The following is a 288,358-nucleotide window of genomic DNA, read 5'->3' on the forward strand; positions in this document are numbered from 1 at the left end:
GGATATATTATTGTAAGTTGTACAAATGTATTTTGAAGAATATTTAAAAAAAGCACTTTTGTTATTCCATCAATAAATGCTCTATTTTACTCTTGTGTGGTTTAGGAATAATCACATTTAAAGTAAAAAAAAAAGTTTAAAGAATTATAAGGTAATGGAATTTTAAAGGCCTTGCTTTTTAAAAAGCATTAGAAAAATACACCACTGAAATTCGTATTTGTTAAGCATAGCTTTACGTGTCAGATAATCTGCGTTGTGATTTTGCTGTAGGTTCTTAGTTTTGTTGCTGCACCATTGTACTTGCCTAGATAATGGAAATGATGATGCCTGTGGCACATAGGCGGAGACTTTCAGAGCTGTTTAGAAAAGCAGACAACTTTAGAACATTATTGGTTTCCTTGCTTCCCTTCAGTCCCTTTTTCCTTCTCACCCACATCGCGGATGGCACTAAGTTGAAATAATTTTGGGGCACACCACACACTCTGAAGTGCTTCAGCAGCTTGACGCCTTCCTTACAAAAGGCCCACAACAAATTGGGGGTTCCAGGTGGGTCTCTTTGTTTAGCTCTGCTTTTCCCACAAACTCAATTTTATTTGGAAGCTATATGGAACAAAACATTTGAAATTACCTTGTTTACCATCATCTTGTGTTTTCAGGTTCATAGCATTTGAAAATCACATATCCTGATCTTTTTATACTTTAGCAGAAAATCTTTTATAGTTCCAGGGTATAACAAATGAAATTGTAACTTGATGATGAAAAGAAAAGAAGAAAATGAAGAACATACTTGTTAATCTGTTAATTTAGTTGAGGGGATTTGAAAGTCTCCCAATACTAAAGACATATCCTGTTAAGGAAAGGAAGCACCGAATGTGGCATTATTAGTATTGTCATATGATTCTTTAGACCTTTTTTACCTCTACAAAATATCTTTAAGATAAAGCAGAATATCATTAATAGTGGAGTTATTAAGGTAATTTCCTGCAGTCACATTGCTAAATTCAGTAAGACCTAAACAAAATCCAGAATATATTTTCTGGCCTTAAAGTATTTATAGTTTGATTCTGAGATTAATAGAAGGAATTAGAAGATAAAAGTTCATTTGTTTAAATTATTGTATTTAAGAATATCTAGGAAGGAGATTCAGTCTATTCCAGTATTTAGGAGTTTTCCTTATTAGAAAGTTCTTATTTGCATTTGACAGGTTGTTCATGAGGTTTTGATCCTTTAGACCCTTGGCCTGAACAGATTTGGGGGGATGAACCCTAGAAGGAATTGTGAAGCAGCAGTTTTCAGTTGCCGCCGTATTCTTCACATATGAACCTAGTCACAAGGCTTGAAACACATCTGAATTAAAGTTTAAGGACCCATCTCTCTCAGGCTTTTTACATTTTAATAAACTATGGGCATATTAGCTAAATTAGTGAAATACATATTGTAGAATTCTACTTGTAAGCAAAGGAGAAAGGGGTATATTTGGGGGTGGTTGGTGGATATCATGTCTTTTAGTCTCTTAGATCACTGAATGACTTTAGGCTGGACAAATATCTCTGAAAGTTCAATCTCAAGGTTAAGATTTTTCTTAACATTAGCTTGTGTGTACCAGCTGTCCGTTGACTGAGTCATTACTTGTCCATACAGTAAGTTTTTTGTCGGTGTGGTATACTGAAGGCTGAGACACCTTTCTAACTCTTCATTTCCTCCGTCACCAGAAGTCTTTGCCGTGTGTGATAATGGGCAAGTGTATTCCCAAAGAGCTAAGTAAATTCACAAGGACTTAAGTATTTGCTTATATTCGTGGTGGATTATGGAACTGATTTTGGATTAGCCTTAAATTTTCATTCTTATTACTAAGGTAATTCTGAATGTTTGTCCCGTTGAAGTAGCTGTCTGTGCTTTCCTGGCCCAAGAACTTGATGTTTTCATGAAATTGAATTCCAAAAAAGGGATATTCTTTCTCCTTTAAATGTCATCAACTTTTATTGGTTATCAGCTTTTGACTGTGACTTTTCTGTTCAAATTTAGCCCTATTTTTGTTTCATCTTCCATTTTTGACATGTATCCTTTCTGAGAGAGGGCTCACTGCTGCCTGTTCTGAGAGACTGACGTTCTGGTCGGATGAGTGTGTTTTGCAGTGTCATGGTGAACCTCTAGGAGGATGCGCTCTACTGCCCCCCAGCAATCCCAAAGCAGGTCGTTTTCTAGTGAATGGTTATCTTCCTCATTTTTGTCACAGAGTGTTCCTTTGATTTCTAGCACAAGTTATGGCAATATGCAATTGATTCTCAGATAAATGATGTTGACAGTATTTCCTTATTTTGTGTAAAAACTGCGTAATTTTTATTATTCTAACTTTTGGCATTTTTTTCCTCCATAAATAAAAGTGTAATGCCTGATGTTTAGTTAAAGTAGATCCAACTTTGCTTGATTTTATTAGAATTGTTCCATCCTATTTCTTTTAATACAGTATTGACACTTGCCAGTAACTCTTTACTGAGAATCTCTTTTTCCTTCTTAGGCTGATTGCCAGAGTGGGAAGGGGAGCAATAAGCAGATTAAACTTGAAGGACAAATAATTTGACCACTTTCTTCAGTGTTGCTGAAGTTTCAGGGATGGCTGCTTGTCTTTCTTTTTTTTTTTAAAAAGATTTATTTATTTAATTCCTCCCCTCCCCCGGTTGTCTGTTCTCTGTGTCTTTTTGCTGCGCCTTGTTTCTTTGTCCGCTTCTTTTGTCGTCAGCGGCACGGGAAGTGTGGGCGGCGCCATTCCTGGGCAGGCTGCACTTTCTTCACGCTGGGCGGCTCTCCTTACGGGGCGCACTCCTTGCGCGTGGGGCTCCCGTACGCGGGAGACACCCCTTGCGTGGCACGGCACTCCTTGCGCGCATCAGCACTGCGCATGGGCCAGCTCCACACAGGTCAAGGAGGCCTGGGGTTTGAACCGCGGACCTCCCATGTGGTAGACGGACACCCTAACCACTGGGCCAAGTCCGTTTCCCTGCTTGTCTTTCTGACATGCTAAAGCTTTCCCTGTACCATACTATTTTTGGATTAAGCCAAGGTTGTAGAATGGGACTTAAAATTTTTTAAGTAATGGCAGCAAGCTTGGGAAAGATGTTGGGTCAACTCAACTTTTCAACAGAAAAACAATATAGAACTTTTAAGTGCATTTATTGAAATACTGGAGTTGCTGAGAGAGACACTAAAGGACCTCTCTTGGTATACTTACTTAGAGTTTTTCTATGTCTCTCCAGAAGTAGAAACCTAACTTTTTTTTCTCCTTTTTTTAAAAATCTATGTCAACTATAAGTGAGTTGGAAGAAAGGGAAGGCAAAACACTGAGGATAACAGTTTTCCTTACAGTTCTGAAACAGTCCCCTTTCTCGGGTTACAAGACACAGCAATGGGAATTTTCTGGAGCGCCATAGAAACTGGCTGGGAGAGGTGTTTGCTTCAGGCAGTAGTGGACAGATGAGCCTTGCGTGCTAGAGAGGTGGTGACAAAGTCACCTGAATCCTATCCCCAAATACTGTAATTACCCATGTTGGATTCTCTCAGGAGAAAGTGAATGGCGGATCTGCTTTAAGAATAGCATACCAGGACCTTTTTCAGTACAACGTAGTTTCAGGAAAGGTAAAGAATAGAAGAATCCCATTGTGTGTTCTGTCATTAGAATAAGAAATCAGTTATACCCTTGATTTTTGAAGGAAAAAAAAAAGCATCCTAATGACATTTAATTGCTTAGTGTTATGGAGGTACAAATGAGAGGATTAAAGAGGAAAAAATGCCACAAAACTGTTTTTTGGCGGGGGGAGGTTTGGGAGATTGAACCCAGGACCTGGTACATGGGAAGCAGGTCTCAGTCACTGAGTTACGTCTGCTCCCCAATGAGAGTTGGGTTTTTTGTTTGGTTTTTTAGGAGGTACCAGGGATTGAACATGGAACCTCATACATGGGTAGTAGGCGACATCTGCTCCCCAGTCTTTTATTTTCAAAGCTTCCATAGAATAAATTCCTTACTGAAGGTAATTGTTAGAATGACTCTTTTCCTTATATACAGGATAATCATAAACATCCTCTAAAAATGGATCTCCTTATTTTACACACTTTTTGCTCTCTATTAACATTGGTAGGCTTTTAAAAAATTCATCTGGATTTTGAGTTTGAAAGGTTTATAAGTGTAAAATTCAACATGGTAAATTAGGCAGAGGTGATCTGGGCCCTCAGTGGGACTGGGCGTTGCTCCTGCCTGGTCAGCACGCCTGTGGGCCGCGCACACCCTGGCGCCTTCCTTGAAGGCCTTCGCTGTGGCTTTGTGGGTATTTGCAATATAGGAAGGACACCTTGGCCTAGCCCCAGGAAATAATAGGAATGCGAGGTGCTTACTTCCAATTTCTGATGCGTTTAGTTTAAGGATCTGAGTACATTTTAAAAGAAATGTACGTTAAAATTTTATTTACAGTATCCACTGCTGCTTACTGTGTAACTAGGGAGAGATTTAGAAAATGCGTAAGGTTTAATATTTTATGCAACTTTCAGCACCTCAAATTTACTAAATAAATAGTTCCCCTCACCAATTAATATTCAGAGCAGTGCCCCGTTTTTTTCAGTACAGTGTAGTTTTCAGAAATGATTTCTAGTTAATGTTGGTATGTTTCCTTCAGCCAGTATTTCTAAAACTTCAGTAGCCATAAGAATTTCCATGGTACCTGTTAAAATATAGATTCTGGAGCTTGCATTTTTAGCAAGTATCCGAGATGATTTCAGTGCCTTCTTGGATTGCATTTTAGAGAGACTTTTAAATGACAAAGTCACAGATTTGTATTATGGACTTTAAAGTCATAATTCTTTTTGAAATAATTTCATATTCAAAGTGGCATGACTGCATTTTGTATAAAATATATCAAGGATGCAGTTAGCTTACCTCATGGGCTAGAATCTGCAAAGAACATGAAAGGTTGGAACTATAATTGTTCTGTGTGGTAACAGTTTCAAAGATAGAAACTTAGCAAATAGGAGGTATGAGTGGTAACGGGAATGGACAGATTTTTCTAATTTAGCTGTCAACCATTTTTAAACAGCTTCCCATCGATGAAACGATACTTAGTGACACAATAAAGAATGAAAGTAAGAATCTTTAGAACTAGAAGAAACTTGAGAATGGACCGATCTGTCCCTCTCATTGTGGAACGAAATAAGTCATCTGTTAATCACATCCTTGATAAGAAGCAGAGCCAGGAAATTTTAGGTTTTTTGATTCCAGCCTCTGCTGCAGCCATAGACTAATCTTAAAATTGGTTTGCCTTTTTCATGAGGAGGTGGCCCGTGAATGTGGTGCAAATAAAACCAGTCTAGATTATAGACTGTGCAGCGTTTCGTCTGTCTTGTTAATAAGGAATACACAGAAAATTTTGAGTTTGCTACATTATTCTAAGAGACAAAAATAGGAAGGGAAACGTCAGTGGAAACGTTCATCTGGAGTTATTTGTTTTGAACCAGTGAAGAATCTTATTTATTTTAGCGGTTGGCCTTTTTCTGCAAAGATCTTTGAGAAAAGAAAAACTAAGTCTGTAATCTAACAATTAGCCCCTCTCACTAGCTCATTGAACAAACTGAATTGCAGGTCACAGTTCAAACAGGACATTATGCATAAAGAATGTCTTGTTGACAGGAGTGACAGTCTTACCAGTCTCTGTGACTTCGTTACTGTCTGGGATGGTTTGTGAACATTTTCATATATGTTGATGAAATCAACAGAGGTTCGCTCGGAAACCTCTTTTAGCTAGAGTACAGTAAATGTGTTGGCGTGAGCAGTGAGACCAGTGGAGTGGACAAGTCTTCAGGTAGATAGCCTTGGTTATCACAGCATATCAAAACTGCAACCAAAAAGTGTGGTTTAAATAGTTTTTCCCCATCAGACTATAGGAGTTGTCCAGTGGTTGACCTTTACATGTTGGCTCAGCCACAAGCCAAGACTTCATAGCCTGTTGTACCCCAGTGGCAACGGCTCTTAAAAAATTTTATCTCTGGTGAAAGTTGACCCATTGTCAGCGGAGACCGTCTCCAGCATTCTGTGTGTGTGGTTGGTCATACTGTCAAAATGGTTTCGGAAATGTCATGGCATGACATCATAAACACAAGATTTGCAAAATGTAAATCACTGTCCCTACTTTTGATCTTCAGCTACTCAAAAAGCAGGACACACAGAACATTTGCTGTTTGTCTTTCCTGTTACTGTTATTCACCGTTGGCAGACATAGTGGCTTTTAAAGTTACCTCTAGTTTATCTTTCTCATCTTCTTGTCACTTAGTTGCTAAAAGATGGAGGGGGTGGTGGTGAGGGTGTCATCTAGCACCCAGCCCAGGATGGAGAGTGCTAAGAAGAATCAGAAGTGGCCTCTGAAGCCAAGCAGTGCTTAGTTGCTTTCTCCATTGCTTTCCTCTAGCCCACTCCCCTCTTCTAGTCTGACTAGACTCGTGGTGTGGTAGAAATTAACTGCAGTTAACTTACACCCATCACTTCCGGGTGGTTTGTTTATTTAATAGTAATAGAGAGCTTGAACTTGCTGAGCGGAAACTGGAAATGAATTACCCCACTTAGGAAAGTCACAAGCAAGAGTGTTTCTTCAGGGTCTCAGGTGTATGTACAAGTTGCCCTTCTTGACTAGAGGGCATGGGGCTATATCAAAGCCTGCTGATTCTAGACAAAGTGGGATCCTCAAGAAGAGTATCTCTAGCTGGCACCTCCATGTAAACGAAACCGAACTACTCTCTCAAGAGCTTCGTAGCACCTAATGTCAAGGGTGCTTGGGGCATGGATTACAGTAAGGTAATGAAATCCTTTTTTGCAGCCATGAAAGGAGATGAGTGACATAAATAGAGTAGGAGAGCTCAAGTAAAATAATTCTGGGCTTTGGAACTAAAAAGAAAGAGAAGGCCAAATGTTTGCTGTGGTTTTCTGCTTCCATTGAGAGAGGTTTTTGAGCTTGGAAGGAAGAGTCAGTAAGCCTTAGTGATTAATTGAATGTAATGGTGTGGAAGAACACAGATAATCCAAACTCTTTGATGAAACAAAACCTGCATGTAACCCCTTTCATTAAGTGGGGGAAGAGGCCAGCATTTTCTGATCATGTACCCTCTGTCAGGCTGTGATACTTTGCTGTATGTTAAAAAATTCCATTTGCATAATTAAGCTGTGAGATGGGTTGTGGTTACCCCTGTTTTAGGAATGAGGAAACGATTTCTCGAAGAGATTCAGTGGCCACAGCCCTAGACTTAAGTCAAAACCCACAGAAGTGTCTAGTCTCTTAATTATGTTTAAAGAGAGGCATTGGAAAGCACCACTTAAGTTGGCCAACTTTTTCTGTAAAGTTTGACAGCCTTTGGCATCTGTGGTAATATTCAACTCAGGGGTTGAAATGGAAAAGGAGCCATAGATAATTTCTAAGTAAAGGTATCTGTTCCAATAAAACTATTTATAAAAACAGGCTGTAGGCCATGGTTTGTTGCTCCCGGCTTTAGCAGAATAAAACTTTATGGGGAGTGGGGAGAAGAAGCTGGGAGAAGAGAATGGACAATCTTGAAGCAGCCATTAGGAACCACATATTCTGCTAGGCTGTTTCCAGTTTAGGGTCTCAGAATCCCCTAACTCTTTAATAAATATTTAGTGAACACCTTGGTAGATCTTACCGGGGGGCTTACGAACCTTCGAAGACCTTCCAGGAGGGTGGTCACAATGTGTTGTCAGCCCTGTTGGACAGCACAGGATTAATGGCATTCAGAAATGTCTAGGACATAGGGGAGAGGTGAGAGTTTGGAAGGAACAGTAAGCCTTAGTGATTAATTGAATGTAGTGGTGTGGAAGAGAAGGTCAAGAGGTTGGAACCAGGATTATTGGGTGCACTCCAGAGTCCTGAGAAGAGACTTTGGTTTTGCATGTTCCTGAAGGTAGAATCCCCTGAGGTTCCTCATTGCTTGCTCTTTTCTACACTCTGATCTCTCATCCCAGTCTTTGTCCTTTCCCTGCAGGTTCAGATTATGCTCTTCTGTCAGGTGGGAAGGTTTCTGGTTGAGCCATTTGACCAAATCAACAATATCTATTGGGTATCCTACTTTGTGCCAAGCACTATTGCCTTGCTATTTCTTTGCACATATAGATAATAATGAGTACAGAGCTGGTGGATTTTAAACACTCTATAATAGACCCTTTTTCCTGTATTTATTTGAGAAGTAAAGTAACCCTACTGGTCTGTCTGATGGCATCGAAAGCCAAAGTGACGACATCTCTTGTGGATCAAACTCCCATTTTTTTGTGATTGCTTCAGAAAGAAGATGCTAAGCACAACCTTAGAAAACTGGTCTGTGGTATATGAGATTCTTTCCAGCATTCACAGTAGTGGCTCTCAAGCAAAGTGTCTAGGCCAGTGAAATGTCTGCTACGGGATCCTATCCCACAGAGCGTTTACTATCCAGAGTTAGAAACGAACCTGAACCTTTGGAGTTGGTAATAGTTGAGCCCACGGCTTTCTGAGAGGATTCTGAAATACAAGGTTCTGGCATTCTGCTCCCTTTTTCTACTTCCTGTAAGTTCCCTGCCAGGTAATGGGCAAACACAGCCCAGGCTGATTGGTAGTTGCATGTCCACTTTGAGCAAAGAAACTCCATGTGGATGCCAGCAAGCGTACATTTTAGGGCAAGGCGACAGACGCCTGGGGGTTTTGAAGAAAAGAGGTTGGGTGGCTGAGGGGAAGTTTGAAGCTTAGTTCATGAGCAGAGAACAGAAGAGGTGCAGGGAGGGAGAGGAGGAGGAGAGCACAAGGGGGACGGTGGGGCGACAGAATGAAGAGCACAGCACGTTCCTCGCCACGAGGGCGGAGAGTGTGAGCTGTGCTGTGTCCCTGGCCTTCGGCCCACTAGAAGGAGGTCTCCGAAAAATGTGTTTAAGGGTCTTCATAAACATCCCACCCCCACAAAGTCCAACCCAAAATCTGTTCTTTTAAATAAGGTTGACTCTGGCTGTTTAATACTAAAGGCTCTGTAGAAACATGAGGGCCTCTTAATCAGAGTATGAAAAACTGTCCCCAAACACAGTGCCAAAAATCTTGGAAGAAGGAGTTGCCAGTTACTTGAAATGCCTTACAAGTTAGCTTAGAATGGCTCACACACCCACGTGAAGTCCAAGCTCAATTTGGAAGCCGTTTCCAGTCTCAGCTTCCATTGCTCATAAACCCATAAACCCATTTACTAATTTAACCACACACTGCTCTTCTCACCTCTGTGCCTTTTGCAGGTGCTGTTCTTTCCATGTCTCCCCCACCTCTCATCATTGCCTTTTAATATCCCTTCCTCTGGACCCAGTTCAACTGTCAACTTCCTCCTCACCTCTCCGGCTGTTTGAAACCTTGGTTCTTACACCTCCATTGTCTAGGATATTGTAAGCTATTTGAGAAGAAAGCCTGTTCCTGTCAATTTTTAAGTTTCCTAATAATGAGTGCTTATCCTGTGTTAAGCACTGATAAATACCTTATGTCGATTATCTCATTTAGTCTTCCCCTAACTCTGTTGTTATCCCCATTTTAAGGATGGGGAAACTGAGGCTTGAAGAATTTTAGAAACAAAGTCAAGATCATGTGATTAGTACATGATGGAGCTTAAATTCAAACCCAGGCTGTCTGACTGCAGAGCCCATGCTCTTAAACGCTATACTTTATCCTCCCACCTGGCGTGACACATGGTGCACAGTAGGTGTACAAAAGCTGTTGCTAAGTGACAATAGAATGTCCCATTTGATATGTTTATATTTGATATGACATACCTTCATGTTTTCTGTATGCAGTGTACACCTTTGAGACACAGCACAGAAGGAATACAAGTGAAAGCCTTAGTTTTCCTAATAAGTACAATAACCGCAAAGAATCAGGATACCAACCTCATCATATTCCCCAAGTGTTTCCGGATTCTGCCTAGGTTCTTGGCTAGGCTGCAGAAATGAATTTCAAGAGCATGTTAGGTGAGTTAGGCCAGTAATTTATTCAGGTAGGGAAGGAAGAGAAATGGGAGAAAATAACAGCAGGGGTCCCAGGTGGAGGGGAAGGGGGTGAAAAGGGATAAAGAGGGCGGATTCACAAGCTGCAATTCCCCATTATAGATCATAAATCCCCAGGTTTACTTGCATGGCCACATGGCAGAGGAAAAATGGCGAAAACAACACACATGGGGCAGGACGGGTCTGCAGGCAAAAGAGCCAGGCGAGAGCCCACGCTCCGATTTATGCTTGGGTTTTAAACTGTTAATTATTCCATCCCTTTGCTAATGGCAGGGGAGGGGACTCCAGCTTTTGCTGTTTGATTACCCCACCCATCAATCCCTTAGTGAGGACCCATCGATAAAGTTTCTAGTGAACTTTGTGCTTTTCCTTGTCCTCAGGAAGGAGTCTTTGTTCTGGGTAGCAGGATCCGGGAGATGGGGTCCTCCAGCAGCCATCTTGGGGGCAATGATGTCCACGTGGACTCTGCCAGGTTCCAGATCCATCTATTAATTCCCTGTCTTATTAGCCTGCTTCACATGGTCAAAGCATTAAAAAATTTCCTGTCAAAAGAGCCTTTTAAGAAGCTGCTGACATTATTTTTCTTTGAAAACAAAAAAAATTTTGAAATGTAATTTAGATGACCTTTTCTATACACCATGCAGGGCTTGCAGGAAAGTAAACATAATGAACAAGACCATTTAATATCAAAGATCTTCATGGTAATACAAGACAATGTGACCAATATTTTAAGCAAAAGTATTGGATTTTCACATAAAAGTATGTTTTAGATTTTCTTAATAATTTCCAAAAAAGCTATATGCACTCTCCAGTATGCTGACATTTCTCATAGGTAGATAATCTGGACCACCTCTTCTAAAACACTCAAGTGTTAAAAACATCCATTTTGAAAACTCTTAATGCTGAAACATAGTGGTTGATAGCATGAACTTGAGAATCAAGTTGCCAGGGTTTGAATCCTGACACTGCCTCAGAGAGGCCTTGAGCAAGGGAATTAACTTGTATTTGTGGAGTGAGCACGGTGGGGGTGCATAGCTCATGGGGTTGTGAACTGCCTAGAACAATGGCCACCATGGGGTATATGCACTTCATTGTTATCTTGTTTACTGTTTTTTCTCAGTGGTACTGAGAAAGAGCTAAGGGATGCTTGAAGTCAAGTATGGTGATTATGGTGGGTGATAAAACTAGGTAATAACATTTTTGGTAAACTAAAACTAAAGGTGAGGCATGACTTTGAAAAGATGATTTTCTTGTATGGCTATGAAGGCAGGTGCAGAAGAAATACTACAAAAATATCGTGAACAAAGAAAATAACCTTTACAAAAATCAGACAAGGATGTCACAAGAAAAGAAAACTACAGATCAATATTCTGCATGAATATAGATGCAAAAATACTAGCAAGCAGAATCCAGCAACATCTAAATCCCATCATGATCAAATGGGATCTATCCCAGGAATGCATAGTGGTTCAACATATGAAAATCACTTAATGTAATATACACTATTAATAGAATAAAGGACAAAAGCCACATGATCATCTCAATAGGTGCAGAAAAAACATTTGACAAAATCCAACACCGTCCATATTTTTATCATGGGACTAGAGATAACAAACTAAAAATAGAAAGGAACTTCTTTAACCTGGTGAAGCACATCTATGAAACACCCACAGTTAACATCATACTTAATGATAAAAGACTGAATGCTTTCACCTTAGATCAGGAACAAGTCAAAGACATCCACTCTTGCCACTTTTATTCACCAGAGAGGGTGGGCAGGGCAGCTGGGCAGGAAAAGGAAATAAAACATCTAGATTAAAAAGAAGTAAATCTCTCTGTTCACAGATGAGTTGATTTTGTATTTAGAAAATCCTAAGGAATCTCAGAAAGAAAACACACACACAAAACAAAAATAATTTTAAAAAGAAGATGAACTTGGAAGATTTGAATCAGTTCCTGATTTCAAAACTTTATTTTTTAAATAGTTAATACATCACACGAAATGTTACATTAAAGACATAAGAGGTTCCCATGTACCCCACTCCTCACCCCCCAAACCCCATAATTTTTAATTATATTTTTTGAAGATACATAGATAACAAACAATGTTACATCAAAACTTAATAAAAAATTACAGTAAGATCATGTGGTACTGGCAAAAGGATTATCCAATCTTTCAAAGGGGAAAGAATCTTTTCAACAAATTGTATAGCGACAACAAGATGCTGGATATGGGAAACGGACTTTGGCCCAGTGGTTAGGGCGTCCGTCTACCACATGGGAGGTCCGCGGTTCAAACCCCGGGCCTCCTTGACCCGTGTGGAGCTGGCCATGCGCAGTGCTGATGCGCGCAAGGAGTGCCGTGCCACGCAAGGGTGTCCCCCGCGTGGGGGAGCCCCACGCGCAAGGAGTGCGCCCGTGAGGAAAGCCCCCCAGCGTGAAAAGAAAGAGCAGCCTGCCCAGGAATGGCGCCGCCCACACTTCCTGTGCCGCTGATGACAACAGAAGCGGACAAAGAAACAAGACGCAGCAAATAGACACCAAGAACAGACAACCAGGGGAGGGGGGGAAATTAAAATAAATAAATAAATCTTTAAAAAAAAAATTGTTTAAAAAAAAAAAAACAAAAAGATGCTGGATAACCACATGCAAATGAATGAACTTGGATCTCTACCTCATACCATATACAAAAATAATTCATAATGGATCAAAAACCAAAATATAAGCACTAAAACTACAAAACTCTTAGAAGAAAATGGACTTAAATCTTTGTGACCTTAGTTAGCAATAGAGTCTCAGACAAGAGGCAAAAAACACAGTCAACAAAAGGAAAATTAAGGAAATTGGACTTCATCAAAATTAAAAACATCTTTATTTCAAAGGAAGCCATCAAGAAAGTAACAAAAGGGTAAGAGAAAGTCATGAGTAGTAGCTGGGAACTGGAAGTCAGATGTCACCAGAACCTGGAAGAGAAAGGAGAAGGTATCACCACATGACAGGAAAGCCAAGGAACCCAAGGATTGCTGGCCAGTCATAATGGTACCAACCCTGGAGGAAGCAAGCCCACCAGCCTCTGAAACCATGAGCCAATAAATTCCTGCTGGGAGTAAATATTTATAATCATACGTCTTGTAAGGGACTAGTATCCAGAATTTATAAAGAATTCCTACAATTCAACAATAAAAACACAAATAGCTTAAGTTAAAAATGGACAAAGGACTTAGACATAGATATTTCTCATAAAAATATATAAAAATGTACAATAAGCACATGAAAAGATCAACATCATTAGTCACGGAGAGTCAAATAAAAACCACAATGAAAGTGATGTCATGAACATGGTGATATAAGACATCCCTGGAAAAATCTCTTAGAAGCAACAAATAAAAGGACAAAGAGTACTTAATTAGAACTCTGGAGTACAGTAGAGACTAGAGAAGGACTCCACAACTGTTGCATCAAAGAAAAAGAAAAATAATCTCTAAGTCAGGTAGGTGATTTCCCTTCTGGACCCACTAGCCCAGCCACGTCCCCCTTCAGTCCTGCACAGCTTGGGAATTGCTCAAAGGCAGCAGCCTGAGTCTTTCCTACCACGGATGCAGACTATAGAGCCACTCAGGGCAGCAAGTTAGAACCCCATGCATATCCAGGCACCAGGATCCAAATCCACAGAGACTCAGAGCAGAACACAAGTTGCTAAGGAGTGACACAAACAAAAGGGCCCCCAGGGCGGGGAGAGAGCAAGGGTCGAACTGTTGGCAAGCACTGCACATACTCACACCAGTCTCTGTTCACTGGGCCACCTACACTGATCTTTCTGGATTGACTCTATCTGGGTTGCTGGGGTGGGCTACTCTAACAGGGAAGAAACTGGAGGCAGAAAAAACTCACAAAAAATCGGGAGGGGGGAACTGAGCTTCTTAAGACAGGATGGACCCCTGAATTGAAAATTGTAAGGAAAAGTGGGCACTGAGTGGGGGAGAGAATGTGAACAAATCATAGGAGCTGGGGAGAAAACTCTGCACAAAAACAAACAGAACAAATTAAGATTCCCAGAGAAGGAACAGAGGAAAGAAAACTTTCACCTGGAGGTGAAACAATTGCACACACAAAAAAATGTAATTTCAAAAATTGCCCTGCATATCTAGGGCAAGAAGCAAATGAAGAAGAGCTGAGAAAATTGAACAAACATCCAGAATAAGTTGGACCAGGTATCAAAGAAGATCCTTAACACAAAGCCAATCAACAATAATGCCTTAGACAAGAGGGAGAAAATGATCTTCAGAGTTAACACATCAAAATAATCAGATGCCCAGACATCAGCAAAAAAAATTACAAGCTATACTAAGAAATAGGAAGTTATGGTTCAGTCAAGGGAACAAATTAAAATTTCAGCGGAGAAACAGAACTTGGAACAATTAAAAAGGTCAAACAAATCTCCAACCAATTCAAGATGAAATATGGATATAGAGCTAAAGGATATAAAGAAGACAATATGTGAGCCTAAAGAATTTGAAAGTTTAAAAAAAAAACAAATTATGGGATGAAAGACACAGTAGTGGAAATTAGAAGTACATACAGCAGCAGATTTGAACAGGCAGAAGAAAGAATCAGTGAGGTAGAAGACAAGGTGATCAAAATCATACAGTCAGAAAAACAGAGAAAATAGGAAAAATTGATTCATGCCTCAGGGGTTTGAGTGACAGCATGAAGCACAAAACATATGCATTATTATGGGTGTCCCAGAAGACGATAAGAGAAAAGGGGCAGAAAGAATATTTGAGGGAATTATAGCCGAAAATTCCCCAACTCTAATGAAAGACATAAATATACATGTCAAAGAAGTTTAATGTACTGCAAACAGAATGAACCCTAATAGACCTACTCCAAGACACATACTGATCAGAATGTCAAATGTCAAATAAAGAGAATTCTGAAAGCAGCAAGAGAAAAGCGATTCATTATATACAAGGGATCCTCAATCCGACAAAGTGCCAGTTTCTCACCAGACACCGTGGAGGTGAGAGGGCAGTGATAAGATGTATTTCAGGTACTTGAAGTAAAACACTACTAGCCAAAAATTCTTTATTTGGCAAAACTGTCCTTTAAGAATGAGGGAAAGTTTAAAATATTCACAGTTAAACAGAAACAAAGAGAGTTTGTCAAAACAAGACCTGCCCTACAAGAATTCCTAAAGGGAGATATGTAGGTTGAAAGGGAAAAACAGGAGAGAGTGGCTTGGAGTAGTGGGAGGAAATGAAAATCATCAGTGGAGTAAATAAAAGGGTAAATGCAAAATCCAATAGTACTGTATCCTCAATATACAACTCTTCTCTTTAATTCCTGTGAGTCAGAATACACTCAAACAAGAAAAAAACATATTTCCTGATAATGGGTGTGCAAAATGTAAAACGGCAATGTTGGACAGAAACAACATATGGAGAGTGAACAGGGATATGGAAGCAAAGAACATGTATGTTATTGAAGTTAAATTGGTATCTTTTCAAATTAGCAGATTATAAACATATAGGTTGTGTAATATAAACCTCAGGGTAATCACAAAGTATTTTAAAAATATATAGAAAGAGAAATGAGAAAAGGATCAGTCAGATACATCACAAAAGATCAACTATACAGAAAAAGAGGTTGCAATAAAAACCAAAGGACAAAATGGCTACAGTAAGTAATGCCTTTACAATAATAACACTGAATGTTAATGTATTTAACTCCTCATTCAAAAGACACAGGTTGGCAAATGGATAAGAATGCATGATCCATGGTTAATTTTGTGAAATAGCCTCACTTTCCTAAAACTTTATCCTTGGACAGGAGGCTCTGTAAAAACAATCCAAAATGATGGTGGCCAGCTGCTGCGCCAGGCTGCTTTTTTTTTTTCTCTCTCTCTACTTTCTTGTTTGTTTGTACGTTGTTTTTCAGGAGGTGTATTTAGCCATAAGGGGTACTGATGCAAAGTACCAAAACTCTGTTGGCTTTTATATAGGATATTTATTTGGGGTAAAGACATATGGTTGCAAGGCCCTGAAGAGTCCAACTCAAGGTACCATAAGAGGTACTTTCTCATGCCAAGTCTGTTGCCACGTGTTGATGCGAGATGGTGGACAGTGTCTGTGAGGGTTCAGGCTTCCTCTTCCTTCTCCCTCTTCAGGTGCTGTGCTCCCAGCTTCTTCTGAGCTCAGCTGTGGGCTGGCCTAGGGCTCGTTTCTCTCCTGGCTCAGCTGCTGTGGGAGCTGCACAAGGTCAGCTGTCAACTATCAGGCAAATGACTCCGCTCTCGTCCCAGGGCTGCGGGGCCCTCCTCTGTGTCTATGGGGCTTTCTCTTTTCTCACCTATCCGCTCTGGGTGTCTGCTTCCGTGTACTTGATTGAGTGTCCCTTTATGTAGCCCACGAGGGACTCAACCTGCTTGCCCTAATGGTCAAATCAAAGCCCTAATCTTGATTTAATCAAGTAACGGTAAAGCCTTTGACTTGAACACAATCAAGAGTTATCACGCCCAGAGAAACAGAGCCGTTTACAAACATAATTAAAATCTCTTTTTGGAATTCATAAATATCAAACTGCCACAGCAGGTACTGGGGATCAAACGCAGGGCCTCGTACATGGGACGCAGTGCTCGACCACTGAGCTACATCCGCTCCCCGTCCCTGCTTTCGATATTGAAGACTTCTCTTCCTTCCCTTGCTGAGCTTCTCTCAGATGTAACAGGAAGAATAAGATTGCTGCTGCTTCATGCCAGAGAGACCTATTGCAATACACAGGCTTTATGCTTTGATTCGGGGTCCAATAATTGCCGTTGAGAGACAGAGAAGGGTACCTCAGAGTCAAGTCCACCTCTGCTCTGGCTGTGCCCTAACTCCCCGGGTCCCTCTTTGTATGGTTTTGTTCCCAAGCCTAGGCTTATTTTTAACTCCTGGAGGGAAAACTGCCTTGGCCTCACCCCTGCCAAGAGCCCCGTAAACTCGGGGGGGGGGGGGGCACGGCGGGGAGCTAGAAGGAGCAGGAGGAACTCACGTGCTGATGACGAGCCTTGGTACAGCGTTCCTGGTTTAACACTCATCTACAAAGCGATTATACATTTACTCTGATTCCAAGTGCATCAGAGAAGCTCAGCTTTTAAAGAAATTCTATGGTGATGTTAGTAATGAGTTCCGAAAAAGCCAAACCTAGCATCGTCATTTAACTTCTTCAACACTTGACCTTGTGCCTACTGGGTTTTCTTAAAGGAGGGATTACCTCCATTTAAAAAGAATGAAAACGGTCAGCACCATGACCGGAAGTCTGGAATTTCTCTGCCTTCATTTGGTTTCTGACCAGAATGATACCTGTATTTGTTGAGTTACCTAAGCCATCTTACCTCTTTGGTTTCAGAAAAAAATGACAGTTGTATTCTCTTAGCGTGTGATATGTTTTGGAGTGCTTGCCCAGAAGGGAACGCCCTGAGACCGGGGTGCGGTGGGGTGGGGGAATGTTGGGGGCTTCAGGGAAGTAATTCGTTTAGGACTGTGCCGTGGTGCGGCCTGCAGGGGAATGGACCTAACTCCAGGGTACGCGCCCTTGGCCTGACCTCTGGGGGGCTTCGGGGCTCCCTGCAGAGCCCTCTGCAAGGAGAACACACCTGCTCACCTGGGCAGGCGCATGCTCAAACCGGCTGTCTCCGGCTGACGGTGCAGATGTGGCTGATCTGGCCTGCAGGGTCCCGGATCCGGCCTGGCGCAGCAAGGCTGGGGATTGGCTCTGTCCCTAGAGCCAGGGGACCCGCGCCTGCTGGGCTCCGAGAGGAGGCCAGCTTCCAGAACTGGGAGCGAGAAGCACACCCCTGAGGACGCGGGCTGAGACTGAGGACGGGCGCCTTTTCTGACACCGGGCCCGGGAGTCGAAGGCGCCCTCCAGGCCGCAAGCACACGAGGCTTCCGGTCCTTAAGAAGCGCTCTGGGGAAACGGACTTTGGCCCAGTGGTTAGGGCGTCCGTCTACCACACGGGAGGTCCGCGGTTCAAACCCCGGGCCTCCTTGACTCCGTGTGGAGCTGGCCCATGCGCAGTGCTGATGCGCGCAAGGAGTGCCCTGCCACGCAGGGGTGTCCCCGCGTAGGGGAGCCCCACGCGCAAGGAGTGCACCCGTAAGGAGAGCCGCCCAGCGCGAAGGAGGGAGCAGCCTGCCCAGGAATGGCGCTGCCCACACTTCCCGTGCCGCTGACGACAACAGGAGTGGACAAAGAAACAAGACGCAGCAAAAAGACACAGAAAACAGACAACCAGGGGAGGGGAGGGGAATTAAATAAAAATTAAAAAAAAAAAAAAAAGTCTTTCCTTCAACTTTAAAAAAAAAAAAAAAAAAGCGCTCTGGCTCCCGATTTCGCGGCCTCGCGTCTCCTTGCAGGCTCTGGCTCGCCGCCCTGGCCGCCCTGGCCTTAGCCGTTTGGTGCACCCCGGTGAGAGGTGGGAGCTGAGTGTCTGCGGAGGCGCCCTCCAGGGCCGGCTGCGCCAGCGCCCGGGGCGCTGCGGGCGCTGGAGGGGCCACCGCCCGGGAAATCAGACCGGCTCACACCGGGCCGGTGGCTGCGATTTGGAGCCTCTTTGATTTCTGTTAATGGCTAAGGCTCTTGCCGGAGAGCCTGCTGCTCCTGGCAGGGCACCCACTGCTCGGCAGGTTGCCCCACTGTGCCCTCTGGCCCTGGCCAGGCCCTTGCGTAGCCAACGATGCCCAGACACCGTCCTGGCAACGCTGTTAGAGGTCATGGATCCTCAGAGGAGCAGGCTGACCTCCCCTGAAGAACAGTGTTTGCCCCAGCCCTGGTTTCTGTAGTAAACGTGTGTGTGCTTGTTTAACAAAGCCTCGTGATGCTTCACAGCAGCCCTACAAGAGCGCCTCTATTATTATTCTGTTCTTTAACAAAATAAGGAGTATTTTATCCTTTTGTGATATTTTATTTTTTTACCCAAGTTGGCTCCCTCGTCTGCTTGCTTGTTGTTTGTTCATTGCTTTTTGCTCTTTGTCTACTCATTGCTTTTTACTCGTTGTCTGCTTGTGTTTCGCTTTTGCTTTCTGTCTGTTCATTGCTTTTGCTCATTGTCTGCTTGTTGTCTATTCGTTTTTTTCTTTAGGAGGCACCGGGAACTGAACCCAGGACTTGCCCCGTGGGAGGCAGGCGCTCCAGTGCTTGAGCCACATCCGCTCCATCGATTCTATGATTATTACCATTTCACAGATGGGGGCTGAGAAGCCCCCCGGGCCACATCCCTGTGGGTGGCAAAGCCGCCATCCAGCTGGCTGGAGGAAACCTTGGCTCCAAACCCGAGCAGCCTGGCCCGGCCCGGTGCTCCTGTTACCGCATCCCACAGCCCTGTGTTAGAGGACCAGCCCCGGACTCGAGAGCCGCTGCCCGTGGCCTTGGGCCCCCTGGAGGCACAAGGAGCAGAGACTGGGAGTGAAACCTCTTTAAGTAAATTAAGAAGACAATGTGCAACACTGGAGAAAGTTTAGAAAGAGAGAGAGCCAAAGAGAAGGAGGCAGGGCGGGTGGAAACAGGAAAATACCTGATCAGTGAGATTTTAATCTTCGCATCTGAACTCTGCAGCCCTGTGCACACACACAAGGGTTTCAGGTCAATCACAATGCACATATCACTTTCCAGTCTGCGTCTTGAGCAGCACCGGGTCTTGAACAGTCTCTGTCTTTCCACGTAAACTCTGTAATTCTCAGAACTGTTGGAGCCGGGCAACCTTGGTTAGAGTTCTGGCTCTGTGGACCCTGGTAAGAGGCTGGACATTTTGTGCCTCAGTTTCTCCATGTGTAAAATGAGGACAATAAAAGGACAGTGTCTACATACAGCCTAGGATGAGGGTGAAATGAAATAATGAACACGGAGTGCTTAGAACAGTGATAGATAAATAAAGCACCCAGTGTTAGTGATTTTCATCTTTAATAATTAAAACCGCATACTACGTGGTAGCCAAAATTTGCTGAATCGTGCCCAGTTGCTGGACAGTGAGGTCATTTTTGGGTTATTTCTCTTTGATAACACTGGGCTAACATCTTATTATTACATATACCCTTTCCTTCTCTTGAAATAGTTCCTTATGCTAAATTCCCAGGAAATCACAATTTTGAGTCCTGCTGCATTTTGCTACCACAGGGCCTTGACTGTAGACGAGGGCAGGTCCCCGTGGGGACTGAGCAGGGGAGAGGAGCACGGGACGGAGTCTGCAGGGCAGGCCGAGGGTGGGAGATTGGAGGGGGCGGGGGGGGGGGGGGGCCAGGTCAGCTGGATGGGCAGAGTCCGCGGGCTGCTCAGAGCGCGGCCCGGGGGGTGCTCGCGGCCCGGGCAGCCTCGCATGGCCTCGCCCCGGCGGCAGGGCCGGGCTCTGCGCTCGGGCCGGGGGCACTGGCTGCCGGGGCTCCCCGGGTGCCTGACTGGTGCGCCCCAGGCCTGGTGGGGGCCGGGCAGGAGGCGCACCTGCACAGGCCAGCTCTCGCGAAAGCGCCGTCTGCGTGCGGAGCACAGTCAAACGGCCCCCGCGGCCCCGTCTCGTCGGCGGTGATGGTCACAGCTAGAGCCACTCAGGGGAGAGCCCGGGAGAAGCCGAGCTGGAGCTGAACGACCTTGGGCGGCGGGCGGAGTGGGGCAGAAAACCACTGCCGAGCGCAAGGCAGAGGCGTCTGTGGACAGCGGAGGTCACTGCCCACGGTGCTGGCCAGAGGCCGGGCCATGGCGTCCTCAGCGTGTCTTGCCCTGGGCTGTAGATCCTTGACCGCTTGCCATAGCCTGAGTGACGCTGGGAGGTGGCCTCCTTTAGGACTAAGCTTTCAACTGGGAAGAAATGTAGAGGACAGGCAAGTGCTCTGCCCCTGCCCCGAGGCTGCCCGGGCCGGCGGGCGCCCCTGGTAATGGGTGCCGGTGGGAACCTGGCGGAGCGGGAGGAGACGATGGGCATCCCAGAGAGGCCATAGCTCCCCGCCTTGGGTGACCACTGGACTTCCTTTTACTTCCTGTTTACCCGGGAGACGGCGTCCTTCTCTCTGTAATCAGCAGTGGGTTCCTCTTCTCATGCTATTCTTCACCAGCTCCAGCTTCTCCTGCGCCCCGGCACCTGGGAGCTGGAAGGAGGACCCCCGTCGGTCATGGCCCTGCCCGTCGGTCCCGTGAAGCAGGCTCTCCCAGCAGGAGGGCCTCTCTCCTGGCCAGGCTGCCTCGACGTGGCCTTGTGCCTCTCCTCTCCTCCCTCTTAGAGATGGCCTCTTGCTGGCCACAAGTCCTCTCTGAAAATACTAGGCTGTGTACCTTCTACCTGCACACAGCTTGCCCCGCACTCCTCCCCAGGGCACCTGTTCTGATGGCTCTTCTGGTATCCATCTACCCTGACGTTGTCCCTCCTCGCCCATTCCACTGCGGAGGCCAGGCCCAAAGCAGCAGCCAAAGTTCTTGGGGGGAGCCTCAGAACCCACCCGGCCAGAGCCCTTAGCCACTAGGCTGCAGACCCCAGAGGCAGGCAGATTTCACTCATCCACCACCAAAGTGGCTTCACCACCAAAGTGGCTTCTCAGAATTTATAAGGGTGAGAAGCTGACTCATAACTTCATCAAAATGAAAAACTCCTGTGCAAAAGAGAACAGACAATCCACAGAATGGGAAGAAGTACTTGCAAATTGTATACCTGATGAAGGTCTAGTATCCAGAGCACCTAAAGAACTCCTGTAACTCAACCGTAAAAAGACAACTAACCCAATTAAAAAACACAAAAGGACTGAATAGAGATCTCTCCAAAGAAGATACACAAATGGCCAATAAGCATAGGAAGAGATGCTCAACATCATTAGCCATTAGAGAAATGCAAATGAAAACCACAAGGAGATGCCATCCACACCCACCAGGATGGCTAGAATCAAGACAGAAATAGCAAGAGTGGGCACGGAGGCGGAGAAATTGGTAGGGATGTAAAATGGTGCAGTTTCCGTGGAAAAGTTTGGCAGTTCCTCAAAAAGTTAAGTAGAGAGTTACCATGTGGCCCAGCCATTTTATTTCTAGATGTATATTTGAGAACTGAAAACATGTTCATACAGGGACTTGTGTACAAATGTTCATAGCAGCATCATTCGTCATGGACCAGAGGTGGAGACACCCCCAGTCTGCACTGATCGAGGAATGGATACATTCACACAACGGAGTCTTATTCGCCATAAAAAGGAAGAGCAAACTGATTCATGCTACCACATGACGAACCTTGAGACCGCTCCGCTAGGTGAAAGATGCCAGACACAAAAGGCCTGTATTTTATGGTCCCACTTGATGAAATGTGCGCAGTAGACAAATCCATAGAGACAAAGTTGGTCAGTGGTCGCCGGGGCTGCTGAAGGACACTGGGGCGGGACTGCCAACAGGTCGGGGCTTCCTTTCAGGGCGATGAAAATGCTCTGGAGCTAGCTAGTGGTGTGATTGTGTAATCTTGGGGATATACCCAAAACCACTGAATTATACACTATAAAATGGTGAATCTTATGGCATTGTGAATTATACCTCAATAAAAAATAAAAAATACATGAAATGTACTAAGCTTTCAGGACACAAAGTCCAAAGGGCGAGCTGAAGCAGTAGGCGAGCGGATGTGGCTCAAGCGATGGGGCGCCTGCTTCCCACACGGGAGAGCCCGGGTTCAGTCCCGGTGCCCCCCAGGAGCAGAGAAACAGACACAAGCAAACGAATGAAGAAAAAAGCACCTCAGGGGAGCCGCTGTGACTCAGTGGTTGAGCGCCGAAGTCCCAGGTCCAAATCTCCAGCCCAGTACCTCCAAACACACACACACACACACACACACACAAAAGATAAATAAATGTTGGTGTTTTATCTAAAAAAATATCTGACTCATGATCTATATCATGAATTGTGACCTAACTTGAGTGCTGGCATTTTATCTTAATAAGAAATGAATGAAGAAAAAAAATCCAATGGTGCTTTACAGAGGAATTACACGATTCTGTATTTATACGATTCTGTCAACTGCCTACGGCCTGGATGGAGACGTTTCACTGGTCCGTAGTGAAGGACGACCTTTGGGGACGCTCACATGCTCCCGTCCTCTCTGTGCCAGAGGTCCGCTGCTGTGTGGCCCAGAAACATTAAGGAGTGGAGTAGGTGGCTTGAAGTGAACTTTTGTCTGAAACCTCTTTTCCACCCACGCCTCATTTGTCTGTGCCTGCTTGCACATGGGAAGAGTTTTTCTCAGGGGTTGTCTAATTGCTGCCAGAACCTGCAGAGTTAGCAGAGGATAACTACTGAAGGCGGCCTGCTGCCCGCCGCTGCTCGGTGCTGACGTCCATGCCCGCGTTCAATCCTTTCCCCGTGCATCGGAGACTGTCATCGCCCCCATTTTAGAGATGAGGAAGCTGAGGCCCAGACAAGCTCAGCTGCACTTGCCCAGTGCCACCCAGCTGTGTGTGGTGGGCTGGGATTTGAACAAGTTTGACTCTGAATGCTTTGCTGTCCCCCTGCGCCCGCGGGGTGAAGAATGGGTGCAGGGATGTGTGGAGGTGCTTGAGGAGAAGGTCCCTTGACCAGGTGCTATAAGAAAAAATGGTGTTTTAGGGAGTGTTGCTACAGCCCCTCCCTTCGACTCATTGGGGGACCTGCTTGGAGAGTGGGCTCCTCTCTGGAAAGGGGGCCGCTGAGCACTGAAGGTTCATGGCTGTGACCCTGTGGCAGTGGCTTCTGGCTGCACTAGGTGAACGTCTGTGAAATCCTCAAACTACAAGAACCTTCTCCACGATGCTGGTATTCGAATTGCCAGAGAACCAGAGGAGGGTCAGTCTAGGATGATTTCCAAGGGATTTGGTTGCTGAGAACTAGAGAAGACGGGGTGCTTCGGTGTTTATGCAATTGCCGAGTGGACAGTTGGCTAAGGAGTCGTGGAAAGAACATGGGATTTGAAGTCCGAAAATCTGGGATTTGAATCCTGGCTCCACTACTTGCTTGCTGGGTGAGCTGAGTCTAGCCAAAATATTACCCTCTTGACTCATTTGTAAAATGAGGATATCTAGAGGCCTAGCTACTGTAAATGGATCAGAGGACATGTACGAGTCAAGACTGTAAGCATCCTCAGACAGAGTCCTTTCCCAGGGGTCACGCTGCCACCTGCTCATGCTTAACAGGAAGCTGGAAAGGGTTCTTTGTTGGGAAGCGGATGTGGCTCAGCTGATAGAGCGTCTGTCTACCATATGGAAGGCCCAGCATTTGAACCCAGGGTCTCCTGGCCCGTGTGGTGAGCTGGCCCATGCACAGTGCTGCCATGGGCAAGGAGTGCCGTGCCACACAAGGATCTCCACTGTGTAGGGGTGCCCCACCTGCAAGAAGGGCACCCTGCAAGGAGAGCCACCCTGCGTGAGAAGTGCAGCCCACCCAGGAGTGGCGCCACACACACAGAGAGCTGATGCAGCAAGATGACGCAACAAAGAGAGACACAGATTCCCAGTGCCGCTGACAAGGATAGAAGCGGACATAGAAGAACACACAGGGAATGGACACAGAGCAGACAATAGGGGGGCTGGGGGGGAGAAGAGGAGATGAGAGAGAAATAAAACTCTTTTTTTTTTTTTTAAAAGGGTTCTTTATTAATTTACCTGGAACAACAAGGCAATTCTGAGAACTTGGAACATGGGGAAATTGTGCATTTCGTTTGGTGAGAATAACGGTAGCCTTTGGGAATGCCAGCAGTGCCTGGCATGAATCTCGTCCTGGGTTTGTGTGGCCAGTGGGCCTGAGTCCTCGCAAAGCCTCTGGTTGCCACAAAGTGGCTGGATCCTCCAGACAAGAAAACAATTCCCATGTGTCAGGCTGCAAATTGGGATAGAGCCTTTCCTGGACATGCTTTGCTGCTGCGTCTTACGTGTGTTTTATTGGTCTGTGTTAACTTTCAGACATTGTAAGCTGGTGCTCTCCTATTCATAATCAATAACCATGGCGCTAGAAGAAAATGAAGCAGTTTATTAAGAGTGGCTACAACTCCAGGTCGTGGTGCTCCTGAGGGCTACAGAGACACCCAGGCCCCACAGTCATGGCAGGTGGCTCTGGAGTTCAGTGCCTGGCCAGTGGGCTCTACTTTGGAATTTGTGCTCCTGAGTGGGATGGAGTTGGACTCAGATGTGACCTTTCTACACATGCCTCTTCTGTCACTTTTACTGAACCTGTGGTTGGCGCTGGGGTTGGTGTATTCTCAGGAGACTCGAATCTCTGGACTGTCCATGTGCCAGCTGGGCCCTGAACCTCAGAAGAGTTGCAGCTCCTACTTTCCTGTTCATTGGACTTACCCAGGTCAGCCAACAAGGAGGTGAGGATGGTGAACCACCACACTAGGGAACTGAGAGAGTCTACAGCTGCAAGCAGGAGAATCCCATCCATCAGCCATGTGGGATCTAAGCCCCCTCTCAATTTAGAGCTGGAGTGGACATCACCATCCCAGGGTCCACAGGATGGAGGAATAAAATATGGATTAGAGTGGACTTACTGGTATTCTACTATTGTTGTGGAAGCAGAGAGATTCGATAATCGCGTATGGAAGGCTAGGACTCAGTAATAATTTTGGGAAGGAAAAAATTTATTAACAACTGGCCGGGTTCGGGAACTCTTGTTTAAAACCCCAAGCTATACCGAGAATGTGGGCGTGAAGAGTCAAATGGTGCTTTGTTTGAGTGTTAGATAAGCTTGAGTTAACACATATTTGTCACATTCCAGGTGGGTTTGAATTAACATATTTAGATTGCATCCTTCCTGAATATTCAAAGTTTATAGCGCCTATATCACTTAATCGGCTTTCCGGGACTGGAGTGGCTGGATGGTTATGAAGGGCAGGGCTGCAGGTCTTACTGTCTGACACACTCAGCCCAGGTTATTCATGAAGAGATGCACAGCCCCACCCATAGCCCGCAGCATTCCCCCCTTCATGCCGGCTTAACTTGCTAAGCTTTGGCATCACTACTGTTGGAGTTACAAGGTGGGTGACTGTTTGTTGTTTTGATTGATTACCCCACTTATCAATTTCCCAGTGAGGGCTCAAAGACAGAGCCCCTGGGCAACACCCACGGCTTTTTCTTATTCCCAGAAGAAGTTCTCATCCTGGACAGCAGAACCCTGGGGGTGGGGGCCCCCCAGCAGCCATCCTGGGGATTACTGGTGCTTCTGTGGATTTCTTGCCAGGCTTCAGATCCATTTATTAATTTTTATCTTCTCTTTAGAGAGTTTACACCTTTACCACATTTTCAACATCCCATCTTCAGAATTCCACAGAAGTATTTTAGTTTCAGCTCCTCTCTTTCCTCTACTCATTGAATATGAACAAAAAAATATCTCAAGAATAGACAGCAAGGGAAACGGACTTTGGCCCAGTGGTTAGGGCGTCCGTCTACCATATGGGAGGTCCGCGGTTCAAACCCCGGGCCTCCTTGACCCGTGTGGAGCTGGCCCACATGCAGTGCTGATGCGCGCAAGGAGTGCCCTGCCACGCAGGGGTGTCCCCCGCGTGGGGGAGCCCCCATGCGCAAGGAGTGCGCCCCATAAGGAGAGCCGCCCAGCGTGAAAGTGAGTTTACACCTTTAATCTGAAAGGGGTGCTGACGGGAGATGATCTTTTTTCTGTAGCTACTTCCTGCTGGCCATGGGCTGTAGTCCCCACCTGACAAGGTGTAAAAGCTTTGTTATTTTATTTTGACTGGAGGAAGATGGATCTGGCATTCTGTATGAAGCTGGATGAAGTTTTCACATGGTTAATAAGATACCCATTCTGAAAGAAACAAATTTAATTAGAATTTTGGAATACATGGTTATTTTAAGAGGACACTGGATTACAAAGGTAGGAAAGGTCAGGTGCCTGCAAAGATGGCACCTTTTTTAAAGTTGGTGGGGAACAGTGTGTATATATATATACACACATATATATATATACACACACACACATATATATATACACACACACATATATACACACATAAATACATATATATTTTGAGTTATTTCATGTTCTTGGTTAAAACCCAGAGGGAAATTGTAATAGATAACAATTTTAGGTACTTAGCTTTGTTTTGAAGACGTGTTTCAGGTTGCTCAATGACTGGCACTCATGTGCTTCGTCAGGTGCTTCTGGTGAACTGGCACTTTCTTGAGCAGCTGGTTTCATTCAGGATTAGTGCACCAAGTTGGAAATTCTTTTAGCTGTATTAGCTGTGGGAGTGATCAGAAATACAGAGTAATTTTTTTTTTCACATTTTGGCTTTAGTTGAATAACCCCTGGTAATTTTTGATTGTTCAATAGGTGACTCACTGTTAGTAAGCAAGCCTCGTTCTTGCCACACAGCAGAGTGAGCGTGAAGGACGGGGAAAGCGTACTTAAAGGTTGTGTAAACATTAGCCCATTTCCGGCTGTTGGTTCTAGCTTTGGGTAAGGGCAATTAGCTCTGCTTTCTGGGCTGAAGTTCCAGGGGGAAGAGCTTTGGCCTCTATGGTTTTAAACTGAGAAACCACTGCATGGCTTACTTTTTTTTTTTTTTAAGTTTTTAAATAAAACTGCTTTCATCTGTGAACCATTTAATGTTTGGGTTTACAAGAGGCTCATCTTTTACATTTGGCCCCCTTGAGTAGTTTTGGTTACGAGTTTGAGGCAGGAGTGGAGAAGGGGGTCCTCGGGATCTGACTTTGGGCCCTCTACCAGTAGTAGGGTGGCTGGGTTGAGAGTCTGACACATTCTTATTTGCACTTCGGGGGTGTTTAGTAATCGAACTTGGTATTAATTAACTGGTTACCTGTAAGCCACTGGTGGATCCTGGCCTTAAGCACATTCTAGACTGTGAGAAGCTGCCCCCAAGCCAATTTGGTAGCTTTTAGATTAAAAGGGCTGTTGGCCCCACTGTGTTTTCAGGCAAGAAGGCTACTTTTTTTTAAAAATCTTATGGATATGTTTATTAACTACTCAGAAAATGAAGTTTACCAGGATTTTTAACATGTTCAATGTATTTTTGCACATGATTTAGAATAGAAAAGATAATTCTATAATCATTAGGTATATATCTAGAACAGGATAAAGGTGCAGTACTTAATTAATGTATTACTTAATGCATAAGCTTTTTGCTTTTTTTGAGCCACAATTAATAGATCGAAGCTCCAGGTTTGCAATACTTTACATGTTATCTCTCTATGGGAGCAGGCCATAATGCCAATTGTGTTCCAGTTCTACTTACAGTATTCTGGTATTTATTGCTCCACTCTGTATGTTCTTCACAGAAGTTGCAGCACCGTTGACCTTAGAGAGAAACTAGGGCGTAGATTTCACTGGCCTGGTGCGCAGCGCTTCTGGCACTATGAAACAGTGCCAGTCTGAAGGCCATGTTCATTGCACATGTGGCTGTCCTTAGCCACTGCTGGCTGCTGCAGGAGCTCGAAAGTGCAAAGTAGTTTCCATCCACTTCAGGAGCACGACCCGAGATGTAGTAGATATTTTTATTATTGTTTTAAAGATCAGTGACAAAACTAGCCAATAACATATGAAGAGGCAACCTGCAATGTATTCAAGGCCTGTTTTGAATGCAAAAGAGAATTTGACAATGCTGAAGTTCATTTCTTGATTTTTATATATTTTTTAAACATTTTCAAAGCAATTGTGTTACATATCAAATGAACTTAACTTTTTAGTACTTTGGTTTTTACTTTTACCATGAAGACGTTAATTAGCAGTTATTTTACTTTAGCAGTAGAGGTAAAACTATTTTTCATTGTTAAAATGAAAATGGAAGATTCCCAATGGAATCAAGGTAACTTTTTATTACCACTATTTGAATATGTACATTGAGGTGACTTTCAGACAGGTTTTATTGCTATGAAGCTACTTCTTGCCATCAATATTTATCCAGGTTTTTAGTTAATAATGGCTCTTTAGAATTAGAGCTGTTTAAATGCTTCAGTTTGGAAGATACTTTTACAAACTCTTTACAATTGACCACAACTGCAGACTGGCAAATTTACCTTAGATGACAATTAGTAACCAATGGAATTTACTTGTATGTATTTAAAAGAGAGCAGCCCTACATTTAACTTAATTTTATTAAACACAAATTTATAGCTTTTGTTATTTTAAAGATTTAATACCTATAATGTTACCTTATTAACCTGGTATTCTATAAACCAAAGAGATAACACTCAAGCTAAGTAAGTTGAAATTGTTATTGTTTAAACAAAGAATGCTGTTTTTTTTTTAACAAGGATTTAAAACCTTTTGTCTTTGATAATTTTAAAACTGTGAATAATTTTAAAAGCATGCTGACTTCTAGGCTTTGGAATATAAAGCAATTACTTAATTTGTTCTGATTATAATTTAGTAAGGATTTTATAGCTTTTACAATAGTTTTTATATTCAGATTTTATATGATCTTTCCATACTGCTTAGTCTAATTTGGGTTTTAGGAATATTTATTACTTATATAACTGCATATTTAATTTTAACAATTTGAGCAAATAGGCAGACATGAATAGTTTGATACAGAAACACCACTTATTTAAAACATTTTCCCCCTTTTTTATAAAACAAGTTTAACTGTGAAACAATATTTGAAAGATTTTTCATTAGGCTTTTTTGTTGACTTTTGCAGATTAGGGGTTTGTGGTTTCCCCCCTTTGTGGCTGAGGGACGAAACGGGGTCCCTGTTATGGGACAAGCGGGGTCCCTGTTGCGGGATGAGTGGGGTCCCGTTGTGGGACGAGTGGGGTCCCGTTGTGGGATGAGAGGGGTCCCTGGTGTGGGGAAGAAAGCCTCGTACGGCCGCTGAGGCTTCCCTCGGGGGCTCCGAAGGCGTGGAGGGCGCACGACCCAGGAAGAAGTCGCGGAGACAGGCAGATGGCACAAGTCTGGTTTATTGCGGAAGGGGATGCAGATTTATAGGATTGGGGAGTGGTGTGGCGGGTTCTGATTGGCTAGGGCAAAGGCTGTTTCCATATAAGGCAATGTTCTGGCATTGGGCTAGTGACTGGCCAGTAGAGTATGTGCTAACTCTTGATAGGCTGACACTGTTACTAAGCTGATAGGTGGTTGTAAGCTGTTGCTGGGCAAACAGCGTACTAAGAGATTAGGTTTAAGGGAGGGGGGAGGGGAAGTGAGAGCTGGGCTGGGCGGGAGATAGGAAGGGGGAGGGCGGTGCCGGCCAGCCATTAGCAGCACAGGCCTAGTCAGGCGTGGTCACCTTGTCTAGGCCCAGTGGGCAGAGGCGGTGTCACCTCTTGCCGCACTGTTTGCCACTGAGGCAAGCCGGGTGCCCCTCCTCCCACATGTGGCTCCTTTTAGTTAATGGCTTATAACGAAAATGTTTCTAATGCTATAATACATTTTTTTTTACTGCAGAATTTTATATTTTACTTTGACTTTAGCAGACTTTGGATGAGCAAGACTAATTCTATGTGTATTCACTGAGGCTATTGAAGCCTCAGGGAAACTGATTTGTCTCACGAATTGCCATTTTTAGGACTCCTGACAGTCAAGGCTGGAGGCCTCCATCACTTCCCAATCCTTGGAGGTAAAAGACTCCAGCAGCTGCTGGACTGGGAGAGTGGATGTTTAACCCTGAGGGTCAAGAATTCTACTAGCAGCAATTTAGTTCACACTTGAAGCCATGAGAGAAAGCAGGGCTACTAGTACCAGTAGGACAGGAGACAGGGATGTCTCACATTGGCTTTCCCCTGAGCTATGGGGGCAGAAGCTGTTATGAAATGACCATAAGCAAAGGCAAGGGGTGAGGCTAGGCTTGAAGTGACTATAAGTGAAGGTAAGGTCAGTTTAGAATTTACACTTACAATAATGGGGTCAGGCTAAATCCACCCAGTTATAATTTCATTTATTATCCTTTTGCTCTTTTATAATATAAATGCATCTATAAATGATCTTAACTCTTAGTTACAATTTCTAGTAAGTTTTTACTTTAAGGTGAATTGGGTACCTTTATTAACTAAGCCACAAGAATTTTATTAGTAACAACTTGGCAAAGTTTTCTGCTTTTCTAGTAACTGAATAAATTTCATTTGTGAGTTATGCATTAAATTTACCAGCAAGACAGTATTGTCATTTGAAGATTTATTTCTAGGTTACTCTTACTGTTATTCAACAGGTGAACTCCAAATCTGATTTTCTAGGCACAGGCTAACTGACGAAGTTAAACATAGATTTAAAAAATTGAACACAAAGTTAAACACATATTAAAACAGAAGAATTTTATACCTTTAGCATATCTGGGGCGTTGGGAGATAGACTGACTAAATTTAGCATAGAGTTGCCAAGCCAAACTTTTTTTTTCTGCAGCTTTTTATGACTTTATTGTTTGACATTTCCCAGTTAAACCATTAAAAGGGCCATTAAGTAATTAGAGGTTTATTGTTCTAGGCAATTGTTTGTTTGTTTGTTTGTTTTGCTAGAAAAAGGCACTTTCTCAGTTTTACAGTTTTTAAAACACTTCAAAGCATTTTAATACAGACCTGCAAAGAGAAATTTAGTAGTAAAACATGGGCCAAGGTTAATTATGCAAAGGTATTCTGGCCTGTGATGCCCTGGGAAGGAATTTTCATTGCATTCATTCTGGCTCTGCCCGGTGCCTTTCCACCTCCCCCCTCCCAGCCAGCTGGATGTGCTTAGACAGGAATGTGGTTTACAAAGGCTTGGACTTGCTGGAAGGGGTAAGCCGTCAGCTCTCCACCTTTGCCATGCATCCCCTTAGGGGAGGAAGTGGGAGAAGGTAATGGCAGGCAAATTCCAGGCTGCTAAAATGGCTTGAAGAAGCTTCCCAGGCTCCACATTTTCCTGGGGGACGTCTGTTTTGGCAGGGCCATGATTTAAGCTACTGTTCTATCAGCCATCCTGACTGGGGCCAGTTTTAATAAACTTGGGTGCATGGCACAGACATGGATGATTTCCAAGCCCTAGCAAATGGGATGGATTCAGAGGCAAGAGAGTGGAGTGCATGCACATTCAGACTCAGTGGTTTGCTTTATAAACTACAATCATTTCACTCCTTTGCCAATGGCAAGGGAGGGCTCCAGCTTAACCAAAGTTCACTATTTCACATAATTACACAATTTAACATTATCATCTGGAGGCATGGAAACAAACACCGGCATTGAATAGACACAGATAGAAGCACAAAGCCCCTCAATCTGACTCATAATTCTTATCCCTCTGGTATGGCCGCCCCTGAGCAACTATTGCAACCTTAGGAAGAAGGAACTTCCAACATCAAACTCTGAACAGGACTTTCTGCTTACCTTTGCTGTTTACAAAGCAAGCTCATTCACAGTCCAGCAACAAAGCAAAGACTTATTTCCAGCTAAACCTTATTCCACTATTTAATCTTATACTCAGATCAAGCCTTACTACAAAAACCAATCCATTTTCCTGTAACCAAGATTTTCCAAATCCAGACCAATTTTCAGAACGCATTAAGACTTAAACCCATCAGCGTCCTTTCCTACTATAATCAAACCTTCACTATCTTAGTGGAGGCAGGACCAGAATCAGTTAACATGCAGTTTGCAAAACTTAAACATCAGGCTTTTTTTTTTTTCCTTTCCTTTCGGACCTGGAGAAGATGGCTTCCCCCCAAATTTTGGAGGTACTGGGGTCCTCTTGGGAGTTGATTGGGCTCCCTTTCTAACATTTAAAATTAGGTTTTCCTGACAATATGCCCTCCCAGGGGAGTCTTACCTTTTTGTGTGTGTGTGTTCAGAGATTTTTCATTCCCAGAATTTTCTTAGACCTTCCATTGCATCCAGTTCTTCTTTGGAGGATTCCAGTGGAGCCCACATCCTCTTTCTGGACTGAAGGGAGCCCAGGGGCACCCAGATTTGAGGTTCACCTGAGCCCTCCCAGCTTCCTCAGAGATCCAGAAGGAGTAGCGAAGAGCTACCTTCTCTGGCTTTGGTTGCGTACCGGACGAGCCCCCAGAAATATTGTGGAAGCAGAGAGATTCATAATCACGTATGGAAGGCCAGGACTCAGTAATAATTTGGGGAAGGAAAACATTTATTAATGACTGGCCAGGCTTAGGAACTCTTGTTGAAAACCCCAAGCGCCAAATACAATTTTCGGGTTCTTTTTATACTGAGAACATAGGCGTGAAGAGTCAAATGGTGCTTTGTTTGAGTGTTAGATAAGCTTGAGTTAACACATTTGTCACATTCCAGGTGGGTTTGAATTAACATATTTAGATTGCATCCTTCCTGAATATTCAAAGTTTATAGCGCCTATATCACTTAATCGGCTTTCCGGGACTGGAGTGGTTGGCGTGGTTATGAAGGGCAGGGCTGCAGGTCTTATTGTCTGATACACTCAGCCCAGGTTATTCATGAAGAGATGCACAGCCCCACCCATAGCCCATATCATTATAGAATTATTGTGACTCTAGCAATGGCATAAACTATCTTTAATGTGGAGACACTGGCCGTGAGAGTTGCTGAGGACAGGGAGAGGGAAGAAGAGGTAGGATATGAGGGCATTTTTTGGGACTTGGAGTTGTCCTGAATAATATTGCAGGGACAGATGTAGGACATTGTATATCCTGCCACTGAATGGACTTGGAGAGAGTGTAAACTATAGTGTAAACTATAATCCATGCTGTGTAGCAGTGCTCCAAAATGTACTCATCAAATGCAATGAATGTGCCACACTGATGAAGAAAGTTGTTAATGTGGGAGGAGTGGGTGGGGTGAGGAGTGGGGGTATATAGGAACCTTTTATATTTTTTAATGTAATATTTTCTGTGATCTATGTATCTTTAAAAAACATAATAAATTAAAAAACTTTTCGTTACATAACTGTTACATAAGAAATACAGGGGATTCCCAAATGACCCACTCCCTCCCCCTCCCACAGTTTCCCACATTAACAACATCCTTCATTAGTGTGGTACATTTATTACAATTGACAAACACATATTGAAGCATTGCCACTAACTGTGGATTATAGTTTACATTATAGTTTATGCAACGTAAACTAAACCGCACAATTTCCTAAGTTACGACAAATTATATAATGACCTGTAACCATCATTGCAATGTCATGTAGGACAATTCCAATGTCCAGAAATGCCCCCATATTACACCTAATTTTCCCTCTCCCTCCCTGCAGAACCTCTGGTGGCCACTGCCTCCACTCCCATTCTTTTTCACTCTCAAACTTCTGTATGCCTTTATTTTTTAAACATGTATATATAAATGCTCTTTTGTCCATTTTTAAGTGTACAATTCTGTGGCATCATCTTCACTTACAACGTTATGCTTGTAAGAAATAATTAAGTCAAAGCAGCCTGGGGCAGCAGACTACCTGCATTAAGCCATACACTAGAGGAGCCAGGAGGGGATGAGATTCTATTTAAAAGGGAGTAGAAGAGGAGTTCAAACTCCTGTAAACTGTAAACAGAGGAATTCCTCAAGCCATGAGCAAGCACAAACCCAGGAAAAGAAGCAGGCTTCATGGCTCCAAGAAGGCTCAAATAAGACAGAGATGACTCTGCTCTTTGCACTCACCTCAGCCTGATCTTGACAGGAGGGCTAAGCTCTGAAGGACACCACCAGCCAAAGTAGAACCAATTTCCAAAGGCTGTGAAAGGCGCCGTTTGGTTTGTTTGCTTGTTTCTGTTACCTCCTGGCACTTGAGGAAACCTCTGTCATAGCACTAGCTGGATACAAACTTAAGGAACAGACAGCTCAGAGACTAAATCCCAGAGTCAACACTTTAAAATATTAAAATGTACAACATGCAACAGAAGATTACAAGACAAGAAAAGAATCAGGAAATGATAGCCCATCCAAAGGAACAAGATAAAAATCCAGAAACCATCAATGAAGAGGATCAGACTTTGAACTTAACAAAGTTAAAAAAAAATTATCCTCAGTATGCCCAAGGAGATAAAGGAAAACATGGAGAAAACTAAAATGGGGATGATAATCAAAGGCCAATAATAATAGGGCTACTAGGACAATGAATTAAATTAATACTTGCAAGGTGCTTCGAACACTGCCTGACACCAAGTGAGCACTCTAAAGGGCTTGCTGAGTGACATTGAAATATTGTCATGGCATCTGAGGTTAGAAGAGGATCTGGAAAATCATCCAGGGTACACTCCATTCCAAAATTTGAATTCTTGCGGCGGCCTTGGCCCAGTGGATAGGGCGTCCGTCTACCACATGGGCGGTCCGTGGTTCAAACCCCGGGCCTCCTTGACCCGTGTTGAGCTGGCCCATGTGCAGTGCTGATGCGCGCAAGGAGTGCTGTGCCACGCAAGGGTGTCCCCTGCATAGGGGAGCCCACACGCAAGGAGTGCGTCCCGTAAGGAGAGCCGCCCAGCGCAAAAGAAAGTGCAGCCTGCCCAGGAATGGCACTGCACACACAGAAAGCTGACACTACGAGATGAAGCAACTAAAAAAAACACAGATTCCTGTGCCGCTGACAACAACAGAAGCGGACAAAGACGACGCAGCAAATAGACACGGAGAACAGTCAACTGGGGTGGGGGGGAAAGGGGAGACAAATAAATAAATCTTTAAAAAAAACCACACACAAAATTTGAATTCTTTTTGCAGATTCTAGGCCTCTAGTTCCTGGGGATGTGCCTGGGAGCATAAAGATGAGCAGGCCTCTTACGTGTGGATGGTGTAACTCAGGGCGTTGTCCAGTTGCCAGAGGGTATCTCCTTGGGTTTGAAACTGCAGGCTCTCCAGGGGGCTGGGCATGCCGCTGGCAGGAGAGATGCCCAAGTTTCTTCCATTTTCGCTTCCTGCCTTGCCGTGGGAGAGGCGGAGTGCAAGTTCTGTCTTCAGCAACGTCAGGCCCCTCCTCCCGGCAGCAGGAGTGAAGGAGGAAGAGGGAGAAGGGGAGAGGCTGCCTGGGCTGGGAGGGCTCCTGCAACTCAGAGGGCAGACCTGTGGGGCGATGGGTTAGGGCTGCATCCCACGGGGCACAGGGACAGCCCGCTCTGTGTCCTGGGGCTGGGGCTGGAGACATTGACTGAGCAATCTCGGTTCCTCCACCCCTCCCTCAGCTGCTTTACTTCCTTGTGTGGTGGCTGCATTTGAAGCACTCACTGCAAACCAAACCAACACAGGAAGACCTAGCGCTGAGGGCTGCTCCGTCACTTACTAGACATACCAGCATGGGGCAGCCCCTGACCAGATCCTAGAGAACCACCGTGTGGGGAACAGAAGTATAAGGGGTACATCCTACTCATTTTTCTTGGTATTGAGTCAGCTAATAGCAGTGCCATCTATTATTAATCATCATCATCATATTGCCATGTTACAAAAGTCTTACTCTTTATTCTTATTTAATCATTATAATAATCTTTCAAGACAGCTATTATTATTTCAACCGTAGAGACTATGATAGTGATGTTTAGCGGGTTAAGAAAACACATGGAGAAAGCAACAGACCTGCGACTAGTGCAGGCCTTAAGTGTGGCATATAAAGTACTGAGAATAGACCCGCACATTAAAATACGGATACATGAGCTAATAGTATCTAGAATATCTCACTTCTTGTGTCATGAATCATTCTCACCAAAAAGAACATTTCATAGTAATATTACACAAATCTAGCTCCCACCACAGAAATGTAGCCCCCAAGGAAGAGACCGTGTTAGTTAAAGAGAAAGGCAAAGCAAAAAGCGTTTTCTAGGACTGCGACACACAAAGCCAGCGGCAGTTTGTGCCAAGTTGTCAAAGACAGGATTGACGTGAGGGAGGCCCGGTTCAAAGTCACTTCCGTCCAGAAGTGCAAAGTGATGTTTCCTTTAAACAAAAGCCCGAGATGGAAACGCCGCCTCTTCCTCCCAACTCTTCCTCCCTGCAGACAAGCACCAGTGCAGAGTGCATGGTCTAGTCTAGGCGGGCCTTCTCCGTACTGTAGGGAGGCTTATTTGTGACGTCTCCAAGTCCCGTTTCCCTTGGAGCTCCCATGACCTCACACGTGCACACTGTGAGCAATCAGATCTGACGTCCCATCACCAAACCTTGCCAGCACAGATGAATCTCTCACTCTCCGCCTCTGTGTTCTTGCTTCCTTGTGCTCCTGAGGGTCTCCACAATTAAGGTCATCCTTTTATTTTGTAAAGAGAAGAATCTGTTTCTAATCGCAAGGCAGCACAGGAAGGAAGCTGGTGATTGCTGTTTCTGCCCGTGAACACTTGGTCCAAACTCCTGGAGCCTGGAGGTCCAGTGGGGAGCCGGGCAAAGGGTCACAGCTATGGTCAGCAAAGCCACGGGCATGAACAGGGTCCTGGGAGTGGAGCTGGCCACCTCCAGCAAGCCTTCTGGGGCTGGGGACCTGGTTGTGCCAGTAAGGGAGCCATCGCCGAGCCCTTGGCCGTTTTGAGGAATGCCACCGAGCCCTCTGCTCTTGGGGCTTCTGCTGGGCACCAGGTACCTACTGCTCCCAACCTCATCCTGTGAAGGAAACGATAAACCAGTTACTGACCATGACTTGCAGGTTTCAGCAAACGGAATTCTGCGAGAGGAGAAAGAAAACAAAAGAAGACATAGCAAAACCAGTTTGGAACAGGATGAGTTGTTTGATTTACTATTAAGAAAAGTGATGGCATTCATTTATTTATATGTAATATAAGCATGATTAACAGTCTTCTTCTCAGACACATTGGTTAATGAATCCAAGGACCGAACTTGAGGAAGAGAGCACACTGCTAATGATTAAATGCACATTCCTTTGGAAAGTATAAATAGATTCTGTCGAGTCTGTCCTTGTACCCAATTCAGAAATACACACATTTCTAATAACATCTTGGGCATTTCATTAAGTTCAAAAAATAGATGATAGATTATATGATAGTAAAGATTAAAGAAAAGAGGAAGAAGCCATGTGGAAAGGAATGCACGCCTTAGTGATTATCTCTCAGGTTCCTGTTAGTGTTAATATTTCGAAATGAAGAGACTGTTTTTCATTTGATCACTGCAATATCCATGCCCCTGTTATCAGTGGGCAAATCAGTTAATCAGATCCTATTGAGGATACCTGATCTTGAGGTCATTTATAGGTCTTAGGACAGGAGCAGTTCTATAGTACTTGTTTCACATGAAAGCTACCCAACAGCTTTAATTTTGGTACAAGTTCATTTTTACAGGACTTAACTTTAAGGAAGAGTATGATGGGTTATTAAATAAGTTTAACTTATTCTGTAGCACCTAGGCATGGCATCCATCTATCTGTCCACCCATCCATCCATCCATCCATCCATCCATCCATCCATCCATCCACCCATCCATCCATCCATCCATCCATCCATCCATCCATCCATCCATCCATCCATCCATCTACACATGCATACAACAAATATTTCTTGGTCACCCCTTAGGTTTTAAGGCCCCAGGGATATGGCAGTGAACAGTTCTCGTGGGGCATCAAGTCTTGCCCATTGATGTTGATGCCGATGGCATTAAGAAGAAAGAGCCAGCTGTGAGGAGGATCACACCTTGCAAGAGCTGTTTTGTAAAGCTCCCTGTCACTGGAATTACCAAGCAGAAGCTGAGTCCCTCTTTGTCTCCAGTAGGGGTGGGGAGATGTTTGGAATATCATTTCCCAAATTGGAAAGCAGTTGGACTGTATGACTTCTACGAGCTTTCCTTCCTAACTGGAAGAACGCATGAATCTAAATTGCTTTAATAAAAACATTCTCCAGGAAAAGTGCTAGGGGAGCAACATACAAGAAATATTTCCTGTATAGATTAAACATTTCAAGGTGTGAATCAATGAAAGATGAACCACAGCTGATTTTTCTTTTGTGTACTCAGCTGTTAACCTGGATAAAAGACTGCTGGGCTTATTTTTACCTGCCTTCCTGGATATTCATTAAACTGCTAAGGAAAGCTCCCTTCTTAGAGATGTTCATAATTATAACAATAAAAATAATGAGCAATATTGAGCACTTACTGTGTTCCTGGTACTCTCTTACACACTTTTAAAAATAATAATATATTTTTTATTTATTTTTAAAGTTATATAGATCACACAAAATGTTACATTAAAAAATATAGGAGTTCCCATCTACTCCACTCCCCACACCCCCATTTTTCCCACCGCAACAACTTCTTTCATTCGTGGGGTAGATTCACTGCGTTTGATGGGTACATTTTGGAGCACTGTTATGTACTTTCCATTCACAGTTGCAACAAATGCTCACAACAGCCGCGTGAAGCACGTGATGCCCGGGATCCCCTCTTTGCAGCCTGGGCTTCCACTCTGAGGCCATCCGCTTGGTCCCCAGCAGTTCCTGCCACCGCAAGAGAGCTCGCTGCTGGACGGAGGCAATGATGCGGAGAGAAAGGCCAGGGCAGGGCTGGCGCGCGCTGGAGCACCGGGCAAGGGGACCCAGCATCGCGCCCAGGATGGGACGCGCCGGGCAGGCGGGCGGCCGCCTGTCCTTTAGGAAGGTGGAGGGCACCCCGGGGCCTCCTGCGCCCCGACGCCTGCCGTGAACGTGGCCCTGAGCTCTTCCAGGCCGCCCAGTGCTTGGAATCAAAAGGAGCACAGCACTGTGGCCACACTAAAAGCCACTGGTTAGACAGGGGTTCAGCGTATGGCATGTGACTAGATCTCCATAAAACCGCTTAACAAACAAATAAATGACTGTGCAAGAATAGCCAGAAATAGCAGCCATGTGCAGCAGAGGAGACAGAGAGAGAAGGAGAGTAGAGGAATTTTCTCGTTTGTGTTTTTTGTTTACTATTCTTCTTATTGACATAATGAACATGCCTTAATAATGATTGAAATGATGAACACAGAACCATATGATTATACCAGATACTACTGATTGTACACTTTGGATAAATTGTCTGCTTTATTAACACGTATCAATGAAATTGATTCGTTAAAAAAAAAAAAAAAAGGAGCCGCTCGACCTGGCGGCCCCCCCCCACGCCTTTCAGTGGGGTGCAGGTGGGGACAGCACGGAGACCGCTTCAGGTCCCTGCTTCCTGCTCACCCGTCTGCAAGGCCACTTGACTGTTTGAGACACCTAGAGTACGTAATGATGACACAGAAAACACAGGGCTCCCCGCGACCCGCTCCCCACGCCTCCCCCGCTCCCCGCGTGAGCGTGGCACGGTCGTGGCACCTGGACGGCGCGTCCCGCTTGGCCTGGAGCGGGGACCGCGCTTCACGCCGCAGGCCACACGCCCTCCCACGCGGTTCTGCGGGCGGGGGAAGGCGCGAAGCGGCCCAGGCTCGGCTGTCCCCAGCCTCAGAGCCCCTCCTGCACGCGGAGCCGAGCGCCGACCTCCGGCGGGGTCGCGAGCGGCGGCGGCCCGGGCAGCCCCGGCCTGGGGGCGGGCAGCGCGCTCCCTGCCAGCCCGCGGGCGAGGCCCTGCGCGCAGGAGGGAGCCCGGGGCCCGGCCCCGGCTGGGAGGCAATCCAGCGCCGAAGACCCTTTCGTGACGTCTTTTAAGAAAAAGATTGGACACTTGAAAAAGGTCTCTGGACTTGAATTCAAGGCCACCTTTTTATTTTTTCTTTATCTTTTCTTTTGTCGGTATTAAATCCTTTTTTTAAATTAGTAAGTTCTTTTTTGTTAAGAAGTTGTAGGTTTACAGAATATCATGCAGGAAATACAGAGTTCCCATAGACCCCCACGCTATTATTAACACCTAGCGTTAGTGTGGCATACTGTTATAATTCACGGAAGGACAGGCTTACAATTGCGCTATTACCTGTAGTCCACTATCTACGGCAGGGTTCACTCTGTTGTACAGCCCTAGGTTTCTTTTTCTTTGAGTAACATATATACCACCTAGAATGTCCCCTTGTTAACCACATTCACATATATAATTCAGGGCTGTTAATTATACTCACTATTTTGTGCTACCATCACCACCATCCACTACCAAAACCTTACAATCAACCCAAACAGAAATCCTGCACACGTTAAGCACGCGCCCCCCATTCGCCACAAGCAGCCCAGCTCCCGGTAACCTGTGTTCTAAATTCCGACTCTATGAATTGGCTGATGCTAATTATGTCTTATCAATGAGATCGTTCAATAGTTGTCCTTTTGTGTCTGGCTTATTTCACTTAACACGATAATTTCATGGTTCATCCGTGGTGTTGCATGTATCAGAATTTCTTTCCTTTTTCCATCATATGTTTATACCATTTTGTTTACCCATTCATCAGTTGATGGACACTTGGGTTGCTTTCATCTTTTAGCATATGTGAAAAATGCCACTACAAACATTGGTGTGCAAATATCTGTTCTAGTCTCTGCTTTTAATTCTTTGGGGTTTATCCTAGTTGCAGGGTTGCTGGGTAATATGGTAATTCTGTATGTAGCTTTCTGAGGAACTGTCAGGACTAGTTTTTTCTTTCTTCCCTTTTATTAAACTAATTTTTAAATTGTCTTTTTTAAAGAAGGATACACGGGTCACACAAAATGTCACATTAAAAAATATGAGAGGTTCCCATATATACCCCACTCCCCACACCCACACTTCTCACACATCAACAACCTCTTTCATTAGTGTGGCACATTCATTGCATTTGATGAGTACATTTTGGAGCACTGCTATACAGCATGGATTATAGTTTACGTGTAGTTTACACTCTTTCCCAGTCCATTCAGTGGGTTATGGCAGGATATATAATGTCCTGCATCTGTCCCTGCAATATCATTCAGGACAACTCCAAGTCCCAAAAATGCCCCCATATCACACCTCTTCTTCCCTCTCCCTGCCCTCAGCAATGCCCACGGCCACTGTCTCCACATCAGTGACACAGTTTCTTCCATTGCTAGAGACACAATAGTTCTATAGTAGAATACCAGTAAGTCCACTCTCATCCATATTTCACTCCTCCATCCTGCGGACCCTGCAGTGGTGATGCCCACTCCACCTGAGAGGGGGCTTAGATGCCACGTGGCTGATGGATGCGATTCTCCTGCCTGCGGTTGTAGACGCTCTCGGTTCCCGAGGACTAGTTTTTATCCAACATTTAGAGAGTAAGTGATTTTGTTGTTGGTTTTGTTGTGACCCCAGGTCCAGAGAGTGAGCTTAATCCTCCTCTCCAGCTGGGACATCTTGTCATGCTGGGCTATACAAGCCCCCTCCCCATTTGTGATTTGGTTTCCTTTAAGGAACTGGTCTCACAAAATATATATTGTTGTTTGTATGCCTGCATTTTAGATTTACATAAATGGCTTTCTACTGCAGATTTCATCATGTTTCTTAATGCTTTTCAGTAAACATGATGATTTTAAGATCCATCTATGTTGCTGTGTACCTCTAACTGTTGTGTAGTGGTTTCCCCGGGGACGTTGATCCGGGAACATTCTGGAGTCGTAAGCCATGCAGATGTTTATTTTGGCTGAGCTCTGGACAGTCCGCACTCGTCTACACCCCCCACCCCCAGCACCCTACTTCCCTGCGCTCACTTGTATTACGAAAAGAGGAGTTCAGGTCCTCACCCCCCAGCCCCGTGAAAGTGGCACGATTTGGAAAGCGCTCTGACGATGCTCTTAGTTAAGACGAGGGCGAGCTGGAGGAGAGGGGGCTCTAGGCCGACACGATGGTATCTTCCCAGCAGAGGACATTTGGACAGACAGAAGATGGCTGTGCGACAGTGGCAGAAATTGAGTTATACCCAAGCCAGAGAGCCCCGAGACTGCTGGCAGCCCACGGCCAGGCTGCAGGGCCAGCAGAGGAGGCTCGGCCCTCAGTGCCGTCCTCAGCCCTCCGGCCTCCAGACCTGGGAGACAGCAGCCTCCTCCGGTTTTAGGTCACCAAGTTGGCGGTACTTTGTAGGGCATCCCTGAGAAGCCAAGACAACTGGGCATTGGAAGGCTCTTGTTTACCTGTCTGAGAGGCGGACCATTTTATCTCGTGCTAATATGCATTTAGGCGATGACCAATAATTTTGAGCATCTCGTCTTATATGTTATATTTTTGTGTTTCCTCTTCTGAAATTACCTACTCATCTCCTTTCTCCACTTTTCTATGTTGTGGTGGTTGTCTTTCTCTTGTTGATTTGTAGTCTGTATAAGACATAGGTCCCTTGTCAGTTTCAGACATTGCAAATATCTTTCCCTTTCTGGTCATTATCTATTAACTGTTGTCATAATGGTTTTTTTTTTTTTTTTTTTTTTTGGTTGAAAAGAAATCCTTAATTTTGGTATATTCAGATGACCCCCCTTCCCCTTTTTTGCATTGCAGTCTGTACTTTTGAAATTTTGTTTAAGAAACTCTTTCCCATCGCTGTTTCTCCCACGTTTTCTCAAGTGTTTAAGTTTCCTTTTCACATCAAGGCTTCTAATCCATTAATGATGACTTCTCTGTGAGGTGTTGAATAGGGACCCAGTTTTATTTTCCTACATGAACACAGTCAATTTTCCCATGCCCCCAGCTAAAACACCTGTTCTTTCCCACCGATGTGTGGCGCTCCCATTCTCGTATATGAAATAAGCTACGCACATGATGTCCCTGGAGGCTCTCCTCTGTGTTAAGGTGGATTTGTCTTATTGTACCAATTCCAAACTGTTTTACTAATAGGACTTCAAGATATATCTTATTATCTAATAGGGCAAATTCTACCTCTTTACTAGAATTTTAAAAAGTTGATTTAGCTATCCACAGACTTGTATCCTTCCAAATCAATTTACAAGTAAGTTTATTAAGTAAAAATCAATTTTGATGACACTGAATTATAGATTCATTTGGGAAGAATGAACATCTTAGGAATATCATCATTCCATGCCAGACCATGGAATGTCTTTCCATTTAAGACGATTTCAACAAAGTTTAAAGAAATAGAGATTTTGTGTGTATTCTTGATGAAATTCCTGTGCTTTATATTTGTCCTGCCATTATCTTTTCATCATACTTTTTAGTTGATTGTTGCTGGTGTAGAGAAATGTGTTGATGTTTTTGAGGTTAATCTTATATCTGACAAACTTGCTGGAATCTGTTACGAATGTTAATACTTGTTTGATTTCCTTGATTTTTCTATGTAGATAATTGTATCATCTGCAAAGAAAATATCAAAACCAGCCATTCCTGGGTTCAATAAAGAGAGGTGAGAGCAAAACCTAGTGAAAGGCCAGTTCCTTTCCATGATGCATTTTTAGCGTGCAAAATGATCGACAGCATGGTTCTACAGTCCCACGGGGTCTGACGAAGGGCAGGTAGTGGGATTGGAGGCTGTCTTGGCAGAGGTCAGGAGATGGGGATGCTTTTTTAAATGACCACATTTTGGTTCCAATTAGGAAGAGTGCAAGTTAAAAAGCGCCCCATTTTAACTACTTAAAACTTTTTTAAATTGTTTTTTTTTTATTGAAGATATATAGGTCACAAATAATGTTACATTAAAAAATATAAGAGGTTCCCATATACCTCACCCCCCACCCCCCCACTCCTCCCACATCAGCAACCTCTTTCATCACTGTGGCACATTCATTGCTTTTGGTGAATACATTCTGGAGCACTGCTGCACTGCATTTTAGATATGCACTTCGGTAATATTAATCACACTCACAATATTTTGCTACCAACCTCACCATCCATGACCCCCAGGAGAAACTCTGTGCCTGTTAAACTAGCTCCCCATCCCCTCCTCCCCCAGCCCTTGATAATCTCTAATCTTCATGAATTTACCTTTTCTGGACATTCATATACATGGAATCATACAATATTTGTCCTTTTGTGTCTGGCTTAGTTCACTCAACGTAATGCTTTCAAGGTACGTACATGCGCACTGTTGCCTTTGTCAGAACGGCATTCCTTTTTGGGCTGACGCTTCCCCTGCAGGGGGGGGCCACATTTTATGCTCTCATAAAATGAGACGACGCTTGGGCTGCTTCCACCTCTGGGCTGTCGTGAATAACGCTGCTATGAACGAGGAAGAGTGAGATTTACGGTCACAGAAGGCTGTGGTGTTGGCATGACGGGAGAGCCGTGGGCTGGGGATGCTCTAGGGTGAGCTTTCAGCACTACAGGTAAGAGACAGGCAAAGTGGTGGAAGGGCTTTGGGGCACTGCAGGCGCTAGAGCCATGGGCTCGGGGCCCATCTTGTTGACATTGATGAGCAATCATGCCCGGCCTGGCTGCTCTCTCGTCCAACTTAGTACCAAAAGCAGGGTGAGGAGCACTTCTGTCTCAAAGCACTTCTGGCTCCAAGTAAGTCTTTGGGACGAGCTAAAAGCAATTATTACTTAGCTTGGAAAGTAATTCTTATTTTTTTTTAAGATTTATTTTATTTCTTTCTTTCTCCCTCCCCCTCGTTGTTTGTGCTCACTGTCTGCTCTCTGCGTGTGTTCACTGTGTGCTCGTCCTCTCTTCCTTTAGGAGACACTGGGAACTGAATCCTGGACCTCCCATGTAGGAGGGAGGCGCCCAATGGCTTGGGCCACCTCTGTTTCCACTCGTTGTGTCTCTCATTGTCTGTTCTTGTTGTTTGTTGTATCTCTTCATTACATCATCTCGTTGTATCATCTTCCTGCATCAGTTTACTGCGCCAGCTTACTGTCTTGCTCATCCCGGAGGCACTGGGAACCGAACCCAGGATCTCCCATGGGGTAGCAGGCACCCAACTGCTTAAGCCACATCTGCTTCCTGGAAAAGAATTTTAAATATATAGAGAAATACGCAGAGAGTAGCTAAGTTCGAAATGAGGAAAAAAAGCATGAAGCTGTGCTGGGGTGTTCTGGTTCTTTAGATCTTGCTTTCAGGGTCACATTCTTGTGTGTTTCTGTTTAATGATCCATTTGACAATTTTACATGTTTGGATTAAAAAATGGAAAAAAAAGGAGAATTGGAGTAGCCCCTGCTTTCCACTCTGGCATCCAGGCAGGCGAGGCTGTCTCTGCCCGAGCCTGTGCTGCTCGTCGGCATCGGCGGTGCCAGCGGGAGACCCAGGACGGCCCTGGCCGCCCGCACCCTTAAAGCAGAGGACGTCGGCTCTCCTTCCAGCAGCGTTTCCCCCGAGCCCAGCCTTGACCTCGGGGCTTCTCAGAGCAGGACCCTGGAGCCGCTTCTAACTCACCGTGCTTGCCATCCCGACCTCGCCGCCTGCCTCCAAAGGGCCCCCTGCGTCCGCTCCGAACACCCCGCGGCCTCCTACGACCCCGCCGAGCGCAGGACACACCGCGGGCTGCGGGGAGAGGCAGGGCCCCCTTGCCGGCAGGGCCCCCTTGCCGGCAGGCCCCCCAGGCTGGGATCCCTGCCTCCCGGGGAGCCAGCACACACCCGGGAGCATGGGCACCCCCGGGAGAGCGAGCTCCCAGGTGGGTCCTGCAGAGGCCACGCCACTGCGCCCTGCTGCCTGACCGCACAGAGCCCGGTGGCCTCAGCGGGAACGGCGACTGCTGGTTCCCTGGAGGCCCCTCTGAGTCACCGTCAGGGCAGCGAGGCCTGGGGCTTGCAGGTCTCCAAGTAGGGGCTTTAAGACAACTTCTGCCCGAAGGGGGCGTGGGCTTGGGGGTGGGGGCAGGAGGTCTCCAGGCGGACCGAGGGCTTCGGGGAAGAGCTGGGAGCGGGGTGCGGTGTGCTTGAAGCCACACAGTGGTTCTGATTCTAGGCTCAAACGGCATGGCAGAGCAATACATGCATATGTATAACCTCACCATCCATGACTCCCAGGAGAAACTCTGTACCTGTTAAACTAGCTCCCCATCCCCTCCTCCCCCAGCCCTTGATATATATATGTTTTTTTTTTTTTTCGGTGGGAGAGAAGGGAGAGGAGGTGGAGAGTGACCACGAATGGGCTCCAAGCGTTTTGCAGACGCTCTCACACTGAGAGTGCCCGGCACGGTGATGGGTGGCCTGCCTGGCCTGTCTTTGGGGGTTCCACTCTCAGAGCACCTCTTCTCCCAGGCTGCTGCCCAGAAGGCGCGGTCACTGTGCAGTGGGCCCCTTGTACCCTGGTGTGACAACAGGAAGAGGTTCTACAAAGCTGATCCACGGACACAGAGTTGCCAGCACACACATCTGTGAGACTCCCCTGCAGATCAGGAGGACAGAGAAGGTGGGCTGTATAGATGGTACTAGAATAAACATTTGAAAAGAAAACACCCCAGGGCTGTACAGAACAAACAGGGAACCTGAGTGTAAACCATGGACTATGGGTAATAGTACAATTATCGTAGTATTCTTTCGTCAATTGTAACAAACCAACCACAGCAACGCGAGGTGCTCATAATAGAGGAGTATCTGGGGACTCTTATTTTCTGCATGGCTTTTCTGTAAAATAATTCTTCTAATAAAACAACTATTTTATGACTTGTATTTAAACGTAGGTGTTGTAGCAAGTGCATCTTGGCTGGCTGCAGAGAGTGTGGAGGCAAGGGGCTTGCATGGGCTAGGGGAGGATTGCCATGTTTGACACTTTGAAGTTCTTTTATGAATCCCCAAAAGAGAAATACTATGTTTTTGAACTAATCTATTCCTGTGGGTGTGAGACTTTTGATTGGACTTCGTCAGTGAGGTGTGGCTCAGGTTACATCTCCGCCCTCTAGCAGACACCAAGAGAGACAGATTCGTGCAGCAAATGGAGCGCTATCCTTTTGATCTGGCCACGAGAGAGAAAGGACTCCAGGTTCACCCTTAGCTGCAGAAAGGCAGAGGAAGCCCCAAGAGACTGAGAGCAGAGGCCCAGAAAGAGGCAGGCCCCGTGCCTGGCTGCTCGAAGCTGAGCTCCGGGAAGTGGTGGATTCCGTAGCAGAAGGCAGGGACCGCAGTAGGGTTGCCCGCCATCTTGCTTCACACGTGGCAGCTCCCTGTGCTTCACACGTGGCAGCTCCCTGTGGCATCGCTGGCAGTGCTTTGGTTTGGATATCCCACCGCCTTGGAACTGTAAAGTTTTACCCCAAGTAAGTCCCCATTATAAAAGCCAACACATTTCTGGTACTTTGCATTGGCAGCCCTGTGACAAACTAAGACGTGGGGCACAGAAGCCTCTAGCAGATGCTGGCTCTGTTTGGAAATGTTCTGCATGCACAAGCCAGGGAAGACAGAAAAAGCACAGAGGCTGCCTCCCAGTGCTCCAAACCCAGTGAGCCATTTGGGCAGGGGGTGGGTGGGGAGGAGGGAGGTCCTGTGGGGACAGACATCAGGCTTTCAGTGGGCAGAACCCAGAGGGGCCTCATGGGTCACTGGCCGATTGACTTTTTGGAGGGTCCAGGTCCATCTGTCCTGGGACCTCCCAGGTGGGGGCATGAGGCAAAGGCTTGGCTGACAAGTCGGGGATGATGACAGGGTGATGTCACCTAGGACACTTGTCCTGCCTCGCGGGACCCTTGCATCACCGCTGGAGCAACCTCATTCCAACATGACCAGACCTGGTGACTCATGAAAAAGTAGATTTTCAAGCACAGCAGGCTCTCCAGAACCCCTTTATTGGGCTTGGCAATGCATATAATGGTGGGACCAGTGTTTTATTTAGAGGAATTACAGTTCAAGGCAAAACCAGAACCTAGCCTCAGGGATGTCATACACAATGACGCTTAGCTTAAGTGATTGTCACACCTATATCTCCTTCACAAGCTATGGGGCAACTGCAGGCCAGCAAAAGGGGGTGGGGTGGGATGCCTGGTACCTGTCTGGGGACCCACTTGTCTCCCTCAGCACTTTGGCCTCCACTCACTCTCAGCTGGCATACCCCAGTGGTCTCTGCTCCCAGGGGCAGGTGTCCCTTATGGTCAGCACAAGGTAGGCCTCAGCCAGCTCAGTGCCTGCTGGATGTAGGGAGTCATCAGTGTTCGTGTGGTCTGGCTGCCAGGACTATGTGCTAACTGGGGACCCCAGACAGTCTGGGCACTCTGCACGGCCCATTGGTTTGCATTGCATCTACCATATTGGTTATACCGCAATTACCTAAGCCTTCGCGTCATCCACTAGATGAGTTACTTGCAAGTTTTACCATGACTTAACGATAAATTCCGTAATGTGTTGGTACCATCCAAATTATATTTGTGAATCTGGGGTCCAGAAGGTGTTTATCTCCTTTGAAGGAGAGAGCCAAGTGCTTGTTGGTAATGTTGACAACTTTAGCTACTTGTGAGATATACATGCTTACAATCAAAGGAACAACCTTGGTGGAAAAGCTTGATTACCAGTTTTAAGTATTGTGAGCAGTGTTTTTTTTTTTTAATAAACTTTATTTTTAGAGAAGTTTTAGGATCACAGAAAAATTATAACAACCCCCCCCGCCCCCGCAGTTCCCCCTAGTGTTAACATGTTACATTAGTATAGTACATTTGCTACAATTGATAAACTAATATTGAAGCATTGTTACTAACCAAAACCTGTCATGTACATTACGGTCTATCCTTTGTGCTTTACTGTTTTATAGGCTTTGACAAATGGATGCTCTCATGTGTTCCCTCCCTGCAGTATTATACAGAACAATTTCATTGCCCTAAAAATGCCCTGTGTCCACCAGTTCATCCCTCCCCTCCCTTCTGAACCCCTGACAACCACTATCTTTCTAGCAATAACTACAATTTCTTCTGTTACCACACGATAATAACCACAATAACTATAAATCTACTTTAAACCATGGTTACACTCTCCCTTTATGTTTGTCCATTCCTCAGTCTTGATGGATTTGGGATGATGTCCATTCTGACTGCTTCAGGCTGAGAGGGGACTTAGGTGTTATGCGGCAGATGGAAGGAATTGTTTTGCTTGAAGTTGTGGATACTTCTTGTCTTTTGGGGATGGAACTCATTCATCATCATTTTTAGTAGTCCAGGGCAAGCCTGAAGAACTGTAGAGTAGGAGTTGACTGCAACTCTGTTGGGACTCAGGTCAAAACACAGCATATGAACAACCCAAAGATTTAAGTCTCAGAGATATAGTCAATGGGTATATTAAAAATTATAGGTTCAAATAAAAGGAATAGATGAATCATGGGTAGGGGAATTATAAACCAGTATAACTATCAGGGAAGTAGATTATCATATTTTCCCAAATAGGGTCCACCAAGGGGGTGTTAATTTCATGAGGCTGTATGTCTTGCCTCTAGTGTCCAATATCCCTAAAGCTCTTGGGAGTACTCTTGATTGAGAACTGTTTACTGTGGCAGTTAGTGAAATCTGCCTGAGACCTGCATAAGTGTAACCTCTGGAATGACCTCCCAGCTCACTTTGAAATCTCTTAGTCAGAAAAACTTTTGTATTTAATATTTCCCCCTTTGGTCTAGGTCTTTTTCCAAATGCATTGCTGTTGGCTCTTGGTAATAGTCCCTGGTGCCAGGGAGGCTCATCCCTGGGAGTTATGGCCCATGTCAGGGAGAAGGTAGTGAGTTTTTTGGCTAAGTTTAGTTTAGAGAGTAGCCACGTTTGAGTAACAAAGAGGTTTTTAGGAGGTAATTTTAGCCATTAATTATAATAAGCTAAGTTTCATTTTTACAGGACTAGTGCTTATAAGTACAAGTATGAAGATCAAGGGCTTGGTATATAGGCCTGAACAGGGTTTTTATTAGTGCCTACTAAAATGTAGGACAGGGCATCTTGACAAAAATTCATTTCACATAGCACAGGCTGGACAGTGACCCTTCCACCTCTTGGTTACTTCAATGTGTATTTAGATTCATTTACCTTTTCCAGTATGATCCAGCTTCTTGCCCTCAAAGGAGGATAATGCTGCTTTCATTTTAGGATTCAAGAAATGTTACCAAAAATATTCAGAAGAACAATAGCGATCTGACTGTTTGGGTTACTGGTGGCTTGGGATTGGATTTTCTGGACTTTATATTTCATGAGGATAATGGGAGTTCTTTCTGGGTCCCAGCTGTGTTTCCAGTTCTGAGAACAGCCTGGCAAGTGGAAGGTGCTCAACACATATTTTTAAAATAACTGAGTGAATGAATGAATGAATGGGAGAAAGACCCTTTTAACAGACATTTTGTCACCCCTGGTGATGGTTAGTCTTACCTGTCAACTTGGTTAGCCTACAGCACCAGTTACCTAACCAAACATGAATCTAAGTGTTGCTGTGAAGGCATTTTGTAGATGAATTAATATCCACACTCAGTTGACTTTAAGAGCTGACCCTCGATCAGTTGAAGGCTGTAAGAGCAAAACCAGAGGTTTTCTGGAGAAGAAGAAATTCTGCTTCAAGACAGCAGCCTAAAATCGTGCCTGGGTTTCCAGCCTGCCGGCCTGGCCTGTGAGTCACAAACTTGCCGGTCCAACCAGCGTGTGTGCCAATTCCTTTGATATATAATGGTTTTTCAGAAAGAACCCTTGACCAATAGCTGCCCCCCTCCCAGCTTAAAGAAGTTCAAGATACTATACAGAGCTTATCTTTTACTCAAAACATATCTCCCCTGGATGGTAAGGAAAAAGCAGGCATTTTTTCTGCAAAAGTAGAAAAAAAAAGAAACACTTCAGAGCCTTGTGCTCCGTTACAGGGGGCTTCACGGTCAAGTGGGGTCTCCTGCCAGCCTCCACACTGGGGGGCCAGCGCCCGCCGCACCTCTCAGGTCCGGGATTTCTCCTGATTCCAAAGAGTGGGTGTGGCTTATGGGCTCGGGGCCTGTGGCCTGGTTCGCAGGCTCAGGGGTCCACCGGGAGCCCAGGCAACGCTGGGCTCCTCTCAGGGAGCCACGGGGCTGTCTGGGGGTCTGGTGCCTCTGAATCGGCAGGAGCAAGGGCGAATCAGGGCGCGACACTGTGGTCACCACGCCGCTTCAGCCCGGCTCTGCCACGCGGCTACTCACAGTCTTTTAAATGCCTTTGAGCCTCCGTTTCCTGATCTGTAAAATGGGAAGAGTAACATCCACCTCACGTCGTGAATGGCTAAATGATATAAAGGATTTGAAAGCAGTTTGTGGGTCATGAAGTTTTCTAAAAGCCGGAGTCATGTTTGTAAAGAGGTTTTTTGGTGTTTTTTAAACGAGCACCAGCTTTTACTGAGGGGTGTCCTGGTTGGCCTTTTACAAGCATTATCTCGTTTCATATTCATGATAACTATCCTATGTGTTAGGAAATACACATCATGGTCCTTGTAGAAATATTTTGATAAAGTGGAAAAATCCTTTAAAAAGGAAAAAAACACAAAATACTCATGATGCTGTGCTCCAGTGGCATGCGTTGGTTATTTCAATTTTCCTGCTTCCCACTGTGGCCGGGTGAGTTGAGGGAGAGTGGTTTGGGGGAAGCTGTGGGTGTGGGCGAGGGGTGTGCACGCGCCTGTCCCTGCACTGACTCTGGGGGCCCAGGAGAGTGGGGGTATCCCATGGCCCCCAGGAAACAGAATCTCCTGCTCTTGGTACAGGGACTTGTGACCCACGACTTACCCACCTGTATCTGTGCTTGAGCATTGTGTGTGGGCTGAGGGCTGACCACCCAGCCAGCCCATTACTGCCTTTTTTTTTAATAAAACAATTTTATTGATACATGTTAATACAGCATAAGTCCATTCAAAGTGTACATTCAGTGGTATTTGGTATAAACACATAGTTGTGCATTCATCTCTTCAATCATTTTTAGAGCACTTTCATTATTTCAGTAATAATTACAATAATACTAAAAAACAAAAACCAACCGACCAAACAAAACCCATTACCTCTCAATCTCTCTACACTATTACTGTCTTTTGCTTTGTACATTGTAAGTGTTGCAACATCTGAGAAAAAATAAAATTGTTGGAACACTTACCACTTTCCAGGGCCTGAGCTGAAAGCCTTGCACGTAGCATCTCATTTAACTATCACCAAGCCCTAGAAGGCAGATGTGAGCATACGATCAGACATGGAGGCTCAGAGAGGTGATTTGTCTGGAGTCCCATAGCTGGAAAGCCCAGATTTGAACCCGGATGGACTAGCTCCAAACGCTGCATGACCTGCTGCTTTCCAAGCCTGAGCCGTGAACATCTGCTCTGCCCCCCGCTGCCAGGGTTTCTCCCCGTCCTGGGGGAGACGTCCAGCCTGCAGGGGTCTGCCCCCAGTGAAATGGAAGAGGCGTGTGTGGGGAGTCTCTAGTACCACTGGCAGGTCGCTGTTCTCTGGAAAGACAATTCGAGGCAATAGAAACATGAATTATAATCTAGGAAAACGCACGTTCGCTCATTTGACTCCTGTCCAGTCCCAGAAATGCTGCTTGCTAGGCTGCGTGGTTTTAGGCACTTCAGTTGGGAGAGGGAGTGTGGGATATTGGGCTCCAATTTTTTAAAAAAATGATACTTTAATTTAATTTTATTCTATTTTATTTTTGAGGTGCTGGGGGTTGAATCCGGGACCTCGTATGTGGGAAGCTGGTGTTCAACTACTGAGCCACATCGGCTCCCCTGAGTTGGATTTTTCATTTGTTTGCTTGTTGTTTGTTTGTTTTTAGGAGGCACCGGGAACCGAACCTGGGACCTCCTATGTTGGCAGCAGGTGCTCAACTGCTTGAGCCACGTCTGCTCCCTGGGCTCCAGTCTTTTGAAGTCTCAGTTTCCTCAATCCATAAAATGGGGATGATGATAGAATTATCTACCTACTAGATGGGCTGTGAGAATGAATGGAGGAATAAATAAAATTATATTCTCTCAGTGCTTAACACATAGAATGTGTTCAATAAGTGTTAGTCGTAATAGTAATAATTAGTGCTAGTTTGTGATATGGACAAATCATCAAGAAACAATGTGCATTAGTTCCCTAGACCTGCTGCAACAAATTACCACACCCTCAGTGGGCTTCAAACATCACAAAATTATTGTCTGGCAGGTGCAGAGGTCAGAAGTCCCAAAAATGGGTGTCACTGATGTCGGCAGAGCTGCACTATTTTCTGGAGGGTCTTGGGGGACTCCGTTTCCTTGCCTTTCCCAGCTTCTGTGGATGCCTGCACTCCTTGGCTCGTGGCCCCACTTCTGTACTCAAAGCCGGTCATCGTCTCTCTCCAGCCTCTGCCTCCGGCAGCACGTCTCCTCTGACACTTGGCTGCCTCCTCCAATGTTTGAAGGATCTTTGTGGTTATCCTGGGCCTGCTGATATAATCCAGAATCATCTTTTATCTGAAGGTTAGCTGATTTGCATCTTCATTCCACTTCGGCCTTAGATCATCCTTGCCGTGTAACATAACATACTCACAGGTTCTAGTGATTAGGATGTCTTTGGGAGACCATTATTCTGTTTTAGTCTGCTAGGCTGCCAGAACGCAATGTACCAGAAGTGGAGATTAAAAAAACATAAGATGGGAAGTGGAGACGGCGGACTTGGCCAAGAGGTTGGGTGTCTGTCTACCACATGGGAGGTCCGCGGTTCAAACCCTGGGTCTCCTTGACCCGTGTGGAGCTGGCCTATGCACAGTGCTGATGCATGCAGGATGTCCCCTGTGTGAGGGAGCCCCATGCGCAAGGAGTGTGCCCCGTAAGGAGAGCCGCCCAGCGTGAAAGAAAGTGCAGCCTCCCCAGGAATGGTGCCGCACACACGGAGAGCTGACACAACAAGATGACGCAACAAGGAAACACACAGATTCCCGTGCCGCTGACAACAACAGAAGCTGGCAAAGAAGACACAGCAAATAGACACAGAGAGAGAACGGACAACCGGGGTGGGGGTGGGGGGGGGAGGGAAATAAATAAATAAATCTTTAAAAAAAAAAAAAGGAAGTGGATTTGGCCCAACGGATAGGGCATCCACCTACCACATGGGAGGTCCAAAGTTCAAACCCAGGACCTCTTGACCCGTGTGATGAGCTGGCCCACGTGCAGTGCTGATGCGCACAAGGAGTGCTGTGCCATGCAGGGGTGTCCCCACCGTAGGGAAGCCCCACATGCAAGAAGTGTGCCCCGTTTAAGGAGAGCCACTCAGCACAAAAAAAGTGCAGTCTGCCCAGGAATGGTGCCACACACATGGAGAGCTGATGCAGCAAGATGATGCAACAAAAAGAGACACAGATTCCACATGCTGCTGACAAGAATAGAAACGGACATAGAAGAACACAGTGAATGGACACAGAGCAAACAACGGGGGTGGGGTGGGGGATGGGGAGGGGGGTGGGGAAGGGGAGAGAAATAAATTTTTAAAAATGTTAAAAACAAAGCAAAACAAAAAACCTAAGAGGTTCCCATATAACCCACTCCCCACCCCCCAACCCCATCATTTTTGTAAATTGTATTTTTTGAAGATACATACATCACAAAAAAGGTTACATTTTAAGAAACATAAGAGGTTCCCGTATACTCCCCCCCCCCCACTCCTCCCACACCAACAACCTCCCCATCATCGTGGCACACTCATCGCACTCGGCAAACACGTCTTGGAGCACTGCTGCACCACGTGGATAATAGTTTACCCTGTAGTTCGCACTCTCCCCCAGAACATTCAGTGGGTTAAGGCAGGATATATAAAGTCCAGCATCCGACCCTGCAGTATCATTGAGGACAACTCCTAGTCCAAATACCCCCTCATCACATCTCTTCTTCTCTCTCGCTGCCCTCAGCAACTACTGTGGCCACTTTCTCCATGTCAATGACACAATTTCTTCTATTACTAGTCACAATAGTTTTATAGTAGAATATCAGTAAGTCTATTCTAATCTATATTTTATTCCTCCAGTCTGTGGACCCTGGGATGGTGATGTCCACTCCACCTCTAGATCAAGAGGGGGCTTAGATTCCACATGGCTGATGGATGCAATTCTTTTGCTTACAGTTGTAGGCACTCTTTTTTTTAAAAAGATTTATTTATTTATTTCTCTTCTCCCCTCCCCAGTTGTCTGTTCTCTGTGTCTATCTGCTGCATGTTCTTCTTTGTCATCTTCTGTTGTTGTCAGTGGCACGGGAATCTGTGTTTCTTTTTGTTGCGTCATCTTGCTGTGTCAGCTCTCCATGTGCACGGCGCCATTCTTGGGCAGGCTGCACTTTTGCACTGGGTGGCTCTCCTTATGGGGCGCACTCCTTGCGCATGGGGCTCCCCTACACGGGGGGCACCCCTACGTGGCACGGCATTCCTTGCGTGCATCAGCACTGCACATGGGCCAGCTCCACACGGGTCAAGGAGGCCTGGGGTTTGAACTGCAGACCTCCCATGTGGTAGACGATGCCCTAACCACTGGGCCAAGTCCACTTCCCTGTAGGCACTCTTGATTTCCTGGTGTGGTGGTTGACCATCTTCACCTCCCTGTTAGCTGACCTGGGTAAGTCCAACGAACCAGAGTAGGGGTTGCAACTCTGCTGAGGTTCAGGGCCCAGCTGGCACATGGGAGGTCTAGAGATTCAAGTCCCCTGAGTATATGCCGTCCCTAGCACCAACCACAGTTTCAATAAAAGTGACAGAAGAGGCATGTGTAGAAAGGTCATATCTGAGTCCAGCTCCATTCACTCTCAGGAGCACAAATTCCAAAGTAGGGCCCATTGACATGGCACAGAAGTCAAAATTCATCTGCCATGACCATATACCCTGTGGGTCTCTGTAGTCTTCAGGAGAACCATTACCTAGGGCTGTTTCTGGGGTCCTGCTGAGGCGTGCATAGCATGACCCCTCTGATGACTTCTTGACTCTTTTTTGAAAACGTTTAGCCATATAAACTCATTTCTCTTTGTCATTTCCCCTTTTATTCAAGGTCAAAAAGCAGTTTTTAACACATGACCCTACATGTAGGCTGAGATATTCTGCTGGTCTGAGTTGACCCTTTTATTCAAGGTCTCTTTCTTTTTTTTTTTTTTAAGATTTATTTATTATTTATTTCTCTCCCCTTCTCCCCCCCTCCCCCCCCCGCCGGTTGTCTGTTCTCTTTGTCTATTTGCTGTGTCTTCTTTTTTGTCCGCCTCTGTTGTTGTAAGCGGCATGGGAATCTGTGCTTCTTTTTGTTGCGTCATCTTGTTGTGTCAACTCTCCGAGTGTGTGGCGTCATTCCTGGGCAGGCTGCACTTTGTTTCACGCTGGACAGCTCTCCTTATGGGGCACACTCCTTGCACGTGGGGCTCTCCTACGTGGGGGACACCCCTGCGTGGCATGGCACTCCTTGTGCGCATCAGCACTGTGCATGGACCAGCTCCACATGGGTCAAGGAGGCCTGGGTTTGAACCGTGGACCTCCCATGTGGTAGACAGACACCTTAACCACTGGGCCAAGTCCGCCGCCCATCAAGGTCTCTTTCTAGCTGCATCACCAGTTAGTGATTGGTAGCAATCCCTTGGCATCAGGGAGGCTCATCCCTGGGAGTCATGTCCCATGCTGGGGAGAAGGTATTGCATTTACGTGCTGAGTTTGGCTTAGAGAGTGGCCACATTTGGGCAACATGGAGGCTCTCAGGAGGTAACTCTTAGGCACTCTGCAATTCTAGGCCTAGTTCAATTTTAGGCACACAGCCTCATAAGCGTAGTCATCAGTATCAAGGGCTCATTGTTGGACCATCCTTCCTTTTTGGTCTTTGCCGTTGCACTTGGGGGATTATTGCTGTTCCACTGGGGAATGTGACAGAGCTCCCCTTAGTAGGAACTCAGCATTCCCTCAGTTGTCGTTTGTAACTGTAACTACTATGAAAATACCCAACATACATCATAACATTTTTATGTGCCCTGTATACATGCCCTGGAGAACTCCCTCCCAACCACGTGCCCCCCCCCATCAATAACACCCCACACCAGTGTTCCTTCCCTGTCAGAGACGAACCTCTCTGTGGTCCAAAACTTCTTCAACAATGAAGTCTAATATATTGCCAAATGCAATTAATAGGAAAATGAAATACAGTGATGGGTTTAAAGATTAGAAATATACATACTAATTTAGAATACTAAGATAGAGTAAAAATAAATTGGTGTATTAATAAAAATGAAAAATATTATCAAGTTTTGTTTTTATGGGTTGGCTTTTACAATGGGGATTTATTAGCTGAAATGCTTACAGTTCCTTCATAGCAAAGGTGAAGAAGGTACTATCTCAATGTTAAAGGTTAAAACAAATAAAGAACATTTATTTCGTTTTGAGAAGTGAGTAGGATCAAACATTTCTTTCTTCATTTTCTTCATTAACAAAGACATCTTGGTCATGTCATTTAACCAATCCATGCTATATTTATTTATCTTTCTGAACATTGGATAAACAATTGAGTTTGGTGTTAGGATTCAATAGGATAAATGTGCCTGGACAGAATTTTTAAAAGTAATCCTTCCATAATTTGTTAAACTACCTTTTGTCTGTTATTTTATTTTTTGAAGGTGAAATAAAGTTTAGTTTAAAAAAAAATCTTACAGTTCTGAGGCCATGAAAATTTCCAAAACTAGGCATCAGGTGATGGTGTCTCTCTGAAGACCAGCTGTGGTGATGCTGGACTCCTCGGCCGAGTGAGAAGGCACGTGGCGGCACCGCTTTCAGTGGCTTTCGGTCTCGTGGCTTTCAGTCCTGGTTGTCGTGGCTGCCTCACTTGGTTTCTGTGGGTTCCTCTCTGTCTCCCTCTCTGTATTTGTCCTGTTTTTAAAGGACTCCAGTAAGAGGGCTAAGACCCATCCTGGGTCACGCCTTACTTCACCAGTTAACTGCATCAATTAATCTTAACTAAAGTTCCCTAAAGTTCCCACCTACAACAGAGTCTCCCCCACAGGGATGGATTAGCTCGAAGCACATGATTTCCTGGGGTCCATCCAGCATCAAGCCATCACACCATATCATCCCTCACCGACACACGTGCTAAAAATATGAACTCTCCCACTTCCGCTGGAGAAGCCGCAATCTTGGGATAATTCTTTTGCCCTTATCCTCTGACCAAGACTGAGTCATGGAATTCCCTCAAACAGCTTGGGCGAGTCTTAGCTGGTCTACCTTTCTAATATCGAGCTAATTTCCTGGGCCGCACTGCCAGGTCTCCCGCTGAGATGGAAATGTCCCAGGAGAAGCCGGACACTATGTTAACCGTGATTTTTACTTCGGTGTTCAAGAGTTCCATCACTGGTTCAAAAACCGTGTTCTGAGGTCCTACTCTGTGCCAGGCATCGTGCTGGGCCCTGGGCTACAAAGTCAAGCAAGACACGATCCCTGCCCTCCAGCCACTGCACCTGGTGGCAGACAGGGGGGCAAAGAACCAGATTCTGAAAACCGCGACACTGCGCCTGTGCCAGGGGCTGGGAGAGCAGAGGCTGGGGTCCCACGAGAGCAGGTGGGGCTGGGGCCCCCAAGGCAGTGGCACATGGAGCAATGCCTGGTGGAGGGGGCTTGCCCGAGGGGGCTGAATTAGGAGGGGAGGGATGTGCAGCAGATGGTCCCTGCAGAGAGCAGGCCTGGGGGAAGCGGCCTCTGCCTTCGGCTGGCAGCCCTCCGGGAGTGGAAAGGTGCACAAGGGCTTGAGTCTGCGGGACGGGTGGCAAATCTCCATTTCTGAAACTTCCAGATCCTTCCTCATGCCCAAGAGGCCAGGGTAGGGGTGGGTAGGTGGGGAGCAATGCACCTTGTCATTAGTGATGGCAAAACCGGGGATGCAAGGGCAAAACCTGCCATCAGGAGGAAGGTGAACCAGCTGGAGAAAAATCACCCAGTGCAGACGCCCTCCTCCTAGGAGGGAGGCCTGGGGGTGAGGCCACACCACCCCGTGTTGGGGGCTTTGCCCCTTCGTGCACCGCAGAATGAGGTCCTCGGAGCCAGGGATGCAAATTTATGCAAAGTAGAAGGTGGGCCCCCGAGCCCGGCGCGGTTGGTTTTCCTGCCCTGGCAGCGGCTCTGTTCTGATTCCACACTGCTCCCCTCTTTCTCGTTAGCTGCTCAGGGCTGGGCTGGGGCCTGGGGTGCCGGCGGCGGCCATCCTGGGGGGTGCCTGTGCCAGGGCCCCTCCTGCCAAGTGTGCACCAGGCCTCAGCACCCCTGAGCCAGGGAGGGGTCCACGGGGAAGTTTAACCGTGTGCTCTGCGCCAGATGCCAGCACGAGGGACACGGGAGGAGAGAAACCCTGGAGACACACAGGCCGAGGGGGAGACAGCTGTGCCAGCAGATGTTCACGTGAAGTCCCGCAGTGTCAGTACCGGCCCCGGGAAGACAGGTGGAGGTGCACGTAGGTGCTTCAGCCAATCGCCAAAGCCACCCCGCGAGGGGCCCGCTTTTGCAGATGAGAAAACCGAGGTTAGAGACATTCCCTCCCTCCTCTCTTCCTCCCTCTCTCCTCTCCTCCGTCCTTCCTTCCTTTCGCTGCACCTCTCAAGCACCAACCCTGGTAGCAGCAGTGGGCAAGGTACCTGTAGTTGTTGTACCTTATGAATTTACAGTCTGGCGCTGACATAGACAGCATGCAATAAAAGCAGGGAGAAGGGAAGCGGGCTTGGCTCAGTGGTTAGGGCATCCGTCTACCACGTGGGAGGTCCGCGGTTCAAACCCCGGGCCTCCTTGACCCGTGTGGAGCTGGCCCATGTGCAGTGCTGATGCGCGCAAGGAGTGCCCTGCCACGCAGGGGTGTCCCCCGCGTAGGGGAGCCCCACGTGCAAGGAGTGCGCCCCATAAGGAGAGCCACCCAGCGCGAAAGAAAGTGCAGCCTGCCCAGGAGTGATGCCACACACACGGAGAGCTGACACAACAAGGTGACGCAACAAAAAGAGACACAGATTCCCGTGCCACTGACAACAGAAGCGGGCAAAGAAGAACATGCAGCAAATAAACACAGAGAACAGACAACCGGGGCGGGGGGAGAGGGGGGATAAATAAATAAATAAATCTTTAAAAAGAAAGAGCAGGGAGAGCAATGTAATTACTCTTAGGGCGGGAATAGAAAAGAGTGCAAAGAGAGCGTTAAGGGGGTCTCTAGCCTCGTCAGGGGTGTCCACTGATGACCAAGACCGCCTTGCTGGAGAGAACCCAGGTTCTGCCACCTGCTCCTCACGTGCTAAGGAGGAGAATGTTCTCACCCCTGTGGGGTGAGTGGTGCTCAGTTTCCCGAGGAGGCAGCACGTTCCTGGACCCCTCAGGCTGGGGACGGCCCCCGGCTGAGCAGCTGCCGAGCTCCAGCCCTGGAGGGTGGGCTGCCTCCACCTGGTGAGCCAGGCGCCGCCCTCAGGGCCACAGCGGCCTCTGCACCAATCAGAAGAGGGTGCCACTCCGCGGACGGTCCGCAGCCCCGCGCGGCTCGGCCGAGGGGACCGCGGGAGCGCCTGGCCTGGGGACCGGCGCACTGCGCCAGCGCCAGGCGTGTGAGTAGGAAAGGAGTTTCACAGGACGCCTTTCTGGTGGCAAAAGCGTGGAATTTTGTGGAGAAGCTCGACCTGACATTAGCCAGCTATTAATTCGGTCCTTCATCTGTTCGTTCATTTATTCATTCTTTTATCCAAAGGCCTTGTCTTTGGAGCTTTGGTTTTGGGCCTAGGCACTAGACTGGATGCTGGAGGCCACACAACGAAAATCAAGCTGTGCTCTGTGCCTCCAAGGCTGACGGCCCGCGAGACAGGGTGCACGCTGTGTTTCTAACAGGAGCTGTGTGCCCTGATAGGGCTATGCCCAGGATCTACAGGGGCACAGAGTGGGGGTCCTTAACTTGGGTGGGTGCAGGGTGTTGGGCCGGCAAGTTTTCTGGGAGGAGAGGCAATGTCCAAGGAGCCTGGGGGCTTCAGAGGGTGCCTTGTTTCCTTCTGGAAGCGTGTTCTGGTCCCTGGACTGTGTGAGCAGCGGAATGGCCCGAGGAGGTGTGCGGGTGGGACAGATCATTTGGAAAGCAGGTGGAGGACGGATGCGAAGAGACAGGAGCCACTGCAGGAGACCTAGAGGAAGCAGAGGCTAGGCTTGTCCTCCGCGCCCAGTAGGGGCGGGAGCGAGGGGCTGCGCGAGCCCAGGGGCAGGACTGCTGGGCTCTGACTTGGGGCATTGGTAGACTTTACTGGGAGTTGCTGGGAAGGATTTGGGGTTAGGGGTGAGAGCAAGCCAGGCCAGGGACACCTCTCCTGGGACCAAAGACATAACGGTGTGGGGCCTGCTGGGCTTCCCTGCCCTGCTGACCAGGGTGGACAGGGATGGGGGCAGCTGTGCAGCCCTCCCCACCCCGGGCTGGGGCCTGCTGGCCAGGTTGTGCCAGGTCACTGGGCAAGGGTGGCATCTGGCCCACCCCGGACCTGTCCCCTTCTCAGCTGAGATTCGATCTGGGAAGCCCAAAGCCGCGGAGGTGGGCGTGAGGGCCCCTGTAGAGCAGAGCTCCAGAGGGCAGCTGCAGGATCTCCTGCCACAGGCCTGGAGCTGGCGTGCTCCTCTTCTCAGAGCCCTGCTATTCAATTTTCCTTAGATTAGTCTTCCAGAAAATTCTTTTTTTTTTTTTCCCCTTATGTGGGTTTTTGTTATTTTGACCAAAAGTATATGAACAAATCCTCACCAGCCCAGGTGATTTTGCAAAGCAAGAGCAATGTATTTTTCAAAGTCAATTTTGGATACCTTTGGGAGGCTCTTCTCTAAAGGTTGATTTAACCAGATTATGCCTGAATTCCTGGTTCTATCCAAGACCACCTGCAGACCTCGCCTCGGATCTGGAACCTGGTCCCGGCACGGGCTGGGCAGGAAGCCTCCCTGGGACATGAGAGAAAAGGAGCTGAGAGGCCCCTCCCACCCGTCCGCTCCGACACCCTGCTTGTCTCTGTCTATGGCGTCACAGCGGCCTGGTGAGGTGGGTTCAATTATGTACCCTCGACAAAAGACAGGTTCTAAATCTTCATCTGTGTTCCTGCAGGTGCAAACTCACGTCAACGGGACCTTTGCAAGATGTTATTTTCAGCTAGGGTGGGCCAACTAGCTCATTAATCCATATGACTGGAGGCCTTATAAAGAGAAGAAACCAGAAACTGGAAGTCAGAGAAGGCCTGAGGGAGGAGCCAGAAGACGTGAGGAGTGGGCGGTTGCCAGGTGACTGGAGGCCGAGGCGCAGGCAAGTGTGGCAGCTTGATGCTGGATGGACCTCAGCAAAGGGTGTCCTTCGAGCTGACCCATTCCTGGGTGTGACCCTGTTGCTGGTGGGAGCTTTTGATTAGCTCACTTCAGTTAAGGCCTTTTGATTAGGTCGCTTCAGTAAGGCATGCCCCAGGGTGGGTCTTAGTCCTCTTACTGGAGTCCTTTATCCTCGGGATGGATACGGAGAGAAACACAGAGAGAAGCCTATGAACGCTGAGAGAGGAAGCCACAGAAGCCAGGAAGCTGAAAGTGACGACGCCTGGAGAAGGGGCGTGCCACCATGTGCCTTCCCCTTGACAGAGGAGCCCAGGGTCACCGGCACCGGTCTTTGGGGAGAAAGCCTCATCTGATGCTGCCTTGATTTGGAAATTTTCATGGCCCCAGCACTGTAAGCTTTAACAATACATCCCCATTGTAAAAGCCAACCCATTTCTGGTATATTGCTTTCCCACCTTTTAGCAATCTAAAATACCAAGGAACCCTGAGGATGCAGCCAGAGCCAGAACGTTACAGACTCTGCGGAGAAAGGATGGTCTTGCCAAAACGTTGGGCGTCTAGCCTCCAGGACCGCTGGGCTTGTCAGGGCGGCCTGGCCAGCCAAGACATCAGGGTGGAGCACAGCGCCTGCCCTGCCTGGAGAGCGTGGGTGGACGGCTGCTGTGAGAAGCGGACGCCAGGGACGGGCCGGCCTCATTTTTTGAATGACCTTTAGGCTTATGTCCTGGGGACTCTCAACAGTGGTCCAACGGCATATTTTCAGGATGCATTTTAGAAATCCTTTTTGGTGGGGAGGCAATGTTAGCCCATCCGGGACTCGGCAGGAAGTCAGAACAACAGGCATTCTGGGAGCCTTATAAATTTAATTAATTTGTGCAAGAAGATTTCAGTTGCTTTTTCCCTCAATGAATGAGATCCCACCGTTTCCAATCTGTTTCAATGGTTCCCTTTCTCTGCTCAGATGTATTAATTAGCTTGTCAGCTCATTGTGAATATCGGTGCTTTTTTTTTCTTTCAAATTTGAGTCTATATTAATTGAGTTTTCATTTCAATGGTGTTTAAAAATAGAGCAAAATTATTTCACCTAGCAGACAATCAGGATTCTAAATATTTAAGAACTCGCCATCGTCGTCCGCTCTTCGTTGCCCCTCTCCCTCGCCTGGAGGCAGGTTGTGTTGGTGATCTGTTTCATCTTGCAGCAAGGTGAGTCGGCCTCAGTCTCCTCCGCAAAATTCCATTGTTGCTCAAAACCCTGGGCTCTTTGGCCTGCCAGGAAATGGCAAGCTCTAAAAAAAATCCTCGGGCCTGGCCTGGGCAAACGCATCTTGATGGAGTGAAAGGGCAGTGACGTCTCTTTTATTCAGTGGTTGGAAAGCACGAGCTGCTCCACCCCTGCCGTGCTGAGACCTGGTGTCACATCGCCCCGCAGAGCTCGCGTGTTCGTTCCGGTGCTCAGCCTCGCCCGACCCCACAAAGGCGGGCACGGCATCCACCGCCACCTGGGGACCCCACCGTGGGGTTCCCGGCTCCTTCCCTTGTAAGGCCCGCGGGGGTGGAGGTGCTCAGCTCTGACCCTGCTTGACCCACGTGGGAGAGGTCGGACGCCGGCGCCCCAGAGGCACGCCCTGGGGACCAGGCCTGGATGTGGGGGCTCTCCGACACAGCTGGGCTTGAGGCGCACGGACATGGCATGGAAGAAAGGGGTACCCGCCCCAGGTCTGGAGGGCCCCACCCTCCGGGAGGGCCAGGGTCTGCTCTGGAAGCATGCCCGCCGGCCCTCACACCCCACGCCAGCGGGGCCTCGTCGGGCCCAAGGCTCACCCCTGCGCCTGCATCCTCTGGCCCTCCTCCGGGCACCCCTGCCCCACCCGGCCCTGCTGCTGTGGCTACGAGGCCTTGGCCCTCCCCGTAGCTGTGGCTACGAGGCTTCACGTCTGCCAGGGCTGCCCGGGGCTGGCCGCTGTCCCCTGCGGCCCCCTGGGCGGGCCTGCCCACCCCCACGGGCTGTCCTTGCTCCTCGAGCCCCCGCGGCGCTGGGCCCTGGCTTCCCGGCTGCTGGGGAGCTGGGCTGTGGTGGGCCATGCCCCAAGGTGCCTGCTTCTCTCCCACTGGTTCGGAGAAGGGGTCAGGAGTCTGGACACGGAACGGCCCTTGAGGCCCCCGTCTTGGCTGCACCTGCCACGCCCTGGCTGGAAGCCCACCCCCACTCCCTCCAGGGGTCTGCTCCAACTGCACCCCCAGGAAGTCAGCCTCTCCGAGGCCGGAGCCGCAGCTGCGTCCTCTGGCTTACTCCTGCCACATGAAGTTTTCATGCCATCTGAGGACACTGCAGGAAACATGAGCCATTTGTTGCTGCTAATTAAGAATTGCAGAATGTTAAAAAAAAATGGGGGAGCAGATGTAGCTCAGTAGTTGAGCGCCTGCTTCCCATGTACAAGGTCCCGGGTTTAAGGGTTTAATCTCTGGTGCCTGCCCCCACCAAAAAAAAAAAAAAAAGAACTTACAAAATGACTCTGAAGACCCAGCAGAATAACATTTTAGAAAACTTCTGACCCTGAGAAGAATGAGATAATCCGCAGTGTGTTGAAACATCAGATAGAAAGGATTGCCATGCGAGCATTTATTTCATATATTTGGGAAAGAAGAAATGTAGGCCTTGAGCTCTTCCTTTAAGCGTTACCTCCTGTCTGTTAGCGCCGAGCCTTTGCTCCGCTTGCATAATGAGGGCAGGCACCTGCGCGCTCTGCCCGGGGGGCTCCTCGACCAGTGCTGGCAGGACAGGTAAATTTCGGGAGAATCTCTCCGCCCTTTGGCCGAGGCTGGAGTTAATCTTGCTCCTGGGAGAGGTTCCTGGTACCTGGAGGCCCAGGGGCTTCACCTGCGGCCTGTGGGGCCACCCCTGGGCAGGCTGGGAGACTGCGGTGGCTCTGGCACCTGTCCAAGCCTGCAGGTCCTCCCCTGTAAGAGAGGGTCACGAAGAACTCCCCTTCCGGGTGTGGGGAGGGTCACGCGGGGCGAGGGGCAGGAGGCGTCCGGCACAGAGCAAGCTCCCGGCCCAGCCCAGGCTGCCCTTCGCCCTTGCTCCTGGGATGGGCCCCTGTGGCTAGGGCTCTGGGCACTCCTGCCTCGGAGCCCCCTAGACCAGAGCCCGTTGCTGGGTCTCTGCTCCGGGGCGCTGAGCGCTGACGGCTGGCCCAGAGCCTGCCAGGGAGCTGGACTGTGACTCCAGGAACTCCTCGCAGCTCCTGGGGCTCCACTGGCATTCAGACGAAGGTATCCCCAACCGCTTTAGGTATCGCCCCTCCCCGGACTGGACTCCCACCCCCAAGGATGATAGGGATGGTGGAACCCAATTCTCCACCCGCTCTGGTCAGCGCAGGTGGCTGTATGCTCCGACTGCCACACCTACCCCGCTCAGCCGCCCAGGTGTCAGCGGCCCTTGCCACCAGGCCCGCCTGCGTGACAACGTGGGCTCAGGGGAGACATCAGGACGTCGGGGTAGCTGCACGTCTGTGGCACTCTTGTATTTTGAGGCATCATAGATTTTCAAACTTTCATATTCTGTAGAAGAGGAAATAGAAAGCAAACCTCCATCGCGTCATACAAACTCCAAAAGGGATATTAATCCACTTGGGTCTCTGTAAAGGCAAGCATTGAATTGCCAAGTGAAGCAAGAACTTCGATACATCTTTGTGTGTGTGTGTGTGTGTGTGTGTGTGTGTGTGTGTCACAATGATACCTGGGCTGATAGATAGTTTCAGTGAAAGGACTGAAGGTCCAGTGTTACAGGAGCTCAGTCTTGCTCTCCTCAGGGGAGAGCATCCTCTTTGTGCCCCTTCCCCCTTCATGCTCCAACGTGCTCCTCCATGCTCCTCTTTTCTTCCTTCATGCTCCTCTGTTACTCCATGCTCCTCCTCTTCTATCCTCCTCTGTGCTCTTCCATTCTCCATGCTCCTCCTCCTTCATGCTCCTTTGTGCTCCTCCTTCTTGTTCCATCATCCTCTATGTTCCTTCTCCTCCATCCTCCTCTGTGCTCCTCCTCCGTCATGCTCCACGATGCTCCTTCTCCTTCATGGTCCTCTGTGTTCCTCCTCCTTCATCCTCCTCTATGCTCCTCTGTGCTCCTCCTCCTTCATGGTCCTCTGTGTTCCTTCTCTGTGCTCCTCCTCCGTCATGCTCCTCTGTGCTCCTCCTCCGTCATGCTCCTCTGTGCTCCTTCTCCTTCATGGTCCTCTGTGCTCCTCCTCCTTCATCCTCCTCTGTGCTCCTCCTCCGTCATGCTCCTCTGTGCTCCTCCTCTGTCATGCTCCTCTGTGCTCCTCCTCCTTCATGGTCCTCTGTGTTCCTCCTCCTTCATCCTCCTCTATGCTCCTCTGTGCTCCTCCTCCTTCATGGTCCTCTGTGCTCCTCCTACTTCATCCTCCTCTATGCTCCTCGATGCTCCTCCTCCTTCATGGTCCTCTGTGTTCCTCCTCCTTCATCCTCCTCTATGCTCCTCTGTGCTCCTCCTCCTTCATGGTCCTCTGTGCTCCTCCTACTTCATCCTCCTCTATGCTCCTCGATGCTCCTCCTCCTTCATGGTCCTCTGTGCTCCTTCTCCTCTATGCTCCTCTGTGCTCCTCCTCCTTCATGGTCCTCTGTGTTCCTTCTCTGTGCTCCTCCTCCGTCATGGTCCTCTGTGTTCCTCCTCCTTCATCCTCCTCTATGCTCCTCTGTGCTCCTCCTCCTTCATGGTCCTCTGTGCTCCTCCTACTTCATCCTCCTCTATGCTCCTCGATGCTCCTCCTCCTTCATGGTCCTCTGTGCTCCTTCTCCTCTATGCTCCTCTGTGCTCCTCCTCCTTCATGGTCCTCTGTGTTCCTTCTCTGTGCTCCTCCTCCGTCATGCTCCTCTGTGCTCCTCCTCCGTCATGCTCCTCTGTGCTCCTTCTCCTTCATGGTCCTCTGTGCTCCTCCTCCTTCATCCTCCTCTGTGCTCCTCCTCCGTCATGCTCCTCGATGCTCCTTCTCCTTCATGGTCCTCTGTTCCTCCTCCTTCATCCTCCTCTATGCTCCTCTGTGCTCCTCCTCCTTCATGGTCCTCTGTGTTCCTCCTACTTCATCCTTCTCTATGCTCCTTGATGCTCCTCCTCCTTCATGGTCCTCTGTGTTCCTCCTCCTTCATCCTCCTCTATGCTCCTCTGTGCTCCTCCTCCTTCATGGTCCTCTGTGCTCCTCCTCCTTCATCCTCCTCTATGCTCCTCTGTGCTCCTCCTCCTTCATGGTCCTCTGTGTTCCTCCTCCTTCATCCTCCTCTATGCTCCTCTGTGCTCCTCCTCCTTCATGGTCCTCTGTGTTCCTCCTCTGTGCTCCTCCTCCATCATGCTCCTCTGTGCTCCTCCTCCATCATGCTCCTCTGTGCTCCTTCTCCTTCATGGTCCTCTGTGCTCCTTCTCCTTCATCCTCCTCTGTGCTCCTCCTCCGTCATGCTCCTCTGTGCTCCTCCTTCTTGTTCCATCCCCCTCTGTCCTCCTCCATGCTCTTCTATCCTCCTCCATGCTCTACAGTACTTGCCTCCTGATTACTTGTTTACCAGTCTGCTTCCAGCCAGCAGGGAGCTTCCTGTGGCCTGATTGCATTTTTGTTGCCAATATATAGTCAAGTTCCTGGCACAAAGTAGTAGGGGCTCACAAAATATCAGACAAATATAAGAACAAGGTCTGCCTGAGTCTCCTAGGGCTGCCTAGGAACCAAAATTATAGGAACTTGTTCTCTCAGTTCTGGAGGTGAGAAGTCTGGTATCCTGGTGTGGGCAGGGCTGTGCTCCCTCCTTGCCTTTCCCGGCTTCTGTCGATTTGCTGGCAATCTTTGGCGTTCCTTGGCTTGTAGATGTGTCTCTCCCTCCTTCTTCTTCACGTGGCCTTCTCCTGGTTTTGCCTCCAAATATTTCCCTTCTTATCATCACTCCAGGCATAATGGATTAGGATCCATCCTGACTCAATGTGGCCTTGTCTTAACCAGTCACATCTTCAAAGACCCTATTTCCAAATGAGGTGACATTCCCAGGACCAGGGGGTCAGGACTTGAAGATGTCAACCCGTACCAAGGTCCTCCTACGTTAGCTTCCTGCAGTCCTCCTGTGCATGGTCTGACGTTATTGATTTCAAGAGGCTTGGCCATATTAGTCAGAGTTCTCTATTGCAAGTAAGAGAAACCAATTCCAGCTGCTTCAAGCAGAAAAGGCGGTTATTTAAAGGATGTTGGGGGACTCCCACCATCTTGGGGGGGCTGGAGATCTGGGCTGTGGGTACTGAGCCAGGAATAATGCCCCAAATCCCTCCACCAGACTGATCCAGGGAAAACCTCACTGGGTGTACCCAGCAGTCCTGCCACAGATAACGTGGGTGCTGGATGCTGGGTGCTGCCTCAGGACTGGAAAGGACACCAGCCTTCTGGTAGATCTACTGCCCCCTTCCTCCTTCACACTCCATTCTCTGCACAGCAGCCAGGGTGATCTTAAAAAATACATAAATCCACAGATTTTTGCCCACCAATGTTCATAGTGGCATTATTCCCAGTTGCTAAAAGATGGAAACAACCTAAGTACCCATCAATTGATGAATGGATAAACAAAAGGTAGTGTTGTTTATCACAGAATACTATTTGGCTGTAAGAAAAAATGAACTGGGGAAACACATGACAACACAGACTTTTGTGTTGAATAAAACAAGCCAGGCACAAAAGGGTGAATAGTGAATGGTTTCACTGATATGAACTAAAAATGATGAGTAAACTTATGGAGTCGGACTATGGATTGTAGGTTGGTGGGAGACAATGTGAGTTGAGAAGGGGGAGTTGATGCTGAGTGTGTGTAGAATGTTTAGTAAGGTCAATTGTAAATATGTGGTAGTGGGCGGAGTTGAGGGCAGCACATTATAATGAGTGTAACAAAAAAAAATAACGTAGATCATATCACATCTCTCCTCCGTTAACATCTTCCAATGGCTTCCCTTACATGTGGAATGAAACTGTAATGCCTCAGCTTGGTGCTGGCTGAGCTGGCCCTTCTCTACCTCCCCGACCTGGTCTTCTTTCCATTCCACGAACACACGCTGTCCTTACCATAGTGCTTTGGCTCTTTTGTCCATTCTCCTGGATGTCTCTGGCCCCAGAGTGGTCTCCTCTTAGAATCTCTTCTTATAATTCAGTCTCTTTCTCTACTTCAGAATTCTGCTCAGGTACCACATTCTAAAAGCATATGTTTCTGAGATCCATAAAGCCTCAAACCATCACAGCTCTCCATGATGCAGTCCAGCCACAATATATCAAATTTGAATGTCTTAGTTTGCTAGGGCTGCTGCAACAAATACCACAGATCAGTTGGCTTAAACAAGGGAAATTTGTTGTCTCGCAGTTTTGGAGTCTAGAAGCCCCCAAATCAAGGTGTTGGCAGGATTATACTTCTCTGACTTCTGTAGCTCTCTGGTGGTGATTTGCTGGCGACCCATCACGGGGCCCTCTGGTTCCTTCTGGCTCCTCTGCTCTCCTACTCTACTTTTAAGGATTCCAGTCATACTGGAGTAAGTCTTGCCCTGATTCAGTTTGGCTTTATCTTCATAGGATCTTCAAAGGTTCCATTTACAAATGAGTTCCCATTGACAGGACCGGGGGTTAGGACTTGAACATGTCCTTGTGGGAGACGTGAGTCAATCCCAAAAGCCAAATGGGTTTTTAGCCCCTGCTCCCCATCTCAATGCCCTTCTCCTGCACTGTCCCCAGCCTCTACCTCTGGACTTCTCCTGGAATGTTCCCAGCAACTCAGCTGACCCTGTAAATTGCACCCAGGTAGAAATTGTGTCCTCTTCATCATGACGTCCCTGGCACCTAACACAGTACCTGGCACAGAGTCACCCCACAGTAGATGCTTGTTGATGGCATACATGATGTCTCTGCTACCCTCTGGTCTCCAGGTCTGACTGCATGGTGGTCTGGGCTAAGGTACAGGCTCTGCTTCACCTGCAGCAGTGCTCTGTGGTACCAGACTTCCGTCGAGTAAGGGGCCACATCCTGGCTCTCAGAAACAGTCACCTGCTCAATGGAGATCTGTCACAATGGTAATTTGGGGCTGACCTTACCAGCCTGTACTTCAGGATCACCTGAGGAGTTTTAATAAGTATAGATGTTGGGGTCTGTATTAGTCAGCCGGAGGGGTGCTGATGCAAAATACCAGAAACTGGTTGGTTTTTATAACGGGTATTTATTTGATGTAGGAGCTTACAGATACCAGGTCATAAAGCATAAGTTATTTCCCTCACTAAAGTCTATTTTCACGTGTTGGAGCAGGATGGCTGCTGACGTTGATGAGGGTTCAGGCTTCCCGGGTTCCTCCCTTCCTGGGGCTTCTCTTTCCCCTATGTGTTTAATTCCTGGGGCTCCAGCTTAAGGCTTTAGCATCAAACTCCAACATCAAAACCCTCCACTGTGTCCTTTGCCATGCCTTTTATCTGCTAGTCCCCACCCACCAAGGGGCCAGGACTCAAGCGCTACCTACACAAGAAGTTTACTTGATTAAGTAATCTGATATAATCTCATATGCCCAGAGGAAAAGACCAGATTATATACATAATCCAATATTTCTTTTTGGAATTCATCAATAATATCAAACTGCTACAGGGTCCCATCTAAATCAACATAGACTTCGTTTTCGGAATTGGGGACCTGGGCCTCGCCACAGGGAGTTCTGAAGCGCAGTGAAGGTTGAGAGCCACGGACCTGAGTGAGAGCAGCTTGCCCAGCCCTGGACAATGGCTGTTCCAGAAGCACCTGGTGGAAACACTCGGATGCTTCTTGCGGGCTGTGGACCGAAAACTGCCTGATGCCTTTGGAAAGAGGTTTGTGAAATGGGGTCCCAGGACCGGGAGTCTCCAGTCTCAACCGGGGGGCCTGTTGGAAATGTAAGTTATTCCAGCCCCCGTCCAGACCCGCCAAATTGGAAACTCCGGGGAAGGAACCCGGCGATCTGTGTCCTATCAGGCCCTCCAGGGGTTGTGTGGCAGACTCAGGAGTGAGAACCACGGCTGTGGGACAAAGGGCTACGCCATCTGGGGGAGGCCAGCGTGGCATTGGCCCACGCCCCAGCTTCACCCTTGGATGGCTTTATTTTTTATTATTTATTTTCTGGGAGGCACTGGGGCTTGAACCCAGGACCTCATGCGTGCGAGGCAGGCGCTCAACCACCAAGCTACACCTGCTCCCCTCTTACACATCTTGGCCGGTTCCTTATCCGATCCAAACCCAGCCACTCAACCAATATCGATGGAGACGCTGCTCTGGGCAGGCGTGGTTTTAGGCTCCAGAGGCGGGGAGCTGAGCCTCTGTGCTCTCAGAGCTCAGGGTCGGCTGGGGAAAGCAGGCATTGTTCAAAATAATCACCCGATACATCAACAGTGGGGTCTGCTCCGCAGGAAAAGAGGCGCTTTCAGGGGAACGTGAGCCCATCTGCGAGAACAGGCGTCTCCCAGGGACTGGGGGCTGAGCGGGGCCTGCGGGGGCGGGGGGTGCAGAGGGTGCTCCTGGGGGAGGAGCGCGCTGCGGAAGCGCGCCTGCGGGCAGCCCCGAGGCCAGGCCGTGGGCAGGAGCGAGCGGGCGCTTTCCAGGGCCCCACGAAGCCCGGAGCGGCGGGTGCGGGCGAGGGGGCGCTGCGCCCTGGACAGACGGGCAGACAGCAGGGCGCGCTCCCGGGAGCGCGGCGGCCTCGGCGGCCACAGCCCTGCGCCACGCACCGGACCCCACCCGGGCACTTGTCTCACGGGGCCTGGCCGCCCCGGGCTCTTCGCCCACCGCCCGCGGCCCCAGGGCAAAGCGCAGACCGGCCCGCGCGGCGCGTCAGCACCTGCAGGTGCACCTGCGGGGCCAGGCCGCTCACCCCCTGCAAATGAGCGGTGGTCTCAACAGCACGACCCCGCGCCCAGGGCACTTAGCCGGGGCGGGTGCGCCCAGCCCGCCAGGCGCGGCCCCGTGGGCGTTTCCTGTTCCCAGCAGCTGCGGCGGGACCTATGCACGTGTCCACGGAGCCCTCCAGAGCTCACATTTTCTCCCAGAAATTGCAATTCAAATCGTTTCCCTGCGCCCTGCAGGCAGCTCGGCCTCCCTGGAGAATTCCGCCTTATCACGAAGGCAACTGTGCGGATCATTCCTCGTCTAAGGTTTTCGAATCAAACCCCGATTCAGCGGGGCGCGTCCTTGGAGCCTAGGATGAGTGACCGGCCACGCGGAGCGCGGAGGACGGTTCCTAAGGAGTCCCGGAGAGCGAAGGGGAGCGGCCTATGCCGGGCCCCTGTGAGGGACACCGAAGCAGCCCAGATGAAAGCGCCGGAAGCTGGAGAGGGGGTCGTTTCCTAAAACCGCGGAGGCTCTGGCCTCTCCCAGAATCCCACCCGAGGGGCTGGCAGGCCCGCGCCCCTGTGCGGGATGTGCGGGCCCTTCCTCGCCTCTCCCGCTTCTGGGCTCGCTGGCTGTGCGTGGCGCCTCTCGGTGGACGCCTCCCTCCGGCCTCAGCGTGTCTCCCCCCGTGCGCCCTGTCTCTGGGCCCCCATTCCCTCTTCTTCTAAGGTCACCTGTGGTGGGCTTGGGGCAGGGGTTCTGTGGTGGTCAGGCCACTGCGTCACCTCGGCCAGCGGTGCCCAGCTGTGTGGTCAGTAAGCACCGGGCCAAGTGTACTACAGGGACGTGTATGGCTTCAGTCCCCCGTGACCTTCCTGCACAGAGGGCTGGTTACATCTGCAGTCAGCCTGGGGCACTGCCGTCAGCAAGGAGTGACGCTTTATCCAGTCAGCTGAACGCCTTCAAGGGAAGCGATCCCAGCATGCAGAGAGAAATACCAGCTCGTCTTTGGACAGCCAACGTCTCCCAGAAACTCAGGGACCTTCACTGGGCTTTCACCGGAGCCCCTGGTTGCAGCCTGCCTGTGGAACCTGGACGTGTGCGTCCCCACGGTCACGTGAGAGCCTCTTGTAAAATCTCTTACTCTTGATAGGTATCTCCTGTTGGTTCTGTTTCCCTAGAGAACCCTGACTAGTACAGCTTGGTACCAGGAGTGACCTGTGAATCCAATACACTCTAATACGCCAGAGGAAAAGAACGGTTTACAAATACAATCCAATTTTATATTTCTTTTTTGAATTCATCAATAATATCAAACTGCTACAGGTTCTATTTTTTTTTTATCACTTTGACTTTGTCCTTATGAACTCTGGTTTTTTTTTTTTCTTTTATACAATGCTACAGGTTCTTAACCCTTTCCTTTCCATGGACCCCTTTGCCAGTCAGGTGAAAACCACGGACCCCTTACTAAGTCCACACAATACTGTGTATTATTTAATGAATGTATCACACCCACACCAACACATATAACAACCAACAAGAGTAATGCTTTTTTGAGTTTTCAGGTCAGCTCGCAGCCCCCCTGCAATCTTTTCCCAGACCGCTTGGGGGTCCATGGACCCCTCGTTACAAAGCCTGGCTTGGGGTCTGCCTTCGCAGATCCTATTTCCAAAGGGGCACCCTCATCTTCAAATGTTGCACGGGAGTGTGTCTATTTGAGTCCTCCGAGAAGCAGCCATGAAGGTGGAGTCAAGTGTGTGGGAGCTTTACGGGGGGCTCAGGGGGTGAGGGAGCAGGAGGGGCTGGGGAGTCTTCAGCCTGTGGCAGTGGTCTCCCGGGAGAGGAGACAGGGCAGGGGCGCTGGGAGGAGGAGCCTGGGAGCTTAGTGCAGCCACGGGAGGGTGTGCAGCGGCTTCTCCCTGGATCGGAGAAGGGAACCACCCGTTCTCACAGTCCTGGGCAAAAGGGGGGATTTTTTTTTTGCCCCCAAATGCACAGAAAATATCAGTTTGCAATAATTAGCACTCTACCCATTAAATCTATGTCCCAGAGACTGGCTGTTCATAAGCTGGCTGAGCCCTGAATCTCAGCAGTTGCAGCCAACACCTACTCTCCAGTTGGTTGGAGTTGCCCAGGACAACTAACAAGAGGTTGATGATGGACAACGCTCAGCCCCCAAAACAGAGAGTCTCTACACCTTCGAGCAAGACAGTTCCATCCATCTGCTCTAAAGGGGTGTAAGCCCCACTCAGTCAGAAACAGACAGGGCCTCACCATCCTAAAATCCTGAAGACTGAGGAATGAACAAGCCTCTGTTGAGGTTTTCGCATGGACAGACTTCAGTTTATAGCTATTCTCAAACCTTTAGCAGCTAAACAGAACGAGCTGGTACAAGTCCTGCTAGGAAAGACTGGATTTCGCCAAGGAGCCAGTGGGTGGAGAAAACCTCCAAGGTGATGGAATTCAGAGGCGCCGGGAGACACGGCCTGGGAACGCAAGGCTGTCTGGCATGGCCTGGGTTAATTTCAAATTCTAGAGCTAAGGCTGCAAAGTGTGTCAGCCAGGGGAGAGTCTAAGGAGCGAATTAAGTCTTATAATGAATTCTCTGCTTTTCAGATTTGAAATGAGAAGTGCGCAGAGGGCCTTGGGCATGTTGGGGGAAGAGAGCACTTGAGGATTAGCGTCATGGAGGTTTAAGGAGATTTTTTGGGAAACCAGTTTTTGTTTTCCATGCCCCAAAGAGACAACAGTTTAGGAGAGAGTTCACGGGGGATTTAGAGGCCTGGGCGTTGTTTCCACATCTATTACTGGTTCAAGGTACGTGGCTGATCCTATGTCAGGGTCTTTGGTATGAAAAAAAAGACAGAGGAGTCACCCTGAGGGGTCTAGCTGTCATGAGGGAGGTTGGTGGCTTCCAGTCTCAAATTGATAGTGAGTGCCAGGGCACGTCCTAGTTTCGTGGGGCCTGAAGCTTCCGTAATTTGGGGGGTGCCATTTAAGCAAAAGGATAGAAAATTATTGAAACATGATATATGCAAATGAATACTTGTTTTGAATGAGAAATCATAACCAATTACAGATTTTTAAACAGTGACAAAGAGCCCATATATCGCCAAGTCCAAAAATCAAAGCAATATTTTTTTCTTTATTTTTAAAGAAGTTTTAGATTACATAAAAGTTGCATCGAACATATAGGGGATTCTCATATACCCAGCCTCCTCCTCCTCTCAAGTTTCCCCCTATTAACAACATCTTCCATTAGTATGGTACATTTATTAAAATTGATGAACACATATGGAAGTATTGCTACTAACCATAATCGTTTACACTTTTTAAAAAAACAAATCAGCTTTATTGATACATATTAATAAAGCACAAAATTTATTGAAAGTGTGCAGTCAATGGTATTTGGTATAATCACATAGTTGTGCATTCATCACTTCAATCATTATTAAAGCATTTTCATTATTTCAATAATAATAATAGTATTAATAGAAAAACAGACAAACAAGAAAATTCCTTACTCTCAATCTCTCTGTTTCCCCTGCTGTACACAGCTGCTATTCCTGGTTATTCTTTCACAATTATTTATTTGTTTATTAAACAGTTTTACTGAGATATATTCACATACCGTATGATCTATCGAAAGTGCATAATCAATGGCTTTTTATTTAAGTATTGAAAAGTCCTAAAATAAATTGTAAAATAAATAGAAATATAGATTGAAAGAAATTACAGATTTTAAATGAGTGCAAAGCCAGATTAGATTTAATATAATCAGTTACAAAAAGTAGATAGCATAGCAACAAAAATTTATAAATATAAATAATTCTAATATAATACAAATTAATTATAGCATAATTTAAATTTTTATATTAGAGTTCTATTGGACATAATAATCTCTAAGAATGAAATAAATCATTGGCTTAGTTATTTAATTTCTACTTGGGCCATCATTCTTTCTAGGTCATTAAATTCCTACTTGGGAATTCTTCACATCTTACTGGAATAAATTACAGCAGAAAACAACTTGCCCAATTCATAATTTTATGAGGCAGAAAAACTCAAATCTTGTTCAAAAGTAGTCATGCTAAGTCATTATTGATCCAGATAGATTATTTTAATTAGAGTATGAATAAGAAATGGTTAAAGAAAAATGAAGTATCCAAAAATATATCTCTTCTCCAGCCCTCCTCAATTAAAAAAAGTGTTTATTTTATATGAAAAAAATTACAGAATACTGATCACAGCAACAATTTGCCAGTTGCACTGAGTAATTATTGTTCATTTACTATAATGTTGTTATTTTACACTTACCTGGTCTACTCCAGCTCTTTTTTGGTTACTATTTGCATGGAATACCTTCTTCCAACCTTTCACTTTTAACCTGGTTGTGTCCTTACATCTGAGGTGGGTCTCTTGTGGACAGCATTTTTTTTAATCCATTCTATCAGTCTATGTCTTTTGATCGGGGAGTTCAATCATTAACATTTAGTGTTATCACCGTACAGGCATTAATTACTTCATCCATTTTGTCCTTTGGGTCTCTGTTGTCATATCATTCTGTTGTCTGTGTTCTTATCCTTTACTAATAACCTAATATCCTTTACTAATAAGGTTACTAATAACCTTCATTTTTAAACTCTAGCCCTTGTTTTTTCCTCTCAGGCTGCAGCACCCCCTTAGTATCTCTTGCAAATCCAGTCTTTTGGTGGCATATTCTATCAATTTTTGTCTCTGAAGACTTTGAATTCACCCTCATTTTTGAAGGACAGCTTTGCTGGATACAGAATTCTTGGCTGGCAGTTTTCTCCTTCGGTACCTTAATACATGGTTCTAATTTCTTCTCTGTGGTTTCTGATGAGAGGTTGGCACATAATCTTATTGAGTTTCCTTAGTATGTGATGCTTTAGTTTTCTTTTGCTGCTTTCTGTTTATCTCTGATATTTGCCATTCTGAATAGTAAGTATCTTGGGGTAGGTGTCTTTGGATTTATTCTGTTTAGGGTGCATTGTCCTTCTTGGATATTGATATTTATGTCCTTCATAAGGGTTGGGAACTTTTCAGTCATTATTTCCTCAGATACTCTTTCTACCCCTTTTCCATTCTCTTCTCCTTCTGGAAAATCAATAATGAAAATGTTTGTGTGTTTCACCTCGTCATTCAATTCCCTGAGACTCTGCTCAAATTCTTCCATTCTCTTCTCTTTCTGTTCTCTTGTCTTTTCCAATTCAGATGTTCTGTCTTCAAAATCACTAATTCTGACTTTAAGCAGTTCAAATCTGCTCTTATGTGCCTCTAATGTATTTTAAATCTCATCCATTGTGTCTTTCATTTCCATAAGGTCTGTTACTTTTCTTTTTAGGCTTTCAAATTGTACTTTATGCTTTCCCATTGTCTTCTTAATATCCTTTATTTCTTTAGTCATATTTTCTACAAATTCTTTGAAGTGATTTAGGAGAGTTGTGTAATTATCACAGATTACTTGTAGTAAATCCTGTATCTCCTTAGGATGTTTGGTTTGTTCTTTTGACCGGGCCATCCCTTCCTGTTTCCTAGTATAGCTTGTAATTTTTTGCTGATGTCTAGGCATCTGAATATATTGGTGAATTTACTCAGATGACCAATTTCTCTCTCTTGCCTATTTTTCCCCCCACAGCTCTTCTTTGCTATTTGGTTCAACTTATTCTCAGTCTTTAAAATTTCCCAGCTTAAGTTTTCAAATTGGGCCAGGGACTCAATGGTGGGGGGCAGATTTTCTCCCAGGGATTGGATACAGAGACCATGAACAGTTTTTGTCCATGTAATTTCCAGACTGGCCAGCAGATGGTGCTAGTCAATGACCTTTTCAATGGAGGTGTTCCAGTCTCTGCTTTCACGTTTCTGTGTTGAATCTCCAAATCGGAGATTCAAAGCGGGCTCTGCTCGCCAAATTCACTGAAGAAAAGCACCCTGACCTCCCTTCCCTTTTCCCTTGAAACAGCTGACAGGGAGGAATATGTCTGTTCCCCTCTCAGTCAGCTCCCGGGAGCCAGGGGTTTTACCCCAGCTTAATCTCTTGGGGGTGGGGGAGGGGGCCTTTCCCGGCCATCACAAGGGCAGGGAACTCACATTTGTCATTTTGGCTTCTTTGTCTCTCTGTCCCTCACCCTCATGGGAGTTTTGTAGCACTGTCCTGGTTTGCTGATTCCCAATGCAGGTCCCTCAGACAGTTTTTGGTTCCTTCTCTGATGCTTTTGTGAGAGCATTCAGCTCTGCCTGTTAGTCAGTCTATGGTTTACCCATTGCACTGTACAATTTTCTAGTATATAATGGCCTGTACCCATCATTGCAGTGTCATGCAGAACAATTCCAATGTCCCCAAGATGCCCCATGCTACACCTATTATTCTCTCTCCCTCCCCTCAGAACCTCTGGTGACCACAGAGTTTACGTCAATGTTACAAGTTCTTCCATTACTAACATAATAAGTATACTTTAGTCCAAAGTTACATTCCCCTGTTATGTTTGTTCATTTCTCAATCTTGAGGATTTTGGGATGGTGATATCCACTCTGCCTCCAATTGAGAGGGGGCTTAGATCCCATAGGGCAGATGGATGGAACTGTTTTGCGTGAAGTTGTAGATATTTGATTTTTGGGCTGGGCATTGTCTATCATCACTCTTTTGTTAGTTTTCTGGGTGAATCTGATGAACTGGAGCGTAGGTGTTGGCTGCAACTCTGTTAAGATTCAGGGTTCAACCGGAATATGAACAGATGGAAGATTTAAGTCTCTGGGACATATATTTAAAGCCTATAGTGCTAATTATAATATTTTAATGACCTGAGTCCTGACACACATCTGTAATATTTTTTCCTCCTACATTTCTTCACTGCATACTTTTTTTGTCTACCTCTTCTTATAATGATGATTTCTTAATGACATTTTATACAGAGAGACTGGAACGGTAATTCAGACTTTCCTCTGACATAGTTGACCAAAAAATGTTTTCAGTTGCTAGCTGTGATGCATCAAACATGTGACATCACCTACAGATGCACAAACTATCTGTCATATTGCTACACGTTTGTGAGTTATGGATATAGGACTATTTTCTGTCCTTCCCATTAAACAAGAAAAGACAATTGATGGGTTGGTTATAATTGTATAGCTTGTATGGACCTTGGAGGGGGTTGTGCAAATGACAAACTCTGATCTTCACATTCATTACCTTCTCATTAAATCCACATCTGGAAAGGACCAAAAGGAAAATGGTTCTGCATTGGGAGATGTGCTCATATTTTGAAGTAAAACTAACATTTGAGACACTAAGTGCAGGCTGTTCCCTGCTTCATACCAAACGTGTTCCTGAGACCTCCCTGAAGAGCTGCCTGTGGGAAAATGAAAGAGGAGACTTACAAGACCTGCAGGGGGACACAGCTGTCAGGCTGCAGAGGCTTGGCCGTCATAAAATCCCAATTTATGCCTCATTTTTTAGGCACAACTTCAATTTACATTTTATTTTTAGGAAAGGTGTTACCTTGATAAGGCTCTGAAGTTAGAAAGGCACAAAAGAACATACAGCAGGACCTCGTTTTACATGGCCATTATGTTCCAAGACCCTGTATCTTAGTAGAAAATCGCACATAATAGTAAACACCATTATTTAATAAGTATTTCTTAAGCATATCTATCACACATTTTTATGAATAAGGCAAATAAACACTCTAGTAACAGTAAGTAAAATTAATCATAGAAATTATTTTTTAAAATTTTAATGGTTTCTCTCTCTGCCTTTATTTTCTTCGATTGCTAATCTTGTATACCTGAATTCGTGTGTGTCGAGTTTGTGTAAAACCAGGCCCTACTGTACATTGAAAGATTGTCTCACTCTATGTCGCAGCCAACCAGTAATGTTCCCCCAGGGCAGCCCATATCACTGGTTCTGTGTGTTTTGTTTTTATTCATGTAAGCAATCACATATGCATATGGTCATGTTCCTATGTGCATTTAACTTTTTTACTATATATGTATGTGTGCTATAGTTTTTCTTCTCTTTTTAACATTAAATGCAAGCATATTATAGTCACTATTCTACTCCTCTCTCTTCTTATTTAATACAATATCTCAGAAATTGTTTCATATCACTAAAGATCTTCCTCATTCTTTTTATAGTTGCATAATAGCCCAATGTCATTATTCACATAATGACATTTGCCCCCCCACTCCCCCAAGATGACTCCCTCACCTGTCTGCTCATTGCCTCTGCTTGTCGTGCCCACTCATTGCTCATCTTCTTTAGGAGGCACCAGGAACCAAACCCAGGGCCTCCCAGTGGGAGGTGGGAGCCCACCTGCTCAAGCCACATCTGTTTCTGCTCATTGTGTCTGCTCGTTGTGTCTGCTTGTTGAGTAAGTTTGTTGTGCCAGCTTGTTGCATCTGCTCATCATCTTTAGGAGGCACTGGGAATGAACCTGGGACCTCCCATGTGGGAGGCAGGTGCTCACTGCTTAAGCCACATCTCCTTCCCCCAAATACTACACTTTCACGGACATTTGGTCTATTTGTGATTTTTTCTATTATCAATATAAATCATGCATACATTATTTCTCCCTTGTGTAGGTATACTTATAGGATAAATTCTTAGAATTGGAATGGCTAGTTAAAGGTTACATGTGACTTTTATTAGATCTTGCCAAGCTACCATCTATAGACATTGTACTGTACACTCTCACTAGCAGTGTGATGGCAATTGTTATTGCACAATGAAGTTTGGGGAGATTTTTGATTTTTGCTAATCTGATAGATGAGGAAAATTTGCCCTTTGTTTGAGAAATGAATTGCAGGTCACTTTTTTACCCACAGTTTTTCATTTGGACATCACTTATGATGATTCTTGTCTTGAAAAATTTTATGTAATAGATTTTATGGAATAGAATTTATCTGCTTTTCCTTTTTTGTCTTTCAGGTTTTGAACTACATTTGAGCCTTCCTTGCTCTGAGGTTATTAAAGTGTTCTGTGATTTCTACTGCTTTTACGGTATCACTATTTTTTTGCATTTAAATATCTGAACACCTGGAATTATTTCAATGTAAGATATGGCTCCAGATCTATTTTTTTTCCAGGTGAAAAATTAATCCAATGTAATATTCTCCACATCGACCTGAATTCCTTCATTATTCTAATACGATGACTTCTGGTTTATCTCTGAGCCTCAGTTCTGTACCTTTATTGGTCTGTTTATGCACTATTACCACAGTTCAGTAGTTTTATGTTTAAATACCTTGTAGGGAGACTCCATTAATTTCTTGGCTATTCTTGTTCATTTTTCTCTTTGTACTTTCGAATCAACTTGTCCCTTAAACTCCCATTGGAATCATGTTAGACTCATGGGCTACCTTAGGGGAAGCGGACCGTCTTATGACTTAGCGTCTTCCTTCCAAGAAAGGAGCAGGCATTTCCTCTTGTCTGTCTGTGAAGTTGGTCAACTGCAAAGCCAGGAGACGTGGCCCACAACACTGCCCTCGCCTCGGACATCGGAGGCAAGTTGGGGGGTCCCCGAGGCCACCAGTACGTTTGATAATTCACTGGGTGGGTCACAGAACCCACTGAAAGCTGGTATACTCGTGGTTCCAGTTTGGAACGGTTAAGGGGTACAGGCTAAATCCACCAAGGCAGGAAGCACCAGGAAAGCTCTTAAAGGGGCGCCCTGTCGTCCTTTCCCCAGGGCTTTGGGGTGTGCTGCTCTGTTACTCTAGATGTGACCACAGGCATGGCGTGTAGCCAACCAGGAAAGCTCGCCCCAGCTTTGGCATGCAGGGTTTGTACTGGGGGGACACGGCTGCCTGCCTGCCTGGCTGACCTTCCAAAGACGGGATGGAAACCACGAGCCAGGCTCCCAGGTAAACAAAACTTCCTCATCAGGCAAGATATCCGGGGGCCTGGGGCCCACCTCCCAGTAGCTGAGGGCAAAGGTCGCATCTTTCTTTAGGCAAGGTTAAATTCTTTACTAAGCAATCCTTAAGCAGGGGTTTAAAGTTTTCTTTCTTTTTTTTAACAAACACTGTTTTTTTATTTGAGAAATTGTGAGTTTATGAAGCAATCATGCATACCATACAGGATTCCCATCCATTTTCCCACCACCAACCCCTTAGACTGTTGTGACACGTTTGTTACGGTTGATGAAAGAACTTTGTCATAATATTACAGCTAACTATAGTCCACAGCTTACATCTGGGGTATTTTTCCCACAAACTACCCTATTATTAACACCGTGTGTAAGTATTGTACATTTCTTTTAGTTCGTGAGAGAATGTTCTCATATTTGCACTGCTAACCACAAGCCATCATCAAACGGGGGTTCACTGCGCTATAAGGTCCCCAAAGTTCTTTTTTTTTTAAAGGTTTATTTTTACTTTTATTTTTTATTTCTTTCCCCTAAGTTCTCCTGATAGAAGAAGAATCTTGTAATTTTTTGCTGAGCTTATTCCTAGGAATTTTTAATTGTTGCTATTTTAAACAGGAGCTTCCCCCCCCATTTTTCCTTTTACTTATTGGTTGTTTGTATAAGTAAAAGCTATTGATTTCTATATAATAATATCACAAGCAGATACCTTATTGATTTCTTTTTTTTTTTTCCAAAAGAGGTACCAGGGATTGAACCCAGGACCTTGTACATTGGAAGCAGGTGCTCAGCCACTGCCCTCTGTCCACTCTCCAATGACAGCTGGTTTTTCATTTGTTTTTAGGAGGTGCTGGGGGTCAAAACTGGGGCCTCAATTCCTTGAACTACTTCTGTTCCACTGAATTCTTTTTGTTTATAACAGCTTTTCCTTTGATTCTCTTAGTTCTTTTTCATATGAACAATCTTATAATTTGCCAATAATTGTAATTTGATCTTCTCCCTTCCAAGTTTTCTACCCCCAGATCTTTCTACTGTTCAGTTGCATTGCCTGGTGCTCCTAGGACCAAGCTGAGTAATTGAGGTGTTGCTATCTTGTTCTTGACTTTCATGAGGAGGCTTCTGCTATTTCCTCCTGCATCTGGGATTTGGAATGAGAGGGAGAGAGCAAGTGACTTTATTGCCTTAGAGAAGTATACATTGACTTCTTTAATTTGTTAAGAGTTTAGAGAAGTTAAAAATGCTGATAAATATACACCCTATATATGTGATTAAGCGTTTGAGACATCTGATTTGAAACGCATCTTCATTCACCAATTTTGGCACGGCAAGTCTTTCAAGCACACGCGGATCACAGGACCTACGCTTCATACCCCCGGTGACCAGGAGAATTCCTTGTGCTGTTCCTCACTGTGCCACAGTTGCCTCCTCCACCCAGTTGGTGAGAAGCACGCACATTGCCTAAGGAGAAGAAGTATCATCACGGGAGCGGCCAGGGAAAGAAATGGCTCCATCCCATGTATTAGTTTCCTGGTGCTGCTCTGACAAATTGCCACAAGCTTAGTGGCTTAAAACAGTACAAATTCATTCTCTTAAAGCCCTGTAGTTCAGGAGTCTGAAATGGACCTCGCTGGGCTACTTTCCCTGCTGGAGGCTCTTGTCTTTGCTGGCTTCCAGAGGCTGCCTTCATGCCTTGGCGTGTGGCCTTCCCTCCATCTTCAAAACCAGAAACATGGCACACCTCCTGCCCTATTTCCATCATCACGCCCCTCTCTCGGGCTCGCTGCTTCTGCCTTTTAGCTCTAAGGACCCTTGTGACTCCACCGGGCCCATCCCAACTTTAAGGCCAGCCAATTCACAACTGTTATTCCATCTTAACTCCCCTTGGCCATGGAGCCTTCCACACCCAGAGATTCTGAGGAGCGGGTCAAGGACATCTTTGGGGGGGTATTTTTCTGGTGTAGATTTAGGGAGGGTCTGTGGGGTCTGAGTGGAGGGGCCACAGAAAGAGGAGTGGAGGTGGCCATCACGGAGGAAAGCCAGAGCCCACCCAGTCCTGCCAACCAGCCGTTGACTTTGAACGAGTCCTGCACCTCCTCTGGGCCGAGGGAGAAGTGAAGGCCACACTTCCTGTCCACATTTGTGGTGAGGCAGGTGTGATGTGCTCTGGCCCTGAGATTAGCTGAGTCCACGTGGACTGCCCCACATGGACACCGCCATCTTCTGATGGCCCAGGACGCTCGGCAGCTCCCCTGAGCAGAGGATGGGGTCCTTGACGAGGGGGGTCGGGGAAGGCAACGGTGCACGTAGCAGTTTGATATTATTGATGAATTCCAAAAAGAAATATTGGATTATGTCTGTAAACTGATCTTTTCCTCTGGGCATATTAGATTATATTGGATTCATAGGTTTACTTGGTTAAGCAATTATGTAAACCTCTTGTGCCTGTAGGGCACCAAGGGGTGGGGACTCAGATAAAAGACATGACAAAGGACAGAGTTGAGGCATTTTGATGTTGGAGTTTTGATGTTGGAGTTTTGATGTTGGAGTTTGATGCTGAAGCTGGAGCCCTAGGGAGAGAGACAGAGCCGTTCACCTGATAGTCTACAGCTGACCTTGTGGGGAGAGGCAAAGCCTAGCGAGCCTCCTAGTCTACAGCTGACCTTGTGGAGCTAACAGAGGAGCTGAGCCCCGAGGAACCCAGGAAGCCTGAGCCCTCGCAGATGTGGGCAGCCATCTTGCTCCAACACGTGGAAGTAGACTTTGGTGAGGGAAGTAGCTTATGCTTTATGGCCTGGTATCTGTAAGCTCCTACCCCAATAAACACGCTTTGTGAAAGCCAGCAGGCTTCTGGTATTTTGCACCAGCACCCCTTTGGCTGACTAATACAGTGCAGAGGAAAAACTCCCCAGCATCACATCAGTGGAAATCATTTCTATGACATTGATCTCCACATTTTGTTCTTCCTTTCCAGGAATTTTTATAAGATAATAGCAGAATTCAATAATATATCAAATAATGGCACAATCACTAAGGAGCTAAGAGGACATCATTGGAACAGATGTGGCTCAAGCAGTTGAGTGCCCGCCTCCCACATGGGAGGTCCTGGGTTCATTCCCAGTGCCTCCTGAAGAAAACAATCAGACAATGAGCAAAAATAATGAGTAGACAACGGGCAAGAAAAAAAAAATAAGATGACATTGTGGCTGAATTGGACTGTTGTGACTTGAACTGCTCCTACCTCCGAGGATAGGATGACTCCAAAGTCCCATCAGGCCCAAGAAACGGGGCTTAGGAATGTCAGGGAATAGTGTGGGAAGTCTGAGTTGGGGAAAAGTCAACCTCTGGAAGTTGAGGATCTGACACTCAACCTGGTGGGGAGCCATGGGCCTCAGTGATCCCAGACAGAGGCAGCTGTGGTCGTTGGGGACCTCGATGGACCCCAGAAAATGATGTTCTTAAGGCGAATCCATTGCTGTGGGCATGCACCCACTGCAGGCAGGACCTTTCGATTGGGTTATCCAGTAGGGTGTGCCCAGGGTAGGTCTTAATCCTCGTACTGGAATCCTTTATACACAGGATGAATATGGAGAGAGAGAGAGAGTGAGAGAAAAGCCACAGGAGTGGAGAGGAAGCCAGGGGATGCCAAAAGGCAGCGGAACCTGGAGGAGAAGGGAGAGCCCAGCATGTGCCGCAGGTGCCTTGCCATGTGAGGGAAGAGTCCAGGGTCCCTGGCAGTTGGCCTTCAGGGAGAAAGCCTCACCTGACGATGCTTTGCCGTGGACCCTTTTCTCAGTCTTGAGCTGATAAACCCCATTGTAAAAGCCACCCATTTCTGGAATATTGCATTGTGGCAGCCCAGTAGACTCTAGCAGCTGTGAAGGTCAGAGCCTCTCCTTGGAGATTAGACCACATGGGCTCAGGCAAAGCAGTGGTGAGCCTCCCAGGGCAGCTGGCTTTGTGAGGTTAGAAAATAAAGGGTGCTGCGGTGGAGCCTAATTGAGTCCAGGGTCAAATGCTGTCACAGCGACCTCCAAGGGATGGTTCGTAGTGTTTGTGGCACCAGAACTCGGTTGCACTTAATACTGCTGGACGTGTACAGTCTGCTGGCCAGGGATGATCTTTTTTTTTTTTAAATTTTTAAATTCATTTTTAAAAAATATTACATTAAAAAAATATGAGGTCCCATTCAACCCCACCGCCCCCACCCCACCACTCCCCCCACAGCAACACTCTCCCCCATCATCATGACACATCCATTGCATTTAGTAAGTATATCTCTGGGCATCGCTGCACCTCATGGTCAATGGTCCACATCATAGCCTATACTCTCCCATGTTCCATCCAATGGGCCCTGGGAGGATCTACAATGTCCGGTAATTGTCCCTGAAGCACCACCCAGGACAACTCCAAGTCCCAAAAACGCCTCCACATCTCATCTCTTCCTCCCATTCCCTGCACCCAGAAGCCACCATGGCCACTTTTCCCACACCAATGCCCCATTTTCTCTGTGGACCTTGGATTGGTTGTGTCCATTGCACATCTATGTCAAGAGGAGGCTTAGATTCCACATGGATACTGGATGCAATCCTCCTGCTTTCAGCTGTAGGCACTCTAGGCTCCATGGGGTGGTGGTTGACATTCTTCAACTCAGTGTTAGCTGAGTGGGGTAAGACCAATAAATCAGAGTGTAGGAGTTGAAGTCTGTTGAGGCTCAGGGCCTGGCTATCATATTGTCAGTCCAGAGATTCAAATCCCTTAGATATATCTTAAACCCCAGCAACAACTATAATTCCAGTAGAGTAGCATGGAAGGCTTGTGAAAAGAGATCCCATCTGTGTCCAGCTCCATCACGCAGAAACACCAGCTCCAAAGAAGGGCCAGCTGTCATGGCAGTGAACCCCATCTGCCATGACCATAGAACCTGTGGGTCTCTTTAGCCCTCAAAAGAACCAATACCTGGGGTTGTATCTACTTTATCTGTCTCTGGGACTCTGCTCAGGTGTGCATAAGGGCAATCCTTCTGACAACCTCCAGACTCTTTTTTAGAGACTCATAGCCATATAAATTCATTTCTCCTTTCCATTTCCCCTTACATTAGGTCAAACAGCATTTTAAACTCCTGTTATTATATGTAGACAGGGATATTCTGCTGGTCCGCGTTGAACCTTTAATTCAAGGTCATTTTCTAGTTGCATCATCAGCTGGTACTTGGTAGTGATCCTCGGTGCCAGGGAGGCTCATTCCCGGGTGTCATGTCCCACGCTGGGGGGAATGCATCGCATTTATATGCTGAGTTTGGCTTTGAGACTGGCCACATTTGAGTAACATGAAGGCTGTCAGTAGGAAACTCCTAGGCACAGTGCTGCTCTAGGCCTTGTTCTTATTTCAGGCGTATAGGCTCACAAGCATAGTCATTAGTATCAGGGGCTCACTGTTGGACCCTCATTCCTTTCTGGTCCTTACCGTTGCACCTGGGGGACTGCCGCTTCTCCCCTAGGGACCATGACAGAGCACCCCCGGCCAGGAACCCAGTACCCCCCCCAGCTGTTGTTTTTAATTGTTTCCACTATGAGTATATCCAAACATTTCCATGCACCCTGGACACATGCCTTGTATAACTCCCTGTCAACCATATATCACCTGTCAATAACATCCTATACCAGTATTCCTCCACTGCCATTGTTGAACCACTCTGTGATCCAAAACTTCCTGAAAAGTGAAGCCCAATATAATGTCAGGATCGCTTACTAGTAAAATGGAATATAGCGATGGGTTTAAAGGTTAGATATAGAATACGTATTGATTTGGAAAAATTCTACATCCTATCTTTTTCTTTCCTTTTTTCCTAATTATTGAGCTTCTCTTCACAAGAGCCTTAGATCACAGTAATTCATATATACAATATACAGTACTCCCACACACCCACCATAAAACCTTTTCCCTTCCACAGCGATATTCTTATAACTTATTCATATCATATTTACTTAAACTGATGTACAGACTCTGAGATAATAGCTTTCAAACAAGGTGACATCTGTGCTTACATTGTGGTCCATACTTTAAGATATACAGTTTTCTAAATTTTTAGTTATCCTATGTTTTACATTATGGTTTATATTATTAGTCTGTCATCCCCTATATGTTTTTGGTGTAATGTTACATATTTTATATCCATCCTTGTGTACTCTCGCGAAACTCCTCTCTTACCCCCACATTTACCTTGGTTCCACACATTTAACATCCATTTTCCCCTCCCCTTGGGGCCCACAGCGACAGCCAATCTCCATTTCCCAAGGAGCCACGTCCAGAGATACTTGCAACAGTGTTCAGGGCCTGCTTGCTCAACTGCCCTAATGCCCTGGGAGCCACCCTTGCTCTCGAGAGATACAGTTCCCTCTATTTGATGGCATTAGTCCTCCCCAGGATGTGGGTCCACCCCCACTCTCACTACTTGGGTCTCTACCCAATGGTACAATTCACCCTGGCAAAATGAGCATTCAGACATTCCCCAGGAGTCTGTCCCGCATCAGACCATCCCCTCTGAGCATCCTAAACAGGTAACCCTCCTAATTATATTTTGATACGATTTTCTCAGCATTTTACTCTCAACCAACACCTGACACTCTCCTATGTTCGTATGTTGCCCCTCCCTCCCCCCAATTTTTGGGCAATATTACCCATCCCCAGCCCCCCTCAAACCCACAAAGCCCCACCCAAAGGCAACCCCTTGCCCCCATTTTATCTCTTCTTTGTGCTTATACTTACTGCCAGCTCATCATAGATTCCACCCCTGCAGATGTCAGCTCACATCCTTCCTCTACCCCCCGATTTCCTGTAAGCCTATCTTCCAGTCTCTAGCTCTCTGAGGCAGCTTGCTTATTTCATATCATTGAGGTCATGCAGTATTTGTCCTTCAATGCCTGGGTTGCTTCTCTCAGCATAAGGTTCTCAAGATTCATCCATGTTATCACGTGTGTTTGTAGTGTATTTGTTCTTACAGCCGTGTAGTATTCCATTGTGTGTATATACAACATTTTATTGATCCACTCATCTGTTGATGGGCATTTGGGTTGATTCCAACTTTTGGCGATAGTGAACAATGCTGCTATGAACATTGGTGTACATATATCGGTTTGTGTCCTTGTTTTCAGTTCTGCTGGGTATATACCCAGCAGTGGTATTGCTGGGTCATATGGCAAATCTATGGTTAGTTTTTTGAGAAACCGCCAAACTCTCCTCCAGAATGGTTGGATCCTTCTGCATTCCCACCAGCAGTGGATGAGTGTTCCCCCTTTCTTCACATCCTCTCCAGCATTTGTATTCTCCTGTTTTTTTCATAGCTGCCAATCTTATGGGAGTAAGATGGTATCTCATTGTAGTTTTGATTTGCATTTCCCTGATAGCTAGAGATTTGGAGCATTTTTTCATGTGCTTTTTAGCCATTTGTATTTCTTCTTTGGAGAAGTGTCTGTTTAAAAATCTTTTTCCCATTTTTTAAATGGGTTGTTTATCTTTTTATCTTCAAGATATAGGAGTTCTTTATATATGCAAGTTATAAGACTCTTATCAGATATATGGTTGCCAAATATTTTCTCCCATTGTGTGGGTTCCCTTTTTACTTTCTTGACAAACTCCTTTGAGGTGCAGAAGGCTTTAATTTTGAGGAAGTCCCATTTATCTATTAGTTCTTTTGCTGCTCGTGCTTTTGGTGTGAAGTTCACGAAGCCGTTTCCTATTACAAGGTCTTGTAGATGTTTCCCTACACTGCTTTCCAAGGTCTTTATGGTCTTGGCTCTTGTATTTAGGTCTTTGATCCATCTTGAGTTGATCTTTGTATAAGGTGTGAGATGGTAATCCTCTTTCATTCTTCTACTTATGGCTATCCAGTTCTCTAGGCACCATTTGTTGAATAGGCCATTCTCTACCAGTTGAGAGGGTTTGGTGGCTTTATTGAATATAATATGGCTATATATATGAGGTTCTATATCAGAACTTTCAATTCGATTCCATTGGTCTGTGTGTCTCTCCTTATGCCAATACCATTCTGTTTTCACTACTGTAGCTTTGTAATATGTTTTGAAGTCAGGTAGTGTGATTCCTCCAATTTTGTTTTTCTTTTTCAATATGTCTTTGGCTATTCGGGGCCTCTTTCCTTTCCAAATAAATTTCATAGTTAGTTTTTCTAGTTCCTTAAAGAAGGCTGTGTTGATTTTTATTGGGATTGCATTGAATGTGTAGATCAGTTTTGGTAGGATAGACATCTTAGTAATATTTAGTCTTCCTATCTAAGAACAAGGAATATTCTTCCATTTATTTAGGTCTTCTTTGATTTCCTTGAACAGTCTTGTATAATTCTCAGTGTATAAGTTTTTTACATCTTTAGTTAAATTTATTCCTAAATATTTGATTTTTTAATTCACTATTGTAAATAGTATTTGTCTCTTGATTTCCTCCTGATCTTGCTCATTATTGGTGTACAAAAATGCTACTGATTTTTGCACATTGATCTTATAACCTTCGACTTTATTAAACTCATTTATGTGTTCTAGAAGCTTTGTTGTAGATCTCTCAGGGTTTTCTATGTATAGGATCATGTCATCTGCAAATAATGAAATTTTGACTTCTTCCTTTCCAATTTGAATGCCTTTTATATCTGGTTCTTGCCTCAGTGCTCGAGCAAGTACTTCTAAGACAATGTTAAATAGAAGGGGAGACAATGGGCATCCTTGTCTTGTTCCTGACTTTAGAGGGAAGGATTTTAGGATTTCTCCATTGTAAACAATGTTGGCTGTAGGTTTTTCATATAAACTTTTTACCATGTTCAAAAAATTTCCTTGTATTCCAATCTTTTGGAGTGTTTTTATCAAGAAAGGGTACTGTATTTTGTCAAATGCTTTTTCTGCATCTATAGATATAATCATGTGATTTTTTCCCTTCAATCTGTTTATATGGTGTATTACATTGATTGATTTTCTTATGTTGAACCATCCTTGCATACCTTGAATGAATCCCACTTGGTCGTGGTGTATAATTTGTTTAATGTGTTGTTGAATACGATTAGCAAGTATTTTTTAAGTATTTTTGCATCTAGGTTCATTAGAGAAATTGGTCTGTAATTTTCCTTTCTTGTGGTGTCTTTGTTTGGCTTTGGTACTAAGGTAATGTTGGCATCATAGAAGGTGTTAGGCAATGTTCCTTCTGTTTTGATTTTTTGGAATAGTTTCAGCAGGATTGGTGTTAGTTCTTTCCGGAATGTTTTGTAGAATTCACCTGTGAAGCCGTCTGGCCCTGGGCTCTTCTTAGTTGGGAGATTTTTAATGACTGATTCTATCTCTTTACTTGTGATTGGTTTGTTGAGATAATCAATTTCTTCTTTCGTCAATATGGGCTGCTTATGTGTTTCTAGGAATTTGTCCATTTCCTCTGAATTGTCATTTTTGTTGGAATATAGTTTTTCAAAGTATCCTCTTATGATAGTCTTTATTTCTGTGGGGTCAGTGGTAATATCTCCTTTCTCATTTCTTATTTTGTGTGTTTGCATCTTCTCTCTTTTTTTCTTTGTTAGTCTCGCTAAAGGTTTGTCAATTTTGTTGATCTTCTCAAAAAATCAGCTCTTGGTCTTGTTTATCTTTTCAAGTGCTTTCTTATTTTCTATTTCATTTAGTTCTGCTCTTATCTTTGTTATTTCCTTCCTTCTTCTTCCTGTTGGATTACTTTGTTGTTTTTTTTTCCTAATTCCTCCAAATGTGCAGTTAGTTCTTCAATTTTTGCTCTTTCTTCTTTTTTGATATATGAATTTATGGCTATAAATTTCCCTCTCAGTACTGCTTTTGCTGCATCCCATAAATTTTGGTATGTTGTGTTATCATTATCATTTGTTTCAAGGTAGTCATTGATTTCTTTTGAGATTTCCTCTTTGACCCACTGTTTTTCTAAGAGTATGCTGTTTAATTTCCAAATCATGGTGTGAAACCTGGGCCTCTGACCTTTGCAAATTTCCAGCTTCACTCCACTGTGGTCAGAAATATTGTTTTGTATGATTTCAATCTTTCTGAATTCATTAAGCCTTTCTTTGTGGCCTAGCATATGGTCTATGTTGGAGAATGATCCATGTGCGCTTGAGAAAAATGTATATCCTGCTGTGTTTGGGTGTAATGATCTATATATGTCTATTAGATCCAGCTCCTCTAATATATTGTTCAAATGTTTTGTTTCTTTAGTGATTCTCTTTTGAGATGTTCTGTCCAGAGTTGATAGTGGTGTATTAAAATCCCCCACTATAATTGTAGATGCATCTATTGTTTCACTTAGTTTTTCCAGCGTTTGCCTCACGTATTTAGAGGCGCCCTTGTTAGGAGCATAAATATTTATGATTGTTTGATCTTCTTTACAGATTGTCCCTTTTACTAAAATGTAGTATCCTTCTTTGTCTCTCACAATTGTTTTGCATTTAAAGTCTATTTTGTCTGATATTAATATAGCTACTCCTGCCTTTTTTTGGTTATTGTTTGCTTGTATAGGGGTGATCATTTATGCTGCTTGGAGATTTTTATTGCAAGCATTTTTGTGGAAAAGACTGTTTCTAGCCATGCTTTGAACCCACACTGTTTTTTCATCTCAAGATCTCTGTCACTTCTGAGACAAGTCTGGTGACAAAGAGCTTCGTGTGCTTTATTGCCTGTCTTCCAGATTTTTTTTTCTTTTTTCTTATTTCACAGCTTTGGCAGGGTTAGGAGGGTTCTTGGGCTACACATAGAAAGAAACAATAATAGTCTGTTGTCAAACTTGATTACCTTGCACTGTTCAATTTACCTTTACAACATGCTGAAAGCTTTCTGAATTCTTCACTGAAATTCCTGGGTAAATCCAACACCTCACTGTAGACATTAGCAAGGAAAACCTTCCTATCCTTTCCTTAGACTTGTCAGAGCACAAAAAGGAACGAACCATGGCTTCTTAGGCTGGTTGGTTTTTTTTTTTAAGATTTATTTTTAATTTATTTCTCTCTCCTCCCTCCCCAGTTGTCTGCTCTCTGTATCCATTCGCTGTGTGTTCTTCTGTGACCACTTCTATCCTTATCAGCGGCACCAGGAATCTGTGTTGCTTTTTGTTGTGTCATCCTGTTGTGTCAGCTCTCCGTGTGTGTGGCGCCATTCCTGGGCAGGCTGCACTTTCCTTCGCGCTGGGCAGCTCTCCTTACGGGGCGCACTCCTTGCACGTGGGGCTCCCTTACGTGGGGGACACCCCTGTGTGGCAGGGCACTCCTTGCGCGCATCAGCACTGCACATGGGCCAGCTCCACACGGGTCAAGGAGGCCCGCGGTTTGAACCGTGGACCTCCCATGTGGTAGACGGACGCCCTAACCGCTGGGCCAAGTCCGCTTCCCTTAGGTAGTGTTAAGAGTACTATTTGTCAGAATGATGACAGACCCGGGTTTCCCACCAAGGACCTGAGAACCCTGGCTCTCTGCGTGTTGGCTTTCTTGGCGCACTGCCTCGCTCTCCATTCAGCCTGTGCCGGGCAGGTCTGGGCGCACCACTGTGGGACAGGCTGCCGTTCTCAGAAAAACCAGAGCAGACGCTACCAGCTTATCCCGTGTGGGCTGGGCTGTAGCATTTCCAAAGCACCATTACCTACATCCTCTCACAGGGACCCTTCAGGGAAAGGAAAGCACTCTGAGCTCCCGGGGAATATTAACGCACATTAATAGGTACGTCCGACGCGCGCACGCGTCTTTGCGACATTGGCATGGTGATTTATAATTTATGAAACACTCTTACAAATCTCTCCTCTTGAGGAGAGGTAACTACTTAGTGCACTTGGTCTCTCGGGCATAAGTAATATTAAATTGGGTTTAACAGCTTCAGGATTGCTTCCTCTGTTAAATTAGGTCCTTTACCCAAAACTTGGACACCAGCAGACTTGGCGTCTCACTGAGGGCCGCTGAGTTTGTGCCACAGAGGACGGCATCGCTGCATCAGGCAGCTGGCCGGCGCGTTCAGGCTTTCCTCCGTGTGCTCACAGTTCCTAAGAGCCCAGGCCTTGGAGTGGTCACTCTTTATCAGCATCTTGACTCTGCCTGGATGACCCTCCCCGGCTGCTTAGCCCTCTTTGTCCATTTCTCAGGCTACAGGCAAATGGCCATTTGCTTCAGACACCCGAGAACGAACGGTGAGTCAGGAAGACTGGCGGAGAGACGCAGCTGCTGGCAAGTCTTATGCCCAAAGGTGCCATTTTTGAATGGAATTATATTTTGGTGACTCGATTTCCCTAAACTGTAGTTTTTCCCCTGGCATTTCTTTGTTATGTCGTCATGGTTCAACAGGGCTTGAAAGCAACAACAGGTGCCTGGTCTGCTTACCTTTCCCAACCCCCTCTGCTGCCTCTTGGGGTCCCTGGCCCTGCATCGGGCTCTGTTTTTTTCATCCTGACCCCCACTCTACATTCAGAGGCCACTTTGATCTATATGTATTTAAATCAGTGATGAGAGTAATTCACAGATGAAGTAGAACTACCTCGAAGTTACCTTCCAGGGTCTTACATCTCTTCCATCAGCTGTTCAGAAAGAATTGACTAATTTAAGGAAATCTGATGCCCATTATCAAGAAATACTCTGTAATGGTGAATAGTCTAAAAGGAAATGACCCCCCTCTATCCATTCTTGCCTTCTTTCTTTTAGTGATAGAGTTGAGTTTTATCCTCCAGCTCAAAACGCTAATCCCAGCCTTCCTTGCAGCTACAGATGGTCATGGGACTGCATTTGGACCAATGGGACACGAGCAGAAGTAGTGGGTACTGTGAGATTGTAAATGCTGACCTGAACCCCAAATACGCTCAGTTCCGCCCCCTTCCTCTCTCATCGAGCCACAGAACACTCACTCCCCCAACTGATAAAGTATTAGTAGTTCTAAGAATAAAAGTTGCCCAAATGTTACTTCCTATCCTGAGAACGGCAAACCATATGGGAGTTTCCACCCCATATCTTTGCATCCCCCTCCAACCCTGCCCAAACCCGCCAGTTCAAAACATGGCTCCCCACTCGGTCAGATGGGCTGGAGACTCTCACGCAGACCCCACCTTGTCGGTGATCTAATGGACTTCCCCTGTCTGAATTTTGGTCTGTCTCTGAGCCTCACTGAACCGGAAACCTAACAGGTACTACTTCCTGCTGGGAAAAGGCAAAGGCTGGTGCAGCTGGCAAGCTCCGTGCTAAGGACGGCGGTGGCGCTGCTGCTCCCGTCCCCTCCAGACCAGTGGTCTCTGGACTGTGGCATGAGGCGCAGCTACTTGTCTGTCTGTTACCTAACATGGCGGCCCATAAAGACTTTGAAAATGGCCGCCCCTATGAGAGATCACGATGGATTTCAGTGAGGAGCTGTGTATGTGTGACCGAGGTCATAACAAGGGACAGTAACTGGCCCTCTGTTTTCATTCTCTTCTTTCCCCAAACCATTCCCCAAATGACATCAGAGAAAGCCTGTTCTGTTGATTAAAATCCTCTCAAGACCCCTCATGCTTCAAAAAATCCCCTTAGCATGGGATAGAAGCTGTGACTCTTAGGTTGTTTCTGACTGAAAACAACATTTTTGCGTAAAAGTAATTTAAACACCAAGGCGCTAATCTTCTCTCATAATAAGAGATCTGGAGGAAGCTGTTTCCAGGGCTGGTTTAGCAGGACTCAGGCTCAGCTGCACTCCAGTTCTCTTGGCTTCTCCCTCATTGTTATAACATGGCTGCCACAGCTCCAAGCCTCACTACATCCTCTCACCTATCCAAATGCAGGAAGGGAAACAGGCCCTCCCTTTTCATTCTTTTATGAGAGAGGATAATCTTTCCTAGAAACCTCCAGCAGACATTCCTTCAAGTCCCTTGCACAGACATGGGTCACATACCTATGTCCTGTCTCCAAGTTGGCTGGAAAAGTCAGGGTTTGTCATGGAAGGAGAAATCTGCCCAGAAGACACAAGGGAAGCAGGAATGGCTGTCGGGCAGGGGGCAAAGTGCATGTTGTGTGAGCTCCTGAAACAGAAATAGAACTGCAGGCTGAAATTTCAAAAATTCATTTCCTACGATCATAAGGCACTATGCAAACATTTCTTTTGAATTTTTATTATTAGGATATATTGGTCAGTTCAGTATTGAGTAATATTCTTGATTAATAATTAAGCATGCCAAATAAATTTAATTTATAAAAAATACTCCCCTCCCCCCTGCAGCTTGCTTGCTGTCTGCTCTGTGTCCATTCGCTGCATGCTCTTCTGCTTTTTAAAAAATTTTTTTACTTGTCTCCCTTTTTTGTTGCGTCACCTTGCTGAGTCGGCTCTCCACGGCTCTTGCGGGCCAGGCGGCGCTCCACAGCGTGTGGGCGAGGCTGCCTTCACAAGGAGGCCCCGGATGAGAACCCAGGGCCTCCCACGTGGTAGACGGGAGCCCAACTGATTGAGCCACAGCCGCTCCCCCAAATAAATTTAATTTTATTGGAATTATGTTTCTTAATGCTATGGATAGGTTTTCCCCCAATTAAAAATGTACAGTGGAAGAATATTAATGATTGCTGGAATGGGGTAGGATTCTTCGATTTCACGCTGATTTTTATTTCTGTGGATTTAAATGCTGAGTAAACTTGCTCATGAACCTGAGTGGGTGAGAATGGAAGGTATTTTGTAACAGCAGTGTCACTCAGCTCTTCGGATTCTTTCTGAGTTCTGTGCTAAAATTCGTCCGGTGCTCTGTACTGAAAAGTGGAAAAGTTGGGATGGGGAAAGGATGCCTTTCTCCTGTAAAACAGGAGGAGACCACTGGCATGGGGAAGAAAAGAAAGGGGAGCCCAGGGCGTGCTCGGCAGATGAGCTTAGAGAAGGGGCAGAGGAAGGCCGGGAGCTGGGAAGGGATTCCTGCAGAGCCAGCGCCGTTGGTGCTGCCCCGGGAAAGCCTTTGTGCCCCCAGCGGGGCAAGCGACCCCCTTAAAGACCAGGGGTGGTGAGGGGCCGGATGGAAACCTTCAGACGCCGGAAAGAATCAGCGTCATTAGAAAGAATATATCCCCTCTGGCACGTTTTCTAGTTTTCCAAAATCATGCCTAGAGAGGACGAAGACTAACGTCTCCACGTGCTTCAAGTTCTTGGTCCTCAAAACTGTCAGTCGCCTCTCGGTCTGGCTGAGGACACTCCCCCCAGGATACGGGAAGGTTGGCGGGGGCGGGAGAGCACCTTTTAGGGGCTGGGAGGTGGGCCGGCGGCGCGGCGGGTGCCCTCGCAGCACGGCGGGCGTCTGCTCCCCCATCGAGTCTGCTCTCCAGGTCTGCTCTAGGTGAGCGGGGGAAAGCCCTGGGGGGAGCCGTCCTAGGACACATCAAAGGTGTTACGTGTCCAGGTGCTCGGTCGCGGGAGGCCAGCTCACCCTGGGGTCCGTAGGCTCACCAGGCGCAGAGTGCGGCAGAGGCCCCTGGCAGCACGGGGCCACCACGGGGCGAGCAGGGCTGGAGCCACCACCGTGGAGGCGGCACTGCCGGGCTGTGCTCCCTGCCGGCAGGAGCGATGTGCAGAGGGGTGATGACGACCGTAAAAGGCGAGCGTGGCCTCCGTCCCACCACAGTGTCACTTCCCAGGTGGAGACGTCCTCTGGCCTCGTGCCCACACCAGAAGGCCAGGCCGCGCCCCTCTGCCCACCCGCGCCCCCCTCTGCGCACACGGCACCCGTGCACGTTCAGTGGCGCCAACTTGGTGGGAGTATTGACACCGCGGGAGTCGGCAAAGGCCGTGCGTGGGAGCTTCACCTTGGAGGGTCTTAAACGTTGCCAGCCCACCCCACCACGCCAGGAGCTTCGCACACGGCGGGGGGGGGGGGTTGTGAGTCAGGGGTGAGAATGAGATTTAAGAGTGCTCAGCACTCGGGCTTCGTAGCCCAAATCAGACTGCCTCCGTGGAAAGCGACCAGAAGGCGACTGACCGTGACGGCAATGCCCCATGCGCAGGAAAGTCGAATTTGCCTTACGCCCACATCTCGTAAGTTGAGCCTCCTGATCACTTGGTTCCACCAGGCGAAAGGCGTGGAAAAGGGCCCAATGGCATCAAGAGCTGCGAATTGCACTCTGCAGTACCGCGGAGGGAGTGTGTGTGTGTGTCTCTACGAGCTGCTCTCCACCAGGACGTGGCGGCCTGGGCCCTCGGTGTGGAGTTTGAGCACGCTGGCCTCTTGGTCCTACAGAGCGCCGCTGGGCTGAGAGGCCGCCCTCGTTTCCAGAGGCGCAGTAACAAAGCCCCAAAGCGGGGCGCCTTCCAGCAGCAGGATGCTGGTCCAGAGGCGAGAGGGCCAGCCCGGGCGTGGACAGGGCCGTGTCCCGCGGGGTGCACGGGCTCCTCCGTGGCTCCTTCAGCGGCTCGTGGACATGGCCTCCTCCCCAGTGCCCGTGTCCAGATGTCCTCTCTTAGGAAGACATCAGTGATGTTGGGTTAGGCCCCCCCTAAGCCACCTGGGCCTCGTTTTAAGTTAACCGATTCCATGGGAAATGACCTTATTTCCAAGCCAGGTCCCATTCAGAGGCACCAGGGGGTTAGAGCCTCAACGTGTCTCTCGGGGGGCCACGGTACAACCCCTAACAAGCTCGCCTTGTCTCCTGATCCAGGGGCGTTCCCTCCCTGCTCTCCCTGGAATGGGGGGGGGGGTCCCGGCCCTGGGGGCGGGGCAGCGGGGTCCCCCCTCAGCCAGCCTGGCTCTGCAGCCCCGGGATCGCCCGCCCTCCGGTACTTGGGCCATTTCTGAGGACGAGCAGCTGTGCAGAGAATTAGTTCTTCTGCAGAACAGAATCCTTCAATGAGCCTAATTGTTTTTATAATAGGACTTTCACAGGAAGGGGGGAAGAACCCTCTCTCATGAAAGCAAATGGATTCTCTGCTCAGAATGCACATCCTCTGCCCAGCAGGTACCAAACTGCAGATGGTGCTTTTTTCCATTCCCAACCGGGTATTTAATGAGGAAGGAAAGGGGGGTCTCGTCTCCTCTCCGTGCCTCCATCGATCGCGGGTGAAGCGTTTCCTCTTTTCTTTGAGATTCACTCTGAGAGGAAAATATATTTTAATCAAAAGGTAAAAACGTCAAGATTTAGATGGAATCTAAATCAGGAGTTTACAAAAAAAATGGGAATGGCCCAGTTGTTCTCAGGCTGGCGATATTTTAAGGCTCCATCCACATGGTGCCAGTTCCAAGTGGCTTCAGGGACGAGGAGCAGGCTCTAGGAACCGTCAGGACTGGGCTCGGCTGAAACAGACCCCAGTCCGCGGTAGTATAACCAAGGAGGGATCTGTTTTTCTCATGGAGAGGAAAGTCTGGTTCAGGCAGGCCAGGGCTGGTGCAGCTCCTCGAGGAGGCCGCCGTGGACCCAGGACGCCTCCTGCTTCCAGCCCCTCCTTGCTTCCTCCTGGCGGCCGATGGCTTCTCCTCTGATGTTGCCTTCCCAGTTGCAGGCAGTAGGAAGGGCAACAGGCAAAGTGCAAAAGGAAATAGTAGCTTTCCTAGAGAGCCCAGCCAGAGACCTCTGCTTACACCTCATTGGCCAAAGCTGGGTCACACGATCATCTGGGCTGCAAGTTAGTCCCTTGTAATGAAGCACTGTTCTCTATTAAAGGGCGGTATCTCTTGGTCACTATTACTGATGGAATTGCATCCCCCACAAAGACATGTTCAAGTCCCAACCTGCAGGGAAGTGGTCTTGGCCCAGTGGACAAGGCATCTGACTACCACATGGGAGGTCCGCGGTTCAAACCCTGGGGCCTCCTTGACCCATGTGGAGCTGGCCCATGTGCAGTGCTGATGCACACAAGGAGTGCCCCGCCACGCAGGGGTGTCCCCCGCATAGGGGAGCCCCACGCGCAAGGAGTGCGCCCCGTAAGGAGAGCTGCCCAGTGCGAAAGAAAGTGCAGCCTGCCCAGGAATGGCACCACACACATGGAGAGCTGACGCAGCAAGATGATGCAACAAAAAGAAACACAGAATCTGGGTGCCGCTGATAAGGATAGAAGTGACCACAGAAGAACACACAGCAAATGGACATAGAAGACAACTGTAGCAGGGAGAGAAATAAATAATAATTTTTAAAAATCTAAAAAAAAAAAAAAGTCCCGACCTGCAGCCCTGTGGTGTGAACCCGTTTGTAAACAGAACGTTGAGAGTGTTACTAGTTAAGGTGGGGCCGAGCTGAACGAGGGTAGGCCTTCATCCAACAGGGCTGAAGTCCTTGGACACAGAGGAAATCAGGAGTCAGATGGCCACGTGACAGAGGCCGAGACTGAATTACGGATAGCAGGCAAGCTGCTAAAGACTTTGGAGAAAGCATGGCCCTGCTGACACCTTGATTTTGGACTCCTAGCCTCCAAACTGTGAAACAATAAAACCTATTGTTTAATTCGACCAGTCTGTAGTATCTGTCATAGCAGCCCTGGCAAACTAAGACATTGCATCCTTATCAGGAATCAATTTATCACGTGTTTTCAGAGGTCAGTGTTCCTCAGAGGGTCCGTTTGCCCTGAAGCCCCTATTGGAGTACGGGGAACTGGGAGCCTTTCTTGGTGGCTCTAGGAGCTGCTGCCCTTGGCCAGGAGAGGCAAAGCCAAGTCGTGTCACCATGCCCAGAGCTGGCACAGGAGCTCTGCTAACACTGTGCCTTTGGAGTGGACATTTGTTGTGAATATGGCCACCCAGATCTTCAAACAAGTCTTTCCCGTAACACCTGTCCTGCACCCCCAAGGTAGAAGCCTGAACTCATTTCCCAGCCTTCCCTCAAAGCAATGGCATGGGCATGCTACAGAGGCACCCACAAACAGACGTCCCTATGTCAGAGCAACCCGAGGACAATGACGCCCTGTGGAACCTACTTCCTGGAAAGGATGGAGTCTGGCTGGGGGAGAGCCGTGTGAAGGCTGAGGGGCTGCCGTGGTGTCTCAGCAGCAGTGGGGGCTTGCTCAAGCTGCCCCAGGCCGAGTCCCTGGTGGCCTGATGCCCAAGTCTGACCCTTGGGCCCTCTCAGGGACCCAGTGAGATAACTAATTGCGTGTATAAATCCGTTCTGCCTAATTAAGCTAGAGTGGTTCTGGCTATTTGCAACTCATAATTCTACCTGGTGCAATCTCACCGCCTGGCTTCCACAGGCCTCTGTCCAACGTGCAGGTCCTTTGGGATGTCTGACCTCTTCCACCCTCCCGTGAGCACAGTGCTTTTCTTTTTTAAAATATATTTTTAGTTTATTTTTAAAAGATACTTAGATTACATAAAAAAAATAAGGGTTTCCCATGTGCTCCACTCCCCACACCGCCTGCCCTTCCCCGCATTAACAGCTTCCTTCATTAGTGAGGCAGGTCCATTGCAAGTGACGAACACATGTGCAGCACTGCCACCAGTCACGGATTATAGTCCACCACACAGTTAACACTCTCGCTCCATTCTCTTAGGGCAAAATAGAATGACGACCCGTGTCTGCCATCGCAGTGTCACTCAGGACAACTCCACGTCCTGAAAATGCCCCCCCATTACACCTCTTTTTCCCTCTCCCTTCCTTCAGCACCTCAGTGACCACTATCTCCACATCAGTGATAGAATGCCTTCCATGAGCACAGCACAAAGTGCGTTCTCTCCCCTTCGGGGGCCCCTCTCCCCTTGACTGACCCCCTAAAGAACCACGGCTCCAGGGTAAACGAGCTCCCCTGCAGCCTGAGTCTGAGCAGGGGGGAATCCTAGACCCTGCCTTGCTTTGCAGGGGGTGGGATGGTTCTCCCCCCCCCCATGCACTTGCAGGGACGGGGGCGCGCCCCACCTGTCTCTCCTCTGCCCGTGTGGCCTCCGGGCCTTCCAGGTTCGCTTCACCTGGCCATATCTCTAACGCCACCAGATCTCGATGCTCCGGTTCACAGAGACTGTGACTCTGGAATCCAGCGCCCTCCACTCTTGTAGGCATGCAGCCACAGCTCTTCCTAAAATGGCCGATAACGCCAAATGGCGGCGGCCCGCGCTGCCTTTCCCGCGTGCGACAAACTGAAGTCTTCCTCTTCCCCTGGTAACAAGAATCCAACCGCCTATCAACATCACCACCGTGCCGCAGCCTATAAAGATTCGCCGCGCCGCCCCAACCCCCTCTCCCTGCCCATGTAAGCTGTAGCACTTCCTCAATAAACCAGACCTGCGCCACGGGCCTGCGTCTTTGGAGCGGTCGCTGTGTGGGAACGTCTCTGCGCATCCTTACCTGCTCGGCTCCTCTCCTGGGCCCTCCTTGGCCGCGGTAACCTGGGCACAGCGGTGCACCCTCTCCGGTCCAGCTCCTACCGACCCTCTCCACGCGCCCTCTGTCTCCCCGCTGCAGCGGGGTGGAGCGGGCAGCATGAGTGGCTGAGCAGGAAGTAGACAGCGACGGTAAGTCGCGAGAACAAACGCGCGGGCGTCGCCCGGCCAGGCGCTGAGAGGAAGAGCGACAACGCACTCTCCGATTGCTTATTTGGCCCTTACATGGGCAGCCTTGGGTGCTCCATTAGTTGCTTTATTCCACCAGGTCCCACTCCTCTACAACCAGGCCTGGGCCCACGTTTCTGCGTACTATACGTCTAGTACCGTGCTCGGCACCCAGGAGGCCTTCAGGATACTGTTTTTATGGGCCTAAATATTTTTGTTCACGTTCTTTCTTTTCAGTTTCCAGAGTGTGAGCCTCACCTTCCCAAGACAAACCCCCGCCCCAACCGCCTCTCTCAGATCCCCCTGCAGTGAGGTGCAGACGTGTGGCACGAGAAGCCAGGGTGGCAGGAGCACCGGGGGCCGGTGGCCACACGCGGAGACAGGTCTCGTGGGGAGCCTGGTGGCCGAGGCCCCCAGTGCTGCTGCGGCCGTTCAGTGAAGAGTCTGATGGGCAGTCCCGGGCGCTCCGTGCCCATGCTGGGTCAGGGCTGTTGCTGCTGGAAGAGCTCCACCAGGCTGCTCAGACTCCTTCCTGGCTGTGTTATCCTTGGTGTGGTGGCCTGCGCAGTGCATCCCAGAAAACATGTTCTTAATCTGAATCTGTTCCTGTGGGGGGTGACCCCAGTGTCAGAGGGACCTTCTCAGGAGATGACATCAGTTAAGGTGTGGCCACCTCCGTCAGGCGCCCCTGTTCCTGGGGGGCCTTCCTGGGGGGCCCGGGAGAGAAGGCCTCAGGCAGAGAAGCCACAGAGCGGCCAGGAGCTGGACACCAACAGAACCCACAGAGAAAGGCCAGCTTGCCACTCTGTGCACCGCCACGATGGAAAAGCCAGTGCCCTCCAAAGGCTGCTGGCCAGCAGCAGGGACCAAGGCTGGGAGGAGGCAAGCCTGCTACCTCTGGACCCATGAGCCCCCAGACTCCCGTTGTTAGGCCAACCCATTGCATGGTATTTGTTTTTGCACTTGGGAAATGAAAGCAGCATCCAGTCCTGGTTCTCTGGCCCTTGCAGAGACTCTGGGCTCTGCCTGGCCCCCTCGGACCCTTTTTTCCTGGGTCAAACAAGGATTCTGTGGTTCCCAGCGAAGAACGTCTTCAAATCCAGGGTTGCAGCTGCAGTACGGGGTAATGCTTCAGAGCACGGCCTTCAGAATTAAGACGCACCTGAGTGTGAAACCCAACTCAGCTATTAACTAGCCGTGTGCCATTGGGCAGCTTCCTTAATTTCACCAGGCCTCAGTTCTCTCACGAATGAAATAAAAATAATAAAACCCAGCACACTGGGCCGTCCTGAGGGATTAAAAAGATAATGTTTGTAAAGTATTTAGCATGATGCCTGACAGATTATTGGCACTCAGTAAAGAAAAGTTTACTTATTTCCATCAAGGAGTACACATATCCTTTCCTTCGCCTGTTAGATCATTTGAGAATTTTTCTGCCCTAAAGGTGCAAAATGAAGGGTTGAAGATTGCCAGGAACAAAAGCCCCCTGACTTCTGTCTCTTGTAGGGGTGGTTTTACCTTGTGTCCTATTCATAGAACATTTGGAATCTTCTGGAAGCCAGCAGTTGGGCAAGTGCTGTCTTTCCAGAATACGGTGGGAGATTTCTGCACTGGGCGTTGGCTCTACATAGGCAAATAGTGGCCCTGAAGATGGTCATTTGGATCATTTGGATGGAATGAGGTGGGAGAATACAGCAATTAGCATCAGGCATTGACGTCAGCAAGATTCTTGCGGATATATTATTTGAATCAATGCCATATGGAAATCTCTGCTTAGTTCGTCTCTTTGTTCCTTCATCATATACTTTTTATCAGCATGTAAGCCTTTTTTTCTGACTTCCTCTCCCTTTGCCCCAATAGCCTCGGGTTATTTCTGGTTCAGCTTCTTGAACACGCTGATTTATAGTGACTTGCTGGAGATGTGTGGTAGGGAAGCGAGCTGCCAAATGCTGTGTAGGACATTTGCAGTTCAGGTGAATGGTCTCAACCAGAGTCATTTTTATGCCATCTAGAGGTGATAGGATGCAGGAAGGAATCCCAGACAGGACAGTTTACAGAGCAGACAAAAACCCAGGCAGGCAGGTGCTTGGAAGACCCTGTGTTGGTCATGTAAAATCAAATACTTGCATTACCAGGTCGATCGTACTGAGTCGGGAAAGAACGTGAGCAAACGCTGAGCACTTGAGGGGAGTCCATGACCAGGTCGGACCTCATTCCAGGGTGAAACCCACACCCAGCACCGGGGACTCATGGGCCGGCACGTTCCAGAGGTGCCTGCTTGCGGTTTGGTTTGTTCTCAGGATACCTGGGCTCAGCTTCGTCCTCCCAGCCCTCTCCTGCTTTCCTACCCTTGCACCTCCCTAATTCCAGGTGTACTATTTTAACTTCCCAAATGGAGAAAGTTAATATCACTTTTGTTTTGAAAATTTCATGACACCCTCTGGCCTAGCTGGAAAAGTCACCCTTGAGCTCTGGGCCTGACTTTCATTAACTGGTCTTGGAGATATCATTATTCCTTTTCGTGCCTGTTCATCCTCATTTGTGATAAGAAATTTAAAACTGCGTGTGATAGCTTGAGGCTGTGTGGACTCCAGAAAGTATGTTCTTAGAGCTAGTCCATTCCAGTGAGAGTGAACCTATTGTGAGCAGGGCCTTCTGATGCGGTTACTTCAGCTAAGACCCAGGGCGGGTTTTAACCCTCTCACTGGAGTCCTTTATAAATAGGGTGACTATGGGGAGAGAGACAGAGAGAAAGCCCCAGAAGCTGAGAGAGAAAGCCCCAGAAGCTGAGAGAGAAAGCCCCAGAAGCTGAGAGAGAAAGCCCCAGAAGCTAAGAGAGAAAGCCATGTAAGCTGAGAGAGAAAGCCCCAGAAGCTGAGAGAGAAAGCCAGAGAAGCTAAGAGAGAAAGCCCCAGAAGCTGAGAGAGAAAGCCAGAGAAGCTAAGAGAGAAAGCCCCAGAAGCTGAGAGAGAAAGCCCCAGAAGCTGAGAGAGAAAGCCAGAGAAGCTAAGAGAGAAAGCCCCAGAAGCTGAGAGAGAAAGCCATGTAAGCTGAGAGAGAAAGCCCCAGAAGCTGAGAGAGAAAGCCCCAGAAGCTGAGAGAGAAAGCCAGAGAAGCTAAGAGAGAAAGCCCCAGAAGCTGAGAGAGAAAGCCATGTAAGCTGAGAGAGAAAGCCCCAGAAGCTGAGAGAGAAAGCCCCAGAAGCTGAGAGAGAAAGCCAGAGAAGCTAAGAGAGAAAGCCCCAGAAGCTGAGAGAGAAAGCCCCAGAAGCTAAGAGAGAAAGCCCCAGAAGCTGAGAGAGAAAGCCAGAGAAGCTAAGAGAGAAAGCCATGTAAGCTGAGACAGAAAGCCCCAGAAGTTGAGAGAGAAAGACCTAGAAGCTGAGAGAGAAAGCCCCGGAAGCTGAGAGAGAAAGCCGTGGAAGCATGAAGCCAAAAGCAACGAATCCCAGGAGAGAAGGGGGAGAGTGCGGGCTGCCATATGCCTTGTTGTGTGACGGAGGAGTCTGGGATCCCCGGCAGCTGGACTTCAGGGAGAAGGCATCACCTGATGATGCCTTGATGTGGACATTTTTCTCCTCAGAACTTTAAGCTTGTAAGTTAATAAATCCCTCTTGTAAAAGCCAACTCATTTCTGGTATACCACAGTTCAGCAGCCCACGGGAATAACACACACACCTGTTTTTCATGTCCTCCATGGGGTCAGGTGAAGAAGTAAATCGCTCCGCCTCCCATCTTTTAAAACCCAAGTGGGCATAGAGTGAATGAATGGTGCCAAAGGCACAGTATTGCGTCAGGGCCTCCCAGAAACGCTCAGGTGAATCCCACAAAGCCTTCTTCCCCCACTCTGAGGATGACAGGCCGTGATGAGGAGCAGAGAAGGATGTGCTTCTTTGATTCCTCTGTGGGAGCTTTCAGTTTCTTCCTTCCTTCTTACCCTTTTTTTATTTAACTCTCCTTTATCCTACTGCTCCAAACGTCAAAGCACTGGGAAGAATATGGCCTTTGATTGGAGAGGAGAGGGCAGGCAGCGACTCGTTTTTGTTTCCTCTTTCTCTGTCCCCAAACCAGGAAGGCAAGGAGGCTGTGACAGTTTGAAGTTCTTTTGTGACTCCCAGAAGATCATGTGCTTAGAGCTAACTCATTCCTGTGCGGGTGGGGCCCTTTGGACTGTGGCGGGGACGCATGACCCAGGTTGGGTCTCCACCCTCCTGCTGGGGCCTTATACCCCCTGAGAACTGAAAGTAGGAACACACAGAGGGACAAAGAGCTGCCGCCATTTTCGACCCTGCCATGTGAGAGAGACGACTTCAGGAATGGCAGCCATCAGCCGCCATCTTGCCTCTTCACACGACAGGAATGGCAGCCATCGGCCGCCATCTTGCCTCTTCACACGACAGGAATGGCAGCCATCAGCCGCCATCTTGCCTCTTCACACGACAGGACTCTGGGCTCTGCCAGCAGACGACCTTCCATGAGAAAGCATCTCTGACGGTGCCTTGTTTTGGCCATTGCACGGCTTTGGAACTGTGTGCTTTTTTACCCCAAGTAAGTTCCCTTTATGGAAGCCAACCCATTTACGGTAATTTTGCATTGGCAGACTTCACAGACTAAGACAGAAACTGTGCCCCAGGTTCTCCTGAACCCGGTGGGCCTCCCTGTCAGGTCATGAGGACACTTCGATGGAACTATGTGACTGTACCTGCTTGCACCGCACGTAGGAGGCAGGTGGGCCTGACGTTTTGTGGATTTATCTTTCATGAGGACAGATCTTTCTTATACATGATCCTGTGGACTGCTGCTCAAAAGCAGAGTTTGGGCTCTAAAGCCATGAATACAAGCTGGGCTTTCTTTTTTAAAAGAAGACGATTTGTAAGCCTTGTTAATGACTGAAATTAACCATAGGGATACAGCTTGGACAGAACCTGCTGGTAATTCCTGAGACCTGAAATTAGTCCCAAACAACCATGAGCTACTCCTACCAAACTTTTACCATCAGACTCACTTAAGTGTTGGAACTGAGATTGTTAATTGTGCTTACGATGAAATACAGGAATAAGTGAATAAAAAGTGTTCATATGTTACAAATAAAATAACAATAAAAAATAAAATACATTACAGGGTGCCATCATTCTTATTATGCCTACTTTGGAGGAGCTTTACTTAAATGTTTGGGCATAGAAGGACTTTCTCACATTTTATTCTTAAAATTTTACGCTCCTTACGAAGTTGTTGCTTCTTTTCCAAGGGGTGATCCCCCACTTCTATTTAAGAAGAGCATGCTCAAATCATGTCATATCCTTCGGCAGACACCTCACTTTTTTCTAGAGATTTATGTCTTGTTTCACTTCATCTGCTTTATTGTAAACTCCCCAGGGAAGTGCTCATTTTAAACACACTTTACATTTTCTGGTGTGATTCACAGTGCATAATACTTTTATTAAAAGAAAGAATGCCTTTCTTTTATTAGTTGTGGTAGGTTGAATTATGTACCTCAGGAAAAACACCTCTTTTTAATGTTAATCTCATTCCTGTGGTGTGAACCCATTGTCAATAGAAACTCTTTAGTATTTTTTAAAATAGAATTTTAAAAAACATTTTATTTATTTATATATTTATCCCCCCTCCCCCAGTTCTTGCCTGTTCTTGCTGTGTGCTCATCTTCTTTTAAGGAGGCACTGGAACTGAATCAGGGACTTCTGAGGTGGGAGGGAGGTGCCTAATCGCTTGAGCCACCTCCGCTCCCTGCCTTGTTGTGTCTCTCTTTGTGTTTTTCCTCCTGTGTCTCTTTGTTGCATCATCTTGCTGGGTCAGCTCACCACACCAGCCCGTAGCATCAGCTGGCTGTCTTGCTCTTCTTCTTTAGGAGGCACTGCGCACTGAACCTGGGACTTCCCATGTGGTAGGCGGGAAGTCCACATCTGCTTCCCCATAGAAACGCTTCAAGATGTTATTGGCCCAACTGAATCAGGATGGGACTTAATCCTGTTACCAGAGGCTCTAGAGGGAAGGCAATACGGAGAAGATGTGGGAAGTTTCCAGGAGCTGGAAGGTGATGGGACCTGGAGGAGCGGGAGAGAATATCACCACGTGGGGCACCAAGGAGCCCAAGGCTTGCCAGCCAGCTCGCGAGCACACCACCAGCTCTGAGAAGCAGCAGCCTTCCAGCCTCCGCAACCCTGAGACAATACATTCCCATTGTTAAGCCAACCCATTGTATGGTGTTTGTCATAGCAGCCTGGAAAATAAGACCCTACTATCTGACACTTGTGTGGCCTTGGGTTGGTTTTATTTTTCTTCCAACCTTTCTGTGTTTATTTCCTCTTGTGTAAATTGCTATGGAATATAGTTCAGAGGGTACAGTGAGGCAGGGCAGTTTCTCTGCTGGCCGTGGACACAATGAAAATGAAATATCAATGAGGTCAACAGTAGTTCATAAAGCAAGAAAGTGAGAGTGATTTCAACTGGTAAAATGATGCTTTGAGTTCTACATACACTAACGGGAAGGTTTCCAGAAGGGCCCAATGTGCTCTGTCATACATTAAACATATAAAAATACATCTCAACCTTACCATAGGTTTGATCTCTGGCCAAGATAATTTTGTCCACAATCAAGTGAACACACGCAGTGCTGGCCTTCCTGTGAGGAGGTCCACTTTTGGTGGGGACTTTGGAGAGCCTGCTCTTTTAAGGCTCTCCTGGGAGGCTAAGCGGGTGCAGAGGGCTTCACAATCACCGTGTGATGCTCAGGCCAACAGCCAGCTCAGGGAGAAGCTGAGGTCATCTCTTGCACTGGAGACTTCCTTCCTCCCTCCCTCCCTCTCTCCCTCCCTCCCTCCCTCCTCTTCCTCTTCCTCTTCCCCTTCTCCTCCTTCTTCCTTCTTTTTTCCTTCTCTTCCTTATCCACCTTCTCCTTTCTTTCTTTCTTTCTTTCTCTTTCTTCCTTCCTTCCTTCCTTCCTTCCTTCCTTCCTTCCTTCCTTCCTTCCTTTCTTTCCTTCCTTTCTTTTTCTTTCTCTCTCTCTTTCTTTTTCTCTTTCTCTCTTTCATCATTCCTCCTATTTCTTTATGTGAGAGCTACCTCCAGCATTTCTTCCCTTCGTGTTCTCCAGCTTTTCCAATTTCACCAAAGCTATTCTGAATCAGATCAGGATGCTTCCAGGAAACAGGAAGTGCAGTAAGCTACTTTCCTGACTTCCGCCCTGGGCAGCCGGGGCAGCCCCTCTCTCTTTCCTCTGTCCTCCTCTCTCTCTCGCGTCCTCCCCCCTCCTCCCCCTCCCTGTTTGCTGGGGAGTGCTTGGGAAGCCCCTGAGCGCCTCCTGAAGTCGCCCACAGACGCTCACAGCTCGCTGGACACCACGGGTGCATCTCTGCGCGCTGGCGCCCTGCACTCTGCCGGAACAAAGGCTTCCTTTTCTCTGCCTCGTGAGCGTCCACTCATCTTCCGAGACCAAGCAGAAGCCTCCTCCCGCTTCGGGAAGTTCTCCTTAGGTTCTCAGGAGGAGTCCACCATTCTTCTGGGCGTCACACACTTGTTCTTATTTGCATAATTGCAATTAACTTGGTGTAGGTGTTTGCTGACGTGTCTCTTTCTCCGGGTAGACTGAGCTCCTAAATGGCGTGGATCTGTTTGTCATCCTCTTAAACTTTGGTGGTGTGATGGGAGAGTTGGTGACAGTGGCCTGGGCACCTACGAGCCTCCTTTGAGCCTGTCACATGTGGGCGAGGGGGTCCAAGTTCCACCCTGTGTTTATTAGGGCTTGGACCCTGGGCCAGCTGCGGCCCTGCCCAATTTCCCAGTGCCGTGCATGCCCAGATTCTTACGAGGTCTCTAGAGAGGCTGTGGGAGCCCACGGGGGCTGGGATTAGACTCCTAGTGGAGCAGCAGGTGGGTGCGATGGGTGAGAAACTTTGATCTGGTGAAATAAAGGCATCTGCTCTAGCATGCACCCCAGAGTTGTGGACCAGAATTATACAAGTCCCTGCTCCCTGTTCACCATCCGGGAAGGCGGTCTTGCCTTCATCCCTTCAGCAGGTACTTATTAAGCCCATGCTAGAGGTTAGGCCCTGGGAAAATAGAGAGGTGGCCCCTTCTGTCCTGAGGGCCTCTAGTCGGGTGACAGATAAAGAAATAACAAAATCTACAGCTATATATGCTTATAAATTGCTATGGATGGATTACACCCCCCACAAAGATGGTCAGGTGCCAACGCCCTGGCCCTGTGGGGTGCATTTGTAAGAGGATCTTTGAAGGTGTTATTGGTTAAGATGAGGCCAAACAGAGTCAAGGTGGGCTGCATCCAGTATGCCCGGAGTCCTTCCGAGCAGCAAATTCAGACACATTCAGGAGGCCACAGGGGGAGTGAGAGGGCCATGGGGCAGGGGCAGCGAAGGAGCCACGGACCACCAGCAAGTCGCCTGGCCAGGACGCCACAGACTTCGGAGAAGCACGGGTCTGCCAACACCTCGATTTTAGACTTCCAGCCTCCGAAACTGGGATGCAAAGAACTGCTGTTTTTCAGCCTGTGCTTTTGTTATAGCAGCACAGGCAAGTCGAGGCAGACATTGTAATCACGGGCACAAAGGACAAGAGGCTGAAATGGAGAACACAGGTAATGGAGTGTGGGGGTAACAGAGATGGAGAGACTGATAGAGAAGATGGGGGGTCAAGGAGGCCTTTAGAAGAGGGGGCATCTTAGCTGAGATCAAGAGGATAAGGACGAGAGAGGAGTAAATGGCAGGGAGGAGAACCTCTCAGGCACAGGGAACTGCACCTGCAAAGGAGGTGGGGGCTGTTCACAGCGCTGCAGGAAGGGTGGCAGGACGGGGTCCTAGGGGGAGGACAGAGGGGCTGGGAGGCGAGCCTGTAGAGATGAGCAGGCCAGACCATGCAGGGCCTGTGGGCTAGAGGTGGGAAACTGGATTTCTCATGCAAGGGCAGTGGGAGCCACTGAACTCCAGTCCACAGATCCCATCCCCGTCACCTCCGCCTTTGCTTTCTCCCACAGGGATGTGAATGCACAGCCGTTCCTGCACCACCCCCCCGTCTTGTTGGCAGGGGGTGCCATGGTGTACCCTATCAGAGGATGCCTCTGCTTCCGGGACACTCAGGCAGGCCGATGGGCCACGGAAGGGGACCCTGAGCTCTGGATGAGCTGAGCGCAGGCTGGCCGCCACCTCCGCCCTCCACCATCCTTACCCTCACACTGCTGGGGTTTGCACGGCTTTTCCCAGCCAGCAGGTGCTGGAGCATCTGCAGGTTTTCCATTTGACTTTAAAAATAAGTTGATGATTGCATGGTCGGTACACAGATGTGGTAAAGGTTCAAAGCAAATGACAGCTGGGGAACCGCCGTTCCAGGTTGCGGCTGCTGTGAGATGGCATCTTGGGGCACAGCTGCATTCTGGGGCAGCTCGTGGGCTGTGTGTTACACCTGAGGCTTGGAGGGACAGAGGGCCCGACTGGAGGGAGAATTTGGAAGGTGACAGTGGAAATGATTTTCTGCCCTAAGGCAAAGAAACAGCTCAAAGTCATGAACTCTCAGCCCTACCGTGAAATGCTATATTTCTAACTTGACAAATGTGAAAGAGAGAAAATGGGCACATGCAAGCAATCTTAACATTCCTTTCCAAGCCATGTGGATTGAAGCCAGCTGGGTTTTGAATGCATTCAGTTGGTATTTTTGCCGAGAGTTTTGAGGGTGAAAAGTTAAAAAAATAGCTATGTGCATATAAAATGCCCATAGGGGCATACGGGTAAATTCTAGATTGGAAAAGGACCCCGTGAGCACCTGCTCTCCATGCCCCACCCCAATTGCCAGTGTAGACAAGAAACCATTTAGGGACCAAAGTAACAACTCATTGCTCTTCAGGCCAGAGACATGAAGGCAGATAGGCCTGAAACCTAAAAATGAAGTAAGTGGCTAAGGTTAAGGTAAAAGTGGACTAGCTCGGCGATGGCCTTGGAGTTGCTATCCCTGCCCACAGTCTCTTTCTCTCTCGACCCCCCGGGACGTTTGGGTGGACTGATCATGAAATGAGCAGCCCTGTCAGGGTCAGGGGCTTGACTTGACCATGGGAAAAGATGGGTTTGTCATGGAAACAGCAAAAGCTAGACCAACCGCGAGACCCGACCACAAGAGAAGAAATCATTCACGCACTCGTTCATTCACATGTTATGCCGTGAGGCTCGCTTTTGGACCACGCACTGGTTTTTAGTTTGCCTTGTGCCTATGTAATGACAAATCAGGGCGAAACCACACCCCAGCAGAGCACAGTGGCAGGAAGAGGTGCGCTGGCTGTGACAACCAGGATGGGCATCCTGGAGGAGGTGACGTTGGCGCTGGGCTTTGGCAGGTGGTAGGATTTTGATGAGCATGAGTCCGAGGAACACCTGAGCTTCGGCTGGAGGTGGCTGGGCACAAGGTAAGTCTGGTGAGGATGTAAGAGCCTGTTTGGCTGGAGGGTGGAAGAGTAGGTGCTAAGATGGGGAAGGTGGTTGGGGCCATGGGGTGGAGGCTTGAGAGGGTGTCTGGGGAGAAAGCACTTGAATTTGGCCAGCAAGCGGGAGCCATGGGAGGATTTCGAGCAGGAGCATGTGCTGTGCATGGTGTCTTCAGATAACTGGCTGAGGGAGATGGACAGCAGTGGGCAGGCGTTGGGGGCGTGGAGGCCAGATGGGCGTCTATGGCTGACGAGGCTCCCAACAACAATGGAGAGTGGACAAGACTCGCAGGCAACCAAGCCAGAGATGTGAAAAAAGTTTCTTCGCTTTCTTTAAACTGAATCAATTCTGCCTCAGAGCCGTCATCCTGCGCTTCCACTGGGAAATCCCACGTTCGTCGTAACTGGGGGTCCGCCCCCCACCAGTAGGGACCTCCTGAGCGCAGGAGGATTACGCGGTAGGTGAGCACGGGCACCGGGCCTCTGCTCTGCTGTGGTCCCACCACCGTCCCCCTGCTGCTCAGCCCTGCAGGGTGCACAGAGCCAGGTACTGGATCACGAAGAGGACCACCTCGAGAGGGGACGTGAGTCTTTGACTGTCCTTGCTTTACAGATGGGGAAACCAAGTCCCAGAGGCTAAGGAACTGTCCAAGTTCTCAGCTAGTCAGGAAGGAGCAGGGATTTGAGGGCCCTTGCTCTAACCACTAGTCCACACCACCTGCAGAGCGAGGTGGAATGGGAGGGGGGGAGGGACGCATACGCTGCAGTGGAGCCGGGCTCGATGAGGGGCTGCGTTTTTCTAGTTTTGCTATCTTTGTTTTTAAATGACAAAATCAATAAATGCTGCGTTTTTCTAGTTTTGCTATCTTTGTTTTTAAATGACAAAATCAATAAATGCTGATCTAGAAAATACGATAAAAAATGAAACAGAAAAAAAAATGCCATCAACAATTCCACTAGCAGAGGCCAGTGCTGTTAGAGTTGGACACTCTTTCATAATCTGTTTTTCTCTCCGCATGTTTTTTTGTTGGACCAGAGGCAGGTGTCCATGTAATGCTCTGTCTGTTTTTTTTAAGCTTCAAGTTTTGTCACGCTTTCCCCACATCATTAAAAATGCTCTGAAGTGTTATTTGTCAGGACTGTATACTACTCCATTGCAGGAGATCCTCAGTTTACTTTATCACCGTGCCTTCGCGTTGTTGCCCGGTGGTGCGCTGCTGTAGGCTGTGCTATGACAAGTAGACGCACAGGCCTCTGCCTCTGCTTTGGTTAATTTCCTTGGGAGAGGACCACAGAAACTGAATTACTAGGCATAAACAATTCTAAGGTTCTTGCCACACCGCTTCCTGAAAAAGCTGCACCAGTTCCTGCTACGGTCTTGTATAAGCATACTATATGTATGCTTATATGTATGCATATCGTACGCTTACACGTGTTTTTAAAAATCTTTGCTAATTTGAAAGGTGGAAATGACCTCTCGCTGTGCAGGCTTGAGTTCGAGAGCTTGTCTATCTTCTGAACTACCCTATGAGGCAGGTCACATTCCTTAAGATACTGTGAATCTTGGGGACTGTTTCCCCTCCTCTTAGATTTTGTCCTTAAGGTGAGTGCCTCACTCTCCTCACCCTAGTCCCAGACCTGCTTCTCTCCACTTTGTACATGAGGAAGTCTCAGCCATGGGACCCCAGTGCACGTGTGTGATCCCCAGCCCCATTTCTTTCCCTCTATTGGGGTGTTTCACTCCCGGTTTCTGGACGTGAATGGTGAGGAGAGAGAAGAAACCGAACAGAACGGAGAAACGCCGGAGGAGGAGGAACGGGTCCTCTCCTCTGCGGACGCGTGGGTGGTGGCCGAGGAGGGGGACTCGGGCGCAGGGACACGCGGCACGCGCTGCAGGGATGCAGCCAGGCAAGCAGGCTAGCCCCCAGCAGGGTGCAGCGAAGGAGGCAGGTGAGGCTGTCACCAGGCCCGGGCAGGGGCGGTCAGAGCCGGGGGAGACCCGGGCAGCCCGGCGGAGCTGCCCACTGGGGCGCCCGGGATCCCCGCAGGCCCGCGGGCTCCGAACCTGACCCGGGGCCCCGCGGCGGCTGCAGGTCTGCAGAGCCAGCTCCCCGGTGGACGCAGGCCCCACGACCCCACCTCGGCGGCCGAGGAGGACCCCAGGGCCCCGCAGGGAGGGCGCCGGCTTGTCCTGGGCCCCCCGGGCTCCGTGGAAGGAGATGAGACAGACCCCCTGGCGCGGCAGGAGGCCGGGCGCTCCCTGTCACGAGCCAGCCCTGCTCGCCAGGCTGCGCCTCCCGCCTTCAGACGCCTTCCAGGGGCCCAGGGCGCTCTCCCAGCTCGCTCAGCCTCCTGTTGGGCAGCCAGGGGGGAAGACGAGGGCCAGGCCGGCCCCACCGCAGGGCGCCACCTCCCCGGGGCCAAGGTGATGGGGAAGCGGCCGGCCGGAGGGGCAGCCCTGGGGCGGAGTGCCCGGTTGGCCAGCAGCGGTGGATGGGGGGGGAAGCGGCGTGGTGGAGGCAGGGCCTGGGGGGGGGAGATGGGGAGGGTGGAAGCAGGGCCTGGGGGAGTGGAGTGGAGGTAAGGCCTGGGGGGGGGTGGAGGCAGGGCCTCAGCGGGGGGTGGGGGGGTGGGGGTGGAGGCAGGGCCTCAGTGGGGGGTGGAGGCAGGGCCTGGGGGGGTGGAGGCAGGGCCTCAGTGGGGGGGTGGAGGCAGGGCCTGGGGGGGGTGGAGGCAGGGCCTCAGTGGGGGGGTGGAGGCAGGGCCTCAGCGGTGGAGGTGGAGGCAGGACCTGGGGGGGGTGGAGGCAGGGCCTGGGGGGGTGGAGGCAGGGCCTCAGTGGGGGGGTGGAGGCAGGGCCTCAGCGGTGGAGGTGGAGGCAGGACCTGGGGGGGGTGGAGGCAGGGCCTCAGAGGTGGGGGTGGAGGCAGGACCTGGGGGGGGTGGAGGCAGGACCTGGGGTGGGGTGGAGGCAGGGCCTGGGGGGGTGGAGGCAGGGCCTCAGTGGTGGGGGGGTGGAGGCAGGGCCTCAGTGGGGGGGGTGGAGGCAGGGCCTCAGTGGGGGGGGTGGAGGCAGGACCTGGGGTGGGGTGGAGGCAGGGCCTGGGGGGGTGGAGGCAGGGCCTCAGTGGTGGGGGTGGAGGCAGGGCCTCAGTGGGGGGGGTGGAGGCAGGGCCTCAGTGGGGGGGTGGAGGCAGGGCCTCAGTGAACTGTCCTGACACTGTGGCCCAAGCGCCGGAAGTGCCAGGAGGACCGGGGATGGGCCGCAGCTCGCGGGTGCTGGGCGCTGCCGGAGGGCCGTGTTGGGAGGACCGCCCGTGGGGGCCAGATGGGGACGGTGGACTGGAAGGCAGAAGGAGCGGGTTCTGGGAGCAGCAGGGAGGCGCGAGAGCGAGGGCGGCGGCGGGCGGGGCGGGGAGGCAGGCCGGGCAAGGGGCAGGCAGGGGCGTCGAGGCGGGGTCTGGAGGAGGAGCGCTTTGCATGTACCCGGCTCCAACTCTGCCTCTGCCGCGGGCTAGGAATGGAAGGGCAAAAGCCAGCGGCCTGGGAGGGGCAAGGGGCCGCGAGCAGACCCACGGCTTCCCGTCGGGCGCCAAGGCAGCTGGCAGGCGGCTTCTCTCCAGAGGCACGGCAGAGCACCCGTCTGCAAGGAGCACTCGGGAGCAGAGCCTCGTCTGTCCTCCCCTCCCCCAGTGAGTCGCTGAAGGCGGCTCCGCCGCGGCACAGGGAATGGCCGTTCTTTTGCGCCAAGGGAAGGCGAAGAACACGCGCCTTTGTTAAACAACTGCCACGCACCCGGCGGTTTGGGGACTCTCCCACACACTGTGTAATTTAATTCTCATAATGACCCACCAGGGTTGGGGTTATGGCTCATGTTTTACAGATGATGAAGCTCAGAGAAGTCTTAAGACTTGCTCTAGGTTCACACTGTAAGGGGCAGAGTCGGAACCGGAAGCCAGGTTCCTTACTGCCAAATCGGAGACTCTGCCTCTAACTGGCACGGAGGCAGTTCTGGGCGCTCTCGTGGAGGCGTCCACCTGTGGGTAAGCAGGAAAGAGGGGAGGTGGTCGTAGGAGGCTCCTTCCGCTCCTGTGTCTCTCTCCGAGGCCCCCAGCCCCTAGCCCACTGCCTGGCACTTGAGGGAGACTCAGCAAATACTTGTTGAATGTTAAATGAATGTAATAAGCAAATCCACTCAGAGCAATCAAGCAAGAGGCACAGGGACCCAGATTCCTGTATATATTGAGGCATCTCAGTGGAAGGTGAGAAGACGGGATTTATAACATGTCTGGAGGGGCTTCGAAATGCCTGAACCACTTTTTACTGGGGGGAGCGACTTACCAGGGTATGGATGAGGCCGCGGAGGGGCTGGGCGCTCTCCAGGTAGAGGGGACCCCTCCATCCACGCAGGCTAGAACGTGGGAAAGGGCAGCTTCCCAGCAGGGCGTCAGCCTCACCACCTGCCCACCCTTTCCCAGCCTCCCAGATACAGCCTCAAGGAGGGCTGGAGAACGCCGGGTGTCCCTGTGGTACCGCTAGAGAACGGATCAGGAGCTGAGCTAAAGATCCGGGGTGTAAATCCCATCCTATCATCCAGAAAGCTGCCAACGTGCACCAAATTAGTAACCCTGTAGAGAAAATCCCCTGTGAAAAATCCCGATGAGAAAATGATTTTACAAACCTGTACAAAGGCTTGGTTTCTTACAGAGAACAGAATCGAGGCAACTTAAATGACAATGAAATAAGACAATGTCACTAGATTCTTTAATCATACCTGAGAATGACAAAGCTACGCATGTTTCTCTTTTTGCTCTGGTTTCCAGGAAATTCAACCACAGAGCTTACGCTTTTCTGTATGGCTGACATATTTATACTTTTTTTTTGTTAACTAGCCTGGATTTTCTACTTCTATTTACATTGTCTTATTTCACTGTTGTTCAAGCTGCCTTAGGACTTTGAAGAAAAAAAAAATCAGGGAGATAAACACAAATAAATGCAGGAAACCAAGTGGAGGCAAGGGTCTCCCCTGTCCGCCCCGGGGCGCCTTGGATGGGAAAGGGCAGCCCCTGCCTCTCCCGTGGGAGCAGAGGCCACCAGGGGGCGCCAGCGGCTTTCCCCCGCCATCTTGATCCTGGGACGTGGCTCGAAGCGCCGCAGCCATTTCCTGCAATGGCTCCAATCGGAAAGGCCCGGGGTTTAGTTCCTGGGGCTGGGCAAAGCCGCCCTAAGGGAGCCGGGGTGGTTTTTTCAGACCTTGGCTTACAGAATCAATGTTTTCAAGGGAGGTGGGACAGTAGGGGCTGTGCCTCGCCCTCCGAGGTGGCTCCATTTTCTATGCCACCCCAGGCAGCGGGAGCTGGCGAGGATCGAGGCAGGGCATTACGGGGCACGGGGAAGGGCCCTTCCACCTTCACCAGAGGTCCTAGTGACGCCTGTCTGAAAGGAATAAATTGCCCCTAGGTCAATAGTGGGCATGTCACTAGACAATAAACAATAGCCATTACCACTCTTAAAGTAGAAAGTGAGTAATGAGACCCAGGCGTTGACACTACCGTTCACGTTCGCCTCAGGTATTCGCTCAGAGAAATTATATTATTTAAAGCCATTTTGGGCCTAGAGCTCTTAGGTCCAAGGTCAGAAAAAAACCTTCAGTAGACGTCGGAACACTGTCATCACAGGTAGTCTACAATGGCCGTGGACCTCTCGGGAATCCGCATGCTGTAATAAAGTGTGGCCAAGCTGTTTCCCGTGAGAATCCATTTTATTCATGTCAACGTCTCGGGTTATTTTCTCAAGCCTTTGAACTTGTACTTACGGGGAATCAAAGAGAAGTGGACGCCAACGGCTCAGGAGGGGGCTATTACGTCAGATCAGGTTCGCGGGCACAGCGCGGCCTTGGCCAGGAAAGGCGCTTCCCCCTGCTGCCCCGAGAGGCAGGCCTGGCCTCACGCAGCCCGAGGATTCGGGGAGGGCGGAGCGCTGCGCTGCTGGTGTATTGGTGCTGAATCTCTAATGGGGGTACTCTGAGTTTGAGTGCTTCTTCCCTGCAGGCCTGGACAGCAGGAAGCCCAGCAGGGGGGTAGGAAGATTCCTGTGTTTTTCCCGATTTCCTGGGGGCTAAAGACCTCCTCGGCGGCATGAGGGCCTCCCCCCAGGAGCACAGCTGGGGCTTGCCCGGACAGTGCAGCCCGGCACGCTCTGCAGTGCCAGTGCCCTGTCCTCTCTGCGGGGTCAAGGAGGCAGCCAGCACTAACGCCAAACTGGTACAACCACCCACGGACCCGCCCCCAAACTCTCTGAGATGATGACGCCAGGGGGTCCCTCCGTAGCTGACTTTAACCCATTGGGGAGTCCTGTGAAGGTGCTTCCAGCATGGTCCCGGTCAGTCAGGGACGGAGCACAAGCATTTCTTCTTGAAAGCAGCTAGGAGGGGAGCAGATGTGGCTCGAGGGGTTGAGCACCTGCTTCCCATGTTCAAGGTCCTGGTTTCGAACTCTGGGGCCTCCTAAAAACAAATGAAAGGAAACAACCCTCACTGGGGAGCAGATTAGCTCAGTGGCTGAGTGCCTGCTGCCCATGTATGAGGTCCTGGTGCACTCCCCAGTACCTCCTAAAAACAAATCAAATATTAGGAGGTATCCGGGTAGGCCAAGGTTGGATCTTATCTGAAAAAGACACAAATAAGTGCTGGATGGTATGAAAACTAGGCCAGGACACGTGCCAAATACGGCCCCTGGGCAATGCTGAGGGACTGCAAAGCCAAGGAGACCAGGGGGCTGGTTGCCTTGAGTGACAAGGAACTCTGGCTAAATTCTAGCTGACAGCTCTGAGCCTCATCCGGGGAGAAATCATTCATGAGACAAGCTCAGTGTTTCTTAATTCAACAAATTTATTGAGCACCTACAGGATGCCAGCATCTATCACAAGGATAACACCCTAGAAGACTCAAGATCCTCCAGGGACTGAGTGATGTCAGGGCCCCTCCTGAGGGAGGAAAAGGCTGGTGGTCCCGCCTGAAAAGGAGGTCAGGGCTTTGTCAAGGTTGCGCCCATGACCCCCCACCAGAGAGCGGCCACCGTTACCCAACCACACCATGGGACGCCTGGATGGCGTCTGTGGTGGCCCTTCCTGTCTCCCACTTTGGGGTCACTGCAGCTTGGTAGACTGGACCGCGAGGCGGGTGGGACACGTGTGAATCAGGGTTGGGTTCTAAAGCAATCCTAGGGGTGTGCGTGAGTGCGTGAAGGGTGATGATTGGGAGGGAAGGGGAGGACCATCCCCCAGCAGTTGGTCCCCTCGTTGATGCTCCGGGACTTGTGCTACTGATGAGACTGTCCCCTGGAGGCTGCGCCATCAGCCCTGAATTGCCTTTTCTCTCTGATGTTAGCATGTTGCTTTTCATCATCAGCTATTGACCATGAGTCAATGTTTTCAGGCAGAAGTCGGACTGCTAGTGGCTTTCTGAGAATCATCTCTGCAGAAAATTCTGAGCCCTATGGTTTTGTTGAGTCACTAGCTTGACCTGATGGGACAATGTTCTCGTCATTCTGCACCCCGGCCGCAGCAGATTCTTTGTTGCCAAGCGTCACTGGATATTGAGTAAACCTCAGGAAGCAGTCTAGAGCAGCCATGAGCAGACTACCACTTGGCGCCAAATCTGGCCTACCACCTGTTTTTATAAATAAAGTTTTATTGGCGTGCAGCCCATCCCACTCCTTTTGTCTCTGGCTGGTTTTGTGTTGAGTGGTTGCAAGAGAGACCATGCGGTTGGCAACTATTTGCTACCTGGCACTTTCCAGAAGAGGTTGGCTCACGCCTGGTCTAGAGCTATAAGAGGCCATAGAACCTCCACTTGGAGCGGAACATCAAAACTCGGAGTCCTGGAAAATCCAGGTTCCATGGGGCGGGATCCAAGGCTGTCCTTGCGGGAGCGGCAAAGACGCGCGGCTTCGGCCTCAGGTTGATGCTGGTGGGTTATTCCTGGAGAGGTGGGAACTTGGCCGTGAGCCGTTCTAGTGAAGAGCACCAGCTGGGGAACGAGCGAGGCCAGCCTCATGCGCTCGTTCTCCCAAAGGTCAGCAGAGTCCAAGGGCAGCTCGGCGCTGGCCCCGATGCCAGCACGTGGAAGAGCAGGCCAAACCCTTCCTGGGGAGGAGGGAGGGAGACTGACAGAAGAGGACAACAGGCAGGGAAAGAGCTCCGGCGTGAGCGAGGGCTCCTCTATGTTCACGGAGGGTAGCGGGTGGCAGGTTTGTTCAGGAGACGGCAAGCTTTGTGTAAAATTTCCCATTTGGGGACAGGGGTGTTTATGTATCGGTGCAATGGAGATGCAGCTTAAAAATGCCACACATCATTTGAAAATGCAAAATACAGAGTGTGACAATGCGTGTTTATTGGAGTTTATATGGATGCATATGGCCCTTAGATTCTGGCTTTTCAAAATCAAGACTCTTATGGCCGCCTACCCATTAAATCTAATATCCCATTATTCTCTAACTACAATGAACGAGTCTTCCCTGGTGATCGAGTAAGTTCGGCAGGGGAGTGGTTGTCCATTGACCCTCACTCATTACAGCAAACGTATTGCTGACAAGAGTATGCAAATCTAGTTTTTGGATCAAATCATATTTCAATGCACCAAGAATCTGTTACTTATGGTAAATCTTTTTTAGCCTTTGCTTGAATGTTTGTGTAAATCTGGATTTTCACATGTGGGCTTCAAGGGAGGTGTTATCTATTGCCCGATGTAGGTTTATAGTGTCTTATCAAGCTGACTTTTTCACTGTCCCAATACTTGGAAATTCTTAGGGCCCCTGCCTGATGATGTGACTACATGTGGAGACTGTGGTGAGAGGTACCTTGTGCCACAGTGCATTGATCTTCCCTTGAGTAACTGAGCATCTTTCTCACATTCAACATTTTGGCTTTAATTGTTTTTCCTTCACAGCGGGAAAAATCGCCAAATCAGTTCCGGCTGACTAGCTTGTCTTTTCATTTCAGCTAATTATAGGAAGCACTTAAAGTGTATAAGCACACTAAGCCAGATCTCAGATTGAACTGAGTATCCAAAAAATGTAGATTCGAAGGCTCAAGGCTGGAGAGACTCAGTGCATTAAAACGCCTCCCAAGTCCCTACATGTATTATCCCCCCAGCTCGGCAGCTGCAGGGGTTCCCTGCAAGCAGATCACTTCCACAGAGCCGAGGAAGCAGGGCTGGGAGTTCGTGTGCTCCAAGGACAGCCGGGCGGGGTGTCGCTTAAATGTAGAACTCCTCCACGTCACCGTCCCCGGGGCCGGGCGGCGCCGGGGCTGCCGGGCTGCCCCTGGCCGCGGGCTGGCCTTTGGCGGCGCCACCCGGGGCGCCCGGGGAGGGGCCCGGGGGTGTGGGGGTGCAGGCCACTGAGGGGGGAGCAGCAGGCGAGGCCGCGGGGCCGGGGGTGCCCGCGGCGGGCAGGGGCGGGGGCGCCCGGGGGGCCCCGGCACCTTGCGGTCCCCCGCGTCCTTCCCGGGGCGGGGCGGGCCCCGCGGAGCCGCAGAACCTGCTGGGCGCCGAGTAGGCGGACACCACCGAGAGGTCGGACGAGGACAGCCGCAGGCCCGTGTCCACGTCGGTCTCCTGGGCGCCTTCCCATGTGTCGCCGGTGGGGACGCGGCCGGGCCTCCAGGCGGGCAGGCAGAACAGGGACTTGCTCCTCTGGAAGGCCCAGGGCGGGCCGTGCTGCGCGTCCTGGGGGCCCGCGGGCGGCAGGCCCGGGCTGGCCGGCAGGGAAGGCAGGTGGCCGGGAGCGGCCCCGGGCGACAGGGGCGCGGGTGAGCTGCTCCCCGCGCAGGGCCGGGCGCCGCGGGGTTTGGGACACTTGCTGCGCACCCTCTGTGCCTGTCGGGGAGAGAGGACACACGTTAGCGCAGGCCCCGGAGCTGCCACCCGCCGTGGGTTTCGGGCGTCACCACGTCGCAAAACACGCTTCCCGTAACTGGGGCCTTCGAGCAATTTCCCCCCAACAAGTCTGGTCAGAAAGTCCATTCTCCAAACTCTAAAGCCAATAGCCAGAGGTGGCAGCACTGCGTGGGATAGCGGGCGGGTCCCTTCCGTCCACGAGCCACCCTGCTCCTCTCCTCCCGCGCAGGTGCCGCCTCCGGGGCTCCCGCAGCGGGGCTCCCGGGTTCCCAAGGAAGGAGGCCGGCTGAGCGCAGGGGGAGCCCCGGGAGGGCGAGAGGCAGGCCCGGGGAGGCTCGCACTCGTGCCCGCCTGCTAGGCCCTGCCCCGAGATCCTACGGCTGGAGGGCAGAAGCGCCGGCTGCAGGCAGAGCTCGGGGACAGCGGGCGCAGGTGCACACGAGGCCGGGCTGCGATGCCAGGGGCTGCCCTCCGTGCGGTCGTGAGGCTCCAGTGGACGAGGGCCGGGGGGCCGCGCATTTACCACGAGCTCGTGGGAATGCCAGGCTCCTCTCTCCGGCTGCCTTTCAGACACGATGTTCGGGAAAAGGGGGCTCCGTTACTGAGCAATTCTGCAAAGCATTGTGGGGTGCACACCTTTAACGCGGGTTCTTAACCAGGGTCCCTGAGCGTGAATAGAAATACAAAAGAACGTTCTTGTGGGGACGTGCTGGTGCGGGTGTGATCTCGTTATTAAGTAATGCACAGTAGAGTGTGGGCTGAGGAAGGGGTCTGTGGTTTTCACCTGACTGGCAGAGGGGTCCATGCAGCAAGAAAGGGTAAGAAGCCCTGCTCTACCACAGCACCCAGCTTCTCCCAGCTTCTCCCAGCTCACCCAGGAACCGGGGCCTCTTCAGATGCACGTTTCCGGCCAGGTCTGCTTCTCTCAGTTCTCCCTCTGGCCTGGCTCCATGCCCAAGTCTACAGCCACCCTTGTCACGTCAAGTTTCAGCTAAATGAAGGATTTGGGGACAGTGCGCCTGGCTGTATTCACAGGTACAAATATACCTATATATGGTATAGGATCGTCTGATTCATGAAGCATGGAAAGGGGTCACCATAGAGGATATTTCCTGGCATCGGGCAGGCTGAGAGGCGCTGGGCCTGCCCAGACAGCAACCCCCCCTACCCCCTTGTTAAATGGGAGCCGCGTAAAAAATTCAGTCCAGGGGAATCGGCGCTTCTTGTGTGCCTGTTATGCGTCAGGGTGAGACTACAACGAGAAAGACTCCACGTCCGACCACGCGAAGCTGACATCCTATTGAGGGATAGCAGATGAAGAGAAGTCATTCCGTCAATAGAATGTGACAATAGAAACGAGAAAGCTACGGAGGAGAGGCCACGCCTGGCCAGTGGGAGCAGAGGGCTGCACTGGAGGTGGCCCTGTGGGTGAGCCCCAGAGGAAAAGCAGCTGCGCCCCCGGTGGGTGACGCTGGTGGAGAGGGGAGAGAAGCCCACGTGAGCAGAGACCTGGCGGGAGGCAGGTGACGAGGACACACGGGTGGTTAGAGGCGCAGGTGCATGAGAACAGGGACGGAAGCCAAGTTGGGGCTCCCAGGGGAGATGAGGGCTGCTTCGGTCAAGCAGGCTTTGAGCACCTGCGTAAGAACCCCCCATACACGTTATCCTGCTGCGGGGGCCACATTCGGTCGTAATTATGGTTCTTCTCCAGGACCATTCTGTCACTGATTTCCAAGATCTTCATTTGCCTAATTCCAGAAATCTCTTAATCCTATAGACAGACCGAGTCATTCATGCTTTAAACTAACATCACTGAGCGTCCTTTACGCAGAGCTGCTCGGCAATGAGTGGGTTATAGAGGTGTTAGGATACAGGTAGATCTTCACAAACAGCCTCTTCCAACATATAAATATTATCACGATCACTTTCTACGGCCTCTTTGATGTGAAAAAGGTCCAGAGGTCCAGGCAGTTAATTTTAGCCCGCCAGGAATGAACAATAAAATATCCAAGTATTGTAAAGCGAACCATGGTTCAAGTCTGTAGGGGCATTTTAGGCACATGAAGGAGAGAGTGGCCAATTTTTTAGGCGGTACCACATGGGAAGCAGGTGCTCAACCACTGAGCTACATCCACTCCCCAGTGAGAGCTTTTTCATTTGTTTTTAGGAGGTACTGGGGATTGAACCCAGGACTGCACATGTGGGAAGCAGGTACTCAACCGCTTGCGCTACATCTGCTCTCTGGGAGGGACTAATTTTATATTGGAGTGTGGAGGCATGTGTATGGGGGGGGACAGTAAGAAAACTTGCCTTGGGAAATCTCGCAAGTTGAAGATGTGTCTGCCAGGGAGAGGGTAGTGGGCCTGATAAGGGAAGGGCACTAGGACCCAGGAGCAGCCTGAGCAGAGGCTGGGAGGCAGGTACAAGTTGGAGGTGAGCAGGGAGTAATGAGGGGAGGGCATGAGGTATGAGGCACAGGCAGGTACGAGGGACAGGCAGGTACAAGGCACATGCAGGTACGAGGCACGGGCAGGTACAAGGAACATGCGGGTACAAGGCACAGGCAGGTACGAGGCACAGGCAGGTACAAGGAACATGCAGGTACAAGGCACAGGCAGGTACGAGGAACATGCACATACAAGGCACAGGCAGGTACGAGGCACATGCAGGAACGAGGCACAGGCAGGTACGAGGCACGGGCAGGTACGAGGCACATGCAGGAACGAGGCACAGGCAGGTACGAGGCACGGGCAGGTACAAGGCACAGGCAGGTACGAGGCACATGCAGGAATGAGGCACATGCAGGTACGAGGCACAGGCAGGTACGAAGCACATGCAGGAACGAGGCACAGGCAGGTACGAGGCACGGGCAGGTACGAGGCACATGCAGGAATGAGGCACATGCAGGTACGAGGCACAGGCAGGTACGAAGCACATGCAGGAACGAGGCACAGGCAGGTACGAGGCACGGGCAGGTACGAGGCACAGGCAGGTACGAGGCACCCGGAGGGTTTTAAGATGTGGCCCGCTCATCCGTGACAGTGGTGCTCATGGGCCAGACTGGAGGCACGGAGGCCTATTTGGAAGACTGCTGTGGTCTTTCATTTTTAAAGATGAGCCTTGTTTTTAGTTGCTTGCATGAATTTTTAAAATATATTGACGAGACTGATTGAAGCATCTTATTGCAAAGATGGAAACATACAAATGAGAAACATATGATTATTGTCTTCCATAGTCAAGTCAAAATGTCGTATATTTTTCCTGTTTTCATAGCTGTAAACTTCAGATCTTATACCCTAGCCACTCAATCCTGAATATTTAATTCGATTTTTCTGCATGTATCCAGGATAATCACCAAAATGCAAACCACTATATAAAGAAAGTACGAAGTTAAAAAAGAAAATGTATGTTGTATACCCCCTTTCCCACCCCATTTAAAAGCAAACAGGGAAGCGGACAGGGCTCGGCTGATAGAGCGTCCACCTACCATATGGAAGGTCCAGGGTTCAAACCCCGGGCCTCCTGACCTGTGTGGGGAGCTGGCCCACGCGCAGCGCTGCTGCGCGCAAGTAGTGCCATGCCATGCAGGGGTGTCCCTGTGTGGGGGTGCCCTATGCACAAGGAGTGCACCCCACAAGGAGAGCTGCCCCATGTGAAAAAAGCACAGCCTGCCCAGGAGTGGTGCTGCACACACGGAGAGCTGACATAACAAAAAAGAGACGCAGATTCCCGGTGCCACCGGGGTTGCAAGTGGACACAGAACACCCAGTGAATGGACACAGAGAACAGATAATGGGAGCGGGGAGAGGGGAAGGGGACAGAAATAAATAAAATAAATCTTAAAAAAAAAAAAAAAAGCAAGCAATGGCACTTTGCTCTCGATTAACCTAGATTGTCTTGAAATATTCTTCAAATGCAATATGCTTAAAAAAATTACTTTTAGTACACGTCCCAGGGCGGTGGACTTGGCCCAGTGGTTAGGGCATCCGTCTACCACATGGGAGGTCCGCGGTTCAAACCCTGGGCCTCCTTGACCCGTGTGGAGCTGGCCCATGCGCAGTGCTGATGCGCGCAAGGAGTGCTGTGCCACGCAGGGGTGTCCCCCACGTAGGGGAGCCCCACATGCAAGGAGTGCGCCCCATAAGGAGAGCCGCCCAGTGCGAAGGAAAGTGCAGCTGCCCAGGAATGGTGCCACACATACGGAGAGCTGACACAGCAAGATGACACAACAAAAAGAAACAGATTCCAGTGCCGCTGATGATAACAGAAGCAGACAAAGAAGTCGCAGCAAATAGACACAGAGAACAGACAACCGGGGGGGAAGGGAGGGAAATAAATAAATAAATCTTTAAAAAAAAATACATGTCCCAAAAGCTCCTTAGTGTTTTAAAAGTAAATGCTTAGACTTCCGCTGAGGGCGGCTGCTGGTGCCGCGCTTCCGGGAGGGCTGCATGTCCGTGACACTTTGGACATGGCGGAGTTTTCCGGCCCGGCCAAGCCTCTCTTGTCGCTGGACCCGCAGGGTCGGGCGCAGTTTCAGAAGCAGGTGGCGCAGGTCTGCCAGCGTGCGACCCAGCAAGAAAAACTCACTCCTGGAGCAGTCTATGTAGGCCACATACCTCGAGGCCTTTTCCAACCCCAGCTCCGGGAGTATTTCTCCCAATTTGGCACTGTTACAAGACTCAGACTGTCCAGAAGTAAAAAGACTGGAAATAGCAAAGGAGTTCGAGTCTGATGATGTTGCCAAGATAGTTGCTGAAACAATGAACAACTACCTTTTCGGTGAAAGGCTCTTGAAATGTGAGTTGATGCCTTCTGAAAAAGTACACGAAGAACTTTTTAAAGACTGGGAAGTTCCATTTGCAAAGCCATCACATCCAGCAGTGAAACGATATAATAAGAAACGGACACTAATAGAAAAGCTACAGATGGAAAAGCGATTTAAAAACAAAGAAAAGCTACTCAGGAAGAAATTAGCTCAAAAAGGAATAAACTATGATTTTCCTTCATTGATTTTGCGGAAAGAGAAGGAAAATGCTTCAAACACTGTTCTTCAGAAACCTACGAAAGGCCAGCTTTTCCCAAGCAAGAAGAAACAAGTGGTTCCTGGAACCCCTGATACTCCTAAGAACACTGGAGATAGGCCGGGCCCCACGCCTTTTTGCACACCAACATTTTTGGAGAAGCGAAACTCTGAAGTGGCTGAAATGAGTGATGATGAAGATAATGAAATAGTTTTCAAACAACCCATATCCAGTGCAAAAGAAGAAACACAAGGGACTAAGACACCTACATGTTCAGGGAAAAAAAGACGAAGAAAAAGCAAACTGAATCTGAATACATTGTGTATAACTGTTTCTTCTGAAAAATGTGCTTTTTTTTATTAGGGCTTCGTTCTTTAAATGTTACTAGATACAGTGACATGCAGCTATTGGCAAGCCTTTCAGAGGAAAAACATACTCTTGGTTCAAATAAATAAGAAAAGCAATGGTAATTCTGGCTTTCCTCCCCTTGCATACCAACTCGCAGCAGCGTGGCCTTTTTAACCTTTTGGGTGTCTCAGGCTTTCTTTGCAGGTTTCATATTGTCCTTGGTTATTCTGCCTGGATAGAATGGTCACAACTGTAGGTATAAACTGTAGCCTTCGTTGTAACCACCCAATAAAGACCACCAGGCTTGTTTCCCACCTACATAGTTCTCTGGGTCAGGCAGTACACATTTTACCAGTAAGGGTATTAAGAGTTCAACGTCAGATGGTTGAAACGGGAAGCTAAATTAAACTACTGACTGAGAACATAATCCAAGTGTTAATGCAGATTCATGCACGTGTATATGAACTTATTTTTACCAGTAATGTTAAACTAGTTTTTGATGGGCTAGCATGGATTAAAAACGAACATTTTGTATCTGTTAAAAAAAAAAAAAGTAAATGCTTAAATAAAAATGAAAAATAAAATCCTTAAAACTTTATATCAAACAGGTTTGAAGAACCCTTTTTTTCAGCGTTCTGTAAAATAACAAGACCAAAAGTTGGCACGGGGCTTATTAACGGGCAGAAGTTCCTCAGGCAGGTGCGCCGGGAGGCGGTGGCTCTTTTTCGGAGGCTGGCAGACGTCCTGCGAGGCGCTGCCGGGCCGGCCCTCCCTCGGGCAGCAGGATTGGCGCCTGGTCCTCTGCGCTTCACCCCCGCCACTCCCCTGGAGGCGCTTCACCCCCTGCCACTCCCCTGGAGGCCTGAGCTCGGTTTGGCTTCGGGTCCGTGACTGCCCTCCCATCCCTCCCTGTGGCCTCTGAGGAGCGTGCTGAAATTCGGCTAAGCCGTTCTGCTACGGGCGGCACACGGAGCCAAGGGGAAAAGCAGCCGGGAAGGAGACTGCCGACGCTCGGCATCACAGACGCCTGAAGGCCACGAGGCAAAACGCTTTCCGCACAGGCAGTACCCGGGTCAGGTGCGGTCCTGGACGGGCCACCCCCAGGGGCTGCTGTTGCCATACAACTTTGGTTTGGAGCAGCTCCAGAATTGTGAGGGATGGGGAAGCAGCCGAGTAAACGCAGAAGGGGCTGGAGTGGAGCTGGGATCTCCTGGGACGTGAGTCCCTCCGCAGGGCTTGCTGCCCTGTGCTCCCAAGTCCCCGGCACCCCAAGTCCCCGGCAGCCCCTGGCGCTCGTGGGAGGGTTCTGGCTCCTCTGTCTTCTCCAGGGGGCTCTGTGTGCCCCAGGGAGTCGGCAGGTCCTGCTCAGCACTGCTTTCCCAGGGCCCCTGATCAGGAGCTTCAGCAGGAATGAAGAGGCACACTTTGGGGTGGGGAAAGGGGGGCCTCAGGAGGCCCGGGAGGCTGCTGGACGGACAAACCAATTTTCTCAATCACCTGAGTTTGCCAAATAGGGGAGAAAGAGCTCATGAGGCCCTCTTGAGAGGCAAGTCCCTGAACGTGGAGGAGGCTCTTGGAAGCATTTGTCGGGACAGTGTTGATCAGCGAAGACGTCTCTTATTTCTCCCAAAGGCCCGTTCTCCTGGGCATATCCCTCTGCCGTTTTCTTACGCACTAAGTATGCACCACCTGTAACTTCCATCTCCGGAGTCTTCCCCGAGGAACATGCGGTGGGTGAGGATGTGTGCAGGCCGAGCCTGTGTTCCAAAGGACGCCTCCGTGGGCATCGATTCACGAGGAGCCGAAGGTCGGAGAAACTGCGAGGGGCCATCTGAACCTTTCAGGGAACAGGCTGTGTTAGATTTGGCTTCCAACTGGGCAAGACTGGCAGAGAGGGTTAATATTGGTGGTTCTGCAGAGCTGTTCATCACCGACTTGCTTAACACAAAGTACCTCCGCTCTGCCTTCATTTCACTGCACCACGAAGGCAGGACTCAGCCAAACCCTGTATTCTCTTTCACAGGAGGGGCCCCTGGCGCACGGCGGATGCGCCTGCTGGCGGGCTGGGCTGCGCGGCTGGTGATAACGGCCCCCTCCCGGGCTGCAGAGCTGGAGCCAGGCAGGCTGGGAATCTCGTGTCTGCCTGTCTGACTGGACCAGGCAGCCCAGAGGCTGCAACTGAATAATCGTGGAGGTTTCAAACTACCTTTTGTCACCGGACCTTCCAGAGGCAATCACCTGCGCCCTCCTCACATTGCAGCCCCTCTCGGCTGTCAGCTCCGGGTGGGGGGCTGCCCCCCTGAGTGTCTCCAGGCAACAGCCACAATTCCTCGGGGTCTGCTTACTTGCTTTCTCTTTGACGCAACGCAGCCTAGCTGACTCATGGGAATTCCAGTATTCCTTTCGTAAGTATTTAAGGGTTTTGCTCTAAGGAACAGAAGAGCTGGACATGAATTCACCTGCTTAAGGCAACCGGCCAGGGAGACCTGGTTATGCTCCTGAAATGGTAAAAAATCCAGAATACAGTCATGGGCTCATGAGCTTCTCAAGCCCCTTCAAGCACAGGCATCTGCGACTGGGGAGTAAAGAGGTCTGGCAGGGACCACTGGGGCCACAGGGCCTTTTTCATAGTTCCTGGCCTCCACAGCTGGCTCTAGGGGTCTGTTTCAGTTTTCTGGGCTGCTCAAGCAAATACCATGCAAAAGACTGCTTTACGTAAGGGGGCTTTAATGGCTCATGGTTTTGAGGCTAGGAGAAAGCCCAAGTCAAGGCATCATCAAGCCGTGCTTTCTTCTGAAGACTGGCGTTCTGGATCTGGCCGCTGGCGATCCCCGGTCCTGGGCTCCTGTCACACGGCCACGCACATGGTGGCCTCGCCCTTCTCTTCGGGTTCCGCTGACCTTCAGCTCCTGGCCGCCCCCTCTGTGGCTTTCTCCCCCTCTGTCTGAATTTCACAGTGGCTGTAACAGACTCCAGAAGTAGCCCTGAGACCCGTCTTACTGAGGTGGGCCACACTTTAATTGAAGTAGTCGCAACCAGAGGTCCTACTGACAGTGAGTCCCCACCCGCAGGAATGATGAGGCTTAAGAACATGTTTTTTGGGGTACCTACAGCTCCAAACCACCACAGCGTCAACAGCCTCATTCCCTGGCACATGGATAGCATCTTTTCTTCCTAAATCCCAAGCAAAGGTGGTCCCCCCACGAACCCCGAGCAGCGACTCACGGTCCTCCTTGGTGAGGGGCTCGCTCACACCCTCAGACCACCTCCTCCCCGTGAGGTGATTGCTTCTTGTTCTGTCCTTGGCTGAGATGGGGCCACTGTGGCAGTGGCCTCTGTCAGCTACAGCTCTTGCAGTCCAGGCCCTAATATCCAGGAGGGGCAATCTCATGGAAGTCAGGCAGTGGGTTGCCTGATGACTGGGATGTTTGCGCTAAGGAGAGCCAGGTGATCTTGCTTTTCCTTTCACCATCCTCTGGGTGGTTTTCCTATACCATGGAGAATACTAGGCGTGGGTAAAGCCCCTGCTGTCTTTTTCGAGGGGTCATTAGAAGGAGAGGAGGAGGATCTAGAAGACAGAGGCAAGGTTTGCTCTAAAAATGAACGTGGTCTGTAAAGCACATTTTATAGTACAATCAATGACATTTTTAGGTAGGGAGTTTGAAAAGTTGTCAAAGAAATCCTGGGCCCTACAGGCTAGGGGATCGGGCCAATCTTTGCTGGCCTGTGCTTTGTCCACCTTCCCGTCCCTTTTGCCGTATGATAATGTAATCTTTTCTGGAGAACAATCCGTCAAAGCAACGTACCAATTCAGGGTATAAGAAAAGTAACGATTCTCCAGAACGGGTTACGTGTCCCGTGCCCGCCCTGATGGGCTCCTGTCTACAGCCCCCAGGGACACACACACAGTTCTCTAAGGTCTTTCCAAAACCCAAACCTGAACACGACTCAGTGCAGACAGACTCCTCAGCAAGCTCTGTAAGCCCCGCCCACCCATCAGCCTTGGTCTTGCTGGAGCCCTTCCCCGTGAGCTCCAGCCACGCCTACCGCCAGTCACTCCCAGCTGCACCAGGTCGGTTTCTAGCTCCGTGACCCTTCATGTTCCTTCCGCCACCTGTCGGCTGGGAGAACACCTACCTGTCTTCCAAAACCAAGTTCAGGGCGATGCTGGGACGCCTCGCCTGGCCACTTCCCTCTCTCGCATTCCTAATTACCAGACCACAGGATAAGCGTATTTTCAGCTTTAATAGATAATCCAAATGGAATGTACCAATTTATAATTCTACCAGGAATGTGTAAGTGCTATGGGTTGAATTCTGTTCCCCAAAAAGATATGTTTGGATCTCCTAATTCCTGGTCCTGTGATGTGACTTGATTTGGAAATGTTTTTGAAGATGTTATTAGTTAAGATCAGGCCAAATTGGTTAGGGTGGGTATGGCAGTTTGAGATTATTTATGAATTCCAGAAAGACAGATTATGTTTGTGAACTGGTCTCTTCCACTGGGTGTGATATGTGATACCCTTTGATTGTATTAGATTCAGATGAGATGTCTTTGATTAAATTACGTTAAGATTAGGGCTTTAATTTGACCTAGTAAGATATAACTCAGGTTAAGTCCCCACCCCCGTGGTGGGATCTATAAATGGACACTCGCTCAAGACGACACACAAGAGGATACAAAAGAAGAAGAGAGACCTTGTCGGTTTTGATCCTGGAGCCCCAGGGAGAGATGGGCCATTCGCCTGATAGTTGACAGTTGACCTTGTGAAGAGAGCAGAGCAGTTGAGAAGCCCTGACAGGTTAGCCCTGTGCTAACCCACAGCTGAGATCAGAAGAGGCTGGGCCCATGGAGCCTTGAGAGGAAGAAGGAAGGAGAGACCAGGAGAGATTGCTTGCCATCTTGCTTCAACAAGATTGGTGAGAAATTAACCTTGAGTCAGTCTCTTTAGAGCCTCGTAACTGTAAACTTTCACCCCAAATAAATACCCTTTATAAAAGCCAACAGAGTCCTGGTACTTTGTATCAGTACCCCTTTGGCCTACTAATGTAGTGGGCCAATTGGTTAGTCATAATCTAGTATGACTGGAGTCCTTATCAGAAGAGAAAAATTGGACACAGACAAATGGAGGGGGAACGCCATGTGATGACAGAGGCAGAGAATGCCATCAACTGCCAGCAAGGCACTGCCAGAAGCCAGGTGAGAGGCATGGAACAGATTCTTCCCTGCAGGTACAGACACCTTGATATCAGACTGCTAGCCTGTAGGACTGCAAGACAAGACATTTTTTTGTTGTTGTAAGCCATCCAGTTTGGGGTACTTTTTGATGGTAGCCCTGGGAAACTAAGACAGTAAGATTTCCAGTTGCCCCACATCCTTGCCAACATTTGGTGTTGTTATTCTTCCTGATTTCAGCCATTCTAGTGGGTGATGGTATTTCATCGTGGTGTTAATTTGCATATCCTTGGTGACTAATGATATCGAGCATCTTTTTATAGGTTTATTGTGAAGTGCTTGTTCTTTAAACATCTTCTGGATGCAGTTCTTTTCTCAGATACAATCATTGCAAGCATCTTCATAGCTTGTGGCTTGACTTTTCATCCTCTTAATGGTATCTTTTGATGAACAGAAATGCTTGTTTTTAAAAATGTCCAATATATATATTTTTTCCTTTTAAGGCTGGTACTTACTTTGCTGTTTTAAGAAATCATTGCTATTCTATTTAGTGGCTGTTCTGAACCAGAGGGTGGAGAACAGATCAGGAAGGAACTTAGAAGGGAGATATGCATCCATCTTTATTAAGCCACTCTTTTAAAAGTCTCTGTCATTGCCAGTTGAAACCGGGCTTACAAATAAACAAGGGACATTCTGCAGAAATGTACATTTATGTATTTAGAGGAATTTAGTTAATTGTACCATGTTTACTTAGTGCTGTGAGCCTGTTAGGAGCTGGGTTGATTGACCTCTGTCACTGCACAGATTTATAAGTGTTCAAACCAATATTCATATTTGCACATAACAGGCCCTCAAATTCCTACTGAATGAATGAAAAGGATACAAAAACATGTGAGATAACTCTATATATTTTCTAAACGTGTTTATTGTCAAATGAATTTTAAAGCGCTAGGATCATATATACACACACACACACATATTTATATACATACACACACATATATACACACATATATAAAATCAAAAGTGCCAACAGTTATTATTTGGTTTTGATAGAAAAAGTCATGAGGACTTGGGTATGGTGGGGAAAGCAGTAGCAATGTGATAAGGAACAATTTTTCAAGTCAAGAAATATTTGATGGGGTGCCCCAGGGACCAGCTTTGTTTAATATCAGTAGCAAATCTTGGAAAAATGTGGCAAGTATCAGAGAAGATACCAAATGGGAAGTGTTTGTGAGCACCCAGAATGCTTGGAAGGAGATATATATATATATATATATATATATATATATATATATATCCCATTTAAGGAGGAACAAGAGAGAAAATCAAGGTCAGTCGAGAGCCGAGGCCGGGGAGATGAGGCTTAGGCATGGGAGGTGAGGTCCACAGATCTAAGGGCGAACCTGGAAAACAAAGAGAAGACTCTGAAAGGAGCACATCTCACCCCAATACAAGGCCTTTGTGCCAATTCTGCACCTTTGTCCGATACTTATTTTTCATTATGATTTGTGAGTTATCCTGCTCATTGGTTATAAAATATAGTAGATGCAACTGATTTTTATGTTAACCAAAGATGGTCAGAAATTCATGAATTATCATCAATGTTAAGGAATTTCAAAAGAGAGATATCCCTGGACAAGATTCAATGACCACATCTTATGAGTGACGTTGCTGATTCAAATGTCCAGCAACAATTTAAGCAAGGATCCCATTTTTGCTTTATTTGAGCAATAGCCAAGAGAAAGGGCATTTTTAGTCTGCATTATCTAGATAATTGCCTCAATATTTCATTTCAGTTCTCTAATGCGTTGAGGGTATAACGCTAGCCTGTGGAACTACACTTTAGCCAATGACTATATTCCAGGCCAAAAGATCATTCATTTACGTAAAGCAACAACAACACATGTTTGGGAGCCTGATTGGAATCTTAGAGATTTTTATTCTTATTTTTTTTAGGAGGAACTAGGGATTAAATCTAGGACCTCGTATGTGCAAAACAGGCACTCAACCACTGCATTACACCTGCTTCCCTGGAATCCTGAGATTTTACTTGAGCTTTACTTGAGTTTTCTCAGCCTTGTCTCAACATTTTGGCCTGGACAATTCCTTTTTTGGGGGGTGTCACCCTGTGCATTGCAGGATGCTTCTTGGCAACCCTAGCCTCTGCACCACTAGATGCCGACTGCACCCCCTTCCAAGTACAACCACCAATGTCTCCAGACATTGACAAATGTCCCCAGGCTGGGGGAAGGTGTCAAATTGACCCTATTTGAGAACCACTGCTAACCTTTCATGCAGTGGAAACATAATGCCTGTTATGGTTAGGTTCATCTATCAACTTGGGCAGGTGATGGTGCCCAGGTGTTTGGTCAAGCAAGCACTGGCCTGTTTGCTACTGTGAGGACATTTCATGGACGTAAGTCATCAGTGAGCTGATTGCACCTACGGCTGATTACATCTTCAGTCAATGGAGGAGACTGCCTTCGACAATGCGAGATGTCTCATCCAATCAGTTGGAGGCTTTACAAGGAGAAGTGATGATTTCAGAAGTCGGAAGAGAGAATTTCCATCTCTGCTTCAGACTGCCAGCTTTCCTGGAGAACTCATCGAAACCTTCATCAAAGTTCCCGCTGCAGCCTGCCCTATGGAATCTGGACTCAGGCATCCCCGCAGTGATGTGAGGCAATTTAATAAAATCTCATAATATTTACAGGTATCTCCTGTCAGTTCTGTTTCCCTAGAGAACCCTGACTAATACAATGCCCTTGCTTCAACTCAGGATTCAAGCTTTTGTGGTAATGCCTTCCCATCACTTTTTTTTTTTTAATTTTAAAATTTTTAAAAAAGATATTTAGATTACATAATTATTACAAAAAAATACAGGGAATTCCCATGTGCTCTGCTCCCCCCACTGCCCACATTTGCCCCTTAACAACATCCTTCGTTAGCGTGGTACACTCACTGCAATTGATGAACACATTTTAGAGCATTGCCACTAAGCATGGATTATAGTTTACACTGTAGTTTACACTCTCCCCGCCCCCCCAATTCTGTAGGTTATGGCAAGATATATAATGGCCTGTATCTGTCATTGCAGTGTCATTCAGGTGATTCCCAAGTCCTGAAAATGCCCCCATATCACACCTGTTTTCCCTCTGCCTCCGCTCAGAACCTCCAGGGGCCACTGCCTCCATATCAACGATACAGTTTTCTTCCATTAGAACCACAATAAGTCTACAGTAGAATACCAGGAAGTCCACTCTAGTCCACAGTTCATTCCCCAATCCTGAGGATTATGGGATGGAGATGCCCACTCCACCTCCAGTTGAGAGGGGGCTGCAGTCCCATGTGGGCAATGGTCCCCATCACATCTTTTTTTTAAAAGATTTATTTATTTATTTATTTCTCTCCCCTTCTCCCCCCCAGCCCGGTTGTCTGTTCTTGGTGTCTATTTGCTGTGTCTTCTTTATCCGCTTCTGTTGTCAGCAGTACAGGAATCTGTGTTTCTTTTTGTTGCGTCATCTTGCTGTGTCAGCTCTCCGTGTGTGCGGCGCCATTCCTGGGCAGGCTGCACTTCCTTTCATGTGGGGCGGCTCTCCTTACGGGGTGCACTCCTTGCCTGTGGGGCTCCCCTACACGGGGACACTCCTGCGTGGCAGGGCACTCCTTGCGCGCATCAGCACTGCGCATGGGCCAGCTCCACACGGGTCAAGGAGGCCCGGGGTTTCAACCGCGGACCTCCCATGTGGTAGACGGACGCCCTAACCACTGGGCCAAGTTCGCTGCCCCCATCACATCTTAAATCAAATTTTTATTTTATAAAGCAGTGTATGGACTTGGTTCTAATAGCAAAGTAGTTCTACAAATCTTACAATAAAAAAGGAAGTTTCTGCCTTCGGCCCTGAGTCTCACTGCTTAGAGCAGTGCCGTCCGGTGGGATGCTCCACAGGGATGGCCATGTTCCACCTGTGCTGTCCACTGCGGTGGCCAGGGGGCCTCAGTTCATAGATGAATGATACTCTTCAACACGTTTTTTTCTTAGGAGGTACCAGGATTGAACCCAGGACCTCGCACATGGGAAACAGGCACTCAACCACTGAACTTACACCTGCTCCCCTCAACAAATTGTTTTTAAAATGAAAAAAAGAAGAAGCCAAAACAAAATTAAAAAAAAACCTCACTGACAGTGCTACTGCAAGCTGAGCTAGCCGACCAGATCTTCCAAGGAACCACACCCAAGCAGCGGCAATACCAGGGAGTCAGGTCTATGAAACGTTAAAAAAAATTCCCTTGGACTTGCACCATGTATATTCATGCCACAGACTACTGCCAGTCATCACCTTCCCCTCTTAACCACCCTCAGCTTCTGCCACCTTAGGATCAGCAAGTGATGACCCTGGAAGAAATTCCCAAGATAGATGTTCTCATGAAAATATGTCAAGAGGAAGAGAAATGAGAGTGGAATTTATCACATCACTGCAGCCAGTGGTGTAAGGTCCTGGCTACACATAAGAACTTCCTGGGGGAAGTGGATTTGGCTCAACCGATAGAGCATCTGCCTACCACATGGGAGGTCCAGGGTTCAAACCCAGGGCCTCCTGACCCACGTGGTACTGGCCCACATGCAGTGCTGATGCACGCAAGGAGTGCCGTGCCACTCAGGGGTGTCCCCCTTGTAAGGGAGCCCCACGCACAAGGAATGCACCCTGGATTGAGAGTCACCCCACTCGAAAAAAGTGCAGCCTGCCCAGGAATGGCGCCACATACACAGAGAGCTGATGCAGCAAGATGATGCCACAAAATGAGACACAGATTCCCGGTACTGCTGACAAGAATGCAAATGGACACAGAAGAAAACACAGTGAATGGACACAGAGTGCAGACAATGGGGAGTGGGGAAGGTAGGGGAGAGAGCGAGAGAAAAAGAAAAATTACCCCGGAAGCTTAAAAAATATCCCACCTGTGTAGACTGAACTATGCACCGCAACAGAAGACGTGGTCTCCATCTAAATCCACGTCCTGGTGGGTGGGAAGCCGTGGTCAGCAGGACCCTTTGAAGATGTTATGAGGGTGTGGACAACCCAACCAGGGTGGCCCTTAATCCATATTACTGGAGGCCTTAGAAGGAGAGGGCCACAGAGAGGAGCAAGACTCTGGAAGTGAGCGGAAACCAAGAGCAGATACAAGGAGGGAGAGGCGGGCCATGTGATGGCAGGCAGAGATGCCAGCCAAGGAATGGCAAGGACCGCGGCAGCCAGCTCCAGAACGTGACCATCCTCCGGGAGAAAGCAGGGCCTTGCTGATGTCCTGAGCTGGGACTTTTAGCCTCCCAGACTGGGAGCCAATAAATGCTTGTTACTTAAGCCAATCCTTGTGTGGTATTTGTTGGCAAATTAAGGCACCACCCGAGACCAGCTGAAACACAGTCTTGAGGGTGGGCCCGGGCATTGGTTGCAATGGCTGCCCATGTGATTTTTACCCCTGGGTTTCAAAGTTTAATGCAAGTAAATCCAGCAATTCCTCTTTTGATGTTTAGGTAGATCATTCATTATGAGTATATTGGTCAGGGTTCTCTAGGGAAACAGAATCAAAAAGAGATATCTATAAATAGTCTAAGACTTTATAAAATTGTCTCACATGACTGTGGGGATGCACAAGTACAGATTCTGCATGAAGGCTGCAAACCAGGGGCTCCAATGAAGGTCCGATGAAGGTCCTTGATGAGTTCCTAGGAGACGTTGGCTGTCCAAAGACAGCTGGGAAATTCTCTCTGCATGCTGAAATCACTTCCCCTTTTAAGGCATTCAACTGATTGAATAAAGCATCACTCGTTGCTGATGGCAATGTCCCAGGTTGATCGTAGATGTACCTGTCTATGCAGTAGCTGTCTATGCAGTAAGGTCACCGATAACTAAAGTCCTCCAGTGTCCTTGTATTACAATTAGCTCAGTGCTTGCTTGACCAAACAACTGGGCACCATACCTGGTCAAGTTGACATGTTAGCCTAACCATCACAATGAGCTAGCCAAATGAGGGCATACTGTTACAGGGAAAGTTTAAAGGTCTGGTAACTTGAAATAGGAGAATTCATCTACTAAGATGTTAAATGCCGCTCTAGGTGAAACTGAAGGGTAGAATGACGGACCACAGCAATGACCAGCTCCATTAGGACCTGGATGATTTTTGGTCTATTAATACCTGCTGGTGTTGATGGTTTTTGGTCAAGAGGGTATGAACAGGAAGAATTATGCAGCAGGTTTTATTATAAATGCCGATGCACATTACTCTGTTCAAGCTGCCTGGGTGATTTTAATATGCAGCCAGAAATGGGACCTCTGGTTTAGGTCAATACTCCAATTTTCCCTTACGCCTATTTATTGAGTCTGAGGCACTTACATACTTCTATGGCTACTGGAAGAGGTATGCTGAATGACTATAAACTCTTCAAATCTTTAAAAAACCTCCTTCTTGGTCTCTGTGAGGCGAACTCTTGAGACTGTCCAGCTACAAAACTCTGTGAAAACCAAGACCCCCAAAATTGTGCCTTGTATAATTTACGGTGAGAGAGTTAGTGAGGCAAGCAGCATTAGCACATAGGAACATTTTTTCCTCTTTGTTTTACCCTTCACTATTAATTAGATTAGCATTCGATTTTTCCCCTTTTAATAAAATCAGTTTCACTAAAGTACTAACTTGTCCTCTCAATTAAGCTTTGTCTGGAAAAGTGATATGGATAACAGAAATTCTGGAGAATGAGCTTCTACCATCATATTGCCTCTCTCTCTCTATATATATACATATATTTACTTTGCTCTTACCTCCAAATCTGCTTTAGCAACAAACCTTGCTTTTTAGCCTGGATCTCCATCAGTTCCAACCATTCCTATAGTTTCTCTAAGTTTGCTCTGATGGCATTCTCCATGAACTTACTTAAGACTGACAGAACTGTTGATGTGCTTGTAATGCTGATGCCAGGAACACCAGGCTGCCTCCACTGGAAGTCAGCCAACTTCCAACAAAGACCCAGGCTGAACAAAGCTCTGTCCAGCCTTTTCAGAGAGCAAGGACATCACCATCATTCTAAGTTCACAAGAATAAGGACAGAGCTAATCTTTTCCAAAAATTTGCCTAACTGGGAAAAACGTTGATCGCTGAGATCTTAACAATGCCTCTAGTCCGCAAATAGAAATGAAGCCAGCACCTCAAAGCTCCATGGATTAATAAGAAGCACACCAGGACGATGTCAAGAAGCCAACATCATTGTTATCCACAAAGCACCCGTATTCATGCCAGAGTCCCGTGTGGGCTTTCTTGGGTAGTGAAAATCAAGTGAAAACATAAAAGTATTCTTTGAAGGGAATACTATTTATTGCAGACACAGATGCAGACACAAAAGGCCCTGAGGATGGGACAACATGATAGGTGTTCAACAAGTATGTCAATTAACTAAGCGTCTTCACCGAGTACAAGGTGGGATGCAAGTGTCTGTGTGTTGTGAAATGAAGACGAGGTGGTTTTAGCTTTGCGTCTTCAGATATGGCAATGACCCGATGTGTGGTCAGTTGGCCGTTTGCCTGAAGAAGAGCCAGTTATCTTGTAGTGGTTTGAAGCTGCATGTACCCCAGAAAGGCATGTTCTTCAATTTAATCCATTCCTGTGGGTGTGGACCCATTGTAAGGAGGACCTTTCAATGAGACTACTTCAGTTACGATGTGACACACCTCAATCAGGATGAGTCTTAATATCATTACTGGAGTCCTTCATAAACAGAATGAATTCAGAGAGAAGAGGAAGCCACAGAAGCAAGAAACCCAGAAGAGAAGGGAGACATCAGCAGATGCTGCCATATGCCTTGCCATGTGGCAGAGCAGCCAAGGATCGCTGGCAGCCAGTCTTTGAAAGGAAGCATCACCTTGATGATGCCTTGATTTGTCATTTTTCTCAGCCTCCAAACTGGAAGCTAATAAATTCCCATGGTTAAGCCAACCCATTTCATGGTATCTGCTTTCAGCAGCCTAGGAAACTAAAACGCACCTTAACCTGCTGGGGATTTCAGGGCAGGAGGTGGATTCTGGGTCTCGTCTCACTGCTTTGAGTTGCAGAGACTCTTCCAGGGGGACAAGGCCAATTTCCACAGGATGGAGAGCCCAGAATAAACAAGACCTCTCCCAGGACACCGCTGGTGAGGGTGGGCCACCATAACATCCCACTGACCCCAAAACAGCCCAGTTCAGTAGCTGAGTCTCTGGACCTCCTGAGGTCTTGGAGGACAGCTGCCCCATGCACTTGGCATAGTCCTGATTAAACTAACCTTCCTTTAGTTACTCAGGGTAAGGTCTATGTAACTAGTTAAATTCTGGAGCATCCATGTAGGTTCTGGGATCTCCTTGAGGGCAGCTTTTGTGATAGAATAAACTACTTTTAAAAATATTCAATTAATTGAAGCTACAGTTTCAAGCTCACCTTTTCCTTAAACTTCCTGATTTGAGTTCAACTCACAAATCTTATTATTTTGTTGATAAAGCTAGCAAATGTTAACTATTAGTAATTATTTTTTAAAAGGGATTTGCAGTTTAATTTATTAAACTAATTTCCTTAAACACTCTAAACTTCTTTTATAAATTTAATGTACTGGTTTTCTTTTTAAGTAGTTCTGTTGACTGATTAGTAAACAAAACCTTTTAAGTACAAACTAACTCTTGTAAATCTAATTAAACACAAACATGGTGAATATGAAATTCTCTGAAATGTTTCAATGTTACAATTTTACTAAATTTTACTCTTATGCCTTTAAGTTAACTTAAAATTGCAAATCTACATCAATTCAGCTGCATGTCAAGTTGGAATTAAAAGACTAACTTCTTACTGAAGTAAGCCAAATTGTCTAAAACTATTCAAATTCCTAAAATACCAAAGATGAACAAATTATTTCTGAACCAGCACAAAAGTTATTACTATTACCGGTTTTATTTACCTTATTAGTTCTAGACCTACTTCTAAATTTTCCTGGGATTACAACATAGCATCCACTAAGGAGATAATGTCGTGAAAGAATTTGGGGTTGTGCTTCCAGCTGCACCAGACTGTGCACACACAGCAATAGCCACCAGAAAGTGATATCCAGACTTGGAGGTTTTCAGTGAAATCCTTCACAACAAGGAGGAACAAGTAGGGCCCTCTTGAATGGTTCTGAAATTTAAAGGGGTTGTTTTATTTCTTCTCTCCTGAAAAACTTACTCAGATAGTGGCCAACTTCCATCACTGCTTCTTTAGCTCCTCATTCCTTTGTTTCTCTAAAGATATTTAACTTTGACCCAGTTGGATCCTGCCCTTCTTTCCAGGCTCCATTGCCTCTGCAGTCCCCTCTGATGACCAGATACTCCAGAGCTAATGAGGGTGAGGCTAAGGTGGACCTGGAGGCCACTGACATGTCCTGCGAATCTGGCCTTCAAGGAGTAAGAGCAAGAGCAGTGGGGCAAGTAGAGAGAGGCAGGTTCAGAAAAAGACTAACGCTGTTTACAGCTTGGCTTGCAATATCATCAGACTTAAGTGGATTTTGGAAAGCAATTTTCTTTACTGGCTTCTGGGGTCTCCAACATGGCACCCTCCTGAGCCATTCTTGGTCTCCTCCCAGGTCCCAGCTCTACATGTTCATTTCACATGGACCTGTTCCCACCACCCAAATGAGGGAACCAAGGGTGGACACCTGACCTAAAGGAAACCAATTAATAGGCTGGGCTGAGCCAATCAGATTCTCCCTCCCAAACCAAGACACACAGTTGAAGGCTGCCACACCAATGGAGTTGACTCAAACCTATCTCCTCTGGTGAGAAGAATGTTAAAGACCTTTTTAAAACATTAGGAAAAGATTATAAAGGTGTTTATTCCAAGCCCTGGAAACGTCCCCCTTGATCCCATTTACTATTCCTTCACTATTTTCGTTGCACTTTTCTGTAGCCCTTTCACAAGATGGAGAGCAACACTGGATTTTGTCCTCTAAGATGGAGGGTTGGTCTTCGGGTTGTCAGTCTTCTCTCTCATGGCAGGGCAGTTTCCTCTATGTGGTGGGAAACATAGCTGCTGACCACTCTCAAGCTCGACAGTTCAGAGCTTCAGCCACCTGGAGGGAGACTAATTTCTTTTTTTCCAATACCAGTTGCCAAATTTCCAATTGATACTGGGTGCCCAGACAGCCCTAGGCAAATTAATACAGGGAAGGGAAGTGGGCTCTCCACAATGGGCTGCTGAGCAGGGGACACCTTGGTTGTCCCCAGTATGGAGCTGAGCTAACATTAATGGAAGGACATGTCACCCTTGCACTGCAGAACATGGCTCAGACAGTTCAATATTAGACTTTCTCTTCTTTTAAATTACCATAACATATATCTCTCTATATAATGCACAATTTCCCATTTTAACCACTGTTATGTGTACACGTCAACGGTATTCGTCACAGTCGCGATGCTGTGCCATCATCACCACTCTGCGTTGCTGAGACTTTCTCATGACTCCAAGAGAAACTCTGCACCCAGCAAGCAATAACTTACCCTGGTCTCTGGTATAACTGCTAATTCATATTCTGTTTCTATGAATTTGCTTATTCTAGATATTTCATATAAGTGGATTCGTATTTGGCTTTCTTTTAAACAGAAAAGCACATTTCTCATTTGCATTCAACTTGTTTGAATGTCTTTTGAGTCAGAAAAGGAGAAAACCCTTTTAAAAGTCCTCTTTACATGCAAGCTATGTGACAAGAAAGACGGCCACCTAATTTCCTGGAAATCTGTAGGAAAAGAACAGGCAGCCAAAAAGCCTGGCAATGTGGGTGGGATTACAGCCTTGCCGTTCTAGTATTTTCTTTGCCTCTTTATTTCAGGAAGACATTCTTTAAGTTCCAAGGGAAAAATAGATTTAACCTATCTACATTTTCCAACAACAAATATTTCCGATAAGCAATAAACTAAGATCAGGCCAAAAAGAGATACATTTTAGAATTTTCAAAATCCTGTTCATTTCCTCCAAAGGAGGTTTATCCACATCTTTCCAGCAGTTTTTGGTCTGTATTTCACGTGACCCTTAGACTGTGAGAATTTTTACTGCTTAAACTGAAAATTCTCAGGCTTTGAAGGTTTAAAATAAGTGTTTTGAGAAACAGAATCAGCCTCGTTTTAAAAGATTTACAGAGCAGACTGACGGTTGACTCCACCTCCCTGTCCCAGAGCACCAGCTAACACCCTGTAGAATTAATATTCGGTCTATCGCTTACTGTCCCTCTTCTCCTTCTATAATAGTATGTAGATTGCACAAGCCAGCGATTTTTGTCCGTGTTGTTCACTGATGCACTTTTGAGCACAGAGCAGGCACTCTAAAACTTGGCTGAATAAACAACTGGTTAAATTTAGGCCTGATTTCAGCTTCTCATGTCCTAAAGATTACAGGTCTGGGTTGGAGTCAAGAGCTGCTGGAAGGATTAATTACTTCCGCAGCTGCTACGCAGGACTTCTCTCATTCCCAAGTGCCAACGAGAGGGCAGCTGTGCAGGGTAGGGAAAGCAGAGGGTCCTGCGCGAGCGGAGGCTGCCACGTGGCACCACGGGGCCGCTGCCACTGCCCGAGCCTGGCCTTGCCTCGGACAGTGATGACGGCCAGGTTTTCTGGTCTTGCCACTCCCATTCCTCTTCAGACACATTTGTACAGTGGCTTTAAACTTGCCATCTTGTTCAAGGCAGCTCCTTGATCTGCACGGTCTCACCACCTTCTCCTACAGCGTGGTTGCCGAGCTCTGCCCTTTGGCATGAACGAACAGCCGCACTCGCACCACCCGAGCAGGGCTGCGTCCTGGCTGGCTGCAGGGGCTGCGGCGGGATGGGTGGCTGCTGGGTTCCTAACGCACAGGGTGCAAGTGCAGTCTTAGGCCCCCGACTGAGGAGTGGAGGAGCGTTGTGCCGTTTCCTATTTCACCCAGGATATGACAGCTTTTATATATTCTAAGCAAAAACGTGGCCATGTCTATTCAGTGGGCTCCCCAGGAAAACACTTCCCTAAAAATGGCAGAAAATATGTGCAACTATTTCCAACTTTTATTATAAAATGTTTTAAATAGGGAAGCGGCTGTGGCTCCATCAGCTGGGCTCCCGTCTACCACACGGGAGGCCCTGGGTTCGCGTCCTGGGGCCTCCTTGCGAAGGCAGGCTCGCCCGCACACTGCAGCGCACCGCCAGGCCCACAAAAGCCGCGGAGCGCCGCCCAGCCTGCAAAAGCGCAGCGCAGCGCTGACTCAGCAAGGTGATGCAACAGCAAAAATGGGAGATAAGCAAAAAAAAATACGAAAAAGCCATGGGGGTGGGGGGGGGGAGGATAAGAATGTTTTAAATAAACAAAAAATGTTGAAAGCATAGTACAGTGAACACCCTTATACCCCCACCTAGACACAAGTGTTATTTGATCTTATTTCCTTTATCAACAAACATACGTACATATATAATATATATATTTATCATGATTATCTTATCTGTATATATGTATGTATGAGACTATGTACATGTAATAGAAGCTATATCAGCTTTTTGCTGAACGATTTGAAAGTAATTTGTGGCAACCATAATATTTCATTCCTAAATGTTTCAGCGTGTGTCTTCTATGACTAAGGATGTAAATACATTCATTACCTGAGATGCGCACTTCTGCACATGGACCAAATAAGTGTCTTAAATTTTTGTATCAGGCAAGAAAGGTTTTTCTTTTTAAACTTTTAATTTTGAAATAATTTTAGACTTACAGGAGAGTGTAAAAAATACTACAAAAGCAATACACAGAACTCCAATATACCCCTACCCAGACTTACCACTTTTAACATTTTGCCACATTTGTTTTACATGCCATCTCTTTTCTCATCTATCAATCATTCATCCATCTCTCTCTCTCTTTCCCATCCATCCATCCATCCATCCATCCATCCATCCATCCTTTATCTTCTAAACGTTTGAGAGTAGGTTGCCTACATCTCACTCCTTGAACACTTACACTTTACTGTATATTTTCCTAAGAACAATGTTACTAAGGTAACCTCATTAAGTTATCAAATTCAGAAAATTTAACATTTATATATAGGATACAGTCCATATTCTATTTTCTCAATTGTCCCAATACACGATCCAGTTCAGGAACACGGATTGCATGTAGCTGTCAGTCTCTTTAGTCTCTCCTTTTCAATTGTGGAAACATGTACACAACATAAAATTTCCCAGCTAAACCACTCTTAATTATGCAACTCAGTGGGATTCATCACATTCAAAGTGTTGTGCTATCCTCATTACCATCCATTACCAAAACTTTTCCATCACCCCAGACAGAGACCCTGGCCCATTATGTATTAACCCCAGTCCCCGTCCCTGCCACGGTGGATAGCCTATCCCTTACTTTCTGCCTTTATGAATTTGCATATTTTCGTTATTTCCTGTGAGTGGAATCATACAATATCTCTCCTTTTGTGTCTGGCTTATTTCACTCAACCTGATGTCTTCAAGGTTCATCCATGTTGTCACATGCATCAGAACGTCATTCCTTTTTACAGCTGGATGTATGTATCTACCGCGTTTTGTTTACCCGTTCATCTGTTGATGGGCGCTTGGGTTGCTTCCACCTTTCGGTTACTATGAATACTACTGCTGTGAACACTGGTGACAGGTATCTGTTCAAGTCCTTGCTTTCAATTCTTTTGGATATAAAACTAGAAGTGAGGGAAGCGGACTTGGCCCAGTGGCTAGGGCATCTGTCTACCACATGGGAAGTCTGCGGTTCAAACCCCGGGCCTCCTTGACCCGTGTGGAGCTGGCCCATGTGCAGTGCTGATGCACGCAAGGAGTGCTGTGCCATGCAGGGGTGTCCCCCGTGTAGGGGAGCCCCATGTGCAAGGAGTGCACCCCGTAAGGAGAGCCGCCCAGCGTGAAAGAAAGTGCAGCCTGCCCAGGAATGGTGCCGCCCACACACGGAGAGCTGACACAACAAGATGATGCAACAAAAAGAGACACAGATTCCCGTGCTGCTGACAACCACAGAAGTGGATAAAGAACAATACGCAGCAAATAGACACAGAGAACAAACAACCATGGCAGGGGTGGGGGGGAAGGAGAGAAATAAATACATAAATCTTTAAAATACAAAAACAAAAACAAAACTAGAAGTGAGATTGCCAAGTCATATGGTAATTCTCTGTTTAACTTTTTGAGGAATTGCTAAACATTTCCAAAGTGGTGTACCATTTTACATTCCCTCCAACAACATAAAGGGTTTTTATTTCTCCACATCCTCACCAACACTTATTATTTTCTGTTTTTTACATTTTTAAAAAATAGCCATTCTGGTGGGTATAGCATAGTATCTCCTTGTGGTTTTGATTTACATTTCCCTGGTGGCTAACAACGTTGAGCCTCTTTTCATGTGCTGATTGGCTATTTGTATATCTCCTTGGGGAATGTCTATTCAAGGCTTTTGCTCATTTCCCTGGCGGCTAACAACGTTGAGCCTCTTCTCATGTGCTGATTGGCTATTTGTATATCTCCTTGGGGAATGTCTATTCAAGGCTTTTGCTCATTTCCCTGGCGGCTAACAACGTTGAGCCTCTTCTCATGTGCTGATTGGCTATTTGTATATCTCCTTGGGGAATGTCTATTCAAGGCTTTTGCTCATTTCCCTGGTGGCTAACAACGTTGAGCCTCTTCTCATGTGCTGATTGGCTATTTGTATATCTTCCTTGGGGAATGTCTATTCAAGGCTTTTGCTCATTTCCCTGGCGGCTAACAACGTTGAGCCTCTTCTCATGTGCTGATTGGCTATTTGTATATCTCCTTGGGGAATGTCTATTCAAGGCTTTTGCTCATTTCCCTGGCGGCTAACAACGTTGAGCCTCTTCTCATGTGCTGACTGGCTATTTGTATATCTCCTTGGGGAATGTCTATTCAAGGCTTTTGCTCATTTCCCTGGCGGCTAACAACGTTGAGCCTCTTCTCATGTGCTGATTGACTATTTGTATATCTCCTTGGGGAATGTCTATTCAAGGCTTTTGCTCATTTCCCTGGCGGCTAACAACGTTGAGCCTCTTCTCATGTGCTGATTGGCTATTTGTATATCTCCTTGGGGAACGTCTATTCAAGGCTTTTGCTCATTTCCCTGGCGGCTAACAACGTTGAGCCTCTTCTCATGTGCTGATTGGCTATTTGTATATCTCCTTGGGGAATGTCTATTCAAGGCTTTTGCTCATTTCCCTGGCGGCTAACAACGTTGAGCCTCTTCTCATGTGCTGATTGGCTATTTGTATATCTCCTTGGGGAATGTCTATTCAAGGCTTTTGCTCATTTCCCTGGCAGCTAACAACGTTGAGCCTCTTCTCATGTGCTGATTGGCTATTTGTATATCTCCTTGGGGAATGTCTATTCAAGGCTTTTGCTCATTTCCCTGGCGGCTAACAACGTTGAGCCTCTTCTCATGTGCTGATTGGCTATTTGTATATCTCCTTGGGGAATGTCTATTCAAGGCTTTTGCTCATTTCCCTGGCGGCTAACAACGTTGAGCCTCTTCTCATGTGCTGATTGGCTATTTGTATATCTCCTTGGGGAATGTCTATTCAAGGCTTTTGCTCATTTCCCTGGCGGCTAACAACGTTGAGCCTCTTCTCATGTGCTGATTGGCTATTTGTATATCTTCCTTGGGGAATGTCTATTCAAGGCTTTTGCTCATTTCCCTGGCGGCTAACAACGTTGAGCCTCTTCTCATGTGCTGATTGGCTATTTGTATATCTCCTTGGGGAACGTCTATTCAAGGCTTTTGCTCATTTCCCTGGCGGCTAACAACGTTGAGCCTCTTCTCATGTGCCGATTGGCTATTTGTATATCTCCTTGGGGAATGTCTATTCAAGGCTTTTGCTCATTTCCCTGGCGGCTAACAACGTTGAGCCTCTTCTCATGTGCTGATTGGCTATTTGTATATCTCCTTGGGGAATGTCTATTCAAGGCTTTTGCTCATTTCCCTGGCGGCTAACAACGTTGAGCCTCTTCTCATGTGCTGATTGGCTATTTGTATATCTCCTTGGGGAATGTCTATTCAAGGCTTTTGCTCATTTCCCTGGCGGCTAACAACGTTGAGCCTCTTCTCATGTGCTGATTGGCTATTTGTATATCTCCTTGGGGAATGTCTATTCAAGGCTTTTGCTCATTTCCCTGGCGGCTAACAACGTTGAGCCTCTTCTCATGTGCTGATTGGCTATTTGTATATCTCCTTGGGGAATGTCTATTCAAGGCTTTTGCTCATTTCCCTGGCGGCTAACAACGTTGAGCCTCTTCTCATGTGCCGATTGGCTATTTGTATATCTCCTTGGGGAATGTCTATTCAAGGCTTTTGCTCATTTCCCTGGTGGCTAACAACGTTGAGCCTCTTCTCATGTGCTGATTGGCTATTTGTATATCTCCTTGGGGAATGTCTATTCAAGGCTTTTGCTCATTTCCCTGGCGGCTAACAACGTTGAGCCTCTTCTCATGTGCTGATTGGCTATTTGTATATCTCCTTGGGGAATGTCTATTCAAGGCTTTTGCTCATTTCCCTGGCGGCTAACAACGTTGAACCTCTTCTCATGTGCTGATTGGCTATTTGTATATATCCTTGGGGAATGTCTATTCAAGGCTTTTGCTCATTTCCCTGGTGGCTAACAACGTTGAGCCTCTTCTCATGTGCTGATTGGCTATTTGTATATCTCCTTGGGGAATGTCTATTCACGGCTTTTGCTCATTTCCCTGGTGGCTAACAACGTTGAGCCTCTTCTCATGTGCTGATTGGCTATTTGTATATCTCCTTGGGGAATGTCTATTCAAGGCTTTTGCTCATTTCCCTGGCGGCTAACAACGTTGAGCCTCTTCTCATGTGCTGATTGGCTATTTGTATATCTCCTTGGGGAATGTCTATTCAAGGCTTTTGCTCATTTCCCTGGCGGCTAACAACGTTGAGCCTCTTCTCATGTGCTGATTGGCTATTTGTATATCTCCTTGGGGAATGTCTATTCAAGGCTTTTGCTCATTTCCCTGGCGGCTAACAACGTTGAGCCTCTTCTCATGTGCTGATTGGCTATTTGTATATCTCCTTGGGGAATGTCTATTCAAGGCTTTTGCTCATTTCCCTGGCGGCTAACAACGTTGAGCCTCTTCTCATGTGCTGATTGGCTATTTGTATATCTTCCTTGGGGAATGTCTATTCAAGGCTTTTGCTCATTTCCCTGGTGGCTAACAACGTTGAGCCTCTTCTCATGTGCTGATTGGCTATTTGTATATCTCCTTGGGGAATGTCTATTCAAGGCTTTTGCTCATTTCCCTGGCGGCTAACAACGTTGAGCCTCTTCTCATGTGCTGATTGGCTATTTGTATATCTCCTTGGGGAATGTCTATTCAAGGCTTTTGCTCATTTCCCTGGCGGCTAACAACGTTGAGCCTCTTCTCATGTGCTGATTGGCTATTTGTATATCTCCTTGGGGAATGTCTATTCAAGGCTTTTGCTCATTTCCCTGGCGGCTAACAACGTTGAGCCTCTTCTCATGTGCCGATTGGCTATTTGTATATCTCCTTGGGGAATGTCTATTCAAGGCTTTTGCTCATTTCCCTGGTGGCTAACAACGTTGAGCCTCTTCTCATGTGCTGATTGGCTATTTGTATATCTCCTTGGGGAATGTCTATTCAAGGCTTTTGCTCATCTTGCTACTGAGTTGTAGGAGTTCTTTATATAGACTAGAGTTAAACCATTATCAGATAAATGATTTCTAAATATTTTCTGAAATTTGTAGGTTATCTTTTTTTTTTATAATGTCCTTTGCACAAAAGGTTTTAATTTTGATGAAGTACAACTTGTGTTTTAAAAAAATTTTTTTAAATTATTATCTTGTCTCTCTTTTTTGCCTCTGCTTTTTGGTGGCTGTCTAAAAATCAACTGCCAAATAAAATAGCCTGAAGATTTTCCCCTATGTTTTCTACTAGGAGTTTTATGGTTTTAGCTCTTTTATTAGGCTGTTGGTCTATTTAGAACTAATTTTTTATAGGTTGTGAGGCAGGGTCAAATATCATTCTTTAGCAAGTGGATACCCCATTTTCCCAGCACCATTTGTTGAAGAGACTCTATTTTTATCTCACAGGGTAGACTTAGCAGCCTTGTCAAAAATCAATTGGCCATCGATGTGCGGGTTTATTTCTGAACACTGAATTCGATTCCATTGGTCTATCTGTCTGTCCTCAAGCTAATAACACACTATTTCATTACTGTAGCTTTATAGTAAGTTTTTAAATCAGGCAGTGTGAGTCTTCCAACTTTATTCTTTTTCAGGATGTTTTTGCCTATTTGGGGTTTGTTATTACCCTTAAGTACCAATTAGATATTAGCTTTTCCATGTCTGCAAAGAATGTTGGAATTCTGATTGGGATTGCATCTATTCTGTAAATTGCATTTGGTAGTACTGATATCTTAATTGAATTGTATTGCGTATCCTTCCATTTATTTAGGTCTTCTTTAATTTCCTTCAGTAATGATTTATAGTTTTCCACGTACAAATCCTTTACATGCTTGGTTAAATTTATTCCTTGATACTTTATTCTTTAAGTTGTTTTTTTTAAAAAATAATTCATATATATATATTTTTAAAATCAAACACAATTAAATAGAATATGGTATAAGTACATGAATACTTCAGCTTTAGAAGAATAACGAGCGGTACATAGTACCAAAACCACACACAGCCTTTTTGCTTCTTCTGTGGATGAAACACTGTGCCTCTATATAATCAAAATATTGCAGTGGAATAAATTCTCGATTCATTCAAGACTTTCTGAAGGACAGAGGTGATTAATAATTATATATATATTTATATATTTTTTTGCAAAGTCTGAGCAAAAGCAGGAACTCCTAAAAGAACTGTCTTTCCCCTCAGGCAAACACGTGCGGTGAGGAAGCCTCAGCCCTGCAGCGCTGGAGGAGTGAGCTCGCCCTGGGCAGCCCTGCTGGGGGCCTCTGCGTCTAGATGCAGAAGCCAACTCAGCAGGAGCACAGGGAGTGAGTTTCTCACTGTCCTAGAGACAGAAAGAAAAAAGGCCACCACCTGCAAACTGCCCAGCCTATAGCAAAGAAAGGGGGAGGCAGTCAGAGTTGAGTTCTTCTCCCCACCCCCTTCTTGGGAAAAAACCATACAGTCTGGGAATAAACATTTTGATCAAGCTACCTTGGGGGAAACACTGGAGGGATGGCTCCTTTCTTTCTTCCCCCGTGCATTCTGAAGGGAATGCTAGGTAACTGGAGTGCAGAACAGAAGAAGAGCTAGAGCTCACGCGCCACACAGATTTACCCTTTCCTTAGCAGAGGGCTACCCTGGGAAAGGCTGACTTTTTGGATACTGCATCTCAGGAGAAAATAAAGTGTGAAAATGACATACTGTCACCAAAGGGAAGGACAGTGTCACGGAGTCTTTCCCGTGACCTGTCCGCTTCCTTCTAGATGACTGCCTCTGTGAAGGAAGAGCGCCCAGTGCGCCCCCGCCTTCCTCCACTGAAGGAAAACCACCCGCCAGCACTGCACTGCTGCTCTGAGCCACCTGGCCCTCGGTGGGCAGACTCACCTTTTTGTCTGAGGAGGATAAAGCAAAGCATGCACCTATGGTACCTGCTTGACGATGCTCTAAAGGAAGTGCTGCATCAGATACCAGCTCTGTGCCTATCTGCCTCCCACAGCATTTTTGGCCCCTGTCTAGCCTGGTGGGCTAAAACACTCTCACGAATGGGCTATTGCCATTGGAAAACTAACAATTTTCTAGCAATGTAAACATGCCACTTAGCCTCTCTGTGACTTTCACTGAGTCAACATCATGTGCATCAAATACATCTACACGTTACTCGGTGTTAGGGGAGAAGTCTTGAATTGTCTGCCATTCTTCTTTGGGAACAACAGTGACAGATCAGTGAAAAGAAATACAGTGCTTTGTTTTCATTGGCTGTGCTGAAGAATCCAGCCAAAGGAAAAAAGTTCTCTTAGTTTTCAAAAGCAGATTTCCTCTATCTCAGGCTTTGAATCATAGCTTTGTGGATTTTTCTAATAGTTGTCCATACTGTGCTTGTTGCATAACATCGCCGACTATCATCTCGGCAATCTTCCAAGCTGGCTCTTCTTGGGCCTCATCAGTATTTCCTTGCACCCACTTCTTCATAGCTTGTGAGAACACGGATCCTTTTGATTTCTTCACATGAGGTTCAGGCTCAGATTCTCGGATGAATTGCCCAGGTCACTGACTCTTCCAAAGGTCATCTTCCCTGCATGTGTCCGTTGATAGAAAGATTCTGGATCCAGACTTGCAGCATCTACAATTATCTCACTGGACTGAGCAGAGCTGTCAGATGTGCCCGGGTGAGACTCGGCAGGACGACCAGCACAGCCATGGGCAGAAAGAGAAACATTTCCTCCCAGGAAGGAGTCTCCTCCAACTGAATGGATGAGGTCATTCAGATACTTAAAATAAAGATTGCTGGACAAAAAGCCAGGCAAAAGGGCCTTCTCCATGGTTGTTCAGGCCTGACGTAATGGAGTTGTGAAAGAGTTAGGGAAGGGTCCACCTTCCCTGCAGATGTTAGAGTCAATTTCCAATCGGATATGTCATCAAATCCAAGAGGATGTGTGGCTTGGAGAGAGAAGTACCTGTCATATAACCTCATGGCATCGTTCTGTGCCTCTTGTCCATCATACTGGCCCTTTTTGGCAGCAAGCCGAGACTGGAAGTTATCTGCTGCCAGAACTGTAAGATAGTCTCTGCATCCTCTTTTTCCATGTACTCAGAGAAGTGAAAGAGGGCTGACTCACAGAAGAGAATGTCAGCCAGGTAAACAGTTCCACTGGTCAGCACTTCAATCTGGTATTTACAGAAATGGTGACTTTGCAGAAACTCACTAAAGTGCTCTTGGTCTATTGCACTAAAGACAATGGACTGTGCCAAGACAAACCAGCTGGGATCCACCTGTCCATCTTCTCCACACATCTTGGCTAGATGTCATTTTTCATTGCTTCTGTAATTGGTGCTGGTTTAGCAGCATCTGGAGATACATATTTGGTCAAAGTGTCCACTGCATCTTGTTCCATACTTTTCATTAGTTTTTCTGATAAATCTTTTAGTGGGAAAGAGGGACTATTTCTACTGGCTTCTATAAGTCTAGAGGATTCTTGGTTGTCCATGGACACCTGATGAATTCCTGCTCTGGCCATTTCAAGACGGGAAGAATGGGCATCGCCACATTTCTGGGAAAGCAGCAGGTGATGCTGAGTGTTTTTAGTTCTGTCAGTCAGGTCACTTCCTTCTGATTGAGTCACAAGCCACTGGGCCGAGCTAGACTCCTCCAGTGGCTTGTCAAGAGACTGGGTTACAAAAGATGCTGTGCGTTCGTGCTTTTCAGATGGCGAGACAGGCTCAGCCAATGAGCTCTGCTTCACTGTATCCAGACTGTGTGCTCTTATTCGGGACCAGCTTGCAGAGTGAAAACTTTCAGCCTCTAGCCAGAACGTAACCAAATGCTCCATTCCACGAAGTTCCAGGAATTGAATGAAATAAGGGAGGACAATAGTATCATGTAAGCCTCGCTCAAGGGTCTTTGAAAGACTTGATTTGGTCTCTTGAGTCTGGTAATCCAGACAAGATCTGCCAGGGTCCCCAAAGTGAGCAGCCTCCGTGGGGCGTGGCTGCTTCTTAAGGGCTGCATCCTGCTGCTGGAAAAGGAATCCATGCTGGCAGAAATGGCACAGCCTCCAGCAAGGCATGATTTTTGGTGCTTTTTTGTGGGGAATGTACGGATATTGAAGCTTTAACCAGTTTGACAACTGAGGTCTTCTCTTCTTTGCTTTTCACTTTCCGCGGGAAGAAGGACATGGCAGGGCGGGGCGGGGCGGGGGGCGCGGGGGGACTGTCACAGGGAGGGCCCGGCTCTCCTCCTTCAGCAACCGGCCCGGACTTCTGGGTCCGCAGCGGCCGCCACACTAGCCCCAAAACAGCCTCTTCTTCCGGGTGTGGGACCCACCGCCTCCCCGAGATGCCCAGGCAGCTCCTGCCGCCACATTGTCAGCTGAAGTTGCTATTTTAAATGCGATTGTTTTCTCGATTTCCTTTTCACATTGTTCACTGCTGCGTATAGACCACCAATTTTTGTGTATTGATCTTGTACTCCACCACTTTGCTGAATTCATTCGTTATCTCTAGCAGCTTTCTAATAGATTTGTTTTACTTTTTCCTTTCCAATTTGGATGTCTTTTATTTTTCTTGCCTAATTTCTATGGCTATCATGGGAAGGTTTTTTTTGGTGTGTGTGGTCTGGAGAAAGAACTCCAAAAATGGGAAGCTGTGGGCAGCCTCTGAATGTAGCTCATGGCATTGCCACCTCTGTGTATCTGAATCCTTACCGCGCCACTTGGAAGCTCTGTGGTCTGGGGCAAATTGCTTGCTCTCTCTGAAGATGATGGTGGTGGTGACACCGATAATAACAATGGCAACAACACTTAATGTTCTTACTGTGTGCCAGCAGCTATTCCAAACCCTTTAAATACAGAAAAAAAATTATCTTATAATCTAACATTTCCCCTTTTAGTCATATTCAAATATATATTTCAGTGTCATGAATTACATTCACAATGTTGTGCTACGATCTCCACTATCCATTACCAAAACACTTCCCACCCTTTCAAATAGGAACCCTGTACATTTTAAGCCTTAACTTCTCATTTCCTACCCACCCCATCTCCTGGTAATCTATATTTTAAATTCTGACTCTATGACTTCGCTGATTCTAATTGTTTCAAATCAGTGCGATTGTACAGCATTTATCCTTTTGTGTCTGACTTCTTTCACTCAACACAATGGCTTCAAGCTTATCCGTGTTGCCGTAGGTATTGGGACTTTGAGCTTTTTTATGGCCCTCCCCCGAGGGCCACTGGGGGGTCCAGCGCAGACTCCACCACAGGGAGGCGGGCGTGGTGGTCACCGCGGATGGGGTGAGAAGCCGCGCGGTTCTGCCTGGGCTCTGGAAATCAAGTTTCTTTTTTTTTTTAAAATTAATTAATCAATTAATTTTTATTTCTCTGACCTCCCCCCCCGTTGTCTGCTCTGTCTATTCAGTGTGCGTTCTTCTGTGTCTACTTGCATTCTTGTCAGTGGCACCAGGAATCTGTGTTTCTTTTTGTTGCGTCATCTTGCTGTGTCAGCTCTCCGTGTGTGCGGTGCCATTCCTGGGCAGGCTGCACTTTCTTCATGCAGGGCGGCTCTCCTTGAGGGGTGCACTCCTTGCATGTGGGACACCCCTGCGTGGCACGGCGCTCCTTGCGCGCATCAGCACTGTACATGGGCCAGCTGCACACGGGTCAAGGAGGCCCGGGGTTTGAACCGCAGACCTCCCATGTGGTAGGCGGACGCTCTATCCGTTGAGCCACATCCGCTTCCCTGGAAGTGGAGTTTCTTGAGAGAGGAGGGCTCACCAACGACTCTGACATTTTTGGCCTGGGCAACTGAAGAATGGACCTGCCCTTCCCTTAGTGTCCCTCAGGACCATGGCCCTGGGCCTGCAAACATGCCCTGGCCTCTGAGCCTTGGCTCCTCAGGGGCCCCCGAGGCTCCCTGGCCCCTCATCTGGGCTGTCTCCCCAGCCTCCAGCCCCCCATCCTGTGTGTGGTAACAGCCGCCACTTACGGGCCTGCTGGGAGCACCTCAAGGCATTCTCTAAACGTAAGGGCTACTGTCCTCAATTTTCAGATTGGAAACGGCAGCTGGGCGCGGGAGGGAGTGCGCCCGAGGCGACTCCATGGGCGACCGCGGGAGCCGACAGCAGCCGCGTCCGCCTGACACCCCCCCGGAGTCCTGAGGACCTCGCCCTGCAGTGCTGAGCTGGGACTGCCTGCGGCCTGCTGCTTCCCCAGGGGAGGCTGGCTGGACGGCTTGTCGGTGAGCGGTGGGCAGAGGCCCCCCAGGGCGGGGCCGTGACCAGGCACAAGAGCTCCAAAGGGTCATGGTCCATTGGAGAGCCCAGCAGTGGGCCCTCCTCCCCCTCAAATTCATTCATTTATTCAACGACACACAAGCAAAGAGATAAATACACACGACAGTTCAGAGAGTGACCACAGTGTGGTCAAGTGAACCGTGTATCCCCTCGAGAGACTTGCCCTTGACCTCAGCGCATGCCCGGGGGTGTGAACCCAATGTAAACAGGACCCTCGGAAGAGTTCCAGAGGCGCGGCTCCCTCGCCAGGGTGCGCCTGGAGCCTATGGCTGGAGAGCTTTAGAAGTGGAGGAAATCTGGATGCAGTGGGTGAGAGGGGGCCACAGGGAGAAGCTGGAAAGCGGTGGAAACTGGAAGAGCAGGCACAGGGAGAGAGGGATGGCAGGCAGGGAGGCAAGCCAAGGCATCCCAAGGACTCCTACGGCTTTGATGAGAAAGCATCACCTTGACGACGCCGTGGTGTTGCCTTCCAGACCGTGAGCCGACAGCTCTCGTCAGAGCCGGCCCGCTGCAGCGTGTTTATCAGAGCATCCTGGCCATGGAGAGAAGGGGTGAAAAGAAAAGCGAGGTGGCGACAGAGCGCTGCGGTGAGGGAAGGGGAGCTACTGTCCACAGCGTCGGCAGGGAAGGTCCCTCTCCCACCCGAGCGATGAGAAGGAGCATGCAACGTGAGGACCTCGGAGGGTCTCGTCCCAGGCAGCGAGATCAGCGAGTGCAAGGTCCCGAGGCAGAGGCAGTGTGCCGCATCCGAGGGGCAGGGGGCAGGCCGGTGTGGAGGAGGCAGCGGGAGCGGGGAGGGAGGGCAGGGGGAGGCAAGGCCGGCGCGGGCAGGGCGGCGACGCAAGGCTCAGGTCTCGTGGAGATCTGGACGCGCCCGCCAGTGCGACAGGAAGCCCTGGACAGTCTGATCTCGAAAGAGACGGGGGCCCACGCACCTTGTGTGAAGCCGCACATAACACACGCACACACACTTCTGCTTGGGGTCCAGGGACTTAGTGAAGAATCTCAGCTGGAGAGTCTAGATCTACAGGCGGCGCTAGTGGGAAGAGTGAAGTGAGATTTACACACCACACTTGCTTCCTCTCCACCCATGGTCACCTCTGCACCTACCTGTGCAGTTCTGAATGATAACCATGAAAAGCCCGTCTCTACTTTCTTAAAAAACCAGCCTCTGGGGGAGTGGAGGTAGCTTGAGCGGTTGAGCGCCTGCTTCCCCCATCCAGAGTCCCAGGTTAGAGCTCTAGTACCTCCTAAAACAATAGTAACAGCAAACAAACCAAGAAACCAACTCAGGGAGCCGATGGAGCTCAGTGGTTGAGTGCCAGCCTCCCACATATGAGGTCCCGGGTTCATCCTGGCCTGGGTACCGCAAAAACAACGACGACAACAAAACTGAGCTCCGGAGCCCATGCCAGCCCCTCATCGCATCCACACCAGCACCCGTCTCCCCTCCGCGTGACGCTCACGTTTCCCTTATTCCAGGATTCACCAGTCTGCTCCCTGCATGGAGAAGACAAGCAACGCAGCCTGTGGGGGGGTTCAAAAGCGCTGCATGAGGACAGCCCAGGACTCTGCCGAGCACGTCGCTTCACTTGTAACAATGATCTGTGTCACGGTTTCTTGCCTTTCAAATCTTACTGAAAACCTTACATTTAAGGTCACTTTTTCTTCTGCCTTGTAGAGGAAACAAAGAAGAGCTGTTGGCCGTTTCCTGTGGAAAACAGTCTTCCACAGACGGAGGCACCATTTCTACTTTAAAGACAGGGAACGACCCGCTTCCAACATTCCCAGGCTGGACGTGCAGCCAAGTTCCATTTGGGGTCTTCAGTCTGCTCTGCTCTGTGTGCTTCCCAGGGTTTCTCCCTTCTCTCGTGGCTGGGTCAAAATGGTAGCTGTCATTCTTTCTGTTTCTGCTTCCCTAGCAAGATGGTGGAGATCCACCCTGGGTCATGCCTCACTGATGCAGTCCAATCAAAGGCACTAAAGTGATCTAATCAAGCAATCCAATCAAAGGGTCCCTTGATGCAATCAAAGAGCCCCACACCCACAGGGATGGATTAGTTTAAGAAGGTGATCTTTTCTGGGATTCACAAAAATCTTCAAACTGTCACAGGAGGCTGGAAGTCCTAAATCAGCAGGCTACACTACCTTTGAAGCATGTAGCATTTCTACAACCACCATCATGTCACCATGTCCAAATTTCCTCTGCTTATAACTATTCAGTCATTTTGGATGAAGGCCCCCTTGAGTCAGTTTGGCCTCATCTTGGTAGGATCTTAGAAGATCCTATTTACAAATGAGTTTGCATTCATAGGATTTGCTGGGGACATAGCATGGGGGCATATTTTCCCCAGGACTCAGTACCGGAATATTTGTGCATCTAATAAGCATGGTTTATTTTTACCGCACAGACTCTGCATCATATCATTGATGATGTTTCCATTTTGGTTTTGCTGCTAGAGGACTCAAAGTCACATTTGCAGCCTATTTCTGGACAGTGCTGTCCAATGTAACTCTCTGTGATATGGAAATTTTCTGGTTCTGCACCATCTGATACAGTCACTAGCCACATAGGGCTGCAGATCACCTGCAAGGGGGCTACTGTGACAGAGGAGCTGAAGTTGAATTTTATTTCATCTTAACTAAAATTTTAAATATAAATGACCACCTGGGCTAGTGGCTACGGATCAGACAGTACAGATCTTGGAATCATAGAGGAAATGACTTGCATTTAGGATATGAACTCCACACTTGGGTCATCCTACTTTCCCATCAATATTTTCCCTCTACTTCAGACCACTTCTGTATTTAATTGTTTTATTGATCTTCTTATGTGATATGTATCTTTGTCAACTGTATTAAATCTTTCTTTTAAAAATGTGGTCTACTTATAAATACAGAAAAAAAGAGAGCATAGCCATATTCCCAAGCTCTTGTGAATAGGCACCTTTTTATTCTCCCTTCCATGCCATCTGGAGAAGCTAATATGCTTATTTAAGGGGTGGGAGTGCAGGGGTGACTGACGGAGGTGACGTTCTGTTTCTTGATCTGGGTGCTACTTACACATACGTTCAACGGGTGAAAATCATCGGGCTCTCTATGTATGACCTGTGCACTTCTCTGTATGTATAGTAATCATATTATTCTTCAATAAAAGTTTAAAAACATGTAAGGACGACTTACTACGTTCAAGGTGTCAAGTCAGTTTAGTTCTAGGGGATATGGAAAGATTCATAAAACATGGTCCTGGGCTCCAGAAAGCTGTCCTTGAGCATCGTGAGCAAGAGTACAAATTTCCAGGAGGCATTTTCCTGCGGGATCTCAGGCAACTCCCGATGCTGGCAACTCCCCGGCCTGGCCCCACTTTCTCCCACGGAGGGTCAGGCCGAGAAAGACAGAGAAGCGCGCTGTCTTTCCATCGCCTCAGACCTTAGTAAAATCATCTCCAGAGTCTTATGAGGGACCGAGTAGTTCCCAGGAAAAAAAAAATATCTCAGCTTCTTTCCTCCAGAGGAATTAGACTGGAGGGAGGAGAGCCCCGAAATATGGAACGTAAGTCAATGGGGGAGGGATCAAGAAGTGAAAGACAATCTATATTTTAAGAAAGCACCGAAAAACTATTCAACTGAGGGTTTTAAAATTTTATTTTACTAAATAACTCCCATCCAGCCAAACAAAAGCATTCATCTTAAAGACCGCAGTGGAAAATAAAACTTGGGAAACATATACTGCTGAGGAGCATATGGAGAAAAAGGTGTCCTCTCAACTGTGCCCTCACCCCGTGACTGAAATATCTTAATTCTGCCAAAAACAGAAACATAAGCTGTTTATTTTTTTTTTAGGTACCAGGGGTTGAACCTAGGACCTCAGACATGCAAAGCAGGTGCTCAACCACTAGGTACACCCACTCCAAGCTGTTTAATTTTGTAACTTAAAGAGAGGGGCAGGTGTGTGTGTCCTGCCAGAGCGGAAGGTCTCTGCAGCGACGCTGTAACAATAACCTGTTCGAATGGCCACCATCAAGAAGGACAACGGGCCATTTGTCATTTCCACCCAGATTAATTTAACTCCTCCACATATTGCTACTTTAACAGAGGTCTGCATTCCCAAGTCCCGAGATGCTAATCTTTCTCTTACTCTTTTCACGCTTTGGTGCTCTAACTTCAAAAGCCTGCGCCTGTACATGTTTTATAACCATTTCAATGTGTGGATTCTTCTTGGAAATAGTCTTTCAATGGTTCTGTTGAGCAGAGCCCAGGCGAAGCTTTCATTTGTTCCTTCAATTACGTGATTATAGGGACTGAGGAAAAAATACTCTAATTACCGAGAAAAAGGAAGGACTCTCTTCAGAAACAAGCACATTACGTTTGGTTTTTCAGAATAAGCAAAATCCTTTGCATTTCATTAATTTTTACTTGGTGGAACTGTATTACACAGGAGGATATTTTTCTCACATTTCAAATGGGTCTACGAAACAAATGCTTGTATTCACTTAACTGAATAATAAGAACTATTACTTAGTTCTGTATCTGCACAGTTCAAAGGGAAATCTGAAAATTATCTAGTTCCCATAAAAAATAAATACCTCAAAGTGACCTTTTTGACTTTGAGGGAGGTGGGTCTGGGCGTATATTTTAACCAGTTATCTGCCATTTGCCAAATTCTCCTTCATTTCGTGATACATGGTGTACAGCCTTGGCATTTCGAGCCAAAATCAACAAAACCTGTGAAACTTTACCTGTGATTCATGAAGCCACCATGTCCCCCAGCCCGCTGTCAAGTTTCTCCTTCCGGGTAGCCAAAATGTGAAAACTGAGAGGCCAGAGGCAGTTGAATTTTGGAGACAATAAATACTACTATACATCTTGAAGCGATTTACCTGTCGATTCCTGGGCTTGGAAAGCAGGTCTCAGGTAGGGCCTAGGTGCAGGCCTCTTTAATCTGTTTTTAAATCTGTATGCTGAGTTTTGAATTCTAGAGTATAATTCATTATCTCCGAAATGCTTGGGACAACCGTTGGAAGGCGGATAGGAGAAACGAACCAGGGAAGGAAAAGGACAGCCTACTGTGTCCATCTCAGCAAAGTATTGTCACCTACCTCTTCCCCAGCTCAAGGAAGCCAGACGCTCCACAGGCACCACTCGCCCCCTAAAACATCTACGAGGAAGTCATTTTAAAGGGAGCACAGCGTCTTAACAACCTACCGCCTGGCAGCTGCCGAACCACGGGGAGAGCTGGGGGGAAAGACCCGCTGCCTTCTCTGTTGCACGTCAATATATTTCACAATTTTCAAATAGGTGGGTTTCCCTGCGCCTCAGTGGGAGTGACGAATGCTTTGCTAACGACTCACTAGGTGCAAGGATGCAAGTTTGGGGACCTTTCACCGGCGAGCGCCCCAGCCTGGAGCCGGGGTGCATTTAAGCAGATGCTCTAGCCCAGGTGAGAGAGGCGGCCTGGCAGCCAGGTAGAGAAGGTGATTGCTCTTCTCCCCTTTTTCCTAAACTCGCCACTCCGCAACAGGGGTGCTGACAGAGCCGACCGACCGTTCCCCCAGACCAACAGACGGACAGACAGACGTGCACGCGGTACCTGCAGGAGGATGCTGTTCCCATCGTGGTCCTGCGTCTGCCACCGGCCCTCGCTGATGGGGCTGCAGGGGTGGGGCAGGAGGGGCACGAGCTCGCCGATGTCCCTGACGCGGACCTCCAGCACGGCGGCGGCGGCGGGGATGGGCGCCTGGCCGCGGGGCAGCCTCTTCAGGGAGAACTGGATGTCCACGTCCAGGGTGGAGAAGATGGGGAAAACGCAGAAGTCGGCCTTCCTGCGGCTGGGGCTCCGTCTGAGGATCAGCCGGTAGAACGCCAGCAGGTCGGCGTAGTTTTCGTGGCGGCAGTAGAGGGTGAAGCGCACGATCTCCCTGCCGCAGTGCACGGGCCGGATGGCCCACAGCGGGGTCCCCGGGGCCAGCGCGAAGAAGTCCTGGCTGCAGGGCAGGTAGGGCAGCAGGCGGCCCTGCACGCGCTCCGTGTGGTGGAGGCGCCAGGGCGGCCGCTGCAGCGTGCTGTGCAGCTGCAGGATCCGCTCCTCCCCGTACTCCTCCTGCAGAAAGAGGACCACCGCCAGGGCCGGCTGCGCGGCCTTGGGGGGCCTCTTGCGGCGCCGCGACGCCCCGCGCTCGGACACTCGGAACAGCTGCAGGTCCGGGTGGATCCAGGCCAAGACTTGGTCGATGGCCGCCTGCAGCGGCCGGCCTTCTCCCGGGTCTGCGATGACGTGGATGCTAACCAGGAAAGGGTCCTGCGCCTCCTCCAGCGAGAGCTCACCTGGCAGCACACAAAAAAGGGACTGTTTCAGTAAGGTGTCCCCCAGTGACACCCCCGGCCTCGGCAGGAAGGCAGGCTGGATTCGAACCCAGCGGACTCCACTGTCGGGGTCCAATTTTCTGAGCTCACGTTCGTGCACCAGGACCACTGCAGCTGCTCCCCAGCAGCCCAAGGTGAAAGAACGACCGCTACAAACGGTTTCCAGCGCCATCCTGTATTTCATCAGGCTGAGCGCACCTGCTATTGGAGAACAGAAAGTAAGGTCTCTACCCATTTGGAAGGGGCGAGAGGCCCCCGAGTGTAGGCGTCACTGATTATTTCCAGGAGCAGCAGCACCACCTGACTCCTCCTCTGGGGAGTTTCTTTCACGGGTTTATTTTGCTCATTCAGTTAACAAACACTTATGCAAGCTTCCCAAACGCCAGGCACTTGGTGCTGGCTCCTAGCAGGGAAGAGACAGAAACGAGCGTGCGCTCATGGAGTGTACTCTCGCTGCCAGCTCGTGCCCACGTGTTGGGGTGGCCTGCGGCATCGCCTTCCTGCTGGACCGGCACGGCGGAACAAGCACAGCCCCCTGCGTCAGAGCTCACCGCACCTGGGTTCTGGCAGAACGCCTGGGGGCAGCTGCAACTGGATTGCTTAACTTGGCAACACTTTCACAAGGGGGGAAACAGTCTGCTGGCCACACCGGCATATTTTTATGTGGGATAAAGGACTTGCTCTTTTAAAAGACAGGTCTCTATGGGAAGTGGACGTGGCTCAAGCAATTGGGCACCCACCTACCACATGGGAGGTGCCGGGTTCGGTTCCCGGTGCCTCCTAAAGAAGATGAGCAAGACAGCAAGCTGATGCAAAGGGCTGGCGCTGCAAGCTGACGCAACAAGATGAAGCAATGAGATGATGCAATGAAGGGATACAACAAGGAAACACACTGAGAGACACAACAAGCAGGGAGTGCACATGGCTCAAGAGATTGGGTGCCTCCCTCCCACATGGGAAGTCCTGAGTTTGGTTCCTGGTGCCTCCTAAAAGGAAGAAAAGCACACAGTGAATAGACACAGAGAACAGACAGTTAGTGCAAACACTGGGGTGGGGGTGGGGGGACAAATAAATCAATCAAAAAGATGGGTTTTGGGGCATTTACATAACTTTGATGATGAATCTCAGAGACATCAAGAAATCTTGAGATTGATTGTGGTGGGGGGCTCTGCCTCTGCCTCATGAGGCCCACAGGGTGTTAGGAGTAGGGCAATTGTGTAGCCAATTTCGTTTGAGAAGTGTGATGTGGTCGGAGGAACCACAACCTCCATCAGTTCACGGGAGGGAAGGTAATTTTTTTTCACTGTAGGTAAAGGCATTCCAAATGGGTCTCTGTGCACATTTAACCACGTGCACCTGCAAAAACATGGTTTTAATTTTGCTGGATCAAAACCCGCCTGAATTTAGTTCAGTTTGTTAATAACTTCTCTCTCTCTCTCTCATTTATTCATTCATTAGTTCACACATTTATTGAGCAACCACTATATACCAGACACTGGGGATCCAAGGAACCTGGCATCCCCATGTACTATGGAGTCTGTTCGTATAAACTCTGGCCTGAATAGAGCCCTATAGAGTTGTGCAGTGCACAACCTGTGCAACCACAGGGAACAATCCTCTAAAAAACCACAAGCCACAGATTTAGTTGGGGAAAAGAGACATAAAAAATTAAAATTCAACCTGATATATGACTATATGAAATTATGAAACACAACAGAGTTACATCTTAGGTCACCAAGTGGTAAACATTACCTACGGGCATCATTACCATTGAAAGGCTCTTGAATATCCAATAAAGAACTGCCTGGCAATGAGACAACACAGCCAGATAGGTGTTTCATTGGTTGAATACCTGATGAAATAACTGCTTTGAGGCAGGGCCATGTCATGAAGGAAAGGTTGTGTGTCTTTAAACAATAGATCCCCATTCTGCAGGACAAGATTCTAACGCTACAGGAGGCTTTAAGGGGCTGGAGAGTGGAGTCTGGAACCAAAGGGTAATGAAAGTAAGGGCGGAGTCGAGTCTCTGCTCCTCACTGCTCACCAGGAAGAATGATGGGTGGCGTTAAATCGTCCTCCCTCTCCTCTCTCTCCAGTGAGCATGTATTCCTGAATTTGTAGACACTGAATATGAGCACAAGGCAACTCCAGTTGACTACCATTTAACAAAAGGATTCTGGAGGAGACAGCATGTGGATTGGCTCTTAAAGGGCAAAGCACATCTCAGTCCTAACAACCTAAAATGTGGGGGAGAGTCCTGCAGGAAGAGGGCAAACTGTTCATGAACACACAGAGCTGTGCAAATAAAACCAGGCCCATTTGGAAGGGGGTGGTGAGTCACTGCTGAAACGCGGCGGCAGATGAGGCTGGAGAAACGGGCTTCGGCTCGGCTTGGCAGGTCATAATTGGCAAGGAAGGTTTTAACGGAGGGATGATGGGCTCCAGTTGGGGGAAGGTTGGACTTCAAGCAAAGAAAGGAATTCACAGACAGGTGAGGAGTTTGGACAAGAGCTAATGGGCTGTGTGGTGGGCTTTTTACCGGCCCTTGCTCTTCATCCCACCCTACATCCCTGCCCTCTGCCATGGGGCTTTACAGTCCTCCCAGTAAATGGGTGGAATGCATTTCCTCACCCTTGGACTTTGGATTAGACTATGCGCCTTGCTTTGGCCAAAAGAAAGAGGCAGCAGTGACACAGGTCCCTGCTTGCTGCCTTGCGCTTCTGACACTTCCACATGGAAAACATGGCGAGGCAAGCCCACCGGCCCCAGCAAGAGGAGCAGGGCAAGCCCAGCCCAGCCTAGGTCAGCTGACTGTCGGACCCCAGAGACCCATGAGGGAGCCCAGGCAGTGCAGGAAGAGCCACCCCTCACCAAGCCTGGTCTAGACTAGCTGACCCAAGACGCACAGGAAATGAGAGATGATTGCCATTTTAAGCTGCATGTGGGGATGGTTGTTACACAGCAATACTTACAGATGCAGACAGAGACACTGGTATAGAAAAGAGGCACAGAGTCGCAGACTATTTAGGAGGCACATAAAACAGGACTTAGGAGCCATATGGATGGGGAGTGGGATGCAAGAATAGTAGAAGAGTGCATTGATGCTTTCGGCTTGAGCAGCTGGTCTGATGTTGATGCTTAACTGAGCTAGGAAGTAGAGGCAGAAGGGCAGGTTTGTGGGGGAAGATAAGGAGTTCCGTTTTGACCCAGCTGGACTGAGATGCCTGAATGGCTCCCAGGAGGGGTGCCTATGCATCGCTGGGGTGAAGGGTTGGGTTTAATGATGGCCTCTTACCTTTCGACCACACTCTTGACTTTTTGCAGCTATCTGATAGGAGTGTGCCCCCATATTGGTTTGATTCAGCGACAAATCACCATGATGGCTTAAAAAGCAATCTGAATTCACAGATTACTCTGGCCCTTTTCTCTCCTTGCTCCTTCTGCCCTCCTGGCTTCTTTGCGTCTCAGGGAGCATCGGCATCCCTTTCAACAGAAGGGCAGCTGAAACTGAAGTAATGACAATATAAACTGATCAAAATTTCTCCCAGCCGGTAACCCCAGTAAAGGCAGGAGAAGATACCACAATAATCTAAAGTGCATATTTCGGTTTTCCATGGCATCTCTAGCTCTTACCAGGGGAGCCACGCGGCTCGGCTAAGAGGAAAGCCACACTCGATATAAATGGAAAAGGGCAGAGAGGCTTTGAACAACGTGGGGACGGAGGAAATTACAGATGGTTTCTGTGAGGGGCAGAGAGGAGACACGAAGTCGAAAGAATGTTTGGGAAAAGAAGTTGCTGGGGCAGCCAGGCCCGAGCCTGGCAGGTTCTGACCCGGCCCTGGGGCGGGTTCAGCGTCACCGAGACGGCCTGTTGGCTGACACGCCTGTGAGGTTCCCTGGCTCCCGGGCACGTCTTGGTGCTCTGTGGAAAGGGTCGCCTCATCCTCACAGCAACCCTAGCAGGGAGGCGGTGCTAGCGCCCCACGCCAGGCAGCTGGAAGCTGAGGCTCAGGGAGGTGAAGGAACTTGCCAGGGTCACCCCGAAAGTGCCCTGGGGCCACCCGCTCCCCTTCCTGCGGGCAGGTGTGCGTAGCACAAGGAGCAGTCGCCCTCTCTGCTCCTGGCTCCCCCGAGAACCCCACCCTTCCCTGCTCTCGCACCTTCCTGAACAAGGGCTTCACGTCTCAGACACCCATTTCCACCTTCTCTAGCCCTGGGTCCTGGAGGAACGATTAGCCAGAAACCTCTCCCGCTGGCACGGGCCCAGGCCTTCGCATCGGAGCTCTGCCCTCGAGGGCGACGCAAACGGGCGGCGCTGCCGGGGGATACGATGCGGAGACCACCGCCACGGGGACGCAGGGGAGGCCACCTCTGGGTGGAGCTGGGGACGGACGGACGTGCGAGGCCAGCAGTGAGAGGGCAGGAGCCCGGGTGCCTGACGCCAGGCTGTCGGGGCGCGCGCTGCGCCACTGAGGTTTCCCATAGAGCAGTGGCCAAGAGGGGACCGGGGGCTTGAGGGGAAGGGAGGACACGAGAATAACCGCTCGTGGTGAAGGGGCTCCGCCCCCCGAGGGGCAGGCGCGCCCGCGTGCCTCGGTGACCGCTCCTGGAGAGGCGCGGATCAGCCGCTCGGCCGGCCCGGGGCAGCCCAGGGGGCCGGGAGGGCGGCCGCCCGCGGTCAGGGGGCACTTGTCCACACAGCAGCGAGGCTTTCGCAGGAGCTCGGGCCTCCCGAGGGACAAGGGGGGCTCTTCCCACGGGGCTCGGGGCAAACAGACCTGCCTTGATAAGGGCGCACAGAAACGCCTCCCCGGAAAGGCCTGCCCTGTTCCACGGAGACAGACCGTTACTGTTCACCTGCGTGTTTTATACACCGGCCCCCAGAAGCTCCCTTTCCCTGCATGCCCCATTTTTGGTCACGTACTTCAAGAGAAAAAAGTGGACACAGTGACAGGCGTTGACTCGGCTCTGGTCATTTGTCCCGAAGGCTCTCCACGTGCTGTCTAATTCGTCTCTGGGACACCACGCCACCAGGCGCGCACTGCCCCGCCGCGCAGGGGAGGTGGCGGCCCACTCGCGAAGGCCCTCGAGCAGCAGGAGGGCCGTGGGAACCCAGGGCTGCTCACGGGCGCCCGCCTCCAAGCCCGCCACCCTTCCCAGCACCCGTCCGGCGTCCTGCCCCGAGACCAGCCCGCTCGCCTCGGGCCGTGGAACCGGCGCTTCACCCCTTCGCCAGCCTGAGTGGGAGACCCTGCTGGGGGGACTGCCCAAGGCCACGGCCGTCGCTGGCCATCCCTGCGCCCGGACAGGCGCCCCACGCTTGAGCGTGTTGGGGGGGCCTGAGGTCCTGCTGCCTGCTGGCTGACTCCTGGATGCCGACTGACACCTTGATGCCACCAATGGCCCGACGCTGGCTGACTTCTGGATGCCGACTGATTGCCAGGTGTTGAGTGGCAGCCAAATGGTGAAAGAGCTCCAGATGCTACAGGCCTGTGAATGCCGACCACTGCCTGGCGCTGACTGTCTGACTGATTTCTAGATCCCAGCTGACTGCTGGATGATGCTGATTGACTGCTGGATGCTGATCGGTGTCCGATGCATCTGACTCCTAGATACCGACTGACTGCCAGATGCCGACTGACTGCTAGATGCTGACTGACCATGGGATGACCAATGACTGCTGGATGCTGAGTGCCTACTGGATGCCAAATGACTTCTGTACATTGACTGACTGCTAGATGCTGACTGCCAGATGCCGACTGACTTCTAGAAGCTGACTGACTTCTATATGTTGACTGACTGACAGATGCTGACTGAATGCTGGATGTTGACTGACTGCCGGATGCTGACTGACTTTTGGATCCTGACTGACTGCCAGATGCCAAATTCTGGATACTGACTGACTGCCAAATGCTTACTGACTTCCAGATCCTGACTGACTTCTAGATGCTGACTGACTGCTGGAAGCTGACTGACTGCTAGAAGTTCACTTGCTGCTGGATGCTGACTGACTTCTAGTGCTGGCTGAACTCTGGATGCTGACTGACTGACAGCTACTGGCTGAACTATAGATGCAGGCTGACTTCCGGCTGCTGGCTGAACTCTGGATGCTGACTGACTGACATCTGCTGGCTGACTGACAGCTGCTGGCTGACTTGTGGATGCTGGCTGAACTCTGTATGCTGAATGACCACTGGATGCTGACTGCCAGATGCTGACTGACTGCCGGATGCTGACTGAACGCTGGATGCTGACTGGCTGCCGGATACTGACTGCTGGATGCTGACTGACTGCTGGATGCTGACTGGCTGCCAGATACCAACTGACTGCTGGATGCTGACTGACTGCTGAGTGCTGACTGACTGCAGGATGCTGACCGACTTCTATATGTTGACTGACTGCCAGATGCTGACTGACTGCTGGATGCTGACTGACTGCCGGATGCTGACTGACTAATAGATGCTAACTGACTGCTGGATGCTGATTGACTGCAGGATGCTGACTGACTTTTGGATCCTGACTGACTGCCAGATGCCAAATTCTGGATACCGACTGACTGCCAAATGCTTACTGACTTCCAGATCCTGACTGACTTCTAGATGCCAAGTGACTGCTGGATGCCAACTGACTGCTGGATGCTGGCTAACTTCCGGTTGCTGGCTGACTTCCGGTTGCTGGCTGAACTCTGGATGCTGACTGACTGATGGCTGCTGGCTGAACTATGGATGCAGGCTGATTTCCGGATGCTGGCTTAACTCTGGATGCTGACTGACTGACAGCTGCTGGCTGACTGATGGCTGCTGGCTGACTTGCGGTTGCTGGCTGAACTTAGGGTGCTGACTGTCGGCTGCTGACTTCCGGATGCTGACTTCTGGATCCTTACTGAACTCTGTATGCTGACTGGCTGACAGCTGCTGACCGATTTCCAGATGCTAACTGACTTCTAGTTGCCGACTGACCACTGGATGCTGACTGACTGCTGGATGCAGACTGACTGCTGGATGCTGACTGACTGCCGGATGCTGATTGACCGCCGAGTACTGACTGGCTGCCAGATGCTGACTGGCTGCTAGATGCTGACTGACTGTCAGATGCCAACTGACTGCCAGATGCTGACTGACACTGGATGTCAACTGACTGCTGTATGCTGACTGACTGCCAGATGCTGACTGACTGCTGGATGCTGACTGACTGATAGATGTTGACCGACTGCTGGATGCCAAATTTTGGATACCGACTGACTGCCAAATGCTTACTGACTTCTAGATCCTGACTGACTTCTAGATGCCAAGTGACTGCTGGATGCTGACTGACTTCCGGTTGCCTGCTAACTTCTGCATGCCAGCTGACTTCTGAATGCCGGCTGAACTCCGGATGCTGGCTGACTTCTGGATGCTGGCTGAACTCCGGATGCTGACTGACTGACAGTTGCTGGCTGACTTCCGGATGCCGGCTGACTTCTGGATGCCGGCTGACTTCTGGATGCCGGCTGACTTCTGCATGCCAGCTGACTTCTGGATGCTGGCTGAACTCCGGATGCTGGCTGACTTCTGGATGCTGGCTGAACTCCGGATGCTGACTGACTGACAGTTGCTGGCTGACTTCCGGATGCCGGCTGACTTCTGGATGCCGGCTGACTTCTGCATGCCGGCTGACTTCTGGATGCTGGCTGAACTCCGGATGCTGGCTGAACTCCGGATGCTGACTGACTGACAGTTGCTGGCTGACTTCCGGATGCTGGCTGACTTCTGGATGCCGGCTGACTTCCGGATGCCGGCTGAACTCTGGATGCTGGCTGACTTCCGGATGCCGGCTGGCTTCTGCATGCCAGCTGACTTCTGGATGCTGGCTGACTTCTGCATGCCAGCTGACTTCTGGATGCCGGCTGAACTCTGGATGCTGACTGACTGACAGTTGCCGGCTGACTTCCGGATGCCCACTGACTTCCGGATGCTGGCTGACTTCTGGATGCCGGCTGACTTCCGGATGCCGGCTGAACTCTGGATGCTGGCTGACTTCCGGATGCCGGCTGGCTTCTGCATGCCAGCTGACTTCTGGATGCTGGCTGACTTCTGCATGCCAGCTGACTTCTGGATGCCGGCTGAACTCTGGATGCTGGCTGACTTCCGGATGCCGGCTGACTTCTGCATGCCGGCTGACTTCTGGATGCTGGCTAAACTCCAGATGCTGGCTGAACTCCGGATGCTGACTGACTGACAGTTGCTGGCTGACTTCCGGATGCTGGCTGACTTCTGGATGCCGGCTGACTTCCGGATGCCGGCTGAACTCTGGATGCTGGCTGACTTCCGGATGCCGGCTGGCTTCTGCATGCCAGCTGACTTCTGGATGCTGGCTGACTTCTGCATGCCAGCTGACTTCTGGATGCCGGCTGAACTCTGGATGCTGACTGACTGACAGTTGCCGGCTGACTTCTGGATGCTGGCTGACTTCTGGATGCCCGCTGACTTCCGGATGCTGGCTGACTTCTGGATGCCGCTGACTTCTGATGCTGGCTGAACTCTGGATGCTGGCTGACTGACAGCTGCTGCCTGGCTTGCCCCATGGGCTAGCTCAGTGTTGCCCGTGCTGGCCTCCTCGCTGCCATCCTCTACCTCTCAAGGCTTCACACCAGCCTTGCCCACACCAACTCTGACTGTCTGGTGTCTGCCAGCCTTGCCCTCAGAACTGGCACACAGGTGTGCCCAGAGCACCTGCTCACCCTACCAGGTACGTCTAGTTGAAGGCACAGATCCCTCATCCCAAAGGGGGTCGTGCTTGGCTGCGTCTCAGGATATGGCACATTTCAGATACCCCTCCCTAGAATTTTTGAGTAGTGATACATATCTCTGTCATTTTATCCACAATATGCCACTGACAATTTGCAATTCAGTCGCAATATTTATTTAATCAAGAAACACCTTGAGAGAGCAGGTGTGGCTCACCAGTTGATGCCCACCTCCCACCTGGGTGGTCCTGGGTTTAGTTCCCAGTGCATTCTAAAGAAAAGGAGCAGATGCAACAAGATGACACAAGGAGTAGACACAATGAGCAGGGAGTGGATGTGGCTCAAGCAGTTAGGCGCCCACCTCCTACCTGAGAGGTCCCGCGTTCAGTTCCTGGTGCCTCCTAAAGATGAGCAGAGTCAATGAGCAGACAAAAGAGGGAGCCATCTCGGGGGATGGGAGGGAAGAAAGACGATTTATACCTACTATGTGCCAGGCCCTGTAGGATACAGCGGTGAATAAAACAAAGTCCCTGCCTTTCTGGTACTTATAATTTAGAGGTGAGGAGAGAGACAGTAAGCAAACAAATAACTGTATAAGATGATGTCAGGTTGCAGTGCCATGGACACTTCCCCGAATGAACACATGTTCAATGTGCATTTAACAAGCGGTTTCCATGGCAGCAGCTGTCACCACTGACCATTAACTGAATAAAGTGCCACATACCATTCCAGCACCTGCTAGCACCTCGGCAGCCCCAAGTCCCTGGGAGGCTAAAAGAACTGGGACGAGGGCACTCGCGGGGGCTGCAGGCGGCTTGGTTTAGGGAAACTGGCCCGGAGCTTGGCTTGAGACGCTCCAGCCTCGCATGCAGAAGGAGGCTGAATAAACTCCTTATTTGCATTTCTAAAACCCCACTCTGTGGAACAGCTCAGGAGCTTAGAGACTTGGTATGCCAACCAGACCCACACGATCAAGTGGCAGAAAACCCGGCCGAGCAGCGGATTACGTATTCAACAACGATACGCACCGGTCACAGGCTGGCACTGTGAATGCAGGGCAGGTCACAAAGCAGGAGGGAAAGAGGTTCCAGATGACCAAACGCAAAATGCACTGCACTTGGAGGGCCGGAGGCCACCCCTCCCCACCGCCAGAGCCCACAGTCTTCCCAGAATCCCTGAAATAAATGCTCCAGAGAGGGGCGTCCAAATTCCTCCCTGGAGAGTCTATTCATCCAAATGTAATGAATAACCTGCCTTAATCTCTTTTTTCCAGTTTCTTTTCTCAGGCCACTTCCCTGAACCTGAGAACTATGGGAGAAAACTGTAAGCCATTCCCTTACCCCTGTCAATCCTTAGGATAAAACTCAGACGTGCTCATTTCTTAGCAATTTTACAATTTTGACAAGGCCTTCGGTTGGCCTGCCACTCTGGGCTGCCAAAAGTGTCAGGGTGTTTTCCAGTCTCAGGCCCAAATTAAAGTCAAAACTTGCATGCAGAGACGGGACTCATGGGCATCTGGTGGCAGCAAGGTGACATACAGGGTTTTTAAATGCACGTGTGTCCAAACTGAGTTCACTGAGGCAGTATAGAAAGGTTCCTCACCCCTGGCCTGGACTCACAGGACTTTCCTGAAATTAAAGCATTTACCCTTGGTTGCCATGGTTAAGCCAAACTGTTTTTTTTTTTTCCCCCTGGCAGTAAGCAAGCTCTCTGATCCTAAGCCCTCTCAAGCCTTTTTAGGAAGTCTGACGTCGCTGAAACTGTTCTCTGAATTCCCCGTCTGTTGCTGAAGCAGTATCAGGGATCCGGATCTCTGATTTATGTCCCTGAGCTCGTTCTGCAATCAGGACACTATTATGAAAGAAATTAAAAAGTAAGGAGATGCTTTTGATGCCCTGCATTTTCTCCACTTGGAAAGGTGACATCCATTTTATTTTACATGTATTTCCAAACTTCATCAGGTCCTTCATTCTAAAACATACCCTTGCAGGTAGGAAGAGGAGGGGGAAAGGACTTGAAATTCCTACATGGCTTGACATACAATCTGGGAGAGGGCCAGGCAGTTTGAGATGTAATTAGCCTGAGAAGGTGCAAATGCAGCAAGAAATGCTTCAAGAGATCGAGCCTATTATCTAAGTACTTAGAACTATAATGATCTTTCAAGTTTATGGGAAGTCTGGCGGCTCACCCATGTGCAATGCTTAACGATGTCCTAAGATCCCTTTTGTTCCAAATGACTGAGACTAGAGCATTTCACAGAGAAGCCTGTCTTCTCAGTGATTTCAATTCTGTCCAAACCACATTATGGGACTGTCATTTTCATCAACAGCAACGTCTTCCCGGCAGAAGCAGGATCCTAATCGTACCGTGCAGATATGGAGACAAGGCAACAGGGCTTGGGAATGATGGATCAGAATTAATATTCATTTTGCTTTAAGAAATAAAACAAACCTACCCAAACAAGACAAAATAGAAGGATATGAGCCAAAGCCCATCATAAAGAATTTGCCCATCAGAAAACCCCTGACCTGTCAGGCTGAATCCTCACAATTACATTAATTGTGATTTGTTTTAAAAAGGAGATTTATTCTGGTGGCATGCTGAGAAATCAGATGCACCACAGTTGTCTATTATAATCGTTCTAGGAAAAGACACTGCGCATGTGCTTATATACTGAACGCTGGAGTAGAAAAACCAGTGGAGAAATCTGGCACGCCTTTGCTCACGCTCAGATTAGCAATGAGGAAACGGAACCCATGGACTGATGTGGTTTTTTGTTGGCTCACAATTCAGTGAAATAGTCAAATGCTTTGTCATTTTCAATATTATGCTGACATGTTCCTACTCCTTGTTCTCAAGTGTCCTTAGAAAATAGGTAGCTCACAGTCCATTTAAGGAGCAAACTTACTGAACGAGATTAGAAAATTAAGGGTGGGTGAGACATTTGGTCTCCCTCCCCACCCCCCTATTTTACAGATTCCAGGAGACTTGCCCAAGTCAACCGAGTCGTCAATGGCAAATCTAGAAAGAATGAACGTCTCCGAGCTCCCAGTTCAGGGCTCCTTCCCTCGCGCTGCCTCTGAGACCGTCCAGGAGCTGACAATCTAAGTGAGGAAGCAAGCCCTTCACACAGGAGAAAGGGAGGAAGAACGCAAGACGGGGTGGGAAGCCTAAGCACGCGGAGGGAGAACGCAGAGATGGTCCAAAGCTCCCTGTCCCACAGTCTCCCGACTGCCTGCGCTCTCCACCCCCCGAGCCCAAGGTTCCTGCTTCAGGGGGGCAGGGGAAGGTGAACCTCTTAACAAGTGTCTGGATTTATTTATTTCAACCCAGAGGAGGGGAAACAGTCTTGAAGGCCAAGGCTCTTGATTGCAGAAGCTGGGCTTCCACAGGCAGAAGCAGCTTCCTGAGCCAAGAAAGGCAAAAAATCTAGAGCAGGGAAGCAGACGTGGCTCAAGTGACTGAGCTCCCACCTACTACACGGTAGGGCCGAGTTCAGTTCCTGGTGCCTCCTAAAGAAGATGAGCAGGACAGCGAGCTGATGCAACGGGTTGGCACGGTAAATGACACAACAAGATGATGCAACAAGAGACACACGGAGGAAAACATAATGAGAGAGACAACAAAGGAGGGAGCAGAGGTGGTGCAAACGATTAACTGCCTCTCTCCCACGTGGGAGGTCCCAGGTTCGGTTCCTGGTGCCTCCTAAAAAAAGACGACCAGCACACAACAAACAGACACTGCAAATGCAAACAACAGGGGGTGGGGAGAAATAAACAAACAAATAAAACATATCTTTAAAAGAAGAAACATACAAAACCTAGAGCAGAGGGCTTATGCCATGACTTCGAGAGGGAAGAAGAGCATGGGATACTCTAAGAGCAGCCTTTCCAGCCCAGAATTCTGGAAGGAACTTAACCAAAGCTCCGATGCCAGAAGGTACATGAGAAAGGATCATGGACCTAACCTCTCCTGGGCCTTGCAGGGGTGGGGAGCCCAGAGTAGACAAGACCTGTGCTCCAATTTCCAGGGGGTAATTCATGAGAAAGCAGTTCCACGTCTACCTCTGAGTTTGTGACTGTGAAGGCCACACTCACTGTGACACGGGGTTCTTACAGGAGTTCTCCACTGAGAGCATAAGGTGCTGTAACTCAGCTGAGGGTGCACCCTTCAGCATGCCATTTCACAGAGACCTGATTTCTGGGTCCAGGTTATCTGACCCCCAAACACTTTAGCCTCATGCTGTTCAAGCCTGGGGCAATGAAACATTAAATATGCAATCACAGAGGAAACCCAAATCCCCCCATGAGGGACAAAGCCAAGACTCCCGTAAATCTTCTTGCTAAAAGAAGGAAGACTCGGTCTTTCCAGCACAGGCTGAACAGCTCAGCTTCACCACCCTTTTTGTGCCAATAAGAATATCAGAAGATGTCAGGGTGAGACAAAAATAAAAAGGGGGGAGAGAGCAGATGGAACATTCCTTCCCTTCCACGCCTAGTGTGTTGTACAAGTAGATGCTTAATAAAGGTGAAGGGAGGAATAAGGTTTTCAAGCAAGGATGACAGATGGGATCTTACCTTGTCAATTCTGAATATTGTAGGTTTTTGAGGGTTTTTGTATAACATTCCCTAAGCACTTGCAATTTGTTTTTCCATCAGAGGTTAAAGGCAGCATCTTGGTTTTGAATAAAGATAGTGGGGGGAGTGGATGTGGCTCAAGTAATTGGGTGCCCACCTCCCATGTGGGAGGTCCTGAGTTCAGTTCCTGATTTCTTCTAAAGAAGACAAGCGGTCGCCGCAGCCAGTAAGACACTGCAATGAGCACACGCTGCAACCAGCAGCTGCCGTACCTGCTGCAATGAACAAATGCTGCAACAAACAAATGCCACAACCACCACAACAGGCAGACAATGGAACCAGCAGATGCTGCAACCAGAAGATGTCATAACCACTGCAACGAGCAGACGCCACAATGAGTGGATGCCACAACCGCTGCAACAAGCAGATGCCACAACCAGCACACTCTGCAACCAGGAGGAAACGGAAGTGGCCTCAAGTGGTTGGGCACTCACCTTCCACATGGGAGGTCCCAGGTTTGGTTCCCGGTGCCTCCTAAGGAAGATGGGCAGACAGACAAGGGAACCGTCTCCGTTCAGGGGGCAGGAGGATTAAAAACAAACAAATAAATAAGGCGGTGGGAAACATTTCCATAAAGCCTTGAGAAGAGCATCAACGTCTTTGTCGAGGCTGACACTACTGCCTGAGACTGGAGTGTAACCGCTTCCACAGTTTTAATGAGAGAAACAGAAAAGATTTCAATTTAAAACCTGAGAAACAGGAAAGATTTCAATTTGCAGGCCTCTCAAACCTGAGATTCTCTGTTTGTAACCTACTCTTCAGCGCAATTATGCTCATTGTTATTGTAATTACATACATCCTCTTTTTGGACACAAAATCACAATTTTTATGAGAACCTGGTGGCCGCATCCGTCCCAGTGGGACAGTGAGGGGGAACCTCTGGAGAACAACCTGGCAACAGGGGCCAGAAGCTTTAAAAAGGAAGCACAGTGTCTACTCCAGCAATTCCTCCTGTAGGGTTTATCCAAAGGAAACAATGAGGAAGGTGCTCAAAAACCAAAGACTTAGTACAGGAATGTTCTAGGCAATGCTGTTTAAAATAGTGAAAACCTGCAAACAAGCTCGATGTCCAGCAACAGGGCACCGGCGAATGAATGCTGCCAGTTCCACAGACGGCTGTAAAACTTTCAAAACACTTCACGAGGACGTTTACTGATGCCTAATGATGTGCACAACATAGTGAGTGAGAAACCCAGCCCACGAAACAAATTGGAATGTCAAATTTTATAATATAATATTTTTACAGATGTTCAGGAAGGAATATTTATATGTTCAGAATATGGGCAGAAAGCATATATATTGAAAGGTGCTGATTTAAGAAAACTATAAAGGCAGATACCAAATGATGACTTGTGGTAGGATTCTGGGCTTTATCCTTTTTACTTATCTATATTTTCTGATCTATCGTGACCATGCCTCATTTGAGTAATAAACATTTATAACAGATTTAAAAGCATCATGCACGTCGGGGGTCCATGTGGGGGCAGCCACTGCTTTTTGTCTCTTCCCCTGGAGTCGAGAGAATCGAATAGCCCAGGTGTCCCTGATGTGTCACTTCAGCTTCTCAGGGAAATGCAGTCACGACAAAGCTACCTCCCAGTACACCGTTTTTGTTTCACGTCCTAAATACAAATGACACCCTGTGGGTCATTGAATTCATGCAACTGAAACTTATCTTTGGAGCCAGGAGGACTAAACCATATTTTTCTGTTGAAATGGACGCTAGCGTAGCAAGGGAACAAAGGATTTTCTGTGTGGTAGATTGTCTTCACCCTTTGACCTTGTGATGCATATCTCAGTTATTGCTTCTTTCTTATCAACTGCCAAATAATAATATTGTCTAGCTTTATGGGTGTTCATTCAGAGGATTTTGAATATAGAGAGCCTACACCATCAAATAACAGTCGAAATGCACTCATACTTCAGCTTCAACAGTTTCATGCATCTCAGAGGTTTCATCTGCTGCTCCTATAATCCTACATGTGCGGCTGCCCCCTGCTTCTCAAAAAATAAAACACAAACCCCACAAAAAATCCCCAAACCTGCCCCCAAACCAATCAACAGACAAAGCACCTCGACTTGTCTCATAAAGGACTTATTCCATGTTTTAAAAGAAACCACCTCCAGGGGAGAAATGCTTTTTTTTCTCCTTTAAATTATCAATAAAATAATTTAAATTTTTATCAAGTGAACTATTTTCTCATCTACATATTAAGCAGATCCTAGAGCCTACAGCTTATACCACTAAAAATAAGAATCTAAAAGTAAGGAATCTGGATAAACCACAACCATCCGGACGATTTAGAGCAATCTGGCTTGCTGGGGGGACGGGCCAGACCAGCGCCCCTCATCCACCCAGGGCACAAAACCCCCTCATTCAGGAGGTCTGGGGCGGGGCCTGGGATTCTGCATTTCCAGCGTGGTCCCAGGCGAGGCTCAGGAGGTGGCCCCTAAACACACTCTGAGCAGTGAGTTTTCCAGTCTGGCGATTCGTGTGCTTTGCCAGGACAAGGAGACCTTGTGTGGGCAGCCGATAAAATGTAGAGCCCATGGGGTACGACAATCCCCACCAGCTGACATTCTGTGGCTCGAGAGCGTCTGCTGTGACACACCCAGGCCCATCGCCTTTTACTTGAGTGTCACTAATAACCCCACACCCAATAGCTCCCCCCAGTCCTGACACGGAGGCCCAAGAACACGAGTGTGTCCCAGCCTGGAAGCCGGCGTCACCTGGAGAACCTCCCCTTCCGTGCCTGAGGCGGCGAGGGAGCTGCCAGCAGCAGCGTCTTCTCTCCACCCTTGGGGTGAGCTGCTGCGAGGCAGTGCGTGCTGCGGGGAGGAGAAGCAGCCTGATGGGTGGTCTCCCACGAGCCACGGGGACAGCAGCTGCAGATGGACCAGATGCCGTTCCAGGGAACACAGTAGGCATTGCTGAGAAAAGCTGGGATCCGACAGTCAACTGGGAAGGCAGGGCCACGAAGCAGGCCAGGCTGGACAAGGAGAGGAGACTGGTCTTTGCGTGGGCATGCTCGTGGCTTCTCACGGGGCTCTGCCGCTGGTCTCCCACCAAGATGGCGTGCGTCGCCAGCGGTAGCATGGTCAAACCCAAGGGTGCTCGTGGAGAGCCCTGTGTAGGGCTACAGAGAGTCGTCCTAGCTGTGCAGCAGCTCACTCTGCGTCTCCTCTGAGCACAGTTCTGCATGTGAACATGATTATGGTAAAAAACGTGGCCTTAAACTTAATAAAAATGGAAATAGCTCTGATTTGAGGTTCAAGTGCTAGAAGATGCACATCGAAGTGCTCCCAGAACTGTAGACTGGTTTAGGAGAAATTCAAAACCCTGTAATTTCCCTCCATTTAGAAACAGACATACCACTTCCTCAATGCTTTGATTTGTTTTATGTCAATTGCTGGGCTTACAACTGTCTGTCAAACAATCCATTAGTGTTACAGTTTGGAAACGGAGGAAGTGGGAAAGAATGAGAAGAGTGACTTATCTGAACTGAGATACCTGTTTTCTTTTCTTTTCATATGACACCTATGTTTTCTTTTATAATCTAGAGAAAACGAGTGACTTCTCTTTTTTTTTTAAGTTACATAGATCACAAAAAATGTTACATTAAAAAATATAAGAGGTTCCAATATACCCCATTCCCCACACCACCCACTCCTCCCACATCGACTTCTTTCATCAGTGTGGTACATTCATTGCATTTGATGAGTACATTTTGGAGCACTGCCACACAGCATGGATTATAGTTTACATTGTAGTTTACCCTCTTTCCCAGTCCATTCAGTGGGTTATGGCCAGATATATAATGTCCTGCACCTGTCTCTGCAATATCATTCAGGACAACTCCAAGTCCAGAAAATTCCCCAATATTATAACACACCTCTTTTTCTGTCTCCCCACCTTCAGCAACTCCTGTGGCTACTGTCTCAATATAAATAATTTCTTCCATTGCTAGAGTCACAATAATTCTATAGTAGAGTACCATTAAGTCCACTCTAATCCATATTTTATTCCTTCATTCTGAGGACCCTGGGATGGCAATGCCCACTCCACATCTAAATTGAGAGGGGCCTTAGATCCCACATGGCTGATGGATGTGAGTCTCCTGTTTGCAGTTGTAGACTCTATCAGTTCTTTGGTGTGGTGGTTGGCCATCCTCACCTCCTTGTTGGCTAACCTGGGTAAGTTCAATGAACTGGAGGTAGGTGTTACAATTCTGCTGAGGCTCAGGACCCAGATGGCATATGGACTGTCCAGAGATTCAAGTCTCCTGAGCATACACTAACCCTAGTGCCAAGCACAGGCTCAGTAAAAGTGACAGAAGACGCGTGTGTAGGAAAGTCACCTCTGAGTCCAACCTCAGGAGCAGAAATTCCAAAGGAGGGCCCACTGGCAAGGCACTGAACTCCAGAGCCATCTGCCATGATTGTAGCCCTCAGGAGCACCACTACCTGGGGTTGGATCTACTTTGGCTGTCTGTGAGATCCTGCTGAGACGTGTGTAAGTGCGACCCCTCTGCTGACCTTCCAACTAATTTTGAAGTCTCCTAGCCATATAAACTCATTTGTCTTTACCATTCCCCCCTTTTATTCAAGGGTTTTTTCTAGTTGCATCACCAGCCTCAGTGTCAGAGAGGCTCATCCCTGGGAGTCATGTCCCAAGCTGGGGGGAAGGTAATGCATTTACATGCTGAGTTTGGCTTAGAGAGTGGCCACATTTGAGCAACATGGAGGCTCTCAGGAGGTAACTCTTAGGCACTCTGCAGCTCTAGGCCTAGTTGAAATTTCAAGCACACAGGCTCACAAGCATAGTCATCAGTATCAAGGGTCCATTCTCGGACCATCCTTCTTCACTGGTCTTAACCCTCGCATTTGGGGGATTGTTGCTGTTCCATTGGGGAATGTGACAGAGCTCCCCAGGATTAGAACTCAGCATTTCCTCAGTTGTCATATGAAACTCTACCCACTATGTCAATACCCAACGAACATCTGAACAGATCTATATACCCTTTATGCATGCCCTGGAGAATTCCCTCCCACCCATGCATTCCCCATCAATGACACCCCACACCAATGCTTCTCCCTGGCCATAGCTGAATCCCTCTGTGATGCAAAACTTCTTCAAAAATGAAGTCTAACATATTGCCAAACTCAATTAACAGGAAAATGAAACAGTAATATAGGTTTCAAGATTAGAAATAAAATACACAATAATTTATAAAGACTAAAATAAAGTAAAAACTAAGTTGGGGTATTAAAAAATGAAAAATAACAACTTTTTTGGATATTTTGCTTTTCATCACTGTAACAGGTGTTGCCCTGTATGCACAGTGGCAAGGCAATCTCTTCCATTTCTTCCTTGTTGTCTACATCCTTTTTTATTTCTTATTATTTTGTCTTCAAAAAAGTTTCACATCATAGCAAAGCCACATATAGAATATAGGTGACTTCCATATACCCAGCATCACTTTTCCTTCTTCCCCAGCAGTGATCTTTTTACATATGGATGCTAAATTGCTACAACTGATATACAGATTTTGAAACATAGCTGCTAACCATAGTTCCATTATGGTTTACATTTTATTTTATTTTATTTTATTTTTTTTATGGTTTACATTTTAGACTGTACACTTTTATAAAGTTTTGGTTACATTATGGTTTACATTTTAGACTATACTTTTTAAATAAATTTTTGGTGAAGTTTAACGTGGCTTGTATCCATAATTGCATAATCATATAGAATACTTCCACTGCCCCCCAGTTACCCACTCTGCCATCTATTCTATTCCTCTCTCCCACGTCCCTCGGGGCCCACAGTGACAACCAAGATTCACTGCTTAAAGGGCCAGATTCATAGATACTTGCAACAATGCTGAGAGTTTTTGACACACTAGCCTGTCTTCCCCCATTGGGAGCCACTCAAGCTCTTGAGAGACAGCCTTCCCTCTGTCTGAGAACATCAGGCCTCCCCAGGATGGGGGTACAACAATGTCCTGCTCATTGTATGTGTCTCCACCTGCTAATATAACACACTAAGACAAGATGAGCACTCACACACTCCCTAGAAGCCTGCCCCAGGTGCACCCTGTGCCAGATGCCCCCTGTCAAACATCTTAAACCAGTAATCCTTCCTTATTACATTTTCTAAAGAGTTTTCTCAAGATTGTAGTTTCAACCACCAACCTGACAATCTCCCATGTTCACCTTCTCCCCGCCAACCCTCTCCCCAGTTCCAAGGACCATCTGACCCATCCTCCCAACCCTAGCCCCCCTCAAGCCTGCAAAGCCCAAGCCAATAGTATCCCTATGTCCCTGCCTTATCTCTTCACTGCACAACTACTTACCTCCAATTTATCATAGATTTTGCCCATGTGGGCCTTGGCTCACAACCTTCCTCTCCCTGCCCTCCCCCCATTTCCTGTAAGTCTATCTTCCAGTCTCTAGCTCTCTGAGAAAGCTTGATTTACATAATTCATATTGGAGAGGTCATGTAGTACTTGTCCTTTGATGCCTGGCTTGCTTCACTCGACATAACATCCTCAAGATATGCCCATGTTATCTCATGTATTAGTACTGTATTCCTTCTTACACCTGTGTAGTATTCCACTGTGTGTATATATATATACACACCACATTATATATATATATATATATATATACACACCACATTTTGTTTATCCATTCATCTGTTGATGGGCATTTGGGTTGATTCCAACCTTTGGCAATAGTGAATAAAGTCACTATGAACATTGTTGTGCATATATCAGTTTGTGTCCTTGTTTTCAGTTCTTCTGGGTATATACCCAGCAGTGGAATTGCTGAGTCATATGGCAGCTCTATAGCTAGTTTTTTGAGGAACCACCACACTGTCCTTCACAATGGCTGGATCCTTCTGCATTCCCACCAGCAGTGGATGAGGGTTCCCATTCCTCCACATCCTCTCCAACACTTGTAGTCTTCTGTTTTTTTAATAGCCTCCAGTCTCATGGGTGCAAGACGGTATCTCATTGTAGTTTTGATTTGCATTTCCCTAATAGCTAGTGAGCATCTTTCCATGTTCTCTTTAGCCATTTGTATTTCGCTTTGGAGAAGTGTCAATTCTAATCGCTTGCCCATTTTTAAAATGAGTTGTTTCTTTTTATTTTCAAGATAAACGATTTCTTTATATATGCTAGATACAAGTATTTCCTCTCATTTTGTAGGTTATCTTTTCACTTTCTTGATAAAGTTCTTTGAGGTACGAAAGGCTTTAATTTTGAGGAGGTCCCATTTATCTATTTTGTTCTTTCACTGCCCGTGCTTTGGGTGTGAGGTTCATGCAGCCGTTTCCTATCACAGGGTCCTGTAGATGCTTCCCTACATTGTCTTCCAAGAACCTCATGGTCGTGGCTCTCACATTTAGGTCTTTGATCCATCTTGAGCTGATTTTTGTGTAAGGTGTGACATGGTGTTCCTCTCTCATTCTTTTACATATGGATATCCAGGCCGTTCTCTCCCAGTTGAGTGGGCTTGGTGGCCTTGTCAAATATCAGATGACTGTATATGTGAGGATCTATATCAGAACTCTCAATTCAGTTCCATTGGTAAGTGTGTCTATCCTTGTGCCAATACCATACCGATTTGACCACTATAGCTCAAAGGCCACATTGTTCTTCGAGAGATCGCATAGATTTGAATTTTCCCTAGGTCTTATGGAATTAAGATTCTGAAAGAATATTTGTTCCAAGACTCCTAAGTATTGTACATAGGAAAACAAGGGAAATTATGAAATTGACAAATGGATCAAAGTTGACTTGGCTTCAATCGCCTCTTCCAAAACACTGCTTTTCCTTTTATTTTTGGCTACAGGAGATAAGAGCTGGCGCTACAACGAGTACAATCTATCCAGAAGATAACACCTCCTCCAAAACAATTTGGAAAGAACATAATAAACATTTCATTAACCTAAGTATGAATTTTGCTTTTGGATATTGAGATACAGATCATTTGAAATCAAATGCTCCCCAGCAGTGATGAGCTGTATAGCATGCAATCCTATCTTCTCAATGCTTTGCCTTAAAAACTCCTACATTTTCGTATTAATTAAATCACATCAAGCTTATCTTTCCCTCCAAAATGCTGAAGGTTTGCGTAGATGTTGACAAAGCCAAAATCAAAATGTCTGTTCCAGGATCCTGAAATAGCAAGGACATGATGAAACTACCAAGAAGATAAAGCGGGAAGCCAGCGTTTATGTAGAGATGAGCCAGGTGGAAAGTCGCCGTAGTAAGGGATGAGGTGTCCTCGCAAGCACGGCAGAGAGGCAGACTTGGCCAGCCCAGCTCCAGGGCTGCCGTTAACCCAGTGCCTCGACCTACCTGCCTAGAGCAAGACATCTGCGTGCACCAGACCCTCCTTCTTTGAGACGAGAGGGCCCCCAGGGGCTCAAGGCGACACTCAGGCCCTGTCCCAGCCGCCGCCCTCAGGACTGTTCACAGGGAGGCGGAGGGGATAAGACGCCACCGCACCCAGGTCTGCGGAAAGCTCTGGGCCAGCAGGAAACGGGAAGCTATGGGAGGCCCTGGAAGTACGGGGCAGGAGGCTGGAAGAGGAAAGCTAGGGAGCATGCGGAGACGGGCAGGACTCGGGGGATGGAGACCGAAGAACGGATCCCGCGGCCCCCAGTCCCCCATCGCCTGTGCCTTTTTTGCACAGCGAGGTCTCGCCTTCCAGGTTCAAATAAGTGGAACGCGGCCTTCATGGACACCTCTTCCCAATTTCCACAGACTCGGAAAATTCCCAGGGACCCGGGGACTGAGAGATGCCATCGCAAACTGACCTTCTACGCTTCGTGTTCTGAAAACGTACGACGGGGCGCCCAAGTGTGCGGCTGTCCCGCCGGTGGTCTGTAAGGTGCTAGGGAGGAGCCAGCGCTGTCCCAGGATTTCCAGAAGGAAGAGCTTTAGGGCAGAAGTGCAGAGGGCAGCAGGGAAGGGTCTGAGGGTTAATCAGCTACTTCAGACTGGCATTCGAGGGGAGAGACCCTGAGCAAGGTGAGGCTGCACTAAAAATACTATTTGTGAGCCCCCGGCCTCTCTCAGTCATTCTCTAAGCACTTTATTTGGATCTATTAGTACTTCCGCATAATGGGGATTTCATTAGCATTACGGGGCACAACTCGCAGCTGCCCTCTGCCACTGGCGTAATTATTGTTTTACACTTGGACCACTTACACACTTCTCTCCTTTTTAAAACTTAAATCACCTCAGAATGCAAACTGTACATTGTAGTTCAATGATCTAAGCTAATTTTGTGAAGGAAAAAAAAAGAAAAAACTACAGTCCTGAGAGCGTAAATTCAGTTCATCTTCCTCGGGCTTTGGACTTTGGAGACCCCCTGTGTGCCCGCAGCGTAGCTTTTCAGAGAGCACAACGGAAGAGTCCGCCTGCCCTGCCAACCTGAGAGGCGAATGGAACAGGTGCCACTGGAGAAAACTCACCGAAGAGCAAACCATCTATTAAAGGAGCCGCCTCAGCCACTCCCCTGCACGGCTGGACCGTGGACAGAAGACCGGAAGTGCGAGCCTATGATGGGTGAGGCCAGGGAAGCAGGTGCCCGAAGAGCAGCTGCCCCCTCCCCGCCCCGTGTCCATTTCTCTGGGGGAGAAACTGAGGCCTCTCCCCTCACTGTCTCTACAGCAACGGACTTACAGGCAACTCACAGCAGAGAGAGGCTCGGAGGGACTCTGAACAGCCACCAGAGATCTCCATTGGTCCTCAAGATTCTTATTCTGGGCCAAAGAGAATGAAAGAGAAAGAGTAGAGAGCCCTCTGTTCTCCCCTGCTTCTTCCCTCTCTCCAGCTCTCCTTAGAGGAAGGTCTACGACAGTCACAATCCCGCCACCCCAGAGCCTTTGGAAGGCCCACTGAGGACGTCGGGCCCAACTGCCCTGCTCTACAGGGGAGGAAACCGAGGCCCTCAGAGGGCATGGCCTGCCCAAGGGCAGGAGCACAGGGACCTGGGACTCTGGCCCTCCGGCCCCGTGGCCTGCCCTTTCCCTGGGTGCCAGCCTCTTCTTTTCCTGTTAGCATGAGCAGTCTGAAGAAGTAGCCCCCGCAGTCCAGGGGGAAAGACGACAGCCGCACGGAGCCTGCGTTCCCTCTATTTCGCCGGGGGAAGCTCTCCTGACATTCCCAGAGCTGGCAAAAGCCAACCGTGGACGAACAGGCAGCGACATCTCCTCTAACCCCAGGCAGCCTCTGCCCGTGAATTCAGAAGCAAACGGGGAGACGGCGCCATGGGAGTGCCAGCAAGAACCCCTCTGTGACAGAGAAAAATCCACTTTCTACCAGCGAACGGTGAGAACCGGCACTGGACCCCAATCGGGAATCAGCCGTTCAGCTGAGAGGGGTTGGCTGTAGTGCTTTTAGACTGTATGTTCCCCAGAAAATCCCGATCTTAAAGCTGGCCCACTCCTGCGGGTGCGAACCTGCTGCAGGTGGGACCTCCGGATTAGGTGACTTCATCTGGGGCGTGGCTCAGGACAGGTCTTGATCCTCTTACTGGAGTCCTTTTTAATGGACAAATACGGAGAAAGAGGCAGAGAGAAAGCCACAGAAGCAGAGAGAATGCCAGGGAAGCCAGAAGCCGAGAGCAACGCAGCCTGGAGAAGGCAGAAACCGGCAGACGCCGCCACGGGCCTGGCCACGCGACCGAAGAGTCGAGGAATGCCAGCAACTGGTCTTTGGGGAGAAAGCATCCCCTGAGGGTGCCTTGAAACGGACGTTTTTCTCATCCTCAAAACAGTGAGTATGAAAGATAATAGATCCCCATTATAAAAGCCAACACGTGTGGTCTATTGCTTTCGGCAGCCCAGCAGACTTCAACACTGCCCAGTGACCGGCAGAATGACCATGAGATGCAGGGGCTGCCGCCAGGCTCGACGAGTGGGGCCTGTGGAGACGCAGCTGCCGTCAGCCACCTGGGCCACAGAGGGCACCCCACCGAGGAGACTGAGGCAGGGAGGGGACGGTCACCAAGCCATATAAACAACAAACAGGTAAGCCTTCTCATCAGCTCCTGGTGGGATTACCTAGTTTGTGGGGAGAGGTTGTTCTTAATTTCTGCTGGGAAAAGGACTTTTTGTTATTGCAGCACTGTCAATCATATGTCTTAAAGGATTAAAGGTTTGAGACTCTAGACTTAAAAAAATTTTTTTTTCCCCAGAAAGGGTCCTCTCTTTTACTTCCACTGAATGGGATTTATGTCTCTGGGAAGAAAGGCAGGTGAGGCAGCATCTTAGGAGTGGAGAGAGCCAGGCGCTCACCCATGTCTGCTCTCCTCTTCATTCTCAGTAATGGAACCCCAACTGACTGGCACAGATTCAAATAAAACACATTTCCCAGACTGCTTTGGAGAAAGGGATAAACACGTGACCAAGAGCTGACCAAAAGGGATAAGACAGATTACTGGTTAGAGGCTCTGGGAAAATGCCTTAAAACGGGGGGCGGGGGGCAGTGACTTGGCTGGCAGGTGCCTTTTGCCCTTCTTCCTGCTCAGAACAAGGATGAGAGGGCAGCCACTTTGTAACTCTGAGGCAACGCTAAGGCTGGAAGCCAAAAGCTAAAAACGGTGTGGTGGTTCGACTGAAGGAGCCTCCGCACAGAGCTGGACTGCTACCTCTGGATAATTTTTTTTAATGTTATAGGTAAACAAAGCTTTACTTGTTTAAGTCATTATTTTCCCCTGTTATTTGTAGCCAAATACCTTTCCTGACTGAAACACCTATATCTACAAGAGACCTCGTCACTCAGGAGTGAGGCAAGAACTGCCAAATATTCAAAGTGAAAAGAAAGAGCAAAAACAGGGCATGGGTCCCAGGTGCAATGAAAAGAATCCCACGCCAGAAACTGCAATTAAAACAATGGAGAGGAAAACATCCCAAACCAAATTACCAGATTCACCAACTACAGAGGTGCTCTGCTGTGCCCCACGGACTGATGTGAGCTACGCCTGGAGCAGAGGCTGCAGGCAAGTATTTTATAAAATCCCTTCTTGAGGAAATGGAGCCTCTGGGCAAAACTGAGTGGAATGAGGACGGCTGCATAGAGAGAGTCCAGGAGAGCTTTCTGTGATGTTAGGAATGAGAAAGCTCTGGGGAACGAGTGCAAATCACTGCAGCCTTATTCTCATTATTACTAATGGTCCTTAATAACTAAGGGGCAATGTTTGGTCTCCAGTTGGCTGAAATGATCAGAAATTGCTCATTGCAGTTATTCTAATAACTCAATGTAATTGGACACTAAATTACAATGCCAGATATACAGCTTTCTGCACAGTCTCTTCTCACAACGGAAAACGAAGTCAGAATACCAATAAACAGAGTAAGCCAATTAAGTGTCTCTCCATTTGGGAACTATTTAGAACTGAGAGATTAACGAGATAGTGAGATAGGGCAAAACAATTCAGTATTTACTGATTCAAAATATCAGGGCACTTTTTGTAAGACAACGACCTTTTGCTATTTTAAAATAAGTGTTCAATCCATCTGACCGGCTTTGGTCGTTTATGCAGTGACCTTAATCACGTAAATTCTTCCTAGATATGGGGTGTAATTTCCCATGAATAGGTTGGCTTGACATGTCATATTAAACATAAGCACCCTTTGTATATTCAGTGTCTTTAAAAATCTATTCCTAATTCATTTTTCAACCTACATCACGATCACCTATAAGCCAGGAATCACAATAAAGAGAGCTTGATAACCAGGTCTATGGTCTTTTAAATGAAGAAATGACAGCTAAATTCCCCAATTATAACCTGCTATTAGCATACTGCATAGGACTTTGAGGCAGATGAAGTTTCCTCCACTCGGGGAAGGCTGCGATATTTGCCTACAGATGCAGAAATACTAGGAGAAATCTGCCGCAGGTGAGCCAGGGGCCGCCCCTGGGCCGCCCAACAGCGCGGGGTCTCTGCCCGACGCCCCCCGCGCCAACGACCGATTCCGGCGACGCAGCCTTTCCAAAGGAGAAAGAGCTTTGCTGCGAGGCGTGGAGCCAGGAGGTCAGACGGCCGCTGGGCCTAAAATCTGCCTCCCCAAACGCAGTAACTCTGGGGCTTTTATTGTACCCAAGGGCAGGCAGGCTCAGGAAAAGGAGCACGAGGGCTGGAGATGAGGAAGGAAACGGTGCCTCCGCAGGAGGCGGGCGTGGGTGTTGCTATTTTAACGGGGCGTAGGTCAGGAGGCGGGCGTGGATGTTGGTATTAACAGGCGTAGGTCAGGAGGCGGGCGTGGGTGTTGGTATTTTAACGGGGCGTAGGTCAGGAGGCGGGCGTGGGTGTTGGTATTTTAACGGGGCGTAGGTCAGGAGGCGGGCGTGGGTGTTGGTATTTTAACGGGGCGTAGGTCAGGAGGCGGGCGTGGGTGTTGGTATTTTAACGGGGCGTAGGTCAGGAGGACGGGCGTGGGTGTTGGTATTAACAGGCGTAGGTCAGGAGGACGGGCGTGGGTGTTGGTATTAACAGGCGTAGGTCAGGAGGACGGGCATGGGTGTTGGTATTTTAACGGGGCGTAGGTCAGGAGGCGGGCGTGGGTGTTGGTATTAACAGGCGTAGGTCAGGAGGCGGGCGTGGGTATTGGTATTAACAGGCGTAGGTCAGGAGGCGGGCGTGGGTGTTGGTATTTTAACGGGGCGTAGGTCAGGAGGCGGGCGTGGGTGTTGGTATTAACAGGCGTAGGTCAGGAGGCGGGCGTGGGTGTTGGTATTAACAGGCGTAGGTCAGGAGGCGGGCGTGGGTGTTGGTATTAACAGATGTAGGTCAGGAGGACGGGCGTGGGTGTTGGTATTAACAGGCGTAGGTCAGGAGGCGGGCGTGGGTGTTGGTATTAACAGGCGTAGGTCAGGAGGCGGGCGTGGGTGTTGGTATTAACAGATGTAGGTCAGGAGGACGGGCGTGGGTGTTGGTATTAACAGGCGTAGGTCAGGAGGCGGGCGTGGGTGTTGGTATTAACAGGCGTAGGTCAGGAGGCGGGCGTGGGTGTTGGTATTAACAGGCGTAGGTCAGGAGGCGGGCGTGGGTGTTGGTATTTTAACGGGGCGTAGGTCAGGAGGCGGGCGTGGGTGTTGGTATTAACAGGCGTAGGTCAGGAGGTGGGCGTGGGTGTTGGTATTAACAGATGTAGGTCAGGAGGCGGGCGTGGGTGTTGGTATTTTAACGGGGTGTAGGTCAGGAGGCGGGTGTGGGTGTTGGTATTAACAGGTGTAGGTCAGGAGGCGGGCTGGGTGTTGGTATTAACAGGCGTAGGTCAGGAGGCGGGCGTGGGTGTTGGTATTAACAGGCGTAGGTCAGGAGGCGGGCGTGGGTGTTGGTATTTTAATGGGGCGTAGGTCAGGAGGCGGGCGTGGGTGTTCGTATTAACAAATGTAGGTCAGGAGGACAGGCGTGGGTGTTGGTATTAACAGGCGTAGGTCAGGAGGCGGGCTGGGTGTTGGTATTAACAGGCGTAGGTCAGGAGGCGGGCGTGGGTGTTGGTATTAACAGGCGTAGGTCAGGAGGCGGGCGTGGGTGTTGGTATTTTAACGGGGCGTAGGTCAGGAGGCGGGCGTGGGTGTTGGTATTTTAACGGGGCGTAGGTCAGGAGGACGGGCGTGGGTGTTGGTATTAACAGGCATAGGTCAGGAGTTGGGCGTGGGTGTTGGTATTAACAGGCGTAGGTCAGGAGGCGGGCGTGGGTATTGGTATTAACAGGCGTAGGTCAGGAGGTGGGCGTGGGTGTTGGTATTAACAGGCAAGGTCAGGAGGCGGGCGTGGGTGTTGGTATTAACAGGCGTAGGTCAGGAGGACGGGCGTGGGTGTTGGTATTAACAGGCGTAGGTCAGGAGCACGGGCATGGGTGTTGGTATTAACAGGCGTAGGTCAGGAGGCGGGCGTGGGTGTTGGTATTAACAGGCGTAGGTCAGGAGGCCGGGCGTGGGTGTTGGTATTAACAGGCGTAGGTCAGGAGGTGGGCGTGGGTGTTGGTATTAACAGGCGTAGGTCAGGAGGCGGGCGTGGGTGTTGGTATTTTAGCGGGGTGTAGGTCACTCACAGGTTAAGGTCTAGCCACTGCACGTGCCAGGCGGGTCAGTGTGGGTTAGAACGGGGTTTGTCTAGTAAGACGGTTTAGAATTGGGTAGTTCATTCTGGGCCAACTCGAGTTCCTTCCTCAATAAACCTGACGGGGCTGTCTACTGATCACAAGAGCTCCGAGGCGTAAAACAAGATAAGGGGGTACAAGCGGGGCCAGCACGAATTACCATGAGGCTTAGTCACAAGGTAAAGATGAGAGAGTTTCACGATCGTTATCGAAGACCAAGGCGCCCGGGTCCAGCTGGGCAGCTTCAGGCATTTTACTGTTGGCTCTTCTACAATGTACTAGAAAGCAAGAAAGCATCTCTGGAAGGATTCCGTCACTGTATCACTTGCTAACTCTGGTCACAGCGGGGAATGTGTGCCTGCCGGGAGCAGCTATTCAATAAGTGTTTGTTGAATGAATGAGCTACCTCCCACCTTCAGAGGAAGTGTGATGAAGCCGGGCTGAATTCCCATATGGTACGTGGAAGCAGAGCTAGTACTGAAATCAGGGTGCCGTCCGAGTCCCCAGGGGAAGCGTGCACTTGCAGGGTCAGCGCGCGCTCTTCCCTTGGCCAGGGCACCTTGGCGATTCTCCTGCCCTAGCCAAGCGCGTGGTAGCAGAGGGCGTCAGGCACCGAAGGGATACTTACTGCTAGTGGACGACCGGAGGCTGTGGTCGGACCTGGAACACAAAATCAGAATTAGCAGGATTATACACGGTTCTCCTTTCTCCCAATGACTTATTCAAATGGGAATTTTAATCAATCAGTGCTAAGTAGCATGGAGCTGGTAAAGAAGCCTCACACCCTGAAAACCCAAGCATCTGAATTTAAAAGCAAACTTTAGAGGCACTTCACAGGGAAGCGGACTTGGCCCAGTGGTTAGGGCGTCCGCCTACCACACGGGAGGTCCGCGGTTCAAACCCCGGGCCTCCTGGACCCGTGTGCAGCTGGCCCACGCGCAGCGCTGATGCGCACAAGGAGTGCCCTGCCATGCAGGGGTGTCCCCCACGTAGGGGAGCCCCCCACGCAAGCAGTGCGCCCCCATAAGGAGAGCCGCCCAGTGCGAAAGAAAGTGCAGCCTGCCCAGGAGTGGCACCGCACACACAGAGAGCTGACACAGCAAGATGACGCAACAAAAACACAGATTCCTGGTGCTGCTTATAAGGATAAAAGTGGACAAAGAAGAACACACAGTGAATGGACGCAGAAAGCAGACAACTGGGGGTGGGGGGGGGCGGGGAAGGGGAGAGAAATAAATAAAAATAAATAAATCTAAAAAAAAAAATAGCGGAACTTAGAAATCGGGGGCTCTTCCAATAGGCTAGGGAACCCCAGCCATAAGGGGCTCTGGACGTGCTGAACCAGGCAAAATTGCTAGCAGTTTTTTGCACAGATGTTTATTTTTCCTGGAGAGCGTCTAACATTTTCAATAGACTTTCAGAGGGGTTCACACCTCCCCCAAGGCTGGCCCGCTCCTAACGACCCATCTTCAGATGTTAACGTGTGAATGGCACACGGCCTGGAAGCGTCTCTACGCTGAAGGGCGCGGATGGGTGGACTGGGTGCAGAGACGGGAGCTCAGGTGCGAAGGCGCCCCGGCGGGAGGAGGCTGACCGCCGGGAAGCACGAAGGCGCGTGAGCTTTGGACAGACTTCAGTTCCGTTGGAGAAGAAACCCTGCTGGGTGCTGGGGTAACAGGACGTGGGCCACGGCAGGGAAAGGGAAGGCGAGGGCCAGGGCCAGGGCGAAATCACGCAGTCGGCTTCTGGGCCAGACACCTCCCCTGCTGGCGCTCTGCCGTGCCGACGGGGGGCGGGCCAGGCACCTGCTCTGCGCCAGCGCCAAGGCGCTCACCCTCCACGTGGAGCTAAGCGTCCCTTGCAGGAAATCCCTGGTAGAGAGCCACTGGCTTTCTCCCCGCACTGTCTCAGTAAGGAATGACTCTCCGAGGCACAAAGGGATTTATTCTGCCAAGGTGGTGGTTAGCGGCTATGTTATGCAAAGAAACGCACTCTGTTTAACTTTATAGATCACTCCTTTTATTTACTTTGTCTCATGTTGCCTTTTCCCGATCATCCGATTTTCACTGCTTTGCGCATCTTCTTGCTACATTAAAAAAGCACATGCAAACCTTTTCTTAAAAACTCTAAACAGCTTGCCTCTTCCTAGTTAAAATGACCTGCAGCCCCTATGCAAAATGATGCACTGTTTTCACATGTGGTTTTCTCTTTTCAAATGAAATACTTTAGCAGTCACAGAATCATTGAATTTTAAAACTGGAAAAAATAACCACAACTAACCTTTGCATAGCCCCTTTCATATGAAAAAATGCATTCACATACATCTGATCCAATTTTTCCTTTTGCTGACTGAGAACCCAAGGTGCTACGATTTGTACAGATGAGGACTGGCCGCGAGTGCAGGGAGGGCTGCAGGATGGCGAGAAGGACGAAGGGCTGGAAGGGGTTTGGTGGTTCCTCGGGGTACGGAGGTGAGGAAGGAGATGAGATTTGGGAACAGGAGATCCATTCTGTAACCCAGGATTTGCAACCTCAGCAGTTCTACATCCACTGCTTTATGGAACCAGGCAGGACACAAACAGACTTGGGGGTGGTACTTAGGAAGGAAACTCTAACTACAGCAGATGTGCTGTGGTAGATGCTCAGGCAAGACAACCCCAGTCCAAGCTGCCATTTTCACATGGCCAGGGTTTACCGAAATGCTGTGACTTTTAAGGAACAACATACAATAAGAAAGCACAGTATTCTATTTGATTTGTTATTACAAGCATGCCCCCATTTTCAGCTAGGATTTTTCAAATGTTCCTGAAGCAGATGGGATTCACATATGCATCCATTTTAAGATCTGCACACAGATGGATATATATGAAGAATAAAATTTACATTTGAAACCTACTGCAAGCATCTCCATGGGACGCCTGTACTTTAGAACAGGTGCTGGTATGACTAACACTGACCCTCCACAACTCCCATCTTAAGTCCCGTGACTAAAGGCACTGCCCAGTCAGGCCACCCAGGGCTCAGTTCCCTGACCACCGCTCCTGCCTGTCCCACTCTTTCCTCACCCAGCAGCCACCTCGGCAAAGCACACTTCTGATTCTGCTGCTCTCTGTCCCCCACTGCCTTTTGGACGATAAAACACAAACCCTTGGGAAGCAGATGTGGCTTGAGCAGTTGGGCACCTGCCTGCCACACGGGAGGTCCTTGGTTGGGTTCCCGGTGCCTCCTACAGAAGACGAGCAAGACAGTGAGCTGACATGATGGGCTGGTGTGGCAAGCTGATGCAACAAGAAAACACGAAGAGATGACACAACGAAATGACGCAACAAGGAAACATAATGAGAGACACAACAACAGGGAGTGGAGGTGGCCCAAGCGATTGGACACCTCTCTCCCACATGGGATCCTGGGTTTGGTTTCCAGTGCCTTCTAAAAAGACGACGAGCAGACACAGAGAGCACACAATGAACAGACACAGAAAGCAGACGGCGAGTGCAAATGAGGAGGGTAATAAATAAAGTAAATCTTTAAAAAAACCCACAAAAGCAAAACACAAACCTCTGCTCTGTCCAGCTCTTGCAGCCCCATCTGCCACCCAACTTCCCCAAGTCCACTGTCAGAAAAGAAACCAAACAGAGAAAGAAAATTCACCTATATCTCACACTGGAGCACAGACCACCTTGCTGCTTCCCAGCCTGTATCATCGGCTTGTACAATTTGTGCACAGTTGTCATGGTGACGGAGCACCATTTTGAACTACTCTTTCCACTCACCACCATCACAACGTGCTGCTACATAGTTCTTGTAATTCTAATTTTAAATGAGGTGACTTGCCATAATTTATCCAATTTATAATTTCAGTTTTGTTGGCTATAGGATTGTCCCTGATTATTCATTTTTATAAGCACACTGTAATGAGACATTGGTAAGTATAGCTTTCTATTTATTTTCTTTCCCTGAGAAAAATTATTGTGAGTGGGATTATGGAGCAAGTCAAGGTACGTACTGGTACAGTTCTGAAAATATACTCCCAACCACCCAACATTTCTAGTAAATAATCTCGAAACAAAGTTTGTTTCTAAATCAAACCTTGAAGCTTAAGATACTTCTGAAATTTAAGCTCTACCAGAGCTCGGCAGGTATTTGATCAGGGTTCTCTGGAGAAGTGCCAAGAAGCAGCCGAGTTCCACCTTGAGAACCTGTTCATTGGTCTCATCTCATAAGCATTTACCCACCTGGCTCTGTACATGATCTGCAACCCCACCACAATGAGGCATGAAAAGTGAGTCCATGAACAATTTCAGGTTGACAAATGTACCAATGTGTGAGACAGATGAGCAGACTAACACAAGGGTACACATTTTTCACTTACTTGACACAGTAGACACATTTCCAAATATGACACTCATTTAGTATTTGTCCCCAGTAATGAATAGAAAATTAGATGTGGTCCCTTTGACTGTTTTCTAATTACAATGACACATACAGGGGTTATACATAAAGGGATCCTGTTTGTTAAGACAGTTTACTATCGTCTGGGGCCCACCTGCCACTTTATACTTGTATTATGAATACCTTCTAGATTCTCTTTACTGGTAATATCACCATACAAATTGATCCTGGCATTCCTGTACAACTGAGCTTGATGCTTCTGTAAAGCATCAGCCCCCTGCATCGCCGACATCTGTTAACTCCCAACACACCGAGTTAGAAGCCACGCTAATTTAGACAGAACTGGCTCCACTTTGAACACAGAACAACTGAGAACCCAATATCATATCTTGTGCTCTATGTGACAAAGTTTCCCATTTTGCCTTTTTTTTCCCTTAACCTGTCCCATATATAAATTTATTCCTCCTATTCTTTCCCAACCACCTCCTTATAAACTCTAGATCCATGAGCTCTCTGTTATCTCATAAGTCACAGGAAGTATCAGGTGAAGGACACCCGAGCTCAGAGGCAGGTTGGAGCCGACGTTTTCAGATGCTCGGTAACAGCTCAGGAAGGAGTGGAGGTCCACGAACTCCAGGCCAAACCACGGAAACAAGCCACAGCGGCGGAGACGCCAAATGCTGGAGACATCACCGAGGAAGTACCTGCTGCAAAGGATCTGGCTTATTCCACGTCCTCGATTTGGGTTCACAACACCCTGCCTGCCCTCTGTGTGCAGATCATGTTTCTTAAGAGAGTTTAGCACTATCAGCAGCCTGACTTGCCAATGTTTTCTAAAAAGGACACAGAAGCACAGAGCTGGCTTTGAAGAGGACTTGGAAAATGGGAGTTTCAAAATGACCTCAAGCGCCAAGGAAGAATAGTTTGCTTTGAGTCTTGTCCTGTATAGATGGTTATCAGGCAGCCGAGCTAGCATTTCAAAATGCTAAAACAGGACTGAATTCCAGAGCAAACGGGCTCCTCGAGAGGCGACTCGAGTGGACACCAGGTTTCACTTCAGGCCACGACCCAGCCACGGGCCCTCTGAGCATCTTCTGTGTCCTCATCTGTAAAGGAATAACGATAAGCCGAGGAGTGCCCTGTCGTCCCTCGGATGTCCTGCATGGCAGTCGGGTTTCTCAATGCATTACACGCACGGGAGCAGGGAAGCAGACGTGGTTCAACCAGAGGGGCACTCGCCTCCACGCGGGAGGATTCGGGTTCGGTGTCCGGTGCTTCACGCAGAAGGCGAGCAAACAATGAACAGACAGATGAGAGAGCCAACTGGGGGAGGAGGGGGTAAAGAAAGAAAAATAAAAGTAAATAAAATAAATCTTAAAAAAGTAAGAGCACTGGAAGATCTGCTCCCGTGAGTGGAAAGAACAGAAAGGACGTGTGGTCTTGCATTCGCCGGGGATACAAGCTTTTAGGGTAGGAAACTCCATGCCTGCATTTGAAGAGCCCTTCAAAACCACCGAAACAGCCTCCCTACTGAGGGCTGACGCAGCCAGGCGCGCCCGCGGGGCTCAGCGGAAGGGCTCGTTCAATCCTCACAACAGCACTTGGAAGGAGACACCATTACGGGCACCCCATTTTAGAGGACGGCCCTGAGGGCAGAGAAGGTAAAGCTCCACGAGTTCTCCGTGGAAGAGCCGGAGCTGGACCGTAACCCTCAAAGCCATCAGCGTGTTCTGCCCGCTGGTGGGATCGGCGAGGACAAGGGTTCCCGGCACTGTCCCTGGATTCAGGTCTCCGAGAGGACTGACGGTCAGCCTCCAGCTCCCTGCCCTTACGCTTCGGGCATGCCATCGAGCGACACCCAGCCCTTCCCCCGCGCCCGGGCCACCCGAATCCCACCTCCCCTCTGCCTGACCCTGGGAGCCGAGCACTGCTGCAGGAAAATAAGCAGCCAGGTAGACTGGCACCGCCCACCTCAAGTGGCTCTCACTCCACACCGCCCGGGCCGAGGCCTGCGGGCCTCCGCTCCCCTCCGACCTCGGGCCGCGATCCCACCGAGCCGAGTCCCAGGGTGCCCCTCTCCCTTCCCTTCCTCCAGCCCTAAGGCATCCTGCCTTCCATTCAAAATCAGTCCATTCACGGGAGTCTGAAGCCCTCCTGCCTAGCCTTTCAGAGAGCTGACAGCACAGACCGTCAAGCCCCTCCTGGAGCTTTACCATTTCCCTTCTTCAAGGAATCCTCTCTAGCAGTATTTATTGCCCAACTGTCACCCTTGTTTAAAAACCCTTCCCTCACTTATGCTCCCCTCTGTTTCCCAAAGATCTCGATCTCCTTTTTTCACCTCCTTCTTCCTCTCAGAGCCACTCGAATCTGACTTCTGCCTCCATGCCCCGCTCTCAAATGCTACCCTAACTTCGCTTCATTATCTCCATTTTAAGGGACATGTAGCAGCCCTCATCTCAGTTAGTTTCTCAGTAGCACTGTTGATCTCCCATTGTTGAAAATCCACTTCCCTAGCCTCTGTGATACCACTCTTCCTTTCTGTCATTCCCTGCCTACTCTTTCTCGGACTCCTCTATCTGTTCAGCCTCCTTTATCTGACACTCAAATGGTATAGTTCCTCAAGCCTGGTCTCCCCCCTCCCCCAGCCGAGGTGGCTCCTCCTCTGTTTGCTCCTTGTTTGCGCTCATTGTCTGCTTGTTGTCTGCTCATTGTCTGTCTTCTTTAGGAAGTACCAGGAACCATGTGGGAGGCAGGTGCTCAACTGCTTGAGCCACATCATCTCCAAGCCTGGTCTTAAATAGTACGGAGTCAGTGAAGGCTTAAACGAGTTAATGAGGCACGTAAAGCTCTCAGAACAGTACCTGGCACAGAGTAGAGGCTGGATAAATGTTTGCCCTTGCAGTCAGCTGAAGCGTGCTACTGCCAGAACTTCAGTTGCCATTATTAGGGTGCTGGTTCCCAAATGCCATGCCATCATCTAGACCCCTTCTCTGAGCCCCAGGCAGATACACCCAGTAACTGCTGACTCATCATCTCTACCTGGATGTCTTTCCATACTCAAAATGCAACTCGGTGAAAATGAAACTTCCCACTCCCCCCCAGACCGCTACGCCCCCTTAGCAGTTTCGGCACTGCCCTACTTGGCGATCAGGAAATGGAGGTGGAGAGGCTGCAGAACCAGAACGTACTCCTTGCCTTTGCCCAGCTTCTAATCTGAAAGGCAAAGGGCTCGTGTAAGGAAATGAATCCACCTGTTGTCGACGCAGTAAGAACGAGTGAGGTTTACGCTCGAGCCAGCCTCGGCGCCTGCCTACCTGGGTCCCCAGCCCAGTCCTGAGCGTCCTCCTCTCTCCTGCACAGCTCCCAAAGCCACCTGACTCTCCTCTTTTCCTGATGCGCCCCCTGGCCACTGTACAGTCACCCCTGGTTTCAGCGACTGCAGAGCCTTCCTCCTCCATTCCCTTATTTCCACTTGGCCTTCTCCAATCCTCCTCCAGGGGCCAGAGTGAACTTCCTCTAGCTTCCTCCCACTGTATGCAGAACAGAGCTGGAAGCCTACTGCACCGAGGCTGCTGGCCCAAGAAACCGCCTTTCGGCTCCTCCCTCCGGCCGGTCTCTGCCACCCCTGGCTCTGCACATGCCACTTCCTTGACCCAACACCACGTGGGTCAGAGCCCGGCATTATTTCCAAGCACACTTCTGTGTCCTGTCCCTGCAAAACTCTTCCCGGCACTCTAATAAAAGCATCAAGTGCACACATCACTGGCTGGCACCTGTCTTCCCTGCTCCTGAGCTCCTTCAGGGCAGGCATGACACCTGGCTGTTGTGCTCTAGCTACTGTACCCAGAACCGCGCCCTGGGCCCTGGATGTGCCTAATATTTGCTGGGGGGAAAAAAGACTCCTGAGTATTTTTTCTTGCGACAGATTGGAAGAGCATCTTTGGAAAACCTTCCATGAGATAAAGCGTCTCAATTTGAAGCCAAAAACTGTTGCCAGATGTTCTTTTTCCTTACAGCTATTTTTTGAAATGACAAATTTGAACAACAACAACAAGGCTTCCAGTGGTCTCCACCCTTCATCCAGCAAACACACACGGAGCACCTGCTGTGGTGCCTGGCCTTCGGGAGCTCCCAGGGCTGCACGAGCAGCGAGCTTACGGGGGTGGCAGGCGGGCTGGAGCTGCAGCAGGGCACACGAGGTGGCCAGTGTCAGGAAGGCACTAGACCATGCATTCTCAGCCTCTCCCCAGGGGTCACAGCCTACTTGGGAATCGGATGAAAAACCAGTTCTCCTCTCACAAAAAGCCACAAAGCACCTCATTCTGCATACATCCCGAGGCAATTCATGGACCCCAATAAAGGCTCCCTGGCTGGGAGGATGCGTCACTTGAGCCGAGTCCTGAAAGCGGAGTAGGGTTTCACTGGGCAGACAGGCAGCCGGCAGGAGAAGGGTGTGCCTGACAGAGGGGGCAGCTCCGCGGAGCAGGGAACTGAGACACCCATCAGATGGCCGGGAGCAGGGTGCACCGAGGAGCTGCCCAGAAACAAGGGCAGGCAGAGGGGTGGGGACAAGACAACAGAGGCACTAAGAGTGTAGAAGGGAAAGAGCTGTGACCAGATTTGTGGTTTTTTTTAATTTTTAAAATTTATTTTTATTTTTCAGGAGGCACCAGGGATTGAACCTGGGACCTCGTACCTGGGAAGCAAACTCTCACCACTGAGCTACACCTGCTCCCCAGATTTGTGTATTAATAACAATGAGAGATTGGGAGGTGAAGAATTTTCTTGTTTATTATTACTACTATTGAAATAATGAAAATGCTCTATTAATAACTGAAGGGATGAAAGCACAACTATGTGATTATACCGAGCACCATTGATTGTACAGTTTGGATGAACTGTATGCTTTATTAATATGTATCAATAAAATTGATTTGTTAAAAATAAAAAAAATTTAAAAGTTATACTGCCAGAAAAGAAACCACAACAACCCTGAGGGCCTGGCCCTCGCATGGGGGGCGTTTTTACCTGTTTTTCGTAGCTACGTGAAAGCTGGGTGGGGTCAGGAGGCAGGTGAGAAGGGAGGTGAACCACGGATAGCTCTTTTGACAAGTGAAGTTCATATATATGACAAATACAAGGCTGCGTTATAAGCTTGCATCGAAATGATTTCATCTCAACACAAGCTGCTTTCCCTTTAGTTTTAGTGTAAGGGTGCTACGAGGCAGTAAGAGTTCTTTAACCCTTTCTGTCCTGTAGCAACGACACACTTTAGTGACGGGCAGAGAACAGACGTTCTGGTGTCTGCACAACCAGTGCCCCTCCCAGGAGCTGCGCGGCTACCACCCGGCCATCCCGGCCAGGGCTTTCTCTGCGCACCTTCCAGCAGAGCCCCCAGGCGAAAATGTCTGTTTCAGGTGAGCTCTGCGAAGTGAATGCTCTAAGCGCTTTGCTTACCCCAGCTAAAGGCGAGCTGGCTAGGTCGCTTCATTTCTTCTACCCATGGTCCAGCTAACGAGAGGCAGGAGCCCAAAAGCAGAAGCCAAGGATCTGCACTGGAAGTTGCTGAAGGCCACCGCCGTAAAGTGTGGGACACACCAAGGGCGCTCAGTCCGTGGCAGGGGTTACTCCAAGGCTGGTCGGGGAGCTCAGTGGAGAACTGGGAAGGAGCCCAAGTCTGGGTACCGGGGAAAGCCCACGGTGGGGTCAGGGCTTCAGGGCTGCACGTGGTCCCCAAGGCTGCAGCAGGGGGCACGGGCGGGTAGGCAGGAGGGGCTGCGCCGAGTCTTTCCTCGGGTTGGGAAACCCTGGTCCATTCTGGGCTGGACCCTACCTGTCCTCCCAGTGCCCCTAAACCCTACCATGACCGGAAAACCTCCCCCAGCCTTCCCAGAGCGAGGCTTTGCCCGGTCAGGACCCCCTGGCTCTACCCCAGGGTCCCCCCAGATAGGAAAAGACGCCCTTTCCTCCCAGGCCAGTACCCACTTCCTGAGCGTGGCGCTGACTCCGCACAGGAAAATCCTTTGGAGATAGGGGCTGGGCGGGGAGCCTGTGCCACGACATTCCTCTCTTAAAACGCATTCGGCCCTTTGTCCCGCTCCGGAAACCAGTGCTGTTGGGAAAAGGCTATCTCATCTCCGAAGGTTGAGCTAAGTGTTTGAGTCCGTGGAAGGGAAGAGGAAGCGTCTTTAATGAGAGCCGGGCCTCGGCACCATCTCCATCCCGCCCGTGCCAAAGGCAAGCGGCTCTCGCTGGGACAGGTGTGCCGACAGGTGAGGCGCCCCGGCAAGCAGAGAATACAGTCCCACCGTAAAGTCATAAAAGGGGAAGGAAACGCCGTCATCTGAAAGCCCTTTGAGGGCCGGGAGTCCTGGCCTTTCCTCCTCTCCCGAAGTCCCCGCCTGGACTCCAGGGGCTCCAGCCACGACAGAAAGTCCCCGAAGAAGGTCGAGACAAGTGCAAGAGCGCTCCGGGCGCGCTCCGGGCGACCATCATCTCCCTCAGCAACCCGAGTGGGGGCACAAGGGCCCCGGGGGCGCGGGGGGCGGGGCGCGCCGGACCCCGAGTGCCCCACCGTCCTCCCCCGCGGCGGGGCCGGGGCAGCCACGGACCCCGCGGCCCTGCCCTTCGCGCCAGCAGCGAGCGGGCCCCGCCAGCCCCTCCGGCTTTCCGGGGGGTGGCGGCGGGCAAAGTCCCCGCGCCCCTGCGCCACACGCCCCCGCCGCGGCTCCAGGGCCGGCCTCGGCCGAGAAGGGGCCGCCGCGCCGCCGAGCGCGCCCCCCGCCCGGCCCGGCGCCGCTCACCCTCCGGTCTCGGCGCCCGAGTCCACGCAGTCGTCCTCCTCGCCGCCGCCCGCCTTGGGGTCCATGGCGCGGCCCGCGCCCGCCGGCGCCCAGCGCGCTCCCTCCCGGCGCCCGGGCCAGTCCTCGGCGCCCGCCGCCCCGGCGCCGCCCTCTCCCGGCCGCGCCCGCCTCCCCGCCCCGCGCGCGGGGGTGCGGGCGCCAGCGGGGGCGCGAGGGGCTGTGGGCGCCCGGAGCGTGAATGCGCGCGTGGCTGGGCTCGCGCGCCGGGGTGGGTGCGAGGTGTGCGCGGGGCTGGGGGTGCACTCGTGGGCGCACGCTCCGGTGTGTGTGCCGAGCGCGCGCTCGTGTGGGCCCGCCGGAGATGCGCGACCGCGCGTGTGCGAGGGATCGCACGTGTGGGCGTGCGCGCGCGTGGGCGCGGGAGGCGAGCTCCCCGGTGCTCGTTTCTACTTTCTTCTCTTTTAAAGCAAGTTCTCTAACCTCTTTGAGCCTTAATTTCCTCATCTGTAAGATGGGGTTCCTGGTGCACACCCTATCGAGCTGTTGTGAAAATTAAATGAGATCAGGGATGCGAGGCGCGGGCACAGGGCCCCGTGCGCAGGCAGCCGCTTCTCTCCGAGCCGTGCGTGTTATCCCAGGCTCGGCCCGGGTGACAGTGTCACGGTGAGGAGGAGTGCGTTTTCTTTCTTCCACTCTCCTCTCTCTCTCTTCCTCACCCCCCCCCCCACTTACCTATCTAATTATCACTCCTTTCAGCTGCTTTTTATATCAACTTGAGAAGAAAGCCAACACACAAAAGAAGAGAAAACCAAATCTCATGAAGGAAAACACAAATAAAGATGTCAACCCCAAATTTTATCTGAGTCTTTCTTCCTGGAGCGCCCCAAAGCAGAGATGAATGTATTACACTCAGTGTGTGGTCATTAGCAGAAAGAAAGGAGCAGGCCAGTTCTTTCCGGGGACAACCCACCCCCATGCCTGATTTCTAAAAGAAAAATTCTCGCACACTGAGGGAAGATGGTGAGTGATATACAGCACGGTGGTGTTAAAAACTATTTTAAATTTATCGATTCGTTCCATAACTATTCAAATGCCACACAGGAGTATGGGCTCTGGGAAAAACAACAACAGATATGATCCCTGCTCTCAGGACACTTACAGTCCAGAGCAGGGAGACTAATTACAAGTAAATTACATATATTTAAATATAGATTTTTGAATAAGGAAAAGGGAGAGAACAGAATGAAAGCTGAAGCCCCAGGGAAAGCTCTCTGTGGAGGGGACGTTGAAGCCCCCTTCTACCGCAGGGCCTTTGCATGTTCCTTCCTTTCCCTAGGAATACTTCCCCCAGATTTTCTGCAAAACTCCCTCATTTCCTACAGGATTCTGCTCAGATGGCCTTCTCATGAGAGAAGACTTCCCTGCAAATTCCACGTCAAGGTCGACCCTTATCCTCTGCGGCTCCTTACCTCTTATTCCCTAGCCACCTGGCTTCCCGCCCACCCCTACCTCCGGAAGGCCAGCTCTGAGAGCAGGGCCCCAGGCTGCCTGCTACAGACCCCTGACCTGGAAGAGTTCCTGGTTCAGTACGTATACGTGGGATGAGTTCATGACCGAGAAGCAGCCCTGACGTGGGGGTGGGGAGGGCGGAGAGCCCTGCAGGGGGACGAGCAGCCACCGCGAGGCAGGACGGGGCTGGGGGCGTTGGGTGCGAGAGGCCAGGAAGGAAGGCTAGTGAGGTGCAGAATGGCAGAGAGGAGGGTGAGCCGTTTCTACACAGGCGTGGCCTCGCCGGGAACTCACCAGCTGATCAGCAGCACAGATTTGAAAAGCAGGACGAGTGCAGTGTCAGTGAAACCGAGTGAGTGGTAAGAGCTGCAGAACAGGTCAGCACGCTCAACGTTCTTTACGCTGGTAAAGGACAATGAAAACTAACGGAGCGTATGGGGGATAGTTAACAGTAATGTTGTAATTTAGCAGCAATGGCAAAGATGTATCAATTCTAAGAGTCAGCGATAGTGGGGTATGAGGGGGTACGGGATTTTTCCTTTCGGAGTAATGAAAACGTTCTAAAATTGACTGAGGGGATGACAGCGCAACTCTGGCATGAAAATGAGAGCCGCTGAGGGTACACTTTGAACATGGGACTGTATAACAGGGATGGACTGTGGCTAACTGAACAAATAGGGGAACATTCTCTCGTGAACTACCACAAATGCATAGTGCTAACACATGGCGCTAATAACGGGTGCGTTGGGGGAAATACATCAAATGTAGGATATGGTCCGTGGTTAGTCGTAATATTTTGACAATGCTCTCTCATAGTTTGTAACAAATATGTCACAACAATGCAAGGTATGTGTAGCAGTTTGATAGTGTCTATGAATTCCAAAAACATTGGATTCAGAGGTTTTACTTTTACTCAATTAAATAATGACCAAGACTTTGATTAGGCGACATCAGTAAGATGTTGAGTCCCCGCCCCCTTAGTGGGTGGGGACCCCTAGAGAAACCTCACCCCAGAAAAGGGAGGTTGGAATTTTAATGCCGGAGCCCCGGGGAGTAAATACACATAGAATCAGATACGTGAGGAAGGAGAGAAGGTTCCACTAGACACACAGCAGAGGCCCCAGGAAGAGAGACGAGCCTTGGCCTGGTGGTCTACAGCTGGCCTTGTGGAGCAGCAGAGCGGCTGAACCCAGAGAGAAACGAGCCCTGGGAGAGAGGCAAGACTTACACCAGCACACAGCTGAGATTGGAAGAAGCTGGGACCACAGACCCTAAGAGGAAGAGGGAGCCCGAACCCTGGCAGACGTCGGCAGCCATCCTGCTCCGACACGTGGCAACCGACTTTGGTGAGGGAAGTAACTTACTTTACAGCCTGGTAACTCTAAACTTCTACCGTTATAAAAGCCAACCGATTTCTGGTATTTTGCATCAGCACGCCTTGGCTGACTAATCCAGTATGGGAGCCCCGTCTGCTGACATGCATGTTTGTTTTGTAAGTTCACAACTTTTGCTGTACACGTATTGCTCTTGTGTGTTCATGTTTGAGTGATATAATCCAATAAAATAAAAAGTTCTTCCATCTTATTCCACAGCCAGGAGAGAACCTACGTTTGTCTGTTCCAGGTCGGAACGGTTCACGTGTGTCACCTCATTGAATCCTCGGCAAGGCCCTGTGAGGCGGGTTTCTTTTTACCACTTTACAGTCACGGAAACACCCCCAGGCAGTTCCCGCGCCTGGCCCCCGGCCGCGCAGTGGATGCAGGAGCCGGAGGCCCGTGGATTATGGGCGAGTTCCACGTCGTCTCCGGCCAGCCCGCAGACGGGCCGGTGGCGTGGCAGGAAGACGGAGCTGAGGAAAAGGCAGGGAAGAAAGGGGGAATTCACCCGAGCCTCGCAGGAAGGGCCTGGGAGAATGAGCCGCCGCCTGAGTTATTTCAGCCTTTCTCAGATACCCAGAGGAAGGTCAGACCAGGCAGAAAAAACCGGGGGCACATCTCAAAACGAGGCGTGGGGCCCTCAGGGGCCGCAGGTGTGATCTGTCAGCCTCCCTCAGGCTGTGTGTTTATCATCGGGAAGAGAACCCTGGACCACGACCGCTGTCCCTCCGGCTCTGACCTCTGCCCGGGGGGCAGACCTGTCCAGGGGCCCCTGTGCCCGCACGTCAGCTCACGAGCACACGGGCCTTTCCTTGTCTCTCCAGGGCCGCTACCCACAACCGCTGCTTGGCCCCTGCGCCCCATTTTCCAGCTCTTTGACGGGGATCCTTTTCATTGTGGGGGTGGCGTGCCCCTCCCTCCTCACCCCTCTAAGTGGGCAGAGGGCTGTCGCCCGTCTCCCTCCTGCCCTGAGGATGTTCCCACCAGCCCTGAGGGCAGCGTTGGAGACGCGCCGAGGCGTGGCGCAGAGGGACGCGAGCCAAGGAGCAGGAACGCTGACGCTGAGACCCGAATCCGCCCTGAGCAGGACTGGGTGCTCACGGGGGGAAGGAGCGGTCCTGGCCTTAAGGAGACTCCTGCTCCACGGCCGGCTTTCCCCAGGCTGTCTCCTTAATCCTCACAAAAGCCTGGGGAGGGGTCTGTCCTTGGAGTGGAGGTCGCAGGGGCCCGGCCACCCAGAGCCCCCTGTGAAACTCTGAGGCCCGTGAGCACGAGGGGTCTCCACTTCCTCTCAGGACGCCCCGAGCGGCACTCTCATTGGGGAGTGGATGGTACCCCCGAAAAAGACACATTCCGAGCTTAACCTGTGTCCCTGTGGGTGTGCACCTGCTGTAAATGGGACCTTCTGAAAATGTTATTAATAGCTGAGGAGTGGCCAAATCAAATCAGGGTGGGTCTTAATCCGAATGACCAGAGGCTTTATAGAGAGAGGAACCTGGGACTTGGCCAGTCAGACGAAACCGGAGAGGAGGTGGCAGACTGTCCTCACCAGACCACCACCGACGCCAGAGGCAAGCGGGGCCAAGCCGACGTCTTGACTTTGGACTTCTAGCCTTTGATAAGTTCTTGTTGGTTAACCCAACCCGTTGTGGGGTGGTTGTCATAGCAGCTGTGGCAAACAAAGGCATCCCTCATGTCGCGTTTCACCTGCAATACCAGCCTGACCTCCCCTGCTCTCACTGCGTGTGCTGCTTTCTTAGAAAACAAGGCCACCGTTCACCCTGGACGTGGCAGGGTGCCAGCACGCTGGTGAACAGGCCCGCGGCAGGGCTTGGCCTAATGGAAGGGAGCGGTCAGGAGAGGGCAGTTTGTCCCGATCTGTTCCGTGGCTAAAGGGCAGGTGGGACTTCTCGCCAAGGCCAGCCTTCCTCAGTTGCCTCAGCGTATACCTGACAGGTGCACCTGGCCATCAGCCATTAGGGTGGGACTGGAACATCGAAACTTAAAATAACCTGATGGTGAAAAAAGAGCATCAACTTTGCTGCTGAAAGACATCGAATAGAACTCAAGGAGGGGGGCCAGAGGTTTTGAACAAGGAGAGACGTGTAGCTTTAAGCTAAGAACTTTAAGGGCAAGAGACGGAAAACAGATAAAAAATAAAAATTTCCTGGATAGGGCATTGGCCTGTGTTTGAGTTTCAAGTTGGAGGGAAGTTAATACACTTCCAATTCATGATTCCAAACTTTCTGTACCAATTGATAGCAGGCCAGCTTGATCTAATGTCATCTTTTAAATGAAATACTTGTTTAGAACATCCGGTAGCAGATATAACTGGAAGATCAGTCTGGGAAATTTTGTTCACTAGTACTTATTATTTATTTATTTATTCGTTTATTTAAGAACCACTTCTCCCAGAAACACACATTCCAGGTTAAAAAGAGACATGGAAAAAAAAAAGCACCTCTTTCTTCCAAGTCTCCAGAAGAGTCTGTCTGATGTGAAAAATAAATATTATGATCATGACAAGTCAAATGAGAAACTATTGACAAATCTACTGAGACAAAGAAAGCCACTAGCCCTCTATGCAAACATAAGGGGGCCAGATGGCAAAGGGATAAATGGAACTAGAGATAAACTGTTGAGTGGGAAAACCATCTTGTTAAAATATCAATGACTGTGCTTGGGTATGGCCGAGCAGGGATGGGGTCGCGTGCCTTCGGTCCTTCCCAAGAACTCTCAGCCCACGGGCGACAGGGAGGAGGTCAGGAGCCCACTGCGGCCGTAGGACAGTCCTGTGGTCCCTCCACCTGCCAGCGGCAGGCATCCGCTGAGACAAGAAGAGGGAGCACCTTTGGAAAGTGCAGTGGAAGTTCCGGAAAGAGGAGGAGTCGGGCACTGTTGGCCCTTCTGGGATAGGGGTGCCCGCTGGGAATTGTGGCCGAGACATCTGTTGATCCTCATCCTGATGCTCTGGATTTGGAAAGCTCGGCCCTCTGTCCTTTCCTTATCCTCTCACTTTCCTTCAGTGACCTAATCGTCCACTCCTTTGAAGAAGTCTCAGGTAGGGGGCAAGGGTATATAGTGGGTCAGTTTTGGAGTGTTGACTTCAGACAGACTGCCCAGGTTCAAATCCTCTCTGTGGCGGTTTGGAACTGCATGCATCCCAGAAAGGTTGTTTTTTTGTCTTTTTATTTTTTTGAAGATACATAGATCACAAAAACTGTTACATTAAAAAATATAAGAGGTTCCCACATACCCCACCCCCACCCCCACTCCTCCCACGTCAACAACGTCCTTCATCACTGTGGCACGTTCGTTGCATTTGGTGACACATTTTGGAGTGGCGAGGACTCACTGTGCACAGGACCTTTGGATGCGGTGACTTCAGTTCTGTGGTCCGCCTCAGTCAGGATGGTCTGAATCCTGCTGCTGGAGTCCTTTATAAATGGAAGGAACCCAGGGAGGAGGAAAACCCAGAAGCTAAATGAATGAAACTTGAAGAGAGGGAGAGACCCGCACATGCTGCCGTGTGCCTTGCCATAGGGCAGAGGAGCCCAGGAGCGCCGGCAGCCGATCCTTGGTTAGAAAGCATCGCCTTGACGATGCCTTGATTTGGACATTTTCTGGGCCTCAAAACTGAGAGCTAATTAATTTCATTGATCAAGTCAAACCATTCCAGGTATTTGCTGGAGCAGCCCACTTACCAGCTTTGTGACCTGAGGCAAATTACTGAATTTGTCTGAGACTCAGTTTCCCCACCTTTCCCAGGGGCAGAATAAGGACCCGTGAGACTGAGAAGTTCTTCCCTAGAGGGCGCTGAGGCTTGGGCACGGGGTGCTGGCGGGAGGACGGCTCTCCACCGTCGTCTTCCTCCACAAGCACTCGCAGGTGCCGGGGCGGTCCAGATGCTCTTTGGACCTGTCCGCACGAACGCCATTCACTCATTCGGTCAAAATTATTCTGGTGAGGGGACCCTTTGGATGTACTGTAAAGAAGATACTTGGCCCTTCGACCTGGCTGGCACTGATGGGAGAGCCAAGCAGGTAAACCCCAGACTCAGTATGATGTAATTAACATGACCGTAGAGGTGTGTGCGAGGCGGCTCAGAAACACGTCCAGAGGGAAGGGGGGAAACGGTAGGTCCTGAGGGGAGGAGGAGAAGAGGGGGAGAGGACGAGTGATGGGGAAGGCTTCACTGGCAGAGAGTGGAAGTTGAGTCTTAAAGAGAAACTGGGGCTCCCCAGACCAGAGGGGTCGGGCAGTACCTTTGAGGTGCCAACATCCCTCTATGCTCCTTTCCTCTGCTCCTCGGAGCCACTGGTGTCAAAACTACAAACTGCCCCCCTCCTTCCCCTGGTTCACTGAGGACCCTGGCCTTTGGCTCACAATCATCTTTTCCGACCATCCCAATCCTTGCCTTCGTTTGGCAACTGCTCCAACAATGTGATTAAAAACCCCAAGATACCAATTCACGGCCAGCTCCATTCCCTCGGATTCCACACCTGCCCCTTAGTCTTCTAAGGACGCCTATTTATGCCCCTCAGAGTTGAACCCCCTAAGAGGGCTCTGGGCACCCCTGCTGCTTCTAGAGCTGTCGCTCCACAATGCAAAGATGGCCAGATGATGAGCAGATACCCCCAGTCTGGCACTCATCTTTCCCCTTGGCTATCTTTCCAGCCTCACATCTTACTAGATCCTTTTTTATTTCCTCTGATAGACCCTGGGTTCCTGGCCCATCACCTACTCTGTATCAGGGACAGCACTAAGGCACTGAGGACACACAGATAAAAAAGACACAAGCCTCAGCCTCAAGTAGTGAGCTCAAAATGGGACAACCCTTCTCAAGCCCTAAGGCAGGCTGGACTGTGTGTCATCCTCCTTCCTCCACATCCTCCTGGACCTACTTTCATCCTAACACCAGTTACTCTGCTCCCTTGTTGGTTTGCTTTTTGCCAGGGCCACGGCGGGGTGTCCAGAGCCCTTTTCTGTGTTGTGGGTTTACAAGCATCATGGACTACTGAATGTGGAGGTTGCTGGCTGTGGGTGCTGAGAAAGTTCTCAGCCTTGATAGCCGCTCTCGAGGGGCCATCAGAGAGTAATGCCTGGACGCTTGTGGAATGGTTGTCCTCAGGGGGCAATGAGCAGGACCACCGGGCACTGGCAGTTTCTTTAGGGCGTCCCAATTCTGACAACGATGCTGCTTGCTCTGGCAATGGTGTGGTGTTTGAAATAAATCCTGAGAACACGACTTTTTCATCACTCACGACTACTCTACCTCCAAAGTAAAATTTCTCCCTCCAAGCTTTGGCTCCTATCCTTCCAGCCTTCTCAGAAACTTGACCCCGTTGCTTGTTGCTTCTCTCTGCTGTGTCTTCAACCTCCCACGGGGTTCCTCCCATCAGCATGCTCATCTCTCTCATGTTGAAGAAGAAAAGTCGTCTTTCATCACACCTATTCCCTCACAAAGCAAATTGTTTGAAATAATTGTCTGTCCTTGTGATCTCCGTTTCCTTTCCACTCAGATAGGTTTCAGTTTCCATAGACATTGCTGACCCCACCCTGCTTCTTGGAACAGTCTCTCCTCTTGACCGCCACGGAATGACGCCCTCTGGGTTTTTCCCTGTCCTTCTGTTCGTGTCTGCTTTGTCTCCAAGGCAGCTCGTGGGATGTGATCCTTTTCTTCAGTCCTTGCAGTCTGGTGTCCTCAAAATGTATTTCAGAGCCACTTCTCTTCCTACTTTGCGCATTTCATAACTCCTCGCTGTTTATCTCCAGCCCAGACAGTGCCTCTTTGCCCCGAATCTGTCCATCTTTCTCCCTCCTTGCCCTCTGCCCCAGGAGGTCTCAAAAGGTTTTCAAGTTCAAGTTGGAACTGAGTTCATGATGCGCGCCATGCTTGTCTCCTCTTCTCTATACCTCTGCCTTGATTCTCTTCCTTGTTCCTTAAAATCAGTGAGCAGTACCCCACTGCAGTAATTTGAGACTTTTGTGGACCCCAGAAAATTGTGTTCTTGAATGAATCCATTCCTGCGGGTGCAAACTTCTTCTAGGTGGGACCGTTTGCTTAGATTCATTTGAGGGCCATTTGATTAGGTTACTCCAGTAAGGCGTGACCCAGGGTGAGTCTGAATCCTCTTCCTGGGGTCCTTTATAAATGGGATGAATATGAGAGACACACAGAGAAAAGACCTAGAAGTTCAGAGAGAAAGTCCCATAAGCCAGAAGCTGAAATCAATGAACCCGAGAGAGAGAAAGCCACAGGAGCAGAGGGACAGCTGGAGAAAGCCAGAAGCGGAAAGCAGGGCATCCCAGAGAGAAGGGAAGGACAGCAGGTGCTGCCATTGTGCCCTGCCGTGGGACAAGGGTCCAGGGTCCCCGGAGCCACGTCTCTGGGAACTGAGCTTCTGATGCCTTGATTTAGACATTCACTCAGCCTCAGAACTGTAATCGTGTAAGTTCAACGCCCATTATAAAAGCCAACCCGTTTCTGGAATATCCCTTGGCAGCCTACAGCAAACTTAAACACCCACCCATCCTGGCACGCAAGCCAGAAGTCATCCTGGGAAACTCTCTCTCCCTCCACCTCTCATCTCTGCTGGCTAAATGTGGTCCTGAGTGTTTCCTCTGGTCTCTCGACTCCACCGCCCGCTCTTAGCCCCATCTCTCCTCCTCTCTCGGTCGGCTTATTGCGCTGGTCTTTTCGATGACTTTCCACGTCAATCCCAGCCTCTTCACATCCAGTGCTCTTTTGAAAAGACAGATCTGACCGTGACATGGGCTCGGGAGCCCGAAGGACTGTAACAGCTTCCTTGCTCTTGGGAGTCAGGCCACCCTTGTCCTGCACCTGCAGCCGTGGGTCCTCACAGTCCTTCCCTTCTCGGCACTGCACGTGCCCAACGTTCAGTTCCTGTGGACTGGCTGTGCACCCTCTCCAGACACACAGCCTTGGCAGGAGCCAGTTGTTCCACCTGGAATGCTCCTTCCAACCCATCTTCGCCCGATGGGCTCCTGCGTGATCTTCAGATGGTGTCGCAGTCATTCCCTGCTGCCCCCAGCTATGGATAGATACCCCTGGCTTATGCATCTGGAGGAATTCTTTAAGAACTTGTCCTTTTACACTTGTTTTTGTGGTGCTCTGAACATTCCCTCCTTCCACCGTTAAACTGTAAGCACCGTGCACACGAGGCTATTCTGCTTACCATGGTGCCTTCAGCATCTAACGTACGTCCTGGCGTGTGGTGAGTTTCTGTACACCACTTGTACACTTGATCCCGTGCTAGCACACAGTAGGTGTTCTGCAGTGCCCCTGACAGGGTGTCTGGACACGTGGGCTGGGAACTTTCTGACATGGTTACACATCCCTTTGAGGAAACTAGAAAAATTCCCAGGGACTCGCTCTCTCTCTTTAAAAAAGAAAAAACAACTTTTGACTTTATTAAAGTGCTCATCCTGTGCTGGGAAGAGTATGTAACAGAGCAGACAAAGTTCCAACAATTAAGCTTCATCCCGCTGGGACATTTCCTTACTGGAAGGTAGAAGGGCAGCCTGAAGGACGGTGGCTAATTCCCACAGCCCCTCAAGAACTGACCCAAGTGGTTGCTCTGGACTCTTTCGGGGGTGAGTAATCTAATCTGGAAAACATTATATTGGGAACTGGCTGTGCTCTGATGCTTCCCTTTTTTCCATAATATTTTCCAGAATTCGAAGTATTCCCTCTGAGTCATCTCTAGGTGAATTAGGTCATTTTCTTCCCAGGGCATCTTTGATTACTAACTTCCAGTCAGGGCAGCTGTTGACTGTGTCACCCAAGAGTGCTCGCAGGGTAGGGGTGCTAAGCCCTGGGAACTGTTTCATGGGGGCTGTAGAATCTTCTCCTCTGGAGGGGAGGGGCAATGTCTGTTAAATATGTGCCTGTGTCCGTTCCTCGGGGGTAGGCTAAATGTGCTGCTGAAGGAAAGAGGGTGGATTCCATGAAATTCCCGGGTCCCCTCTGAATGAGGAGTCCACGATCCTATGGATGGTTGACATCAGGGCCAGTCTAAATGTGCAGTTTCATATAACCACCGAGTTTTCTCCTGAAATGGAATAGAAAGCGGACTCTAGCACAGCTGTGGGAATCTGGCTGTGTGCTTTGCAATAGTAACTAGCTGTACGGCTTTATCGCCTTGGAAACAGGCAAAGCCCGATATGGGCATATCTGAGGGCTTATGCCACTGACTCAAAATTTATCTGCATTTGTCATCATGTTAGAAGATGACATAAGGTGACATTTTATCTGTGAGTGGGGGAACACTGACAAATGGTGTTCTAAGTCATTTATGAAACCAACAATGCATAAACCAGAAAGAGCAAGGTAAAACCACTGTGTTTGACTTTTGAAAGGTGGAAATGTGGATCAGTGAGCTGTGGAACATTTTATATATTTTATTTTTTTACCATGACGTTGAATGTCAGGATGATTCACGGGGGGTGGGGGGTGGGGAGAAAAGACTGCCCAACATCTGCCTGTTAGGCTTACATGATGCCAAACATTCAGATATTTGGAAACATTCAAATGTCTGGCATTGCAATGACAAACTTTCTGGATGAACAATTGTGCATTCTTGCCCCATTTTTAAATTTTGGTGTAGCCTAAATCATTTTTGAAAAGTTGCTTTATTAAATGTAACTGGGAATTACGTTGCATTTTAACACAACCTGTGACCATCCAGAAGATTTTTTTTGAAGTTTTTTGAATTTTCTGATTCTATCATAGATATTTTTTCACCAAGAGAGACTTGATCCAGATAATGACTACACTCTCCTCCCGAAAGCACAGCCTTCCCTTGGAATTCCTGACATCACTCTTGCTGGTTTCTCCTCTATACCTCTGATGCCGCTTCTCAAGGTCCTTTGCTAGATCCTACAGATCAACATGACTAAATATTGGAGTCCCTCTGTTCACAAAAGTGTCTCCCTTCTCTCTCTTCTCCTTGGTTCTCACTCTCATTTCCATGGTGAACTTCTGCATTCTCATTGACACAGGTCCCATCAATTTGCTGATAACTCCTAAATTTGCATCTTCGACCCATTTCTCCAGGCAGAGCTCCAACTATAAATCTAGTTCCTTGGCATTTGCACCTGGATGTCTCAGAGATGGGTCAAATTCAATGTATCCAAGGAGAAGTTATAATCTTCCCCCCTAAACCTGCTGTTTCCTTTCTTAGGAAATATTCTCACTATTCACCAGAAACGGGGGAGTCTTCTTTGATATGTCTCTCTCTCCCCCCTTTCACACTGAATCAAATCACAAACACACACCACAAACCTCTCCTCAACTGTCCCCTGCCCTCTTCTCCAGTGTCCCATTGCCACCGCTCACCTGATGACTGCAGGCTCCTCACTGGCATAGCTGCCTAACAGTCTATTCTCTATTCTGGGGAGAGCTGCTTGCAGAAATGCAAGTCAGATCGTGTGGGTGGGCCTCTTCAAGGGTGCTCTCCCCCCACCTCTGGGAGCAGGACAGAAGAGGCTCGCAGGGCAAGGCTGTGAACTGCACCTTGGACGTGATGCGCTTGTACCCGTGAGACATCTAGGAGGAGTCTGCTGGGTGGTTGTTCAGAGCTGGATTAGACAGGGGTCTCTAGGGAAACAGAACCGGCAGGAGGGTCTGAAAATATTATGAGATTTTTTCAAATGGTCTCATGACTGTGGGGGTGCACAAGTCCAGATTCCACAGGGCTGGCTGCAAGCTGGGACCTCTGATGAATTCCACGAATTCCCTGGGAGAGGCTGGCTGGCTGGAGGAGAGAAGGGCATTCTCCTGGCTGCTGACACCAGCGCTTCTCCCTGTAAAGTCAGCACTGAAAGGGTGAGGGCCGGAGGCGGTCTTCTCAGCTGGCTGTGGAGGCCATCAGCCACAGTCCGTCCACCACTTCACCGATGATTCGCGCCCACAAGGTGGCCTCACGGTAGTAAGAAGACCACTGCTTCTCAACCAAACCGCAGGAACCACCACCCAGACCCAGCGACACAGGAGCCTACCCAGAGGTCAGAGGAGGAGCTTAAACATGACTCTTGTTGCAGGAATTAAGAACCAAATTGAGAAGTTATGGAGATAAGCCGGGAGGTCCCTCGGGCAGAGCCTCACAGAAGGAAATCACACCCGACTGTGGCCACAGCATCTGGGAGGCTTTAGAGAGAGGGAAACGTTATTTTACTTGGGCTCCTGGAGGCAAGCAGACTTTTAGGGGCTATTTTATTTACCCATAAGTCATAAGACATTAAGGTATAGCCAGTAGATCAATTTATTAATTTATGGTGAGAAATACAACTGTCAAAGTTTCCCAAAGACTCAAGTTCACTGCTCAAAGCGCTTTCTGCCTAAATGCAAATTGCCATCAGATGGCTCCTAGGGGAGCACAGAACCCAAGCTAAGGGGTGAACCCCGGGTGCTGCTCGGTGAGCCCTTGCCGGGGATGTTCACGTACGTGAAACACTGCTGAGGCTGTGTCTTAGTCACATTCGTGCTTCGCTAAACCTGAGGGTGTGATTAAGACAGAGGAACAGTTTTCAGTTTTTATATGACATTTTTTCTACAAATGCATTTTGCCCTTGTGTAGACAAAACAAAAAACAAGCAAACAAACAAGAAACCAAAAACCCCAATCAGACAAAAGGAAAACACGAGGCTATGGAAATGCTCAGTATCTAGTTGGAAATAATTAGTTCAAAATATATTGTAATTCAAAAAGTTACTTCCTAGGCCCAATGGCAACCAGCTGGAAAAAGGTTCTACTTTACTAAACTCTTTACCCCAAGGAAGATAAAGAAGTTTAGTGAGGAGCTGTGGTCACCCCTCAGGCTGAAGAGTGGTTTGCTGGCCTGGTGGGGGAGCGGCCGCGGCAGGCCAAGCCGCTGCCCCCATAATAGGGTGGCTGGTCGGACTCACCGCCACCCCTGAAGGGAGCTCGGCATGGGCGCAGAGTGCCCTCGGGTCTCCCCTTCTCGGCAGCCATGCTTCCGCGGCCGCCCCTCCTCCCGGATGGCGCCACACGATGCCTGTGGGGCGGCACCCTTCTTCTTCTTTCTCCCTGCGCAGGCGCAGGGCGGAAAATTCCAGTCTGCCCTTTTCCCCTCCCCCGACAGCAGCAACAGCCAGGCGTGGGCGGAAAAATCCAGTCTGCCCTTTTCCCTTCCCCCGACAGCAGCAACAGCCAGGCGTGGGTGGGAAACTCCAGTCTGCCCTCCACCCCAGCAACAGCAGCCACCAATCCCTAAACCCTGCCCCTTCCCCCAGCAACAGTGACAGCCAATCCCTAACCACCACCCCTCCCCCGTCCAGTACCGCCCACTGACCTTTCGCCGGCAACCAATCAGAACAGGGCGTGGCTTCGACCAATCAGCCTTCCCCAGCCCCTATAAAACTGTTGCCTCTCCCTCAGTAAAGTGGACTTGCGTGTTTACTTTGTCTCCGCGGTAGTTCTTCTGCCGTGCGCCCTCCAGTCCTGAGAGCCCCCGACAAGGGCCTGGCCTCCCTTGTCCCCAGTTCGTCGCCTGCTTCTCTGGGCGACCCCTTCGTCGCCTGCTTCTCCGGGCGACCCCTTCGTCGCCGGCTTCGCCGGGCGACCCCGTCAGCCGAACCGTGCAACCCCTGTGAGACCGATCCCTCGTCTGCTGCCGGACCGACCCCTCGTCCCAAGTGGGACCGACCCCTCGTCCCGAGCGGGACCGACCCTTCGTCCAGAGCTGGACCGACCCCTCGTCCGCAGCCAGACCCCACCTCTACCGACCGAGCAAGCCGCCGCAAGGAGCCATTTGATTCCATTCTTCTGTCTGCATCTTAGAAAGCAACAACCAAAAAACCTCAAAACCAAAGTGAGAGAAGCGCCTTGTTTCCGATGTCATAGCCTCGGGGAGAAAAGGATCGCTGAGAAGCAAGCTGTGCTCGGAAGAACAAAAGCTGGGGGAGGCACCGAGAAGGTTCTGAGCTCTGAACGGCGGGGGGCTGTGGATTTCCTCGGCCCGCTTCCCCACAAGGCGACGCTGAGAAGGTGACTGAGCCAGGCACCACTCCGGGCCCCTTAACGTATGGACTCCTTGAATCCCTCGGACCCTGCGAGTGGATGCTCTGCTTGTCCCCCACCTGCCGAGGAGAGAGCGGAGGTCCAGGGCGGCGCTACCTCGCCGTAAGGCTCCTGACCAGGCTGGAGGCCCGCGCTCACAGCCTGGTCCCAGCCTAGTCCTCTGCCTTCCCTGGAGGGGAGAAGAGTGCCCCAGGCGGATCACCTGCGGTCCCAGAGAGCCACCACGTCGTGTCTGCAGCAGCCACCGGCGGCTTGGAGAGACACATGCCGCACGCGGGGAAGAGGAGGAGGTCGAGGCAGGAGCCGGGGCCCTGTCCCCTTTTCCTTCTTATTCACGTACCAAATACGGGGTTCTTTTCTCACGTGCCCTTGGCTTAATCCAGGCAAACCACGGGGCAAGGTCGGGGGAACAGGCTGTGAGCCGCAGGCGCGAGCCCCCCGAGCGGGCCACGTTGCTCTGGAAGGGCATCGCGTTTCTTCTGCCCCGAGCTTTGAACAGGTGGCTGGAGACCAGCTGTCCTGCTGCTCTTGTCCTGGGACGTTTGCTGACCACAGCCTCCTAGGCTACGGGAAGAGCAGACACGACTGCTCAGTGCTCGATAAGTAGCCCTGCCTCAATATTGGTTCATCAATTGTGCAAAAGTGCCACACGCACGGAAGATGTTATGAATAGGGGAGAATGTGCGTGGGGGAGGCGATGAGTTGTACGGAGACCCCCCCTCTACTTTCCAAGTCACTTTTCTGGAATCTAAAACGTCTCTAAAAAATGAAGTTTGCTATCACAAAAAAATTCAGTTGTTCAGATTTTGGCTTTCCTGGTTCAAAATCCTGCTCCGATTTGTGCCTCTCTCCAATGAAGCTTATGTGACCAGGCTTGTGAAAACCCAAATTGCATCGGTTCTGAACTGACGCACCATCTCTGCTCTCTTCTCTCTGTGTTTACAGTCACCCACCGTTGTTGTTTTCCCTGGATAGCTCTCAGAAGGGGACGTTATCCTGAAGTTCCAGTGGCGGTGGGTGGACATGGCCTTGCTCATCCCTCAGGGTGAATGTGGCACCACTCACACTCACACAGCATGGACGTGAGTCTGTCCCAAGAGAACGGATGCTGTCCTGCAGAAGGAGGGGAAAGGGACAAGGACAGACCCTGGCATCATCACCTTCAGGGAGGAGCCGACGAAGCAGGAGAGCAGGCCACCGCGGGTCAGCGAGACCCTGCGATGGAAGCCAGCCTCCGTGAGAGTTTTGGGAAGGGGGTCAGCTGTCAACAGTGGCAAATACCGTGCAGAAGTCGGGCGGGAGGAGGCTGACGAAGAAGCCTCTGAGCATGGGAAAGCCCTGACCGAAGAGCGAGAGGAGGTGCCATCACGATGACTCAGAAGCTGGGGCACTGAGGGTCAGGCAGAGAGGAGATTATTGATTTGAGACTCAAATTAGGCATGAGAATTAGGTAATGTGTACCTGAATCCAGGCGAAGGGTTGAAGTATTACTCCCCTGGGCAGGTAGGGACCGCACGTCCTTGTCGGGATAATGTCTAACAAAGGGGGCTCAAACCTTGTTGTTCAAGCCGTAGACAAAATTGCTCTGCACTTCTGGAGCTGGTTAGTGAGCAGCTGTGGTTCTCAGGGGAGTGACCCTGGTTTTCTGGGGAGAGTAACCCCAGTTCCCTTGGGCTGTAACCTCAGCCTGCCGTGGTTCCCTTAGGACGGCAGTTCCCCATTCGCTGGAGACAGCAACATTGCGCTCTTGGTTAGTGTCTTAAACCCTGAGGATTAAAGAAATGCTGACGTAGAGCACATCTGTTGTATTAATATTCTTGTGTGAAGCTCAGAAATTATCTGTCTGTATGTGAAGTACAAAGCTGAAAAGAACTTGTCATATTCTTCGATCAAGTACACTTCTACCTCAGGACCCTTGCACTTGCTATTTTTCTGCCCGGAATTCCCTTTCTCAACAGCCTTGTGCTTTGCTTACTTATTTCTTTTAAGTCTTTACGCAAATTTCAGTTTATCAATAGAGCTTTCCCTGACTACCTTTTTAATAAATATGCTTCACCCCCCATTTCACCTGCTGTAAGCACTAGCCACCGACTGACACACCAGGTATTCTATTTATTTGTTTAGAGTGTCTCTCCCACTGTGTGCCCAGCCTTGGTCTAGGTGCCTGGTGGGGAGGAAGTGGTGAGCACGGCAGACCTGCTCTTCTGGGGAAAGTCCCTTCGACAGCTACGTGGGGTAGCAGTGAAACCCCACGGGCATGTGCAAACAACATCTTCTGCTTTGCAGGCAGGAGAGAGACGGAGGGGACAAGAACTTCTGAAGGTCCTCACACAATTCTAGGTCTTGAGTTATTGATGCGATTTCTTAAGGTTACAAATATATGCACATAGTAAAAAATTTCAAATATGCAAAAATACGTACAATGAAAAGCGAGGCTTTTTCCCACCCCAAACTGATGGTCCTGCTTTGCCTGGGCTAACTCCCTGCATAAGGGTCTTGTGTTTCTTCCCAGACATTTTCCACGCCTGGAGTCACGGATGTGAGTATGTTCTTCTTACGCAATTTGGCGCATGTTAGATACAGGCTGTGCTAGGCCTTGCTTTTTTTCCCACATGATGTATTTTAGAAACATTCCTGGGAAACGGACTTTGGCCCAGTGGTTAGGGCGTCTGTCTACCACATGGGAGGTCCGCGGTTCAAGCCCCGGGCTTCCTTGACCCGTGTGGAGCTGGCCCATGCGCAGTGCTGATGCGCGCAAGGAGTGCCGTGCTACACAGGGGTGTCCCCCGCGTAGGGGAACCCCACGCGCAAGGAGTGCACCCATAAGGAGAGCCGCCCAGCGCGAAGGAGGGAGCAGCCTGCCGAGGAATGGCGCCGCCCACACTTCCCGTGCCGCTGACGACAACAGAAGCGGACAAAGAAACAAGACGCAGCAAAAAGACACAGAAGACAGACAACCGGGGGAGGGGAGGGGAATTGAATAAATAAAAATAAATCTTAAAAAAAAAAAAATAAAAAAATAGAAACATTCCTATGAAAACATATACATCTCCCTCTTTTTTTCCATACTGCACTTCCTTGAATGGATTCCTACTTGTTTTAACCAGTAACCTATTGATGAATCCAAACAATGCCTTGATGAACACCCTTATAATACCTGTTCATTTGCCCATGAAAACATACTTGGAGGAGGAATTGTTAGAACTGGAATTGCTGATATGAGCAGATGTCAGAGTGATGGTTTGAAGCTTTATGTAGCCCAGAAAACCATGTGCTTAAGTTAATCCATTCCTGTGAGGGTGGGCCCATCATAAGCAGGACCTCCTGGTGAATAGTGTCTTTTTGCTGTTGTTGTTTATTTACTTTATTTTTCTTTATTTATCTCCCCCTCCCATATGGTTCGTCTGTCTTCTCAGGGTCTGCGCGTCTTCTCCAGGCGGCACTGGGAACTGAACCTGGGCCCCCCACGTGAGAAGTGAATACCCAGTGACCTGAGCCACATGCACTCCCTGCAGGCTGGGGCATCTGCTTGTTGCGGCAGTGGCAGCGCCTGCTTGTCTTCTTTAGGAGGCATCGGGACCTGAACCCGGGACCTCCCATGTGGTAGGCAGGTGCCCAACTGGTTGAGGCACATCCATATCCTTGTGAGTAGTATCTTAACTTAAGAGGTGCCCCACATCATTCAGGGTGAGTCTTAATCCTCTTACTGGAGTCCTTTATGGAGTCCTCTTACTGGAGTTGAATGAAATTCAAACACAGAGAGAAAAACTCCCAGAAGCAAAAAGCTGAAATCAACCAAATTCGGAAGAGAAGGGAGAGCAGAGCAGATGCCGCCCTGTGCCTTGCCATGTGGCAGAGGAGTCCAGGATCGCCAACAGGGAGTCTTCGGGAAGTTTAAAGCATCTCCTGATGAGGCCTTGATTTGGACATTTCTCTTCGTCTCGAAACTGTCAGCTTGTAAGCTAATAAATCCCCACTGTTAAAAGCCGACCTTGGCAGCAAAGCACACTAGATCCGTGAGTGTACACCATGAGAGCGTAGCGTGTTTACTCATCAAACTCTAGTGTGAATAAAGGCAAAACTTGGTTCCTCTTCTCGCATTCCCCCTGTTAGGCTAACGCCGGGCTTAACACTTCATCCCTTGCTGCCCAGTTTCCTATCTTAATAGATGTTGAGTATCTAGGCAAATACTACGCTGGGGTTGTCATTTATTAAAGTGGCCCTGGAAAGGACTACGTCAGTGCTGGGAGACCCGACCCCTCCTGCAGTCCACCAGCCTTTAGGAAAGGCTCACCTGCTGGGCCCGACGCCTCCTTGGATGCCTGCCTTCCTCCCACGCGAGGGGGCCTGCCCCGCTCCACCATCTGCGACAGCGGATGCCGAGCCCGCCGGGCTCCCGGGGCTGCAGAAGCGGGAGCGCTTTCCAGGACTCACACTAAACGGGGGAGGAAAACGGCTTCGCCCCCTCCCGTTGCATCTCGGCCTGCTGCTCTCCTGCATATCCCCGAGTGTCAAGGCCGTGCAGCATCCCATAGCGGAGGCCTTGCCGAGAATGCCAGAGCAGGGGAGCATCCTGCTTAAAGCAGCCTTGGAGGAAAACTGCCCCAAAGGCTGAGGCCTTTAAATATATGTGCTTTGGCCCAGTGGTTAGGGCGTCCGTCTACCACATGGGAGGTCCGCGGTTCAAACCCCGGGCCTCCTTAACCCGTGTGCAGCTGGCCCATGCGCAGTGCTGATGCGCGCAAGGAGTGCCGTGCCACGCAGGGGTGTCCCCCGCGTAGGGGAGCCCCACGCACAAGGAGTGCACCCCGTAAGGAGAGCCGCCCAGCATGAAAGAAAGTGCAGCCTGCCCAGGAATGGCACTGCACACACGGAGAGTGACACAGCAAGATGACGCAACAAAAAGAGACACAGATTCCCGTGCCGCTGACAAGAATGCAAGTGAACACAGAAGAACACACAGCGAATGGACACAGAGCAAACAATGAGGGGGAAGGGGCAGGGAAGGGGAGAGAAATAAATGAAAAATAAAATCTAAAAACAATTAATAAAAAATATGTGTATGGCAGGGATATTATTATCAGGATGTGAAACCAATAAAAAGGAAGGTAGTTCTGAGACACGCTGTCACATGGAGGAACCTTGGAAGCATCGTGCTCAGTGAAATAAGCCAGGAACCGAAGGACACATATCGTGGGGTTCCACTGATGTGAAATATCTAGCATAAGCACATCCCCAGAGACAGAAGGAGAGCGCAGATCACCAGGGACGGGGAGAGAGGGGGAAGGGGGTTGTGGCTTCGTGGGTGTGGAGTTCCTGTCGGGGATGATGGAAAAAGGTTTGGTAATGAGTGGTGGTGACGGTAACACAACGTGAATGGGATTAACACCACTGAAATGTACACATAAACGTACATTTACATTTACAGTGAAAATGGCAAATTTTATTTTAGATATGTATGCTTGTTACCACGATTTTAAAAAAAGAAGTGAAGCCGCACATTTGAAAGTGGTGCACTGGTAAACACACTCTCCGAAAAAACGAAGAGAGCCCTGGTTCGCAGTGCTTACCAGTTTCCGCGGTGTAAACCCGCCCACTGAGGCTGGTTGGGAAGAGCTGCCTAACGGCTCACACGGTGGTAGGAGCCGGCCCCGAGCTCTCCTTGGCTTGTTACCTTCATGGGAAAACCACAGAGCTCTCCAAATGGAGGTTTTGCTCGCAGTTTTCACAGTTGGGTCAAGGCTGCCCCGTGTCACTGACAGTGTGGGTTAGAAATCTTGCTATAAATAACAGTAAAGACTACTGATATCCCAGTTTCTATTCCTGGATCACAAAACCCCAAAACGTGTAATGGCCTCACAAAACGATTTCCCTATGCGCTCCTATTTTGTGAGTCAGGAATTTGGAAGGGACTCAGCTCTGCGCCACAACTCCGGGGCCTCCGGCCGGGAGAGCGAGGGCTGGGGTCAGCTGCTGGCCTGGGAACCCTCCAGGAGGCTTGCTCGCCCACGTGGCTGGCGGTCAATGCTTTAATCTGGGACCCTGGCTGGGATTATTGGCCGGAAGATCTGTACGTCACACGGGCTTTCCACGTGACCAAAGTCCAGGAGCCCCAAGACAGACAGGGGCCACACGTGCTCCCTGCCACGACCTCGTCTTGTCTCTGTTGGTTTCCAGGGGCCTTTTAAGACCTACAACGCCATTTCCGTCAAGTTCCAAGTCCACTCCTGTTCAAGGGGAAGGAGTGCAGACCCTCTCAATATGGGGCTATGGAAGTCCCCTTTTAAGAAGGGTGTGTGGGGTGGGAGATGCTTTTTGGAAACTGTAATGTGCCAGAGTTGGCATTTGGGGAGCTGCCAGAGTTGCCAGAGAAGTAGGCTTTGACTTGATGCTAATCCAGCTCTTCTCCAAACTTCCCGTGAAGCTCTGGCCCTTCAGAAAGAGAGCTCAGGGCACGGGTCCTTGTCCTCTCCCAGGGCTTCTCGACTCTGCTCAGATCACCAGGAGACGGGGTGTGCTGATGGAGGTGGTGGTGGTGGACTCCATGGGCTAAAGGAATCAGGAGAGCCATGGTCATCCCTCCCACAAACTCTATCAGGCTCCTGCTGTGTGCTAGTGATGGATGGAGAGCGACCCAATGCCTGGAAGGAACTCAGTTCTCTCCCTATTGCTAGGATACAAAAAATGAATTATATGTAAATCAGAAGGTAATGCGATGCAACTCTCTCTTGGTGCCAAATTCTGCTCTTGGTGGTTGAGAACATCCTGTTGAAGCAATGAAGTACCAGTACGATGAAAACCAGTTTCAGCCGGCTGGCTGGACCTGCCTAGAAGCAGCCCCTGGCTGTCCTCACTTCAACGTGCTTAATTAACATAGTAAAATTCCCACCTAGGGGTGCAGTTATCCGCCCCTTTTGGGATCATGCAATGTGTGTGCAAGCGTGACTCCCTGAACACACTAATCATACAATTATATAACCAGCCACGTGTGTTCATCCGTACGTGTTAAAGCTAGGCTAAGTAGTAACTAAGGTATTTCAGCAAGAGTAAAACCACAGCAGAGCCGGGTCTGAGTCACTTTCGACTGACCGTGGCTCCTGTTTGCAGATGTAATAAATGTAAGTCCTGCCTAACTCTCTGGTTAAAGTGTTTTTTTTTTCCCTCCTCTACATCTCTGGCTATCCCCTAAAGCCCAGTTTTGGAGCCTGACACTAGCTCCTGGGAATTTGTAGTGTTTGCCAATTTCCACTGTGTAAATACAGGCAGACAGGATTCTGGGCATGTGGGGCTTACATTCTAATGGAGGAGACAAGCAACAAAGTAACAAATAAGTAAGTGAAGTACTGCTGGCTTGTGGTAAGTGCTAACAAGGAAGTAAGTGCGTAAGTGGGCGGTGTGGCAGGGTGCTCAGGCCAGGTGGTCAGGGACAGCCTTTCCAAAGAAGTGACCTTGAAGATGACCGACAAAGGAACGGGAAAGGCTGTGGGAAGCTTGTTCCAGAAAAGGCGAGCAAGTGTAGAGTGTCTGAGGTAGGGAAGAGTGAAGTGTATTCTGAGGACATATTTAGCAAGATGTAACAAAGACGGCTGGGCTGGAGATAGAAACGCGCAGCCTTCAGCACAGGATGGCATTCACCACTGTGGGAGGAAAAGGCGTCCCGAGAGAGGGTGTAGAGGTGCAGGGATGAGGAGACCCAGTACACAGGACAGCACCCCCCTTTAGATGTCTGGGAGATGCGGATGTAGCTCAAGCAGTTGGGCACCTGCCTACCACATGGGAGGTCCTGGGTTTGATTCCTGGTGCCTCCTAAAGAAGATGAGCAAGACAATGAGCTAGTGTGGCAAGCTGCAACAATGAGCTGACATGGTATGGTGACACAACAAGACGATGCAATGAGGAAACACAACGAGAGACACAACAAGCAGGGAGCGGCAGTGGCGCAAGTGATTAGGCACCTCCCTCCCAAGTGGGAGGTCCTGGATTCAGTTCCTGGTGTCTCCTAAAAAAAGAAAACGGGCAGACACAGAAAGCACACAACAAACAGACACAGAGAGCAGACAGCGAGTGCGAACAACAAGGTTGGGAGGAGAAACTAATAAATAAAATAAATACATATTTTTTAAAAGAAGTCTTGGAGGGGAGACGGAGTTGGAAGCAGAGGCTGGGAAGGAAGGTTGTGATGGAGGCGGAAAACTGGAAGTCCAGGCAAGACAGCTGCCAAGAGAAGAGAGTGCTTCCCCGAGGCAGGCGCTGCCGTCTGCTGAGCGGGGCCGGGGGGTTGAGGAGGAGGCACCGGCAGCCAGCCCATGGCACTGAGCACGAGGGCTGTGGCGGTGGTGACAAGAGCCTTTTCTTGGGAGTGGAGAAGGTGAGAGCCCCATGGGAGTGCTTGCTGGGTGCCTGGGAGATGTAGATGTGGAAACATTTATGATTTGAGCTTGTGGATATTTCTGCTGGAGAGGAGAAAAGAGAAATGGAGTTCGAACAGGTGCCTCTAGGGTTGATATTAACTGGCTGAATGCAAATGAAAAGTTTTGAGATGCCCAGGGTTGAAAAGAGTCTTTATATCTTTGCCGAACCTTGATTCACTAATTTGCATTGTGAATTTTCCTCTTTTTTGGATGCCAGCATGCTTTTTTTCATTTTCAAGTTGTACCTGGCAGGACTAATGGAATGAACTTGAGGGAAGTACTAAGTTTACCGTAATGTTTCATTCCCAGCTTTTATGAGAGCAGGGAAGACACGAGGAAAGTTTCACTCAATGTGCATTTCTGCTTCCTTCCTAAAACTGTAGTAAGCACTTTATCAGGTGAGTTATGCAATATGCCTTCTATTAAGGCCTTGGTGACAGATGCCCTGTACACACCACAATACCAGGGAACACATTTTTGCTTCTTCAAATGAATTGGGACCTTGAAAAAAAAAATGAGCCCGTGAATCACGGATGAATCGCAGCATTAAGGAACGGAAAATGACCTTCACGGCGTCTTGTGGAATCCATCCCTCTCGCCAAGAAGCGGCAGGCGCAGTGCTAAAGCGCCTGCAGAGGGTCTGCAGCCCCGCCTCTCCTCCCTGCCCTGAGGAGAGGGCTGCCAGGAGTCTGTCCCCCACCTGGAGCTGCCAGGCTTGGCAGGAAGCCCTCTCCCCAGCGCCAGAAAGCAATTTATCACGGGTGTCTGGTGACCTCAGCCATCCTCTCTCGCGAAATTATGTTTGTTGGTTGTTCTTAATGGGCACGTGGCGTCTGGGTGCCAGGTAAAGCTTCAGATCCTATTGGAAGGCGCCCCGTGAATTTTACTAATTTTAATAAATGAACGAATGCCTATAGGAATTTAGAAATTCGTCCTGTGTATTTGGAACCTGGAGAGTGTTCTTCTTGGGACCGAGTTTCTCCGTAGCCCATCGAAGGCTGTCACCCAGAATGCAGCTGAAACTGAGTCCCACCTCCCTGCAGGGCCGACCCGTTGGCTGCATGGGGGCCTTGGTGCAGTGAACCTTTATTTTTGACGACTCTGGGTGAGGCTTTTGGGGGAAGCAGAGAGAACACAAAGGCCCCCAAACGTGTCCTGCAGGGCACGTTGCCCTCAGGCGGCTCCTTCTTCCCTGAAACGGCTTTTGCAGGCTTTTGCAGGCACCTGCCCCTTCCCCTAACAGGGCCCATCGCTTTTCCTCGTTTTCCCCAGCTGCCACTACCCTTCTCCTCCACCCGAGTGCTCCGGGAAGCTCAGCAGAGGTAAACAGACGTCCCCACTCCAGGATGCTGGTCTGCATATTCTAGTGAGAAGCCCATCGCCTGCAGAGAAAGAGAGAGAGAGAGGGAGAGGGAGAGAGAGGGACGCGGGGGAGAGGGAGAAGGGGAGAGAGGGAGAGGGAGGAGAGGGAGGAGGGGGGGAGAGAGAGGAAGGAGAGGGGGAGAGAGAGGGGGAGAGGGGGAGAGAGGGGAGAGAGGGGAGAGAGGGGGGAGAGATAGAAGTTAATCATAATTCTTCACGTTGAAATTCCCTGGTTCAAATCACTGTGTGGCTTCTCCCTCCAGACTGAACCTTGACTGATAAAATATATGAATTTATCGTCTTAATAAACAGAAACAGTTTTCTTAATGAACAGATATACTGTATTCATTATATTGCATGTAGTTAATTTTTGTATAACTATTATGCCTAGGAAAGTCTCAATCATCCATGCTAGTTTCAACTCTTGACTAAAGCAACAATTTTTTTGTTGTTGTTAACTCCAGAAATGGAAACAGACCTAGAAGACAGGAAACCAAGACTCTCCAAGGATATTTTTCCATGAGCTCACATTTCATAAGAACATATATATCATCATCCTAAAGCATTTGCTCATTTTGTAAATCTATGGCCATTATGTAAAACTATGTTTAGTGACAAATATTGTACTCTTTTATTGGACTATTTCTTAATGAACTCAATTAATATTAATCTAATGTCTTAAAGTTGACTAAGGAAATGATTGGAAATTATAATTTGAGACAACGTTGTAAGTTGTGAAACATAAGAAATTCACAATATTAACCCCTTTTAAAAGATATTTGTCAATACAATCCTTGTAGCTAGGCACAATTTTATAATTTTGTAATCTTAAGCAATTTGTGGAAATGTTAACTCACTTGACCCATCAAACCAATGTGGGACATTTAGAAATATCAACCATGGAACATTTTACCCTAATCTTGTCCAGTCTAAAATGTTCTGGCATAATTATCATATGGTAAAATCATGGAGAAGACACAGTGCTGTTTATAGACCAAACTCATCCAGTTTATCAGAAATAATAAGTTTATTTTTATAATATAATTAGTTGACCTCTGTATTCAAAAACCAAAATTAAAGGCTTTTTAGATCATGCCAAAAGCTTTGAATGTCCTATTTATATCTTTTCTTATAACCCAGTAATCAAGGCCATTATTCAAATACACAGTTAAATCCAGCCCTCTCCCCTTTTTTTTTCCTGTAGAGTTACAAACAACTTGTAGTTAAGAAGAAATTTAAAGAGCCAGCACATGTAAAACTTTAAAAATTCAACTTTTTCTTTCTTTTTTTTGGCTAGGATTGGATAACTAATTTTCTAGAGAGTCTTTTTTTTTTTAAAAGATTTATTTATTTATTTAATTCCCCCCCTCCCCCCGGTTGTCTGTTCTCTGTGTCTGTTTGCTGCGTCTTGTTTCTTTGTCAGCTTCTGTTGTCGTCAGGGGCACGAGAAGTGTGGGCGGCGCCATTCCTGGGCAGGCTGCACTTTCTTTCGCGCTGGGCGGCTCTCCTTGCGGGGCGCACTCCTTGCATGTGGGGCTGCCCTACGCGGGGGACATCCCTGAGTGGCAGGGCACTCCTTGCGCGCATCAGCACTGCGCATGGCCAGCTGCACACGGGTCAAGGAGGCCCGGGGTTTGAACCGCAGACCTCCCATGTGGTAGATGGGCGCCCTAACCACTGGGCCAAGTCCGTTTCCCCCTAGAGAGTCTTAAAGCATCACCAAATGCCCTTGTCAAAGTTTTTTCTTTTAAATGGTCCTTTAAGGGTCATTCAGTTTTAAAATTTTTTTGGTGTTCTGCTCATTAGACTTTTTTAACCAACTTTTTGTATCAGAAGATATCTGGTAGGTGTCATTCAGGGAGGTCTTAGCTGTCTGTACCCAGGAGAAATATGAAATCTTCAATAAACTTCTGCTTTCTGTCTTGGCATTTGGGAATCCTTAGTTACATATACATTAATTAGAGAAGTTGGAGGTTTACAGAAAGCCATGCATAAAATAGAGTTCCTGTACACCACCCTATTATTCACAGCTTGCATTTGTGTGGTTCATTTGGTACAATTCATAATTGTAACAATTAACTCTAGTCCATCATTTACAATAGGGTTCACTTTTTGTGCTGTAGAGTCCTATGTGTTCCACTGATATATATACCACATTTTATTTGTCTATTCATCGGTTGATGGACATTTGGGTTGCTTCCATCTTTTGGAAATTGTGAATAAAGCCATTATGGATATCAGTATGTAAGTAACTGTTTTTGAGTCCCTGCTTTCTTTTCTTTTGGGTATATGCCTAGAAGTGACATTCTTTGGTCATATGCTATTTCTATAATTAACTTTCTGAGGAAATGCCAAACTGTCTTCCCCAGTGGCACACCATTTACATTCCCAGCAAGAGTGAATGAATGTTCCTATTTCTCCACATCGTTTTCAACACTAGTAATTTTCTGTTTTTTTTTAAAAAATTAGTAGCCTTTTTAATGGGTGTGAAATGGTTTCTTGTGATTTTGATTTGCATTTCCCTAACAGCTGGTGATGTTGAGCATCTTTTCAGTGGGCTTTTGCATATCTTCTCTGGAGGACTGTCTCTTCAACTCTTCGGCCCATTTTTAAATTGGGTTGTTTATCTTTTTATTGTTGAGTTGTAGTATTTCTTTATATATTCTGGACATTAAACACTTATCAGATATGTTGTTTCCAAATCTTCTCTCCTGCTGAATAGGTTTTCTTTCTACTGTCATGACAAAGTTCTTTGATACATAAAAGTTCTTAATTTTGGTGAGGTCCCATGTATCTATTTTTCTTTTGTTACTTGTGCTTTGGGTGTAAAGTCTATGAAACCATTACCTAACATGTATTTTATTTATCTCTACCATAATCTTTGTTATTGCCTTTGATCTACTCACTTTGTGGTTTAGTCTGTTCTTTTTCTATATCTTCCAGTGTTGATGTAATGTTTCTGATTTGAGATCTTTCTTTTACTACAATGTAAGCATTTAGAGCTATACATTTCCCTCTCATTACTGCCTTTGCTCCATCCCATAGATTTTCATATGTTGTATTTTCATTTTCATTCACTTCCAGATACTTCCTAATTTTCCTTGTGATTTCTTCTTTGACCTATTGGTTGTTTAAGAGTACATTGCTTCATTTTCATGTATTTGTAAGCTTTCATTTCTCCCTTTGCTATTAATTTCTAGCTTCATTCCATTATAGTTGGAGAAGATATATTGTATGATTTCAATATTTTTGAATTTATCGAGATATGGTCTATCCTGGAGAATAATCCATGTACACTAGAGAAGAACACTCCTGCTGGGTGAAATGTTCTATTTATGTCTGTTAGGTCTAGTTGGTTTATCATTTCATTCAAGTCTTCTATTCATTATTGACCTTCTGTCTAGGTTTTTATCCTTTTTTGGAAGTGATATATTGAAGTCTCCTACTATTAATGCAGACCATCTATATCACCCTTCAAATAAAAGAATATTTGATTGGTATATTTTTGGGCTTTGCTGTGAGGTATGTATATACTTATAATTTTCATATCTTCTTGTCGAATTGACCACCTTTATCAGTGTATAATGATCTTTTTGTCCCTCTAAATAGTTTTTGACTTAAAGTATATTTTATATGATATTAGTACAGCTACCCTGGCTCTCTTTTGGTTGCTACTTGCTATGGTATATATATTTTCCATTTATATTTAAAGTAACTACTGATAATGCTGTACTTTCTTTTGCCATTTTTCTATTTTATCTTTGTAAGTCATACCTTTTTTGACCCTCACTTCTTTTGTTAATGCCTATTTCTATAGTTACTTCTTTTTTTTTTTGTATTGTACCATTTTGAATCACTTCTCATTTTCTTCTGTATATATTTTTCAGATATTTTCTTTGTGTTTACCATGGGACTTTAAATGCAACATCCTAAATCTCTAGCAATCATGCTCATTTTAAAAGCAAGTTAACTCCAATAGCATACAGATATACTATTCTTAGTTCCCTCCATCCCCCCACCCTTTTACTGTACTTTTTTCACATTACATCTTTATACATTTTATGTCCAAAACTATTGGTTTGATTTATCATTACTTTTTATGCATTTTAGTACCTGTGTGAAGCAAGAAGTGGAGTTACTCAATAAACAATGCAATACAATATTCCTGGCATTTGTAATTGCTCACATGGTTGCTTGTACCAGCGGTCTTTATGTTGATTTGATCCACTGTCAAGTGCCCTTTCCTTTTTTGTCTAAAGAACTCCCTTTAGCATTGCTTGTAGGGTAGGTCTAGAGATAACAAACTCCCTCAGCTTTTGTTTATCTGGGAATGTCTCAATCTCTCCCTTATTTTTGAAATAGAGTCTTGCCAGATATAAAATTCTTAGTTTGTGATTGTTTTCTTTCAGCACTTTAAATTTTTTTTTTTTTTACCACTGCCTTCTTGCCTATAAGGTTTCTGATGAGAAATTGGCATTTAATTTTATTGAGATTCTATTGTACAGAACCTCTTGCAGCTTTCAGAACTTCTTGTCTTTGGCATTGGACAATTTGATTCTTATGTGTCTGGGTGTGGTTCTCTTTGAGTTTATCTGTTTGGGGTTCATTGAGTGTCTTGAATGTCCATATTCATGTCTTTCATTAAATTTGGGACATTTTCTGCTATTATTTTTGTGAATATTCCCTCTTTCCTTTTCTCTCTTTTTTCCCCTTCTGGGACTTCCATAATGCCTATCGTATACTTGGAGGCTTCCAAATAGTTTTTTAGGCTCTATTCATTCTTTTTTATTCTTTTCCCTTTCTGATCTCAGTTAGAATTATTTTAGTTATCTCATCTTTGAAACCACTGAATCTTTCTTTTGACACCTCTAATCTGCTGTTGAAATGGTCTAGCTAATTTTTCATTTCAGTTATTGTTTTCTTCAACTCCAGTATTTTTCTGGACAACTTCCCATAGTGTTCATTCATTGTTTTCCTCATATCCTTTAGTTCTTTCTCCATGTTTTTCTTTATCTCTTTGAGCATATTGAAGATCATTTTTTAAAAAGTTTCTGTACAATAAGTCCAAAGTCTGGTCTTCTTTGTTGATGGTTTCTGTATTTTCCCCTCGTTCCTTTGGATAGACAATCCGTTCCTGTTTCTTTGTCCTGTAGTCTTTTATGCACATTGTATATTTTAATATTTTAAAGTGTTAACTCTGGGGTTAGTACTAGAGCTGCTGTTCCTTAACTTTGTATTTATTTAGTGATATGAAAAAATTGTATTGAATGCCAGAAGCTAATCAAACAAACAAACCAAGGTAGAAAGCACCTTTTACTTTCTTTTCAAATTGGCTCTGCTTTGGCTGGTGGTCTTCTTCAGAGTTTAGCCCTCCTATCAAGAAGAATAGCTGAGGCAGACAGGAAGTGCAGGGAGCTCTCTGTCTTATCACAGACTGCATGGAGCTAGGGCTGTGGATACTGCTTCTTTTCATGAGCTTGTGCTTGCCCAGGAAACTTCCCCATTTACATTTTAGTGAATGCTCCCTTTACTCCCTTTGAAATAGACCTTCTCTCCTGGGTGCTTTCTTGAGTGACTTAATGCATGTTCCTTCAACTTAAGTGATTCTCACACTGTCCCAGCTGTCTGTAAGGTGCTTTTCTGCTCTCAGGGCAAACTCTGGGAGGTTGAGCCTAAGACATGTTCCCCAGCTCAGTCTCTTGGACTCCCACCTGATAGATTGGCACTGACACTGACATACGTGTACTCCAGTATGCACACAGGGACCACTGTGCTCCCTCTGGAACAGGAGCAGGGATCCACAAAGAGAGTGCAAGTTGGTGCCACACTGTGCTGTGAAAGAGGCGGGGTGGGGGAGGGACCAGCAGGGGCACCGGGAGCTTTGAGGCGTTCAAAGCTGCATTTTCTTGATCAAGCACATTCCTGGTTAATGCAGGCCTTTAACTGTTCTTCATGGTTTTGAGGAAAGGGTTACTATCTTTAAGATTCCCACGCTGCCCTTGCCCAAGGGGGGTTGGAACTATGGCCTCCTACAGAGCTTGCCCCAGACATCTAAAGTAGCCAAATAAAGGTAAAGACTTGGGATCAGACCACACACCCCTGCCCTCCAGAGTTTGGGGAACTAGTTCTTTCTGTCCCACCCTGACACCAGCAAGCTAAGCCAGGAACCTGAGCTCTAGTCCCCACAGCTCCTGGCCAAGAGGCTGGGGAAAAGGAATGGTAACCACTGCAGGGACGGTGGAGCTCACCAGTATTTGTAGCACTTTACCAGCCCGCTCTCCCACTCCTCCCTGGATGCTGCACAGTTCTTTATTAAATCCCAGAGTCTTAAAAGTCATTGATTCAGATACTTCCTGCCAGTCAAAAAGTTGTTTTGGTGCAGGGACTAATTCCTGGAGCTTCCTACTCCACCATCTTCCCACAATCTTTTCCTTAACTATATTTTAAAGTCCAAGTACCAGAAAGCACTGGGGTCTCTTTCACATGGAGGGATAATTTCAAGAGAGTAGTGAGGAAGATGGATGATTCAGAAGAATGATGAAGAGGGAAAGGGAAGTAGCAACAGACAGGAAGGAGTAGAAGAGCAGCTGTAAGCATTTCAGATTTTTCATTGGATTTGCTAAGGCATCTTTTAAGGAGGCAATTCTAGATTCTGAATGGCAACTGGAAGCTTCTTATTCCAATTAAAGAAAGCAAATTATTGTATTTGTGTTTGGGACTCTGTTTCCTCTTACTTCTAAGGCACTTAGTTGAACCACTTTATTCATGTTAAAAGTTATTCAAAATGACTTCAGGTATTCCAAATTTCCCTTGATGAAATTAGGTCAGTTACTAATACATGCACACAAGTTAGTATCGTAGTGTAAAAACATGAGGGTAGCAGGCTTTGACCTAGAAAGGCTGCAGATGAAGACTGAGAAAGGCAAAGGGTTGGGAAGGAGGGAGTTTATGCAAATTGTGTCCCCAGAGCCTGTCGAAAGACCAGCTGTCACCCCACTAAGGGTCTAACCCTCAGCTCTAGGCAGATATAACTAAACAAAGAGGCTCTCAGACACACATACAAGACTGAAGAAAGATCTTATAAGGTTCTTAAAGGAGAGTTAAGGACACTGGACACTGATCTGACAAGAGTTTCTGAATTCCTCAACCCTCAGGGCCAGTTCAAAGAGAGATTTACCGGACTGATATCTATCTATTGCTCGATGACTTTCCTCTCATGCAAATAACAGTACAGACAATAGTCAGGCACAGAGACAGGAGTACAATGGCTAATCAGTGTTTTGGCAGACCTTTGCCAAGGAAAGTTGAGTACAAAGTTGACTAGAAAACCAAAAGCCCCGGGAGACTTGACTTTTAGACAAATGAAACTTAATTCTGATGGGCTTAGTGAAATAACTGTAGCTTAATTCAGCATGAAACTTAACACTTTGTCACGGGAGATTGTCCAAGAAGTAGAGACTCAAGTAATCTCAGATCTGCTTGCTGTTCCCATGACAGGCATCCTAGTTGGCAATAGCCAAGGTCTTGGATGAGTTTTGGTGGCACATCTGTGTTAAAGACCAAAAAGCACCAGGAGCACCCCTGTAGTTCAACAGGTTTAGGGTTATTAGCTTGTCACAGCAAGGGAGAGACCCAGCAGAGGGATTGTGGGACAGTTGATAGTAGGTAGCTGAAAGGGGCTTAGAAGACTTGGCTTTTAAGAATCTAGACTCTTCTAGAATCTGGGTGGGTGAGTTTAAGAAGCAGAGGTCTGCTTGAGGTTGGGTGTTGTCAGGATGTAGGTGTGGTTTAGTGATTTCACTTCTCAGGAAGCAGGAAGAATGAAGCTGGGATGGGGATGCCATTAGCAAGAAAGTAAAAATCACTCAGAAGAAATGGTATTAGATAATTTTTCAGTGGTGGTGTGGTCTTGGGAATGGAAACATTTGTTGATTTCTATCAAGAAGTTCACAGTCTGATTATAAGAAGGGATTGTTTTTACTTTTTTTACTCCACTCTCCCCTTATTTTTTTAATGATGTTGAGTCTCTGTAAATGGTGTTCTGTAGCATGTCTTACATTCTAGGCTTTTCTGATTGTTTCCCTGTGGAGAAAAGTTATTTTGTTGCTTTTTCTAAACTTTGTGACAGTTTGAAGCTTTTTATGGATCCCAGAAAAGATCATGTTCTTAAAGCTAATCTATTCTCATGGATGTGGGACCTTTTAACTGGATTGCATTAAGTTGAGTGGCTTTTACTGGATTGCTTCAGTGAGGCGTGACCCAGGATAGGTCTTGGTCCTCTTGCTGGAGTCCTTTATAAGTGGGAGAAACATGCAGAGACACAGAGAGAAAAAGCAGGAGGTAACCCTGAAAGGCAGAGAGTCATCCTGGAGGCCGGAGGCTGGAATCAGTGGAGCACAGGGGTATGGAACAAGACCCTGAGAGTCTGAAAGAGATGAGGCCCAGAGGAGAGGGGAGAGATGAGTCATATCACCCACAGCTGAGCTCAGAGAAAGTGAGCCTGGAGGAGAAGGCAGCGGCCAGCTGAGCTGCTACCATGTCTTACCACGTGGAGGAGTCAGGATTGCCAGCAGCCCACCTTTGGTGAGACAGCATCTCTGATGTTGCCTTGAGCTGGACATTTTCACAGCCTCATAACTGAAAGCTTTAAACCTAATAAATCCCCATTGTAAAAGTGAACCCATTTTTGGTATATTGCTTCCAGCAGCTTTTAGCAAACTAGAGCAACCTTATAGATTGTAAAAAGGACTAAAGGCTTGATTAATTCAGATTCAACATTTTTGAAGCTAATACTTCATAGGTGAGGCTATTTACTTCCTATTCCACCATATCCAGAGTTATAATGTCAAATTATCACTAGTATTAGAGGTACCAAGTAACAACCTCTGGTATATGCAAAGGCTTCCAGATGTCTCCATTACTAAGGTATAGTTTTCCCCTTTACAGTTAGTGGGTAGTTTATGATGTGACCCTTTGGCCTCACACTAATGTTTTACCCAGATTTGAACTTACTTCTTTAACCATTCATTGATGATCTTTTTTTCATTGAAGGTTGCAGAATGTGATTTTCTAATTCTATTACCCCTTCTCTATTTATTAGTGGCAATCTTCTGTAAAGCAGATCTTTCCTTCATCCACTGGGAATGAACTGCAGTTGCTCCTCAATAGGCATAATGAATGCTCTTTTACTTTAATAACCATTTCTCCATTGGCGTAAACCTTATTTCTTATAGTGGCATATGAGGTTTACCACTATTATTATTATTAAATTACTGTTTCTAATCTCTTATCTGTCTCTCATTCTCTCTCTTTGACTCTTTATCTCTCATACACACATAAATACACTGTTCACACAGAGTCTTATTTATTAAATACTTTGCAGTTAATTGCTGTCATTATTCTAGTTACTGCTGAAATTGTCACAAACTTTGGTCAGTGGAAGCCTCTTCATAGCTGGTTTCTGGGTGCCCTTGACTTGTCCTCATTAGTCTGTAAATGCTTCTTTGCTTTCCAACACAGCAAGATATTCAAATACAATTGGTTTTTTCATATTGCTCTTGTATCGAGTAACCATGATAAATTCCCTTATTAATTCTAATAATTTGTCTGTAGATTATTTGGGAATTACTACACATAGTCATATTTTCAAATAATGGTAATTTAAATTCTACCCATCTAGTCAGTATAATGTTTCATTATTTTTTTCTTTAATGAACTTGCTAGAATCTCTAGTATAATGTTGAATAAAATTGGTACTAGCAAGCATCCCTGTCTTCTTCTTGATTTTAAAATAGAAGCTTTCAGTATTTCAGTGTTAGATATGATGTTTGTATGTACTTTTCATCAGATTTCAGGCAATAATCTTCTCCTAGTTTATTATGGTGTTTCTATAATAATACATGGATTTTATTAAAAAAAGCTTTCTGAATCTCTTGAGATGACCATATAGTTTTTCTTCTTTATGCTTTAGGACATTACATCGATTGATGTCAAGCCAACCTTGCATTCCTAGAAATAAACCCCAATTGATTGTGATGAATTATTTATTTTATATATCTCTGAATTCTGTTTGATAATATTTTGATTACTGTATCTCTAAGAAAGATTATCCTATGATTTTCTTTTCATATATGTCCCCAGCAGATTTTGGTATCAAAGATAGGCTACCCTCACAAAATGAGCTGTTGATTTTCTATTCTATTCTATTGAGTTTATGTAAGATTGGAATTATTCTTTATTGGATGTTTTTAAGAATTCTCCAGAGCAGTAGTTATAGCCTAGATGTTTTGTGGCAAGATTTTGTAATACTGGTTGCATTCCTTTAATGATGATAAGACAGGTAGATTTTCTATTTTTGTTTGGGAATACATTTTATGGGTTATATTTTTAGAGATTAGTCAATTTCAAATAAAGTTTTGCATTTATTGGCCTACAATTTCTTCTTATCACTATTCTGATGACTACAGGATTTGTAATGATGTTTTCTTTTCCATTCCTGATAACAGTCACTTGCACATTTCCTCTTTTTCTGATGACAGGGAGTTTTCAATTCAAATTGTTTGGCTTTGCTGATCTTTTCTATTGTATAATTGTTTTTAATGTCTTTTATTTATGCTATTTTCTTTAGTATTTCCTGTTTCACATTTGTTGGTTTTACTCTGCTAGCTTTGGAATGGTTTGTAAGTATATAAAATGTTTTTTTGAATTCTTTTAGTGATTACCCTAGAAATGGCAACGTGCATTGTTACCTTACCTAAATCCAAAATTGTTAAATACTTTTAGTCTCCCCTTTGCAGATATAAGGACAAAAGAATACTTTAAATCCATTCACACTCCTTGTGACTTATTTTCTATTGTTGTTGTCTATTTTGATTCTCTATATTTTCAAGAACCCATGAGAAATAATAATCATCATTCATTTATATAACTGTTATTTATTTGAAATCATGCCCATACTTACTGCTATCTTTGATCTTCATTCTTTTATGCATTTCAGCCCTTCCATCTGAAATAATTTTGTCTTCCTGAAATATTTCCTTTAGTCCAAGTTTGCTGGTGGAAAACTCTTTCAATTTTTTTTAATCTGAAAATATCTTTATTGCACCTTCCTCCCTTGTGGATATTTTGCCAGATGTAGACTTCTAGATTGGTGGCTTTTAATTTTTATTTATTTTTTAGCTCATTGAGAAAATCATTTCACTGTGTTTTGACTTCTATTATTGCAGTTGAAAAGAGTAGCTGTCTGATTGTCAGTTCTTTATATGTAATGTTTCTCTTCTCTTTAGTTGCTTTTAAGGCCTTTTGTTTCTCTTTGGTTTTTGAAGTTTCACCATGATGTATCTAGGTGTAGGTCCTTTTCATTTTGCTTTTTAGGATTCCTAGAGCTTCTTGAATATGTAATTGGTGTCCTTCCCTAATTATGTAAAATAGCTATTAGCTCATCAAATATTACATCTTACTCTCTCTTCTCTTCTTTGGACTTCTTTTTAGACTTTTTCACTATGTATTTGAAGTTACTGTCTACACTATATTTTTTATTTTTTTATTTTTATTTGTTTATTTATTTTTAAAGATTCATTTATTTATTTATTTCTCTCCCCTTCCCCCCACCCACCCTGGTTGTCTGTTCTCTGTGTCTATTTGCTGTGTCTTCTTTGCTCTCTTCTGTTGTTGTCAGCTGGCATGGGAATCTGTGTTTCTTTTCGTTGCGTCATCTTGTGTCAGCTCTCAGTGTGGGCGGCACCATTTTTAGGCAGGCTGTACTTTCTTTCGCGCTGGGCAGCTCTCCTTACGGGGCGCACTCCTTGCGCGTGGTGCTCCCCTACGCGGGGGACACCCCTATGTGGCACGGCACTCCTTGCGCGCATCAGCACTGCGCATGGGCCAGCTCCACACGGGTCAAGGAGGCCCGGGGTTTGAACCGCGGACCTCCCATGTGGTAGACAGACACCTTAACCACTGAGCCAAGTCCACTTCCCTATATTTTTTAATATAGTGCCACGTTCTGTCTAATTTCTTCTGATCTATCCTTTAGTTCACCAGTTCTTTTCAATTTTGTCTCATCTGCTGTCAAACCCCTCCATGTAGTTTTAAATTTGGCTCATTGGAATTTTATTTCTATAAAATTATATTTTTAAGTTTCCTTTGCCACTTTTTAAAAAGATGTATTTTGTATTTATTTATCCCCCTCCTCCCTCATTTGTGGTCGTTGTCTGCTCTTTCTGTCCATTTACTGTGTGCTTGTCTTCTCTTTAGGAGGCACTGGGAACTGAGCCTAGGACCTCCTATGTGGTAGGCAGAGCCAAATCACTTGAGTCACATCTGCTTCCCTCCTTTGTCAATTTTTTGTATATTTATATTTCGACTGATATCTTTGAGTTTGTCTTTGATTTATTTAAATAGAGCAAGCATAATTACTTTATAGATTCCTTGATCATTCCTGTATCTAAGCCTTATGAATCAGTTTCTGTCATCTCTTGCTTCTGCAGGCTCTTTCACATGCAGTCTGTCTTCCTTGTGTGACTAGTTATCTTTGACTGGATACTGGATGTTGTGTTTGAGAAAAGATTTGTAGGGAGTAATTGAAGCCAAGAAGGAAGGTAACTTCATTCAGGTAGGTTTTGTAATTACTTCTGCCAAGCACCAGGATGTTTCCAATCTGTGACAACCTTAAGTCATGGCTTGAAATTCACTATATGATCCAGAAATAAAGTTCAGGATGCAATTTCATGAGGCTGGATCCATTCCTGGTCCAGCCTTGCCTTCTAGACCTTTCAGGTTTCAACTTATTCTGAATAGAGTTTCTTATTATATGCCCATAATGTTTAGCTCCACAGGGAAATGTTCTGGAACAAGTATGTGTCCTCAGGGCAAAAACAATTTTTTCCTTCCCCTCCCCTCCCATCCCTTCCCCTCCCCTCCCCTCCCCTCCCCTCCCCTCCCCTCCCAGATTATAACTTTCTTCAGTTTTGGGTATTCCCTATAATCTTGTCAACTCTTAGATTTTTAAATTATTTTGTCCAGAATTTTTAGTCATTAGGTTCGTTTTGGTTAATGTAGTCTATCATTCCTGTAAAGGAATCCTCTTGGGTGTATTCTGAAGTTAAACCTAGTAGGACATTCTGACAGATCAGAAGATGTATGTAAAAGAAAGAGAGAAGAGGAGTCAGGGATAGCTGACTCTCTCCAGCTTCCCGAGCCTCTAAGAATGGAGTAACCAATAACAGAGATGGGGAAGATGTCGGGGAGCAGGTTGGAGGCAGGATTCAGAGTTTGTTTGGGGACATGTTAAATGTGAGATGCCTGTTAGGCAAGCAGGTGAATGTTGAGTAGATACCTGGATATGTGAGCCTGGATTTCAGGGAAGAGGTGAAAAGTAGAGGTAGACAATTTGGAGTCATCAGTATATGGATATTTAAGATTGTGAGATTGGTTAAAATCAGCAAGGGTGTAGATAGATATAGGAAAGTGGTCCAAAGACCTAGCAGGTATTCAGAAACTCGTCATGCTTTCCTCTTCCTCCCCTGGAGCTCTGTATGAAGGTAACGCGTTGATAGGCATAAAGAGGAGAAGCTGGTTCCTTTTTTCAATGAAGACTGAGAGAGCAAATGAAAACATTTGGACAGAAAGAATTTGCCGGCATGTTCTGTTGCCCTACTTCTTTACAATCTTTCTCTCCTTCCCCTCCTCTCCAGGTCCACAGCCTTAGCTGAAGCTCTCAACCTTTCTCGGCTGTATTACAGCACAACCTGGTTGCTGATTCTGGCCTCTAGCCTCGCCCTTTCTATGCTTCTCCCAGAGCCTTAGGCTGACCGCCGGTCGTTCGTTAGTCCCTGAATCGGCAGACACAAATTTCATATTTATTAAGGTCGCTACGGGCAAAGCCAGCTTTATTTTCAGAAACAAAATGCAGGACAAATGGAAAAACGGTGTTCAACCTTTACAAATTTGAGCCTCCACAAATAATGCAACCAAGTTTTACATTAAAAAATTTTTCTAAATTGTCTTTTTTAAAAAAAAGGTAGACACATAAAACGCTACATTAAAAAAAATAAGAGGTTCCCATATATCCCAAGTTTTACATTTTTAACAACCTTTCTACATTCACTCCATCCTCTCTACCTTGGTTCCAAGTTTCATCTTCATCCCCAGTTATGCCAATTCTACTGTTATTGAAGGAGGAGAAACCTTCCCAGTTATTGTCAGAAACTACTAGTTTACCCCCCACCATGAACCATCAAACTACAGAGAGGATGGAGTCTAAGATGCGCAGAACAGAGTCTTATGCCATTCTTGAGGACCACTTAGTCCTCACAAGAATCCGGTTGCTGCCATTTCTATTATATTGTGACCACTCCTGACTGTTATTCTCTGGGAGAAATGGGGGATTAAATACTTAATAGTATTAAGGTCATTTTTGCCAATTAAGGTAAACAAGGGTTTTACGAACTGTGGACACAATGCAAGCTGTTGTCAAGAATACATGATTGAAGTGCGGCATTTTTGACAATTATTTTCTTTCCATTGCAAATCACGTAGGATAATTAGGAGAGAACAGTAAACAAAAGACAGGGAAATTTGTTAATTCCGTGCCCACTGACCACTCAGTTTAATTCTGCAAATGCATCACTTTCTGGAACTCAGGATCCTGCATTTTTCAGACTTAGAGTCAGAAGTTGGCTTCAAAGGGAAAATGCTAACACTCTGCTAAGAGGACCTTTGAAAGCAAAATTTATCCTTATCTGCCAGGAATGAATTAGATGTGGACTTGAGTGAAAGCAGGAGAAGACAGTGGATGACCTTTCATTCTCTTGGCAATATTGACTTGATTTTGGAGACTATATTTGCAGTAACTCAAGAAGGCAGAGGAATTATATTCCTTTTCATCACTTTTTCAAAGTCCAGTGCTCTTCCCTACCTCTACTTCCTTTTATATCTCATTTCTTTATCCTTGGATCCACACAGAAACTATGTCAAAATGAAAGATAAATACAAAAGTTATTGAAATAAAATGCTGTTTTTAAGTTGAACCTTTTGGAAAGAGCCTCATGATCCACACAGGTCCGTGCAATAACCGAAATTCATTTTGTGCTGGCTACGGGCCAGCCCCCTTGCTAAGCAGGCATTATTTCATATAATCCTCACCACAACCCCTGGAGGCAGATACTTTTATTACCCCCATTTTCCAGGTGAGGCAGAGAAGAGTTAAGTATACTTTATTCATAGCTAGTTCAGAGTTCCAAGCAAGGAAGCTCGATTGCAGCAGTCTCACTCCCCAGCCCTTAGATCTGCACTCTATGCTATAAAGCCTAATGGACGGACATTTCTGCTCACAATAATATTAAATTCTTAGATCTTACAGTCGAGTCCTTATGATGCTGGGGAGCAATGATACAAAAACCTGGGCCACCATGGAGTGAACATGCACCTTCATTTTAAGTGGACTCATTGCCACACCCTTTTCCTCCGAGCTGCAGTGTCCCCTGTTCTCTGCAATGTGGTGTCGTTCCCTGCTCTTGCCTTGCATTCCTGAATCTTCGTGGTGCTTAGTATTGACGCTAATATTGGTTTTGATGGATACTCTGGTTGTTTGGGAATTGGAGCTAGGAGCAGAGTGGACTTGCCCTGCACAAAGGATAGGAGAAGACCTCATGTGAAAGCTAGAGTGGGGGAGAAATGGGGACGTGGGGATGGAGAGAGGGCAGAGGGTCCTGGTGTATTCAGGGCCTCGAGGTGCTAGGACTCATCTCTTGGACACTTCATTTCACCGTGGAAACCTGTACCCTGTGCTCCCTGCACCCTTCCCTCTTTGCTTACCTAACTCAATTCACTCTTTCTATCTCAGCACAGTTCAGGCTTCCTTGGAGGAGCCTTTTCTGAGTTCTCTGTCTCAGATAAATCCCCTACTGTGCATCTCCATATGTCTCATGTTCATCTTCTCCCTAGCATGTAGCACAAGAGTAATTTTACATTTATGTGGGTAGTTGCTTGATTCATTCATGCTTGTTCGATTTTGTTCACCCCTATATCCCCTGTGCCTTCCAAAATTCCTAGAAATTGGGCACTCGATAAGTACTGGTTGAATTTTTGAATGCGTGAGTTGGTAGGATGCAGAGAGAAATAGAGAAGGGAGGAGTTGGAGGATGTGACATAGAATTTAGAAGAGGAGACAAGTTTGGTAAAGAAAGAGGGTGAGTTCTTATTTGGGTTGGTCATGCTGAGTTTGAGGTTCCTGTGCCATATCCAGGTGGAGATGTCTGACTGACAGTTGAATATACTAGTTGAGAGCTCGGCCCAGGGATCTGGGTTGAAGGTGTAGATGCGGGAGCCATTAGCATATACATGAGAGTTGAAACACAGATGCAGATGATGTCATCCAAGGAGATTTTGTAAAGCAAAAGAAGGCGGCCAAGAGAAAATCCTGGGAAATATTTATGAAGCCTTGGAAGGAGACTGAGAAGGAGAAATAAAGAGATAAATGAAAGCAAGTCAGGCTTAGGAGGTAGGTATTTATTCAACTTAGCTGCTTAGGAAGCAATCACCATTGTATTTGGAGAAATTCTGAAGTAAAAATGGCCGGGGGACCTGGCTTCCATAGCAAAGTGGGGACAGATTATCCCACCCCCACCCCCAGGCTCTTAAGATCAGCCGTCTGACCTACACTGCCTAGAACCCTGACTCTTGTGGTGTCTGCGGAGTGCTGAGTCAGTCGATTATTCTGGCACCTGTAGGGAAGAGAGTCCAGTGACAATGTGACAGGTGTTTAGAAGCAGCAGAGCCAGTGGTGGCCATGATGGTGTCCAGTGGTGTGATCCCAAGCAAGGCTGCGGCAGGACCTTCAGTGCTCTTCTCTGTCTTGAGTTCCCATTCTAGCCTGGTTCTTCAGTGTTCCTGACAATGCAGTGAGCTCCCAGTACCCTGCCCATATATTTCTTTCTCCATAAGACAGCCAAAGCCAGTTCCTCTTGTTTTCAGTCAAGCATCATGCTTTATAGACCAGGAAAGAGTTCCAAGAGGTACTGACTGGTTGTTACCATCAAAGGTGCCAGAAGAGTCAGGTGTAATGAATGTTCCATTGGACATTTGGGAGGTCCCAGTGCTCTGCTGAGAGCAGTCTCAGAGGGTTTAGGAGTAAATAGGAAGTGGAGAATTGAAGATAAAATGGTAGTTCTCTCAATAAATTTGGATAAGAAAGGAAGGAGAGGAGGGATGTTGTGGTTCAAGTTGTGTTCAATTCCTAACTCCTTCATACCTGTGAATGTGACCTTGCTTGGCAATGAAACGTTTGCTGATGTGATTGCATTAGGAGGTGGTCACACTGCGTTAGGATGTCCTTAATCTAGTGGCTGCTATCTTAATGAAAGGAGAGGGCGATTTGGACACAGAGGAAGAGAAGGCACACAGAAGACGATGGCGACGAAGGCGGCGGAGATTGGCATGCTGGAGCTGCTAGCCGAGGATAGCTGGGAGCCAGGAGAAGCTGGAAGAGGCAAGGAAGGATTCTCCCCTAAAACCTTCAGAGGGAGAATGGCCATGCCGGCCTTGCTTTCAGACTTCCAGCCTCTGGAACTTTGAGAAAGTACCTTCTGTTATTTTCAGTCACCATTTGTGGAGCTTTGTAACAACAGTCCTAGGAGACTAAGACAAGGGTTAATAGCTAGAGAGGGATGCAGGCCAAGGTTAGCTATATACCTGATCATGCTCTGTGCAGAGAGGAAGGAATCAATGAGGCAAGAAAAGTTGAAGGTACACAGACACAAAAGGATGTTTAATGGAATAAGATTTTTCATGGAGGCGGGAGGGAAGGTGTCAGAGTATAGGGGGGAAGGGAAAGGAGATAGCGCTCACTCCGAGACATTCAAGTTGCATCTGGGCCATTTGCCCACAGATCTTCCTCGCCCATCTGCTGCTTTTTTCCTGCATGGTAGGGCTATTTCCCAGGGTACATAGTCTCAGGTCCCACCAGAGAGGATTTTGTTAGCACTGAATGTTGTTAACACTGCCTCTTCCCTTTGTTTCTCTGATCTAAGGGTGTTTGTGGCTTTTTGCTATAGTCAGTTCCTGGTTTTCCCACTGTCTTCTATTTAATCTCTCAGCTCTTCCATTCCGCATGTGACCAATTCTCTCTACTGTAAATATTGAAGCAATTTTGCTTCCTAGTTGGACTCTGACTGATGTTTGTGTTGGCCTGATTTTTCTTTTTGAAAAAGGCAGGAAGAGGTTTCCTGGGTCAGAGTAAGAGAAAAAGTAGTTAAAGGCATAAAAAGAGTGGGAAAGATGAAGGACCGCCTGAAGGAAGAGGGCGCTGACTCAAGGAGATGCCCTAAGGGTGTTACAGGTTGGCATCATTGCCACTGTGTCCTCCAGTGTCTCTTTGTAAGTGCAGGTGTAGGAAAGGATATAGGAGGTTAGATTAATCCAGAGGTGAGACGTTGGCAGGGTGATTGCTCCACAGCAGTAGGGTGAAGGGGCTGAGGGTGCTTCAGGTGGGACACTGCAGTGATGGAGTGGGTACGCACTGCCAAATGGAGATTAGGGAAGGAGGCGGTTGGTTTTCCTGGAAAACTAGGAGGCTAGGAAGGGGGTGGAGAGTAGAGTGTCATGGGAGAGTGGGTGTGTCGGAACCAGGGAATACGATCTGACAGACAGAAGTGTTTGGATCAGATGGTGGGGAATTGTCCCTCAGATGTTGGAGGTGACAATTCCTGATGGTAGCCTGGCTGAGCGTCTGATCATGGGAAAAGCACATGAAAGGGAATGGCAGTGAAGGTCTTTGGAACTGGGGAAGTAAAGGATTCATTCAAGTCAAGGAAGTCAAGGAGGCAGGATTCATTCATAACACCCTAGTGCTCTCACCATTGTCGCTGATGCGTCACTACTTTATTATAACCAAACGTCCCAGCATCTCACAGTGTTCAACCTAGATAACATCAAAATATCCAGGTGGAAGTGAAGAATGGAAGCTCCTCTGGAAGGTGGCTGGAGTAACACCAAGCATCCAACACTGGGAAGATAAAATGCCAAGGTGATTGATGAAGTTTCCCTCTTTGTCTGGATGTTTAGATGTCAGGTGGAAATATCCAGAACATGGATCTTGGCAGGCAATTTCCTAGAAATGAAATTTAGAATTGGAACAGGTCGTTGCATCTAGCCTGAGTGCCTGCAGGGAACAGGGACCCCATGTCAGCCAAAATTAAAGTGGGCCAAAAAGGAGATGAAAGGCAGACAAGAGCCTGGGAAGTCTGTTAAGGGGAAGGTTTTAAAAATTTGGGTAGCAAGAAATGAATGACAATGTCGCAGCCAAGATCAAACAGTGCCGAAAGTGAAAACTATGTGGGAAGCAAAGGTCAAGGAATCCAGGCCGGCAGGTGCGACTCAGGACACTTCCATGGCACAGACCCGGGGAGGAGTAGTCTTCTGAAAGCAAAATGGAATGAGACATCAAAAAGAACCTTTAAAAAGAAAGTTTAAAGCCTCGATTTTACCTGTGGTCTAAGACAGGATTTGAAACTTGATGGGAGCAAGTTGCAAATGAAGGAAAAATCACTAAGTTCATGCATAATGTTCTTGATCAAGTAGCAGTTAGAATTTTGGGTAATAGGAATGCAAAAAAGAGAAAACAGTTCGGTTGGCCATGCTATGTGCATGAGTACTCCTCAGATGTTCATGTGCACACATATTACCCAGGAGCCTTCTTAAATGCAGGTTTTGACTCAGTATGCCTGGGGTGGAGCCAGAGAGTCTGCATTTCTATAAAGCTACAAGATGATGCTAACGCTTCTTGTCCCTGGATCACAGAAAGGTTGTAGAGCAGGTGTTTCACACCTGGATGTCCAAGAAAGCACCCCAGGTAATCCTGGTCAACAGCAGTGTTTTGCAACCAAAGCTATTGAAAATCTTTTTGAGATTAATTAATATAATAACCAGAGAAATTGGGACAGTTTAGGAGTTTCTTCATGTAAAACTTTTTTCCCTAGTGGAATGGGGGAAAATATTGTAGAGGTTTGTATAAAATATCTAAAGAAGACATCAGAAATTTGAGAGGGGCACTGGTATGCTTTTAAAAAATCTTACGCTGCCTGTTTTAAAGACATTGAAGTGAATAAAAGAAGATAGAAGAAATGAGGCACATTAATGGTTTTGTACCCTCTTTAACCATATTTTTAATTGTTTGGATAGTATATGTGTCAATAACTTCCGGGTATTTATGGAGCTAGGAATAGAGTGTGTGTCTATGAGTGTGTACTTGTATCTCTGTAAATGTGTGCATATGTATGTGTGTTCAAGCAATTAGGCTGTGTGTCTGTGTGTATGTTTCTTCAGTGTTTAGCTCCCCTCACTGGGAGTCCAGGGCCAAGAAATGCTGACATCCTTGTGTGAGAACCATATCTTGTATTATGGACAAGTGGTGAAAATGTGCTGTTCTTCAAGTGCCTCCTCATGCCTCATTTCTGTAGATGCCCTCTTTAGGACTCATCAGGGTTCAGTCTCTGCCACATCCATCTTCACTCATTTTAGTAGAGGATAATTAGATACAAATACAAATCATGATTATCATCAGAATTCAAATGGGTTCTAATGAGAATTAATAATTTCCATTTGTGAAAGTACAGATTCAGAGCACACAACAAGACAAAATCTCAGAATCAGGCAACACCACTTATTTCCCATGTAGAAATAGCTATATATTATTCTTTTTATGGAGATTAAAAGTTTGTAATCCAGATATCAGAGCTTTATGCTGTATGTGATTTCTTATCCGCCCTCTCAAATCTCACCCTCATGATAACTGAACAAATGAATATGTGACCATTAGTAATACTGTTATATTCACGTTAAAGTTTTGTTCCCAGATCATGTGTCATCTTATTAATATAATTTTTCAGGAAAGCATTATGTTAAACACACAACTGTGGAGTACTATGTGTATTAGAAACCTTTTGGTTGCAAGTGACAGAAACTAAATTCAATTTAATTTAAACAAAACAGAAAAGAACTTATTGATTCATGCACTCCCAAAGCTTAAGATAGAGCCCACTTTAGGGACAGTTGGACACAAAGACTCAATTTTTCAGGGTCTTTCCCTATCTTCTTCTTTTCCCCCTTTGATCATTGGTTTTATGCTTTTTTACTGTAGACAATTTTTTTTTCCCAATCAAGGAAGTTATCTCTAAGCAGCTTGACTTAAAAACTTGATGACTCAAGATTCCAGAAAGGAGAAACATTTTTCCCCACAGCCCTGATAGGAAAATCACTCAAAAGGGTGTAATTTGCCTTGGATCCCATGCCCACCCCTGAAACCACCATTATGGTCATAGGACTAGAGCCCTCACTTGGCCTAGCTTGGGTCGGAGGCCATTCTCTCTACTACAGTATGCTCAGTCCTGTCCCACTTTGACCATATTGAACGGAAGGATGTTCCCCCCAAAGAATGGAGTGATAGGCAGGCTGAGGCTTTGACGTGTCAGTAAGATGGGACTCAGGGGGTGCTGCCAAGGCCAGGAAGGGCTTGCCTGTAAGGGACCCAAGGAGGTTTAATGCAAATGACACTTATGCAAGTAGAGGGGTCTCAAATTTACACACACACAGATGCATGCATAGTGAGTTTTGTATCTGGTAGTAGTAGAATTCAGACAAGCTCTCAAGGCTAGAATGACCTGTGATAGAAAATAAGGTTGGATTCATACAAAACATCAAAGTCAAAAAGACCCATAGAAAGGGGATTTGGAGGGAGCCCAAAACAAAACTACAGGCTGAAAGCATAGGTAAGTGACCTAGAAGATGGATCAGATGAAAACAAAGGGGATTGGCTGCAGGTGGATCTCCTTAGGAGAGATCCTAAGCTAACTCTACGGGATTAAAAACTCATGGAAGTATGTATTATTAAGTACAGGAGCAGTTTATAATGATGTGTGATCCTTGGTCTAAAATTAATCCAATCTTTAAATCATGATTATCATGATAGTTTTGGTAACATTATAAAATATAAAAATAAAGCACAGATGTTAGTTTTCTGGTGGCCCACGCTTGCCATGGTGAAGAAGCTGAATGACAGTTGACAATAAGTGAGGCATTGTTATTCTCTACTCCAAATCCTAGGGACTCTCTGTGCTAAGTCAAAGACCCTCAGGACTAGAAGAACCTGTAGGCTTCACTTTATCCCAAATTTCAAACTTGTATTCAATTCACCCATTCCCAAGTTGTCATCCCCCCAAGACTGAACTCCCACAAAAAGAACCTTGAACTTTCTAAAGCAAGCCATCACGTTTTCTCGTTTTTTTTGTGTGTGATCAGAGCATTCTTCATTACAAGGAGGCAAACCTTGCTTTCCTTTATCTTCCATTCTCTGGTCTTTGTTCTTTTCCCTTGGGGCCATCCAGAAGAACTTTCTTCCCCTTCAAAAGGCTATTTTTCAAATGTTTAAAATCAATGGCCACATGCCTTTCTGTCTGATCTTTCCAGAGTAAACATCCTGACTTAGTTGCTTCATTGTCCCTTGCATAATATAGTTCTGAGAATCCCCACTCTGTTCTTCTGCTGGTGTCAGAGTCCCTGTGAAATATGGGGCCTACAACCATTCAAGTTAGAGCATAGTACAACCTCCACCACTCTTGTTTGAAGTTTTGAGTTTTTATTAATGTGGCCAAAAATCAAGTTCACTCTTAGGAATTGCTTGAACATAGTAACACATTGAGCTTACTCAAAAAGAAAACTCCCAAGTATTTTCTATACAAATTTTACATCTTCTCTATTTCTGCTTGTGCAATTGGTTTTGGGACTCAAGTTTTTTATGGAAAAATGCTGCTTTGTATATTTATCAATTTAATATTTATCTTAAGGTCCCCCATGTCTGCCTTACTAGTACAATTAACAAGTAGAGTAGTGATTAAGCGCTGACTTTTTTAAAAAGCTTTTTATTTTAAAATAAACCAGATGTAGATAGTGCTGCAAAACAAAGGTTTATTTAATCAGTTAGGATAAGGTGAACACTCAGGTCAAGAAATGGAATCTCGCTAGTCATCTCGAAGCCCCTGTCTCAACCCAATAGTACTCTACCATATTAATATGAAAATATAAACTACTGTAATCACCAATTCTTTTTGTTTTTATAGTCATTTTATCCAATTCCACATTACTAGACACATAGTTTAGTCTTGGCCATTAAAATTGTTAATGTCTGCAAAATTTATTAATCTCTAGTTTTCCCTTTATCCCTTTATTTCCTAAAATTTATCTGTTGAGCTATCTTATCTTGGGTATTTCTTCTGAAGAGCTATCTACAGTGTGGATTTTGTAGATTGCTTAATTATAGTACTTTTTTCATGTTTTTATTTTTTATTTTATTTTTCTATTTTTTATTTTTATTTATTTATTTATTTTTCATTTTTCTATCTTTATTTTTTTAATGTTACATTCAAAAAATATGAGGTCCCCATAGAGCCCCCACCCCCCTCACCCCACTCCTCCCACATCAACAACCTCTTTCATCATCATGGCACATTCATTGCATTTGGTGAATACATTTTGCAGCACTGCTGCACCACATGGATAGTAGTTTACATTGTAGTTTACACTTTCTCCAGTCCAACCAGTGGGCCATGGCAGGACATACAATGTTCAGCAACTGTCCCTGTGGTACCACCCAGGACAACTCCAAGTCCTGAAAATGCCCTCACATCATATCTCTTCTTCCCTCTCCCTACCCTCAGCAGCTACCAGGGCCACTTTCTCCACATTGATGCTACATTTTCTTCCATTACTAATCACAATAGTTCCAGAATAGAATATGAGTAAGTCCACTCTAATCCATACTCTGTTCCTCCACCCTGTGGACCCTGGGATGGTTATGTCCACTCCACCTCTATATTGAGAAGGGGCTGAGATTCCATATGGATAAAGGATGCAATTCTTTTGCTTGCAGTTGTAGGCACTCTTGGCTCCCTGGTGTGGTGGTTGACCTTCTTCACCTCCCTGTTAGCTGGCTGGAGTAAGTCCAATAAAACAAAGGGTAGGAGTTGCAGGTCTGTTGAGGCTCAGGGTCTGGCTATCACATGGACAGTCCAGAGATTCAGGTTCTCTGAGCATACACCAAACCCCAGTAAAAGTAACAGGAGAGGCTTGTGAACAAAGATCACATCTGAGTTCAACTCCATCACACTCAGGAACACAAACTCCAAAGTAAGGCCAACTGACATGGCACTGAACTCCATCTGCCATGACCATAGAACATGTGGGTCTCTGTAGCCCTCAGAAGAACCAATAACTAGACTTGTATCTACTTTGGCTGTCCCTGGGACCCTGCTGAGGCATGCATAAGAGCGACCCCTCTGATGACCTCCTGACTCTTTTTTGGAGACTCATAGCCATATAAACTCATTTGTCCTTTCCACTGTCCCCTTTTATTCAAGGTCAAAAAACATTTTTGACACCTGATATTACATGTAGGCTGAGATATTCTGCTGGCCTGAGTTGACCTTTTTGTTCAAGGTTGTTTTCTAGTTACATCATCAACTTGTACTTGGTAGTAATTCCTCAGTGCCAGGGAGGTTCATCCCCAGGAGTCATGTCCCATGCTGGGGGGAAGGTAATGCATTTACATGCTGAGTTTAGCTTTGAGACTGGCCACATTTGAGCAACATGGGAAGCTCTCAGGATGTAATTCTTTGGAACCCTGCAGCTCTAGGCCTAGTTCTTGTTTCAGGCACACAGGCTCACAAGCATAGTCATTAGTTTCAAGGGCTCATTGTTGGACCATCCTTCTTTATTGGTCTTAGCCACTGCACTTGGGGAATTGTTGCTGTTCCACTGGGGAATGTGATAGAGCTCCCTTGGCTAGGAACTCAGCACTCCCTCAGTTATCGTTTTTAACTGTAACCACTATGAAAATATCCAAATATTTTTATGTGCCCTATATACATGCCCTGGAGAACTCATTTCCAATCTTGTGTCCCCTATCAATAACATCCCACACCAGTATTCCTCCCCTGCCATAGCTGCACCTCTCTGTGATCCAAAACTTCTTCGAAAATGAAACCTAATATATTACCAGGTTCCATTAATAGTAAAATGGAATATAGTGGTGGGTTTAAAGGTTAGATATAGAATTCATACTAATTTAGAAAAATTAAAGTAAAAATAAATTGGGGTATCAAAAATTTTTAAATGAGAAAGCTTTGTTTTTTATGTTTTGCCTTTTATCACTGCTGTAAGTGTTGCCCTGTATGTACAGTGGCAAGGCAATTTCTTCCATTTCTTCCTCAGTGTCTATATCCATTTTGACATGTTCCTCTGTTCTTTGAGTTTCCTGCAAATTGGTAGTTGGATCCAAGTCTTGACCAAACATGTTTAAATCCTTTTGGCAAGATGATAGGTGATGCTGTGTTCTTTCATCATAGTGCCTGATCATTTCCTTACATGATGTTAACACTATTGATGCTCAATGCCTAGATCCATTAATTCACTAGGATTTGGAAATAGGAATATTTTAACTCTATCACTTCTTGGACATTTATTTATTGTAAAACTCTTTATAAAGAGACACTTCTGCTCATCTACACTTTTGCGGTCACCCCTCAGGCTGAAGTGTGGTTTGCTGGCCTGGTGGGGGAGCAGCCGCGGTAGGCCAAGCCGCTGCCTCCATAATAGGGTGGCTGGTCGGACTCACCGCCACCACTGAAGGAAGCTCGGCATGGGCGCAGAGTGCCCTCGGGTCTCCCCTTCTCAGCAGCCATGCTTCCGCCGCCGCCCCTCCTCCCGGATAGCGCCACACGATGCCTTATGAGGCAACACCCTTCTTCTTCTTTCTCCCTGTGCAGGCACAGGGTGGAAAATTCCAGTCTGCCCTTTCCCCCTCCGCCCCCGACAGCAGCAACAGCCAGGCGCAAGGCAGGAAACTCAAGTCTGCCCTCTACCCCAGCAACAGCAGCCACCAATCCCTAAACCCTGCCACTTCCCCCGGCAACAGCAACAGCCAATCCCTAATCACCACCCCTCCCCCTTCCAGTACCTCCCACTGACCTTTCTCTGGCAACCAATCAGAACAGGGCATGGCTTCGACCAATCAGCCTTCCCCAGCCCCTATAAAACTGTTGCCTCTCCCTCAATAAAGTTGGACTTGCGTGTTTACCTCGTCTCCGCGGTAGTTCTTCTGCCGTGCGCCCTCCAGTCCTGAGAGCCCCCGACAAGGGCCTGACCTCCCTTGTCCCCAGTTTGTCGCCTGCTTCTCCGGGCGACCCCCTCGTCGCCGGCTTCGCTGGGCGACCCCGTCAGCCGAACCGCGCAACCCCTGTGAGACCGACCCCTCGTCCAAGTCTGGACCGACCCCTCGTCCGCAGCCAGACCCTACCTCAACTGACCGAGCCAGCTGCCGCACACTTTGGTTACACAGTGATACATTTCCTATAGATGGGCAGGATATTTTGTCCTTTCTCACTGTTTACTAGTTTTCAAGATGATGAACTGCTTTCCTAATATTCCCTGAAAGTGAACAATTAGATTTAAAAAATATCATTATGATCTTATAGATTTAATGTGGTTAGTCAATTGTGATGATCTTGCTAAAGCTCAAAATGTTTCTTGTTTGGCCAATGGCAGCCTCTTCAGGTTAATTTCTTTTTCCTGGACTCTAATAGACTCCGATAACTTCCTTACTATGTGGTATAACAAGGCATTTTAGGCTCATCTTGTTAATTTCCTGCACCAGGCCTAGACTTGGTCATTTCTCCCAAGAAACTCTGGTGTCTTTTGGAGGAAAGGACATTTAAAGACCATAACAGGATGTTATTGTTTCTAAGCTCTTAGTAGATGGAGTGAAAAATAACTTTTCATCGTCAGAAAATTATATGGCATATATAAATTATGTGTCTGATACATGGCACATATATAGTAAGTGAAGATGTGAGTGTTCAAAGAGAGTTTGTGGGGCAAGAAGAGAGAGGAGAGTTTCAAAGAAATCAACATTTTAAGAATAAATAGTGTAGGAGACTCTGGCAAAGGAGACTGGAAGATTAGCTGAGAGGAAGGGGAAAACAGGAGCATGGTTCCTTAGAAGTCCTGTGGAGAGAACTTTTCCTGGACAGTGCCAAATTCGGCTGAGGGTTCAGTCAAGATAAGAAGTAAAACATGTCCATTGGGTTTAGTGGTAAGAAGGTCACTGGTGATTTGTTGGAACATTTTTAATTAGCATCACTTGTGGGGAGACGACTTTAGCCCTTAAACACCATTCTTCCTTGGGACAGCCTGACGAGCTCTTTGAGACACAATTTCTTGGACAATCCCCTTGCTAACTCACCACAAGGGATGCCCCCTGTTTGGGACCAATTCAGTGCTCCTGGATATAAAATCTAAGTCAGCATTCCAAGGTCCTACTTGTCTGGAAGTGAGAATCAGGTATGGGAAGACGCTAAGAGATCTTGGGATACAGCTTGGTTGACTAAACGGTGATGTCAAGATGGGGAAAGAGGTTCAAATAAAGAGCAGTGACCTATCCAGGATAAAGAAAAGAGCTGTAGTCCTCACAGAGTTTAGAAAAAGGTGAATTGGAGAGAAAATGTCGTCTAATATGTTTCGAGGGTAAAGAATGCAGTGATGTGTAGACAAATATACTCCCTTGCTTGGAGGCAGGTTCATCTTGATAATGGAGAAGGATGGTGCTTTGAGGGTACCAGCAGTTTACAGATATGAGCTACCCTCATATGCTACCTGCCTTTTGCTGTCATTTCATATTTTACCAAGCAACATGTTGGTAAGCATTGACTGATAATTTACCTTTTTATGATTACATCATTATTTTACTCTTTTTAGAGAACTTGAAAAATAGACAAAAATATAGGGAAGGAAACAGTCCATACATAATCACACAACCCAAATAAAAGGAAAGTCTATTACCTTTCAGTCTTTTAATAATGTATTTATAATATTTGATTCTATTTTTATATGTATATATGTAATTATTCTCAAATAATCAATGTCAGTGATTATAAAGTATTCTATTTTGGATATTTAGTTACTTTCAATTATTATAAATTGTTATTATAAATGACATTGATATGAACATTTGTGCTACAAATATTTGTCAGCTTTTCTGATTGTTTTCTTAAGATAGATTCTGAAAGGTAGAACTACTCGGTCATCTTTTAGCCTTTTATCACTGCCAAATTGTTTTCCAGAAATATTGACAAGTTTAATTATCAATAGCAGTCTTTGAAAAATGCCAATTTGCCAGCATTATTGTAAGGAAAAGGTACTGCCTGCTTTTTAAATGTTGACAATTTTGGGAAGAAAAGCTATTGTACTCTTGTTTTAATTTGCACTTTTTTTACTTACTAGAGAATTTGAAAATTCTTCAAGTGTTCACTGATCATTTATAATTTTTTTTTAACTTCAAATTCCTTGTTCATGCCTTATGCTCAGTTTTTTATTTAGGTTTATGTATCATCCATACTGATTTATTACATTGCATAATTATATATATATTAAAAATATTAATCTTTGCCTGCCACATTCACTGCCTGTATTTTTAACTTGTTTGGGATTCTTTTACTAAAGTCTTTGAAATTTTTATGTGTATGAATCCATCATTTTTGTGTGTATGTTTTAGGTGTTTAATCATAGAAAAACAATTTCCTCTTCACAAATCAGATACGTGTTCACCTACTGTTTCTTCTTCTCATGTTTACATTTTCACATTTTTTTCAATTCATCTGCAGCTCCTTTTGGTATGTATTGTAAAGTGATGCCCCCTAGTTTTTCAATCATTTACCAATTTCGTGGATCATTTATTAAATCCGTTCTTTCCACACTGTGTGGTTGAGACTGCTAGATGCCTCCTAACGTATATTTTCCTTTTTCATTAATAGCAACTTCTATTTTTGCTGTCACATGACCACCCAGCAAAGCCTGTATTTCAAGTGTCTTTTGCAGCTAGATGTAACCGTGTAAGTGTGGTACCATTCTTTTGGAAACTATCTTTAAAAGTAGAGAAGTAATTGTCAATCAAAAGAAAATTAGCAGATAATCTAGGGACTGTATAACATGGCAATTTCAGTGGTAGATGATGATTGTGGTTAAAAGTAAAATACAAGAATATTCCTCTATTACAAGGTGTTAAGAATATAGAGATGGGAAGTGGACTTGGCCCAGTGGTTAGGGTGTTCATCTACCACATGGGAGGTTCACAGTTCAAACCCTGGGCCTCCTTGACCCGTGTGCAGCTGGCCCATGAACAGTGCTGATGTGTGCAAGGAGTGCCCTGCCACGCAGGGGTGTCCCCTGCATAGGGGAGCCCCACGTGCAAGGAGTGCACCCTGTAAGGAGAACCGCCCAGCGCAAAAGAAAGTGCAGCTTGCCCAGGAGTGGTGCTGCACACACAGAGAGCTGACACAGCAAGATGGCGCAACAAAAAGAAACACAGATTCCCAGTGCTGCTGACAACAACAGAAGCAGACAAAGAAGATGCAGCAAATAGACACAGAGAACAGACAACCAGGGCAGGGGGGTGGGAAGGGGAGAGAAATAAATAAATAAATAAATAAATAAATAAATCTTTTTTTTTTTAAAAAGAAGAACATAGAGATACATGGGGAAATATGCTGATATACGGTATAGATTAGAGTTAACAGTGATATTCTAATATTTTTACAGCATTGGTAAAGAAGGTACTGTATCCTTGCTAAGAGTCAATAATGGGGGTGCTTAAGAGGAATCAGATTTTTCCTTTTGGAGTCATGAAAACGTTCTGAAATGCACTGAGCTGAGGACAGTTCGATTCTGTGATGAGCCTGAGAGCACCGAGGGCACGCTTTGGATGCAGGTACAGGGCAGGGCACTGTCTAATACAGAGAACCCCATGGTGGGCGATGGACTGTGGTTAATGGTACAAATAGAAGGACGTTCTCTCACAAACTGTAACAAATGTACAAGACCAATGAATGGTGTTAATAACAGGATGACCTGTGGGAAAACACACCAAATATAAGCTACGGACTCGAGACAGCAGTAATGTTATGATGATGTTCTTTCATCATTTATAACAAATGTGTCACAGCTACGTAAGGTGCTGGTGGTGGGGTGATGTATGAGAATCCTGTATGGTACACATGATTGTTTTAACTCATAGCTTCTCAAATGAAAAAAGAAATTAAAAAAAAGAGAATATGTCCTTTGTGGGCCCTTGCTACGTGGTGTGGAATGGGATGGAAAATATGATGGCTAGAGCTTCAGCAGTCACCTTAGACTATGCTGCCTTGGGAACAAAGGAAGGGAGAACAGGGTGAAAACTGGATCTTTACAGCTCTGTGATCCCAGCAGTGTACAGGTCTTTGTGAGAACACACATTCGAGTTTCGTGGGTCAAGGCCAGAAAGGTGATTGTTGGGTTGTGTGAAAAGGTATGTTCCACTCCATGAAATGCTCTTCTCCGAAGAGGCTGATCCACTTTGCCTACCACTGGCATGTATGAGCATTCCAGTAGCTCCATAGCCCCACCAGCACTTGGTATTGTAAGTTTTTTAAAAATTGGCCTTTTTTAAAAAAGGCATGTAGTGGTATTTCATAGTGGATAACAAGACCAAAGGAACAGACACGGTTTACAATATGAGCCAGGTGAGAAGTGTCCCCATGAGCCCCCGGTATGAATGAACTGGGATGGACTTTGTACTGTGCCCAGAGCTGCTTGCCATCAGCAACTACACAGGTAGAAATGGAGGGAAGCCGCTGGAGCTTCTCATAGGAGCGCCCAAAGCCTGCAAAAGTCTAACAGGTTTTCACAGGACAGTGCTGCTGGCTGGTCTGAGAAGGGAGAACCTGGGAGAGCACTTTGCCACCTCCAAGTTAGAGATGAGTGCTAGTGTGGATTGGACCCCACGAACTCTCACAACTCACAAACTACGGCTCCTTTCCGGGGCAAATCTGGGCGCTAAGGAGAAACTGTGGAGAGGAGGACACAGATTGAGCAGAGGAAGACAGTAAATGCATAAGACAGAGGGTATCCTCGATTTGGTTCCCTAGAAAACAAAGCCTGAAACAAGGACTTGTGGGCACCGGGTGGTCAGGGAGTAGGAGAGGCACTGGTGACGCTGGAGAGGAAAGTCCAACACTGGGGAGCCTTATCTAGCTGGCCGCCACCACGGAAAACTTGGTGGCCATTCTGCCGGACTTATTAAGGAATTTACTGTGATTTTCTTTGAGCCCTAAGAGATGATCAATTTTCAAACATGTTTCATGTACACTGTTCAGAGATATTAACAGCGATAATTTGTTTCTCAAAAAAACTTCTGTTACTTTTTGGCAAGTGTCTTCAGCAACTGCCATCCCCGGATTATTTGATCAGATTACCTTCCTGCCACAAAGGTTAGGTGAGAAAACAGAAAACTGGTCCAGAGTAGGTTTGTTTTGGCCATTGGGAGTGGGGAGAAGTAAGGGTGGGTTGCTGGGGTTGGAAATTGCTAGCTATCACTATCGGTCTCTAAAAATTAAAGCAAACAAAGGACAATAATGGTTCAAAGAAAATAATTTTGAAAGTGGAATTGTATATATATACATATATATATATATATATAAAATTCAGTGTATTATGTATTAAACTAAAAATTAATAAAAATGTTCCCAGTATTGGCCTTTTAAATTGACTTAAATAGACACGTTAGATGGAAGTTGGGAGTGTGAATTTGATGTTGTCACTCTGAAACTGTGATAGCCTAATCATAAAGTACTGATTAATTAAGTGGCCTGGGATGTCAGTTTTAAAAGGATGTGCTCTATCACACAAGACAGGTAGGCATGTGTATGTGTGTACATATATATATAAGGATGGAGTATTATGTATATGTACATACATGTGTTGTGTATATATACATACATGTGCATATAGGTACATGGGCTACATAAAAGTACATGTTAAAGATGTGTTATATATTTGATATATATAAATGTGTTTTTTATATAAAGACATGTTATTTATATATATGTATAGTGAGTGACCTGGTTTAGGTCTCATGGCCTCTTGCATGAGAAGGGGTATTGCAAATTAGTTTTCACAGTCGCAGTCAGCCTGGTGAGTTAAACCTTGAGTTCCATCCACACAGTCCTCAGAAATTTAAACCTGGGTCCCTATTAGGGAGGACCCCCTTTATTGCTCTTCCATCCAACATGACTGGCGGCCTTAAAAGAAGGGGAGAAGAGGCACACAGGGCCAGGGATAGGCTGCAGTTACGCTGCCGCAGCCTCCTCATGGGAGGATCGCCGCCCCCACCGAAAGAGAGGCATGGGCAGATCTCCCCTGCGGACTCACAGGGGGTGTGGCGCTGACACCTTGACTTCAGACTCTGGCCCCGGCACTGTGAGACAAGACATTTCTGTGGTTTTAGGCACCTAGTATGTGGTCTTTTGTTTCAGCAGCCCTGGGGAACGAAGACCAAATTCCAGGAAATTTAGTTGGGTGGTCCTTTTCCAACCTCTCATTCATCCAGCCTCACAGGGCCTTCTAGAATGTCCCACTTCTCAAGTGAATGAAAGGCAGGTGGTTGGATGTGCTCTACAGGGACCTCTTCCTCTCCCCATTCTGCCTAGGTTTCGAGCAGTCTGCTCAGCCAAGTGTTCTTTAGAAAGGAGGCCAGAGGGCTTGACTGAAGGACTACCAATGGGTAAGGAGATAAGCAAGTCCATGTCAGGGATGCAAATGGATGGGCTTGGCACAGGTTTCTTTTGGAGGAGAACTCTGAGTTTTGCACACCAACTTAGACCCCTGTGACCATTATGTGGGGCTTAATATGAACATCACAAATGGGAATGTAAAGAGGCAGTGACTGTGTGGTGGAGACCGCTGTGCCTGAGTAACTACGGTCAACTCAATGGGTTCCTTTAAAAGCTCCTAGCATCCAATTGTTCTGAGCTATCTGCACCATACATCTCCATAATGACAGAGTTCCATAGTTCCCTGGGCCTCTCTCCCAGCCTTGAACAGGAAATCCTCAGTGACTATGTGTTGTTTGCTCTTCCTCTTGGGGCCTGGCCGGGCAAGGCCCATGGATTAGTTCTCTCGACGTACCATTGCTTCCTACTTCCTGCTCAGCCACTTATGCTGTCTGCTCGATGCTGCTAGAGCAGGGGAGACAGAGGATGCGTGGAGAGGGTCGGTAGGAGCCAGACCGGAGAGGGCGCATCGCAGTGCCAAGGTTGCCTTGGCCGAGGAGTGCCCCGAGGGAGAGCTGAGCAGGTAAGGATGCGCAGAGACTTTCACACACAGCGACCGCTCTGGAGACGCAGGCTCGTGGCGCAGGTCTGGTTTATTGAGGAAGTGCTACAGCTTATATGGGCAGGGAGAGGGGGTTGGTGTGGCGTGGTGAATCTTTATAGGCTGCGGCACAGTGGCGATGTTGATAGGCTGTTGGATTCTTGTTACCAGGGGAAGAGGAAGACTTTAGTGTGGTGCACGTGGGAAAGGCAGCATGGACCGTGGCCATTTGGCGTTATCGGTCATTTTAGGGAGAGCTGTTGCTGCATGCCTATAATTCCTCCGTATTGTTATTATTTTTGAAGCTGACTATGGTGGCTGTGCCTGTCTTAGGTTGTTCTCCTCTGAGAATCTTACCCATCTTTGGCTACCAGCCAAGCATGTTGGAATATCATAGCCAGTTGTAATATCGAGGATGGTTCCCAGGTAACTGCGCCTGACTTAGGTTGTCTCCCTCTGGAGATCTTACCCGTCATTGGCTGCCAGTTAAGCACTCGGGGTGGAGGAGTGATAGAGCTTATAGCGCGGCTCACCGTGAATATGTATAGTTAGGTGGTGTTACACTGGAGCTTCCTCTTCGTCATTGGAGTGTGGGACTGGCTGGTATTGGCGAAGCTGTAAATTATAAACTGTGAATGCAGAAATGGACTCTATCCACTTTTGGAGCCATTTGATGAGACAAGGAGCTACAGAAACAACACAGATGATTAGTAATAGGGGACTAAGAAGTGGTGTGAGCCACTGTATGAGGGGGGAGGAGAGCCAACTCATAAAAGGGGGGCTAAATGTTTGGCGTTTTGTTAAGTTCTGGTGCAGATCATTTAATATTTCAATATTTTGTTCTACTATGCCAGAGCTATTAATATAATAGCAGCACTCTTCTTGGAGGAAGAGACTTGTTCCTCATTTTCAGCTGTAAGTAGATCTAGAGCTCTGCGGTTTTGGAGGGCTACATTGGCTAGTGAAGCGACTTGATTTTGAAGGGACTTGAGGGAAGAGGCAGTGGATTCAAGGGCTATTTGGAGCAACTGTTGAAAGTTGCTGGTGGAGATAAGGGTATGTGTTAGGGTGCCGCTGGCAAGGCTGACTGCCGCAAGGGAGGAGGTAATGTTGGCGCCTACTAGTACAGGAAGGAATGCTGCCCTTCTGCTATGAGAGGGAGAGACCAAGTAGGAGGCTTCAGCCTCCATGTACAATGAGAGCTGGGGAACAATCATTACAGGAACGCAGGGACTGGGAGTGCTAGCATTGATGCAGGGGGTGAGGGTCTGGTTGCACCAAAAAATTTGACCTCCTGGGAGCTGGATGTTACCTGAAAAAGAGATGTTAGTAATGCAGGTAGGAGAGGGGAAAGTTGTGTTGGTTTGAAAACAGGTGATATTGTCTGCCTTGTTGTCCCAGAGGGAGATGTGAGAGGGAAGGGTGCACATTTGTCTGTTGCATTGGAATAGTTGGTGGTGTCGATGGGAACTGCAGCTAGCAGGGGTGTTGAAAGGAGGCTCAGAGGAAGCAGTGGGTAGTAGTAACATTCCGGACTGATTGAGGAGGTTGAGGGTATTACTGAGGATGGCGAGCCAGGAGGGGGGAGTGTACAAAGGATTGCGTGGGTTGATAAGCTTATCTAATTGTCTGTGAGCACCTTCTTTGCATCTTTAGGAAGTGAGGAGCGGTTATAAAGGTGATATTCGCGAGAAATTTGCGTGGACCTGGTAGGCCAGGTGTCGCCTCTGTGAGCATAGAGTTTTCCAGTGACACTGGTGGCCCAGCTAGTATCCAGGGGTCTCTGATGTGGATACAATAATCATTGGAGCCGTTTGTGAAGAAGCAGCTTTGTTTGGATGACTGCCATGGCCAATTGATGAAACAACTCCAATAGGGGCAGCCTCCACAGTAGGGGCCTTGGTACTAGGGGTCGGTGCAGTACTGTTTTGTTTGGACGTGAGGGAAGCAGGCGTAAGCCTTTGGCTACTCTGTTGGTACGAGGTAGATGTTGAGAGTTTGATAGTAAGAGTGCTTGACATCCCTGAGGTGAGCACCTGCCAAGGAGGTGCCAAGGAGGCGCGATGTGGAGCTCGAGCAAGTACTTACTGTTTCTCTTACTGTGAATGTCCAGATTTAAAGGGCCATTCCATCGCATGTGGTAGTGAGTAGGAGGATTATAGCGAAGGTTGCACATGCCAAGAGGGGAGTTGCTATGCTGAAGGGAGGCATACTGCAGTAATGAGGGCAAAAATACAGAGGAGGAAGGCAAAGACAAGGGAGATTCGCTGTGCTGTTGTCCACGAGCTAGGAGCGGTGCAGCCTAGGAGGACAGCAGCGAGGAGGGCAACCAGGCTACAGAGTATTGTGCTCGGGGTGGTGCAGAGCTTCATTGGGTTCTTGAGTTAGTGCGGTGGCGGGCTTCACAAGGCGACTGAGAACCCAAATAGGTTGTTCTGTGTTTTCTGGAAAGACACAAGCAAACCCTCGTCCTTGTGTTAGAAGTGGGTGGGGCCCTTTCCATGTATTGGTAAGGGGGTCCTTCCACCGGACAAGAGGTGTTGGTGTTGGGGCATTTTGTAGGCCCCCCCAATGACAAATAGCAGGTGTGCTGTGTTCTTTATCAAATGTAAGAAAGTTGATGGTGATTAGGGCGCTGCTAAGGAGATCCCGAGGAGCATCGCGGGGATACTCCCCTGCTAGCTTGGTTATTGTGTTTTTTAGGAGAGCGTTAGATCGCTCAATGATGGCTTGCCCCTGGGGATTATAGGGGATGCCAGGCTTATGCTGAATGTTCCAGCTGAAACAGAACTGTTGGAATGCTTTGGACTGGAAGCAGGGACCATGAACAGTTTTGATGGTCCATGGGACACCCATTTGATTGATAGCTTGGAGGCAGGCGGTAATGGAATTCCTGGCCTTTTCTCCAGTAAGAGCGGTGGCAAAGAGGAATTTTGAGTAGGTATCTATTATGACATGGACGTATTTGTTACAGCTAAATGCAGGTATGTGGGTAACATCCACTTGCCAAAGGGCGTTGGGGCGGAGCCCACGGGGGTTAACTCCTTGAGGCTGAAGAGGACCCAATGTTAGAAGTGGGCCACAGTGTTTACAGGTGTGAGTGAGATGTTTACACTGCGCTTGGGTGAGAGAATGAAAGAGGTAGTGAAGGGAGCTGGCAGACATGTGGAATTTAGAGTGTAGGAGCCTATCCTGATCGAATGGGGTGGAAAGAAGAGAGACTACAAGCAAAGAGTCTGCTAGACTGTTTCCCTGGGCAAGAGCCCTGGGCAATTCCGTATGGGACTGAATATGCTGGATGAACAAGGATGTGTACGGTTTTCGAGGAGGCATTGCAGGAGTAGGAGGCCATCGTCAATTGAGAGGCCAGTTTTATTTTTGATCACTGCATATGGCAGAGCACGAATGGCATTTGCTCGTATGCGCTGTCAGTGAAGATGTTGAGGGGCGTTGACTGGTTGTAAAGGAAGACATGGATAAGTGCACTCAATTCCCCGTCTTGCACAGATCCTGAGTGTTGTTGAACATATGTGGAGTCGGGTGAGTGGAGTGTTTTGATAACTATTGAGTAATGGGTTTTGTTGGCATCCGTGGGGACTACAGGAGCGTGGGGTAAGGGAGTACTAGAAGGGAAGGCATGGGAGGAGAGGACGAAAGGAAGGAGAGTCATAGCCGTGAGAAGTTTGTTTTTGGGGAGATGATTATCAACCTGACCAGGAAATCCAGCTATGAGGATCTGCATATTGAGGTCGGTTTGTATAAGGGATTGGAGCTGCTCTTGGGTGAATGGTAGCACTAGGGTGGAGGGCTCAATACCATATAGGAGAACAGCGGTTTTCCTTAATTTTCTCCCTAGAATACAGATGGAGTCACAGTGGGAAGTAATTTTTCCCAGGTGGCTTAACGCAAGATGAACCCAAAACAAAGGTGAGTTCTGGTATAAGAGGGCTGTGGGTGTTCCTGGGATGTTAAGGACTAATGCTTGAAGTGGCAAGTCAGGTTGGAAGCGAGCAAAAGCGGAGTGAGCCGAGTTTGCTGTTAATTAGAGAAAGACAATGGTGAGCACCAGTGTCCACAATTCTCATGCCTGAAGGGCTGGGATCACCTTCAAGGAGGCTAAACAAGGGCCTGAGGTCATTTGTGGAGATTCCTAGGTGGGGGCGCAGCCAATTGATATCTCCACACAGCTGCTGAAGCTGGCTGAGTGTACATTCAGTAGGCAGTCGTAGTTTTGGTGAAGGGGGTTGATCTTATTGGTGTATAGAGTGGGAGAGTTTGAACTTTGTCGGGTGCTATGAGGAGCCCTAGCTGTTTAAAGTTATGTAGGAGTGACCTGAGACAAACCTGCAGATGCTGATGGTCGTGATGGGCAATGAGGACATCATCCATATAATGGATGAGTTCACAAAATGGAAGAAGTGGGTGTATGGCCTGGCTGACGAAGAGTTGGCATATAGCCCGACTGTTTTTCATGCCCTGAGGGAGAACCTTCCATTGGTAGCGGTTTTGAGGGTAGGCATTGTTGGTGACTGGTATAGAGAAGGCAAAGTATGGACGGTCTTTCTCATGTAGAGGGGTGGAGAAGAAGCAATCTTTAATATCTACAGCTATAATGTGGAAGCCATCAGTGATAGCAGAGGGATGGGGAAGTCCCAGTTGAGGGGACCCCATTTTCTCTAAGTGAGAATTGACATTTCGGAGGTCATGGAGGAGCCTCCACTTGCCGGTTGCTTTCTTTTGGATAACAAAAACGGGGGAGTTGTGCGGACTGGCGGAGGATTCAATGTGTCCTAACTCCTCTTGTTCTTTGATTAAAAGAAGGAGTTGGTTGAGTTTTTCACAAGGCAGAGGCCACTGGTCGGTCCAAATAAGGGTGGAAGTCTTCCATTTGAGTTTAACGGAGCTGGGTTTGGTAATCTGGAAGAGCGGGGGCTGACCAGTGGCCCTTATGCTTGGGGGGACACAGCTCCTACGAGCAGTAGAATGTCACGTCCCCAGAGAGTATGTGTAAGGTCTTTTAGTACAAGGGGACGGAAGGAGCCTGTTTTGCCATCTGGGTCAGTGACATTGCCAGTTGATGGGAGGACTTGAGCCCCGCGACACCCTGGACTAAGGGCCCTAGGGTAGGGGCCATGAAGGGTGTACGTCAGCGGAGCGTAAAACAGAAATATCTGCTCCAGCATCTATTTGCCCTTTGCTGACTTTGCCTTGGATGGTGAATGTAAGAAGGGCCTTTTACTGGGTAATGGGAACCGTCCAGAGAACTGAGGGGGGTTCCTCTCTTAGTGGTGGGGCTTAGAGGTGCCCCGCGAGGGTTTAAAGGTGGGAGCAGGGTGCCTTGGATGTCGGTTTTTGAGCGGCAGTCTTTTTTCCAGTGCAGCCCTTTGCGACATCTTGGGCAGACAGAAGGGGGCATAGATGGACCTTTGGGAGAAGGGGTAGTATTAAGCGGGCACTCTTTAGCGAAGTGACCTGGTTGGCGACACCTATAGCAGGTGTGGTGGGAGAGCTGTAGCTGTTGAGCGACAGCAGCAGCAAGAACTGCAGGGGAGGGTGTAGCTGCGACAGTGTCTGTGATGGACCCAATGTCTCGACAAGCGAGGACCGAGTCAGTGGGAGACTTATTACGGAGAGGTGTAATAGCTTGCTTGCATGCAGAATTAGCCCCTTCCCGCAGGAGGTCCTTTAGGAGGGCCTCTGCGGCCGCCTGGTGGGAGACCTTTCTATCAACTGCCTCTTTGACTCGGCTATAAAAAGATGAGAAGGGTTCATTGGGTTCTTAGATTAGATTAGCAAGATGAATGGGTTCTCCGTGAGGGTTAACCTTGTTAAAAGAGGCCAGGGCAATAGTGCGGCACTGATGGAAGCACGGGGCAGGACAGGCGGCTTGCACAGAGGGGAGGGTATATTGCCCTTCTCCTTTAAGAGCATCGGGGGGGAGATTGAGGAGTTTATTTTGGAGGTTGGGGGTACCCTGGGTATTGGTGCCATCGGTGTATAAGGCAAGCCAGGTGACAAAGTCGCCAGGAGTGAGAATGGCTCGTGCAAGGTTTCTCCAATCGGTAGCGGTGTTATGGGCACGGCTGACATTCTCAAGGAGCATCTGGGCGTAAGGGCTATTAAGGCCGTCCTCTTGTGCAGCTCGTCTAAGGCTGGTTATAGTTTCATTGTCCCATGGGGCCCAGTAGGGAGGATTGTTATCAGTAGGATAGTGAACAGGAGACAATTGCGGGGGTGCTAATATAGGTGTGAGAGAGGGTGAGGGATAGGAAGAGGCAGAAACGTGGCAGCAAGGAGCAACGGCGTTGCAGGGGGCCATGGTGGTGCTAGAGGAGGGGGGGAAAGAAGGCGGGGGGGAAAGGGAAGTGGCGGTGGGGGGGGAGAAAAGGATTAGTGGTGGTGGCGGAGGTTGGTTGAGGTGGTTGAGGGGGGCAGGGGGAGGATGGGGCTTGCTGGGATGCGGGGGTACAGAGAGGGGGTGGTTTGGAGGGGTCAGCGGCGGGGGAAGGATCAGCCACGGGGAGTGCAGTATAAAGAGGGGGAGGAGGGATAGGGTAGGAAGGGGAGGAGGATTAGGGTCAGGGGGGGCCTGCAGCTGCAGCTGCAGGAGAGGGGGATGAGGCAGGTCAACGAGGGGGATGGGGGGTGGTTCATCTACTGATGAACCAGTTAGACAGCCATGAACGGTGAGGAGTGCTGGCACGAGACCAAGAGGGAAGGTTTTTCCTTTGTGTGTTTCAGCAGACCGTACCCGTCCAATGAGTTTGGTCCACGTGGCAGGGTCCCAAAGGGTGGCGGTGGTAAGCCACGGATTGAAACGGACAGCTATGTCCCAGTATTGAGAGAGTTCTTTTTCAGTAATTTTAACATGCCGACTGGCTAAAAGTGCATGTAGGGACGCACTTGAGGTGCTTTTTCAGACGAGGAGAGGTTCCTCATTCTGAAAGTCACTTACCGACTGCAGTAGAAGACGCCTTTTGGTCTTCCTGAAGGTTGCTCGGAGCACCCCATGTTGGGCGCCAGTTGTTGCTGTTTTCCTGGGCTTGCTCCTTTGCTCGGGGCCTCGCCGGGGCTAGCGGGTTTGCTCTCTTGACGTACCGTTGCTTCCTACTTCCTGCTCAGCCACTTATGCCGCCCGCTTGACCCCGCTGGAATGGGGGAGACAGAGGACGCGTGGAGAGGGTCGGTAGGAGCTGGACTGGAGAGGGTGCACCACTGTGCTGAGGTTACCACGGCCGAGGAGGGCCCAGGAGAGGAGCCGAGCAGGTAAGGACGCGCAGAGACTTTCAGACACAGCGACCGCTCTGGAGACGCAGGCCCGTGGCGCAGGTCTGGTTTATTGAGGAAGTGCTACAGCTTACATGGGCAGGGAGAGGGGGTTGGTGCGGCGTGGCGAATCTTTATAGGCTGTGGCACTGGGGCGATGTTGATAGGCGGTTGGATTCTTGTTACCAGGGGAAGAGGAAGACTTCAGTTTGGCGCGCGCAGGAAAGGCAGCGCGGGCCGCCGCCATTTGGCGTTATCCGTCATTTTAGGGAGAGCTGTTGCTGCATGCCTACAGCTACGGTAGTTTGGACTTACATAGCCCAGAAAAGCTTTGTACTTAAACTTCATCCATTCCTGTGGGTAAGGACTCATTGTAAATAATTGTTGCTTCCTTAAGGCGTGGCCCCATTGAATCAGGTTGGACTTTAATCTGGATTACCAGAGCCCTTATAGGAGAGTGAAAGTCAGACACAAGAGCCAGAGAGCGCAGCCAGAAGCTGGATGTCAACGGAACCAGGGGAGGAGGCACAGGCCGCCACGTGCACTGCCGTGTGACAGGAGCCCAGGACCGAGGATCCGCGGCAGCGGCCGCAGAGTGCCGGTCTGTGGGAGGAGAGCATCACCTTGAAGATGCCTTGACGGAGACTTCTAGCCTTAAAGCCATGAGCCAATAAATTCCCATTGTTTAAGCCAACCCATTGCATATTTGTTTTAGCAACGAGGAAATTAAAACAGCAACCAATAGCTTTTCTGACCACTCTGAAGATGGTGTGTGGTGACCAAGATGCTTTTCAGGGAGGCCACAAAGGACCTTGCTGAATTACATCAGAAAGTAGAAACCCTGTTTCGTCCTCGTACCCAGAATTTAGCTGCAGGGTGGATGGGATGGAAACATGGCTTGCCTCTTACATACTGACTTGGCAGAGAATTCTGCTGAGAGAGGGACTATTCTGAGCCAGTGTTTGGGACGGCGCTGGATAATAATAACAACAACCTCAAGGACAATAGCTAATGTTTATTAAGCACATGCCATATGCTAAGTGATTTACAATAATTACCTCTAATCCTCACAACAGGAAGTGCTCTAGTCATCACTAATACTTTACAGACAAAGAAACAAACTCAGGAGATTATACAGATTTCAAAAATCATAATACTGTTGTCAATACTAAGCCAGGTCTGTCTGGCATGAAAGCTAAAGTCTTAACCACTTTTCTATTCTGGTTGGATAAATAATAGTAACCTTTATTTATTGCACTAATATCAGGTACCAGATGTTTTACATGTACCGCCCTCCCCATGGTAGAGAGGAGACACAAAGGTTTAGCGATTTTCCCAGCAGGAGCCACCCTGGGGGATTGGGATTCTGCGTGTTCCAAGGCCCGTCCTTTTCCCATCGAGCCACACTGATTTCTGGGGCCAAGAGCCCCCCGGGTGTGAAGAGAAGAGCATGCTTGGTAAGGGCAGAATTTCTCTGGTCTTCCAGACAGAGCTGGGACTTCATGTCAGCTTTATTTATTGAGGAAAATATATACCAAAAAAGAATGTAGCATATGTCCTTGGAAATGGAATGTCTTGAGCTGAAAGCATCCTGCAGCAATGCAGAATTTATTAGCCGAGGCAGATGCTAGGCAGTGTGGAGGCCGAGGAGTGCGAGGAATTTTGAGAGCCCACATCATTCAAGCGTGGGAGATGCGGTTCCGTGGGCTGAGTTCCACAGTGTGTAGACGGGAACATTTGGAAGAGTGATGGAGAAGGCTACGCACCTCTGAAATGGCGGCTGTGTGGCCTCGGCTTGCTGGTGCGGCCCTGTGTTTAGGATGTGGGTCCTGCAGGTGCTACTTGACCAGGGGTGGGCCCTCAGGAAGCTACTTCTGCCCGAGGTACACCTTTCTACCAGGGTCGCCTGTGGGCATTCTGATTATGCCACAGAAAAGTGGTCAGGAGAGGAAACGGACTCGGGGAAAGAGCAGGTGAAATAGACGTCTGAGAACAGAGGTGACTCGAGGAGAGGAAGACAGACGGTTTCCTAAATGTAGTCCTTTTTTTTTTTTTTTAGGTACCGGGCGGGGGCTGAACCTGGGGCCTCTTGTGGGAAGCCGGTGATCAGCCACGGATCAGCCACATCTGCTCCCAGTCCCTCTTTTCCAGCAAGCACCAAAAGAGCTCTGAACCCTGGAGCTGCTTCATTTTCTGCAGGTCAGCCAGGGTCAGCTGCTGACCCAGAGGCGCTCACTCACTCTTTATCACCTGAAAGTTAATTAAGAAGTCAAGGCAAGCCAGTGCCACTTAGTGAGAGTTCTGGAATTTTGAGAGTGCCAAAGGACAAATCTTGGTCAAATTTCAGAATAAGGGCAGAGAAGAGATTGGACTGGTAAAGGGTGTAATTGCGAGGTGTGGAGCACTTGACTCAAGATGTTTTTTGTTTTGTTTTTGCCTTTAAATATATATTTTTAAATTTTTAGTGTGATAACATATAAATGAGCTAACATTTCCCATTTTAATCACTTTCAAGTATACAATCCAGTGGTATTAATTACATTCTCAATATGGGGCTACCATCACCACCATCTATTACCAAAATGTTTTCATGAAACTGCTTTGTTGATGTTACTCTCGTAGGGGCCCCTGGGTTGGAGAAGAAGAGTTGGAGATGTCTGGGTCAAGTAGGACTAAGCAGTTGGGACTGTGGGCACACATCAGGGAGGTTCTGAGTCTAGTATCAGAATGTTTGGGAAATGCAGCTGACATGTGAGTATAAAATGTTCTGAAGCAGACATGGTGTTGAAACAATTTTTGAAGTCTAGTTTAGGCGGCAAAGATGGCTTGAAGATTTGCAGGCAGTGGTGTGTGAGTGTGTGTTTGGAGCTGGGGTTTGGAATAATGTCCCTTTGATTTTGACTAGTCAGGACAGTTGGGGATTGGGAAGGTGTGGTGCTTTGTAGTTCGTTCATGTTCAACCCCCATCCTGGAAGACAGGTCAGTTTTAATCGTTTTTGCACAGCTCATTGGGTCACAGTGGGCTGGCTGCTATAGATCATCACTTCGTTTCTTCTGGATTTATCTCTTTGTATTTGTGTTTCTGTTAATTGAAGAGTTTGTCCAGTGATTAAAGACAGAAATATGTAATGCCAGTGGCCCTAGAGATCATTTTGTGAGCCCTTTTATTTAATGTATGGGGAAATGGAGGCTGAAAAAGCTTGATGGAGTTGGTCGACTCTAGAACCGGGGACTAGAGCTGGAGATCCTGACCCCCACCGGCATAATTTAGACCAAACAGAACTGCCTAGCATTGTCACTCCCTAGACGTCAAGCTGTTTTGAACTAAGTCTTCTAAAGGACAGACATAACAGGTCAGGTCCAGCCGCTTTCCCAGAAACTAAAGGAATCAGTTAATATCTGCTGTGAAATGAAAACTTTAGAACAAGTGGGGCCAGCCTTGGAGACTTGCAAAGCTTTTGATCCAAAATTTGGAGGGACAGTCTTAATTCCAGTTATGCAATTCATCTGTTTTTTTTTTAACTTTTCCTTGGTAACTATTGATTTGGCCTTTGCCCATTGCTAATTAGTTACTTGCATTTACTTGTTCCTGAGCTCCCCCTTCGTGGCTTCTAGCCATTACCTGTTGAGTATGGTCTCGGTTATCTTTAGCTGCGTGGTTGCCCAGGCTTAGGAAAATTAAGGTCTTGGTGCCATTAAGAGGCAAAGCTGGCACCTGACCCCTATTCTGTCTTATTCCAAAGCCTGTGCTTTCAACCTCTATGTCCACGTCCTACTCTCAAAGTATCCCAATAAAAAAGTGGCATTCACGCAGATTAAAAACAATAAGTGATGGCAGCAAGTGTGTTACTAAGACAAATCACCTCATCAGTACCTCTTAGAAACAACTCATGTCCACTCAGGTGGGAAGTGGGTAAGGCTTTGATTTTCAGAGCCTACTACCTTTGTACGTCTCTGGATGTGAGAAGATTAGCTTTTAAGGATGTCTCTAAACAGTGAGGGTTTCCCAATGAGACTGCTCTCCTGCTTTACCTAAATCGCTTTAGGTAAAGCAGAGGGGTGAGGAAAGGAACCCCCCTAACAAAAACATACGCTAGGGTACAGAGTTGGCCCTGGTGACTGCAACGCAAGACGATGATGGATGAAACAAAAGGAGGTCCCTTTCTCTTTCCTGTGGCAGGAGGGTGGCTTTGTGGTAGGAGGACGTGGGCTCCGTCAGTGCTGTCGTCCCGGGGAGCTGCCCTCAGCCGGTCCACAGGGCTCACCACCAGTTTCACTTCCATCCCAGTGGCGTGAGCTGGGAAGCGACACTCCAGTGCCTTTTCCTTCCTGCTTCTCAGGACTTTGCCACATGACTACACAGTGCCTCCAGGAAGGCTGGGAAATGCGGCCTTCATTTGGGAAAGCCACTTGTTCAGCTAAAGTCAAGAGAGCGTGGATTCTGGGAACTGCCTAGCCATCTCTGCCACCGAGAGTAACCAGACAGAGGGAAAGTGCTCATTGATTTAAGCACCTGGCAATCGAAACAAATGCAACACATCTTGGCTTTCTTTCTCCCTGAGGCTTCCCCCGGCCTGCGCACTGGCCTATGCAATGGAGAGAACAAATGGTGGCTAGCCAGCGCTCACGGGCCCTGCCGGCACCTCTGGTACACGGTAGGTGGTGGGTACCGAGGAGCCCCTTCCCACCGAGCTCTGAACTCAGGCAGTCCTAACGGGAACGCGGTGTTGTCTGGCTAGCCCAACACTTAGGACTCCGACTTGCTTGGAGCTTCCGTCTCCTGGCTGGACACGTGCGTTGAGAGGCAGCAGCTGAGAGCTTAAGATGGATGATTTTGAAAGCTTCTCTCTGTGCATGCGGAGCTTACAGATATGAAAAAGAAGAGCCAGAGGGCAGCAGGATGTACCGTACTTCCAAAGCCTGATAAGTCGGAAAAGTACATTATCTTCCGACATACCCGGGTGGAATCGGAAACCTCTAGAGTTGATTAGCTGAGGTCCAAGCAGGCATTCATGCCTGGATAAAGAGACATCCACCCAGGAGAGTACAAACAAACGGAAGGAGCCCTGGGACTTTCCTAGCCAGGATTACGGCATTGAGAGGCTGGTTCCCACTTGCCCGTCAGTTCGCCTCACAAAAAGGCATGCAGCCCCCTGAGCAAGCCCAGCGCCCTCGCTGAGCAGCAGGCAGGGTCCCCGCCGGGGCTGGACGGGAAGGCTCAGGTCCTCAGAACCGGCTCTGGGCCTCCGTTTCACGGAGGGAGTTGGGGGAATCCTGGAGACAAGAGCTTTACAACTACTGCCTCGGACAAGCAGCTGAACAGGGCTCTCCCCCTTTAGAAGGGGCTGCTGTGTACTCTCCTCCAGAAACCACTCCTCGACACACCGCGCCCTCCTAGTGTTGGAGTGTGCATTCGTGCACTCGTTTCCTTTGGATTCAGAAGGCACCAACCTGCTGGCAGGGTTTCCAGAACACAATTACTTGATATTTGAGCTTTTAATCTTACTCCTTAAAGCGTGTTGGGCAATCGATGTTTCATATTTAAATAAGGAATGGAGACTTGCCATAGCAAATAGAAAGTTTATTAAAATGATTGTTTAAATGACCTTTAACATTATAAATTAGTCCCTATGCTATTTCAAAGTAAAAAATATCCTGGAAATAACATTTTTTAAAAATTCAAGTTCCTGCTTTTCAACTTCCTAAATCTCTGAACTCCCTGGCAAAATTACTCAATGTCCCCCTGTCACTGTCACTTACTTGAATCCCGCCACCAGAATGCAAATCCCATTTGAGTGGAAAGGTTTCCTCTTTTGGTTACTGCGGTATCCCCTGTTCTTAGAACAGTACTTAGCCCATAGTAAATGCCCAATCAAGGTCTGTTAAATGAATCGGTTAAATGGGAGTAATGATTCGGTCTCACAGGATTGTTAAGAGATTAATAAGACGATATATGCAAAGCACCCAGCCGCAAGCCTGGCCCTCAGCACTTGTTTAATGGAGTTCTTATTAACTGGGAATTTCTACATTTGCTTAGTGCTGGGCTGATTAAGAACACGGCTTAAATAGAGTTTTAGATCTAATTTTCCAGGAACTATGACAACTTATTGCCCTGGGAAGAGATCAGCAGAATCTCCATTCATGTCCTATTCACAACCACTATTGATGGAAACGTTTCATTAGCATCCCACCAAAATTACTCTTGTCAAGATTGTCAGTGACTTTATGTCAATCAGGCATTCTCTTATGTCAAGACCGTGATGTGGTGGGCCACGCCATCCTAAAATGCTTTCTTCAGCTGGTTTCCAGGAGGTCCACACTCTCTTGACTTCTTCTCCTACCTCACTGTTTGCTCCTTCTTTGTCTCCTTTGTAGGTTCCTGCACTTTTTCCCCAACCTCTTGATGGCCCAGGGACCAGTCCTTGGGTCATGTCCTGTCTTTTCTGTACCTGCATTCTCTCCCTCTTTTGGTCACAATCCTGACAGGAAAGAGATGGCACAAATGGATAATCTGAGGCGAGTTTAATAATGGGACATTAAATGAAGATGTGAACTGGGCCCAGGAAGATCAATAATAGCATTCTGGCGTTGGAAACGGTGGAGGGTTGTCATCGCCCCTAGGCCTGGATGGACTAGACGCAGTAGTGGTTACTGGAACCCAGAAAGTGAAGCTGCAGGTGTGAGCTGACTGGCAGGAGCTACCGTCCTCGACAGAGGTTGTGGTCGACGCACGGAGGGACATAGGGACATCAACAGCCCCACCTCCTCTCCTTGCACAAACGGAAGTCAGAAATCTCACTGGCAAAGTCCCAACGGGCCACCCACCGCAGCACGCAACAGGGTGGAGAAAGATGGGGCGCAAGGAAGAGAGCCAGCACTGCCCCCTCCCCGGGATCTCACCAGCTTCACGGCTTTCGGTATCACTCACCGGCAGAAGACCCCAGGCCCATCTAACTGCTTACTCAACATTCCAATTTGGTTGCTTGAAAGATATCTCAAGGAGCCAAGCTCTCTCACGCAGACCCTCTTCAAACTTACAACACTTCCATCCTTCCTCATCCGAGTTGATGGCAAATCCATGCTTTAAACTCCTCAGGCTAAACTCCGAGAAGTCATCCTTGAGTCATCGTTCTCCCTCACACCCAACATCAGGAGATTTTGCTAACTCTACTTTAAAAGTATATTTAGAGTCCGAAACATTTATAGTTTTCACAGATTGTTATTCACACTTTTTAATGGAACATTCATTTAGTCATTCAATTGATTTTTTTCTTTTAAAATTGTACTGTCATAACATATATATAATATAAATTTTTCCATTCTAACCATTTTAAGTATTAATTATGTTCACAACATTGTGCTGCCACCATCCATTACCGAAATTTTTCATTACCCCAAGCAGAAAGTCTGTGCCTATTAAGCAGTAACTCCTCACCCCCTCAGCCTCTGATAACCTGATATATACTGTCTGTCTCTATGAATTTGCTTGTTCTAGATATTTCATATAAATGAAATCATCCGAAATTTGTCCTTTGGTGTCTGACATTTCGTTCAGCCTGACGCTTTCACAGTTCATCCATGTCATCGCATGTATAAGAATTTTGCTGTTTTTTGTAACAGAAAAATATTCCATTGTATATATATACCAAATTTTGTTTGTCTATTGATGGGCATTTGGGTTGCTTCCACCTTTTGGCTATTACAAATAATGCAGCTATGAACATTGAAGTGCAATCACCTGTTTGAAGTCTGTTTTCAATTCTTTCAGGATATATACCTAGAAGTGGAATCTCTGGATTGTATGGTAATTCTAGGTTTACCTTTTTGAAGAACTGCCATATTCGAAATTATACCAAACCCCGGTAAAATTAAAATATATACTTCTAGGTGTCCAAAGAATCAAAATAGGTGTTGATATAGGATAGGGTCACCTCTACCTACTGGGCCAAAGAATGTAGTATTAAGGTTTTGGTCTGTTAGGAGCATAGTCATGCCAGCAGCCAAGACTGGGAGAGATAGTAAAAGGAGGACTACTGTTACTAGTATTGACCAAACAAATAATGGTGTTTGATATTGTGTCATGGCAGGGGGTTTTATGTTAATAATGGTGGTGATGAAATTAGTAGCCCCTAAGATGGATACTCCTGCAAGATGAAGGGAGGAAATTGTAAGATCTACGGATGCGCCTGCTTGGGCTAGGTTTCCTGCTAATGGCGGATAAACTGTTCAGCCTGTTCCTGCTCCAGCTTCTACTACAGAAGTTTTCCACAGTGGCTGTGCCATTTGACATTCCTACCAACTATATATGAAGGTTCTAATTGCTTTGTTGCTCACCAACATTTGCTTCAACAGACTGTCAACATGCCTCCTTTGGAAAGCACTGAACTAGGTGCTGATGACACAGTGGTGAATGAGACAAGCGTGGCCACTGCCTTAGTGGAGCTCACAGTCCAGTGGGAAAATGTACCATGGCCGTATTTCTTGTGATACTTTGTCTCCACACTTCATATTAGAAGACTATTTCTTCCATTTTTGAAGTTTTGGGATATAATCCATTGAGATAAGCACTAGCTTTGCTTTCTGTTTGATGATTTGGTAATACAAGGCAGGTAACAGAAAAGCCTATAATAATCGTTGACTCTCTACCCCTTGGCCCAGGTTTTTCTTTAAGATCTCTTCCACCCTCCTTCCTTTTCTAGACAGCCTAGATCCCATGGTCCAGCTCTCCTGCCGTTTTCTGATTGCCACTCTAAAATTCCCTCATTCTCCTGTTTTTAGCACTCTCTTCCACTCAAAACTTTGGTGTTTCATCTCAGTTTTACTGTTAATGCTTTGGCGCCATCCTTCTATATGTCCCAGTGGGACCTCAGCTTCTGGCTAGAAACAGACCAATGCCTTTCGTGACAGAATCTAGAAAACCTGGATAAGATAAATAGCAAATGATGTTTGAGGGCTTACGTGAACTACTGGGTCTGCCAGGGCTTGAGGGGCAAAATCTCAGAGAGAAGAAAAGTTCTTTGAGGCTAGACCAACTTTGTGCAAGCTGTGGGAGAGAGGCAGAAAAGCCAGCAGAATTTTCAACAATTGTATGGGGCTTTGGAGACGGATTGGAGCATAGGGCTGCCAAACTTGAGGGGTCAAGATTCTAGAGAGAAGGGAAGTATAAAGAAGTAAACCCTACTCAACATCAGTTTTCCTCTCAAGGTGTATGCTAATTTAGCTGTGCAGGGCAAAGGGCTAAGAAGTCAAGTAGAAAACAGCTGAAGAGTGGAGTAGATTTTTATAATCTCATAATGCTAGGAACACAGAAAATGTTAGGTCAGGACCCGTGAAAGAGGAGAGCCTTCGTAAACGTCCTATGGCAGTTTGAAATTATTTTATGAATACCTAAAAAGAAAATGGATGTTTGTAGACTAGCTTACTCTTGTGGGGGTGAGACCTTTTTCAAATTGGACTACCTCAGTGAGGTGTGACTCAGGTTGAGACTTTGCCCTCCTGCTGGCTGTGATAACAAAAAATGGAGACATACAGGAAGAAGGAGCTTTGCCAATTTTGATCCTGCCATGTAACAGAAAGGAGAGGCTCAAGGAGCTGAGGCCCTGGGGAGAGATGAGCCAGCCTGATAGCTTGCAGCTGAAATCAGAAAGAAAGACCCTAAGAGAGGAGCAACCTGTATCTGGTTTCCTATAGCTGAGCTCCAGGAGATGGTACAGCCAGGAGGGGAAGGGAGAGCCTGGCAAAGATTGCCTGCCATCTTGCTTCAACATGTGGCAGCTAACTTGGGTGAGAAAGCACCTCTTAAGTTGCCCTGAGTAGAACTTTCCACAGCTCTGGAACTGTACACTTTTACCCTTTAGAAAAGCCAACACATTTCTGGTACTTTGCATCAGGATTCCTTTGGCAAACTAAAACACACTCCAAGCTTTAATTTGAGACCTCAGCAAGGCCATACCCTAGGAAATGGAGTGAACCAGCAGAGGATAGAGACAAGAAAGATTGCATCCAACCTCAAATTTCTCAGTCCCTGATTGGATTGAGGTCATCTATCCCTCTGCTGCCTTCCAGAGGAGAGGGTAAATGTTCTTTCGAGGGAGATAACATTACCTAAAGCCTCTATAATTTCTCAAACACAATGTCCAGTATCCAGTAAAAATTACCAGGCGTCTAGTAAACAATACCAAAATAAAAAATAGATCATATAATGAGACCCATAGATTTCTCTGTGATTGGAGGTATTAGGCATTGGATTTAAAATTAACAATGATTAATATGTTCAGGAAAGTAGATGACAAGATGGAGAAGTTCATCAGAGAGTGGAATTCATTCAAATGAAAATTCTAGAACTGAAAAAATGTGATAACTGAAACTAGGGGCTCAAAAGATGGAATAACACTTTGGACAAGCTGAAGAGAGGACTATTAGTTAGAAGAGTTATCTAAAGTTTGATCAGTGAACTGGCAGCAGCAATAGCTGTGACTTGCATACAGTCGTGTATTTCTGCTGCTGTCAGTTGAGAGGTGTATTCAGGAGGAATCAGTTGTACTTGGACCCAAACCTGTCAATGACGTTCTATTGACTACTGAAATCATATGGCTCAGTGAAATATAGTGTAACGCAGTGACCTATGAGTAAAAAAAGACAGCTGTTATTTTTTTTGAAAACCAAAGAGGAAAGGCTTGATGAGACTGATGAGAGATTAGAAAAGACTAAAGAAAACTCCAAGAAATTTAGAAGAGTATTGCTTCACAGTACTTTTAAATTATTGATCCACAGCAAATAGAATTGTAAACGATGCCCGATGGGTATCACTTATGTAATAAAGATGTCAAAGAAAAGTCCTTGGTCCTTTATAAAAACTTGCAAAAGTGTGTTTTAAGTTAAAATATTTTAAAATAGGTGCATGCTTTTTCTTGTAATTCCTCTGCTGTATTAGCAAACTTCTAATTGGTTTTGTATTTACTAGATAGAGGGTTTCTACTACAAAATCAATGTATGAATTGGACCATGCAGAAGACAGGGAGTTGGGCCTGTGGTCAGGCAGAGCATATCTTGCTAAAAAGATTAATATTCACATCTTTAAAAACAATATGCTGAAACCTCGATGTAATCATTGATGCGGGCCAAGATCGTTAATTGATGTTAGAACCATTGGTGAAAGGAATTAGGAAACAGGAGACGCACGGGCTCTTAGAGTGTCACCTTACAGGTTGCCTGTGAAGTGTAAGAGTAAGCACCTTCCCAGAGGAGACTGGTGGATGCCACCCTCACTAAGTGATTGAACTTGGCCTCCCCAGTGACAAAGACATACAACATCCCGGGACTCGTACGTGATGCTGCGAGAAGTACAAGCATTCGACCATGGTATTCTTGTCAATGATCTTTAACCTGAATCTAATAATTAGTAAACAATAAGATAAATCCGGACTGTGGGGCATTCTTTAATACTGTTACCTGGACTTTAAAACTATGCTAATGTCATGAAAAACTTAAAAAGATGGGGGATTGTTCTAAATAAAAGGAGACGAAAGCAACATGATTCACGAATGTAGGAGCATTGATGGATCCTGGGTTTTAAAAAATCATCCAAGAAGAACCTTTTCTGTGACAGTAGGAAAATTTGAATATGGATTGTTTAAAAGTTGCTATTATTGGTACTGAAATTATTGATCATTGGGCTTTGAGGCGTGGTTTAAGAGAACAATATTGTGTCTGTAAACAAAGCCCCAACTGGCCCAGGCGCGCTCTTCTGACTTCTTTCTACCCCACTTAGGCTTTGATGCTCCAAGAGCTGGTCCATATTTTGATAAGTCACACAATGTAGCGGACCACCTGGGGATCAGAACCTTAAAGCGCCTCTTCTCTGCTGGTTCTCACGTATTCACTTTCCCACTCTTTTCAATCACATTTTTTCAGGGACTGTGGCTGGTAAGCTCAAGAAAGCAGGGCTCATCACCTGCTTTGTTCATCAAGGTACCACAGACACTGGAGCAGCGCCCCATAGTAAGTGCTAAATAAATACCCGTCGGCTAAATGAACTGGATGGAAGAAGGCAACTGGTATATTGATTTTTACATTGAATGGCCGTGCTGAACTCTCTTATCAATTCTGCCTATTTATAGTTGTCTCTTGAGTTTTCTTTGTGAACTGTGACATCCACTGTGAAAAACAACAGTTTATTTCTTTGTTTCTGATCTTACAGATTTTATTTCTTTTTCTTAATATGCTGGCAAGATTGTCAAAACAACGTTGGCGAGAAGAGGAGAAGAGCTGGTGGCCGCCTTCCTTGCCCTGTTCCTGATGTCAGAAGAAATGCTTTCAGTGATTGCCATCTGGGGAACAGGACTGGCTGTGGGATTTAAGCAGATACATTAAAAAAAAACAGGTAAGGAAGTCCCTTTCTATTTCTAGTTGGCAAAGAGTTTTATCATTTATGGGTGTTCCCCCTCATTTTGTAACTACCCTTTCAAGGGCTGCTCTTCTAACACCATTGAAAAATTTGTCTGCTTTCCAGGGCCTCATAGTCACACTCGCAGTTGCTCATTAGTTTTCAGTGCGCGAGCTTCATCTCCCACCTTATCTATTGTGCACCATAAAGTATATCAATATGGAGAAGCAAAGCAGATTTTTTAGAATTGGCATCGGGTAGACCCAGGCCTAACGCCACACTGCATTACATGTGAGTTCCATGAATGAGACATTTCATGCTGCATAAAATGCAGAAAAATTCAGAAATATGCACTGCATGTTCAAAGGCACCTGACTTAGATGGCGCTTTGTACAAGCTTTATGGAGAGTGAGAGCCCACATCTGGGGAGCTTTCCCTCCCTTGTCACGTGGCAGGATTTCAGCTGCACCGCCAATTGCGATAACCCCAGATCTCGGCCCAAGGATGGGACAGCAGCCACAGCAGCAGATAACCAGAGAGACGCTGATGACTTCTTTTAAGTCAATAAAAATACAACTGTAATCCATTTCCTGAAAGCAGAAGCCAGGTCTTCCTTGGCTGGAGGAAGCCTAAGAGCGGGGTGACCCGGGGAAGGGCTTCGGAACCCCCCGCCTCCGCGCTGTCTCCGCCTGCCACCCACCCCGCCCCCAGCCTTCCAGGCCTCTCCCTGACACCTGTTTTTGTCATCACTGTCAGTGAAAACAAGCGCGGTGCTGTCTGAAACCCACGGAAAGCAACCTCCAGGGAAGAACATATAAATCACATGTGTGTAAATCATCACCCCCCAAGAGCTGGCAGGCGGCTGACTTGCCTGAGAGTCTGCATTAATGCCGAAAAATCAGCCTTCATGGGTGTGATGCGTGTGGCGAGGGCACGTGAAACACAGTCGTCGCAGTGACGCAGAGCTGGCAGACGTGGATGTGCGGGGAGAGAGGCTGGGGGATTCCATCTGGCAGCTAATCAGTCCCTGACAACTGGAAGAGGATGGACAGGGGCCGGATTATCACCATCTCACTGTGCAGTGAAAGCCCCTTAAAGACTTCCCGACTCGCTCTGCAGAGGAAGCTGAGAAGGGAAACTACTGTCATAGGAAAACAGTCATTTGCCTGGAGATTCCCTTCCAGGGGCAGGTTTATTCGTTATTGGGGGATGCACTATCATTTTGTCACTGCCGGGCTGGAAGACCTGGCTGGGGCAGTCGATTCTGCCAAACACCCATCAAGTCGGTTAACCCGTGGGGAGGCGAACCCCCGCAGAAATCAACGACAGGTGTTTCACTGGCTCGACAGGAGGTTTCGAGGCGTTCAGACCGGGGGGCTTGGCTGTGTGTGTGTGTGTGTGTGCACGGTTGCTTGGGAACTTCAGGTCAAGGGCAGGCACTGCTGGGAGGTGGGCGAGATGGTAGAGACACAGGCTCCCTGGCCGGGGGAGCTCTTTCACCCTTGCTGCAAGACGCGGCTGTGATTGTGGCAGGGCCACCTGCCCTGGGAAGGGACACGGTGACAGCCCCATGGGCCGGAGTGCCTGCTGTGGGAGGCGCTTTGCAAACGGAATTACCCATCTGCACAACAACCCAGCCAGCAAATGGGTGTGCCCCTCTGCTCTTTTTTTGGCTTGAGGAATGAAGAGAAGCAACTCACTTTATGTTAGGAGCAGCGAGAGGTCACTCCAGCATTTAACCCACCCCTGTCCGGTGCAAAGCGAAGGTTCTCTTGGGGGTGCCCTCTGCCCCCACTGCGTGCGTGGTGTCACGGCTGAGAACAGCCTTTGGCGTCTGGCAGGCAGGGGTTCAAATCCTGACACCTCCACTTCCTCTAGGATCCTGGGCAATTTACTTCTCTGAGTTTCGGTTTTCCCATCTGCAAAAAGGGATAATCCCCGTTCACTGAAACAAGTCAGGCAAAGCCCATGTATGAGGTCTGGCCCCCGGGAAATGTGCAGAAGCCATTTGAAAAACTGTTATTCTTCATATCCTGATGAAAGGTGGTGACAGGAGGCTTTTTGACGTTTCTATATGGCTCTAAGCCTTCCTCTTTCCTCACCCTCGCCACTTACAAATCCTTGGCATGGTCTTTGTAGAACTAAAATGCAGGTGTTGATATTTAACAGTCTCTCTGGATTTTAGTCAACATTCTTTCTTGCAGGACACACTGAAGCTTCTACTAACTCTGGTTTGCTCATTTGACATTTTAGAAATGCCAGCTGGTTGCCCCTCGTGAGGCCAGGCTCTGCTCCTGCTCAGGTGGGGAGGAGAAGGGGCAGGAAGGAAGGAGTTTCAAAGATGTACCAAGGCTCGCTGGCAGCCAGCGGCTTCTTCCCCGGCCTGGAGGAAGACAGAGTGCTCCCCAACTCACCAGCATACAAGTCCAGAAGCTTCCATCTCTGTCAAGGTCAACTACAGGAGGCAAAACTCACGCACAGCGACAGAAGGCCGAGCAGGGCAACCTCTGGTGGTGCTGGTGGGGTGGAGGGGGCGGGAATTGATGGGGCAGGCACGCGGCAGCCTTTTGGAGAGCGGGAAGTGTTTTCTGTCTGGACAGATATACCTAAAATTTGAGGCACGCTCTTGTGATTTGGGTACATGTGGTCTACCACAATAAAAAGGTGTTTTTGTTTTTGTTTTTTTGCTTTGGTTCATCTGCCTGCCATTTTTTTTAACAAATCGGTTTTATTGATACATATTAGTAAAGCATATAATTCATCCAAAGTATACAAACAATGGTATTTGGTGTAATCACATAGTTGTGCATTCATCACTTCAATCATTATTAGAGCATTTTCATTGTCTCAGTAATAATAATAATAATTAAAAAAACAAACTTTTTTAACACAAATAACCATACAAGAAGCAAAACCAGTGCTGTCACCAAGCCAGCTGTGCTATGTATTAATAAAATGATTAAGTAAGTAGTAATTAGATTGATTATTTCCTCGGAATGGACCAACGTAAATGAGTGTTGGCCTAGGAAAGTAGTTACATTGTGGAAAATGAGGACAGTCTCTTTCCCATCCCCAGACATCCATGTGAGCTGATCTGACATATGCATTACAGTTCTGCAACGGTCATAGTACCTTGGCCAAGTACCTGTTTTGTGCTGAGGGTTATATATATATATATATATATATATATTCTCTCTAGTCTTTACAATAACCTTGTACGGTAGGTGTCTTTTTGTCCCATTTTACAACTGAATTTCTAGTTTGGTAATTTACTCATAACAAGTAAGTAGTGAATCAGGATTTTCACCAGAGTCTGTCTGGCCTTTGGTTTTTGCTTAGGTGCACAGGTTCTGTTATTGGATGTTGAGATGGCCTGGGTTCGAGTCCCAGCTCTGCCATTTCCTAGCTGTGAACCATGGGCAAGTTACTTAACTTCTCTGTGCCTCCATTTCCTCATGTGCAGAAATAGAGATGATATGGCAGTGTTTATAATGGCAGCTCTATATCACAGGGTTTATCTGAAGCACTTGGAGGGTTGCCGGCCCCATAGGAAATGCTATTACTGTATTAGCAATTACGCTTAGTCGACACAGTCGCTCAAAAGTGGGAGGGTCATCTCCCATGACCTTCTGAGATATAAAGACTAGCCAAACCGTAATTTCCCTTCACCCGCCTCCCGCTTCTGTAGATCAGAAGAGCAAGAAGTCCAAAACCTATGGCAAGCCGAGCGGACTGCTTCCCTCCTGCTCTGGAGGCCGCCTGGGTCACAGGCGGTGGGTCAAGGGCGCTTGTCACTCCGCTCTCTGACACGTGCTGCCACCCTCCTCGCGGTGACGCAAGAGTGTTGATCTGCATGGCTAGCCGTCCCCACGTCCTGATCGGCCACGAAGGCGCCTGGAAGCTGATGGAAGGAGAGTGCTGCCAGGGGTCCTCAAGTTGCCCGCCAGGGTGAGCACCTGCATTCTCACCCCGCCCCTGGGGACTGCCCCTCCCCATCCACGTGATGCCCCCGCCTCGGGCCAGGCATCGCCAGAGCCCAAGAGAGCAGGGGCTGAGGAGGGAGGGGTTATCCCAGTGCAGCTGACCCCGCCCGGGAGCGCGGCGGCGCCTGCCCACCTGAGCCCCTGGGCGGTCCTGCGCAGAGCGCAGCAAGGGGGAAGCACAGGCGCAGAGCAGGCGGCAGAGCAGGAGGGCCGGGCAGGCCGGCACCCCGAGGCTCAGGCCCCTTCAGTGTTGAAGGGGCTCCAGGGGGTTTCCACGGCTGGTACTTGAAGCATCCAGGCTAAGACCCCACGGCTGAATAATTAAAAGGTAATCCTCCTGGAAGCCCTCCCCCCGTCCCCGGTGCAGACTTGGGTGCTCCGCCACCCCCAGGCGTCTCCGCACCCTGGGCTGAGCTGAATCTTCGCCCTAGTCACACAGTTCTTAAATTCCAAACAGCCTATTAAGAATTTCTTAATCCTTCAGGATTTACCAAACGCAGTCGTTGGGAGTTCTAGTCTCTAGAGATCCATCTCATCTGTGTAGCCCCTGCATTATTATTCACTTATATGTTTTACATTTCGTTTATATTCTGTTTATATTTGTTGATGTTTACCTGGCTTTCTTTTTTTTTTTTAAACTGAGCTAAGTCCTAAGGAATATTTAAGAATTCAGGGTTTGCTGAACTAGATATATATATATATGTATATTTTTTTCTAACATAAATATAGAAAGTAAATATCCACCTATTAAAAATAAGAGACATGTATAGACCACCCTAAAGTCATGTCACATCCCACTTTGGAAACTCGCCCGGGTCCCCGGGCCTCGAGCCCCTTGAAGGGAGGGAGGAGACCTGCGCAGCCAGCAGCCCCGCCCGGGCCAGGCTCAGCGCTTCTCCCTCGGGGAACCGCCGTGACAGTCGTCGCTGCCCCAGCCACAGTCTGACTTCCCCGCCGGGGCGCCGGGACCCTCCGCGTGAGCGCCTGGTGCGGCCCGCGGCCCTGCCTGTCCTCGGAACGCTCACCCAGGCCTGCGCCTCCCTGAGGCCCAGCACCCATCCGCTGAATGAGGACGCGTGCGCTGAGGCGCAGCGACGCCCCGGGACGGCCCTGAGCCCCCGAGGCCCCCGCCCCCTGCGGCAGGTGCCCGGCCACTTGGGGTAGCCCAGGGGTCCCCGCCCCCCGCGGCAGGTGCCCGGCGCCCGGGGAGCCCAGAAGTCCCCGCCCCCTGCTGCAGGTGCCCGGCGCCCGGGGGAGCCCAGAAGTCCCCGCCCCCTGCTGCAGGTGCCCGGCGCCTGGGGGAGCCTCGAGGTCCCTGTCCCCTGCTGCAGGTGCCCGGCGCCTGGGGGAGCCCAGGGGTCCCCGCCCCCTGCTGCAGGTGCCCGGCGCCTGGGGAGCCCAGGGGTCCCCGCCCCCTGCTGCAGGTGCCCGGCGCCTGGGGGAGCCCAGGGGTCCCCGCCACCCGCGGCAGGTGCCCGGCGCCTGGGGGAGCCCAGGGGTCCCCGCCCCCCGCGGCAGGTGCCCGGCGCCTGGGGGAGCCCAGGGGTCCCCGCCCCCCGCGGCAGGTGCCCGGCGCCTGGGGGAGCCCAGGGGTCCCCGCCCCCCGCGGCAGGTGCCCGGCGCCTGGGGGAGCCTCGAGGTCCCTGTCCCCTGCTGCAGGTGCCCGGCGCCTGGGGGAGCCCAGGGGTCCCAGCCCCCTGCTGCAGGTGCCCGGCGCCTGGGGGAGCCTCGAGGTCCCTGTCCCCCGCGGCAGGTGCCCGGCGCCTGGGGGAGCCCAGGGGTCCCCGTCCCCTGCTGCAGGTGCCCGGCGCCTGGGGGAGCCCAGGGGTCCCCGCCCCCTGCTGCAGGTGCCCGGCGCCCGGGGGAGCCCAGGGGTCCCCGCCCCCCTGCTGCAGGTGCCTGGCGCCTGGGGGAGCCCAGGGGTCCCCGCCCCCTGCGGCAGGTGCCCGGCGCCTGGGGGAGCCTCGAGGTCCCTGTCCCCTGCTGCAGGTGCCCGGCACCCGGGGGAGCCCTTGTGCTCCCGCCCGGCTCTTCTCCTTTGCAGAAGGCCACGCCCTCCAAGTCCTCGGTGCCCTGGCGCCTGGCGGTGGCCGCCCTGTCCTCGTGCTCCACGCCAGCCGCGGGATCTGCAGGCGGCTTCGCAGGGCAGGAGGCGTGCTGGAGCCTGCGGGGTGGAGTCCCGCCGCCCTGGGCGCCAGCGGGGCTGAAGGCGTGAGCGAGGCCGGGAGCCCGGGCCCCGCTGGCCCGGCACTGCCTGGGGAGCGTGGGGTTGTTCTGTGGGGCAGGGGTTCTCAGATGCGCAGCACGCGCGGATCCTCCGCCTCTGCCGAGAAGGAAGCTCCCGCGCAGAGGGCTGGGCGCCGGGGCCTCTGCATTTCTAACGCGCTCCCCTTCCCGGGCAGGCTAGCTCCTTGTCTCCAGATCAAGGGTCTAGAGCAGCCTGGACGGTGGGAGAGTGCTTCACTCTCAACACGTGCATGCCCCGAGGACAGCTAACTAGAGGCTGGGCCCACTGTACCTGGAGCTGGACCGACAGACGCCTCTTACCAGCTTTGTAGGCTCTGCTGGACTGTCCCCTCCTCCAGGAAGCCTTCTTCCTTTCTGCTCCCGAGGGCTTGTTGCTTGGACAAGGGTGCGCTGTTTTTTCTTGGGTGTTTTTGGTCACTCCCGGGCTGGGTGTCCCTCCGGTGCGGGGACACCTGTGCCCGCCTGCTGGCTTCCTCCAGGCCTGGCTCGGAGCAG

At 48.0% G+C, this 288,358-nt stretch overlaps 2 protein-coding genes and 2 pseudogenes across 5 annotated transcripts in view; 2 read left to right on the forward strand and 2 right to left on the reverse strand.

Moving 5' to 3' along the window:
- The window catches only part of INTS6 (integrator complex subunit 6), a 100,903-nt gene extending 100,814 nt beyond the window's left edge, over positions 1-89 (forward strand). For all 3 annotated transcript variants that reach the window (XM_071208326.1, XM_058276775.2, XM_058276773.1), the window contains one exon: positions 1-89. This exon is cut by the window's left edge and continues 532 nt beyond it. The gene's annotated coding sequence lies outside the window, so the exon portion shown is untranslated.
- A 32,984-nt stretch (positions 90-33,073) lies between these two features.
- On the reverse strand, positions 33,074-204,135 carry FAM124A (family with sequence similarity 124 member A). 2 transcript variants are annotated; one of them, XM_058276777.1, is made up of 4 exons: positions 204,033-204,135; positions 193,466-193,497; positions 163,573-164,306; positions 33,074-37,509 (listed from the first exon to the last, which is right to left on the reverse strand). In XM_058276777.1, exons 1-4 carry the CDS (start codon positions 204,095-204,097, stop codon positions 37,099-37,101), a joined length of 1,242 nt encoding a protein of 413 aa, XP_058132760.1. In that variant the 5' UTR covers positions 204,098-204,135; the 3' UTR covers positions 33,074-37,098. The 2 variants fall into 2 exon arrangements, with proteins under 2 accessions (XP_058132760.1, XP_058132759.1); XM_058276776.2 differs by lacking the exon at positions 33,074-37,509 and adding an exon at positions 120,368-123,375.
- On the forward strand, positions 127,868-128,783 carry LOC139436605 (MKI67 FHA domain-interacting nucleolar phosphoprotein pseudogene; annotated as a pseudogene).
- Positions 153,506-159,075, reverse strand: LOC139436606 (A-kinase anchor protein 10, mitochondrial pseudogene; annotated as a pseudogene).
- Positions 204,136-288,358: the final 84,223 nt, after the last annotated feature.

Source organism: Dasypus novemcinctus, chromosome 15, assembly GCF_030445035.2.
Source record: "Dasypus novemcinctus isolate mDasNov1 chromosome 15, mDasNov1.1.hap2, whole genome shotgun sequence".
Lineage (NCBI taxonomy): Eukaryota > Metazoa > Chordata > Mammalia > Cingulata > Dasypodidae > Dasypus > Dasypus novemcinctus.

Excerpts from the sequence above, each read along its gene's own strand:
- FAM124A (XM_058276776.2), bottom strand. The coding sequence starts at position 204,097 with ATGGACCCCAAGGCGGGCGGCGGCGAGGAGGACGACTGCGTGGACTCG. Across the intron at positions 193,498-204,032 it reads TCGGGCGCCGAGACCGGAGG|GTCCGACCACAGCCTCCGGT; the intron begins GTGAGCGGCGCC and ends TTTGTGTTCCAG. Across the intron at positions 123,376-163,572 it reads GGAACAGCATCCTCCTGCAG|GCACAGAGGGTGCGCAGCAA; the intron begins GTACCGCGTGCA and ends TCTCCCCGACAG.